This window comes from Neopsephotus bourkii, unplaced genomic scaffold (genome assembly GCF_033783945.1).
Source record: "Neopsephotus bourkii isolate Nb327-2 ecotype Australia unplaced genomic scaffold, CSIRO-AGI_Nbou_v1 NB_1507, whole genome shotgun sequence".
Taxonomy (NCBI): domain Eukaryota; kingdom Metazoa; phylum Chordata; class Aves; order Psittaciformes; family Psittacidae; genus Neopsephotus; species Neopsephotus bourkii.
Window position 1 is genome coordinate 333,736 of NW_026901983.1, and position 243,038 is coordinate 576,773.

The following is a 243,038-nucleotide window of genomic DNA, read 5'->3' on the forward strand; positions in this document are numbered from 1 at the left end:
GTATTGAGGCATTTATGTTTGTATATACTATCCTCCTGACTACACGTCCAGCCTAGTAAAGTCATTAGCCAGAGAAGTTCTATGTTGTCGCTGCATCTCTTTCATAAAAGCTCATTATGTCCTTTTATTCCTTACTTGATGTTGGCGTGTTAGAATGCATTCAATGCTTCTGTTGTTTTAGCCATCAACAGAATGGTGTGCTGGACCTTTGCACAAGAGCTTACAACCAGGAACACCACTAGCACCCTGCTCACACACCCTTTCTGAGCAGGAAAATAAGGTTAATGGATAGCCCAAATGCTCCATGCAGCCAGCACAGGGCAGGATGGATGGAAAAAAGCCAGCATGGGGGTTCTTCAGCTAAACAAAGCCAGCGGAAACCATCCAATATGTGCAAATATATGTGCATTTCAAATTTGCTAAATAGCTTACAAGAGGAATCTTTTTCAGAAGTGAGGAATGGGAAGAGGAGGGGAGGAAAGGCATGTCTGAACTTTAGTAAGGAAAAGAAAAAAAAAAATCCCTGTAAAAGCAGAATGGCAGATAACTGTCTATAATCTAATTTCCAGCCTAAATACAACTTCGCATTTGCTTTGCTAAAAATTGTGTTCAGCCACTTTTCTCACAGAGGGAATGGGGTTTGTGGATCATGCCTCAGGTCCATTTTCAGCAAAGAAAGACCTACCTGTGTAAAGATCAAAGGTGAAGAAGTCAAAGCTATAAAATGAAATTGTTACCCACCCCTGTAGTCTGATCGCTTCACTATGATGCAGATATCAGTATGGCATCTGCACTGCTGGACACAAAGACAAAAAAAGATAAAATCACTCAAAAGTTAAGGAACTTATGTTTTGGCTGCTTCTTTTCCCGGACTCTTTGGAAAACGTTGCTGCAGAACACTGCATAATCCTCCTTAGAGATCTGCAAGACTCCCTGGGACAAAGCCCAAGAAACCCAGCCGAAGTTTAGCATCAATCGTGTTGTAAGTGGGAGGTTCAGTTAGATGATCTTCCAGCCTCAGTGATCTATGATTTTTGTTAACTGCCTTTCTACAGGCTTGAACAGTCTTTAACATTACCTTCAAAACCCAGAAATCCTATTATTCATTAGAAAATAAGCATTTCATAAAGTTGCAACTGTGCCTCTGCAATTAGTACTTCCCCAGCTACTAAACGTGCCATTGTAATGGGTGATGCTGTCCCATACGGTGCGAACTTCACATTCACTTCATTACTACGTTGGAAGCATGAGCTGCCTTATTTCAAACTTGTTAATTACAAGTATCATTTAACCCAATTCAGTTAAAGTAGCACAAAGTTGCATATTGATTAAAATTATTTATTTCAGTTAAGTTTAATGTGCTGATGGGTAATTTTTATGGCAGAGCAAACCTCTCAAACACAAATAGGAATGTGCCTACATATGTCATACCCAAGCAGCAATCAATCCATTTTAGGTGAATCCCCCCAGTTTCTATACCGGGCATGACATGCTGTGGTATGGAATACCCCTTTGGCTGGTTTGGGTCAGGTCTTCGCTTTCTCCTGGCTTCTTGTGCCCCTCCCCACTGGCAGAGTGTGAGAGACTGAAAAGTCCTTTATCAGGGTAAGCATTACTTACCAACAACTAAAACATCAGTGTGTTATCAGCATTGCTCTCGGACTAAAGCCAAAACACAGCACTGCAGCAGCTAACAGGAAGAAAATTAACTCAATCCCAGCTGAAACCAGTACAATAGACATACAAAAAGCCAGTTTAACTGAATAAAAAAATATAAATGTATATAAAAAAATAAAAAAATATAAATGTATGATCAATTTGTGTGTACAGAAGGCTGTGGCTTAGCCCTCTGGAATCCTACCATCACCTTCTATTAACCTTTTACCACATGGGGATTCTCTATGGTATATACAAGTACTGATGTATGAATCTGTAAATACTGTCAACATTTCATTTCTACAAGGTGTCTATAAATCACATCAAGTCAGGACAGCTCTGGGAAGACATGGCAAGTCACTGAAGTAAGCAACATGTACTTTAAAAATAATCCCCATTTATTCCAGAAACAATACATCAAAGAAATACTTGACCTGTGTTTCCACAAACTACATAAATAGTTTGATAAGCAATTAATACAGTGCAACCAACCCACACCACCCATACGTTCAGAAGTGCTTAGCAATGTAACAGAACATTGCTGTTCCTATTTTACAGCTGGAAGAGCTGAAACAGGAAACTTGGATGACTTGTCTGAGGTGAATGAGGAAAAATGCGCACAACTCCCAACTCTCAAACCCAGTCTTAAGCCACAGATGACTTGATCATGACTAAATTTATGAATGAAAATTGAGCCTGAGACCAAAAAGTTACTTGGTTCTTCCAACTCAAACAAGAAACAAAGATTTCTCACAGGTGTGAGAAATGGTTGTTACTGCAGCAATTTATGAATCAATAAGAACAGATTCCCAGAGAATGGAAAGAGGCCCCTTAATAAAACCCAGAGGGGTACAAAGGGGACAGTGGCATAGAGCAAGCTGTAACTCAGGGACCACTGGGAACACTGAAACCAAATATATGGCAGAGCAACCTCCCAAAGAAACTTCCAAAATGCCAAGGGGCATTTCTGAGCAGCAAGGGCTTCTACAGAGACCCCTGCATTAACAAACATTTCCCTCACACTGTAGCATAGGGAGTCCAGCCACAAGGAGTCTCCTGGGTTGCTCCATTACCAGGAGGCCTGGCAGAGCCATGGAAAGCAGAGGCTGTTGGAGAACGGTTGCTCTACAGCTGAACCAGGGCTTGCTCAGCAACTTGTCAGCCTGGTTTTGTGGTGGTGGCCACAAGACTTGAACAGCAAGATACTGCTAGAAAGGGTCTTCATTTCTGCAATATGGCTATTCTTATGCTTACTGCTTAACTTTGCATGCTTTGCATTTTAACACAGCAACAATTAGAAATATCACTTGTTATCCACTGTGTTTAGACAGTGGTTCTGGTTCAAGACCATCTGAAGAACCTAAACGTACACAAGTCCATGGGACCTGATGAAATCCATCCGCAGGTCCTGAAGGAGCTGGCGAATGAAGTTGCTAAGCCGCTGGCCATCATATTTGAAAAATCATGGCAGTCAGGTGAAGTTCCTGATGACTGGAAAAAAGGGAAATATAACCCCCATTTTCAAGAAAGGGAAAATGGATGACCCGGGGAAGTACAGACCGGTCAGTCTCACCTCTGTGCCTGGCAAAATCTTGGAGCAGATTCTCCTGGAAGGCATGCTAAGGCACACAAAAAACGAGTTGCTTGGTGATAGCCAGCATGGCTTCACTAAGGGGAAATCCTGCCTGACCGATTTGGTGGCCTTCTATGATGGGAATACAGAACTTGATCTACCTTGAGTTGTGCAAAGCATTCAACACTGTCCCAAGAGATATCCTTGTCTCTAAATTGGAGACGCATCAATTTGATGGATGGACCACTCGGTGCATAAAGAACTGGCTGGATGGCCGCACACAAAGAGTTGTGGTCAATGGCTCAATGTCCAGCTGGTGTTCCTCAGGGATCTGTGTTGGGACCGGTCTTGTTCAACATCTTTGTCAGTGACATGGACAGTGGGATTGAGTGCGCCCTCAGCAAGTTTGCCAACGACACCAAGCTGTGTGGTTCGGTTGATACGCTGGAGGGAAGGAATGCCATCCAGAGGGACTTTGACATGCTTGTGAGGTGGGCTGATGCCAACCTTAGGAAGTTTAACCATGCCAAGTGCAAGGTCCTACACCTGGGTTGGAACAATCTCAGGCTCAGCTACAGGTTGGGTAGAGAAGAGATTCAGAGCAGCCCTGCAGAGCAGCACTTGAGGGTGCTGGTCAATCAGAAAATGAACATGAGCCAGGTGCAGTGTGCACTTGCAGCCCAGAAAGCCAACCGTATCCTGGGCTGCATCAAAAGGAGTGTGACCAGCAGGTCGAAGGAGGTGATCCTGCCCCTTTATTCTGCTCTCGTGAGACCTCACTTGAAGTATTGTGTGCAGTTCTGGTGTCCTCAACATAAAAAGGACATGGAACTGTTGGAACAAGTCCAGAGGAGGGCCACGAGGATTATCAGGGGACTGGAGCACCTCCCATATGGAGACAAGCTGAGAAAGTTGGGGCTGTTCAGCCTGGAGAAGAGAAGGCTGCGTGGAGACCTCATAGCAGCCTTCCAGTATCTGAAGGGAGCCTATAGGGATGCTGTAGAGGGACTCTTCATTAGGGACTGTAGTGATAGGACAAGGGGTAATGGGTTAAAACTTAAACAGGGGAAGTTTAGATTGGATATAAGGAGGAAATTCTTTCCTGTTAGGGTGGTGAGGCACTGTAATGGGTTGCCCAAGGAAGTTGTGAATGCTCCATCCCTGGTGGTGTTCAAGGCCAGGTTGGGCAGAACCTTGGGTGATACAGTTTAGTGTGAGGTGTCCCTGCCCATGGCAGGGGGGTTGGGACTTGTTGATCTTAAGGTCCTTTCCAACCCTAACTATTCTATGATTCTATGAATGGGATTTCACAGGAGGATATTTCTATGGGCAAAGACAGAAATGAAGACTGACCTCCTTTGGGAACAGTTATCTACTCTATGGGGATGCAATGACCGCCCTTAGGGCACGCTTGTAAAAGCCTTTGAAGAATAACAGCACATAATTCTGTTTCAACCACCACCAGTTTCATAGGCAAGGTATAGCACCCAAGCATGTGTTTCACAGAAGGAAAAGCAATGCACAGATGTGCTGGGAGAACAACACTATGGCCACTGTGGTATCTGAGGATCTTTCCCTTATATTGTCCAGTCATATTCACATTGCAAAGATCTTTGTTAGCTCCCACAGATGGGATGTTTGGGACTTCAGATGAGGGCACATGGCTCATTTGGTGTCATGTTGACCTCATGGTTTTGTCCATGAGGTGGGTACTTCCAGTTTTCCTGAGGTAGCAGATAGAGAGGTCTTTGTTTCATACCTTTAGGAAAAACAAAAGTGAAGAAAAACGAACCAGGCAGACAGATGTGTTGGATTTTCCTAGAAAAACACAAACACACTTGATGCAAAACACATCTCTGAAATATTCCACTGGGACAGACAGCACCAGAGCTTCCAAAAGCAAACCTCACCCTCTCAGAATCACCCTGAAGAACACTTACAGAATTATTGTGGCAATCTACAACACAGTTAATCAGAGAGGCATGACTTTTTATAAATAAATGGCCAGCCTCCTCTTTCTCCAGGGCCCTGAACTTCAGGCAGAACAGATGTTGCTTGCCCATACCTGCAGCAGGGCAAGGCAGAGGAACTTCATGTGCTGTGCCATAACAGCACACAGTACTGACAGTAGGGAAGACAGTGCTGCTTATAGCGAGGCGTTCATAGAATTTATGTGCAGAAAGTATTTATCAGACGACAAATATACCCACTCTTTCTGTTGTTCTGCCAGCTTTTCTGACAAGCATTTTACCAGGACAGGGTCCACTTTGGAGTCAAACTTGTTGGCAAACCAGTGTCCATATTTCAGAAGCCATCTTAATTCTGCAGCCCCGTAGATGCACACACTGCGAAGGTGGGTACCAGTGCAGGGAGGATATAAATGTTCTTCGAGATAATTCCATTTCACCAGACGAGTTTTGCTTTGTAGGTCTGTTATGTCCTCGGCTGACCTTGGAACTTCCCCAGGGACCCCAGGAACACGTACAAGAGTGGCCCAGAAATGCTCATCTGGAGAGTATGTATCCCTTGACCACTCAAAAAAATCCTTTGCAAGAGAGCTTCTAAGAGTATATTGAATAAATTCTCTGCTTAAAACAAAATAGGCACTGCCTACAAATACCTCGATATTATGAGGTGGCAGATCCTTGGAAATGTTGGTTTTTATAGGCATCTGCACATATTCATAAGGCACTTTCATAAGTTCATAATGATAAGTAAATCGTTCTTTTTTGCTACTGCTCGGCTTTATAGTTTCCAGCATGTTTCCTCCATGGAGTTTCTTCAGTTCAACCACCAACTCAAAATTTGACCTCAAAGGGAAATCTTGGCCACACAAATTAATAACATACTTCCAGGGAACGGGAGACTCTATCAAATCAGACAAACAATTGAAATCAGCTTGCAGCCGTGAAATATGTGCATAGTCCACTCTCTCCAATTTTGATGCAATGAAAATATTGGGGAAACATTTAGCTAGATTGTTCAGAGCAGATTTGAAGCTTTTTGCTGCTTTTTGGTCATAATGGATGCAGTAAATATTTTGATGACTGTACAGTGAATGTATGAGTCTTTCTACCATTACTGCATCTTTGTGAACAACCAAAGAGTAGGCAATTGGAAAACTCTCCTCCTCTGGAGAAACAGGCTTTAGGTCATATTTCCTAAGAGAACGATACACATGGCAAGCACTTGTCATTGCGACAACATCTTCATCAGTTAAATCTATTATCTCCTTTCTTCTTATCTCTAAACTCTTGCCAATTTCATGGGGATCTTGTTCAAATATAGACGAGCAATTAATTTCATACTGGAACTCGTTTCTTAGGTAGGAATACCTGTTTCTAACATAAGAAGAAGTGCTTAAGAAGGGCTCAACCAAATAAATGCCCTTAGAGGGAAGAAAGTGTCTTTCAACATGGAGGAGCTTCAGCAGTGCTATCAGCCACCCCGTAAGACACAGGATCAGGATCTTCCTTCGTGAGGGACATTTGCAGGGACACGTGTGTCTCTTCATCCTGCAAGTAAACACAGACATGGTGGTATTTTAAATCAGAAGCAAAGCATCAGAGGTAGTTCCAGGTTCTAACAAAGCCATGTGCACACTAGTCTGCCTACCGGATAAACAACATCTTAGCAGGACAGGCCACCGGAAATACACAGTTTCTTCTTGATCATGTCAATTGAGAGTCGGACTTTACCATAGTAGTCAAAGATTTCGTTTGCCTGAATTAGCTGACTAATGGCAATAAACCAACTTGGATTTCAGATAATTTCCAGCTAAACAAGTGTTGGAACAAGACTCCCACTGTTTATTTTCCAAACCTTTTTTTATTAATTTCTTATGAGTCACAAACTGAAGTACAGCAACCCCTGCATTTGCAGAAACATGACTGTCCTCCAAGTGAGTAGGAAGGATTGTTTACTTTCCTGAGTAACTCCAGGGGATTCAATGGGAGCAGCAAGGGGAGCTCTTGTGAGTCTGCAAAGAATGCATGCTTAAGGGTAGATATTAGTATCTTAAACAGAAAGCTTTAGAATTCAGTCAGAACATCCTCATTGTCTCCAACACTGGAGCTGGCCTGTGAAGATGTCCAAGGGGAAATCAGTTTCCTTCCCGTCCTCTCCCAAAACAGTCTGACAAGCCCAACATCCTCCCTCTGTCCAAATTTGTTCTGGAAAACATTGCTAACCTGCCCTGAACAGAGAGATGGATGAAGAGTTCCATACACTGGAATGACTATATAATGTAACCTTTGAGGGCAGGAAGGGTAGTAATGAGAAATAGCACAGCCATCCTGTTCTCTCCCGTGTGACACATTCTCAGATTCAACTGCAGAAACACACACAGCCCTTTTTTATGCAGCAGGGTATTTAGTAACATTTCTGTATATCAACTTAACAGTTGAGGTGTTACCACAATAAAAACTAAACACAGTGATCATTTTTCCATATAACTTTACCAGCTGAGTGCAAGCAGCATCGTAGCAATCCTCGAATTAAAATTAGACCCGAGCCCACACTCATGTGCAGCACTAAACTTAGCTCTGCTTAGCTTAAACTAACTCTACTTTGCCTCTAAATTGAACTGCTCACAATATTTTCTCTTGAGAAGAAGTTGTTCCAGAATGCTTCAGAGTGAGTAAAATGGTGGGGTCACCAGAAGTTGCTCAGATGTCTGCAGATCCCATTGTAAAATTAAGTATAGAGATGTGCATGCAACACTTGCTGCAAGACTAACTCAGGCATCTTTACCACTCCCACCAATGTCAGGTCTTGCAAGCTGTAGCTTCAGTTAAAATGCAGCCTGTTAAGGTACAGCTGCTTCATTATTATGTTCTCCTTGACTTCCCCTGTGCATCTTTCTCTTTGATATTTCTCTTCTAAGGGCAACAGAAAGGATAAGGAAATGCCATATCCCTATCTCACCTGGGGGCAAAAGGTGTAGACCAGGAAAGGAAGCAGGGTAAGCCAACACCTACCTATGTTGCAGAAGACAGCTCAGCAAGTCCCTACAGGTTTTACAAGCAACCTCCAGGTACAAAGGAAGAGAAAAACAGACCTATCTCCCCACACAGCCAAGAAATCCCACCTTCTCCCTTGGCCAGCAGGTGTTTTCCTTCACTTCTTTTCCAAACTAATCCCAGCTCAGTGTTTAATCCAGGTGTCCCCTTTACCTATATCCTTCCTGTACCTACGTTCCTGGAGAAATGTCACTCTCAGAAGCTGCCTCTAAGCAAATCCAGGTTTCCAGCCATGTGCTGAGAAACACAGCTAACCTGCCCCTGTTTTTTCTTTGGAGCAAGAAGACCTGTGTGGTGAGACCTCCCTGTGAAGCCCACTCTGTGCCTTTGCCTGGTGGTCTCCCTAGTTATCAAGGACAACCCTTACCACTCCTGGCTGAACAGGGCTCACCTCATCCAGGGACGGAATCTTCCTTTTCCCTCTGCCTTCTTCCAAAAGGCAAAAAGAGAGCGAGGACAAACAGAAGGGAATGCAGAGGGAAAGCGCATCCTCCACTTCTCCAAACCCCTCTATCTATGGTAGCCCTGGCCAGCTTCCACCCAGTGCCAAACATTCTGTTGCTAGGCAAAACAACAAAGACACTATCACGCCACACCTCCCTGCCTGAAACTAGTAATCTGGACTGCTGGAGCCCAGTGTGGTCTGGACTTGGACCAGGATGTGCAAGAAATCACCTGCAAAGCACTGAGGCCTCCCTCTTTGCAGGTGATGAGCAAAGGAACCACACTGAGTTACCTGAACATTCCTAAAGTTGTTGGTATTGCCAACCAAAAGACACTATTATGCCACAAAAGCAGGTCAAGAAATCCAGAAAATTTGAACATGGCTCAAATTCCCTATGGAGGAAGGAATTAAGGAGCATCGGTGAGAAATGTCAGCTCTTCCACCAAATCCCGTATTTAGGGAGGATCTCTCACTGATCCAGGCCAGCATCTGGTCAGATGAGAGCATCAGGAGCCAGCAATTACATCCCCCACTCCATCTGTTTGCTTTGTTGTGGTTTGGTTTTGGTTTGGTTTTTTACAACACACATTATATCACCATCACCACAGTGGTCCACACAGAATCAGGCCACATGTGATCCCAACCACTTCTAGGCACATCTTAAGGAACATCTGTCCAGAAGCGCAGTTAACCACTACCTATACCCTGCTGTCCCTCCTGCTCCATCGTATTAAATTCATACTTTCTTGTCATTACTGCCAATGCAATCCACAGCCAGGCTTGATACATAAACACGTTGGCAACAGCCTTTATGCACAGGTTATTTGCCTTTAAACAGTATAAAGTTAGCTCCTGCAAAAGACTTAGGTTTTGTGAGGTACAATGTGAGACCAGGGAATGAAATCCCTTGGGACAGAAGAGCCACCACAAATCTCATCAGGTTTTGATTCAAGCGCCAAACTCCTATTTCTTACCACACGCAGCACTCAAATCCCTTCCTAGACATAGCAGTGTACTGTACTTGCAGTCTTCTGTGGAGGAGGGAATGAATGACATGTGGCAGACAGGAACAGGCACCTGGAACCACCTGAAACTCCCACCTGGGTAGCACTGACCAGATGCCACCTCTGGTTACCTTGCTCATGAGTATTCTTTTTCTCCAGTACTACCATAGCATACACAGATCTGGGGTTCAGTTTTTTTGCACAAAGACTTTATACTAGGAAGGAAGCTTGGCATTGCCATTGTGCCTTGTTTTGTAAATTGTTTGCATTTTCTCTTACATGTAAGAAGATTCCCGAGAAAATTAATGGAAATAGATCTCATCTTGCAGCCAACACATAGTGCACAGCTGGACTATACAGACACATACACAGCATTTAACCAGGTCAGGGTGCTTACTGGCTGGCATACAAAGTACTGAATGATTCAGAGAAAGTAAATGGGTGTTTTTATTTATCCTTTGCTTCTGTAAAGCAAGGAATGTTCTAATTAAAAAGACATGCAGCAAATAGAAGGGAAACACATTTGTGTTGTGTAACAAAGCACATTATTACACAACACAGTTATAGTTTGTAATAAAGTACCTTAAAAACCTTGAGCTCAGCATGATTCAAAGAGAAATTAAGCAATCAGCTGGTTATTGAGAGTTTCCAGAGTTACCTTCACCGATACATAAATATGGACAGACAGACGAATTCCCTGGAACCACAATGTCAGAAAATTACCAGCTGCCAAGATACCTGACAGGAAATTTTTACCAGTAAAAATGTTTCTTGTGACCATTGCTCTGTTCTCTGCATCTGCTTTTATCTACTGCTGGACCAGAAGAGGGATTGCTAGTTAGATCCATGACAGCAACACTTGTATCCCACCCAGAAAACAGCTGGGGTTTCCACTGATGTATTTCACTGCCTGTTTTTTGTAATTTTCTCCCTGCAAGAAGCTGTTTTGGGCAGTTTTACACCTTCAAACACTTAGAATAGTTTGCTTTTGGCAACTCAGCAAGCTGAGCAATGACACAAAGAAGGAACAAGGTGGTGGGAGAATTTCACACCCTTCTAGAAAGTTGAGCCCCAGATCAAGTCGTCCTTCCACTGAACTCTGTGCTGCATTAGCCAGCAGGATAAACCCTCCCAGGAGGATGGGGCAGAGGCTGACCTAAGTCACTCTCAAATTGAGGTTCTCAGACCTCACCTCCAAGGCAGTCTCCACACAGGCTCTGCTGTCTGTGTCTGAGCAAGGCAGTGATGCTGCATTTGCAGGAGGGCCAGAAAATAACATGACACCCTTACAAGTGGGCAGCGGAGCTCCACTCCTTGCTCTGTGCTTCAAAGCAGTGTGCATGTCTTGTCTGTAAGGAGGCTGCGGAAGAATTCTGCAGCTCTCCTGTGGCTCACATAGCACTCATAAAACCCTATAAAACCCATAGAACCAGAAGATAAGATTTCTTCCCTGCATACTCAAAGTGTTGAAAGTTATGAACCAAGCTATGGCCAGCTAAAGGAAGCACTAGGGAAGGAGGCAAAGCTGAAGGAAAAAATGTGCTAGAAAATGCACATAAGGAGATACACTATAATTAGCCATTGGTTTCTATTGACTTGAGGCAACTGGGGAAGAGAGAGAGAATACGGAAATAAGAACAGAGGAAATAACACATATTTGACTATGGACATTTGTATATATATTATGAGTAACACAGCAAAAGTTCGGGGAAGTGAAGTACGGTCTGATCATGGGGAATACCTGTGAAGAAAGCTGCCTCAGTGGTCACTTCCTGCTGCTATCAGCCAGGTGTGCAGAACTTTACCTTCCTGAGAAAAGCTGCTGCTCTTGTTGGCAATCTATAAAGATAAATCAACAGCCAGCGAAGCTGCAGAGTACCCAAAAGTATACAAACCCCTGCAGTGCGCACATCACAGACATGAAAAGCAGTGTTTGCACCTGTACACTATCCATAGGCAACCTGTTTGGATAAATCACCTGAGCTCATACTGCCACGGAATTAAAGTGTACCTATAATGGTCAGAGAAGGAAATTGAACCAGTAGATATTTCTCTTGGCTTTTACACTACAGATTACAACAACACAGAAATGTTGAATTCCTACTGAAAGGGTGTAACTGCATGAAATGTTAAAACTTGCAAGGTGGAACCAAAGGAAAGGCTCATTAGGGCTCATTAATTAAAGCCTGGTTCTAGGGCTTCTTTTGGGAGGGTGGGAAAAAAATTAAAGAAAACAATTCTAATTCTAGCTCCACTGACTTAAATAATTTCTACACACCACCAGGCACTTACCCTGTGGACTTCCCTAAGCATATATTTGAAGCATTGCTAGTCTGGATTTGTTGCGAGCAGACTGCAGCATGCCACACGTGTATCCAACTAGGCACCTCTCTATTGGAAAGAAGCAACACCCACAGCACCCCACTTCTTCTCCTCTCCTTTCCACATGGACCCCAGTGCAGCCTGGGCTGTGGAGCTCTGCTCTTGGGTGTTGAGAGGGGAACAGGGCAGATTCACCATGAAGGCCTGGGACTTTCTCCCATGCCTGCCCTTCCCCATCCCATCCCTCTGGGAGTCACCCCACCTCCTGCAAACAGGAACCAGGGTGAGTTTGCACAGCCAAGGAAGGCAGGAGCCCTAGATCTTCACTGTGCATAGGTCTTCTGTCCGGATCCTCCCTGAGTTACACAGCCCCCGCATAAGCCCTGCCTCTCAGGGATATCCTCCTCTCCTTTCTCTCCACCATACTTTTGCTAAAAAAAACATGGATTTTACCCTCTCCATGTTGGCCAAGAATAAACACCTACATCAGTCTGATTAACAGACCCATTATCAATTTGTCACATCAAAGTCTAAGTCACAGCTGGACTGTGAAGATTTCGATTGGAGAAATCTGCATTTCACTTAGTTTGGCGGACTAAATATCTGAGGCCTCTCCACAGCTGGTGGAAAGACATAAGGAACTGCAAAGGGCCATCAGTTCGTCCCAGAGCACAGGGTGCAAGATGGGCTGGATGAAGCATCCCCCGGGAAGTCACTGCCCCAACAAACAGGAGCCAGGACAAAATCCCAGCACCGTGAGCTCTGCCAGCTCCACTTGCAGTGATGCAGCCTTGGTGATGTGAAGCTTTCGGTGGGTAGCGGCACTGCACCTGGCCCTGATCCTCTGCCAGCAGCACCAAGCAACTCCTCCACCCCAGAGAGGTGCACAGGAGCAGGGGAGAAAAGCCAGCCTGGAAGCTGCTCTGGTCAGCCCAAGCCTGAACCCACTGAGAGAAACAAACTCTTGCTCTGGCTGACCTCCAGCAGCTCATATCTACCAGGGTTACAGCGGCTTCAGCTCTCTTTGAGGACACCCCTTTATAAAGGGTTAAGGAAGGATTTGAGCAACCCAGAGAAACAGACAGGTTTCCTTCAGCAGTGCAGAGAAATTGGCAGGCTTTGGGCTCATGCTGCCGCTCTGAAGGCATGTTTCCACTTTACTAAGACCCTAATGAATTACATATGGAGAGCCCTGGTTCCTGAAGAGCCCAGGGCTTTACTGCTGCTCCTCACACATTTATTTCTGCTGTTTGCATAAACCCCATGTACCTGGACTAACAGCAGCTCTCAGTCTGTGCAATGTAGTGATGCCAATGTCAGGAATATGCAGCTACCTTCACCCTCAGCAAACCAAACTACCAACTCTCACACTCCTCTTGCTCTGCACAGCAAGACTTACCTGCAGTCCACATAGTCAACAACCTCTTGCATCGCTGTTACCAGCAGTACAACTTGTCTATCATGAGAGCTGACTGCCTTGGGGCAAAGTAGATAGTGGATCCCCCTGGTACTGAAGAATCAGCCTCAACCCCTCCAGAAGTCTCTGTTCTTATTTCTCAAATGACTAATCTATGGCTACTGGAAACAGCCTTCTTGGGAATAAAGCAATTTCCAAAAAGCTGTCTTCTAAAATAATAGCTGCATTACTCAAGGTAATTTTTCTGTAACTCTAAAGTCAAAGACCTATGGGTATTTACATTTTAACATCTACTCTTTTTTTCCTTCTCGCCACTTAGCAAAAGTTCCCATAGGGTAAACTCAACCATGAAAAATAGTGAAGGCTCAGACAAGACACTTTTAAATAGAGACCATCTGTAACTAAAAAGTACCCAAGTAAGAGTTTGCTGTAACTGGTCCAAAAAGAGGTAAACGTGCCATTGGCTTAATCAAAATCTGTGGTCTTCTTTCAACCTTTTCTATGCACTGCGAAGGTGTTCCCAGTTGGTTTTCAGATCACAATGATTTATAAACAGCTTGTCAACCACTTTGAGACTACAAAGAATTTTGCAACTCCCAGTACTTCATCCCCTTTCCTTTGTGTCTCTTCTGATGTAGTTTGTGCTCCACTAAACACAAGCAATCGAATGATTAAAGGCAGAAGCTGCCAGGTGGATCTACAGAGCCTGCGAGCTCCCCACATGCTGCCTGAATGGTGGGGAGCTGTCATGAACCAGCCTGGTCCATCACAGGAAAACCAGATCCCGGTGGAGCCGAGATGCATCAGAAGTCTTCCTGCAGGCATAAGTATGACAATCCCGCTTTGAAGGTTGAGTTTTATCCAGAGAGGCAGCAGGGATCTCTGCTCAGAGCAGGCTGATCTGACCCATGAAGACGGGAAGGCACACCGGGCAGCACTGAAAGCAACAGGCTCAGCAGCAGGGCATGCGGGCAGGGATACCTGCCTAAGCTTGTACCCTGGCTGCAAGAGCAACAGCAAACGTTGCAGCTTCCCTGAGGAGCACAAGGTATGTACCAGGCAATGTCCACTGGCCCCTCTCATCTGCCCTCTGCCAGCCCTCCCTGAAGGACCTGTTGAGTAGATAGCAAAAGCTCAAGCTCAACCACTAACTACGCTGACCTACAGAAATACAAAAGCTGTGACCTCCCTTACGTGTAGCCCTACTGAATTTATACTACCTTCTTACTTTAGCATTACCCATCAAAGAGGTCTGTGACTCTCTACAGTTGTCATAAATGATTCTGGTATCCTGCACAGATGGCCAGCTGGTGGGAATCATCTCATTCTCTGTGGTCACACCTGCTTGTCACACCACACAACCAGCCTGAGAGTGAGTAACCGGAGTGGGAAGTGACAAGACACACTGGCTGCTATCTGAAGAAGGATTCCTGGAAAATTCAGGCTGTGAATAGGCAGTGCTCTCTCCCAGTGGACTGGAAATACATAGTACTCTATATGAATGCTGTCGTGGAGCAACCTGCTTTTGTGCTTGCCACAGAGCAAGAGTTTGATAAGAAGGACAAGTCTGAATGCAAGTCTGTGGAAGGTGAGAAAACAGCAGATACAGAGGAGCAAGAGTGCTTCTACCCTACTTTGTTGTTCTCTCCCCTGTGGAGAAACCCTTCTGCTGATACACAGCACAAACCAGGCTCCTTGCTTATCACTTAGGTTAAAAAAATAAAAAGGGAATGGGTCCTGAGAATAGGACCAGCAGAACTGAGGCTGGGAAATAATGAAAGAGAAGAATGGAGAGAGGGATCAATGCATGTAAGTGCTTTCATGTCGGCAGCATTAACAACTACCAAAAAAAAATCAAAGAGAGCAGCAAAACAGGTGCTTTCTCTCACTTGTTACTCTCCCATCCCTCAGAGGCATTGGAGGCAAAACCAGCGTCTACGCCTTCCTTGGAAACCAGGTCATGGTGTATTTGCAACCAACACTATTACCATATGATAGCAGGAGCTATGGGAACAATTCTCTCTCCTCCAGGCAAAAACACCCTGGGAAAAGTTCTCCCTGATAAAGTATCTCTGTTTGCCTAATACACACCTGCTCACACAGCAATGCAAACTTGGTCAAGTTGTTTGCATGACCAGCTCTGCAGACAAACACAGTTAATTTCTTCTGGCTTTCTCTCTACACAAATCAAGTCAGTTTGTGGACCTCTAGGGAAGGCAGAGGGAAGCTGGGGAAGGCGGAAAGTAATGAAGTGATTGAGGTTTTTGTCTGTCTGAATTAAACTTTTAACTCGTTTATTCAATGCTGCCAGCTGGGAAAGTTAATTTATTCATGTGCTAGTGTTTACTGCTGATAGCTGGTTAGTTCCATTGCAAAATTATCTACTGATAGGGATCACACAGCTTCTGTAGGAGTAATTTTTATTGGCATTAAAGCTAGATCAGTTAATCCTATCGAGTTTGTCTGGTTTTCCACCCACTTTCCCTACACTGGAGCCTCAGCCCATGCCCCTGCAACAGAGCAGCACCCACTACCAGCCTCATTCCATACAGCTCACTCTCTTGCTTTGGCCTGCCTAATGTAATACTTAGATTTCCTCTAAATGATGGGCAACTAAAGAGCTAAGTAACTACAATTACTTACATGCTGCCTTATGGACCTCTAATTAAAACATGTGGAAAAATACGTCATTACTTCTAGACCCAAGCCTAATTAAATTATAGGCCTGCCAATTTTAAGACTCTGAAGAATTAACACAGTGCCCTAAGGAAAAACAACAAAAATCTACAGTTTACCGCAGCCTGTTTTGTGTTTCTGCAAGAGGAAAGGCAGCTTCTCACCACATTCATGGGAAATACAGGTTCTGCAAAGATTTGGCAATTATGGTTATCACATACGACTTTGTCCCAGGGCTTAATATGACTCCTCATTGCGTGGGTTACATAGATCTGTGTTTCCTAACAGAACCTGCTCTGCTGACAGTAAGTTGTTTTGTTTGCCTGCCACTCAGTCCCAACTCTATCTTCTTTAGAGAATGCTGGATGCTTTTTTCTAGTTGCCTTCAGTACACCAGTGATCCCCACAACTGCAGTACAATATCTAACATTAATTCCTGCATATCCATGTCCCACAGACAGACATGTCGAGGTAAAGGAAGTCTGTCTCTGGACAGGAAAAGAGGCAGGTGAATTCTGCAGCGTCACGCAAGAAGACAGCAGCACATGAGAGAATTGAACCTGGTTCCTCTGCATCCCCGACTAAACCTAACTGCTTTACAATAACTTTTGATGGAAGCTGTTCTGGTGGAGGCCTGGAAACAAAAATCTCTCAGCAAATCCCTTGGTACATCCCAAACTATTTTGTCCTGCCAGTCAGAGGATCTGAAGCCCTGTTAAAGCAGGAAGTTTGTGGAAAAGTCCAGGGATAGGCGGGCATGGAAATTCTCAAGCCCAATTGCTTATATGCTGAATGTTTAAATTCTCTGACTTCAAGAGATGGGAGTATCAATGTTTGGCAAGGACATAATGCACCATAAAGGCAGAAATCAAGATAAAAACAATGTAAATAATAATATATAGTAAATTATTTAAAAAAAATAATTAAAAAACCCCATCAAACACAACCATCCAGTAAACAGAGTTTCCTCTCTTCTAATATGGGGCAATCTAGAGTTTAACAGCCTCATTCCAACTTATATGAGAGTTTAAAATAATACAGCTCATATGAGAGTTTAAAATAATACAACTACCATGGTGGAGAGAGGGTTAACCTTTACCCCCAGACTACCGCAAAACGTAAATATCAGCCCTAAAGGGCCAGAAGTTGTGTACATTGGCAAGGAGCAGCACTGTAAAAGAGGGTGGAAGTTTCCTGTTAGACAGGGAGGCAGGAAAGACTGCACTGCGCTGCAGAAAAGCGCCCATTAACAGCTTGGAATATTCCTCCATTTCCTTCACCTTTCCACCATGCTGCCTGCAGACTCCCACCTGCAAGCCCCCACTGTAAATTACCCCCTTCCAGTCAAAGTCTTCACTGCCAAAGTCAGCTTATGAATTGATGATCAACAAGACCATTTTAAGTGTAGCTACAAACATACCTCCTGGGCTTTGCTGTGGCCTCTTCTCCTCGCAGAGCTCTTCAGGATGCTCTGTCCAAGAAGATCAACACAGGCACAACCAGCTTGATGGACAAACAAAGTCCTGGTGACTGCTGCATCCTGCTGGGGTGCCTGCAGCCTTCACCTTTACGGATGCTTCAAGCTCATACGGAGCCAACTGTACAGAAGTGGCAGGGGCAACATTACTGCTTGCACAGATTACAAAAGAAAAGTGGAAAATGTTAGCTGAAAAACAGCAAGCATGGAAGATTTGCGTGATAATCTGTGGAAGCCATTATCTGTATAATAAGCCTATACTTTTGTCTACTTGCATAGCATTTCAAAGTGCCAAGATGGGGAGAAGAAAACACCGTAAAAAGAACAGATTACACCAAAGCAACCTAATTTCCTTCTATGGCAGTGTAAAGAGGACTTGGGGAGAGACAGGAAAGTACTCAAATACTAGGAGTCCCTCTCAAAAGCCTCACCAAATTCAAAATTCCCACAGTACTTCAGGTACTGAGGCTTCAGGTCTGGGAGGCTTTGCCTGCTTCACAGGTAAAATAGCTCTGTCAGAGAGCCAAGGCCCAAAATTTGGAGTGCTGGTGTGACTCCCGTGGTCCTGGTGATGCTTTCTGAAACTCTGTTGAGACATGACACTCTGCGTTGCAAGTTCACTTATACGCAACTATCTCATGTGGTATACTATGTCTCTTATACGGCAAGAAATATATTTTGGTGCTATTTTACCTAAGCCTTCTGTGTGTGATGGTTACAAGGAAATTTGGGGAACTAAACAATGTACTGTTTGGCATATGTTGCATTCTCCTCCTCTCCACCTGCATTTTGACCAAAGTGCTGTGCACACCAACCTTCTCTTCATCATCAACCTTCCAGCTCATATGAATTTATAAACCACACATCTCTGAACTGTGGAGCTTGTTATCTATGGTCCCTTCTTCAGTGTGGCAGGAGCAAGCTGAACTTCACAGGCTCCAAAGAGAGGTCTGAGTGCTGCAGAGCCATGGGATCCTCCAGTCCTGCCTTAGCTCAATGCACCCAGCACAGCATTTTCATACAGTGGAAACAGTTTCTAAATTCCCTCAATATTTGGCACTCCCTGTATGCACACGATGCAGTGTAGCATGAGTGTAGCTGGGTTCATTTCACCCCTTTGCAGGGTGGTGGGAGGGGTACAGTGGTAGAAAATGTTAATTGATAAAATTATGTTGCAGAAATGAGCTTTTTGTGACTCATCTGCTGCATATCTTAGTTCCTTTACATATTTCCTGGGAGAACTCAAAAACTGGAGTCACCGTATGACTCCAGATGCCTTCCTGTAGCTGTAACAGCTACACAAATGCCATAAGCTCCTGCTAGAGTTCTCTTAAGCATCATCTGTTGGTGAGACGAAACTCACTTCATCAGCATGCATCGGGACAGCTCATGCTGCCTACCCACTTCCTACATGAAGTCACTTTGTCACGTAGGTACACAGAAACCACCAAGACTAATGGCCAAGCAGATGCATCAGCACCCCTCTGGTGCTCCACTCCCTGCTTTGATCAAAGGCTAATGTGCTTACAAAATCCCCACATCACCCTCTCCTGAAATCTTTATGCTGATCTCTGAAAATGCTCTGCTCTGCCCTGCCCCATTGGTGGACACAAAGCCTCTTGAAATCATACTGTACATTGTGGATGCCTGCTGAGGCCCCCATCCATATCTGGCCAGGCTAAGAGCTGCAAGGCTGAAAAGATCCACCTGAGAAAGAATCTCTAAATTTACCTGTTTGCTCTCAACCAACGTTTCAACATGTTCTGGGATTCCCTGAATCCTGTGCATTAGCACTCACTGTTTTCTGTTACCTAACCACGGCACAAAGCTTTGACTCTGTGCTTTTTAATTTTAACTCTGGTTAATTCTTCCCGGCTTACCTGAACTGCTTCTGAAGAATTCCAGAGATCTGCTCTCAGCCACCAGGGCATTTTATGGTAATCACAGACAGCCTATTGACTGACTAGAATAATTTGCATATTAGGCCAGAAAATAGCATGCTCAGTATAGGCTGTCATCGACAAAACGTATACAGCCCAGTACACAAACGGGTTTTAGTGCCTAGTCCTCTTTCCTGCATTCCCAGTGTAATCCCAGCACAAGGGTTGTGTCAATACAAGCAATTCAAACCTGAATGTATACCCTATCACACCATTGCTGCTTTCCAAAAAGTTGTAGACCTTAAGAATCGCTCATTTATAAGACTCATGTCAAAAAGCATTAGCCAGGGCTCTTAGTGATCTTCAAATGCTTTTACATCTGGGTAGCATAGAGGATACACAGGAACTGGAACAAAACCCATCAGTATCAGATATATAGGACAAATGCAGCACGATTTCAGTTCCCTTTCTACAACCATCTCAGAAAAGCTATCTGCATGGAAGAACAGGCACATCAAATCCATGGGCCCCATGCAGTCCAGGATGTTGTCTCCAAGTACCTGAAAGCAGGTGGTTGGAAAAAGGAGGAAAAACATAACAAGTATCCTCCATCATCTTCTCCACACGTTCTTTCTGTTTCTGTCCTCTCACAGCTTAGCAGCGTCCAAAGCAGGGGGTTACAATTTTCTACTTCTCTTGAAATTTCGATTTCTTCCACCTGGTTGCTTTTGAACCCACATGAGTTTTATGGCATGCAATAGAGTAGGGGCAGGCCAAAACGCCCTACAGCTCACCCGAGTATGGTGCACAAAACCTCACTTTCACTTGTTTCATTGTTTTTGCCTTCCAGTGTCACTTGACTGTTGTAGTTCTTGTCTGAAAGAGTGCAAGAAGCTGTTTCTGTTCACCATGTCCGTTCCAATCACAAGTCTATCTACCATATCTACCCTTCAGCTTTCTCTCTCAGGCTATCAAATGCAAAAATATTACCAGTAAGGAAATTTATTTATTTTGAAAGGTTGCTATTAGGGAAATTTGCCTAACTCAAAATGAAACAAGCTGGTTTGTGGACTGTATCTTTGGAATAACTCAGAGGGTGTTAGTGGAGCAGATCCTCAAGTGGGACACAGTGAGTAAGCTAACCTCAAGGGAAGCTCACCTTAAGATCTCCTTCCGTAAGCCTCACTCTTACACTATGAGCCTGTTCACTCTGTAATGAGAGAGAAGTTGCCACTGCCTCTCCTCGAGGAAAAAAATAACAAATTTCTGACAGATCTTTGCTGTTCTGTGACTTTTCGTTTCCTCACAAGGAAAAAAACACTCTTTCTTTCCATACTGAAGAAATCAGTAAGTACACTTGGCACATTAAAACACTACTCCAGACTAACGGGTACCGTTTTAGCAATTTACTCAGAGACAAAAAACACCAACCAAAATACGGCAGAGTTAGCTAGCACCACAACCACCCGGGTTCCTGTTACCAAACCACACGGTAAGCTGGTATAACTGTTGCTCCCCAGGAAAAGCTCTTGCGGTTGCAAGCAGCGGGCACACCTTCTGCGAGGCGGGCTGCGGGCAGGCTGCGCGCCCTCACTTCCAACGCCGGCAGCCTCCTACCCGACCTACGGCCGCCAGTTTCTGCTCCCGACACGTAAAATCCCCCCGTCATTAACTTTCAAAAGCGCACGGCGCCTTCTCACCAGTTCTTACCCACCTTCCTTCTCCTCCGGCCGCTGCTAGCTCCGCGCCCGGCCCGGCCCCGCGCAGCACCGCCCCGCACACCCACCGCCCCTTCCTCCTCCTCCTTCTCATCTCCGCCCCTCCAAACTCTGCTGCGGCGGCCGAGCCTCCAAGTTTGCGCCTATGGCAGAGCCGCCGGGAGGAGGCGGGAGCCGCTGCGGCCCCAGCGCGCCGCTACGAGTGGAAAGTTGCAGCCGTGCTCTGCGGCGCGGCCGCGCTCCCACTGCCGCTGTCCCGGGATATCCCCGCCGGCACTGCACCCACCGGAGCGGGGCGGAACGGAACGGAAGGGAACGGAACGGAGCGGTGAGGGGGCTGCGCGGAGCTGCCGTCTCGGGCGCGCTCGTCTGATCGGAGACGCGTGTGCGTACTATGTGCGTGTACAGTGTGGGTGCACGATGTGTGTGCACAGTGTGGGCGTACGGTGTGTGTGCACAGTGTGGGTGTACGATGTGTGCGGTGTGTGTGCAGGGACATGTGTGCGATACCGCACCCCGTGACGTGGAGGAAAAAGGAGGAGCCGCCGCCAGCCCCGCAACCCGGCGGCAGGAGAAGGAGGATGGGGAGTCAGGGGGACGCGCGGCGAGGTGCCCGGGAGCGGAGCCGGCACCTCGGCTCGGAGAAGTCCCGCCGCTGGCCCTCCTGCGCAGGCGGCGCAGACCTGCCCCGCCGCCGCCCCGGGGAGGCAAGGAGAGGCGAAGGAGGCGGGAGCGCAGGTCCACACTGCGGCTTTGCCGTCACTGTGGCCGGGAGGGAGCACGCTAGGCCGGGAGAAGGGACGGGGCTCGGACGCTCCCCGGTGCCGCCGGCCTGGCTGCGGGAGCGGTCCTAATGGATGGGCTTCTGCCTCCCGGGAAGGGCCCGCCCGCGGCCCGGGCTCCTGCCGAGCTCCTCGTCCTCCCCTCGGGGCCGCCGCGGCCTCTGCTCGGCTGCCCTCGGAGCGCACAGATGTGCCAAGGACAGGGGCGAGCGGCGGGTGGGCTCGGAGAGCTGCGGTGGCAACCGCCTTGAGCCTCTGCCAACAGCGAATGACCTGCCCTCGTACTGGGATACTGCGATCCCCCAGCGACTTGCAGGCAAAGGCCGGTATTTTAAGGTCAGGTTGAGCGGCTGGGCTCTGCTCTCGGAGGCACCGCTCGCCTGTCTGTTCGGTCGGCAATTTAGAAGACGCCGCCAGAGCGGAGTGCATCTGTCTGCTTCCGCAGCGCAGACCTCGCAGCTGGGCACTGCTGTGACAGCTCCGGCTGAAGGCTGCTAATTGCTTAAGCCACTGTAACCGAGTTGTGCGTAACCGTATGCCTCGGCTCCTTCCACAGAAACACAAGTGAAATCAGGACACTGCTGCTGGACAACTCACCTGCAGGTTAATCTGATGTATAATGCTGGTGTAAGTGGTAGAACTTCCCTAGAGACAAAGTCAAAGCCTCAGCAACATCATCACTTTCCAACACCAAAAAACATACTAGAAAACTTGACAGTTTTTTAATCTTTTTGTACCTTTGAAAGGTTATCCTCTCTTCCCGAGTCACATTCTTTTCTTGATAGCCTGGACATGTAGTAATACAAATTCCAGATCAACTGGTTACTTGACTACTGGTGGCCAGAAGAAAAGCCTGAATTTCATGTATGTGATTATTCATTCTCTTGATAATTTAAACCTGGTATTTTCTCCAGTTAACATCCAGGTTTGAAAAACAAGTTTTCGCCTCTGTGCCATAATGACAAAACACATGCCAGCTGCAACTGTTCCAATAATTTATACAAATTCTTAAGGCAATATGATTCTAGTATCACCTCAGTGTGCCCTTTCCCACCCCACAGCTGCATTTCCCCATCAAAGCCACAGGGAGTATTTGTGCCTCGCAGTATGTCAAACCCCTTTCCAAAGCTGGCCTTCATTCACATGTTTCTCTTACCTTAACTGCTCTTGCTGGTTATAGTTCAGTTTGCCTGCAAGGAGGTGCAATGTTTTGTGCTGATCCTCCGCCTAGAGTGAATTTATCTGTATCTTTGCCTTTATTTCTTTTCCCTATGTCTCCCTTGCTTATACCTTCTCATAACCTCTGGCCTGTCTTACTCAGGACGTCAGCTTATCACATTGGACCTTGCTGGCCTTAAAACCTATGAATTGTGTATTGCACTGTCTGCCTCCCGGCTGCTTATCATCCTTCCCACTCTCATTATTTTGTTTTCTGCCTCTCATTCTTCCTCACTGGTATTAATCTTCCCACTGATTTTTTAAACTCCATCTCAACAATAAATAAATACATCAGTCCATGCAAATATGAATCTGAATTAGTGGCTTTTGTTCACTGCATCACCTCTTTCTCCTCTTACTCCCCATCTGAATATAAATAGCAGCCAGAATGCCAGGAGTTTTGTATTCTTTGCATTTTATGTCCTTTCTACTTTAACCTTCGGCACAGAAGTATGTGCTAACTCACGGCCTAGGAGTGAAGAAGGGTTTTACTAAATGAAAGACCTGAAGGAGCAGGAGGGGCTGCTGTTTGTCAGTGGTGAGCAGAAGCTTTATAACTCTGCTGTACTTAGGAACACGAACAACTGCCTGTCCTTGACATGTGATAACAGCTTGTATTTTTATGCACAAGTACACTTAGCAGAAATTTAAGCACAGAAAACAGAACACCCTATTCAAGACTTTCTGCCACCTCTTAATGGATCTTTACATTAAGATTCCAGCAGGGAGAATAGAGAAAGTTCAGCTGTGAGAAGACTTGGGAAGCAGATTTCTACATTTGTTAGTCATATTAAAACATATGTTGTCAAGCTAACACCTTTCTCAACATGCTTATACACAATTTTGGGAAAAAAAGCACCCCAAACTGGTAGCTTATTTTTACATATAGCATCAGCAAGGGACAGTGGTTTTTTTATAACACTTTGCACTTTTACCTCTTTGCCCAGCTTGAATCAGATTTACTGTCCCTGTATTTTAGGATTGCCTTAGGTCATGTGATCATGTTAATATAATGGTCTACAAGCATTAATGTCAAATCCTCCCAGTTTTTATACATTAATTTTATTAGACATCTTGTAACAAAGAAAACACATCAAACAAAAGAGTAATTCAGCAATTAACAGTCAAAAGTCTTTGACTTTTCAGTGAAAGTGGAATTTGAATTACCATTTCCTTCATACCAGTATGCCTTTAGGTTTGTTTTGCTGCAGCTGTGAGACTGCTCAATTTTCTCTGTTTGCAAAGTGACCTTTATAAAATACCTGCCACTCGGTAGCCTTTAACTTCTTTCTTGCCTTCCAGGCAACCTGCATTTCTTTATCCTTGCAGGCCATCAAGCTATGTTTGCTTATGCATTCCAGGGCACAGTATTAGCTCTCTGCACATCAGAACCCTCCCCTTACCTAGAACACCTTCTGTTTAAGGCACTAATCAAATCTCCCCTGAACAGCTCTTCAAACTCCAGCTAGTGAGCTCAGATGGTTATGTAGTGACAGGAGATACTTCTCATCCCATACACTTTAGTTAGTGTATGCAGGTGCTATTAGCACATTTCAGAGAATGAAAGAGCAAGAATGCCATTTGAATGCAGATATCTCTGTGACTGTCAGATGTGTTATAAATACACTACTGAGGCAGAGTCACACACTGTAAAATTAAAGCAACCAGAAATCCCTCAGAGATCCGGGTGAGTAGCTAAGATATTGTTAGATGGAAAGAACCGTGTTTCGCAAACAGGGTAACTGTATTTCCTGCCATATGCCAGCACATTTTCTATCAGAAAGACTTGGCTGAAACGTGAATGGAATTTCCCTGAGCACTTCTAATGGCTAGGACTCCTCTTTTAACCTCTCGGCACCCACCCCCTTCTCAAACATTTGTATGCATCCACATAAAGCAAAGTTGCTGGTGATTTTCAAAGCTGTCCATCTTGATTTTTCATCTAACCTAACAGCTTATGCTATTACACAAACATGTCGAAACGTTTCTGACAGCACATGCTCAAGCAGAGGGGATTCCAAGTTTAGGTGTAGGAAGTGACTGTCAGTACTGATACCCATCTGGTTCTGTGCAGCCCCATCAAGCATGGGCAGCCCCTGAAATCAGTGGAGTTTCATACAGAGATATCAAGTTGTAATATAATTCACAATGAGCACCACTACATAACAGTCCTCATCTACCTCCCCATTTCTTAATCTTACAGGACAAAATTCAACATTGACAGTTATCATCACCTGCTACAAAGTATTGCCTTGCATTTACCCAAACAATCTTTCAGTTAATTCCAACTGCTGGTCAAATTATTTATCAACATGACAGTAACAAAGCACTTAGTTTTAAAACCTCAAATGTTTACTTTCAACTGACAGTGAAGAAAAAAACTGCTAGCACTGAAGAAGTCTTCAGAATCCAAAATCTTTACATCCTTTGTAGAAATTCCAGTACTTTTCCATTGCAGTGCATGGTAGAAATTCCTCTTTGGCTACCATTATTATGTCATGGAATGGAAGAAAATGTGCCAGACTTTCCACTGAGTTGAACTGGACAGAAGAGCCTATTGGAAATGAATGCAAATGATTACAGACTGTATATTAAAGTAATGGAAAGCAATCAATCACTGGCACTAGTATCTAGAAAGGTGTTCATATCTTGTTAGAACCACTTAAAGCATTAGCCATCTGTAATGGAATCTGTAATGTGTCCTAGGAATCTTGTAATGTTAAGACCCCAGCCATCTTATCAGTATATCTCACTTGCACCCAGACTTAAGTGATATAGCGGCCATACTACATGGTGCTCAGGATGAGAATTCAACCATCTTCGTCATTTTCACCTGTGTAACAGGAAAACGCAGTTGTTCTTCAGCATTGCTTGAGTTTCATGTATTATATCCACAACGGGTAAGTTTAGTCTACTTTCCCAAAATTAAGGAATCATTCTAACAGGGAATGCACTTCTACAGACCCGAAAAGACTATATATAAAGGAAGGCGTACACCTGTAAGCAAGAAATTGCAGGACTGAACAATGGTTATCTGCAATATTTAAATATCTGCTGGACTGAAACAACTATACAATGCACAAACTTAAAGCCCTTGTGTCAGTGCAGGAAAAGCTGAACTTCTACTTTTCACTGTTAAAATCAGTAACAAAATTACCACTGTAAAGATCCAGCAGGAAGAAATTTTAATAGACATTTTCTCCTTTTCTCATTTAAAATTTTCTTTCATTTTCTCAAATGAAAAATTTCTCATTTACTAGATGTAACGGCACCGACTCCAGAAGGCACTGGACTGTAGTTTTCAGTTACTTGCTTTTTTTTTCATCATTCATCCACACTTTCTCCCCTCGGTACCCTTGCACAAAATATCAGAGCTCCTGAGCTGCCATAACCAGCCTAACACAGAAATCACCAGTGAGGGTAGAATGTAGATGTAGCAGATGTTATCAAGAGAGGAAAGGCTGTCATGAAAGTAAGGACAGCTTCTGATTGTTGCGTTGGTTTTGGTTTGTTGTTTGGGTGTTTTTTTCAAACACAACAGTGTTCAGATGCCAGACTGTAAGCAGTGGAGAAAGGCCTCATTGTTAGTGCCTTGGGTACAGAAGTAAATTTAGTAATGTAAGGAGCACACAGGCAGGGTCTTTCTCTGCTTTCCTACCCTTGGTGTCTTCTTAGGTGCTCTCAGTTTTCTGCCATCTTGAACTACAATATCAGGTATCAATCAGTATCAATAACCGAATGAGCTTTTTTTCCCATAAATCTGGGAAAAACACATCACCTCTTAGTACTTTTTCCACGATGCTTGTCAAGGCTTTTCTATCTGTTGGCATCTATTTTAAGCATTATAGTTTTGAAACTATCCTAAATTGTGTTTCAATTTTGTTACAGCTTTATAAGACCTCATCTCTGTGGCTGCTAAGAACCTGAAAATTGTATTTACAAAGAATTCCTGTTAGTGGTGCAACTTTATTAATGTCAGACCAAAATCTCCACTTGCATAAAGGTCAGTCACCGTAGACTCACACTTCTGTGCAGAGTCACAATTTTATGATCATTAAAATAGCCCTTTAAAGATCACTTTTTAAAAATAGCTTTCCTCCTTATTTTTCCAAGCAAGGAAGTGCTGAAACTACACAGAGATTAAGCATTTTATAACTATTTTACTTGTATAAAATGAATTTAAATGCTTTTGCAGTTTAAGCAACATACTTGAGTCAATTTACAGGTATGAATTAATCCAGTTTCAATATTTCTGTGAAACAAGTAAAGAGTATTATCATATCTGAGGGAAAGACAAAATGATTTGCAGTATCAGTTTGCATCAGCAAAGTCAGAGTAGTATGAGCAAAGTCAGAGGAGATTTGATTCTTCTGACTCAAATGGATCTGGTTCAGTGCAGCTTGTCTAGACGTGGGCTACAGATGCGTAAGCAAAGAGAATGACACACTTAAAGGTAACAGCGTTTGATCTAGAGTAAAATACAAGGGAGTATTTAGAACAGAAAGCTACCTTAAGAGTTTTGAAGTTTCTTGGAAATTATCCACCCTCCTCTCAAGAACTTAGAAACAAAGATTAGTCACAATCCAGACTCTCAATGGTTCTTGTCCATTCAAACCAAGTAAGGTCTTATAAATGACTGCCAGTGTCTCGCATGAATATTTTTGGATCCTCTCATTTGTTAAAAACCTGCTGCTGAATTGAAGCACGAGTTCTGCCCATGCTGGTTGTAATTTTGAAAATAACTTTTCTGTCAGCTGATCAGGACCTGGTACCTTGGAAAAAGAGATGTCTGTGGACAGACTGCTACTGTAAGACTAGGTTCTGACAAAGTACCATGCTTTCCTGTCTTGTTTTAGTTTTTTTGTTTTTCCCTGCTCCCCTCCTCCCTCCAAAATGCCTTTGTTTTTCTCTGTGTCTCTCCACAGTTCTTGATTTACTTCATGTGATACAGATCTTTATTCTTTTTCCTCCTGTTGGAAGAATATGTTGGAGGACAAGGTCTTTGCCTTTACAAAACCAATCAGTACGGAGTGCTCTTTTTCTAATACTCACACATATCATGTCAGTCAAACACCTGAAGTTAAGGTGTCCGTCCCCTAAAAAACAGAAGCCAGCAGGGATTTTGGCTAATTGCTTTGTGATTATCTGTGTCCACCTCTGTCCAATTTTGAAAGCACTTTTTTCCCCCTGAAAATTAATTTATCAAGTGATCCTAAATTATGCATGATGCATTTTTTTGCACTGGTAGTTATGACCGCCTGAAAAAAATCAAAGCCTATTTATAACATCTTATTAAGTAAATACATCATTTGAGTTTGGAAGCTATCTAATGGACTATAATGACCAGATACTTCATAGTACAGCTGTAACAGTGCCAGAAGGACTTAGAGCACCTTCTGATAGTACCTTAGCATACAGTTCATTCCTTCATATATCAGACACGAGTCACCATGAAAGATCTGTAGGCTTATTTGATCATTTGCCTGCAACTAGAGCTTGCATAGCAATAATGCGGAACTTAATTCAAACTTCTGCAATTCACTATTCTATTGCTTCTAGATAACATGCTAGATTTGAAAAAGTAACATGTATATAGTAGAGGAAGAATGGTATTCCTCAGAAGTTCATTCTGCTGTCCTTCAGTGAGAATGGCAAAACCAATGTCATAAAGCAGAAAAAAAGATTAGGTTTATAGACTCATTCTTTGAAAGTATTTCATAACAATGGCCTTTCTTGTTAAACTCTGTATCTGCACGGAAAAAGGACTTGTGGGTATGATTAAAGATCAAAAATTTATGCATTTTATTATAAAGCGTCTGTTTCAAGGTTTATGCTGAAATCTCTGATTATTTTATGTTTCATGTAGCAGAAAGTATTGTTCCCACAACACGCATCTGAAGATCTTATACTTTTGTGAGAGACAGAGTTAGGAAATCTTTGATTCTAAATGTCTGAAAACCTAACAATATTAATAATGCTTTATAGCTTTCTTGCAAGCGTTGCCTACATAAGTGATATAAATACAATATATTATTCCCCATTAAAATGTATGGCTACATCATAATTTTATACAGTAACTGTTTTGTCTCCTAGATACATTTGGTATATGCCTGTTAGGCAGTAACAAATATGTTATATAATAGAATACGTTCTGAATTATTATTATTCAGGGTCCTTGAATTGGTTTATTAAGATGTAGTTTTTTTATTTAGCAATGTGGGGAGCTCAAAATTTCCAGTCTCTTACAGAAATCCATCAATGTTGCAATATTCTGTCAGGAAACAAGAGAACAATTTAAATCTCAGTGACTCCTACCTTCTTCAGTATAGCTGTAACATGATTTTTCCTTAGAAGGTTAGAAAGGGATGACTGACGTATATGCAAAATACCAATCAGGAGATGTATACATCCTCCCACAAAAGAATATACATTCAACACTGAATTTATACAGAAATAAAATATAATAAGTACTTTTAAGAAAACATACTTATTCCATTTTTCTAACACAAATATTTTTATACAGCTTTTGAAAGACCTTTGAGTTTCTCAATGAAGTCAGTCATGCTATTTAAATATCAAATACAGAGTTGGAATTCAACAACAACAAATGCATACACTAGTAGCCTTTATTAAAAGGCACTAAGATTGCTTTAAAATGATTCATAGGAGATTATTTCTTTGTATGACTAGCAGGGTGCACATTTACACCATACATACAACTTATTATTTTGAGTTATTATTGTATACTTGATTACATAATGATTCACTTGTATAATCTTTGGAAGTAAAATACCTGGGTCTCTGAAATTATTTCTAACCATTTTATAAAATATGAATTTAATGTGCCAAAATAGTGGATAAAAAAGCAATTCCAGGGCCAACCTGGAGTAATTAAAACCAGAACAGTTTACATTTTTTGCAGTTTATAGCACATTGAGATGCAGACTGGAAGAAGCAGAAGATAAAGTCTAAATTAAGTTTCAGCTCAGGTCAGAACAGCTATTTGATAGAAAAAAACAATAGCTTGTGTTTTTCATGCACTGATAAAATCTGCAGGAGCTGTGACTTATTCAGTAGGGTTTATGTACAGCCTCAGAAGAACTTCTAGAGCTTTCTCCTAGACTGTTATCATGTGTTGAATTAAAGACAGAATTGTTTTGTTTAGAAGCTTTGTCCCAACTTTGCTGTAAGTCACTCCTGAAAAAAATCCCCCGAAGATGTGTAACATAATCTGAATGCTCACCAAGGAAGATCATCAGGTAACCTCTTAAATGCTTTCATTTGGCATGACATTACCAGTGTGTGGTGTCAAAAAAGTCTCTCTCTTCTCTATTTCAACTGAAGCAGTAGCTGAAGCCACTGCCTCTGAAGCTTGCTGTTCATCACACTGCCTTTCTTTTATTGCTTTTGTAAGCCAGATAAGAAAAGATAAATGTATCCAAGGAAGATTACCTATAACAGTTCTGTTTGTCTTAGTCTTCGCTTGGTCTCCATGGGAACACCAAAGCAGATAAAAAATGTTATAGTGCATATGATGAGTTAGGAAGATGGGTCAGTTATCAAAATGTTTCTTTTACAACTTGCTCCACAAGGTAAAAAGGCCAGAAAGCAACTGTTTAAGGCTCTTGACTAGGAGTTAGTTTACTTTTAGCTAGGCTTCTTAAGGAAACATGGTTTCTGTGTGCAACAAAAAGAAGCAATGGTTACAAGTTTTAACAAGTAAGATTCCAACTAGATATGTGGGGAAAAAAAATCACCATGATCATGCTTAAGCACACGTATACCTTGTATGAACATGTTAAGGAATGTCCACCCTTGAAGATACTCAGAACTTGACTAAACAAGGCACTTCAGCAACTTTATCGAACTTGGAAGTTAGTCTACTTCCAAACAGAGGTTGGACTAAAGACCTTCAGAGGCCTCACCTAAGCTGCATTAGTTTACGGTTCAGTGCAGTCACACTCCCACTTTTCAAGTAGTTCCCCAGTTTCACAAAAACCTGACTGATAGATAAGAAACTGAAATTAAATTCATCAAACTGGCTTCCATGGCATGTAGTCCTCCAGAGTCGCTCTTTCTGTCTTTTTTTGTTAAACTTTTTTGCCTCCTAAAAGGTGAATTTTGTTTGGCTGTTATTAGCCACATAGCTGAACTCTGAGTCAGTCGTGCATCATTCTACCTCATACCTTGCTGACAGTCAAATACGAGTAGGTGAAAGATTTTGGAAAGGAAAAGTGTGCAGACGGAGGAAGACTATACTTCAGTTATGGCATTCAGAGTTACTGGAAAATACATCTTCGTAAATTCTGCTGACAAACTATGCATTGCTTTAAGTACCTAAAGGTAATGCTTGTAACTCTGAAGTACTGGAAGATACTTACAAATATTTTGTCTGCAAGACATGAAAATGGGAAAACAGTATAACAGCTGCTGCAATTTGAGATACCTCAGAGAAGGAGAAAGATTATGGATTGAAGTTTTTGCCTACATCTCATTTTGCTTCCAAAGTGAAAATACAAGGAAAACGCAGGTCATCTCTGTCTTCTATAGTCACATAAATAGGGGCATTGTGTAGCTAATGAGTATTCTGCTAAAGGTAACAGGGAAAACATTATTAGATGCCAGTGTTTTGGTTTTGTGCTCTTTGTTGTTGTTGGTTTGTTGTTTGTTTGGTTTGGTTTGTTGGGGGTTTGTGTGGTTTGTATGATGTTTTAGGGTTTCTTTTTTTAACATGTCCAAGTAATTTTCCTCTTCCATATTATTACCACCATTATTGATGGGGATGATTAGCCACTACTTCAATAATTCTCAAACAAAAAAAAAAAATCATATACAGAATTGAGCTCTTTTAAGGCATGCTATTTTGTTAGAGAAAAAGAAGATAAAATTAACCTTGGTGTTCTTAGTTTGAATCTTGCTTTTCAATCTCTAAACTACATTAATCATCTTTTCCGACCTGGAAGTAAGAATAGTAAAGTTTTCCAGTGAAAGTAGTTTCTTACATAATGTCTGAGGCTGAGCAGAATCTGGGGCTCTGAACTGAAGTACTATGCATCACAAAAATCACATTGCAAGTTTTCAAGAACAGGTAATATTTCTTTGCATTACAATTACATGGAGTTTTATACATATTGCAGGAAAAATATACTACAATGGGTTAGGTTTGTTGCTTGGACTAGTACCAAACTAATGTCTTCATCCAGTTCAAAGATGCACATGAGATCCCTCTTCTGGGGAGTTTACAATTCGAAGTCTAATGGCAGATTCTTGCAAATACATACATGTGATGCTTACTAGTGGCCCAATTTTACGCCTATCTAGGAGGTGTTGAAATACTTAATAGCTTGGTTTCACTCTACTGAAGCAATTCATTTGGATTTAAATATTCTCCTGCCAAGTCAGCAGTTTCAGCATCACAACTTTGTACTGGTGTGCAAGATGAGAAGTTAAGACTGACTGGCAAGAAAGCTGAAATTTAATTACTCTTCTAACATTTTCAGGACTAGTGAAGCCCAGAAAGTAAAGTAGTTATAAGCCAATTTATATACCTGAGTTTTATAGTCAGAATTTATTTAGTGTGAAGTAAAGCGACAATGCCATTGTGTATCTGACTGGTTCTTTGGAAACAATTGCAGAAGGCAAACAAATACAGCAAATCCATTTATGGGCTATGGGGCTTCTCATGGCATTTCCAAAGCTTCATTTAGAAGATTTCACTTTCTTCACTTCCTTAAGGACACTCAATGAAATAATCACCCTGAGGCACTTTAAAAGGAATTCCCTTCTTAAGTAGGAGTTTGCTTTTCATAGTTTGCTTTCAAAAATATTTTTGGTCAGACCGTGAAACCTGAAAAGCTTCTCCTCAGAACTGAATGAGAAAGGTTTAGGATCTGTAAGACAGAGATATAGAAACTGGGCTGGTGGTTTTTAAAGGTTATACAGCATATTTAGCACTTTCTTCCTTCAATTAACAGGGTAATTGTAGTAGTATAAACCAAAATGTATTTATGGAAGAACATTTCTGTATATTTCCAATTTACTAATTTTTGTCTTATTATGAATCTCTAATTTTGCATAATACCCACTGTCAGTGGTTACCTTTGCTACAAAATGGATTTGCTATACAGGCTTAGGATAGCAAGGGCCATATGTCTACAAAACTGTTATCTTAGAAAGCAGAACTATATCCAGTAATTATTTAAGAAAACATGAATGTGGCTTTTCATCTCTTCAGCAGAGAAACATAATTCCTATGAGTTTTAATCTTTCCAATTCATTTCAGTCTGGGTTGATACATAGATTTGAACATAATCTACTACACGATCTGTTTTTTGCAACTTCAGATACCACCTTCCTCCAAATATTCTGCCCTGGCATTTAAGATACTGAGTCTACTTGCTACTATTAAAAAAAAAAAACAAAAAACAAAAAACAAAAAAACAACAAAACAAAACAATCACAAAAAAACAACCAAAAGTGGCATAACAAAGCATTTTTTGCAGAGGATTCACAGATTCAGAGTTTACTTAATCCTTTGTACTGTAGCTGCAGGGATAGACATACAGAAGCATAAAGAGTTGCTTTATAGTGTGGCTACACTTTCAGTTTCCAATGACTGACACCATTCTTATTGTCTTCCACAGCAGATCCAACTCAGCACTTGTTACCCACTTCAGTGTAAGAGCGTTACCCAACACTGGGCATAGTGGGTTTTGAGTTGGCTCCTCTGATTTTGCACAGTGGTCAATCAGGTCATCCCTCTACGATGTAATTAAAGGTGGTATAGGCAAAAATCCCAGGTCATAGTGCAGTAAGTACTGTTCACATTGTACAGATATTACAGATAGGGTTTAATGTGCAATCAACATAAAAATGTAACACTGAAACCACAAAGTTACAAGTTCAGTCAACTCCATAAAGATCTGAGCATCTTCAGGAATGGTTTCACTCTTCCCTTTAAATTAGATTACATGAGATTATTCAGCAATGCTTTTGTATCATATTTCTCCATCTAAATCCAGAAGGCATTTGTCTATGCTATTATTTTGTGGAGATATTTAACCAAGTATTTAAAATAATGTGGAGTCATTTTGTTAACTACATCAAAACAACAAAATGTTTCTCGTTTGGACACACGAGAGTTGAACATATTAAGCTCTGAAAAACATCATTCAGATGACCCATGAGCAGACTTGTAATTTCCCCCCAGCTCTCTTTCTCTCCCCCACACAAATCAATTCCATGCCACCTACTTTCTTTTTCCTTCTGTATCTCTCATATAGACCTTGAACCCACCATTAGGATTTTTAGGCAGATAAAAACAGTCTTACTCTTAATTTCCCTGGTAACAGCTGCTTTTCTTTCAGTGCATATTTGCGCAACTTCTGTTTGTGGTAAAGATGGGGGTTTTGGCTGCATATTGCTTAGGTCAAAAGTTCCAAGAGGCCGAGCAATGGAGACAGTACCAGGACCCTGATGGTGCTGGTTGTGGTTGCTGGGATCCCTCATGATAAAATTCTTTCCTGAGAGCATAAGAAGAGCAAGACAAATTTGTTCTAAGAACAAACAGTACTGTTTAACGCTGATGGTTTCATGGCTTAATATGGAGAGCAGTTTGGGGTTTTATTTTTCTTAAAGGTAAATACTGAAGTTTTCACTTAGCTTTATGCACCTAACACATGTAAAGGTAGACTTTCCTCTGCTCGTTTACCAGCCCAGCCATAGCTGCTATAAGATGACTGCTTCTCTTTTTTTTAAATATGTTATCATTGATAAAATTACATTAGATGCCACAAAAAAATGAACTTGACGAGTAGCCTACTAAATATATGTGTTTCGCTGCTTGTCTCAAGGAAAACAGAAACATATAATAACATGTATGATCACAGCAAAACTATTCTTACTTGCTTTCATACAACCTTATTGAGTTCAGCTACTCACTTTATCTGATACCTGAAAAAACACTAACATAAACCTTCTGGAACAGGCCCCATGGTTCACTCATTAAGAAATCATCTCTTTATTCCACATAAGAGTGAAAATACTCCTTATTCCACATAACTTTGGGGTCTTCCATGAACTAAAGGTGAGCAAGAGTTGTTCTAATCTTTACAGGTGGCTAATAATTATTAAAGGCAGCAAGAGATTGCCAGAGGACAAGAACTGCACTAGTTAGTTCTGTTTCCCAAAGACCATCTTCCTGAAATAGCAATGTACAAAATGAAGGTACATATTACATTTTTTGTAACAACTGGATGTGGTTTTATTTTAAGTGGCTTTGCTGGAATTTCAATATGAAATATCTAACGCCAATATCTGCTCTGCAACTTACATCTGTTTTTCAGCTGACATCCGCATATTAACATGGCTTGTTATTCTTGGTCCTTTTTTAGCAAACATTATGTCATCATTACATGTACCAGAAAGCACAGAGGAGTAAATTCCAAGCCACATAATAACTGTTTCTTCTTCTTTCCTGTATACAGATAGCCTAAAACTATTGTTTACTTTCTTAATGTTTAGTTCTCACTCGGGCTTGAATTCAGTAATTCCTGCTTTCTGCTAGTGTGATCCTAGAAGAGACTAAAGGCTCAGACTCAAACATGGGGCATAAAGTGAAATTTAGTTAGGATTTAGGTGACTAATTCCAAAACTACAATCTTTAAAGCTTCTGTTACATACCTGCATTGGTCTGGCACTACTTTACTTAATGTGCTCTTCAAGTTTTTTGTGTTAACATTCCACAGGTATCTAAAAATCTGCTGCTACACTAACCTTGAAGCACCTTAATCTCAACCAAGCTGAAAAGCTAGGACACTTCTTATGCTGGCAGGCATAGAAGAGCAATTACTTAACCTGTTTTTGCCTAGGGACCTTGATTTGGTCAAGGTTCTTAAAACATGCTTCCTAAACTGGGCTGTATGCAAAGTTCCGTGGTAGCTGCTTCTTTTTTGAAAAGATCACTGGACACAGCCACTGCCTGTATCATTTTCTTCCCTCTTCATACAGTAGCTCAATGAACACTAAGCTAAGATATAGGAAGATGGAAAGACTGTGTGAAAGGGGTATTTAAAATAATAGGGGTATTTAAAATAATAGCATTCTCCTCCAAAAATGCTCAAATTATCAGGCCCCAGTTTTCTTTTTAAATGATGTTCTGGGATGCATAGAAAAAATTTCAATTCAACAGCACAGTAAAAAAAAAAAAATTGATTTTCCACAAAAGCAGGATGAATAAAATACACACACGTTTTAAGTATATTATAAAGATAAAAGAATGCTTCTGAATGTCCCCAGGCAAGTGGAACAGAATAGCTCACATCCACACCAGCAAACTTCCCTGTGCTTTCAAGCAGGCTGGCTATAGGCAAAGTGGCTGTTGGGAACTGCCCCTGGAACAATTTAACTTCTGAACAGGGCCTGGAAGCCATTTGGGAGCTGATTCCTGTAACTGTTCTCACAATACAGCAGTGCAGGTTAATCTTCTGGAATGACTTAAGGCACTGTTTGATTTCCTATATTTATCTGTCCACATACTACCTGGAACAGAACTGAAACTGAGAAAAGAGAAACTTTGGCTTTTTCTCCCTCATTTTCTCACCTAGGGCTAATGGTTAGGCATTACTGTGATCTTAAATTTCATCTGACCAAAAAATCCAAACTTCTTTAAATACCTTTCCCAGATTACACTGGACTGTTTGTGAAAAACAGGAAAAAAACCCCACCAAGTTACTGATATTCAGGCTGATTTTTGTCTGTCAAGAGTATTTTTGAATAAATGGATTTCTCTGTTTTAGAAGTTACAGTATTTGTCATAAATTTTCCACTACAGGAATAATTTTCAAGAACTAGTGAAATACTCAAAAAACTATTAAGCAGTTAAAAGACTAAATCCATTTTAAGTCACTTACAACTGTTATAAACCTAGGTTATGAAGCAGGGCAAGGTAAATTCATTATCTGGATGCGCTTAGCCTGAAGCAAATTCCAGTAGAACATGGTAGTCCGAATACCAAATTAGTTATTTTAAATTATTATTTTTTAATATTTCAATTTATTTCCATTTATTTTATTTCTAGTATGTTAACAACAGATCAAGGCTGGTATTCCAGTTCATGTGAGTGAGGTGCAGTGTCCCAACAATTAAAGGAACCAACCACAAAAGCCCAAAAGCTTTTCATATTTGAAATGCAACAAGCAGAAACACATGATATATCAAAATTAAGCTGAAGTTCTAAAGTCTGCTGGGCTGTTCTAAAGAAAATGTTCAACACAATTTTGTCATATCAATGCACTCTGCTTCTTATGGCTGTTTGTTTTTGGAGAATAATCCCCCTAGTTATTCCTGTTGCTTGAGCATACAAGGATCTCCACCAACAAAGAATATTTAATATGATTTTAAGATGTACATATAATTAAAACTTATACTAGTGTATATGAGTTTTCAACATAATAAAAAAGTATTAAATTAGCTTATTAAAACTTCAGTATACATAAAATATTTATAAAGTAAATTGCTACCTAAATATTTTTTACATAGCAACTGAGTCATTAGTATTTATTTTCTTCACACAAACAATTTATGGAAGAAAAGAAACATACTTCTTTAGAGACCATGTGTAAGTTCTGGCACTATCTGTATTTCAAACCCTAGATCTGTGATAAGCACATAGTTCAGGAAAAAAATAAATCAGGAGGCAACAGAGGAATTTTTGAATTTAAGCTCTTTAGAAATCACTTTCAGATGCTTCAGTCATGGTGAACAGTAGATTTTAAGTGGTACATACCGAAAGGCATTCTTTCTTGTGATGGTAATTCTGCATCTTCAGAAACTGATACTCCTTCATCAAGAAATTTTGACAACTGTGTTCCAAGATATGTAACCTGTAAAAATATACCAATGGATGCCTGGTAATTTTAATTAGTGCATTTTTTTCTGATGGGTGTAAAATTTTCACTTTTCTTATAAAACCAAGTTTATGCACTTAACAGTTTAATCTGTGTCTGTCAAGGTCAAGCAGAAATTCTGCTGATTTGAATTCTAAATGAAAAAAAGCATAATACAACATATCTGCAAAGCCCTCTTAGACTCCACCAGTATTTTTGCAACATTTGTCCTTGACACACTGACATTTCAGTAAATTCGGTCCTTTCCATTTTTGTCAGCCTTTTAATCATCTTTAAAACTACTCTTTCAAAGCACTGACAGCTTACACAGTGGGCATTCCACATTCAGCGCTTGTGCTAGTTCATCACTGTACAGCTACAGCTATGTAGCTTTTTCTTTGCTGCTTATTCATTAAGAGTAAGAAGATGTTTTAAAATTCAGGCTTGTACCCTCTTTTGAGAGATCCAAATTAGTGAAGTATTGCTATTTTTGGAGTAAATTTAGGCCTACCTTATTCCATGCATACTTCCATGACACATAAATATCATTTCCTAGTAGGCCTTTAACCCAATGAACTGGATTCTGCATTATTTGTCCCTTACTGGTTCTGATCTTGCCATTGTTTAATAGCTCAGCTTTATGACTAAATTCCTAAAAAATGAAAGTCAGGAAGTAGTTTTCAATTTATAAATTAACAAATCTGAATTAATATCCTTAAAACATGAAAAAAATACTGAAGAACAATATAGCTGAAAATAGCTAACTCTGTTTCTCTCTGGAAAATAAAGAAAAAAGCCACTATCAAAAAACTGTAAATGTAAAATAACATGATTTATTTCACCAGAATAAGATGTTTTAGCCACACTAATACCACTGTTGGAGGACAAATCTCCCTACTTGTGTTTACCAGAACTGTATTTGCATCTTAGTTCCTCTTAGACATAATATGGCTGTGATAAATTAATTTGCAACAGTGAACCCAGGAACTCACAAGAGGCAATTCTGTGCAATCAGAAACTGTTACACAAATGCAATCTTCCTTACACATGTGGAACAATGCATGTGACATACACATGTCACAGTGAAACTCCAGCAATGATTAAAAAATGAACTATAACTTCACTTACGCCAAGGGACAACAATTACATGTTTTAAGAGGAACCTGACAGCCTTATCTTATGCAAAATAAAGTATAATATGTATTTATTGTTGTTGCCTCTTTGATAGTGCTATCACAGCCCAACTCTACAAACATACATGCACCCCCAGAAGCATGGCTTATACTATTTATAGTTCACTATATTATGATAATATAATATATATAATATAATACAATGTTAACCTAACTGGTCTCAGTTAAGCTAACACAGCTAAATAATGCAAAAAATGAGTTGTTGATAAACTAAGCTACAACTTAGTAAGGTTGCTTAACCTGCATAAGGTTAACCAATCAGAGTAAGAGGTAATGATCCACCAATAAACACTGAACTGGCCTCCTACCATATCCACTGGCTTGGGGTGCCTATAAGAATCTAAATTAAGATGTCTGATGAACACTCAAAACACTATTTTGATGAACACTCAATCTAGTTCACTGTTCCGCAGTTTAGGTGAAACATTCAAAAAACTGCATTATGCCTGCCCAAAGCTAACCTTAGTAAGGACTGCGTACCAGCTCTATGCTGTTATTTACTACATCTCTACAATGATAAAGAAGGAAACTTTATTGACCATCTCTTTGCAACACAACAGACACTGGCTTCCAAACTTCTATCTTATAGCAGTTTTCCAAGACATAAATGAGTGTCATTTTCATTCTTGCAAAAATCGCTGACTTCTCCATACTCCAAAACATCAACATTTCAATATAGGGTTGTAATTCTTTAAGATCCACATGCATCATGCCAGTATCACAGATAACAGATTGATAAATGACAGTAAACATACTGAATTCTTCATCCTTTCACTTAATCATCTTGAGGTTCAGAGGAATATTACATGTCCTTTAAAGAAAAGAAGCATGTGTATATACCTATGACACAGCCCAATGTAGAGGCTTGTGACTTACTCAGCTGCCTTGTATTACAAAACACAAGACCACAAGAAATGGCCACTCTTAGCAGAAAAGCATTCCTGAGCAGATTATAGGTGCAGAAAAAAGAGTCTTTTCTATGTTAACTACACCTGGTGCTTTGGCTGAAAAGAACCCCTCATGTTTTAATCAATATGTTGCCCTGGAAATTAACAAGCTCACAGCTGGGAATTCAGTAAATAATTCCATAATTTGCTCAATACTAAGCCAGTCCCTTGGCAGCTGCCTCACAAATCTTCTCTGTATTTGCAGGTACAGAGATGCACTTTTGTAGAAAAAAAAAAAAGAGGTGTTTTTTTGATTGTGGGTTTTTTTTACATATGCTTTATACCAGACTGTAAACTATGGAACCAGCTAGCATGTAAGGATGTAATTTTGCATGTATTTGTGTCTAACACAGCGCTATGAAATCCTTGATGTAACATTTCTTTACTTGAGGGACTTGACAGTTGCTTCCAAGAATCACATTAAGTCATAAAAACCTTAATGTTCCTGCTACTTCCAATATGAAAATCAGGTATTACACAATGTAGACCAACCAATGATTCCATTCTGTTTTTAGCAACAGGAAATGTTAAGAAGCTGGTAATGCAAAGTTAAGAAATAAACTCTACATATGCAATATTCTGGGTGCTAAAATTATAGGCTAACAGAAGATGCCATTCATGGCATATCCCTTCCAAACTCATAAAAAGTTATCTGTAACCAATGAGTAAAAATTTTCTATACTAAGTGCTGAAGATGCAGGCTAAAACATGAGAACTGCTCTTTCCCCATTTCAGTGTTTTGCTTTGTTTGTTATTGTGGGGTTTTTTTCATTATATGCTAATATTAACATTACTATATCTCAGTAATTACCTGCAGTTTGAATTCTAAAACATTTTCTCCTGGCTTAATCTTTCCCAATTCAAGTAGATCTATCAACTGAAGCTTTTTCTTATTTCTTCGTCCACACCTCATTTGGATTTGTGCACATTCTTGATTACTATAGCTCTGGGAAGCTTTCTCACTGAGATTTACTGGATAATCTGTATTTGAGGTATGATTTGAAAGTACCAAGTTGGCATTAAACGAGTTCTCAGCACTCTGGAAGATCATTTGCTGCAAAGTATTAGGGAAGTTCTTTGTAGATTTTGACAAAGTTATTCGCTGTTGCTGCTGCTGAAAAGCTTCTTTCTCACTTACGTATCTCTGTAGACCCTCAACTGTAAGAACCTGCTGGCAGTTACTGCCTGGCTGACAGACATTGTTACTGACAACAGTGCTTTGGGGTTCTACAATATTTAATACATTTGTCACTGAAGTGGAATTTAAAGACTTGTTTCCTTGTTCTGCGATTGCCACACAATCAATGTCTGTTTGCTGTAAGTACTTTGATTTAGCCGTGGAAACAGTAGGTTCTGAAGGCAACGTCACCACTTCTAGAGCATTTGTCAGTTTTGACTTGTTGTCGAAGGGATATTCTCTTACTCTGCTTTCAGATGCCAAAGCATGATCAAAAGCCTCTTTGCTTCTAATTGCTTCTTTATTTGCTCCTGTCTCATTCAAGCAGATGTGTGGATGTTGGCTGCAGTCCTGAGCTGGAAATCTATTTTCTAAAGGGAGATGTGCTTCTACTCTGTTGCCATTAGGCATGCTGGCACCAAGCCCCACGCTAAATGTAACTACATCAGGACACACGATTTCATCAGCAGTTAAACTTTGTCCTTCATCATTTCCATGGGAAATAATTGAGTTTGAGATCTGCTTCTCTGAACATGGTGCACTGAACACTTGCTTTGTTTTTCTGTAGTTCTGTATTTTCTGGACTAATTTTTCCTGGTTTTGGGCAATAGTCAACAGACTTTTTTGCCTAGAAGCAAGGTTAACTAATTGTTTCCTCAGTGATCCTTTTTTAAAAGATTCTACTGAAGCCCTGTAGAAAATTGAAAACAGGAACAGCTTAACACATGTAACCCATTAAGAACAGGAATATGTTTCAGAGGATTCTGCCAACACCTGAAATTTGAACAATCTCTTTATCATGCATGAAGTTTACAGTTCCAATCCCAGGCTTATGCCCAACAAACTGCAGAACCCTGCCTAGAAGTAGGATGCAAAGCATCAAAACTTCAGTGATAGCCTTGTCCTTCTATACCACCCTTCCTTTCATTCACAGAATCAAAATTGTCTGCTCACACCGGCTGCTCTTTTATCACCACAAGTCACAACAGTTCATTGAATTCAATGCCTTTGCAGTTCTTGTTTTGAGCCTTTTAAAATGAGCTCAGGATGAGCTACTGAAGGATGATACTATCACAAAGTTTTTATGCGGTAAACAAAACGTTTTATGAAGCCACAACTGTAATACCCCATGATCCTGCTCTCTACCTGAGCTCATCTGCCTCTGAGACTCCTTCACCGTATGACTTCACCCCTTTCCTACTGGAAGGGAATTCTTTATTTTCCTCACTTCCTTTGTCATAACAGCCACCAGAACAGTATGATACTCTTTCCTCCTAACTTCCCCTGAGATAAGTGATTGCACCACCACTCTGGCACCATGCTGGGAAGACAGGGTAGTACCACATGGTGTTGGAAAAGGGATAGCAGCATGGTTTGCTTTTCACTCCACTCACAGCAGAAGTGCCATGCAAGTAACACCATCCTAGTGAGAGAGAGGTACAGCAAGACTAACCAGTGCAGCACAAGGACACCCAAACCATAGTGTGACAGTATTGGTGTCTATGTTGTGATATTGCTTACTATCACGTGTGTTTAGAATCTGTGATATTATCAACATATCAGCATATAGTTTATCACTGATACGCATAAGCCTTGACAACTATGGACTCCTACACAGGCCAGCTAGGCTCCACACAGTTTTCTAGCAGTGTTTCTTCAGGAAATTATTGCTGCTTTATTGCTATACAGATACAGAAGAACCTGCTACTGAAAAGGCAGAGATGGTGTGACTAAAATGACAAAGGCAAAGTAACTTAACAGCCATTCACAAATAGGACGCTTTTTTCCCCCATTTTTCTTAGGTGAGAGATACAACTTGGTATCTTAAAATGAACAGACAGAAATGGAAAAGTGCTAGCAGGCTAACTAATTGAACAACACAAAGACAGAAAATGTTATGATGCCTCCTGATTTTCTGTACATTTATGTAAATTGTGACAAAAGCTTATATGCTAATTAGTTAAGAAAATGTTCAAGATATCATGAAAAGGAAATTTAATGTAATTTGGCATGTACCTCATTACTGTTAAATAGATGTTGCATTAGCTGCAAGGTACCTGCAATACCAAGAAATATTTATCATTTTGCTCTGTGCCATGGTTTAAACCCAGTCAAGCAGCTCATTCACTCACTCCCCCCCTTCTTTCCCTCCCCCTACTCCCGGAGGGATGGAGAGGAGAATAGAAAAGAATGCAACTCCCATGGGTTGAGATAAGAACAGTTTAGTAACTAAGGTATAATACAAACCACTGCTGCTACCACCAATAATAACAATGATAAAGGAAATAACAAGGGAACAGAATACATCTCACCACCCACTGACTGATAACTCACCCCCCCAGGCTGACCAAGCACCGACCGATACTTCATCCAGCCCTCAGTCCTCTAGCCCTTCCTGGTAACTCTCAGTTACATCCTGGGCATGATGTGCTGTGGTATGGAATACTTGTTTGGCTAGTTTGGGTCAGGTGTTGTGTCTCTGCTTCCTCACGGCTTCCCCTTCTCCCTGGCAGAGCATGAGGCTCAGAAAGTCTTTGGTCAGACTAAAACATTTGAGCGGTAACTAAAAACATCGATGTTATCAGCACTATTCCCAGGCCGAAAGTCAAAAAGACAGTACTGCACCAGCTACTAAGAAGGAGAAAAAATGACTGCTACTGCTAAACCCAGGACACTCTGGAATGGTTTCACTTTCAATATTAGAAGGCAGGTAAGTTTGTGTAGATACTAGTTTTACTGTTCTTGTTTCTTAATTTAGTCAGTGCTTTGTTCACAAGGATGATGTGGAACCCTAACTTCTCTTCACATAAAATCTTTTTTTATTTATTTTTATTTTTATAGTTGGCAAAATGGATTGTGATTGAAACATTTCAGACTCTGCTCAACCAACTTACATGTTTTGCCATGTAACTACCTGAAAGCTGTGAACAGTTGCTTTTACGTGACCAAATGAATACTGCTTGCACAAACAACACGCAGATATGCTCATCAGATGGCTTTGAAGCATCCACTGAATACAATGCTACATTGTTAGCTGAGCACGCACCACATGACCAGCATTTAGGCAGTCCTTCTTAGAAGGAAGTATAAAGAGGCTTTGTGAGAGCTGGCAGCAGGAACCTGACAATTCACAGTCCATGGTCACACTGAGGTAAGCACTCCCAGCTCACATTTGAGGTGTCCTTACAGAAAAGGAACATCTGCAAGCACACTTTAAGCCATTGCTTTACATGGCTCTTGGGGGCTCTTGGTTAATCACTCCCAATGTAAGGGTGCTAAAGAAAGAAAACTGGAGGAAGGGATGCTACAAGTAGTGCTACAGCTTTCCTCCATGATGTTACAAATGTAATCTAATTGCTCAGTACCTCCATTTCTTCATTTCTGCTTAGGAATTTTTCCACACCTTTTTTATGTTCATTACCTAATTTCAGTTTTCATTGTTTGCACAGCCACTGATTAGTATACATGAGCTCTTCCTTGATGTAAACTCTTAATGAGGATAAGTGAAGCCAATACAGATCATGTTTCCACAAAATGTGAATGAGAACCACGTAGTTTTACTTGCACACTACTGTATGCTGACCTTCTAGCAATTTCTATCACTACTGCTATTGAGAACAGCTTCCTTTAAATACTGTCCTTTTATTTTACTTACCTGTATTTTTTAGCGAGGGTATCCCTTTCTGCTTTCTGCTTTGCAAGCATTTCATTCAAAGTATCTTGCAACTGAGACAGCCTTTGGATATATGTATCTGTCCAACAATTTGATACAATCAAAATTATGACAATAAGAGGTGGAAAATAATTACATTAATAACATTTTTAATGTAGCTATATTTTTCTAAAATGACACAAGCAATTATAGATTCTTCATATGCCCTGTCTCTTCGCCATGTAACATAATGGGAGAGAGAGAGTTCAGAAGTCATGACCAGTGAATGCCACTGGGATAACATGCTAGACATTTAATCTAATTCCTGAAATTCTAAACCAAGAAAAACAAGCTTTCCATAATAATGAAAAATGGAAAATTACAGGATTAAAAATGTCATTTATAAAATGTTTCCCCAGACTTGTTTCATAGTATGTACAAGTATTTATTTACTTAGTAAAATACAATAAAATAAAATACAATAAAATAAAAAAGTATAAAAATACCACTCTTATTAAGGCAGCTTAATAGGGAATTTTAATTTACTATTTACAATTGGTTTTACTGCATGCAAATACCTTCAGTATTTTATTCTACATTCTAAGTTTGTCAATGTACTTCTATGTTCTTGTTCAGTTTTGTGCCTCTTCTCAAGTAATAACTATAATTTAGTTTAAGAGGTGCCTTTGTCAGTAGTGTTAACAGTGATCATGCTCATTTCTCTTACTCCCCTAAACAGGAGAAGTTTCATAGTTCTGTTTTGCTTATTTATGAAATTGCACTGATCTCTGCCTATAGGCTTATCTATTGTATCATTTACCTGTTTCTCAAAGAAAACACATTTTTCAAGAAAACACATCAATTTTAATTAACAGTTCATAACCACAAATTTGAGTTGGAAGCCATAAATCGGCATTAAGTCTGTATTTATTTTTAAAATTAACTATTTTAAGTACAATTTGAACTCTCCACCCTATATTCAGGAAAATAAATTTAAAACCGTCTTTGTGAGTAAGCAAAACTCTTCCATGGGCATGAGCTGCTGGGCATGCGTAAACAGCCCTGCCTGAATAGCAAGGGCAGCTTTGGTCAAAGGCATTCCTGCAGCAAGTTTTGCCACTTGAACAGTCATAGCACAGACACAATAGACCTGAACTGCTACTCAGCACCAGCTTTGAGATCTCCTAGGAAGTCACTGTCACTTAGTAAACTCTTGAGATTAATCTGAACTGAGATTTGATAGCCTAAGGCAATCATAGGATCATAGAATGGTTTGGGTTGGAAAGGACCTTAAGATCATCTAGTTCCAACCCCCACACCTCCCACTAAACCAGGTCACCCAAAGCTCTGTCCAACCTGGCCTTGAACACTGCCAGGGATGGAGCATTCACAGCCTCCTTGGCCAACCTGTTCCAGTGCCTCACCACCCTCACAGTAAAGAACTTCTTCCTTATATCTAACCTAAACTTCCCCTGTTTAAGTTCTGACCCATTACCCCTTGTCCTATCACTACAGTCCCTAGTGAAGAGTCCCTCGCCAGCATCCTTGTAGACCCCTTCAGATACTGGAAGGCTACTATGAGGTCTCCACACAGCCTTCTCTTCTCCAGGCTGAACAGCCCCAACTTTCTCAGCCTGTCTTCATACGGGAGGTGCTCCAATCCCCTGATCATCCTCGTGGCCCTCCTCTGGACTTGTTCCAACAGTTCCATGTCTTTTTTACGTTGAGGACATAGACCTGTACACAATACTCCAAGTGAAGTCTCACGAGAGCAGAATAAAGGGGCAGGATCACCTCCTTTGACCTGCTGGTCACGCTCCTTTTGATGCAGCCCAGGATGCGGTTGGCTTTCTGGGCTGCAAGCACACACTGCAGCTGGCTCATGTTAAGTTTCTCATAGACCAATACCCCCAGGTCCTTCTCCACAGGGATGCTCTGAACCTCTTCTTTGCCCAGCCTGCAGCTGGGCCTGGGATTGATTCGACCCAGGTGCAGGACCTTGCACTTGGCATGGTTAAACTTCATAAGATTGGCATCAGCCCACCTCACAAGCATGTCAAGGTCCCTCTGGATGGCATTCCTTCCCTCCAGTGTATCAATTGAACCACACAGCTTGGTGTCATCAGCAAACTTGCTGAGGGTGCACTCAATCTCACTGTCCATGTCAGCGATGAAGATTTTGAACAAGACCAGTCCCAACCCTGATCCCTGAGGGACACCACCCATTACTGGTCTCTGGCTGGACATTGAGCCATTGACCACAACTCTTTGTGTGCAGCCATCCAGCCAGTTCTTTATTCACCGAGTGGTCCATCCATCAAATTGATGTCTCTCCAATTTAGAGACAAGGATGTTGTGTGGGACAGTGTTGAACACTTTGCAAAAGTCCAGGCAGGTGATGTAAACTGCTCTGTCCCTGTCCATTAGTTCTATATCCTCATCACAGAAGGTCACCAAATTGGTCAGGCAGGATTTCCCCTTAGTGAAGCCATGTTCGCTGTCACCAAGCACCTTGTTGTCTTTCATGCACCTTAGCGTGCATTCCAGGAGAATCTGCTCCACGATTTTGCCAGGCACAGAGGTGAGACTGACTGGTCTGTAGTTCCCGGCATTGTATATTTTCCCCTTCTTGAAAATGGGGGTTATATTTCCCTTCTTCCAGTCATCAGCAACTTCACCTGACTGCCAATCATCATATTTGAAAAATCATGGCAGTCAGGTGAATTTCCCAACAAGGTGGTTGGTGACAGCCAACATGGCTTCACTGAGGGGCCCTGCAGAGAAGTATTTAGGGGTGTTGGTCGGTGAGAAACTTAACATGAGCTGGCTGCAGTGTGTGCTTGCAGCCCACTCTATCCTGGGCTGCATCAAAAGGAGTGCGACCAACAGGTTGAAGGAGGTGATCCTGCCCCTTAACTCTGCTCTTGTGAGGCCCCACTTGGAGTATTGTGTGCAGTTATGGTGTCCTCAATATAAAAAGGATATGGAGCTGTTGGAACAAGTACAGAGGAGGGCCACGAGGATGGTCAGGGGACTGGAGCACCTCCCATATGAAGACAGGCTGAGAAAGTCGGGGCTATTCAGCCTGGAGAAGAGAAGGCTACGTGGAGACCTCATAGCAGCCTTCCAGTATCTGAAGGGGGTGCTGGGGAGGGACACTTCATTAAGGACTCTAGTGATAAGACAAGGGGTGACGGGTTAAAACTTAAACAGTGGAAGTTTAGATTAGATATAAGGAAGAAGCTCTTTACTGTAAAGGTGGTGAGGCACTGGAATGGGTTGCCCAAGGAATTTTGAATGCTCCATCCCTGGCAGTGTTCAAGGCCAAGTTGGACAGAGCCTTGGGTGACCTGGTTTAGTGTGAGGTGTCCCTGCCCTGGCAGGGTGGCTGGAACTAGATGATCTTAAGGTCCTTTCCAACCCTAACTATTCTATGATTCTATGGACAGTGGCTTATCAACTTCATTTGCCAGCTCCTTCAGGACCTGCGGATGGATTTCATCAGGTCCCATGGACTTATGCATGTTCAGGTTCTTAAGGTGCTCTGGAACCAGATCCTCTCCTACAGTGGGCCCAAGGTCTTCATTCTCACAGTCCCTGCATCTGCCTTCCAAGACTTGGGTGGTGTGATCTGAGCATTTGGCAGTGAAGACTGAGGCAAAGAAGTCATTAAGAACTTCAGCCTTCTCCAAACCCAGGGTAGCCAGTTCTCCTGTTCCCTTACAGAGAGAGCCCACATTGTCCCTGGTCCGTCTTTTATTTGCAACATACCTGCAGAATCCCTTCCTGTTATCTTCCACATCCCTAGCCAAGTTTAATTCTAACTGGGCCTTAGCTTTTCTAACTTGGTCCCTACCTTCCTGGACAACATCCCTGTTTTCTTCCCGTGCCACCTGTCCTTGATTCCACCAAATTACATCTCTGGACAACAGTACTTCTGAAACTGCCTATCATCCACAGTGCCTGCCTTAAAGTTTTCTTTTTTTCCCTCAGAGATTATTTTAGTATCTTGAAAGTCCAGCCACGTTAGAATGAAAATGATGCATGTGTTACTTTACATATAGGCATACCATTCTTGACCATGGAGGGGCTCATGTATTTGTCATTGAATAATGTTGCTAACAGTATGCATTCTTATCTAATATATTATACATCTAATATATCTAATATATATCAACTATACTACAACCAATATTATTTTTAAAATAATTATATTACCAACAATAATTATATGTGTGTCTCCCCCCCCCCAAAAAAAAAAAAAAGTGAAACAACTGAAATTTATGTTTACCCGCATCTTCGGAAGTTCTCAATTCAAGCAGCAACAGTTCTTTTTGCGTCTTTTCTGCATCTTGTATGGCAGCAACAGGCTCCTGTTGATAAATACAGAAATGATGTTAAGAAACAGAGCCAAATGCACCATATAAAACAAGCCATGACAAATGGCCTGCAGGTTAAAAGTACTGATGGACTCAAGTAATGCCAGGCAGGGGATGGCAGTAATGGGAGCACTCATAACATAGACATATATATTACCAAATGTATGCTCTACAAGGGGCTATCACATTCTGGTTTTGCCTAGGCATTCAAACTAGTCCATGTTCAGCATCCCGCCCCTGAGTACACTACAGGGATTAGACAGTGAATCTCACCATGACAGCATCACCTAGACAATGTAGACAGACTACAGATACCAGCAAGAGCTGGCTTAATATACAACTTAGGGAAAAGTCTTCCTGTCTGTTTTGAATTAAGATTAAACAATTTCTAAATAACTTAATTATCATTAAGAAAAACCGTTACTCTTTCAGAGAGCCATTTTGGAAGTGTTATGAAAAGCCTCAGGATTCCTGACCTTTTTTCTATTCATATAAGCAATAAGAAATGCATATAAGTATTACCACTGTTTGCACAACAAATAGAAGTGCAAAGGAATCACGAACAGAGAGAAGTGATAACATACACACTTGCACACTGTAAACCACAGTTTATATACTGTAAGCCTCTGCATGATGATGTTTACTACATACATTCTAAAGGGTTAATTATTTAAATTATATTTTTATGTTATTCAGTCAGTAAATAACACTGCAATAATACACTATAAAGCAGCTTAACAGAATTATATTATCAATACTTACCACAATGTATTTCTCACACTGTGGCTCCAAATCTGTATTATCATTTTCACAGTTGCTGTAACAAGGATATTTCCATCTTCTTGATATAGAAGGATCTCTCATCCCTATGCAATTAAGAAAAAATAAATAGATTTTAAAATGAATTTGCATGAGCATAATAGGTTAGATTAGCTAATATAGGTTACAAAGACGCAATGGCAGATCACATCATTAAAAATATCTTGTAGATGCAAATGAGATCGAATTTAGGTAGCACAAGGAAATAAGTCCTTAAAGCTACTCCATTCTAAAACACAATACTCCTGTGAAGAGAAATATGCGTAATAACAAAAATCTGAAGAGATAAGTATGCCCTTGTATGTAATTCTCTCAGGAAATAAACAAAACAAAACAAACCCATGTATCTTGTTTTCTGAAAATAAATAAATAAATAAAATTCAGTAGTTAATTGAATTAAAAGTATCAGTGATGGGCAATATGCAGCTCCGCGAGTCAGTAGCATTCTAATGTACTGATTTTCCTTAAGACTCAGGGTAATCCTAAGATTTACCTTATAAACCCAACATACCTGTAACTTCAACAGTGTCAACAGGAGGCAGAGAGTCCATAGCACAGTAAGACCTCAGCAGTTCACTCATTTTGTCATCATGAGCTTCATCCAAAGCACTTTTCCCTGAATTACTTCTCTCACAGGGATTTGCTCCATGCTGTAGGAGAACCCTGACGGCCTGTTACAGATTATGATGATGTGTATTGTGGTAATTCTTGTTGTAAACTTATAATACAACTATATGTGTTGTATCTATCATAAATCATAACTAATAAAGGTAGAAATAAGATACTCGAAAACCTGTTACAGTTGCAATCCCAATTAAACAAGTTCAGTTGGCTATTATCAACTGACTTGCACCTTAACACTGCTAATTTTCCATTAAAATACACAAATAATTCACAACTTGTCATTAAACCTATCATGTTTACGGTATTGTTATAGAGAGCAATTAAAAACCTTCATATAGCTAAAATAAAAGGAACCAGTCAATTGCATTAAGATTGAAGTCCAGAAAAGAAGTTGATTTTTTTCCTTTAAGTATTTAATAGTGGATTTGGTTTTTTGGTTACATGCACTGACTATTTTTTTCCTAATTCCAAGTCTATTGCATGTCTTTATTGTAAAATGTGGAAATGAGATTAGTGGCATCAGTGGAATCAACCTACCCCTTAAAATTCAGATCACACAGAAGTGTTGACAAACTTAGCTTTGACGGTAAAGAATTTCCATATATATGAAATTTTTAAGAATATATTAAAGAATTTATAAAGATATTAAAGAATTTTCATATATATGAAATTTAGCATTTCTTTTTTTCTCACATTCAGAGTGCTGTTAAGTATCAAAAAGTATCTGTCAGTTTCTCTCCACAGTACTGAATAATAGCTTACATATGTGCAAGTACCATACTCATACTTGCTGAAAGGGCAACCTCACTGTTATCTACAGCTTCCTGTGGAAGACAAGTGGTCTTCTCCAAGGTATCCAGTAATAGGATGTGTGTAAATGATTCAAAGCTGCACCAGGGGAGGTTTAGGGTAGACAGACATGAGGAAGCATTTCTTTACTGAGAGGGTGGTCAAACCCTGGAACAGCCTTCCTAGAGATAATCAATACCCCAAGTCTGTAAGTCTTGAAGAGGCATTCGGACAATGCCCTTAATAACATGCTTTAACTTTTGGTCAGCCCTGAATTGGTCAGTCAGTTGGACTAGATGATTGTTTTAGGTTCCCTTCAACTGAAATAGGCTAGTCTATTCTATAGAAGTATAGAATGGTTTGGGTTGGAAGGGACCAGACAGTGAAAAATGACAGCTGAATTTTAACCAGCAGGCCTAGAGTTTTTTCTTTACAAAAAAATTAATCTTTTACAATGAGGGTGGTGAGAGATTGAAACAGGCTGCCCAGAAAGTTGAGGATGCCCTACCACTGGAAGTGTTCAGTGTCAAACTGGATGGGACTATGGGCAACTTGGTCTAACAAATGATGTCCCTGGCTGTGGCAGGAGAGCTGAACTAGATGATCAAACTGATAATGCTCTATTTGATTGTTATTTTTTAAAAGCCCAATATGCAGGAAACAACCATGGGGAGCTTCTGAAGTTTTCTGATTTGTCTGCTGGACTGAAGAAGTCAACTAACCGTACAGTTTGAACTGTCCCTACTGCAGAAAATTTCTTTCTCTAATTTTGATAATTTTAGATAATATTAGTTTATTTCCTAAATGCAAATCTACACTAAAATTGTATTAGTAACTTTTACTTTCCTTATTTAAACAAAGATTGTGCTTTGCTGACCTTCTGCTGGAAATCAGTCACAGGAAATGTAATGTAAATGTACCTCCAAATAATTGCCAGAAACAGCATAATGTATTGGCAAAATACCATCCAGACTTCTGCTGTTAACATTAGCACCGGCTTTCAATAATTCTAAGATCACTTCAGTAAATCCCCTATTGGAAGCTTCATGAATTGCTGTCCAACCTAATAAAAGCAAGATGACACATACAGCATGCATCTGATTTGGAAAACTCCACACAGATCACTAATTAATGATTACACATTTTGCTGCATTTGCTGTACTGTAAGCAATGGACTACTCTTTTCAGGACAAATATTATACAACCGTCTTCAAATGCCAAGGTAAATTTGTAATTCTGTTTACTTTAGAGAAAAATGCATCCAATATGAAGCAGAAAAATGCTGTTTACTTTTCTACTACACTGCTAAAAATAATGAGAAAAGCCCAACAGAGTAGAAGACTCCAAAAATTCAGAAGCACAGTATCAAGTCTGTTTCCTAATTCCACTGCAATTTTATAACATCAAGTCATCCAGGCATCCAGAATAGAATACCATCCATTCTGAGACTATAAAACCAGAAAGGCATTACACATGCAGGTAGAAAAAAGAAGAAATGATCTTGTAATCTGATTTTTGTCCTTGTTTCCTAAGGAAGTAAGACTTGTGTGAATGTACTTCACACATGTATATATTCATGCATGTCAGCATTAATTCTCCCACCAAACTTTCAAGTTCACTTTCCATATACATCTCTGAAAATATGGTCTTCAGCAGAGGAGGAAGACACGATTAATGACCCTGCTGAGAAAAAGGCTGCATTACCTGCATGCTACGACACAAAATCCAGGGATTCACTTACTGTGCTTGCACTTGCTGAATGACTTCCTTTCCTCCTCACAATTATATTGTAAATTGAGAGTCCATAATTATATTAAAATTACATAAATTATGTAAAACCATATATACTATAAATTATATAGAATTGTATCATAAAACAAGCCCATCAGAATTTTCAAACCTGCAGAGTTCTGTTCATTGACAGAAATTCCAGACGATATTAGCGTTTTCACCAAAGACAAATTTCCTCTCCTGGCAGCAACATGCAGCTGAGTTTCCCCTTTTGCAGTTCTCTTAATTGTTAACTTTCTCCCAGCTCCTATAATTTCATAATGTAAAATTATAGCTTCTTTTCTGGTAGATAAGGAGGATTCTAAACACATACTGGGTGTTCATTAGGAACAACAAAAAATGTTTCATTATAAACAAACAATTAAGCCTCATAACTCATCTGAATGAATGTAAATGTGTGCAGTACAATTGCCTTAGTTATTCAATAACATTAATTCGCTATAACAAAAGGTTAGAAGACACTGCTTAACAGTACTTTTGTCAACTGCTTCAGATAACAAACAGACCCTATGCAAAAGAATTTACAGTTCAGTTCTAGGTGACTTAACAGGATCCAGTGAATTAGGGATCAACCAAAAAGGTAACAAGGATGAACTTTTATATAGTATAGAGGTAGGGAGTATGATACATTTCTCCATGGGCTGCTTTAAAGTTACCAGACGTGGCTGCTAAATATATAAAATGCTTTCATGAAGGTGTTTAAGAAACTATATAAAAGTGAAGATTTGACCATTGTCTCTTTTCCATTCCTAATTCTGTATCAGGGAAGAGACAGGTTTCTAGATAAGGTATTTTTACACTTGTCAGTGCAAATGTCCTGTAAACTGATTGCAAATCTTTGTTAATGCCTAGTGACACAGCTGAAGTGCCTTTTAATAACACATGTACAGCACTGGACACATAACTCTAAACAACCTTGATTTGATTCTTTTCCTGTTGGTTCACAAATCAAACAACATGCACATGATATTTTAACATGTGATCATCAGACACATCCTAAAGCTGAGGCTCCTGGTAACAGACATATCGAATGGGAAGAGATACAAAGAAAAAAACAGGTTTTAAAAGTTCTAATTCTGCATATAGAGTAGACAAGCCCCTCCATGAACTGCTACCAAAAAGACAGTGTGTGTGAATCTTCCAAAGCTATAGCATGCATGTTAGCTTTTTCAAGACTCCTATTCCTGCTGTTGCAATACTGTGCTATCAGATTTTTTAGAAGTTCGTGGTGTTCTTTTTCCAATTTCTTGAAAATCTGTAATTTGTCCAAAAAAAAGGAAAAGAGTAAGGTTTCAAATAAGCATTTTGCAACTCTTGTACATGTTTTATTAATTATTCCTATGAACTGTATTAGTGCTTTATTCCAAGCATTTCTTCTTCTTATCAGACAAGCTGTCTTCTCAAATATTTTCAGTTAGCATTATCTATTGCTATCAAACATCTTCCATGATTTGACAGCTGCTTTTCTTCAGGCTCCTCCTGCCTTCTGGAAAATCTGATTTTCCAAGGTTTCCTTTAAGGTAAACTACTGAACTTGTAATCCAAAACTGTTTGGAAACACATGAAAGACATACTGCAGCTACAGTGAAGACAGATACATAGCTTGGATATACGCATACCAATTTTAAACTAGATTGTTCAGCCAATGTGGCAGACATACTATGGCAGAAAAGGAGCTCACCATAGGATATTCTAACCTGTCCGAAAGGATTCAGGAAGCCCTTTGTGCACTGGGGATGCTTGGCTCACAGGGCCTGGCAACCAGAAGAGCTGAAGTGTTTCTTTTCTTAAAATGAAAACTGAGATTCTAGAGCACATAGAAGTGCCACATTACTGAAATACTCCTCCAATCTGAGACCTACTTTTCTGTACGATAAGGTATTGCGTTTTGTCTAAAAGCTTCTGGGTATGAATTCCGAAAGCAATCATCTACTTTCTGGTTCTTCCTTTCTTCCCCACTGATTCATAGCAGTATGTCCTAGGGACTTTTTAGAGATGAAGTAAATAAAAAAAGGTGCACAACAGACCATTAAGCTAATGACCCTTAGCAATATTGGCTGCAAGTGAACAGAAATAATTGCAAAGTTTTCCAGTTGAGTTGTCATGCACAACTTTTTTTTGTGGTTGTTACGAAACATCTGCAAAAGGGTAACGGGACATTGTATGTGAATCACAAAATACTGGTTCTCCATGGAATGCATTGCCAGGTGGGTCATAAGCAGGAAAGATCAGGTACTTGGCAAATACAAAATTCAGTCAGAGCGAGGTACAAATATTAAATTGAGAGATTACAGTAACCAGCAATCAGATTAGATTAGGCTGCCACACCTCAACAACTTCAAGGACATCCTCCTTCAAAAAGACATTTGAACTTTGGTCAATGAGCAACTCTTTCCACAAACTGAACCGTCAGATAAGAAGTGAGCTCTTTGTACCTTCCTTCTATATAAGCAGAATAGGAATGTTAGGAGCCTAGTGTAGTTGGGAGCCAAAGTGACTGACTGTAGATGAAAGTGACAATGTATCATTTAGGAAGAAAAGGTTTTTATTGAAGAATAGAATAGTATCAGGAAGACCACCAGGACACAGAAACAATCAGATAAGATAGAAAAGCCACTTAATGAAGAAAAAGCATGAGACAGCAAAAAAAATCTGAAAACCCCACAATGTCAGAAAATATTATCCCATATTCCATTTTTTCTGCTGCAATTTGAATGCCATTGTCTCAGTCTCCAAAGCTATTAATGCTTTCAACTGCACAGAGGGCTAGTCTTTCTCACACCAGCTCTCAAACTGCTGAATACTCCTGGGATGAAGGAAATAATTCCATTTTAGATAAATCTCTTATGAATCTCTTTAGGGGGAAAATTAATCTGTGAAATGCAGTTTCAGAGGTAACCAGAATGTTAGACACATGTATGGAATAAAGTTTTTTAAAATCAAAATTGGAGGCAAAAAATATAAAGGAAAAAACCCCATGTATTAATGCACATGGACTTTAGAAAGATTAAGCAGGAATATAAGACCTACAAAAAGAATTGCTGTAGGGAAAGGAATCATTTCTATGTTGAATGTTTATTCTTCCAATAATTAGCAGTGGATAATGGAAGGCACCAGATATACTATGGATTTCCACACCCCGAAATGAAATAGAAAGACATTCCTACAATAGGAGGAACCAATCTAGAAATAGGGAAGCCTCACGATAACACTGCCAGGTATTGGAGAGCACTAGGTAACATGAAGAGCCTACTTCTTTCTTTCTTTCCTTTCAAAAAGAAAATACAAGCTTCCAGTCCAAAAACCCAAGATAGCAGTAACTAAAGATGGGTTGAAAGTTCACAAATATCTGAGACTGAAAAGGAAACAGCATTCTGTACAAATGCATGTGGAAAAGATAAGAAGACTGTGACTATCAAAGAGAAAGAAAAGGATCAGCATGATCCTGAATGTTTCTTTTCATGTATTACATGACATTGCATAGACTGACTGATGACTCCTTAATTCAACTTACAAGACTTGTGAGGATCCAAAGTCCCCAAAGAGAAGGAGAGTAACTAAGCAAACAACAAAAACAGATCAACAACTGAGTATGCTGATAGTATGTGTGTGGATGTATTTGTCCATGCTGTGTGTGTGTGTATGGGTGAGCAAGTATATTTGTTACATGTATTAAGTATGCATGCTGTTACGTACTCTGGTTTTAAAAGCATTTTGTGAACATAGGAGCATGAATGCCATTGATTTTCAAAATACATACAATATACTCTATGGTAGCAGTTTCCCAGTCGAAGACAACTTCAGTTTGACCAACAGACCCCAGCAACACATAACTGCTGTCCAAGGAAGAAAATAATTTTTTTTGCTGCACACAATTGGGGAAAGTAAATCCAATGCTATACCCACACACAAATACACAGGCATTCACACATGCTTCTATAAACCTATAGATATAAAAAACCATTTTCCTATGTATACAAACCATACATTTACACTGATACAGTAGTTATTTGAAAGGCAAAGTTTCACAGAGCTAGAAATAAGTTCGAAGAAAAAAAAAGTCAGAAAAATATGAATAATAGCTAGGAAGTATTTCATAACATCACACGTTCAAGATGAACAGCTGCACTGATTCAAAAACTAACCTGGTGCATGAAGGGAATTAGGAAGCAACAGTAAATGCAAAATCAAAAATGGGAAGTGAATGGTAATAAGAATAAATAAGCAGCTGTAGAAAACTGCTGTGGAAAACAAAAGAATACAGGGAGATAGTCACGGACAGCTAAGATCCTAAGAAGGCAGCATTTTAAAATCTATCAAACCCAAAAAAAATTATTCCCAAACTCCTAATTACAAGACAGAAACCATAGAATTATCTAAGACAATCAGAAAAGACAAATATTCTATTCCATATCAAGACAAAGCTACACAAGAAATTCCTGTTATATAATGACATGGTTCTTTTAATTTCAACATAAGTTCAGGATAATGCCAAATTGGACAAGGATAAATATTTATGAATCAGTGGTCCAGATATACTACATTTAAATGTTTTAAGAGAGGAGGGATCCCATCGAAAATAGAGGTTTTAGTTTTAGCAAGTCTTGAGTGCTATGGTTCCCTGGTTCCAGAAAGAACCAAAGTACACAAGATCACTGCCAGCTTTACCAAAAAAGCAGTATGGGGCTATGATGAGCAATCAGTTGTAAATGAGCAATCAGGGTCCTATTGTGACAGTAAGGCTACAAAATAAATGCTCATCTTAGAAATGAGATGAAACTGCTAAACAGAAAACAACACATGCAGGCAGAAATGAATATAAACACTGGAGGTTGCCAGATCCTTATCCTCACATAAGTAGATTTGTTTCTATATACAGCTAAAACCAATTGTAACAGTACAGTTAGCACCTATGTTGGTTTGTGCCTGATGAGGATATAGTCTATAAAATATAATTTGATACATATTCCAAATATACAGACAGCCAGGTTTTCTGCCTTGATCTGTGATACGTAAAATAGTTCACTGAGGACCAATTTAGTGTTATTTTAAACTACTGTTTATATAACATAGTTAAGTAAGGATCAATTTAATGTTATTTTAAAGCTCTTGATTATGAGCCTGCGTCCCCTCAACCACAATGCTGAAAGACTGATGAATGTAACAATAAAACAGAATAAATACTTGCATTCTATAAAATGAAGGACTGAACTCCCTGAGTATTTCCTCAACATGCTACATAATTTTTCCAAACTTTCCCTTATGTATTACAGAAAGCTTTCTTCATGTATGTCTGAAAGAAACATCCACTATTTTTACAAAATACTTTTCACCTGATTTCTTGGATGTCTGCTGTTCTGCTGCTTGACTGAATTGTGATTGCTTAGATGAAAGGTTTTTTTTGCTGCTATTGGAATATGAGGTTGCTTTTTTGTTTGTCTCCTGAGGGTCTAATCTTATTCTTTTACTTTGGATTCCTGTTTCAGTAAACTCCAAAAGCATGCTGATCTTTGCATTTACTTTGTCCCCATTCTTTTCAGAGCCTTTTGTCCCACTTATTCGAGCAAACACTTCATCTGTTGGTTTAACAAAAGAACTTACAAGTAACTATGGCATAACACTCAGTAATTTCAGAAATTGTAACTGATATTAAAATGAATGTCAAAATTATCACCTAGTACTAGATTAAAAAATGCCTGCAATAACTCACTCAGTTTTGAAAATACTTCAACATAATAAATCCTTTATCCACTAGTCATCATATGTTAACGTACTGAGACTGAATCCAAAACAATTCAAAGATTTTTTTGTAAAAATATGACTTTTACTGATTCTTAGATAGTAAAAGAAGAAGGTATTTTAGCATTTCCTTATTTATTCTAATGACCATTGTGCTCACATTTTAGTAAATACAATAAGGACTTGGATATAAAACAATCAAGAAAATTCAAAGCAAAAATTGCTAACTAGTTAATCTGGCATAACTGTACCACAAGACATTCTATGTGTCTGCTATTTATTAATGGCAAAACAAATTCTCTGGGGACCAACAGCTAGGTTTTTATAATAAAATACACAGAATGCTCACAGCAAACTCATACAAAATTATTTTCAAATAAAACATTGTACCTGTTTTCTGGGAGGTTTCTTTCTGCATGTTTTCCACAATCTGAAATGGGTAAGGAGACCTGCTATCTGCATTAACACCAAAATGCAAATCTGCTTTTGAACTGGTCTCATGGGGTCTCTTTTGAATAATTTGAAGTGTATCCTTTTCACGGAGTTGTAAAGCTATAGGCTCAATCTCTAAACTACTAACATTTTCAGTTTCAATGCGACATCCTTCAACACTTTCTTCTGCATTAAACAGGATCTTTCCTCCTCCCTCTGATTGTGACGCCTTTGGTTCAGCATTGCTTAGTACACTACTGGTAGAATTATAAGGTTTTCCAGAAACACTTCCTTCGTTAGTAGCTGCTGAACACTCTTGCGCTGACAGTGTTTCAGCATTTGCTTGAACTGTCTGTTCAGTACAGCTGGTTCCATCTCCAGATATATCAGTATAAATGTTTTGAACCTCATTTACAATAGTCTGTTCCAATATGTCCGTGCTGTCCGAATACAGACGATTTGCACATGCTGGTTCTGACTCATCTGCCTGTAAGGAAATCTGCTCAAAGAGAGTTTTAAATTTAGATCCATCCATTAATTTTGTTTCCATCAACATCAGAATTAACTTGATTTGTCAAGTTTTGCAAAGAAAACCATTCTGAAATTACACAAATACATTCACAAGAAGTTGCAAGTTATTCAGTTTAAAAAAAAAACAAACAACTGCTATAGAACAGTGGTTGAGCAGCACAAGTTTATGCACAAGTCTTTGGCAATATAAATTATCTAAGTCATCTAAACTCATTTGGTAAAATTAAGAAATTTAAAAAATAATGCAAATTTTATCAAAAGCAATATAGCATTAGCTCTGGTTCTAAATTGAGGGGATTTTGTTTATGTATTTAAGCAAATTAAGAACAGGTTGGATGGGGCTTTGACCAACCTCATCAGTGGACTGGAAGGTGTCCCAGCCCATGGCAGGGGGGTGCAAGCTAGATGATCTTTAAGGTCCCTTCCAACCCAAACCATTCTATGATTCTATTATCAGATTGGTATTTAGATTCCTGTCACTCAAACTACTACTGTTATTCTGCTTGAGACTATGTTTATCACTGTCATAACTCTTGACTACCTGCAGTAACTTAAAACAGGTACATTGTGAGAGGAAGTTAAAGCAAGTTTTGACTGAGAATCAAGTTCTGCTAAATCAGTAGTCTGAGACTGCTGTGCACTTTTTCTCCAGAAACCACTGATGTGGGGCAGTGTAACCTGATAATCTCCTTCCCTGTTACAACAGAAGTCACTGAACCTTCACCAGTTCTACCCTTTTCTTCTGTAAAGAGATGTTCATTGTTACCAGTATTTTGTCTCACTTAGCTCAGTTTTCCTACAAATTAACTGGGATACAACAGTTATGATTAGAAATGTCAACACTGTGGCCTGTTTCATTAGGTCCAGCATCAGGGAAATATATTTTCTGCAATTTAACTGTTCCTTGGTTTGTACTTGGATACATGAGGTCCCTCTAACATGAGACATTTTTTTCCCCCCATTTGGTTTCTACCTTCAGAATCCTAAAGAACTTTATCGGTTTTATATTTCACCAAATTTGTTTTTCTGCTTTGCTCATTTTTAGCAGAACTTCCTTAGACGCTTTAGTATTATAATAGAATCACAGAATAGTTAAGGTTGGAAAGGACCTTAAGATCACCTAGTTCCAAACCCTCTGCCATGGGCAGGGACACTTCACACTAAACCATGTCACCCAAGGCCCTGTCCACCCTGGACTTGAGCACTGCCAGGGATGGAGCATTCACAACTTCCCTGGGCAACCCATTCCAGTGCCTCACCACCCTTACAGTAAAGAACTTCTTCCTTATATCCAATCTAAACTTCCCCTGTTTAAGTTTTAACCCGTTACCCCTTCTCCTATCACTACAGTCCCTAATGAAGAGTCCCTCCATCATGTTGAACCTATATTTAATTCTATCTACAAAATAGGCCATATATTTAGTTTCATTTTCTAATAAATTGCTTTATTATATTCTAAAATAGTGCTATTATAAAATTAACTGATTTCCTCTATGTAACTTCTTAAGACCGCAAGACAAGGAAATTAAGCAATTAAGAAATATGAATATAAAAGGGTAAAAATTAACGTGTGAAATCCAATAATAAATGTTATGAATTGTTTTACACTTCTATTTATTTCTGAAAATTGAACCAGTTTCAAATTAATGCTCTGCCTTTAAAGAATTAAAACGACATTGACTCTGTGGTTGTACACCAGGTTCATATTGCTGGCAAACCTACCTAAAATGATTCTAGGAAATCATAAAGAAAGTGAAATAACACAGCAAAACCCCACAGAATTAACTCATGGCAATCTCAGAAATAAACTGCTCCAAAGGCCAACGACTATATAGAATTATCCTGTTGATTACTTAGTATCTGGAGACAGAACCAGAACTAAACACTGCAACAGTTCACAGAACTACTGAAATCATCAGTTACACAGCCACAGTAATAGGTTTCCCAATTAAATGTTTACAGCACCTTCTTCATCAATCAACTAATGTTTTAAATTGTAATCTAAGTCTATACACCAGGAATGCTCTTACATTTCTAAGGACACTGTAGGCTGCATTACTAAGTATAACAAGGACAGTTTTCATTACTACATAAAACTTCAGAAAGCAAGAATTAAGCGGCTGTGCACACTGAATTATATTTCAGATATTACCAGGTATCATTGTTCAAAGAAGAGAAGAAAGTGAGAGTACAGCTTTTAATGCAAAAAACAGTTGTGCTCTATGCAAACAAACTATGATTCACATGACTGATCGCAGTGTCTTCTCTTCATGTGAGGCACTAGCTCCCACACAGGTCTCACAGCGTAACTGTGAAACCCCTCTGCAAGAACAGTGGCTCCCTAACCTTTTCCTATTGAAATCCAAAACAACCTACTACACAAAGACAAGCAGCAGCTATACTACCGTTTCAAGGCAGGCAACATCTTCCAGTTTCAGTCAGGTTCCTGCAAGTACCAGGAGGCACTGACATATCATGCTTACTACAAATTACCTCTGCAGCACCTGCAAAAACTCAGCAAGAACCACTGTCCATCAGAGGCAACTTATGGTCTCTGCTTTGCATTTTCAAAAGGCTGCAGCTTATCCTAAATAGACGTGAGGATCATCAACTGCTTGCCAAATAATTCGTGTAGCACTGAATATCACTCTGTTTCAGCCCCTGCTGGGTATGAAGCATCTAGTACATTATGTGCTAATTTCAAAACACATCTGAGAAACAGTCATCTCCTTTAGTTTACTGAAGACTGTTAGCAAGCCACTAACAGTTCAGCATCAAATTGACATCAGGATTCTTTGTAAAGATGTACCTGATGCAGGTTTGTATCCTCTACACTTTCAGCATTTAGCAAATTCTTTGGATCATCTCCACCTGAAATGAAATATGGAAAGAAACCAGAATTGAAAAGACTGTAATTCTTTACTTTTAGTATGTACCATCTTGTGTCCACAATCCTGTGTGTAACTTAGCACATTTAGCTATCAAAAAAAAAAAAATATATATATATATAAATAAATAAAAGATCAAGCTGTAAGGGTTCTATTAGAATCTAAAAGGTCAGGGAAAGGTACAAAGATGTGCCACAAGATGAGTCTTGATTAGAGAGGACTTTTCGACACCAATGGGTCAGTGTGGGCTGTGGCAGGTTTCAGTCTAGAAGGAATCCCCAGTCCTCAGACTGTTATACACTATTGCTCTTCCATGTGGGTGGTGATGAAGCTGCAACATGTCATACCAGGGCCCTGGGACAGTTGGTAAGGGAACCTGGTGCATAGGTAGTTTTCCCCTTTATCCTTCCAGTTGTGGGCAGCGACAGTGGAAGAAACAGATGAACCCAGTTTATTAATACATGGCTCTGTCGCTGGTGTCACTGCCACAGTTTCAGGTTTTTCAATAATGGGATGGTCTGCATGGCAGCAGGCCTGCCAGTATCAGATGGACCTTTGTAAAAGCGGTATGGGGGTCTTTGCTCATGAGCTAGTGGGGCTCACTGACAACTTTAATAATATCAGGTTTGCTCATGAGAAGGTGTAGGATGTCACATTAAGGTTAGAGGGATGGTCCTCCCCCTGCTGCTCTGACATGTGCTGAATACAGTGGAGCACACCTGAAGTCTTACAGAGATGAGCCAGAGGTTCCTGAGGTAATAGGAGTCAATAGGGGAACACTGGGGAAATTCCTCTAAAAAGGTTACACAGCCAATAGCACAGCTGAAGTGCCTCTATACAAAGCACAAGCAACAAAAAGGTGGAGTTGGAACCTACTGTGCTGCCAGAAAGCTGTGACCTAGCTGCTATTACTGAAATTTGGTGGGACAAATCCTATGACTGGAGTGTGGCTATTGACGGCTACAAGCTCTTCAGAATGGACAGGTGAGGAATGAGGGGTGGAAGGGATGCCCTGTACATCAAGAAATGGGTAGACTGTGAAAAGCTGTCTCTGAAGAATAGCCAAAAGCAGGTTGAAAGTTCATGGGTAAGAATTCAAGTCCAATGAAACAAAGGGAACCTTGTGTATGTTGTTTACTATAGGCCATACAATCAAGGGGAGCCTATTGACAAAGCCTTTGTATTCCAGCTACAGAAGGGCTAACACTCACAAGCCCTCATCCTTCTGGAGGACTTCAGATACCCTGGCATCTGCTGGAAAAGCAGCATAGCGAGCTGTAGGCAATCCAGTAGATTCCTGAAGTGCACTGAGGAAAACCTCCTCAGCTAAGTAATAGGTCTACCAGCGAGCATGCAGTACTCCATGATGGGTCACCAACACAAGTGAGCTAATCAGTAATATCAAGATTGGAGGCAGCCCAGGTTGCAGAGGCAGAGTGACCATGTACTGGCAGAGTTCGCAGTCCTGGGGGATAAGGGTCAAGAGAAGTGTAAAGTCAGGACTCTTAAATTTTAGGAAAGAAAAATTCTAGGTGTTCAGGAGTTAGTCAGTAGGACTAACCTTGGGAAACTGCCTTCAGGGACAAAGGAGCAGAACAGAGCTGGCAGTTCTTTAAGGATGTTTTCCATAGTGCACAAGAGCTCACAATTCCCAGGTGTAAGAAATCAAGGAGGGGTGGCAAGAGATCAGCATGGATGAGTCAAGACCTGTTGGTCAAACTAGAAGGCAAGAAGGAGATGCACAGGCAGCAGATGAAATGACAGGTATTCTCGGAAGAGCACAGGGACACTGCCTGGGTGTGTAGGCAGTCTCTTCTGAACCTTTTTCTCAACTTAGTTCCTAAGGCTGTACAAAATCAAACTCTCGCCTTAACCAAAATGTTCGCCTACAAACCCCTCACAAAATCATTAGCTATTAACTACAGCAATATTACTCTTGTCCCAGTCCTAAGACTAGCAGTTAAGGATAAGCAGTTAAGGCTTGGCAACCCCCAAGATCTTGATCTAATCCTATATCCATTTTTTACTTTATGGATCCTTCAAAATTCAGCCTCTATACCAGTTTAGAACCAAATTTTACCTCTAAAGCCATACCTCAACAATCAAGAAGCCACCATTTTACATTTAGATAGGTAACAGCTATTGTGCTTGATATCTTCATTTCAAATTTAAAGGTAGCTCCAGCCCAAGGAAAAGCTGTACATCATTATCTGTTTTACTCTGCCAATGTATAGCAACTGTTCTGGGTAAGGAGCACTCACTGGTACTCAGGCATGAGACAGTAAAGCCTATGGAACTACTAGAAGTAATTAAGGAAATATAGTGCAACAGTTGTTCTGAATTTCTCCATTTAGAATGTGGTATGTGAGAATAACTCTATCCTACCTGCTACTGAATTTCTTCTGTATTTTGCTATACAGCTTTCAAGCAGTTTCCTCATAGCTGGGTCAGAAGCTTCTTCCAATGCACATCTTCCCATCTCATTTTTTAATAAGGGATCAGCTCCATAAAAAAGTAATAACTCTGCCATCTGGAAAAGGAATTTTTTCAGATTGTTTATTTTCTGACAGTATTTTCCATACTTCTTCCTTATAAGGGCTTATCTCACTTGTTGCTCAACAACATGAGCAACTAAAACCAAATCTAAGGCCTAGGACAAATAATACCTCTCTATTCTAGCTAACAGACCCCAAGCATGCCCCTAGATGCATCATTATCTTATCATCTTACTATTTTCATGTTTACAAATTCATTGCAGTTTTCAATCTGAAGTTTTCTCAATACATACATGCTAAGAACAGATCAAATAAAAAAGGGTTCAATCCACAGCAAAATCCCTATTAGGCTTAACAGGTTGTCTCAAATCTCGATGTTTTTCAACAAGTAATGTTGAGAACTCTTCTTCCTTAACGAGATCTTTAACTACACATCACACTTATATGCTCTCCCCCCCCTAATTATACTATTAGAAAGTCTCATACACTTACAATTTTTCTGAAATAAGAAATTAATTTTGCCATACTGTAGGTGCAGAAACAAATAAAGCAGTCAAAAGGTGTATTTCCAGTATACAGTAATAACTTCACTCATAGAAGGCAGCATTGAAAAAACCAGCTCCAAATACCACGTTACCAAAAGCTGTATTATTTAATCACTATCACTATCTTGTTGCTAGTCAGAAGCAACAAAAATTAAGTCTGACAGACCACTGCAGTAATACAGGTATACTGGTCCTGAGGAAATATAGTACCATTCCCTGTGGATATACCAGCTCATACAACTGTAACACAGCTCTGTGTTGAATGATGCACCCCAAGTGATGTAGCTGAGACCAGTGTAAGGACAAAACTTAACACACCCCCCCAAACCCCCCCACCCCCCCAAAAAAAAGCCACCTAAAAAATCTTGGAAATTGATAAGTATTAGGCAGCATATGAGCATTTCTAGTGAAAGAAACAGTAAGCAGGTGAAAGGGACATGCAGAACTTCTACATAAATCAGGGCCACCCAAGGAACCTCCACAGACAGGCAGAGGCAAACAGTGACAGACTGAAAGAGGATCCACAACGCAGACACAGCCTTATGAAACTGCAGCATTTGGCAACAAAACTCATACTTAATTCAAATTGACTATTCAGTTGACTTCATGTTTAAGACCATACAAAATACAAAGTCATGCCTTCATAACTCTACATACTATGTGATAGCAGACAAAACATGTCTGTGCATGGCTGCAGCTGCACACCATACATACATGTTTATCAAATAATGAAGAAGTAATTAAAACTTCAGACGACTGCTCAGGTCATAAATTACTCTGTAAGGTGATGACAAAACAAATGAAACATTATTAAACAGGAGCAATCTATTCCTCAGTACTTCACCTATTGTCCCAAACAGTTAGAAAACCAACTGATCTCTGCTTTTGGACAAATCTTTTAAAGCATGGAATGGTTTGAACAGAAATTGGGCAGAAAGGACTTGCAAGCTCCTGAATTTATCCATAATCTGAAAAGATCAGCTATGTGTAAAAGGATTACATGACCTTTTAAACCCAACAACAATAATTTATATCCCTAAACAATAATTTGTGTTTAGTTTGGAATATACCTCGTAATGGCCCTCCTTAGCTGCATCTTGCAATGGTGTTACTTGTTCATATCCTCTAGCATCAACATCAGCTCCTGCTTTCAAAAGCTCATTTGCAATCCTGTAAGAGCCTTGAACACTTGCTGTATGTAGTGCAGTCCAGCCTACAAAAAGAAAAACCTGTATTTCATATTTGTGTGAAATGATTTATAAAAAATTATGTCAGTTTTAGGTTGTCTATTTGATAAATATTTGAGAGAGTATAGTGAAAAGGTAAAAACTGTTGTAGGAAGAAATGTTCATGAAAAAGTCAGAAGGTCTGGTAGATCTCATTCTTTTGTTAAGATTTGCACTTACTGAAGAACCACATGCTGCTGTAACAATATTAGTTTTAGATTTGACAGTTTTGTTATGAAAGAAGAGAATAAAAATTATTTCACCCACATCTTAGTGATTTCTCCCCCAGTAAAGCATAAGTTCTATTTTAAGAAAAAGGATTTGGTTTTGATAGCACCCTTTTATTTATATAGCCATGCTGAAGAGGGTGAGACAAAATAACAAGCTGGACACTTTACTGTCAAACAAAAATGTTTTCTAAGACTACCCAAGAACAGTATGAGTGCCCAAAGAAAGCAATGAAAAATCCTTACTGAAATTCCATATCCATTCCCAGCTATATATAATAAACCAACATATGAGCTTCATGAGACACACAACAATTCTACTCCATGAAGGATGGAGTGGATGGATGGATAAAAGATGTAATGTAAGTCTCTGAACAGGGTTACCATAGCCTTGCATCAGCACCTTAAACATTCACTATGTGACAGTTTTTTGTATGGTGAGAAAAGGGGAAAAGACAGAACATTTTCTACGTCCTACCTTCCAGCTCTCAAACCACCATGCCCTCCAGAAGACCATTTTGTTTGGCAGACTTACTCTTCAATCATCTTCCATCATCAGAAGGTTGTTTGGGCCTAATTCACATACTAAATATGTTAATTAGTATGTGAATCTGTCTAATTAAGACTGTTTTGCTCCCACTGTGCAAAATTATCTTAATTTCATTGGAAAGTGAAAGTCCTGAGGATGTTTTATACACCACCCAACCCAGAATATTGTATATCTGTATAGAATTGCGTTTGTTATGGCCACAGGATATTGCACCAACTTGTTAAAAAATCTTGTGCTTTTAGGCTTTGTTACCAAATGCTTGAAACTCAACTAAGTTTTAACTACACTGCCTAATGCTGACAGTACTTCTTCAGGATGAAAGGTTTTATAACCGTATAATCTGTAAAACACTTAACTTCCATTTTACAGAGTCTGTTTTGTTAAAAAACCCTACCAACTCTATGCTCCAGAGCAAAAGCTCTGTGTTAAGCAAAGAATGAAAAATGTTCACTTAGAACAAAGTACCTATTTCTTCTTCAGTAAAAAAATATCCTGTATCTGAGATAATAAACTGAAAAATTGAACCTGCAACATGTACAATTGATAGAGTTTAGCAACATCATTCTATGAGGATACTTTGCATGCTCCAGGCGAAGGCAAAACACAAGTTTCATTGCAACTGTTTTTCAGCTCACTTAAGGCACTGTGAATTACAACTCAAACTGAGAGCACAGACAGTATCTCCTCCATGTTGTCCATACCCTATGTGCTGATGTCTAGGAAATAAAACAGAGGGAAAAAAAACAACCCAACCCAAAACCGAAACACAAAAGAACCCAAGAACTCAGTAAGTTACTGTAGCACAAGAATAAGGAAAAATACGAGGCTAAGATATGCACAATCACTGGTGGAGTACTTTCAAGGAAGAGAAAAGGCACAGAAGCAGAATATAATAATCAGAACAATGATTCTCAAAGAGCCCAAGATGAAAGTACATTTCAAAGTGGCACAGGTCTGGCAACTGAAGGTACACAAGTCCATAAGACCTGATAAGATGCCTCCATAGGTCTTGTGGGAACCAGTGGATGTAGTCACCATATCATATTTGAGAAACTGTGGCAGTCTGGTGAAGTTCCTGCTGACTGGAAAAGGGGAAATATAACCTCCATTTTAAAAATGTTAAAAATGAATATCCAGGGAACTACAGGCTGGTCAGTCTCACTTCAGGGCCCAGCAAGATCATGAAGCAGATCCTCCTGGAAACTATGCTAAGGTTTATGGACAATAAGAGGGCAATTGGTGACAGCCAACATGGTTTTACTGAGAGCAAATCATACCTGAAAATTTGGTGGCATTCTATGGAATTACTGGATAAGGAAAGAGAGACTGACATCATCTACCTGGATGTGCAAGGCATTTCACACTGTCCTGCACAGCATCCTTGTCGCTAAATTGAAAAAACATGGATTTGGTGGATGGAGCACCCAGTAGATAAAGAACTGGGTGGGTGGTTGCACTCACAGAGTTATGGTCAACAGCTCAATGTCCAAGTGGAGATCAGTGATGAGTGGTATTCCTCAGGGGTCGGTACTGAACTGGTGCTTTTCAGCATTTTTGTTGGCAACATGGACAGTGGGATTGAGTGCACCCTCAGCCAGCTTGCTGATGACACCAAGCCGTGTGGTTCAGTTGATACACTGGAGGGAAGTGATGGGATCTAGAAGGACCCTGACAGGCTTAAAAGATGGGCCAATGCCAGCCTCATGAAGTTCCACAAGGCCAAGTGAACAGTCCTTCACCTGGTTTGGGAAAATCCCAAGCACAACTACAGACTGGGCATGGACTGGATTGACAGCAGCCCTGAGGAGATGGACTTGGGGGTGCTGGTTGACAAGAAGCTCAAAACGACCCAGCAACATACACTTGCAGCGCAGAAAGCCAACCATATGCTGGGCTGCAGCAAAAGGAGCATGACATTAGGGAGAAATGAGGTTGTCTAGAAAAGCTGTAGCAGCCCTGTCCCTGGCAGTGTCCAAAGCCAGGCTGGAATGGACATTGACCAACCTGGTCTAGTGGAAGGTGTCCCCTGCCTGTGGCAGAAGGGTTGGAAGTAGATGAGCTTTAAGGTCCTTTCCAGCTCAAACCATTCTATGATTCTATGGTTCTGTACTTCTTTCTGACTACACCTTCTTTACTAACAAAAGAAGTAGGGCTAGGTCAGCCTCTCATCTTTTCAGGGAGTTCAATTAAAACAAATTTTGTGCAGTTGTGCTCCTTTTGCACCAAAAAATAACTGCCAGAGTGTGGGCAATGAAGAAACAGTGGCCTGGCAAAATGTGCAAAGGCAAAAAAGGAAGTATCTGTGAGGCCAAAAACTGAAACCACTGCACTTTAGTACACTTGACCACAGAGGCTGCAACTTAACCCACACTAGCAACACTTCTCTGTCTGACATCAGCAGGTGACTTTGAAACCATTACAAAAATACTTTCTTATCTACGCCCTAGCACAAGTTAATACACATTACCAGTCACTCTTAGCTTTAATGCCTGAGCCCTATCCTGTAAAAGTCTGAAATTTTCTGCTACCCAATCCATCTCAATATTTTCCAAAAGACAAATATTTTCTACCTTAATTTTGGTCCATTATATGCCCACATTATGCAACAGCATTCAACTGGAGAACACTTTGTTGTTGTTGCTGTTCCCACAGAACAGTTGTGAAATCCTAGCCACTGCACTAGATGGAAACATTCTCAGAATGACTCAAAAGTTTTCTACCAAATGAGCCAACTGTCTGTGAATCCATTTTCTCTGTTATTATGGAAGTTTAGAGAGCATAAAGGAAGAGACATGGAACTGCAAAAGAAGGAACAACAGTTTTACATTTGGAACAATCAGTTGATACTTTAAGGTCTGGCAATGTCTTTGACACAGAATATCGCAAGTGAAGCCGGATAAAGTGAACTGCTTCAACCAAAATTTCACAGCTGGCCACTACCTGTCATGCTTTTTTTTCTTTTTTGTGCCAAAGATGAAGTAAAAATGCAAAATTCCAAGTACTCAGAACTTTACAAAATCAAAGCAGTGTGAAATTCTGAAGCTCCAACTTCCCTTAAGATCCAAGGAACAAAATCACAGACCCTGAAAAAGTAAACTGGAAAATTTAAATCTTGGTATTTCAAGTTGCCACTGAAAAGGACAAAAAAAAAAATAAAATTAAAAACATTACACTGATTATTTAACTAAGAGACTGTTTTGTGATAAAAATGAACAGGACTGTTGAATCAATCCCACATAAACTCAATTGCATCACTGTAATTTTTAAGTGCTTATTTCTCCATGAACTTTTTTCTTAAATATACTTTTATACATAGGTCAATTACCAAGTTAAATTAATAAAAATTTAATAATCTACTGACTAGCCACAAACCTAGTGTCTTGTCTGCTGCAAAGACTCATAATATGCATTTTTTATTGGTAGGTACTTGTTTTGAAATAGTATTTTGACACAACTGCAACTTACCAGCATAATCCTGAATGTTTACATTTCCACCGGCTTTTATTATGTTACACACAAGGTCTACATCTTGATGAAAAACAGCCCTATGCAGTAAGGTTTCACCATATAGATTCCTCCTATGGATGACTGAAAGTGATGTGGGGCAAACTGAATTTACAGAATTCCTACCAAAGGCTTCTCGTCCTGAAAAACAATGCAAAAGATCTGTGGAACAGAAAACTATCTTTCCTCTCTTGTTTTCAGCTAGCATTAAAGTTAGTAAATAAGCTTTCTGGAGAAAAAAATGGTCCTTCAATCTAGTAGAAACAAGTATCTTAAAAAAAATATTATCAATTAAACAGTAATACTATTCAATAAAAGATGTCGTAGTGAATTCCATAACAAAACAACTGAAATTCAATGCATAGAAATATGACTTCATGGAAGTGTGTCCCTTTTAATGACATTTTCTCAAAGTGCATTGTTTCCCACTGGATAATAAAATTGCTATTCTAGGTTACAATTAATTACAAGACATGCATTTCAATAGCTAGTAAGTTATTCAGTATTTTTTCTTTTTCAAGTACCAATTTTATCAGCCTTTTTTTTTTTAATTCATTTCTATTTCAAAACCTCCACTTTGTGAGCAAGGAATATTTACACTATGACAGTGATTGAGATTAGCTCCCTCGGATTACTTTTACCCATTACTGAACAACCAGTTCAGCCATTTCTGCAATGAGCAAAAGGAATAGTTGTTTGGGAATATAAGTGTAGAAAGATATTATTCTTAATTTTCAGCTTATTGTTTTACAAACAAATATGATTTCCCATTATGCACTCACTACAGTTTTTTAGCTTGGGTTAAATTAGTTCCAATACATATATGAGCTGTACTGCACCAGCAGTGCTATCCCAGCATACCCTCATGCTGTGGAGAAGGGCAACCTGGCTACTTCCTCTTCTGAAAAATAGGGAAGAAAGAAGGGGAGGAAAGAAAGAACAATGCATAGCCTCGGCCATTAATTCATCTACTAATGAAAAAACTTGGGACAGTAGGCTATATACACTGCTTCTCTCCACTTCTGTAGATCTGGCTCACTAGCCCTAATACTCCATCTGGGTGTCAAAAACAGCTGTTTTAAGTATGACCTTACAAACTCAGTTTTCCTTGAGCTGTAACTCAGAAAGCCTGATGTCTCTGCTGGTTTGCACATCGCCATATACTGTGAGCTCAGACTAACTCCCAGCCTTCTTAAGTTCTTGTCTCTGTGTAGATTTTTAGAATCTAATAGGTATGAGTTTACCGAGGACTTTTCTTTAGTTAACCACATGGACAGTCCCCCTCTCCTCTACCTGTCCAGCCTTGCAAGACCTTAATCATTTAAGATACTGCATTCCCTAGTCAAAGCTGATCTAAACCTGCCAAGCAGCTCAGGAGGGATTAAACCACAGACATATTCAGAACAGGGCAGAGTTGTGTGTTACACTCAATTCAATTTAACCTTTTACTTTGCCAGGACCTATTTCCCATCACTTCTGCTCTGCCTTCCTCATGTCTGACTGTGCAAAACAAATGGTGCTTGCTGATCCAAACTGATGTTTTTCATGGGGCTGGTTTTTCTTCAGTGAATGACCAAACTAAGATGATTCACAAACTTGCCTGCTAGATCTGATATGAAAGGAAGGTAAACTTGCTAGATTGGATTAGTATGAAGCTACCTCTATAGGCAATGCAACTCCTGTAGAAATAATGCTAAAAAACCCAACAGCTTGTTTTCTGAGTGGGAATTAGTAAGTCAATTTGAAATAGATGAGCAGTTAGTCATACAACTTTAAGTCTCATAGAAACAGTGCTTCCACTGGGAGTAATTAACACCCTGTAAAAGAAAAGGTTTGTTAATTTGAGGTAAAATTACTCATACGTTGTAAGATCCAAGATGTAGCTGTTACAGTTCAAATACTTCCAAACTTTGCAAGCTGTTTAAATGATTGCAGGTGCACAGACAAATCTAGACTGAGTAGGATTTAAAAAACCACCACCTTCTAAGACCCCAATCTTAAAGGTTCTGGAGTGAGCACTTAAGTGAGAAAATTCTGTATTCTGCTACACGCTTCTTCTCTGAGGCAATGAATTTCTCTGCATGCATCTTCAAACAATGAAAAATTGCAATCTTTCTCTCTGACAAAGCACAGTGCAAGGAAAAATACTTCAAAAGAGTGCTCTGTGACTGTTGTAGTGAAGTCCTTATAATGCTATGTTTGAAACAGACACAATAACAACATCAGACATTCAAAATAGGAAGAATTGGATTAAACAGGTCAATTCTTGAGTACGGCAATGCCCTCAGAATAATGTTGCACACAGAACACTAGATTTTAAAAGGATTTATAAATGTATATTAGGATCTACATTTTCACTCTGCATGAAAACCTTTCTACTCTGCTTTTCAGAATATATCTTTTTTTTTTCATATAAAATGCTGTGATAAAAACTGCATCCTGAAAAAAAGTCTCATGATTCTTAAGGAGTTTAATAATACACTCCTTAAGAAAAAACTGTTAGGTTGCCAATATGTAGGTTTAAATGACTGAGAGAAATTATCAATAATTTTAATTATTAAAATGAATTTTTATACCATCCTTTTAAAATAAATCCATGTCCCAATATATTGGAAAGTTTATGAATTATATTTGATTCAGTATAGTTGTTCAAATAAAAAACCAGCAGATATCTTACTCAGTTTGGTTTTGATTCTCTTGCTCCTTCTTCTCTGCTTAACTTCACTATCCTCATTCGGAGTTATTTCCTGGTATATGTTTGTTTCTAGATCCTGCTTATCTTCAGAAGTAGATTCATGAATTTCACTGACAAGAGATTTGTTTAGAATCAACAAAAACATATAATTCTCCATATAAATCTATATTCTCTATATAAATCTATATATGAGAGATAAAAACATCAATCTATTTGATTTTTAAAGGAAGTCTGTAATAGCATGCAAGTATACAGGCTAACCTAGGTAGTACTGAAAAAGGGAAAGTCAGAAGAGAACTTACTTCCAGATCTCCATATAAAAAGGTACCTTTTACCTTTTCATCATTTATAGTCACTTGCATGAGGAATGAGAGTACTCTGTATGTTACATTAATTAAAAAAACGAATTTAAGAATATTATGCATGATTTTGTCATACTCAAAATCCTTAGCTTTGTTTCTTCTTGCACTGCCACTGTGAGACATTCTCTGCTGAGTTTCTTCAAGCATTTGGCAGTGACTGGAAATAGGAGCTCTGCACTCTCTTGAGGAGGTCTCGCCCAACTGCACTGCTTTCCTTGATGTTTGGGCTGCTTCTGCACATGCGGTAGCATTCGCTGAATGTGCACTTCCCTGAACAGATTGCTTTTCACTAGAGGTGACACCCCAGTAATTTGAAGTTACTTCTTTCTCTCTTTGCTGATCGCCCAAAGGCTATAACAAAAAGTAAACATTACACGGAACTGGTAGCACACAGTTAAAGCAAGGGTGGTATATACAGGAGCTCCAAGAACATTGTCTTATATGTATACTCACAAAAAACAGAGGTGTTGCTTAACCAAATAACTGGAATTCTACAGGAACAACAGAGAGAGGCTGCCAAAGGAGAAGCACTCCTAAAGTAGTTTGTGCCCCTGGCAGAATTAGCCAAGGAAATCTGGATACTCAGAATGACAGCTTAAACAACAAATCTAGACTGGCTAACAGTGAACAAAAGCTGTTACTATCTGAAAGATGTTTGGTTGGACATATGAAATGACTTAGCAGATTCATTTCACCTTCCTATGGACATGAGTTCCTGTCCTAAAAAATAAAGTGATATTTAAGATGTCTAGCGCATTTTATCTCACTCTTGCACAAACTTAGATATGTGCACAAGATCAGGAACCATGTCTCACCTAAGGTTCAGTAACTTCCACCTAAGATGTTACCTCTAAAGTCACACCATACCTGAGCTACAGCCACCACAGACAAGATTCACTTCACTTCCCTTCAGCCTTCTAAAAGCCAGGTATCGAGACAACACTAACATCCTTATTACCCCTACCACTAGTGAAGAGAAAGAGTTACTTTCAGACATGATGGTAGTTCACATTGTCCTAAGTTGTGCAAAGGGGAACCTAAATGACTGGTGTATACCAGAGGCTTATCTTTAATAGTCACAAGAGAAAGCCCATCCTGAAGATATGTCATCATATGGCAGCTAATTTGAGTATATTCAGTTTTAGTCAGCAGAGCGTGACGTGCTGCAAAGTATCACTCAAGCTGCTGAAACCTAGGTACTCATTAGCTCATTACACACTTGAGTAATGCTGAAAGCTCTTAGCACACACCCTCAGCAAACATTCATACTAGCTCTTCCACGTGATGTGGGAGAACTTGTTAGTCCTTTCTTGGGACATAGATGAAAATGGAGGATTTGCTGATTAATTCTTTTAATTGACACATTCAGCAGACGTGGTCCCTTCCATGTCCAGAGGTGATATGGGTCCTTTCCTTCAAGAGTACATAAGACACGGAACACGTACAGAGGCACCAGGAGATTTTGAAACTCCTATGCTGATTATAGATTTCCACATCAGTCACCGAATTAACTTTTCTGGGATTTCCCATCCTAGCAAGCTCAGACATTTTTGTAACATCAATAACAAAACAAGAAAAATGCTACTGGATTTTTAAACAAAAAAATACAAATGTATTAAACATGTAAATTACTGATGCTAGTTTATTCTTTACTAAGATTCACGACCCCAAGTAATTTGGCTATTCTATAAAATATGTCACGATAGACATGTTTTTTTCAAGCATTAATTAAACTGTGCATATACTTGCTCATTTGTTGTCCTCTGCAAGTCAGATCCTCTTAAGGCTTTTATTTCTTCCATCGGAATTTTAGCAAGTTGAGGCTCAGTCTTGTTTGTTATTTGTGTACAGTCATCACCTAATTGGAGAATACTAGGTTCTGAATTTAACTGCTCTTCCTCTGTGTTAAGCTGTATCTCATTTGGCACTACAGGAGATCCTGACATGGCATTCAGAGCTCTTACAAGCTCTATTGGCAGTGCATCAGTGCTCTCATCTCCTGACGAATCAATGGAACAGAAATTACCTAAATCATCAGGCAATAAGTTTATCATTTTAAGACTCTCAGAATCACTGAGGGATCCCAACAAATCAGTAATTTCAAGATCACTAGTGCTTATATTCAGTTCAGTGAATGCTTCCATGAAAATCTTCCCTACAGATGTCAATGAAAGATGTGTATCATCATCATGGCAATGTTCTTTTACTGTGTTATCCATGTCAGAAGTGGTCATGCAGGTTCCCTGGCAATCTTCTAAAACATATGGAAATGTATGTTGTGATGTCTGTTCGTTTCGAGCCATTATCATATCCTCCAGGATATCTAGACAAACGCTTACTTCTGGAGAGAGATCTTCATTTAACTTCTGTGAAATCTAAACATTTAAAAAATGTTTACAAAAAGCAATGGAACAACTCTTTCTGAAAAGCATGTCATTACCATTCACTTGAGAAGTAATCCATATATATACATGTATTTTGTTTGCAATTTTTGTGCAAACTACAAGACTTACAGCCTTCCTAAGAATTCATACAATTTCTCAACAACGGTCAGAATGAGGTCTTAGCTTCAAAAGTAGAGCACCTTAGCTGTTTACTTCCATAGCAGTGAAAATCCAGAGTAAGAGAGACTAAATCTTTCATAAAATCAAAGATATTATGCGATTGCCAAGGACCTGAGGGTATTCAAGGGCTTAAAAAAAAAAAAAGGCGTTACGTGCCACCCAGAAATAATGAAGGTTAACATATTCACGATAATATAAAAAGCATGGTTAGTAAAACACAATGTATGAGCTTTGAGTATGTGATTATGTGGATCCTACACAGGTATGGAGCATTTCTGCTTCACAAGCTTGAGTTCAAAGCTTTAGGCATATGTTGGGAGGCTGCACGTTTGAGTTTCCACAATACAGAATTGTGGAATACAATTACAGAATACAGAACCACAAAACCATAACTGTTCTTGGAAAAGTAATACCACTACTGTTTTTCTAATACTCTGAGCTGCTTTCAATAGGTTCATCCATTTTTAACCCAATTAGTAGCTTTTTTGATGTTTTTTTCTTATCCCTGGTCCAAATACTTCTGCAGAAAATCAGATGACTCAGCAGAACTAAACTATTTTATTCTAGATAACATTTGTATATAATAGTGCTGTTGTTTAGTAGTATTTGATCTTAGGGAAATCTATTTCAATACATTTTTAGACTCTTGCTGCCAGCAAGTGGCAATACTGCTCACTGCAAGAATCCTTTAACTACTGGTAATGTAATTTTGATAAAGCTCACACACAGTAGAACAGAAAGGGCAGAAATCTGATAGCACTAACGTTCAGCTTGTAAGCCATTGCAAATTCATGACTCTTGTTGAAAATTATTTCTTACTTTTCTATTTCCTAACTTGTACCTGTGCAGCTAATTCTTCTTTTTTAGCTACTGGTTACTTCTTACTTTATTGTATTGAATTACAGTTTCTTTTTGGACTACATCTCTAATTTGTGCAGGCTTTAGAGAATTGGAAAAAAAAACAAAAAAACACTGGCATGACTTTCTGTACTTGAGGAACTGTGATATAAACAGCATGTATGTACATTACAAATCTCCTAAAAGAAGGGTTCAATGCATTTGCTGAAGGGCAGGTGAAACATACGTTTATATTAATGCAGAAGTACCACACAGGCACAAATGAATAATTTTGCAAGATCCAAAAAACCCAAATCCCAACTAAAATCCAACACTTCAAATGTGACTGGTGTTGAGAAAACCCCCGCTTTCCTCATGTGTTAATTATTCCCTTAATCCAGGTACAGATCCTATTGACCTTCTGGCATCGGCTCAGAATCTCCTATTTCCTCATCTTACCCAGTTAGCATACACTGGTAACAGCTGAGCATGGCCACAGTCAATGCCAGCCTCAGCTGATGCAGAACAACACACCAGACGAAGCCCGTGGACAGATAAGTCAACCACAGCTTCCATCAAAAAAAAAAAAATAAAAAAAAAAATTTACTTATCTGTGGATATAAAAAAAAAATAGATTTACTTGTCTGTGGATATAAAAACTGTGTGTTAATAAACGCACTGCAACGAAGGCCAAGGCGCAAGCCAGGCTTACCCAAGCCTTAGGTATCCACCTCTCCTTGCGCACTACAGGAGCAAGCTTTAACCTGGCCTGTCAGTTCCAGCAGATGGCACTGTATTCACATCAATGCAAGGAACTTTTTTTCCATGTTTTGAGAACAATTAAAAAGTTAATCGAGACATCAGTGGCTATTTGGCGTCACAGACTGTGGCTTTCAAATGTTACTGAACTGACTAATACTGAAGCATAAATAATAAGGATGTAGTGGAAATGTTAAGTAGACTCCTCTATCTGCTAGCTTGGAGTCGGAACAGCAGCGGAATTCAGCCTTTCAATCACTGTAAGAGTTAAGGTGTCAGAAAGATCAACATTATCATCTGAGCTGAAGATTACTTCTATATAGTGGGACATGAGGGATGCACAGAGAGCCACAGAACTGTTGAGGCTGGAAAGGACCTCTTGAGATCATCTAGTCCAGCCCTGCTGCCCAAGCAGTGCCAGCTGCAGCAGGTTGTATAGGACCACATACAGTCAGGTTCTAAGTATCTACAGAAGATGGAAATGCACAAGGTTTCTGTGCAACCTGTTTCAGTGTCTGGCTACCCTCACAATTAAAAAGTGGGGGGGGGGGGTTGTTTTTTTTTTAGGATGGTATTTCTTTCTTTTTTTTCCCATTGATTGTTCTCTCTGGCCAGTACTGAGAAGTCCGCTTCCCTCATCTTCATTCCTTCCTGTCAGGTGTTCATACATATTGGCAAGATCTCCTTGAGCCCTCTTTTCTCCAGCGTGAACAGTTCCAGCTTTCTTGGCCTGTCCTCATACAAAAGATCATAGAAAGGTCTGGGTTAGAAGAGACCTTCAAAGGTCATTTAGTCCAAACCCTCTGCAATGATCAGGAACGTCTTCAACTAGAGCAGATTGCTCAGAGCCCCATCCAATCTGACCTTCAATGTTTTCAGGGATGAGGCATCAGCCAGCTCTCTGGGCAATCTGTTTCAGTGTTTCACCACCTTCATTGTAAAAAACATCTTCATTATATCTAGTCTGGATCTACTCTCCTTTAGTTGAAAACTGGGGCCTTTTGTTTAAAACTGGGCCCTGCAATAGGCTCTACTAAAAAGTCTGTCCCATCTTTCTTATCAGCCCCCTTTGAATACTCTGTAACATGCTCCTGAAGCCTTCTCTTCTGCAGGCTGAACAACCCCAATTTCCTCAGCCTGCCTTCACAGGAGAGCTGTTCCATCACTCTTCATCTCTGTGGCCCTCCTCTGGACTCACTCCAACAGGCCCATGTCTTTCTTGGGCTGAGAACTCCAGAGTTGAACACAGCACTCCAGGTGAGGTCTTACGAGTACCAGTACTCCCAAGCCCTTCTCTCCAGGGCTGTTCTAAATCCCTTTATCCCCCAGCCTGTATTGGTGCCACGGGTCACCCCAAGCATCACGCAGGACCTTGCACCTGGCCCTGTTAAACCTCATGGAGTTCACATGGATTCACTTCTCAAGATTGTCCAAGTCCCTCTGGATGGCATCCTATCCCTCAGATCCTAACCTTACCACTTAGATTGGTGTCATCTGCAAACTTGCTGAGGGTGCACTCAATTCCACTGTCCATGTCATTGATAAAGGTATTAAACAGTACTGGTCTCAGTACAGAGCCCTGAGTCTCTACTGATCTCCATCTGGCCATGAAGCCATTGACCACCACCTTCTGGATGTGACCACCCAACCAATTTCTCATCCACCAAACAGTCCACCCATCAAACCCGTACCTCTCCAATTTAAAGAGAAGGTTATTGTTGGGAACCCTGTCAAAGGCCTTAGAGAACCAGATGCACCAGTCTTTTAATTCTCTTCATAGTTCTGCACTGGATGCAGTCCAGTGTGTCTGTATCTTTCTTGTACTGAGGACCCAGAACTGGACATAGTTTGCTGTGGGTGGCCTTACCAGTTCTGAGGAGACGATCACCTCCTGCGACTTGCTGGCAACACTCTTCCTTATGCAGTCCAGGATATTATTCACCTTTGCTACACGAGTGTGTCACTGGTTCATGGTCTGCTTATTTTCCCCCAGGATCCCAACGTCTTTCTCTGCAGAGGTGCTTGCCAGCCAATTGGTCCACAGCATGTACTCATGTCCAAGGTTATTCCTCCCCAGATGTAGAACTTCGCGTTTTTCCTTGAGGAATTTCATGAGATTTCTCTGTGCTCAGTTCTCCACCCTATTCCAAGTCTCTCTGAGTAGCAACACAACTATCTGGTGTATAAGTCACTCAGTACCATCTCTGAACTTGAGGAGGGTGCATTCTGTTCCTTTTTCCAGACCATTAATGAAGATACTGAACAGTACTAGACCCACTAGTAACAGACTAACCACAACACATATCAGAGTTGCTACAGTGCCAAAATCAAGACAAGCTAGTAAGACTGATTTCTGCTGTCAGGACTTCTATGTAGAGATTATTAGTTTATTAATTTCTCTTGTAAGTACACAAAACTAACACATGCAGGGACTCACTGCTTGGTTGTCAAGGCGGCTGTCTTGTCCTTTCTTCAAATTAGGATACACAAACCTATGATAGCCATTAGTTCCTCTCACAAGATGTCTTCCTGCAGCACTTAGATCTTGCCAGTGATCATCAACCAATGATCATCAACCAATATGCAAAAAGAACAATTCACTGCAATGATCATTTCCAACCTTTTTAGTCCAGGCTCCTAACATATCCTCTCTGGAGGTATCCTCAATGCACCCAATCTGCCTGTTCTACAGAGGCTATTAACTGTAGATAATCTTTGCTCTAAAGTGTTTTGATATTGTTCTATGTAACTAATACTGTACAATGAATGTTTGATTTAATAAACTTGGTATTATAGTTGTATACTGGTAGTGTATTTTCAAAAAAGGAATAGCCTAGAGGATTTCATTTTTGTCCTTTGTTCCAAGACAAGGGATACCTGACCATGTAATCAATCACATTTGCTACAACACAGGGACAATTAGCCATAGTGGTCTTAAATTTCTCTTTAGTGAATTTTAGCAAGTACTGTTTTTCCTACAACCTTAATCAGCCTGCCTGAAAAAAAAGGAAAGTAAAATAGATTTATATGTAATTCTAAGTTTTTATTTTTAGATACAAAACTATGGGACTAGCCAGAACAGCCATAATGCTATGATTTCAGCAGAAAATTACACTGCATATTGTAAATTGCTGCACGCTGGAATGTCAAAGAAGACATAATGGAACTGGTATCCTCTCTAAGTTAATGGGAGGTTTCCTAAGGAGCTGTAGATAGCAACAAGCATTATATGTACCCAGTAAAATCCCCTCATTTCTCTAGCACCCATGCAGCTGATGCCGCTAGTGGTCAGAAATTCTCAAAACTGCCCATGACACTGCAGTAGGACTTGGTAATAGCAGTTACTTTTTGCTGCAAAAATAGCAACAAATTTCAACTAGTTTGTCTGTCCAGCACAAATAGACCTGAAAGCAATGAACCAGTCAGAGTGAACTGAGACTAGAAATCAAAAAGCACAGAGAGCATTGTGTCTCAGAGGAGCAACAGGAGGTAACAATGCAGAGGTTGCAAAGCAGATACAAATAACATCACAGAGTTGAAAAATGAGGGAAAAGATAGATCCAAAGGTATTCCCTCACTTTTACCTCATCAGCAGTGAAACCTGTCACTCACGAGCAGCTTTGGTGTTACCAAAGAGGTGTATCAAATAGACTGGTACTACCTATTTTTGGCCACAAGTCATTACTCCCTAAAAGGACAGTTACAGGTATTCTGTTCCTCCTCAAAGACTTTCCTAATATCTCTCCCATAACTTTCATTGATGGAAAATATTTAAGTGACTAAAAGTCTTCATTACTTTAGCTTCCTTATAGATTCTGGGTCATGGTGATGTCTTTCCTACTTCCCTGTCACTGCTATGCTTCTACCCTTGTGCCCTGCAAGCTTAATAACTGCAGTTCCTACCCAAAAAGCAGGAAATAAAAATTAGCTCTGAAGTTGTTTTCACCTAGTGCACTCGGTGTCAGTTTCTACAGCTGTACGCTTGCTTTTTTAAATGAAAGAACCAGGATTTTTTCAGTAAAATATGGTCTATATTAATTCCGTAAATTATGGCCTATATAAACAGATTCAATTAAATGGTATTTTATAGACGTTTAGTTGTAAAAATACACTAACCTTTTCTTCTGAATCTTTCTGAAATCCATTCAATTCAATATCTAAATTTAGGAGAGTAAAATATTTCAGTTGTATTTTCCACATCTGAAAGTTATCACCTCTAATAAAACAGCCTCATTTCCTGACTGAGGCTGAAGTTCCAAACTTTAAAAATTAATACTGTCATGTTCCCTAACTGAAATTGACAAGGTTTCTAGTTAGGCTCTGTTAGCCACCAGAACACATTCTAGGGCTATTCTGTCACATATCTTCACCGCAGTTTAGAGCCCATGTTTCCAAAGACAATCAGCAGATGGAATTGCCGTCCATTCCCCAGGATGAGACCTATTCCCTGCTCTCTGTAATTACAATGCAATTAGACAATACAACTAAAACAACCCAGTAATTTACTGCCTCTGAAAAGGGTTGATCCCAATCCCTGTGCTTCAATCACTATGTTTTGTCATACATGTAACTCCCTGGGAATTTCCTCATCAGAAATGAAGTGAATGATTTTCTACTGGGTTTGCAAAAATTACCTCAAACAGAGAGACTGCAAAACAGATAGGTCAATTTTGCACTGCTAGAAGCATAGAGGAACAAACAGAAGTACAACTGAAGTAGCAGCAGGTGAGAGGCAGATCTGGGGAATCATCATCAGCTTTTTTGCTTCTCCTTTCCTACTGAGGCCTTTGATTTCAGATATGTTGGTAAGAAGCATGTAAGAACCTTAATGACTCTTACATCCATGTTTACCTTACACATCCATAGAGCACCTGAGTACCATGTGGCTTGTAACTTTAGTCAGAAAAGCAACGAAATAGTTTTAAGCTGAAAATATACCACTGGCTTGGGAAAAACATTTATTTCTTCAAACAATCCCAACAGAATACTTACAAGTGTGTAACTTGTAGTTCAAGACAAGTGTGAAAACTAAACAACTGCTCTAAAGGCCACATATAGTCAGATCCTAAATAAACCTACAGGGATACTCATCTTCAGCTTCTCAAATTATTTTGTCACAGCTAGAGCAACTTTCAGTTTTGTGCAAAACACAACATACCTACAGAATTATTTTGGTGTCCCTCTACTGAAGCATTCAGTGAAAAAACAGACTTAGAAATATTTTCAGTAAGTGATGGATACTTTATCCAACCCCTGGAATTAAATAATATAATAAGTTTTTCTTTAGAAATAATTGTATTCTGTTCAGTTCAGGACAATTTCTACAATACTTTAGAGTTTATTTATGCAGTTTTGTACTTACAATTACTTGTGGAAACTACTGCAATTATTTTAAAGGCATACTTCTCTTTACAAGCACATATAGCAACTAAGACTTTCACATTTCCTAAAATGAGCTAACTATGTTTGTACATCAGTGAAAAAATGGTCATTCCTATTTTTATTACTTCTTCCTGTATTTCTATTATAAATTTATCTGTTGCTGAAATCATTCCATAGCTTCTAAGAGCGAAAGTCGTAATTTATTTGTTACAAATTTTTTGTTTATTTGTCTAATGTCTAATCCCTGAGTAGTTCGCAGTCATTCCTGTTGCTTACACACTTATATAATTGAAGGAAATATCACCAATGAAAACACGTGCAGTTTGACCCATACTGGAAACAGAATTACCATTGACATAAATATAGATGTTTCACTAAGCAAACAAGGAATCTACTTCACAATAGAGTATTTATAATAAAGTAACATACAAAGGGAATTAGAATTTAATTGTTTAATTATAGTCCACCTGACTGGACTTCCTGTGTGACCTATAATACTCACTGCAGGAGAGACTGAGACTGGTCAGATGTGTATGCCTCTTGAAATATCTGAATTAAAAAAAAAAAAAAGCAAGTTAATAAACAAAGTACTTCATTATTTATTTTCTCAGCTTTATTACATGCTTATACTTCTGTAATTGAGTTGGAAAATGGAAATTTTTGATTCAAACTTTGCATACATACTAATAAGATAAAAACCCGTTCCACTTAAATCTTTTTCTTTTCCTTTGTGCTGTTTGAGAAAAATGCTGAAAAATAGATCAAGACTGAAAGACAGCACTCACCCAGAAGAAAAACATACCTATGCAAGTACAATACGAATGCTTTAAATGTTAGGTGGTTTATACATCAAAAGACCAAAAAACAAGGTATTTTTATTTCAACTCCCAGTTTTAATCCTCTTTTTGTAACAATTGCCTTTTTATCGTTAAGACTGGGTGCTGCTCCAGAGGCTGTGGAGCTCAGTATACAACTCTCAATATCCGTGGAAAAAGCAGAATTAAAGAACTTAGCTGACAACTTGTTGTCCCATCAGCAAGCTGTAAGTGACAGAGCTGCCACATGCAGAGGCATGAAAGGTCATGTGGGTAAGGTGAGAGCTAGTATCAAAGCAAGGACTGAATTGGAAGTCTTCAAAAAAAGGAACTTGGATCTGCTTTTTTGTCCCTGTACATAACAGCAAGATCTCCCCTAACCTGGAACAAGAAACCTTTATGTAAAGTCTAAGACAACCAAGGAACAATTAAGACAGGCAAGTGAACTGCAGAACACTTCTGATCCAGATGAGCCAAAAACTGGATATTACTAGTGGACTATCAGTTTAACAGCTGCAATTTTAAACACATCAGTGGTATACAGTGGAGAACATCACGGCACCAGCAAAACTCTGGGAAAGAACCTGTTAGTGTGGACACAAAATGATGACTTATTTGGCTTGCACAAGATACTAGCAACACAGCAAGAACAACTATCTTAGCAATGACACGAACAGCAACAGGAGGAGTTAGCCCAGTAAGGACTGCTAAAAGGCTCACTGGTACAGAACAGATTCCATAGAAACAGCCTGTGCAACAATTATAGACTGATCTAGTTCAAAAATACTGCAATGGTATAGTCGGCAGAAAGTTACAGACTTCGCTAAATACACACTTTGTACAGATCAGCCCTGGTATTTACACAGAACATTATTCAGAGACCAAGCAAGGTCAGCAGGTTAGCAGAACAACTACTAAATCTCTTTGACTAGCTAACATTGCTCAGTCAGACACTTAAAGCTCAATGGTGTACCTCAGAAGAAGGAGGAGCTATTTTGTCTGCTAAAAAATTAGGTTCTAAGCAAAATCAGTGCATTGCTGATAGGTTGCAAGGCCTTCTCACATCATGAAAGTTACACAAATAGTATTTGTGGCCATGGACTGCAACTATTTGGAACAGCCTTTTGTCCTTTTCTCTTGCTTTTGGCAAGAAAATTCATGCAAAAGAAACTATTTTTCTCATTTGAACACTTACTAATACAGCCAACTATCTGAGGGGACTCCAGATGTGCTCCAAAAAAGACTGATGCTTAAAAGCTCTAAGTGCCATCAAACAACTTCAGGTGCACTTGGCCAAACTGGGCAAGAAAAAAAAAAGACCCTGAAAAACATGAAAAGCACAAACCTGCATCATGGGGCCTGCCTGAACAAGCCATGGAATAGGGGGTTAGTAGATAACAGCAATGATCTGTCAGTTGGAAAGAACCTGAATCCTACAAAATCTGTATATCTACTGCATCTCTGGTGGAAGAGAAGTCTTACTTACAATCTCTCACACAGAATCACAGAATAATTTAGGTTGGAAAAGACCTTTATGATCACTGAGTTCAACTATAAACGTAACACAGCCAAGTCCACCATGGAACCATGTCCCTAAGTGCCACGTCTACATGTCTTTTAGGTACCTTCAGGGATAGTCACTCAACCACTTCCCTGGGCATCCTGTTCCAGAGCTTGACAACCGTTTTAGTGAAGAAATTTTTCCTAATATCCAATCTAAACCTCCCCTGGCACAACTTGAGGCAATTTCCTCTTGTCCTTTGCTTGTTACCTGGGGAAGAGACTGACTCCCATGTCACTACAACCCCCTTTCAGGTAGTTATAGAGTGGGTGAGGTTCTCCCTGAGCTTCCTTTTTTCCAGGCTAAACCACTCCGGTTCCCCCAAGCCACTCCTCCTCAGACTTGTGCTCAGCATTCACCAGCTTCATTGCCCTTTTCTGGACCCACTCCAGCAACTCAATACCTCTCGTGTAGTGAGGGGCCCAGAACTGAACACAGCATTTCAGGTGCGGCCACAATCACTTCCCTGGCCCTGCTGGCCACGCTATTTCTGATACAGGATAGGATGACATTGGCCTTCTTGGCTGACTGGGTACAAGCTGGCTCATGTTCAGCCAGTTGTCAACCAGCACTCCCAGGTCCTTTTCTGTGAAAAGGACTCTCTTCACTAGTGTGAAGAGCCACACTAGTGCAATCTATGCATGCAAGTATCAAGGATGAAAGGCAAATATGGCTCCTTACAACATTCAGTGAAGATTTAAATTTTATATCGTCCCCATGGTGTGCATAATCAAGCTGCCAGTGGCATGCTATATAGTCCTTCCAGGAAAAAAAAAAAAATTAAAAAAAAAAAAAATTGTGAGTTTCCCAAACTATTCAGTGAAAAGTACTAGGTTTCTCTGCTTTTATGACTTTTTCTTTGGCAGACAGGGGATTTATCCTTAGACTTGGAAAAATCCCTTTCTGGGATTGCAAACTGACTACTCCGGTGAGATACATAAAGCCAAAGACTTAGGTCACGCAGCAAATAATCATCCCTGCTCCCAGAGGAGAAAGGGAGAGCATAAACGGGCACTTCACTCACTCCCTCTGTCCTTGCAAAACCATGATAAACTTCAGTCAAGACAATTCTGGGACACGCAAGCAGCAAAACAGACTTCCAGAAAAAAGTCTGTGAAATAACAGCTTCCTTTTTCTTTCTACTTCACATGCTGTCACTTGAGATAAATTTATTTGCAATTCTATAATGCTCTGTAAAAACATTCACTTCAGTAGGAGTGTCTTTTTTCGGTGTAGTTTCCATCCTCTAGAAAGCAGTTCAGTTCTTTTAAAAACCCTTCTCAGACTGGAAAAAGCATACATAGTGGTCTTTGGACTGCTGAATCCACAACACTAAAGACAGTCTAACAGTTGCAGGTTTTAAAATAATCTCAGTTACAAAGTAGAAACCTGTTTGTTTCTAATTGTTTCATGAGTGTATCCTATGCAGATGGAAAACCAATCGCTCAACTGAACAAGTGTTTACTGATTAGATACCAAATGTGGCAAACATACTGAAATACAGGCTAATTAGCAGAATAGGGAATACAAAATTATCCATAGAATAGAATAATTAGTCCATCATTATGCAAGCATTCTATTCTGCATTTCAGATTATTATCTTTTTTAAAGAAACACTTGTCCAATCAATGTATCACAGCTAACCTCATAATGAGTAACTGAAGGGTGTATTCTCGCATGGTTAACCCAGATAGCTGTCCTTGAGCTTCTGAAGGGAACATATTAAAAACTCTGTCCTCCACAGCTTCTTTGTCATGGTCTTGTTCCTCACATACACCCTCACGAAGTATCAGGGAAGATACCCTGATACATTCGTGGAGAGAATGTGCTACACATGTGACAACTGTCATGACATAGAATTCATTTCAGCTGCAAACCACCAGGTTCCTCTGCACATAAAGAATGTGAGCCCCAGTGAGTTCATTAACAGTTATTAGCTAGGTATGTGTAGCAGGGTACACATAATATCTATGCTTACTGGATTTATCTGTTGTTGCTTCTGACTATATGTGTGATCACAAAATTTCGGTATAAAACATATTTCTGGAGACACAATTCCTAGGAAAACAAACAAACAAGAAAATTACAGTAATTGTAGGAATGAGACTGTGCCATATGTGGTGAAGGGATTATAATTAAAGGAACTTTTGATTGCCTTAATTTCTATATAACATTCCATAACTCCACAAATTTCTACATAACTCAGTAATTGAGGTATAGGCATCAAAGCTTCTGATATGCAATGGACTTAAGTGGATTAAGTAGATTTTAAAACTACAATAAAGGAGAGGTCAGAAATTAATAAAACCAGCTCAGGAGGAATTTATTTCAGTTAGTGTTCTGGCACCCTCCCTGAGTCTTTGTTGGAGATTAACTCTTTCCTAAATTTTTTTTTTTTAAACTAAAAACCGTAATTTTGGTGAGCTGCCTGATCCACTTGACTAAGAAATATTGTAGTCCCATATGGAATACTTTAATGACTATGCAAAGGAAGAACATCTCTATGGAAATGAAAAAAAAAAAAAAAGAAAAAAGAAAACAAAAAGAAAACAAAAAGAAAACCCCTAGGTTTTCAAACTAAACTGTTGCTGCTGACATTAACAAAATATACAGCAAATTAATCTCTATTACGTGTCTCATCACCCAATTGCTACTATAGGAGTATACACAAATATATGAGCAATGAATATTAATTCCAATTTACTGAATGTAAATTGCCACAGGCAGAATGCTAAAAATATCATAATCTATTACATTTACAGAGACCAAAAAACCCCACCCAGCCCTCAGACAAATCCCCAGTCCAAAAACTGAACAATGAGTCAAATAAACATGCCTTAAACCATGCATGTTGAATGTTGCAAGGTTTTAATTCCAGTGAATAACCACAGACAAATTCAAAATGGAACGATGCGTCTTTCCTCAGACAAAACTACTGAGCAACTATGAAAGGTTCAGCATCAGGAAATCACAGTGATGTGAAAAGTTTCAGTGGATTTCAATGGTCTGTATGTAAGACTTATATTAACCCAGAGCAGGCTGATTAAAAAACCACAATAGCCTGCCCAGGTCTTCAAACTGACAAAAAGACAATCCAAGAAAAGAAATCTGGAGGAACACTAAGTACACCTTGCGCCACTTACAGTCTCTGTATTGCTGCAATAAAATGTACAGGACACAAGTCAAATGGATTACATAAAAATGCTGAGGAGGTACCCCTAAAACTATTATGTAATTACAACATGATTGCTTATGCAACCTGCTCTAAGGAAGTTACTAGGGAGAATTTTAAGACTTTAAATGAGTGTGCACACATTCATGTTAAAATTAATAGTAGACTTAAAATAATGTACTTACATATTCCTACCCAAATTTGTTTGTGTTAAAGAGAATGGATATATTAACAATATTAAAGCTTTTTTAAAAAAAATACTATGTGCAACTACAGTAACTACAACTATTATATGTATAGATTCTATTTATAAACCTTTTATGTTTAGATTCCATTTATTTTATTCTGCTCAAACACAATACACATACCCAAATAAAAAGGATATCTCTACACACAATTCAAGCACTTACCAAGCCAGATATTCTCAGTTACTAGTACCTATGAAAAATTGAGAAATTAAGAGCAAGCCTATTTTTCATATATTGAAAATGTGCTGAACGTTCTTCTAGAATGAGAGCTAAATCCATGGATATAATTAGGGAGCACGTACAGTTCATAAAAATGAACTCCATGTAATGCTTATGTTGAAGTAACATGGACTTGGGCAACACCCACAGCAGCAATTCATTGGAAAAACAACACAGGCTGAAAGAAGAACCTGTCTTACCTTTATGAATTCTTGTTTCTGCTTTTAAATGCACATCCTCACTAAGAAAAGGCAATCTTTGCAAAATAAAATAAAAGGCCATTAAACAGTTGCATGCTCTGCTTTTCACTCCTATAAACTCCAAGGAGAGTTGAGGCAACCAAGGGCATCATCTTGGCCTCCCCTGGGGACACTGCTAACAGCATACTGGCTGAGTGCATCTCTCAAGCTAACACCAACAGTAAAGAACCCCCAGCCTGTGAAGATACACCTGACACTCTGCACAGAAAACCTGCGGTAGGGAGGCGCATCACTGCTTTACGGATTTCCAAGCAATACTGGGTCAAGAGGACGCACGAAGTGTAGGCAGTTGGTAACTTCAACTCTTAAGACGATATAAGAGATAATGTCATGAAAATGGTATCAAGTTAAAGTTGTGGAGAAGTTAACATCACTAGCAAACGTATTCAGTAATGTGGTTTTTATTTTCTCTAAGTTGGGTTCTGACACATTTCATGTCTGCTAACTAAAATGTTAGCTGGGAGGTTTGGAGGTTACAAACTCGGAGACCCACAAGATGTGTTGTGGAAAATGCACAGGGCCATTTGCAGAGCTGAGAACTGCGGTGACTAGGGGCATAAAAAACAGAGGAAAAAAAAAAAACAAACCAAAACCAAACCTAAACAAAATATATAACATATTCGAGAAGAGCCTCCTGTGAGGCTCAGGAGGGAGGGTTCAAGCGTCTGGCTGCTCCTTGCCAGGCTGAAGCGCGGCGCGGGGGAGCCGGAGGTCAGCAGTTCGCTTCTCCTCACGGCGGCGCGGGAGCGGCCCCTCAGTCCGCCGCCATACCTGCCGTCACACTCTCACAGGTGCTCGCGGCGCAGAGCAAGACCGCGTTACCTCCTCCTGCCGAGGAAGTCCTCTTCATCCACATCGCTTTCCGGCACGGAAGCCTCCACGATGGTCTCGCTGCTGCTGCCCTCGCTGCTGCCGCCGCTCATGCCCGCTCTGCTTCCCGCTGCTCTCCCTGGATGCCGTCTCTGGCCCCTGCGTGCCGCGCGGCTCCCCTCAGCGGAGGACGCGGCTTCCATCTTGTGCAGCGTGAGCCCCGCGTTGCAGCCCGCCAACCGCGCGCGGGTCGGGAGAGGCAGAGCTGGAGGGGAGATCCTGGCCGCAACCAGCGGTGCCTACTGCGCTGGCAGGAGCAGAGGGGCTGGCGGCGGGAGATAAAAGCACGTCTCCCTGATGAGAGTTGGTTCTGAGTCTCCTTCAGCAGGACCAGCCTTGGACTGCTTGGGGCAGCCCTTTGGCGGGGTTTGCACCTCCGTGCTAGCGTTGGGCCTCTGATCCAGGGCCTGTTGTACACATCTTTCAGCAAAGCCACAAAGTGCTCAACATTCTCATACACGTCATCGAAAATTGCTCTCTTTTCCTAATTTTTGTACTTCCATGGCCACACTTTAAGCAGCTAACTTCATCTGCTGTCCTGAGCAGCGTGAGTGGGCAGTGGTTGGGCTTGAAGGTCTTAAAGGTCTTTTCCAACCTAGCTGATGCTGTGATTTGGGTTAAAGAGTAGGAACATATCTGAGAGAACCAAATTACATCTTGCCAGTACTGTCACAGTATTCGCAGTAGCGTTCTTATACATAACCCGGCAATCACCTGTTAACCACAGCAATGTTTATCCTCAAGCAGATTCTGCCCCAGCTCTGCCTTCTGCAGCTGCGCCCAGGATCCATGTGGAGCCCAGCTGTGGACAGGCCACTGCAAGAGCTGCAGGCATAAAAGTTTGGTGGTAGAAAATGTGGTTTAATTGTGCAAATTTCAAATCATCATAGTGACTCCTGCTCCTGGTGAACTTGATGATAAAATTGGCCTTTTGGTACTTGCCAAATCATATTCATCACCTACTGCTATGGGAAAAGTGGGGGAAACAGCACAAGATGCTGAAGGATATTTAAACTTTGTATCAATTGCTTGTAATTATTGCAGCTGTGTACAAGTTGCTGTTTTGCTTGGAGTTACTCATATCCACATGCCATTATAGCAATTACTGTGCGTATTATCAAATGACTCCAGAGATATCACTGATCATACTTCACTCTTTTCAGGTAATACAGGTGAGGAACTCAAGAAAACATGAGTGTTAAGAGAGAAGCTGGCAGGGACAATGGACACTGGGAAGTTAGTAGGATTTGTAGGTGTCACATTGAAGATGAGAACGAAAAGTATATTTATGCATTGAAAGACAGCTGACAGCAGCTACTTTGGGTGGAGTTCCCAGGAAACCTTTCCATTGGCATGTGAGATTTTTTGAGGATCCCATTAATGCTGAAGCTACCAAAAATACTTCTAATGAAACAGCTCATGTAAAAAGTGGGTTTGTAGACTCTGGGCTGTATATCACCCACAGCAGAATCATTGTGGATTGTATTTTGGGTTGTATTTGAACACATTAAGCTGCAAGCTCAGACACAGCAGCACAAAGAGGACGGGCAGAATGGGAGCAACGTAGTGCTGTTACCGAGGGCGCGTTACACCTAACTAGGTGCACTAAGAGAGTAAGGGGGGGGGGGCCTTCTGTACTTCGTGAGCCAAACCCGGTATTGCCCCTTGGGCAGCCAGCGACCAGCGGGCATAGGTGGAGTCTTCCTCTGAATGCCGGGCACCGCCGCTCCCCACAAGCGGGACGTCACCGCGGCCCAGCGCGCCGGGCTCCCACGGGCGGCACCGGAGGAAGGGTGGGTTGGGCCAAGGCCGTCGGTCGATCGCCATATGTAAACGAGTCGCCTCCTGCCGCCCAATCAGGGCTCACGGAGCGGGCAGCGCGGCGGCCCATTGGCGGGCAGCCCGTGGCGAGATGGCGTGTTCCCCACTCCTGATCGAGTCTCGAGCTGTGCGGCGTTCGCCTGGCCGTTGCCCCGGCGACGCAGGGAGTGACGCGGCACGGGGTGGGCGTACCGGGCGCACGCCATTGGCTGCGCGATCGGGCGATGGCGGCGGCTGGCGTACCGCGCCCCGGGTGTCCTTGCTCGGGGAGGAGCAGCAGGCTCAGTCCGCGGCGTGAGGGAAGCTCGGGCAGTGTTTCTGGGTGCGGTGGTGTGGCGCCGGCGCCGGGGCGGTGAGCAGCGAGCAGCGATTAGCGATCAGCGAGCAGCGGCAGGGGTGGCAGGAGGGCCGCGTTTCGGTCAGGCGCGGTGCGGGGCAGCGGAAGGGGTCCTCGTGGTCTGGGGACGGGCCGCGGTTCCGGGTGGCCACTTGGGGATCAGCCGTCTGGATAACCACGGGGCAGGGCGCTGCCGTCACCGGTGTCACACCGGAGCGGTGGCCATCCAGTGTCACAGCTCCGGGTGGCGGGCGAGGGAGGCCAGAGCCGCTGTTGCGATGCCTCCTTGACGTCGGAGGGTGCGGCCCCGCGGCGTGGGCCCCGGAAGGCTTCCCGCGCCACCGGCTGCCGCAGCGCTGCTGTTGCGCGGAGCCTCCGCGGCCGCAGGGAAAACCAAGTCGTTTTACGTGCAGACCGAGCCTCGGTCGCAGTGCAGAGCTGTGCTTCGGCACGGGGCTAGAGGGGGGCAGGTGGTGGGCGTGCGGAAGGGTGATTGCCCTCACTGAAAAAAAGCCGCTGCGTCTGTGAGGTGTCATGTGCTGTGCAGGTGAGCTCTGCGCAGGCTTTCGTTCAGCTGTTTTTGCCACTCGCTACCTTTATAACGCCGTAGCTGTTGCTGAATCAGCCAGCGAGAGATGGGAGATTTGTGCTGATCTAATAGATGTTGCAGATGGTTGCTCTGAGGTTAGGGAGAACTGTGTGTCAGACCGAAGGTATTTCATTCAGTTACGTGGCAGATAAATTATGTAAATTATTCATGTAAATATACAGCCAGTCTAATTTGCATTTTAAGTTCTGGCTACGTTTTTGTACCTTTTAAAGAAGTTGCAGTTGTTTTTTGCTTCCATTTTGTTTTGATTCTCAGAATGGATTGCTTTGCTTTATAGTCTCTTGGAAATTTTTGGTTGAAAACAAAGCCAAATAGGAAATTGTGGAATCATAGCATTATTTGCATTCGAAAGGACCTTAAAGATACCTAGTTACATTCGTTGGGGGCCCCCCCCGCCCCGTCCTCCCCGTGTGTGTGGATAGGGATTTATGAAGCATACCTTTTGAATCACCTTTTGAAATTTAACAAAATTATATTAATGTTAAAGTTGATATTTAACATTGTCTTGCTAATGTCAAGCTATGAGTCTGTGTAACTATAGAAATATTTTAAACAGAATTAGAGATATAAGCTGATCATTTTGCAGCTCTCAGTAATGCAGGATCAATGTATGAAATCTCGATCGGTATTTTCTAGAACGTATAGTAAAAAACCCCATGCACTTCAGGCAGGTTAAATAAACATGAAAGCTTTAAAGAATCTTTCTAGGTTGAGGTTTACTGACACTCGCTAAACCCCAAGATCAGCAGTGAGGCATCCCATATTTTGTAGCAGCAGTTAATAATAAAAGGTTACCTAGTGATAGGTATTATGAGCAATTATTTTCATAATCAGATTAATGCAGCTTTTCCTAATTGATTTATGCAAAGCCATTTCACACTTACTGGTTTTGCTTAGAAATGTAGAAGATAATAGCTGAAGAAAGACTTTAAAATCTTTGTAGCTCTACTAAGAACTTGGTCATTGACAAGGTAGTAATTCCAACTGTTAGAGTTTAAGAGTTGTAGCTTTAGGAATGGTAGGGCACTGTGTTATATAGTCATGTAGTAAGTACCAGTTCTGTTTGTCCTGAAACACTGTGCTCTTCAGAAGTATTTGTATTTTCATTGGCCATTGCTAATGCCTTTCTTACTCTTGGCATTGCTTCAAAATCTGTGGTACTAAGATATGTTCCTCTGGCTATGTCTTATTTTAGTTTTCCTTATTAAAAGATAACTTGCGTTCTGCTGAAGAAAATCTACAATGCCACTTCGGAATAGCTTTGCAAGAACATAAATTTACAAAACCATACATAGATTATATTGCACAGGGAAAAACAAATTATGATGTTGTCTTTGAAAGGAGTGGTTATGCTGTGTTTGTTTTTTAATAAAAGCTTTCTGTCAGGAAAAAAATCTATTTACAATGAAAGCAGTCCTCAGTGAATGGTTCCATGAACTAAAAAGTCCTGCTATGCCGTCACTGTGGAGGTTAGAGAAAAATAGGCCTGTGCTGTTAGTGCTCCCATGATTGAGATTGGGATCAGTAGGAAACCAGTATGATTCTGGTATCTTCAGAAACACTAAGCAGATAGATTTGCCCTCTGTTATTTTATCCATTGAACGACAACTTCATTTTTTATGTCCAAGCAAAAAAAAAAAAAGAAGACTCCATTCCCAGAAGCCTGATGGAGGGATTGTTACTTTTAAGGCAGCATGATGAGGATTTTTAATCCGCTTTGAAATGTCAGTGTGTCGAGCCCTCATTCCTGTATGGAAATCTCATTGGAAATCAGTGCTAGGTTTGTACATGTAAATAGTGAATTACAGATTGTTTCTGCTAGCCAGGCTACTATTCAAGCATCTTTTGAACTTCATTATATAGTTACATAATTATTTTTCATCACAGAGTTTTATAAGCTGTTGATTGTGTGTGATGAGAAAAGTCCTAGTACTAACGTATTTGAGAGAATTCTTTGGCATTTTGTTCCTGTGTTAAAAACCATAAGGAAACATTTTTGATGAACTTGTCTAAAGGCGCATCACAGAGCAAATTGACCAGGATGCAGTTTTTGTAACTGAAGGTTGTACCATCCTCATTCTCAGTTATGTGAAAGAGGTATGAGAATTACTGTTGAATGTTTGTTACCTGTTGAAAGGGGATGTTGAAATGGAGCAGTAACCTGGGAATTAGTTATGGGTAAAAGAGCTGTGTCACAGAATACTGTATATGAGAAGGACTGGGGCTTGAGGTGAAGAAGGAACCATTTTGAATGTGGTTAACTTGAATCACTGCAGAGTATTGAGCAGAAAATAGAGAAGACACAGAGAGATAAAATTACAATTCCTGCTATTGAAGTTGATCATTACCAACAGTGGTTAGTTGGTAATTTTATGTAGTTAAAATGAAGTTAGTATTTTTGATAGGAAGAGTGAGTGGAAAAAAGAGGATTTAGTAAATGCTTATGTAGGTGGTAAAACCAAGAAGTTTGAGCCAAAGTGAATCAAAATTGTATGACAGAGATGTTGTGAGTGGTAGAGACATCAGCAGGACCTTGAAGAAACAAGGTAGATGTGTATTAAAAAAAAAAAGATACTGAGAAGGCAGGAGCAGATCATCTTGTATTTCAGAGGTTTATATATAAATGTGTTTTACATGAAAGGTTGAAAGGTAGAGATTCTTTCTCATCTGTTAATAAACTGGTTTTGCGGGTATTTGTGGGGGGGAGGAGAGTGTTCATTTAGGTTTGGTTTTGGTTTGGTTTGGCTCGGCTCTTAGGGATGACTTTCAGAAGTTTTCAGATCTCTGTATTTTTTCCATGAATCCCATACTTGCTTATATGAAATACTCTTTTGTTGCAGGTTTGCTAAGGGTAGAAGGAGCCTCTTCAAAATGTTGTCCAGACTCTTTCGCATGCACGGGCTTTTTGTGGCCTCCCATCCATGGGAAGTCATTGTGGGGACTGTGACTCTCACCATCTGTATGATGTCCATGAAGATGTTCACGGGGAATGATAAGATCTGCGGCTGGAATTATGAGTGCCCCAAACTTGAAGAAGTAAAGATTTAAATTCACGTTATAGTACTTACTGTCAATCAGTAGATCCAGGGGTTTCAGTAGAACAACATCAGATAGTGATATATTAGGAGGAATGTAGCTATGCAGAAATTTCTTCATTGCCTTCTTTTCCTATTATGGATATTAAAGCTGTATGTGAGCAGTGATGTGTTACAGGTGGTTTTCATTAAATCTAACTTCCAGTTGCACAGTATCTCTTGCGCAAGGATTTATATTGTTTGCAATATTTTAATTTTTAAGACTGACAAGCAGTGATACCAGCAGTGAAACTTCCTTTTTAGTGCAGGTTCACAATGGATTTTTTTTATAACTCAAGGAGTTACTACTTTATGAGCTAACAGAATTGCTTTGTATTTCAAACAGGATGTTCTGAGCAGTGACATCATCATCCTGACAATCACGCGCTGTATAGCAATCCTTTACATATATTTCCAGTTCCAGAACCTAAGGCAGCTTGGATCAAAATATATTTTGGGTACTGTATGTGAATTTTGTATTTGCTGTATGCATTTTAATTGGGTTTGGGTGTAAACTGGTAACAGATGTTCAAGTTCAAATACTTACATACACAAGGGGGTTATTTCAGTTACTTGCTTGATAGCAGAATACATTTTTGGCGTGTATCAAAGTGCAGTTTTTTAAAGGATTTTTGTGTAGTTATATGAACAATGGAAATTTAATTCTTGAAATAGTTATTGTGTGAAACACTTAAAATATAGAGCTGTTTATAAGCCAGTTTTCAGTTTTGCTGATAATGAAAAGGATTGTGGCTTTTATTTCTTAGAGTCTTACTTTGAATACAATACAAATTTTAGATTTAAATGTCTGCATAAAAATAGCACCCACTTCAGTTTGTATCTTACCTGCTATTACTGCAGTCTGAGAGATGAGAATTGTCATTTCCTTGTTTCAGGACTGATCTAAAGGTATAGATTTTCTATTTCCCTCCTTATATATAAAACAAAATCTTTCAATTCTCTCTTTTTTTGCTTTTTTTTTTTTAAGGTATTGCTGGCCTCTTTACAATATTCTCAAGTTTTGTTTTTAGTACAGTGGTAATTCACTTCTTGGATAAAGAGCTGACAGGTCTGAAGTAAGTAATGAATTGTTTTTCCTGATTTCTTGCTTGAATTTTTGTTCCTCTACAATAGACCTTGAATTTTAACATATGCCTCCCTTTTTTCAGTGAAGCTTTACCCTTCTTCCTGCTTCTGATTGATCTGTCAAGAGCAAGTGCATTAGCTAAATTTGCACTCAGTTCCAACTCACAGGTTAGGGGGGTTGTTTGTTTTTTTTTTCTGGTTGGTTGGTTGGGTTTTTTCTGGATTTGGGGTTGGTTTTTTATTTTGCAATGGAGCTCTTGAATTTAATGTTCAAACAGGTACATAATCCCATTGCGGGGGATAGGGTGGAGCTAGATGCAAACCGTTCTATGATTCTGCTAATGAAATAGCTGCAACAGACCCCCTAGAGTTTGCCATGCTTGGCTTCTGGAGAAAATACCTTTGCCCCCAGTGGAAAGACTTAGAGTCTTTTATGTCTTCTTCCTGTCAGCTAAGTCTATAGAGTTAAATAATGGAATAATAAAAGTTAGGGTATACAACCATAGGCAGCAGCGGTTGCAAGAACTTTTGAAATACCATGACACAAGTGGCTTTTATGTCTTAAAGTGTAGAAGTCCTGTAATTAAAGTCTGTGCCCATTAGTGTTTTAGGAGCTTAGAATAGTGGTGAACCAAAGGTAGAGAAATTAATAAAAATTAAATCATTTCATATAAATAAAGACTGTCAAACTTACAGGAAATAAAGCAGTTAAAGAATATATGCTCTCATAGTTCGTTCCCAGTATATGTTTTGTAAGGACTTAAATCACCATGATACTACTCAATTTACTAATCAGGTACTAATTATGTGTACTCCCTTAATTTGATTTCTGTATTTACATTAATGTACAGAAAATTATCTTTTTAGGACGAAGTTAGAGAAAATATTTCACGTGGAATGGCAATTTTAGGCCCTACATTTACACTGGATGCACTTGTGGAGTGTCTTGTGATCGGTGTTGGTACTATGTCAGGTGAGTGATACAATCTAAGGGTGATACAATATCTCAGTCTAGGCCTGGGATATTAAGAGTTTCAAATGATGGTTGTTACCCACCGGGGTGGAGTAATTTAATCTATTTTTTTGTCTTCCTGGTTAGCCTATATTACTAGTTTCGTGCACTTATGGATAATATGCTGAAGAGAAGTTTGAAATACAGATAACCATAGGAATGGACTTCTCTGCAGTTGCTTTTATGAAATTGAGGCTTCCTGTAACATCTTAAAAGACTTGCTGATGTTTTCTCTTGGGCATTCTTAAAAACGAGTTACACTTCCAGCACATGTACACCTATTTCATGTTTTTGCAAAAATGGAGCATTTCTAAAAATTACACCAGGCAAAACTAAATAACCAATCTTTTAAGCGGTTGGGTTTGGTTTTGTTTTTTTTCCCTTCCAATCTTCTGATCTTCATGAGTTCTGTGAGCAGTAGCAGTTGAATTTCCTTAAAAAGAGAACAGTTAAATGTAATAAATGAAGGATTTGCAAGTGTAAATAACTGATTTCTTTGTAAAATCAATCAAAGTGCCATAGTTATGACTAAAGAAGGTTTTTGTTTACAATTTTGGTTTTTTTTGTCTGTTGCTTGGGGATTTTTCTTGAGGGTAAGGTGGGTGTTTAAGCTCTCTCGCACATCTTAAAGGCATCTTTCAGTGCACTTGCTTTTCAAACTGGTTTGGACCTTTTAAGGGTATTGTGTCTTAATAAGCTGCTGTCCTGCTTACATCTAGGAAAAAAACCCCTTTTTTTGGTGTAGCATATAGTTGGTTTTTTGTTTTTGTTTTTTTTTAAATTATTATTATTATTATTTATACTGTTAGCTCTTTCATCTTTACTAAGGAAGTTCTATAATGCAGCCTGACTTTTCTGAATACCACACTTTTGAAGAGTAGGTGAGGTATAAAGTGTTTTTTACTACCTTCAGAAGGGATTTTGATACATAATGACAGCTAACTGTTCTTTGCTTAGATAACTGAGGAGTTTCAAGCTTTCAATGTGAAGCTTTAAAATCTTGAACTGTAATTATTTGTATGTACTTAGACTTTAAAAGTTTTCTGTAAATACTAAACCATAAATACATACAGTGCATACATAAATACATAAGCTAATGCACAATGCTAAGGCTTAATATGCTCGTTTTTCATGAATCTAGGTAGCTCACCCTGTAATTTGCAGTGTCAGTTTAATGGTTTCTTCCGTACTTCTGCAACACTTGGAGTATACAGAAAGCTTGTTGCATATACAAATGTAAGAAATGTCTTTTTTTTTTTTTAATGTAGGTGTACGACAACTTGAAATTATGTGCTGCTTTGGCTGTATGTCTGTCCTTGCCAACTACTTTGTCTTCATGACCTTCTTTCCAGCTTGCGTGTCCTTGGTATTGGAGGTAGGACCAGTGTCAAGACAAGATTGAGCTTAATATTCAAGACCTTCTGCTTCCTGTAGGCTTTACATTTCTCCATGAAATCACACACCAGCATGGTTATCTTTTCAGAGCAAACAGGGAATGCACAAAAAGAGTTATGGTGGCCCAGCTGATAATGGTAACTTGTTAATGCCACTGTAAATGAGTTACACTCAGTGGTGAATTTTGACATAAAGCAGAGTAAATTAATTATATCGTAAACTATTGGTTGTGCAGGGTTTTTCTTAATTTACAGCCTAACATAGGCTGAACAGTAGACTGTAGGTTAACTCCTTGTTTATAATTTGTTAATGATCAAATAAAAACAATGTCAAAGCTTGCTTGCTGGTTCTTCTAGTATGTGCTAAATATGACCTATTTTAAATTTTGTTATTTTTGCAGCTTTCGAGAGAGAGTCGTGAAGGGCGTCCTATATGGCAGCTTAGCCATTTTGCTCGTGTTCTGGAAGAAGAAGAAAATAAACCAAATCCTGTAACACAGAGGGTCAAAATGATTATGGTTTGTGGCTCTTTTTCACCTGTGGTTACACAGTCAGTAAGGTGTCTTAGTGCAAGGAATCAAGCTTTTGCTTTCTGTAGACTTGTCTTCTGCATCCCATTAGTCTAGTTTACCATGGTAATTTAATAACACCCCCTGTATGTACACCTAAAGTCTTCCTGCATATGCCATCTCTGTGTACACATTTCATGTGTACTAATTCCCTCCTTATTACACTGAGGGTGGCAGAGCACTGAAACAGACTGCCTGGAGGGGTTGTGGAGTCTAGACATTCAAAACCTACCTGGATACATTCCTGTGTAACCTGCTGTAGGTGGCCCTGCCTTGGCAGAGGGGTTGGACTAGATGGATCTCCAGAGGTTCCTTACAACCCAAATGGTTCTGTGATTCTAACCTCTACAGTACCCTCAGCTTCCCTTGCTTGTTGAGCAACTGAAAGGATGTGGAGGGACAGGTTCAAAGCTGAGTGTTACTGTGATAGGTCAGAATGGGTGTTGGATGAGAGGTGTGGAAAATCAGCCTTTAGCTTTAGACTTTTGAGGAATGGAAAACACACAGAAAACCCTCCCACAAAACCAACTGAACAAAAACTGGAGAATGTTTAATCTTAGTGTGTCAGATACCTAGTTACTCTTGAAAAATTAATACTTGTTTTATGTTTTTACTACAGTCGCTGGGTTTGGTTCTTGTTCATGCGCACAGTCGCTGGATAGCAGAACCAGCTGCTCAAAACAGTACTGTAGAAGATTCAGTGGAATTGGATGAGAATGCACCAAAGAGAATTGAACCTAATGTTTCATTATGGCAGTTCTACCTTTCTCGGTAGGTGACTTCTCAGAAGAGCTCTGTTTCCTTCATTAAGCTGTATTCTCCAGCTGCTAAGCTTTATAAACTTACTTTACAAGTACTTTACACTTGTAAACTAAGATCCAGGATTTCTTGGAACCGTAAGTGACATTTCGTAAGAAATATTTCAATATTATGTTGTTTGTCCAATCTCCTGGGATTAATCAAGGAATGATCAGGAGCCAGTTGTCCTGTATGCATCAAAATGCTGCCTTTTCCCACTAGCACTGACACCTTTCAGAGCACACTGGAAAATAAATTTTGTGACTGCACTAGGGTAATAGTTTATGTGGAGCTTTTCTACACAAGTGGAAAAAGCACAGAAGCTGTGTTACACTGCTTTTCCTTCAGCTCAGCTGCAGTTAGCAGCACTGGTGGTTCTGTCTTACTTCTGAAAGTTCAGAATTGTCTGACCTCGTAGCAGTTCAGCTTGGATCATAAGTGGTCATTCTTGGTAGAGGATGATGATTGAAACTCTACTTTATCATTGGGAGAAAGGCTGTTAGTGAGTATCTTACAGTCCTTTCTGTTATTGGAATTGCTTTTTAGCTAAGACTTAGTAACTGTTTAATGACATCTTAAAATTCTGAGGTTGTTAATGATGCACAGAATGATTTGTCTGCCCTAACCTTGCGTATTTGAATGTCCTGGTAGAAGATGCCTTTTCACTAGGATTCCTGTAACAGTATAAATTATGATGAAACTCTTGCCCTTTCTAAAGCAAAGGGATGTCAGAATGCTGTTTATAAACTACAAATTGTATGTACCATGTATTTACTTTTTGTTTGTCTTTGTATTTTTTGTCTGTTTCAGAATGGCCAGTATGAATATTGAACAAGTAATCACGCTTGGATTAGCCCTGCTCCTTGCTGTCAAATACATCTTCTTTGAGCAAGCAGAGACTGAATCCACACTCTCGCTGAAGAATCCCATAACATCTCCAGTTATGGTCCAGAAAAAGGTCCCAGAGAATTGTTGCAGGAAGCAACAATCTGGACTTCTGAAAAACAATCAGAAATCTAACACATTAGAAGAAGCTTTAGTTCCCAAAAAAGGAAACGGTAATTTTTAGCATTTTAAAGTCTGAACCTATTCCTGAGTAATTGAAACAAATACTGAAATCTGTGTTTATGTGTTGTATTTGGAAGCAAAACTTAAGAATTTTGTGAACCAAAGTTCATTTTGTCTTTTTGCAGCTGAAGTCATAAAACCTGTATTAGCAGAGTCATCAAACAAGGCTACATTTGTAGTTGGCAGTTGCAATCCTGTGGAAACATCTTCATGTCTTCATGGAAAAGAGGAAGAAATAGAGTTACCAAAAGAACCCCGTTCTATTGAGGAATGTGTTAGTATACTTGGAAATGCAGAGGTATGGAAAAATAAAGGTTGTGGGTTTTTAATAACTCAGGTGAGGTATTGCAACAATACAAAACGCTTTCATAAGACACTTCTCCTCCAGCCAGTTAGGGCAGGGTAGTTCAGAGAGCAGGTTCATCATTCATGATGTACCAAGTCATTGAAGCTTCATCATTTACATGTGCAAGTGGGTGACTGGGTAAAAAGTTCTTGATCATACCCTGCCCTACTGTAAAACCTGATATTGGCAATTGGTTCTTTTAGATGTACTCTGATAACATCAATGTAAACTTGTTACTTGTTTTCATTTGGAAATACCTAAAAGGATTTTTACCAAAGGAAACTGTTCTTTCTTTCTCCCTTCATGTTTCCAGAAAGGAGCAAAATTCCTTACTGATGCTGAGGTCATCAGTTTAGTTAATGCTAAGCATATTCCTGCATACAAACTGGAAACCCTGATGGAAACTCAGGAGCGAGGTGTGTCCATTCGTAGACAGATGTTATCTAAGAAACTCCCCGAACCTTCATCTTTGCAGTATCTTCCGTATAGGAATTATAATTATTCTTTGGTAAGTAAAAGGCAGACAAGCAAAATTCACTCTAAAACCACTTTCCAAATAGATGAGATAGATGCTTGGCTGCATCAGAAGGAGTGTGACCAGCAGGTCAAAGGAGGTGATTCTGCCCCTTTATTCTGCTCTCGTGAGACCTCACTTGGAGTATTGTGTGCAATTCTGGTGTCCTCAACATAAAAAGGACATGGAACTGTTGAAACAAGTCCAGAGGAGGTCCACAAGGATGATCAGGGGACTGGAGCACCTCCCATGTGAAGACAGGCTGAGAAAGTTGGGGCTGTTCAGCCTGGAGAAGAGAAGGCTGCATGGAGACCTCATAGCAGCCTTCCAGTATCTGAAGGGGGCCTATAGAGATGCTGGGGATGGACTCTTCATGAGGGACTATAGTGACAGGACAAGGGATAATGGGTTAGAACTTAAACAGGGGAAGTTTAGACTGGGTTTAAGGAGGAAGTTCTTTACTGTAAGGGTGGTGAGGGACTGAAATGAGTTGCCCAGGGAAGTTGTGTATGCTCCATCACTGGCAGTGTTCAAGGCCAGGTTGGACAGAGCCTTGGGTGAGATGGTTTATTGTGAGGTGTCCCTGCCCATGGCAGGGGCGGTTGGAACTTGATGATCTTAAGGTCCTTTCCAACCCTAACTATTCTATGGTTCTATGTACATAAATTAAAAAATGAGCTTGGTGAAAACTGATATAGAAGATAAAGAAGGCATACGTAAGGCACTACCTTTTACTGTTCTTCATTTTTTTAAACCAAGGGAGGTGGTGGGTGAGTTTTCCTCACTCAGAAACTTACTCAAAAGTATATCTGACTGAAGCGTGCAGCTGCCTTATCTCAGAAATGCAGAATTCCACTAATACTGAGCCTGAGTTCAGCTAACGGTAATACTGCCTGGGGCTCAAGTTAAAATGGGAGTGTGTTTAAAAGTCATTTAACAGTATGAGAGTCTTTCAGTAGTGTTTAAAACTTAGTAAAATTCAACACATCCATGAAGTACTAGACTTGAACAGTATTAGCTGTTGATAGCTGTGCTATTCAGTTTTTGAGGTGGGAATTGGTTGCTTTATGGATAGGGTTGTGGGTTTTTGCTAAGATACCACAGGCATTGCATGTAATATGCTGCACCATACCACTGTAGTGAAATCTTAGTGATACCTTTTGTATTCTTTTTGTAAGGTAATGGGAGCTTGCTGTGAAAATGTGATTGGATATATGCCTATTCCTGTAGGCGTAGCAGGACCACTGTTTCTGGATAACAAAGAGTTTCAGGTGCCAATGGCAACAACAGAAGGTTGTCTTGTAGCAAGCACTAACAGAGGGTGCAGAGCAATATGTGTAAGTATCGCTTGACCAGCTTGAAAACTTCATGTATTATAAAATATATTTGGGGTGATATAAGGCATGTTTCTGGCTTCCTAAAAACTAAAATTCACTGTCAGTAATCTCTGTTTCCCTTCTGCTTTGATTTTTAGCTTGGTGGAGGAGCACGTAGCCGCATTCTGGCAGATGGGATGACTCGAGGACCTGTTGTAAGGCTGCCCAGTGCTTGCCAGGCTGCAGAACTGAAAGTCTGGCTTGAAAGCCCTGAAGGCTTTAAAATAATGAAGGAAGCTTTTGACAGCACAAGTAGGCAAGTACAATAGCTGTTCCAGACTTTTTTCCTGACATAAGACTTCTGTGGCTCCTAACTGTTTTTGGGGGGTTTGTTTTGTTTTGTTTTTTTTTGGCATACTGCAATACAGGAAATTAGATCTTTATTTTGGCTATCCCATGTAATGTGAGTCTGTGAGAATAAAAGTCACTCTGGGTATGGACCACGGCTAGTAGTGAACATTTTCCAATGATAAGTGGTATACAACTGTATCTTGGCAACAGTCGTTTGCATCACAAAATAAATTATTTTATTTAAGCATTTAAAAATAAACATAAAAGCTTATTTGAATTTCTAGTAGTATTATGCAAAAAGTAATTCAAAGTTTGGAATCTAGCCTTTCAGATGATGTTAGTAATGTTAAGAATTGATTTGTGAGGTTCCAGAGAATACAGGATAAACTAATGCTAGAACTGAAATGCAGAAAAATGTAAATCAGTATTAAGAACAAGTCTGTTTCAAGCCCTACAGTTTTTTTCTGAGATTTATGATTACATGCTCATAGAGAGATTTCCTTGTCAGATTTCCTTCTTATGGATGTTACAAGTGTCATCCAAGTTCATATGCGTATTTTGGCCAGAATCAAGTCATGCTGTTAATAAATGCAGTATTTCCCAGTTTTTGTTTCACCTGTGGAGCTTGTACTGTAGTTGAAGATAGCATGCATTTTGCCTTGCTGTAAAACTGATGTAAGAATTTCCTAAGGCCTCGTTTTTAGTTTATACCTGGTAGTCAGATGCTTTAAGGAATGGAAGTGAAATAACTTTACATCAGCACTTGAGGATATTTTATTTCATGAGGTTCAGGGATAGAAAACATAAAAAGGAAGCAAACACTTTTGCAGTGAATATTTTTAAAATATTTATTTGAGAGGACTGTGAGCATGGTAGCTGAAGGCTTTTTCCTGTTCCTCCTATGAGGGAGGAGGAACACAGTGTTGTTAGCAGTGCTATCCGCAATGATTTACTATTACTTTTTCCACTTAAAACTAATTTAATCTTTTCCCTTGAGGACTGTTAAGTAATACTTCATTTTCTTGCAGGTTTGCCCGCCTACAAAAACTTCTCATCAGTTTGGCTGGTCGTAACCTTTATATCCGTTTTCAGTCTGGAACAGGGGATGCAATGGGAATGAATATGATTTCAAAAGTAAGGACCAGTCCCCTGAAGTCTCTTTAGTAAATGTGCCTTTCAAGAATAAATAAGTTGTAGCTTACCAATCTGTGACTACTTGGCGTGTGAAGACAGAAAGATAAGACATAGCGGTGTTCCCAGTGCTGTAAAATAGTAGAAGTGTTCAACCTTGTCAAGTATAAACAAGAATAGGATGAGAATGATGAAAAAGTAACTTCATATTTTATGGGGTTTTTATTATTATTTAGAGAAAGTATTCTTCATAAATGAAGCTGGTTGCTCTGTTGCTTTAGGGCAAAGATTGTATCCCACAGTAATTAATCTGTTGCTGCTAAGTGGTGTTTATCACTTCCTTGTAAATAAAGGTTTAGGTATCTGGTGAATGGCAGTGGAGAGATGTCCTCTAGGGTTTGGGGTTTTTTTTGTTTTTATGCAAATGTGGAAGAACTTGAGACATGACCCATGGATTGTTGGGATGCTTTGTGCTGCTTGAGATTGATACTCTTTGCCTATTCTATGTTAAATTTAAGTCTGTCAGAACTTCAATTATGTAATAAATGAATCTGATCACACACAGGGACCAAATATAGCAGACCTTCCCTCTGATTTTCTAGTGTAGAGAAGCTCTTTCCACTACATGCAAAATGCATTTGTTTCATGCCCATAGTCTTTGTCTTAGTTCATATTGTATCTTCAGCATGGTAAACACATGACCGTGCACCTAGAATGCATCCAGAGAGTCCATATGCACAGGGAAAAACAGTTATTCCCTATATAATTCTCAAAGTAGTTAAAAAAAAATATAGTGATAATTGGATTTTTCTTCTCTGGGTCCAGGTTCCTTCCTGAAACTATGTTCATTTCTCCAACTGTAACTGATGTTTTGATTAGACTTAATCTGATTTTGCTGCCCCACTGTCCTTGAGTAGCTTGTTTTGCAACTGTAATGATATTGTTGCCTTTTATCTGTTTCTCTTTTAACAGGGTACTGAAAAAGCACTTGTAAGGTTGAATGAAGAGTTTCCTGATCTCCAAGTTATAGCTATTAGTGGTAACTATTGTACGGACAAAAAACCTGCTGCTATAAACTGGATAGAAGGAAGAGGGAAGTCTGTTGTCTGTGAAGCAGTCATTCCAGCCAAGGTTGTTAGAGAAGTAAGTGTTCGCTTTCTTTTACTTGTTTAATAAAAATGTATTCGTTTTACAAAACTGATACCTGCCTTGGATCATAAATATTAACTATAAGTTGTTTTCCAGGTGCGAATGATTCCTCATGTATTTTCAGGTACTGCTGATTTTTCCTGAGACAATAAGTGTTTTTTCTTTCATTGTCCATTCTGACATAAGGTGCATATATATAACATACATATACATAATGATAAAGTTGAATGCATTAGGATTTTAACTTCTTACTTTTGAAAAAAAAATTGCCAGTTTTTCAGATCTTTATACAGAGGGCTTTGCCTGCCATTAAACCCCATGTTTTTGATCATTTCACTGCTGTCTCCCACACAAACCTGGCATTCTTGTTAAGGTTTATATGTCTCTACTACAATGAAAACAGATAATCAGGTGCTTCACATTATTCCAAAGCTGCCTTAGTGTCTTGCATGCCGAAGGGTAATCTTTATAAAACAGTGCCATTTCTAGCCTCTGGCAAACTTGTCCTGCATCATAAGCACTATCTTAGGTTCACTTCCACTTGAGCTCAGATTACTGGCTGTGTGCATCAGACCAAATAGGTTGCCCGTTACCTGGTGGCCAGCACTGGCCAAGAGGGACAATAGCCAGGGAAGAATTTGCTGCACTGTACTCAGAATAGTATTCCATCAACTTGTTCAAGATTTTCTGAATTTGTGGTTTCAAATTTAATGGGTTTTTTGTTTGTTTTCCCCAGTAATTTGTCCAGTTCCTTTTTGCAAAACTACGTAAACTATTCCACAGTGCAGCTATATCTGGTGTAAGAACTACCTCCTTGTTGCTGTTGAAGAATGAGTAAAAAAACTGTTCCAATGTGTCTCTGAACATACTTATCTCTAGACCTTTTTCAGTTCTGTGATTTGTAAGTGCGGAGTATAGAGGTGCACACAGCATTCCTAGAGTGTGTGAGCTTTTAAAGGCCTGTGCAAGTCCAAACCCTTTGAACTGCCCTTTCCATTGTTACTTGGACAATGCAGTCTGCATTTGAAAGAACTCCTTGAGAGCAAAAATAGAAGCAGGTATCTAGGACAAGGACTGAGTTGAATTCCATTTTGAAGTAAACAAGGGGCAAGGGCTTACTAATTGTAAATAATGCATTTCTACTCCTGCCTAAGGAATGGTGGACTAAAAATGTACCACTTTGTCTAGGTATTGAAGACAACTACAGATGATATAGTTGAAGTTAATATCAACAAGAATTTGGTGGGTTCTGCAATGGCTGGTAGCATAGGTGGCTACAATGCACATGCAGCAAACATTGTAACAGCTATCTACATTGCCTGTGGTCAGGTAGGTTTATTTTACTCTGATTAACTTAGGTTTTCTTTCATAGTAAATCTTATCCAAATGCTTAGTTAACTGCGTGTTTTCATTTTGGTTTACATCTCCTTCCTGATCTGAAGGACGCTGCACAGAATGTGGGCAGCTCTAATTGCATCACTCTGATGGAGAGAACTGGTTCCACCAACGAAGACCTGTACATCAGCTGCACAATGCCTTCTATTGAAATAGGAACTGTTGGCGGAGGCACCAACTTGCTCCCACAGCAAGCCTGTTTGCAGGTATAAATCGGAAAGTTTAAAGCAACTTAGCTATTTCAGTCAAATCTTGCTCACATGTTTCACATTGTGTCTGAGTGATGTTGTGGGAAAACATTATTATTTTGAAACTTGGAGGATTTGACATTAAAATTTTAGAATTATCTAATAAACTGTTTTCATGTATTGAGCTTCTAAAGCTTAAGATATTTAGTATTAAAGTTATTTCAAGCTAGCTGATGAGATAATTTGCAAAGACTTTAGTACTAAATTTAGCTTAAGTTGACTTAGATTTCATGGCATAATATTGCATATTTTTCTCCCCAGATGTTAGGTGTTCAGGGTGCAAGCCAAGATAACCCTGGTGAAAACGCTCGTCAGCTCGCTAAAATTGTTTGTGCCACAGTGATGGCAGGGGAGTTATCACTGATGGCAGCTCTTGCAGCTGGGCACCTTGTCAGGAGCCACATGATCCACAACAGGTAAGAAACAGAAAAATTCTTGTCTTTGCTGGTTTGCCCTTCTTCCAAGTACACAAGATTCAATAATAATTAAGTGAATAATAGAAATGTGTAATAGCAGTGGAGCATTTTAACTATCTAATGTAATTGCCTTATTTTTTTATTAGGTCAAAAATAAATCTACAAGATCTTCAAGGAGCCTGCAGTAAGAAGGCAGCCTGAATACTAAAAAAGCTTTGAAATGAAGAGTTGCCCTAGCAGCTGACCAGATGTATGGGGATAAAAAACCAACCAAAATCTGTGAAGTTTAAAATGCAAATCACCTTTAACATAATAATGTCTGTGTAAGATGAAGTGAGAGATCAACGGACTTGGGTGACACTACTTACGCCTTTGACTTTCTTCAGTGGTTAGAGAAGACTTCATAAAGGAAGTCCTGTCAGATGTCTTGATCATGGCTTTGGAATTCTTGATCTTACACATCATTTTATAAAGGGGCAGTCTTATGTTTTTACTGGCTGAGGTTATTTTAATTTGTGAGTGCCTGGTGACTACTGAAAAGTGGTATAATGTACATTGTACATTAACGGGTATAGTTTGGTCTACACTTGGCTTGGGTGTGCAGGTTGTTGCCATCCTTACGTTCTGGTTAGAAAAGCATTGTTTCTAAAGTGATCACTTCCCATGAAATCCCAGTTTTGTTCACATGTAAAACTTAGGTTTATGCTACAATAAATTTTTATTGAATTGTTGTATTTTTATAGAAACCCCCATATACGTACTACTGAATTTGCTGCTGCTTCAGCTAAGCAGAATTCAGTGTTTCAAATCCGCAGTTTAGGTGATTACCCTATGGAAAACTTGTGACTTATAAAGTTCTGAACTTTAAAATATAATTGGTACTGAAGTAGAGAAAAACAGTGTATCCAACTGTTTTGTTATTTTGGGTGGACGGAAGAAATAGATTTTGAAACTGGTAACTCCAGAAACTTAAGTGTTGGGTGTGTGTTGAAGCAAATGCAGTTTCTCAAACTCCTTTTGATAGGGGTGCATTCAGATAACAGGAGTCACGAACAGATGTTTACATTTCTTTTAAAGGAAGTCTCTTAAGGTACAGTGTGTGTGTGTATGCTCCTAATTATTATCTTTAAGTGTTTGACACTTATTCCCCAGGAATAGTTGCGTATCCACTGTTTCAGCTGAGATGAAATGAAGCCAGAAAATCACACTGTCCTCTTAACGTTAGGGGATTTTGTATTTTAATTTCTTTTAAACTTTCTTTTTGAGCGGGGAGTATTTATTTTAAGAAGAAATCTTACCCTTTTTTTCAATGAAGAGTACTAATTAAGGGAATTCAATGAAATTTTATGTTAATGCAACAAGCAGTTTTTGTATTAAAGTACTGTACTTGGACCAGTGAAGCAGTCTCAGGTGTTCTTGATGTAATACAGAAACCACAAGTTTATTCTGGTTTGATTCAGTTTTGGGAATATTGCTAAATATATCACCCTGCCTAGTTAATCACAAGAAGGAAATTTTTAATATGCGTGATAATGGGGTGTTTTTTATTTGGTTTGGGTTTTTTTGTTTGCTTCTGGGGGGACAGATTGGTGGATTGGACTGGGTTTCTTGCTGGAATGCAGTGGCATTCCTGCAGGGGTGACAAGCAGAGGTGCTCTTCTAATGTGCAAATTTGGTATAAATCATTATTAGTTGTTTTCTAGTACATCAGCAGATTCATACCATTGTAATGAGCTCATAAAGTGAATGTGCAAGCATGAAAACGTACTACATGCTAGATGTGTTACGATAGGATATAAATATCAAATACCACAAATGCTTATCTTCCTGCAGTATTGTTGCTAATAGCTACCATTTTAAGAAAAGTTGGAACTACTTTGTTTCTATGTTCATTCAGTGACCTTATTTAAAATAACACAGTCCTGGCAATAAATGGTGGTTCAGTGTTCAGTTTGGTGGATTTAACTGACATTCTGTCTTGCAGAATTAACATTTTGTATTATTCCTAAATTGTGTACATTTTGGTACAAAACTACTTTTTCAGTTCCAGTAAAGCAATGGAAAACATGTTGTCTTAACTGTGATACTTTAAGGTTACTTCACGACTTAGTGACATATCCGAATAGACAACCTGAAATGCAAGCATTCAGCTCCTAAGCTTGATGTTGCTAGTGGCTGTGAGTCTATCTTATCATCAGATATACACTGCAATCTACATGCTGTCTCTTTGGTGCTACATAGTTTATGCCAGAAGCAGAGGTTACCATTTCAGATGTGTTGGAAAGTTTAGAGAACTGAAGCGTTCTTGTTTCCCTGTGTAAATGAAGTGGTGACATACTTGGGCATTGCTGCAAAGCTTGTGTGACAAGAATGCTTCAGGAACAGTCTTGTGCAGTTTGTTTTGCATCATTGGCAGAACCAAACTAGCTCTCTGGATTCAAGTTCCTAGAGCTGCTGCAACTTAAATGCCGTATTATTACAATTGATCCTGTTTCCCAAGTATTTTAAAACCCTAGGAAACGGTAGTAAAAATAGCGTATTTGACTATGGTTACTAGCTTGCTTCTTTTTGCCTGGATCACTTCCTTTCCACATGGGTCCTGAATATACTTCTACCAGTGCTACACAGCAGTTCTGCTCCTGCTGTGTGTCTGACATGAACGTTTCAGTACTGTGGGGCTCAGAAGTGCTGCAGCTCTTTCTAGCTACACAGCTGTTCCTGGCTTTGATTTCTCCCCGCAGCACCAGGCCCAGTCAGTGACGTGTCTTCCTGGCAGGACAGCAGCCACATTGTGCAGGAGGTACCTGCGATACCGGGACCCAGTGCCAGAGGCTGCCTTGGTGCTGCTGAGCAGACACATCAGTCCCCAGATGGGAGTGTAGCTGAGGGTCTGCTTGCTTTCTCAGAGGAGTTTCAAGTGTATGCACAGCACTGCTGGGATAGTTTCATCCTTGGCATGGATGAACCCAGGGTACAGTGAATACAGCTCTGAGAAAAGCTGTGATAGAGGGTACATCCTCCCACTTCTTCCCGCTACCTTTTGGGGTGGAGTGAGAGCTCCTACTGCTTACAGTGCTCAGAGCCATAGGCTTCATCATCATCAGTCCACAGTCTCAGACAAGTGGTTTTCCAACGAAGCAGTTATTGTGTAAAGACCTTGCTTCACCCTCAAAACAAGTGGGTGATGTGACCTTTTTTCACCCACCACTGGTCAATCACAGTGCTTCGCCCATAACCCGTACCCAGTCAAGCCTGCTTTACATGTGTGGCACTGGAATAACCTGTGCTATGCTGACAAACATAAAACTTCCTTTAAAGTTACTTTAAACAGGCCGAGTACTAGTGTAACAGTGGAGACAGCTGTCCAGCTCATGCCCCTTCTTTTATACATGAGAGCTGGCACAGTTTAACAACACTAAACCAGTTTAAATCAGTTCACATTTAGGAATATTGGTTCTAAAAGGAACATTCAGTAGTGAAAAGAATGGGCAGGGCTATCAGGCATACAGACAGACAGCCCAGAATTGTACTTTTTCAGGGATAATGTTGGCTTTCCCATGTGAAAATTGTTTCTGGGTAAGTAAGTCTGAAAACTTGGACACTCACTAAAGAAATGTTCTTACAGCAGCTTCTTTTGATATTTAACAGAGGACCCTAGACTGATCATTTCAAATCGGGGGGACACAGTACCCAGCATAGAAAACTACATTCAGTTTTTGCTTTGGTAATAAAAGTTCAGGAAGGGCCAAGTCTGGCAGCCACCAGCTCATTGAACTACCTCACTTCAAAAATGTCCTGCATTGCAACATGAAGAGGAACAAATCATAAAGTGTATTATACTGAGGCCAGCAACAAGGCATAAGTTACTGCTGTTTGCTGTCTTTTCTGTCTGTGCTGTAAGCTTATGTGATCATTTAAGATGGAGACCCAGCTATGGACACAGACACTGCACTGTTTGTGGTGAAATGGGTAGAAACAACCCAACCTCTTTGAATTACCTCTTCAGGCAGAAAATCACTTACAGAGTAATCCTGGCCCTGAAATCCTGTCAACAGCTTTAAAAACATAAAGGATGCAACAAGCTCGTTATGGAAATTGCCTGTTACTTAACTGGTGTAATTAATGTCAGCAAGCTGTGGGGTGGAAGGCTTTTTGATACTAATGCAACTCCAGTGACTGGGGAGTGCTGTAGCCTTAGACCCAGAGCAATTTTGATCAATAAATGTGACACAACTGGAGATTCGGACCCAAAGGCTGTGAGGCAAGTGAGGAAATAATCCCAACTAAGTAGCAAGGAATTAAAACCTTTTACATCCATCTTACATCTGAGTGGCCCTCCCTACTGCTCGGGTTACTCTGTGTGCGCATGGCTGATCACATACTCCACCAGGCATTTCCCTGCAGGAGGGCTCTGCTCTATGCACTTGAAATGCTGTGATGCAGAGCTGAAATGAAAGCCTGGCCCCAGATGGGCACCCTGTGCCCTCCCTCTCCTGTGTCCCTATATGCTGCTAGGATAGGCAGGATAAGCCACAGCACGTCATGCCCAGTTGGATCCTTGCTGGATAGGGACACAGGGGAGACAGAACAGGAGAAGGAGCAATTTGTCCTCCGGATGGCTTTCCCTGGGCTGGGAAGCTAAGGGAATGTCTCCTTCACAGGTTGACCACCCAAGGAGGGGAAGAAAGATATTTCTAATTGCTAAACACCTCTATAAAGAACTGTCGTGATTTAAACCCAGTCGGTAACTCAGAATTATGCAGCCGCTTGCTCACTCCTCGCCACCTTTCCTCGCCCCGCTCCCAGAAGGATGGGGAAGAGAATAGAAAGAATGTAACTCCCACAGGTTGAGATAAGAACAGTTTAGTAACTAAGGTATAACACAAATCACTGCTGCTGCCACCAGTAATAATAATGATAAGGGAAATAACAAGTGAAGAGAATACAACCGCTCACCACCTCCCCACGGCTACAGGTATGGAAACTGGGGGCAGTTACACAGAAGTGCTAGATCACTATTCGGGGGGGGCTGGGTATCGGTCGAATACTGGCTGTAAGTAAGGTATGAAATGCTGAAATTGTAAGATCAACAGCAACAACTTTGAGAGCCAATAAATGAGCATTATAACGAGTGACTGTTAATCCGAAGAAATAAATGCTTATCACAAATACGATTAGAGACACTCCAGTCAGATATATCGTAATCTCAACACTTTATGCCCCGCATTGGGCAACAAAAAGAACTGTCATGCTTTAAGCCAAGCCGGTAACTCAGAACCAGGCAGCTGCTCGCTCACTTCCCTGCTTCTTCCTCCCCCTGCTCCCAGAGGGATGGGGAGGAGAATGGAAAGACTGTAACTCCCACGGGTCAAGATAAGAACAGCCCGGTAACTCAGGTATAACACAAAACCACTGCTGCTACCGCCGATGATAATAATGAGTGCTGGCGATAGGCTACTTCCCTAAGGAGAAAAATGTCAGCTACTGCTGAACCCAGGACAGTTTGTTACACTGGCTAATGTTTCTTGTACAGGCTGTTTAGATATTTGTTTGCATTTATTAGGATTCATGTATCTAGTGTGGGGCTTTACCTCTTGTATTACTACTTGAATGCAACACTTCCCTGTCTGCTGCCTAATTCCACGTTCTATCCATCTGATGAGCATTGAGCGTGGCCCCTCCAGGAGCCGGAACTACAGCAGCGAACCTCCTTCAGCTTTGTGTGTCTTACCTGCGTTGTTCCCAGGCTGAGAGTCAAAAACACAGCACTGCACCTGCTACTAAGAAGGAGAAAAATGACAGCTACTGCTGAACTGAGGACACTGACACAGCCAGCTGTGTAGGAAAGGTTTGAAAGGTAGTTGAGCAGAGCTTAGGTAGGTGGCTGTGAACAACACGTTTCGTCCCCATTCCTACCCCTGTTCTTCTCCACCTCCTCCATCTGTCTGACCAAGTGCCTTTAGCATTTCCTGCACCTTAGCTTCAGCAACTTCAAGACAAGGTTCTTTTTAAAACACCTTCAAGGCATGGCGGTGCAGTACAGAGCTGCCAAGCCGAGGTGACATGCAGCTCAGCAGCTGCAGGACTGAGTCCTTGCTGTCCTTTACACCACAGGTCAGCGGTTTTGGAGATGCTGGTGGTGGATGGGGCACCACTTTCATTCACCTACTTTTTACAGCCCTAAAGGTTTGGAAGTGTTCAAGGCCAGGCTGGATGGAACCTTGAGCAACCGAATCTACTGAGAGATGTTCCTGCCCATGGCAGGGGTCTGAACTAGATGAGCTCAAAAAGTCCCTTTGAGCCCAAACCATTCTGTGACTGTGATTCTATAAGGGGCTTTTCTGCATTACATTATGGTGTATCTCTTCAGACTGTGGGGCAGAACTACCTAAGGTAACTGCAACTGTGGAATTTAAACCAACCTGCATTTCAAATTGTCAAAGTAAGTATCCTCTTAGGGCATTTTAGGCATTTGTAGTTAATGTTACCACGCATCTCAGCTGGGCAGAAGAGATATACCGTGTATCACCACAGACATAAGGGAATCTCAGAAACTAGAGGGCATTTTTTACTAATTTTTGCTTTTCCTAGCTATTTTTCTCAATGTGTATTCTTTCATTCTAACTGTGTCATGACTGCATTAGCTGAAACTGATCTGCATACAAGAGATAACCAACTGTTCTGCTCTTAGGAGCACAATGGAGCTTCTAAACCATTACCCAAACCATTTGTTTACCATTTTTTTCCTTTATTTCAACACAGGCTTCTTACCTGCCATTGGGGAAGTACGTGCAATACACAACCACTGTGGCAGCAGCTCACCAGCACTGGGGTCCCTCCTGGACTGAAGTCACCCCTGTTCCACTTCACTGGTATATATGGGATGAAACTGATAGCGGAATAGACTCCACAACTTGGTTAAAGTTGTAAAGTAGGTATGCTTTATTCAGCTGAAGACGCACGGGGGATTGGTCCTCCAAAAGGCATGCGTGCCTCAGTGCCGTTTTCCTTTTACATTTATCCTGTAAAGTCATACATAGGTATTAGGTCGCACAATACGCCTATACATATTCATATTCTAGCCCCGCTTCGTATTATAATGAGCTAAAAGGCTCTCCACGCATGCGCAGTGCCTCCTGCTGGTCTTGGCCAGGGGTCTTCAGATGAAGTAAGTAGTCTTCCTCTTGTGGGTAGGGGTCTTCAAGATGAAGTAAACGAGTCTTCCTCAGGCTTGAACTTTTTACCTCTGTTCCTCACGCATGCTCTTTAGGAGCTGGATGGGTCTGGTCCATGTCTAGCTGGTTTAATGGGCTATTCCCTTCGCTAGGAAGCCTTATCTTAGTACTGCCTGATAAGGCAACTGCTGGGCTTGTCAAGCCAGCCATGATTTAAGCAGTACTCCTTGTACAATCCCTCCATTCTCCTCATTAGGAGGTTTTGTTCTGGTATTTGTCTGATAAGACATCTGCTGAGCTCGTTAAACCAGCTATGACTTAAGCAGTACCCCCCTGTACATTTTGACAACCCCCCTGTACACAATAGGCCACATCAGTTTCAGTAACAAGTTGTTGCTGCCCTGGGAGAGCACACTTAAGCAGTTCTTCATTTGCTGACATTTACATGATTTATGTGCTGGAGGCAGAACACCACCACTGTCTGGAGATACTGATAAAGGCAATGCAAACACACTATCTGCTGTTTGTGTGGCTTGAAGGCTTGTTACAAAGACCGCTAAGGAAAATACTGACTTTGTAACTCAGGTTTGGAGACCTGCAGGATCAATTTTAACCCACACATACTGGATGTTTCTGATACTTGTTTTTAAGAGAGGCTTTCCCATCTAGACACAGCGCAAAACCCACCGTGTACAGATGAGAAACTTGACGGTGGATTTCTGCCTTTCCAAATCATAGAATCACTAGGCTGGAAAACACCTTTAAGATCATCAAATTCAATCATTACTGCAGCACTGCCAAGACCACCACTAAACCACATCTCTGATGGCCTCATCTACACAGTTCCTGAACACTTCCAGGGACGGTGCTTCCACCACTTCCCTGCGCAGCTTGTTCCAATGCCTGAGCACCCTCTCCGTGAATAAACTGTTCGAATATCCATTGTAAACCTCCCCTGGCTCAGCTTGAGGCCGTTACCTGTTGTCTTGTTACCTGGAGGGAGAGACCGAGCCCCACCTCATTACAACCTCCTTTCAGGTAGTTGCAGAGACCAATGAGCTCGCCCGAGCCTTCTCCAGACTAAACACCCGAGTTCCCTCAGCCGCTCCTCAACACGCTTGTGCTCCAGGCCCTTCCCCAGCTCCGCTCTCGTTCTCGCCCCACCCCCTCGACACCAGTTTGCTGCCCGAGCTGCCGCAGGTACCGGAGAACCTCACCGCCCGGCCCCGCTGCTGCCGGCCCTTCTGGCGTGCCGGCGGGCGGCGAGGGACACTCGGACCTGCTCCCGGCAGAGGTTTCACACACCAGGCTGTGCTCGCCCGCCTTTCCCGGACTGTGCTGCGGGGGGGGGGGGGGGGGCGCTGCTGTAGGAGCCGGGGCCGCAGGCGCGAGTGGCGGTGTCCGCACAGGGCGGGAGGCGCGGCCCAGCCCTCCCCTCCCCTCCCCTCCAGATCCGAGCGGGACCGCCAGGCCGCCAGATGGCGCTGGCGCCGCGTTAGCACAACGCCTGCCGCTAGCCGCCTGCTCTCTTTGCTCCTGTCGGTTCCTTGTGGTGCGCCCGGCACCATGGAGGCGCCTCCAGTGACCATGATGCCCGTCTCGGGCGGCACCATCAACATGATGGAGTACCTGCTCCAAGGTAAGCAGCGGGCAGCCGGGCAGCCCAGGAAAGCGTCCGGCGGCCAGGCCTGCCTGCCGCGCTGCCAGGCCGCTGGGCATGGGCCGAGGGGCGGTCCCGGGGAGGCAGGCGGGCACAGCTCCCGCGGCGACACACGCGGTAGGGGGAGCCCGGCTCTGCCGGACGGGGGGAGGAGAGGAGAGTTGGGGTAACGGAGGTGCTGTGGGCCCGCCGCAGGGAGCGTGTTGGACCAGTGCTTGGAGAGCCTGCTGCACCGGTTGCGTGGCCTGTGCGACAACATGGAGCCGGAGACCTTCCTGGACCACGAGATGGTGTTCCTGCTGAAGGGGCAGCAGGCCAGCCCCTTCGTGCTGCGGGCGCGGCGATCCATGGACAAGAGCGGCATGCCCTGGCATCTGCGGTACCTGGGCCAGCCAGAGATCGGCGACAAGAGCCGCCACGCACTGGTGCGCAACTGCGTAGACATCGCCACTTCGGACAACCTGACGGACTTCCTGGTGGAGATGGGCTTCCGCATGGACCACGAGTTTGTGGCCAAGGGGCACGTGTTCCGCAAGGGCATTATGAAGATCATGGTGTACAAGATCTTCCGCATCCTTATGCCAGGAAACACAGACAGCATCGAGCCACTTTCCCTCTCGTACCTGGTGGAGCTGAACGTGGTTGCCCCAGCGGGACAGGACATTGTTTCTGATGACATGAGAAACTTTGCTGAGCAACTGAAGCCTCTAGTGCACCTGGAAAAAATTGACCCCAAAAGGCTGATGTGATTGAAAAGTGGGGCAGTTAAGGCATTGATTTTGTTAGTGTTCGTGAGGAGGGTTGTTTTTCTAAAAATCCTTTTGAGGGCAAATCAAAATGGGAAGAAGGGAATAAAGGACTGCCTGTCAGTTTCAGTTACGGGGTGTTTTTCCTTCACTTGTGGATGTGAATGGGAGTGGACAGTTTAAATAAGTGCTATTCAAAACATCAGAAAATGCTAATTTTTGGTAGTTTTCCTTCCTTCTGTTGGGGAGATACCTGTTAGAAAGCAAGTGGTCTAACAGTCCAAGAACATCAGATTTTTCACCATTCTGTGTACCCACATCCTGGTGCTGCTTTTTGTTTTAATTTTTATTTTGAAGGACCATTTATGTATCTTGCCTGGTCATGCAAAGTTTTTTATTCAAGTAATACATGAAGTTAGTATCCCTTAGTGCAGCAGGTGTTTTAACGCAAACAGAAGCCCAGGAACTACGCAGTATCAAAGAGCAAGTGTAGGCCTGTTCACAACAGGATAGTAAAGTAATAGCATGTGTAACATGAACAGCTAGGACACAAGATAAATGATAGTTAAACTGCTTCTGATACAGCCAGTGTTAGAATTAGAAAATGATTTAGTAATATTACAATTGATAGAGGTTTTAAAATCTTTTAAGACTCCAGTCTTTTTCACTGAAGTTGGTATGGTAGTCTTAGTTAATGAGAAAGCAGTCAATTACCTGCACTTTTTAATATTAGACTCCTCACACCTGACAGGTGTATTGAAAATTGACACATTAAACAACAGCATTACAGAGTTGCTAACTGAATTGAACTAGTAATGATTTTGTTTAGCACACCTCTGTTGATACTAGGTTGGTTAGTTACCCTCCCTGTATTTTAATGATATGTGAATTAGGTTCCAGAGTTTCCAAATGCAGCTCAAACAAAAGAAAAAGGTTGTGAAAAGCAACAAAGAAGTCCACTTGAATTTCTCAAGTTCTTCATAGAAGGCAACCATTCCACGCATTACTAAAATGCACCAGCCTATTGGAGACACTGCCACCCTTTAGCACCACACAACTTCCCCATTTAACAACTGAAGACCATTCCCTCTAAAAGTTCAAAAAAAAAAAAGCCTTTTCACAGCTACATTTTCAACACTGCAATTTGGACAAAATAAGCTGTGACAAGATAACCTGTGTTGGGGCTTACCAGATGCAGTGTCTCAGGTGTTCCACTGATGCAGGCTCTGCATATAGGGCATGGGAACAGCTGAGTGCTGGAGCACTGGCTGAAGAATGCCATTGTGTTGAATATGTAGTGATGACTTTCAGCAGGGTACAAGCAGTGAGGTGACCAACCTGTGTGAGTACTGGTGACCTAGACTGGAAAGTACACACCTGGAATTCCTTTGTTCATACTCAGGCATTACTCACCCTCATCAGACAGTGAGTGCACTGTCCCAGGTCTCCAAGTTGGAATTCAGCATACCGTGAAGGGCACAACTTCCCAGGGGGCAAGAGGAAGGTCTCAGGGCTCTGCCTGTACAGGGTGCTTTGGAACTTAGTTGCAGTCCCACCCTGGGAGGTGGGAATGCTCAGGGGTGTTGTCACACCCTGCTGCTGTAACACTGGTTAGGAGTTATTGCCACAGACTTCCATGATCTGGTGCTTGTCTCTCATGACAAGAAATTTCAGAAACACGTCCAATGGATCAGGAAGGTTTAACATTGCCTGCCAGCTTTACATAGCATAGGTAACTGCATATAAAAAGATACGAGGAAACATGGTCACCTTGTAGCTAATGCTCTAAGTATATCCCTTTCTTTTATCTAGGAAATACACTTTACTCCTGCTATGAAGCTTCATCATCATGGCTTGACCTCGTGAACAAAGATTTGGGAAGGGCTTTACCCACGCTTACTACAAGCATGCTGATGACTAAAAAGGCCAATGTGGGATAGGCAAATCTGGTTGCAAAAAGCTTAAATTTTATAGCTGAGGACTAAAGATAATAGCGGTGCTATTAATAATATACACTGGTAAGTTACATGGTATAACCCTAAGTAATTATCATTCATTGTATCTAGGGTGTGCACAGAGACGGCTTAGAAATGCTCAACCCCTTCTTAATGGAAAGTTTGTAATTTTTAAGTTAACATGCACAGCTTATGGGACCAAGAATGGGACTTATTTTAATCTTTTTTTTATTAATTTCCTTTTCACAGCTAAAAGAGCTGCATTCTTCAAGGGCAGGTCTTACCTCAGGATTCTGTGTTTGCAGCAGTGTTACCCAAGGCCTGATGCAACTGAGCTTAAGTTGCACTTTCTGTGCATCTCCTGCCTTGTTATTTCAAACTGTTCCTCCTGTCTTATATACTTGTATTACAAATTTATTGATCACTATGTAACAAGTAGATATCCCTGCATAACAAATAAAGCTAGGATAGTTATTGATCCCTCAGGCACCAGGTATTTCTGCTATTAAGCAAGCTTGATCTACAGAAGCTCATCCCTGTTCTTAAAATCTTTGAAGAAAGCCACAGATTTATCCTCTGGCACTCCTCAGTTCTGGATCTCCATTCTTCCCATGTAAACTTCCATAGTGTTGTTAATTCTGTACAAAGACAACAGCTGAAATACTTTGGAAGTGCTCTATATTAAGACTATACTGTACAGGAGTATTTTTTAACATGCTTCTCATGCTAGCAGAAAATAATTTTTTTAATATATAAACTAAGGTGGCATTCAAGTTTTCATCTTGGTAACCTCCGTAATACAAGCAAACTGCTTTCCAGTTAAATGTTTTCCATACATTATAATACTGTATACAACTCCACCATTATCTAGAAGTTAATTAAAAGGTAAAAAGTGTTTTACAGCAGTCTCTCCAAAGCACTGAAAGTTAAAAATAACTACAAACCAGGATTTTTCTTCATAATTTTTAATAATTTTAAATACTGGTTTTAAATTTGATTGTAACATGGAAGAGCCAACTTCTTTTAATTTTTAAAACTTACCATTAGGATCATAAAGCTATTATAGAACAGTTACACTCTACACACTCAAGGTACTCAAAAATATGATTCATGTTTTAAATCTGTAGATGAACAGTGGCAATTCAAATACAGTGTTATCTGTACAACTTGACAAAAATACAGGTGACAATCTGATTAAAGAGAATCTGCACAACTTCAGGTAAGCCAGCTCAGCCCAATTAAGTAAACTGTAATTATTTTTTTTCCAAAGTGCATCATGTTTTCACAGACAAATTTGTCTAAATAAGATATGCAGGTTCTTAGACAAGATGACAATGGCCATCTCATCCTCATCCCCAAAACAAGTTATATCAAATTATTTCCTTCATATCTAATCAGATAACATCCAAATTCTCTGAATGGACAGAGGTATTCAGAGAATGAGATCTGATGGAGAAAAGATTGCTGCGTTCTCAACCCTTCAAACTGGTTTAGTTTATAAAACTCATCCATCCCAGAGTTGGGTGCTGCTTCTGCAAAGATCACCACAGCTGTATGAAAGCTACCCATCCACTAGCAGGAAGAAGTAAACTCAATAGTGCATAGATATGTGGCAGTGACTGAAGAGAGAGATGGATGGGCTCAAGAGACTGTGCAAATTTACAAAATGATGAAAGCAAGATCCCCTCTAGAATAAAGCATCTAATGGCTACTCACACACAGACAATCTGAGAGGCCTACAGACAACTGCATTTTTTAAGTTTGGTTTGTAAAGCTGTCAATTGATACCAATTTCTTAGTATTGCAAATCCTTCCCTAACCTTTGAGAAGCCTCTTACAACTGACTGGACAGGGCTAGCTGTAGTGAAGTACCAGTGCCCTTATCTAAAATTAAAATGTATTCTTTACAAATAGTATCTGCAGTGTAATTTTATTTACAGGATATATCGCAAAAGTACATCACATTTAGTGCAAATGCAACTAATGATATAGGTTTATATACTGCTTTGTAAACTTTCCATACCTTTGTAAAATAAAGCTATCCAATTAAATTAGTAACTTGCCCATCCCATGTTCCAACAATTACCAGAAACGGCAAATCAGGACTTAAACTCTATATTTTTGATTTTTTATTTTTTTTTTTAAAGTTCCCATCAGTGGCTATGGTGGAATGTACCATTGCTTGGTTGATTGTAAAAAGATGAAGTACATTTGAGGTATAAGATTTATTTTTTTTTTGTATCTCCATATAAAATGCTCACTGATGATATAGTAAACTTGTACAAATTTTCATCTTAATTTGCCTTACCAGCATTACCATATAGGCACTTTTCTACATATTCAAATCAACAGAGTAACTCTGTAATAAGGCATATTCCATGCACACCATTAGAGAAAGGCAAATAAAAAGGGAAGAGTTACGGAGCATGAAATCTGCATGCATGTGTAATCGTGTTAGATACGATTTCCTCTCTACAGAGAAGATGAACAAAGTTTTTCAACACTGTGCAGATCACACTTAATCTTTTCCAAATCTGAAGTTACTATATTATATATATTTTCAGGCACCTACCATACTCTTTCAAATAAGACTTTTCAGCTTGCTTTCAGGAAAAAAAAATCTGAAACTTTTTTCTCAAGATACACAGGTTAGTGAAATGCCAAGCAGTCTCTAAAGAGTTTCCAACTATCGGACATGGATGAGAGACCTCAAAGTCAGTATGAGTCTGCCACAGTCCTCTCCTAATAAGCATATCTCCAGAATCAAAGGCAGGCAAATACCTGTCATTTAAATTCTCACAGCAACTAAAGGGAACTTTCTGATAAGGACTATGCATCCTTATGGCTCTGATGGGTTTCGATCAAGAGGGAAATAATTTCCTACATGAACCTCAAAGCATGGCTTTATTAAGATGAGGAAAACATATACAAGATCTCAAAATAATGTACTCATCCTCATTCTAGTCTGGTAATATTGTCCTATGTAGTCCAAATTACTTCAATAAATATCATAGTGTACCTTCTCACAGCTTCAGAAAGCCCTGGATATCATGCAAGAAAGCAGTCCACATACATCATGGACAGATGACTTCTAGCTCTCAGGCAAGTCTCTTGCCATTTCACAGGGAATCTTCCTAGATATTTCTGGATTGTGTTTAATAACAAAAATTCTGTAGCACATATTATATAACTAAAAAATACAATAGAAATATAAAGGTATCTTGAAAAAAAATAAAGCTTTTCACACTCTTACTCCTTCAGAACCAAAGATCGTCATAAGAGTAAGACAATAGAAAAGGCAAAGTCATAAGGATATTGACAGCCCTCAGTTATTAACTGACATTTTATGTGACAAGGTGATTCAGTATAGAAACCAGCAGCAATGAAATGTGATTATACAAAGCAAAACAAAACCTATCAATAAGTCGCCTAGGCCTTACTGAAGTCCCTCCCTCCCCCCAGAAACACCACATACAGTATGCTATATGTGCATTTGCCTTTTGTGCTTTTTAGACATGCACAAGAACTGTGTGAGTATCTTAGGAAGGTTGACAGTGAAATTCTGCAACTTGTTTAAAATTAAAGCAGTAACATTGGAGATTCAAAGCTGTATGCATTCTTCCTCTTTTAAAGCAAGCAAATCAAAGTAGAGCCATATACATGTTATCAATACATGTATTTATAATTGCACACTGATTCAGCAAGAAAAGTTAGCAGGAGAGAGCTAGTGTTAAATATTCAGCTTCATGGTGTTGCAACACCTTCTTCACTTCAGTAGATAAAGCCTAGAACTTGGGCCATAAAAAGACTGTAGATCCTTCCTTCCAGCATGGAGTGCTCTATGTATGGTCACTTCTCCAACACGGAATGCTCACTCAGTCTTGTTCCAATTGCTGCAGGTAAGCAAGGTAAAAATACAGCACTAAAACACTTGAACGCTAATTGGAAAGCAAGAACTTGTTAAACATCTTAAATAGCATTAACACTGCTACGATCACGTTTGAACTGCTGGCTCATGACAACATGCATTTTTAAAGGTTCACCTACAGTAGTTCTCTAACAATATACAATTGAAAACATCAATCATTCCAGGGCAACATTCCTGTGTAACCTTATCTAGGTGTTCCTGCTCCGGCAGGGGGATTGGACTATATGATCTTTTGAGGTCCCTTCCAATCTCTAACATACTGTGATACTGTGAACCTGTTACAGAAGTAATCCGATGACTAAGGCTTCTGGAATCTCATTTAATGAACAGAACCAAAAACAGAGATGGCCTGTGTCATGAATAGAAAAAGAGATAAAAACTCACTTTTCAGATCATGCTGTAATATCAGAACAACCAAATGGAATTTGATTGGTTTAACACTACAGTAATAACATGATACATACTTCATTAAGAGTCTACACTAACAAAAATTAAGCAAAGCCGTACTTAGCACTAAGGCTTATGTCTGACAGGTTGAGAAAGACCCCAAAGTGATCAAGAAATCCTCTTCTAATGTCATATTACGTTTAAATGTGAAAATCGTTTTAGATTAGCTCAATGACCTATACCATTAAAATACATCCATTGACTAAAAGTATCTGTAAATCCTTTTTCTTTCTTAGGCTCATCAGAAAGGCTAAAAATTTGAGTCATAGCCTTTTAAATACTCCAGTAATCAACACTGGTCTGTCAGTCAAATTCCATTAATAAAAATCCTAGATCAAAATTATTCTGTCAGTGTAAAAGAATACCTTGACCTTCATAATATTCTATTAAATATGCATTTTTAAGTAAATTTAAGATATTGAAACCTTATAACTCTAGAGAAACATCAAAATATTCTTTTCAGAACTGTAAATTGTCTGTGATAGCTGAGATAAAATAATCATTCATTATACCTCTACGTAAATTGGACGTGTACACAAAAACTTGTAAGATAAATAGTAAAAGTCTACAAAAACTAATACTTGGTAGCTTGTGCAGCCCTTATTTTCTATGCTAATAATACATGAGTTACATGGATGTTTAAAAAAAAAAACTGAATTACAGAATCATGTAATAGTTTGGGTTGGAAGGGACCTTCAAAGGTCAACTAGTTCAACACCCCTGCAACGAGCAGGGACATCTTCAGCTAGATCAGGTAGGTATGTATTTCACACATATATTAAAACTAAGCACTGAATTCATGCTAGTCATGACATTTCTAGATAGCATACTTCTGTTTGGCCTTAAATTTACAACAGTGACTCAAGAATGAGGGAAAGGAATGTATACCTGCTAGAACTAGAATAAAATAGGCTTTCCTGCCGTTTTCTCCTGCACATAGGATGTAAAACGCTTCAAGAATTTTGGATATTCTCGTTTTGCCACTGCCCGTAAAACTGATGCTGGCGCCCATCCTCCTGGATTCACTAGAAGCAGATAGGAAGACAGACACTGAAACACAGAAAATCCACTAAAGGCTAGAAAAGAAAATTTAAGTTCATTATTCCTGCAACTCTTTCTGAAGTAGTAACAGGAAAGAAGAATGATCAGCACACTTTCTTTTGTGCCCTTAAAGCTTGTATTGTAGCACTTTCTACTGTTAATATTAAAGACTACAATGCCACTATTCAGAAAACGTTAAACATGATGCGTTGTGAGTCTCTGGGGAATGCCCAAATGGAAGATGATTTTCTATTTCTTGGAAACAGAGAACAAGAGATTCAAGTTACTTCTTATTTCAAAGAAAATGGAAGTCAGTCTTGATTTTTCAATAACTGCTGCATTTGTTTGCAGAACTGCTACTAGCCAATGTCTTACAAATTATTTTTAAAGCACTTTAAACAAAGAATCTGATTCTAAAATATCCTTCAAATCACAGGGCAAGTATTTTGCTGAAAAAGCTGCCACTTTCCACGTAATCACAGTTTAGAATTTATCAGTGAAAATGATTTTTTTTTTAAGTAATTAGGAAACTTCTAAATAGGAAAAAAAAACCCACCACCACAGTTTACCCAAGGGTTTAAAACCACATACTATTTGTACAGGATTTACTATGAACTACATCACTCCTATATGGCAAAGATTTATTGAACCAATTTTTCAGGCACTGATTCCTTAGCATGCCATGTAATAGGTGATTAAAAGTAGTATGTGATCTACTCTTCAAATGTTTTGTAGCTGCAAGAGAGCAGCTAACAAGTATGTAGCTCCAGTACTACAATACACTGCTAAATACTGGCTACAGTAAAATACAGTTTGGCTTGGACAAATTTTCAGTCAATACTGAGGATTCTATCAGTTAAAAAAGTAGACTATGCAGCTGTCCTGGATTCAGCTGTAGCAGTTATTTTTTCTCCTTCCTATTAGCTGGTGCAGTGCTGTGTTTTGGCTTTAGTCTGAGAGCAATGCTGATAGCACACTGATGTTTTAGTTGTTTCTAATTAATGCTTACTCTGATGAATAACTTCTCAGTCTCTCATGCTCTGCCAGTGAGAAGGGGCACAAGAAGCTGGGATTGAGAAGAGAAAGAACACCTGATATTCCATACCACAGCACATCATGCCCAGAGTATGACTCGGGGGAGTCACCCAGAAGACCCAGATCACAGCTCAGGTCTGGATATCTGTCAGTCAGCAGGTGGTGAGCAATTGTATTGTGCATCACTTGTATTTACTGTTGGTTGCTTTTCCCCTTCCCGTCTTAGTTTTATATTCTCTCCCCTTGTTATTTCTCTTATCATTATTATTATTAGTGATAGTAGTAGTAGTTTTGTATTATACTTTAGTTACTGGACTTTATGTCAACCTGTGGGGTTTTACATTCTTCCAATTCTCCTCCCCATCCCACCAGGAGTGGGGGAGAATAAGGGGAGCAGCGAGTGAGGCAGCTTACTCAGTGTGACGCTGAGTTACTGGCTGGGCTTAAACCACAGCAGCAGCTTGCAAACATCCTTATGCAAAATGTATTTGCTCCTTCTTAACACAGAGGGTAAGAAATGTATGTTTGCTATCAGCAGCTTTTCAGCCTGGCAAGATGAATCAAGAGGAATACAGCAATATATGAAAAAAAAATCATACTATTACTGAAACGAAAAGCTATGCCAAAGTCATCCCAGTTGCAGACACTTCTGCCCACCCTCCTCCACCCAAGGTTCTGTACTTAGGACAAGGTTACACAACTTCCATTTATTCCTCCTAGAATGCCACACAATGAATGATCCCATTCACTGATTCTTGTAGCACATTAATTCAAGTCTTTCTGAACATGAAGACCAAAAGGGTGATGCTATATATAAATTTAACAGAAAACAGCATCAAACTTTTTTTGCCAGTATTCAGCTTCCCAGAATTAGCATCTATTATGCATGTCATACTGAAAAACGTTAGACTTACCATTAGCTACATATGTAATCTTGCATAGGATGTTGTCCCTGCTTATTTCCTTGTTCCCCTCTGGTGGGCTTACTAATGTCTGACAAATCATAGCAATATTTATTTTGGCACGGACACAGCGATTATTCAGCTGCCAGAAAAACAACAAAACAAAAAAACCCCACATTTGTAAGCTTCAAATTCAATTTGTTTCAGCATACTTGACTGCTAGGATTTTAATTTACTGTAAAGGCTAAGACACTCCAGAAACTGTGTTTCCAAGAATTTATATTCCAGCACTACATGGATGTAACATGAATGTGAGCAAAATGAAAGGTACATAGTAAATAGGGAAAGGGCTAAACCAAAATGCCCGAATCTCAGGTTTCTGTTTGCTTAATACATATTACAAGTGAATTACTTCAATTATTCTGACAAATGAGTACAGAAGCATTTAAAGAATAATGTTCTAGTATTCACAAATACTGGTTAGTACCTTTTCCCTTGTAAGCAGGCTGTGACGTAGCAATCAGCACAGAAATAGTCCAAAAAAAAAAAAAAAAAAAAAATCACTGCTACTATCTAACAGAACTAAAAGGCAGATCTGTCTAAGATGGAGGTTTAACAGATTCCGTACCACAATTACACAAGCCTACTCCTGTATCTGACAATACTGAGGAGTTATTGATTTGAATACATACAATATAACCTAAATTCTTTAAAATGTTTTCACATCTCCAGAAATTTTGCTTCCATTCTGCAGCAGCACCTTACACCTGACAACTCTTGAGTTAAGGCAATAAAGCTTTTGTCTCAGAATCCTTTCATAAGGTCGCTGTTTAAATAAACGGAATTTCTGCATATCCAGCCCTTCCCTCCCAAGCATTGCACATGCATCACCAAATAATAGAAAATGTTACCATAAAAGTAGACCTTGACAGAATGAAAATAAATACTTACAGGAGCACTATCATGTTCTACAGAGAAATTGCACACAATCCAGGTTTCAGGATCATTTTCACTGAATGCTGGTATCTTTCTGATGGCAGACAAATACAGCACATCTCTTTGAGAAGCTGGCCACACTCTCTGCAGAGAAACACCTGAATATAAGCTTTTTCAGTTTTGCAAATTAAGTAAGTACTTGCTACACTTGCATAAAGTTAAAAGCAAGCAACGCAAAACAGGTCAGTCATGTTATTTAAGTAAAAGTTTCTTCAAGTTAGTACTGAAACAGAACATAGCTGTTATGCATACCAGGTTTTCTGACCATTTTTTCTTTTAAGTGAAATGAAGAAGCAAAAATTCAAGGCCTTTGAAATGCAGAAAACCAAGCTGGAACGACTTTTTCAGTAGACAAATAGGAAGAGGCGGCTCTTCTGATCCCTCAATATCAGGCTTACAGTTTAAGTGAATACTTGTAAGCTACAGCTGAACAGATGCATCTACAGTTACTCTCCAGAGAGAGAAAGAAGGAGAGACCTATCTAAAACACGTATTATTTCTAAAAGGTAATACTTCAGTAAGACACATGTGGTAAACTGGTATTACCTAAGAGAAGGTTTCAGAAACAAAAAACTGGTAAGAAAATATACAGAAGCCATTTTCCTGACAATATGGGAAAAAAGTCTAGTTTTAACAGCACTGTATAGTTTACACAACTGTCTCAAAAATCACAAAAAAGTTTTAAGGTAAACTTTTTTTTTTTACCACACTATTGTTAAAATTTGCAAAGAAAAATACTTGGTTTTATACTGGAAGCATGCATGGTTAAAATTACTCTGAACATTTTTTGAAAATTTTTAAAAATATTTAAGTTATAGTTGTTGCGTTGTAATTCAAATGAACATTTTAGGACTGGTGGGAGGTGAGCACACGTGACAAAATGCTGTACCATCAATTATACCACCTCATAATGCAACTGTGTATGCCAACTAATTTTGGGCAACAATAGCTTATGTTATTGTTAAAAAAGCATACCATATAATGCTGTAGGTTTCTTCTTTGTAGGTCAGTGTTCATTAATTGCTTCCATTTCCTTTAGAAGGCTTCTGCCTTACTGGCAGAGATACATTCAGATACTAAAAACAGTCCTCATTTGTTATCACAAGCTCTACCGGACACAAGCACAACCAGTTATGCTATCTGACAAAGCTGCAGTTTAATAGAGAACTTGCTCTGAAATGTTGTTCTGAACAGTATTTAAATTGTTAAGCCATTAAAATATTCAGAATAAGATTAAACACTTAAGTGTTATTACCTTATGTGTCTGGTAAATGATGATAGCATTATCAGCTAAATTTTCCACAACATGGAAATTTTCAATTGTTGCTGAAAAAGGAGGGGGAGGAGAGAGAAATCAAGCATACACATTAGGTCAGTGTTATAGACAACATCCTTGCCAATAAACACACAAAACATAAGCACCAATTCCTTACTTTCCCAGTCATTACGAACATCAACATTCCAGAAGTAGTGGCAGACTTCATGCCCTGTTACCCCTTTAACAGCATGGGTTGCTTTCAAAGGATCTAAAACTATTCCATTCTCTTCCACCTCTCTTCTGTATACCTATACCAAATACAAAGAAAGAAAAGCAGAACAGAAATTATCTAAACTGATGCTTGAATTTTTTTTTAAATATCATTAACAAAACCCCAAAACAATGCAACCACAAACATCAAACTACCCACTTACCTGTAAGACCAACACATGAATAATTTGCCATGTCAGTGTTCTCTGGTAAGTACCAATGCAGATGTCCTTTCATGGCAATTCACAGAAGTATTTTAAGAATCTCTACTCCAAGAATGATTAAGCTACCTTAATTATCACTATACACAAGAATCCATGCAAGCAGAGTACAGCAGCCAACACAGTAACTTGCTACTGTAACATTTTCAGACATCAAATTTACATGATACCAAGTTTTAAGTAAGAAATAATGAGAAAGGAATCTGCAAAGGTGAAGCTATTGCAAGAGTTACATACAATTTTGTATGAATAAATATAGTAGAAGCCGCAACACTTAAAGTACTCCAGTCCTAACTTAATCCTATTCTCAGAAGCTTTAAAAGCGTAACTTGCTAATAGTATTCCCAGAAAATCATAGAATCCTTATGACCATTAAGTCCAAACATAAACCTAACATTGTCAAGTCCATCAGACTGAAAGTATCTGTCTTCACAGCGTATCATCTTATACCAATTAAGCAAATCCCAAATGTTTACCTTCATTTCTCCTTCTTCTACCACTAGTTGCCAATTGGCATCTCCTCCTACATCTTGCAAGGAATATGTCATATGGTTTTGTACCATCTCTTCCACCTTTAAAGGAGACAAAAAAAAAAAAACCAACAAAAAACACATTAACTCATTCTGTCCATCTTCTTGGGCAGAGACTGTACAGTACTTGAAGCCAGAAGTCAATACTTCAAACCCTGTGCAGGAGCTGAATTTGGACAACAGAGCTTCTATTACGTGTTACGAACAAGCAGATACCTCCAGCCTTCAGAAAAAGAATCAAAAATTGTGATTCAACTTCCACCTTCATCCTTTTAAGGTACTTCCTATCCTTACTTTGCACCTCTATAAACTGTCAAAGCTCCCTATTTCTACCTAAGACAGTTTTATTTCAGCATATAGGAACTTACTTCAGGTATCTCTACAAAGAATTACAATATACTGTAACATACTAAATGAAAAGCATTTGAAAAACTTAACAAAGGTTGGGAGGATGAGGGAGGAAGACAAGCTCTAAAAAAGTGAACGTCAAAACTCATATTGGAATAGCATTGAATGAAAGAGTCATGAGCAAAGCATGCCTATTCTGTTTCATTGACATTTTTCGCACAGTTGTCTGCTAGAAAAAAGAACCCAAATGCTTACATTCAAAAGATTTGTTCAGAGACTCTATTCTTATAAAATACTAATTTAAGAATTATTTATCTAGACTCGTGTGTACTTTTCGTAAAGGCCAAAAATTTGGTACACCTTTATAAATCATAGAAAGGTTTGGGTTAGAAAGGACCTAGTTCCAAATTCCTGCTATGGGCAGGAACATCTTCTACCAGACCAAATTGCTCAAAGCCCTGTCCAACCTAGTCTTTAACACAGCCAGGGACGGGGCAGCCACAGCTTCTCTGGGCAACTTCTGCCAGTGTCTCACCACCCTCACAGGCAAGAATTTCTTCCTAAAATCTAATTTAAATCTATCCTCTTTCAGTTTAAAGGCATTCCCCTTGTCCTGTCACTACATGCCCTTGTAAAATGTTCCCTTCCAGATTTCTTGTAGGCCCCTTTAGGTACTGGAAGGCTGCTACGTCTGCAAATATCTCTTTCTTTTTTTTTTTTTTATTTCATGGAATGTCCATGAAAATGAGTGCTGGCACAGGAAACAGATTTTTATTTAAAATATACAGTCTTATTCTGTTTCTTTGGTTCTCCATTCCTTTCCAAAACCCACTCACCTGCAACTAAAAATAACAGCAAAAACAAAAAGAATCCGTTGTCATATTTACAAGTACTGGAAACACTTCAATAACTTTTTTCCACCCAAAAGGCAGGTGACTACTAAAACTTGTCACAGCAAGTAAGTCCATGTGATTGACACTATTCTCCTGAATTACTAGAAATAGGGTGTTTTTTCCTCCTAAAACAAAAGCACTACAAGCAAAGGGTAGTTAACTGACCAACACAAAGGTTAGCTTAAGAAGTGCACAATCACAAGATTAACAGTCTGAACTCATAAATGACTTTGCACAGCTAAAAAAAACAAACAAAAAACCCACTAGTGTACCGATAATATATAAAACATATTTAAGCAAGTAGTACAAGTAGAAAGCAAAACTAAAGAATAATTAATCATCTTTATCTGACATGATACAGAGTTTACATGTGTTATTTAATTTAAAGCAAGTAATTTTGCTTGTACTACATACTTCATGGGCAGCACACTGAAAACCAGGAAGAAAAAGAAGGAAATGGTACCGTACCAATCCAGTTCAGGGAGGTGTCTTTGCATTTTTAGTTTGGAGTTAATACGAACTAAACCCACCCACACAATTTGTGTTTCTGCTTCTACACAGGCCATTTTTTTTCCTACTGATTTCTAGCAGGTTTCCTACAGAAGATTCTTCCCTTAACCCCATGAAACAATGACAGTACAATACAAACCAGGTAAGAATGTGGGTTATTTAAACATTCTGTTTATTAGCTCTAGATCACAATTTCAGAAAGGAATCCTCACCGTGGTCCCAACGTTTACCTGCAACACCTTCAGGTCCCTATGTCTCTTCTCTCCTAGTTCCTAATCTGTTAAGGACAAAGCTAGATTTTGTAGGTTTGTTTTGTCCTTTGCTGATTTTTGCTTTATGCTGAAATCGGAGGGATGAAAAGAGCAAGGTAAGAAGAGAAGAAGGCATCCATAGTAGTGCAATCTAAACAGTTTCGTACTTCTGCTTCACTAAGGAATTGGAGTACCTATAACTGCCATGTGCATGTTACCTGCCCAAATTCCACTATCTACACACTTATCGCTATCTGTCAACCTGCACCTATTTCAGAGGCACAAAGTCAAGATTCACAGCTCCTTTCCTGTTGAAGAGGCCAAATTCTTACCTCTGGGTTCCTGGCAGGCTACAGCAATGGTCTCAGACAATACTTGTAACCTGTATGCCGTGCAGTCTAGGCCTGAACACTAGGTGGGACATTCCTCACTTTAAAGGCTCTTGGAAGAGCTCAATCTATTTTAAAATTGGATAGTTCTTTTACAGAAAGTGATATGCACTTTAAAAATAAAACTGCACTTTAAAACAAAGTGATCTGATCTCCTACTCAACTAGCAAAGACAAATTAATGCCTTTATAGAGGCACATGGAAGAAGTAGCTCCAATCAGAAAACGATTTATACTTCTCAATCTTAAAAAAGAGGCTGCAAGTTTCTACTTGACCTTTTACTAATTTCAAAATTCTCTTCATATGAATGAAGTCTAGAAACAAGTCACATTTATTTAGAATCAAGATATTAGCTTGCCTTTCCAAAAGCCAAATACTTGGCCTGGCAACAGAGGTCAATTTCATATTCATAGAATCACAGAATCATAGAATAGTTAGGGTTGGAAAGGACCTTAAGATCATAAAGTTCCAACCCTCCTGCCATGGGCAGGGACACCTCACACTAAACCATATCACCCAAGGCCTCGTCCAACCTGGCCTTGAACACTGCCAGGGATGGAGCATTCAAGGTCCAGGGCACACTGCCACCAAAAGAATGTGTGCTGCTTTTCTCTTCATGCTATGTTACCTGCTTATTTGGTAGCAGTGAAAGAGTAGCTGGACTGACTTGTTGATGTGGGAAAAACTTGTTCTAGGGAAAATATCTGGGGTGGTGGGCTGGGGGAGAGCAGCTTCCTATAAGTTAAGATGATCATCTTTTCTGTAGTAAGCCCATTAACTTGAAACTGCATTTGAAGGCACTCAGTAGTAACTTCTATGTAGTATAATCCATGAAGCAGCTGAAAAGAGCAACAACTTGACTTCAGTCTATTTGATCCTGATTCTTAACCTCTCTTTTCATTACTGTGGTAAGGACCTGATCCACCTACGATTTGTTTTTAAATTGCTAGGCTTTCAGGCACACTAGTGCTCTGGAACTGAGGCCTGAATGTACAAATGTTGTCACAGGCATAAAAGATGAAAATGAGGAGGCCTGCATGCTTTAGCAGTTAGGAGTTTCCCTGATATTGTGTTCACAGCCTGACAGACGACCAGTTTCTGTGTCTGGAATCAAACTTGCCTTCTCTTACTTGATTTCCTCCCTTCCCCAGAACAAAACAAAACCTGAAAAACTAACTTGACTACTGGAGTACTGGTAGAGGAGCCTATCAGTGTTGTGCTACATGACCTCCAATTTTTTCCCTTGCAATAAGTTAAATTTCAGATACTAACTTACTGCAAATGGTTAATGCAAGTATTGGGATTTCAGTCCAATAAGCAAGTTCTTAAGTGATAGGGTCCTGCTCATAAAGCAGGTAGTACGGTCTGCAAATTGTATAATTCCATACTCTGTTAAATAAAAGATAATCCACTCCTATTTGAAAAATCAGGTTGGTTGCTGCATTGGTTAATGATTTCTAAAAAAGTTCAAAATAACAGATCCCAAAAGGAAGCTCCATATTCACAATCACATACAGACCACAGCAGGAAAAAAAACTAATGCATAAATGCCATGTCTGAAAAACTTTTTTGAGACTAAACGCAACCATATGACCTCACCTACCTAATTCTACTCTGAACTACAATCTTCAGAGAAAGCACCTGAAGTAATCTTGTATATTATTGGAATATGTCTCTATGACTACACTGACACATTCAGGATGTCAGACTCATTTTCAGAATGGTGAGTAAATATACTGAAACTCTTCAGTAAAAATTCTCATATCCATAATCTTATCAACAAGTAATAAAACTAGTTGTCGAAGTAAAAAAAAAAATGGTCAGTGAGCCTTAACATTTAGTGCATTTATGTAATTACAAACAAAAGTTAAATACAAAATTCAACCTTTGATTTAAAAGCAAGAAAATCTATTCAGCTTGTAGCAAAGACCATCTCCATCCCACACAAAACAGGTTATATTCTACTTTTATTATAATCAGAAATGCAAAATTTTCAAGTTGAAGGTATTTTTAAAGCTATCTAATTAAATCCAACAGTTTCACAAGATTGGGGCCACTGCACAAGTTGATATGCATGCAAGCTGGATGTAAAAGGACAACCATTTAGTACAGGAATAGAGAATTCCTTTGTTTGTCTCAGCATACTAGTTTAAAGCGAGCAGTGATTTATGTAACAAAAAACCCAGGTTCTAGAGAAGAGGATGAAATACCGCAGAGATATGCAACCCCCACTCGATATATTAATACAGTACCTGGGCGCTGAATCTGTGAACATCATCAGAGGCACTGACTAGATCAATGGAAGACATGGAGGAAGAGCGACTATAGGGCTACCAGAGACAGACAAAGAAAAAACCAAGTAATCAGAACAAAGGCACAACAGAGCATTCAGTACCAACTTGCAAGCACAAGATAATGAAGAAAAGGAAAACAAAAGCAGCAAGCACAGCAGCAAATGCTGATTTCATGCACCTATTATGTATTATGCTCCCAGTGTAGCCCTGAGAGGAGCACAGTGTTTCCAGTAACACTAGAAAAAAAGCAACTGGATTTTTTTTTTAATTTTTTTTTTCTTTTACAAAATCACTTCAATGAGTTTTGGTAAAGGTATCTTGAAAGTACTGAGGTTAACAAGTTGAGATTGTTTCCTTTATTATCTAACTGACAAGCTTGATACAAGTCAAAAGTATTCTAAATACTCAAATCAGTGTTTCTTTGAGCCAAGACAGAAAACAGTCCTTCTCCAATTCTGGCTACTGCATTTGAGAAATGAGTAAACCACTGACAGTTACTAGAAACACTGTAAAAAAAAAAAAAAAAAAAAAAAAGAAGAAGATATTATATAGAAATATTATAGGTTAGCCCATCATTCAGGAGATCATAATAAATACCTTACCATTTGAACAAATCGATGAGTCCCCACAGCAGAATATGCATCTCCAGAAGGTAAGGATGTTGGCCAGTGTAATCTACCCTTTTCACTTTGGGACTGCAACAGAATAGGTTTAATTATCAGTAGTCACCTGCTCCTGGAAGGACTATGAAACAGAGTGAGTCATCCTCAACCTACATGATGGCTACAACAACTAATGCTATCAGTGACAGGCATGAAGCTGTCATCTTATTGGAATTCTCAGTAAGTGAATGGGAGTAAAGACTGAATTTGTCTGTACTCAAGGGGTATTTCAGAGTTAACGAAAATAGATTGGCAGCATTAAGGACCCATTAAGTACTAGCACAACAGTCACTCAAAACTTTCACCGTCTGTTCAGAGACCATATACATATATACCACATATATCCATTAGGAAGGCTTTCAATTCTTAACCAATTGTAGTCACTATATTTATAAACCTCACACAGAAATCACAGAAATCTCCCACAAACACCCATCATTAAGACATTTTTCAAGTATCAATACCTGTTCTTCCATTTTATCCTGTCTATCAAGAGCAGCTTCAACAGCATCAAAGAACTCCTCTTCATTAATCAGACTATTAGGACCTTCCTAGAGCATAAAAACCAAACCTAGTTCAAAATTCTGGAGACATGAGAGTTCCACTTCACTTTAATATTACAGTAACATATTTATATATTATGCATATGGCTGTTGGAAGCAAATTTCTTCTACAGACCTCAATTTCTTAAGATTACAATTCCTCTGAAAACCCTACTTGTTAACAGAAGTTACTTCTAACTACAATTTAGAGATAGCGTATCAAGGAGAAAAAAAAACAGGCAAATGAGTAACAGTGCCAATAAACTCTGAGGGCAGATTTAGGCTTTAATTAACATGTATCTTCTCTTAAAACCATTTATTGTGTGTCAGTAAAGTACACATTAACGTAATTGTGTAGTTAAGACTCCTTCCAAGAATTCCAGTGCCTTAGGGCAGATTTCAGGTAATTGCTCAAAACATAACAACAGAAGGGAAAATTCTGGGATCTCTATTGAAAATTCTTGGAAAGAACGGTTTAACACTAAACAGCATGTGGAGATGAGTCAATTATTAAAAATTCAGATCTACAGAGTAAAATCTTAGTTTCAGACAATTAGGTTTACTGCTTTCAGTATATTGTAAAACAAGGTGATCCAGTGTATTTCAAAAAACTACAATGGGGATATGTGGGAAAAGTAGCTACGTCCATAAACAGGGAGCCAAATCCAGATTTCATAGAATCACAGAATGGTTTGGATTGGAAAGGACCTTAAGATCATCAAGTTCCAACCTCCCTTCCATGGGCAGAGACACCTCACACTAAACCATGTCACCCAAGGCTCTGTCCAACCTGGCCTTGAATCAATCTCTCTCTCTCTCTCTCTTCTTTTTTATTTTTATTTTGACAGTCTATGCCTCAAGTCACAACAGAAAAACTAAGCTCAAGAATCTTCTAAATATCTCAACATATTAATAGTATTTCTCAGGCTATGATTTGTAAATAGAAACATGTTTGACTAATGTACACGAAAGGCTCAAGTTCTTAAAAACAACGCAAACTGCATTATAGGTGCATTAGCTTATATTATTCTTTACAATGTGGTTTACGTGGCTTAGAATTTGACTGACTACCTCACTGCAGAGGAAGCTGCTGGAATATGCTATTTAACAGATGAAAGGAATTTAGAAATCACTGAATTTGTCAATACAAAATTTCAGTTGGCAACCTAAAAATCAACTGAAGTTAGACTTCAGTTAGACAGGGTTTCATATTTGCTTTACACATGTATATGCTGAACCATCAAAAAGAGAAAATACAAATCTAGTGCATATAAGCCATCTCAAATGTACAAGAAAACACAGCAAAAAAATCAGCAGGAATATCTGCCAGCAACATGCTTTAGACAAAAGCAGAACATAGAAGCCTGAGGTAAAGACAGACTTCACTCTCAAAATATTAAGTACTGAGATTCTTCACACGGTTTCCGTTTCCAAGGTGGAATATCAGAAATGGCATGAATGCACTTGCACAAGACAAACACCTTGATTTACACACTATTCACCCCTCTTCGAGAAACAAAACAATTTTTACCAGTCCCAGCATCTTTAAAAATTTCAAAAGCAGACTTTGTACCTCATAGTCTGGCCCTCCAAAGTGGGACTTTTTCTTCAGTTCTGTTACAGCATTTTTGTATGCTTCTTCAATTCTCCTCCTCTTCTCTGACTCCTGTAAAATTACATGGTAATGTGATTCAGGAAGAATGAATTGACTGCTAACAGTCAACATGCCAATAAATAGAATTACCTGACTGGTATAGTTTTGTTTTGTTGTCTTCCCCCCCCCCCCCCAAGTAAAAATTGCAAAGCTGCTGATTTTCTGAATTTATTTGCATGCCTGTATTGTATGCACCCATATACATACATATATATGATACGATGCCTGGGTAGCTAATTATCTTGATGATACCCTCTTTAAGGCATGTGAAAGAAACGAGATCAGCAAGCAAAAACTGGTATCTAGCTTAAGCATAGCTATGAATGGTTCCCTGACTTTGTATCTGGCAGCTCATATAAAACTCCTTGACACAGATGCTTGGGCAATGATAACAAAGGGTGAAAAGTAAGATTGGTAAAAAGCTAACTTGTTGAATGTAATGAGATACTAATGAGTCACAGCATGTTAAATTTGTATCTATAATTAGCTGGCATGGTTTCAATGTGAATCATTTTGTGAACTCCACACAGTGATTAACTCAACGTCATTCTCCCATAATAGGTGTGTGACTGTACTAGAGCCACTGATGTCTATATCATTGTGTATTTTGAATAAAAAAGTAGTAATGCCAGGATCAGATTAAGTCTAGTATTTCCTCTGCAAATTCTACAGACTGCCAGATCTTCTCAGCGAGTGAAAAAGCCATGAACTTCTGAATTTTTTGTAGAATTCAGCTTTAATACATAAGATGTTTCTCTGTCGCCTTTCATAATCACTTCAGGTGGAAGAAAGTTAAGTCTTACAGGTGAAAACTGGACACCGCACACTAGCTGTTGCAGATGAGTATAATCACTCAGAGACCCAATTTGAACTTCAAAAAATACTGTGGAAAACCCTTAAGCAATACTGAAAGGCTGGATTTACCAACTGGGAATTGGGTGGTAACATTCATTATGAAACACATTTTCTGGTTTCTAAAGACAGGTTTGAACAGTAAAGCAACAGCTTTGAACTAAAACAAAGTAGTACAGTTTTCCACAGGAAAATTCTTAGGGGAGAAAAACAGCACTTAGGTGAACACAGTACTGCCTTCATCTGAGAACACAGGCTTCCCCTTTTGAAACTATCACAAAAAGACACTACTTGCTAACACGCACATTTGACAAAATTTTGCATGTTTATATTTTTTGAAAGCAACCAGAGAGTCCTAAAGATGCATAAAAGCAGAACTTGAGCATAAGGCATTGAGAGAAAGCATAGAAGTTTTACAAGAAGGCTGAAATGAAAAACAAAATCACAACTCCTCCTCCTGCTCACCCCAAATCCCCACATTTTCAGTACTTCAATCTGCAAATTATTGACAATTCACGTGTGTCAAAAGACAACTCTCCAAATCTGCCAGCTTCTCTTAGCAACAAGGCAGAAATTGGGAAGCTGTTTGGATGCACAGCAGGAAAATTGCTGGTGTGTTAGAATTCTGTGTAGTTTAATGAAACATTTAAGTTACGGTTGTCAAAGTTGAACAAAATAAACTACCTAAACATGTTAATCTTAGGGTAAAATTTAATACTGTCCAGATTATAATTTGCTCATTAACAGCAATTAGTAAGACCAAGGGAAACAAGAACAGAAAAATGTTGCTGTAGTCAAGACAACGTGAAAAGCGTTATCACAAGGTTCTTGTTGCAAATAAAACAATGGACCAAGTGCTAGAGATTAAATCACTTTCTTATTAATTTTAAGTCTATTTTAAAATACATTCAAGAGGCTTATACTGGAAAACATACTGCAATGGAAAATAAAAAAAGTCAGTTTCAAGATCTTAACAGCTAAGAGTAAAAAAGCAAAGCTGTAACTACAATTAATTTTATAGCACATTATATGTTTTTGTTTTAATTTCATGCTGGCCATCTGACTGTTTTGGTAACAGAAAACTAAATATAAAAATCTAAAATTACAGTTGTTGAGTGCATTATGTGAGCAGTATCCTTCAAAATTAAAATGTTTTTATAATAATAATTTCTTGTTTTCAAAGGTTTAGAAATAGTTTCCAACATTCATTCAGAATGGAACCTGAAACCCTTTTTTCATTTAACAGAATAAAAGGGGTTTAATAAAGATACTTGCTTGATAACACTGCAGTCATCTCTAGTCAAAATGTAGTCATCTCCAGGTTCAACAAATTCTGAACCTGAGCTTTTTTAATATGAGATTATTTTTTTTTAGGACAGTGACAATTTTAGAATATTTTCTTCAAGCTCAGCAGAACAATCTATTTTGCATCTTTAGGCTAAGCTGGCTTGATACAAGACAGAGGCTGTGTAATTTTGTACTAATTACTTTTGTATGTTGCTGCTAAGTAAAAGACAATTATGAAGCCAGTGGAGTGAGGAGGCTGGAGAGAAATGGGGAGTGAGCTATAGTTGTTACTTGTAATACCTGTAAAGCCATTATACAGTGGTATGGTACCACTGTAAAGACATTAATTGGTTTTAGCCATTGACAGAGATACTGCTCTTCATGTAACCTGCACAGCACACAGTCAGCAGCATAAGCCTACCAACATGCAGGACAAACTTGATGCTACCCCTTCCAGCTCTGCTAGATGGGCTTTTACAAGCACTGGACAGACTTGTAAGAGCCCTAAAACTCTCCCAGCTAGAACATAAACACTACCAGCTGCCCAACTTCATGTAATTTCTCCCTCTGATCTCTGAGAGAATGTATTCCAAACTTCATAATCTCAAAATACTTACTTCCTTTTCAAAGCAGCTTACACACCTATCCAAGAAAACAAAAAAAACCAAACCAAAGATCAACACCATTCTCTTCCCACATCTATTTATCAGATGACAAGAGCAGTGGTTTTTGCTCAGGCCCATAATTATAGAAGATACGCATAAAACCATCCTTAACAAGAAGATGAAAATAAAACAAAAGCAGTTCTACAACTGCAGTGGAGTAGTGTTAGCAGAGGTCCAGAGTTCTGAATACAGTCAACTGCTGTCTTTAAGGGTGTAGGTGTCAAGATGCTGGTCATGGGGGGCTGCAGGGGTGGCCTATGTTGGAGGAGGCTGGGGGTCTGCTCCATGTCAGACCCAGGTGGTTCCAGCCAGCTCCAAAGAAGACCCACTGCAGCACACAGCTGAGGCCATTCACCATGTGTGTGGCACCTCTCTGAAGGATGTATTTAACTGCAGAAGACACCCCAAGGAGAGAGGAAGGGGGAACCAGAAGGGAGAAGCAGAGGAAGAGCAGCAGACTGAGGGCCTTCAGAGAACATATCCACACTGCAGCCCATGGAGGACCTCAGGTCAAAGCAGAGGGACAATTTCCTGAAGGAACAACATCCCACATAGGACACACACTGCAGCAGATTTTCCCCAGAGGACTGATGCCCATGGAGAGGACCTGTGCAGGAGGAGGCTAAACTTGTGAAGAGGAAGGAGTGGCAGATATGCACTGCAATCCCAATTTTCCTCAAACCACATTTCTTGGGGCTAGAAAGCAGTGGGTACAGGGACCTGCAGTGAAGGAGTGAAGCTGTGCTTGGGAAATGGGGGAAGAAAGTTGTTTTGGTGTTTATGTTACACATTAACCAGATCTATTTCAAATCAGCAACAAACTGATTTTCCCCAAGTCAAGAATGCTCTGATATGACAAGAACCAGTAAGCAATCTCCCTGTTTTCCTTTTGACCCATCAGCTTTCTCATCTTATTCTTTCCCCTAATCCTTCTGGATAGGTGGTGGGTGGGCACTTGGCTGTTAGACAACGCTAGCCCACCACAATTCTGTATTATTTAAATCAATGAAATTCTCCCCTTCCAAAAGCACAGCAATTAGAAGAATGTAATTAATTTATATTGGAATTCAAGTACTTTACCATGAGTGTGTTACAAATGCCAGAAAATTTCAATGACAAATGTGACTTCAAAGAAGTTGCAGGTGTACAAACACTGAGCAACTTAAAACCTCCAAGATTTTAGAATCTTTTGCTATTTTAACTTCTGGGAAAACAAGTCCAAATAAGCTGTGACCCCCTTTAAAATGTATTAGCTCATGCCATATGAGTAGCAGTCACATGAAACCAAAAGTGAAATTTAGGATTAAATTTGTTTACCATTTACAGGCAAAAATAAGTCCTTTAAGTCCTAAAATAAGAAGTGACAAACTAATTAAAATTCTCTATTAACATATTCTGTATTATATAATAACAGGGACAAGAAAAATTCACTTCATCCATATTCTAAGCAAAGTCTGATCAACATGAGTGAACTGTGTTTGCTCAGCCCTGAGAATAGAAGCCTGTGAGGAGGAACCTAATAGTAGCTCTCCCATACCTCCAACAAACTCAAAGAAACTGAGCCAGACTTACTTCAGACTTCCTACAGACTGCTGAGCCAGCAGCCTGTAGGAGAGGGATGAAAAGCAACAGGCAGACACTGGAAAAAGAGATACTCCAACTAGATATAAGGAAAAGCTTTTTTACTACTACAACACTTAAGCAGCAGAACAGGTTGCCCAGAAAAGCTGTGCAGTCCCCAACCTTAAAGACTTGAAACCAGACTTGATAAAGCCATAAGCAACCCGGTTTAATCTCTAACTGTCCTTTTAAGCAGAAGGCTCAAGAAAAAGAGACCTCAAGAGGTCTAGTCCAACCTATGATCCTATGAACAAGCTTCAAGTCTTGGATCTACTGTAATTCCTCCAACTACTTAGATGAAGCAGTAACTAAGTATTGACAGAAGTCTCAATACAGTTAGGGTCAGATCTTTGACATGTGGACAAAGACAACCACAGAGGCAGAGGCAACGATTCAGACGTAAGGATTCAGACGTGGAGGTGTTCTGTCTGAATATGCTCATTTTTTGAATAGTGTACCACTAAAACACAGGGAGTGAGAAGTATAATAAACACCACATGGGAATATGTTAAATGAAAAACAAGACAACAGCTAGAGTACTGCACAGGACACCGGCCAGTGATGGCAGGATTCTAGAAATTATAGCCTTAAGTACAACCTAGCCGTGCCTCCAGCACATCCCACGGGAAAAGACACTGCTCCTTTTTAAGTTGCTAGAGTGGTTGAGTAGGCATAGCATGAACTATCACTGCTATCAGAGTAACAGATATTGTAATACCACACATTTTAAAAATTTAACCAGTCAGCATAAAACATTACTTAATCTCTTTAGTCTCCAAAAGGAAAATGAAATTGTATCTTAAAAAGACATTTAAAGTTAGAACTGTTTTTCTCCTTAGTATTGTCACCATCTTTTATCACAATTAAAAAAAATTGGAGATTTGCACATTTTTTTGCAAACATGGACAAACAAGTCCCTTAGAAGGTTGCAACCAATACACTTATTATTACGGAATACTATCAGGTTCTCTATAGATATAAAATATACTATCTGAACAAGGGTGGCAAAACCTGAAATGATAAATAATGTTACTACATCACCAGTTAGGACAAGACTTTCATGTTTTATAGGCATAATAATGAAAGCACATAGAACTAATAAATGCTGTACATAAAATAAAAGCAATTCCTGGAATAAAAAAAGTTAACAGCACGTTTTCAATTTTGATTTTAATCTAAAGAAACATTTTTTTTCCCAACAAAAGTAAAAGAAAAATTATCTTACCTTATCTAGCTTTTTTTGCCAGCTTTCTTCACATTTTACCATGAGTTCAATGCAATGAGAGAGTGTAGCAAGGATTCCAGCAGTAGTTGCCTTGAAAGTTATAGCTTCTCCTTTAAAGTCTATGCCATTAATTCCTTTCGGTGTTACATGTGGAAACACTAAAACCAAACAGGAATCATTCCCTGATAGCTGCCTTCAATTCAAGCAAGCATTTTACATGTGTACTTCATATTACAACTATTTGAAGAAAACAGACCGGCTAGAGATGTAATATAAAAATAAAAAAAAAATATAGTAATTTCAGCTATTCACAGGATAATGAAAGGGATTCAAAGGGAGGAACACATCCCCTCAGCTTCATTTTGCAATACCCTGTTTCAAGTCTGCTTGTAATGCTCGATTACTCTGCACTCCGCAAATCACGCGGGTGGAGGGAGTGGTAATACTTCGTAACAATAGCAGTTTGACAGCTTGAAGGGGTGCCTAATTAACAAAGAGCAACCTTAAAATGTATCTGATGCAGCACTAAGAAAGGAACAATTTCAAAATGCAATCAAACCCGAAATGTAACATTCAAGGTTGCTTTAAATGGGTAATTACATATTTAAAAACATCAAAGTAAAAAGGTATGATATAAAAGTATCCAATGTGTTAACTATCCAAATACTGTGGGTTTTGCAGTTCCAACAACTACTTCATGCTGTCAACCAAGCCATCTGTTGCTAAGGCTATTTAAACAAGTCATTTAAAATGTGTGACAAAAAAAGTACCTATTATATGACAAACTCGTATGTAGGTTGACATAATAACAAATCAAATGCTACACATTAATGTCAGAAAATATTAGAAAGCAGAAGTAACACTCATGTTGAAGATGACTGAGCCTAGCAAGTTAAAGTAACTCCTGCTATGCCACAGTGCAAGCTAACAGCCATCACTTCCCTCCCCCCTGCCAGTGTGTCCATTTGTCAGCATTTCCCTGTTATGATTTAAAAAGTACAAATAAATACTTCTGTAAGTTTATCCAGTATGTCTGCAAAGGCAAAGCAAAGCTTTCAAGCAGCTCAGTTGTAGGGAAGGGAAGTGCAATTGCTGTTCTCTAATGGCAGAGCCCTGTATCTTCACTTCGGGAACAGTAAGCAACTGTCACACGGTCTAAAGCAATGGTTTAAGTCTCTACAGGTTTTGTACACCCTCCTTTCAGAAGTAATTGAACAATTTTTTAAACAGCTGATTACAAAATACACACTGCTGTGAACACCTCAATAAGCATACATACTACGGTAGAGTGCAGTTTATTTTTTGCTGCACGTTAATCAAGAATACTCCCTAAAAGGCAAAGATGATGGGAATGGAGAAAAAAAAAAAAGTAAAGTGAGAGAAAGAAAAATCTGTCCAGAAACAATAATAAGCACAGCAGCTCTCCCTCCCCCTAACAGCTGCAGAGGGAACACGGAGGAGGCTGAGACTGAAAGTGGTATAAGCTGGCAAGAAGGTGATGCAGTGGATTCGCTGAGAATAATGAAAATAACACAAGGGCTTCACCCATAGCAATTCCTGACTGAAAACCAGAGTTTATACTAATAATTATTCCTGTTGGTGTAAACTGTGCTCACATGCAACTTTACCAGCACAGCTATAATGCTTCAGACAAGATTTTTCTCTCTTAATTATGGATCATGCTAAAGATGCTGAAGAAACTACCACTAGCTGCAACACTGCAAGATCATTTCAGAAATTTCTGTGGTAGATTACAAGGGAGATGCAGCAATGCAGCCTCATTTCCTAGGTATCTTCGGGTCTCAGCTACAGGTCATTAATACTTCCATACAGTTTCAGTCACACAAATGACACGTGACACTCAATGACATGTTGCAAGTCATTCGTTAATGAATACTCTCAAAGGAGGACTGATACATGAGAAGTCTGCAATTTTAAAATTAGTGTACACAGTTCCTTTCAGCCATTATAATTCTGGGTAAAAATGAATTTGTTGAAGGAAGATGAAAAACCTCTTTCTTTGAAGAGATGGTCACTTGAGAAATTCCTTAGAATGGATAGGAGTATTTTGATTCTTTCCTAATCCCATGAGATATTTATCTTCTCAGAACACCTGGGAGAGGTGGTTAGGGGCTCTGAAGCTCAGACAGTCTTTTTGTCTATTCTCCAGGATACAGGGGAGGACCTAAAAAAAGCTATGAGGATTAGCCAGGTTAATAAATGGTTAAAAGGGTGGTGTCATAGTCAGGGGTTTGGGTGTCTCAAAACACAGAACCCAAGTTTGTAGGCCAGTTCTAGTGGGGGCTGGTGGAGCTGGTCTTTTGGTAGGAGCCTTGCCAGACTGGTCAAGGAGGCTTTAAACTAGATGTGTTGGGGGAGGGGGGCATCATTCCATCCCAACACACCCAGTCAGTTCCCAGCACCTATAATAAATGCTCGGAGCAATGTAGAGAAATTCCAGCTGCTCCAGCCAATGAGCCAGCTTCATCTGGAGCTCGACTGAGATGCCTCTATAAAAATGCCTGTAGAATGGGGAACAAACAAGAGGAATTAGAGATATGTGCACGTCTACAGGGGTATGATATAATAGGCATCGCAGAAAAATGGTGGGATGGCTCCTATAACTGAAGTGTTGGAATGGAAGGTTACAGACTCTTTAGAAAAGACAGGCCTGGCAGGCAGGGAGGGGGAGTTGCCCTTTATGTTAGGGATAGGCTGCAGAGTATGGAACTCTGTCTGGGGACAGGTGAGCAGTTAACAGAGAGTTTGTGGGTCAGGGTTAAAGGGAGAAGAGCAATGGGCGACATTACTGAGGGGATCTGTTACAGACCACCTGATCAAGAGGACTCTGTGGATGAAGCCCTCTATAGACAGATAGGAAAAGCCTCACGCTTACAGGCTGTTGTTCTCATGTGGGACTTCAATCACCCTGATATCTGTTGGAACAATGGTACAGCCCGGCACAAGGAATTCAGGAGGGTCTGCGACTGTGTGGAAGACAACTTCCTTTTGCAAGTAATAGAGGAGCCGACCAGGAGAGGTGCCATGCTTGGCCTCATGCTAACCAACACAGAAGGGCTCGTTGGAAATGTGACGCTCCAGGGCAGCCTTGGATGCAGCAATCACGAGATGGCTGAATTTCAGATCCTCAGGACAGTGAGAAGAGTGTGCAGCAAGCTCACTGCCCTGGACTTTAAGAGAGCAGACTTTGGCCTCTTCAGGAACCTGCTTAGTAGGGTTCCATGGGATAAAGCCCCAGAGGGCAGGGGGGCCCAAGACTCTTGGTTGATATTCAAGGATCACCTGCTACAAGCTCAGGAGTGTTGCATCCCAACTAGAAGGAAGTGCAGCAGGAGGGCCAGGAGACCTCCTTGGATGGATAAGGAGCTGCTGAGGAAAATTCAAATGAAAAAAGAGTCTTATAGAAAGTGGAAGCAAGGACAGGCGGCCTGGGAAGAGTACAGGGATGTTTGGGAAGCTAGGGACCAGGTTAGGAAAGCTAAGGCCCAGTTAGAATTAAACTTGGCTAGGGATATTAAGGATAACAGGAAGGGATTCTACAGGTACATAGCAAATAAAAAACAGACTAGGGAGAACGTAGGCCCCCTCAGGAAGCTCTCGGGTGAACTAGCTACACAGGATTTGGAGAAGGCTGAGGTTCTGAATGACTTCTTTGCCTCGGTCTTCACTGGCAAAGGCTCTGACCGCACCACCCAAGTCTTGGAAGGCAGACGCAGGGACTGTGAGAATGAAGACCTTGGGCCCACTGTAGGAGAGGATCTGGTTCGAGACCATCTTAAAAATCTGAACGTGCACAAGTCCATGGGACCTGATGAAATCCATCTGTGGGTCCTGAAGGAGCTGGCGAATGAAGTTGCTAAGCCACTGGCCATCATATTTGAAAAATCATGGCAGTCAGGTGAAGTTCCCAATGACTGGAAAAAGGGAAATGTAACCCCCATTTTCAAGAAGGGGAAAATGGATGACCCAGGGAATTACAGACCAGTCAGTCTCACCTCTGTGCCTGGCAAAATCTTGGAGCAGATTCTCCTGGAAGGCATGCTAAGGCACATGAAAAACAACAAGGTGCTTGGTGACAGCCAGCATGGCTTCACTAAGGGGAAATCCTGCCTGACCAATTTGGTGGCCTTCTATGATGGGGCTACAGAACTGATGGACAGGGGTAGAGCAGTTGATGTCATCTACCTGGACTTGTGCAAAGCATTCGACACTGTCCCACACGACATCCTTGTCTCTAAATTGGAGAGACATCAATTTGATGGATGGACCACTCGGTGGATAAAGAACTGGCTGGATGGCCGCACACAAAGAGTTGTGGTCAATGGCTCAATGTCCGGCTGGAGACCAGTAACGAGTGGTGTCCCTCAGGGATCGGTGTTGGGACCGGTCTTGTTCAACATCTTTGTCGCTGACATGGACAGTGGGATTGAGTGCGCCCTCAGCAAGTTTGCCGATGACACCAAGCTGTGTGGTTCGGTTGATACGCTGGAGGGAAGGAATGCCATCCAGAGGGACCTTGACACGCTTGTGAAGTGGGCTGATGCCAACCTCATGAAGTTTAACCATGCCAAGTGCAAGGTCCTACACCTGGGTTGGAGCAATCCCAGGCACAGCTACAGGCTGGGCAGAGAAGAGATTCAGAGCAGCCCTGCAGAGAAGGACTTGGGGGTGCTGGTCAATGAGAAAATGAATATGAGCCGGCTGCAGTGTGCGCTTGCAGCCCAGAAAGCCAACCGTATCTTGGGCTGCAGCAAAAGGAGTGTGACCAGCAGGTCGAAGGAGGTGATTCTGCCCCTTTACTCTGCTCTCGTGAGACCTCACCTGGAGTATTGTGTGCAGTTCTGGTGTCTTCAACATAAAAAGGACATGGAACTGTTGGAACAAGTCCAGGGGAAGTCCATGAGGATGATCAGGGGACTGGAGCAGCTCCCATATGAAGATAGGCTGAGAAAGTTGGGGATGTTCAGCCTGGAGAAGAGAAGGCTGCGTGGAGACCTCATAGCAGCCTTCCAGTATCTGAAGGGGGCCTATAGTGATGCTGGGGAGGGACTCTTCATTAGGGACTGTAGTGACTGGACAAGGGGTGATGGGTTAAAACTTAAACAGGGGAAGTTTAGATTGGATATAAGGAGGTAATTCTTTCCTGTTAGGGTGGTGAGGCACTGGAATAGGTTGCCCAGGGAGGTTCTGAATGCTCCATCATTGACAGTGGTTAAGGCTAGGTTGGACGAGGCCTTGGTTGATATGGTTTAGTGTGAGATGTCCCTGCCCACGGCAGGGGTGTTGGAACTAGATAATCTTAGGTCCTTTTCAACCCTAACTATTCTATGATTCTATGATATCAGAAGATGAGCCCAAGCCTTATCTGGGTAACATCTTAAGTTGTATTTGTCTAGAGATTTTCTACTCTGAGAGCGTGAATATCTTTCCTATTCCTTTTTTAAACTTATTTTTCCATGTCAGCTACAAATTGCTTCAAAAGATACAAGGTAAAGGCTAATAGGAGAGTGTTCCTAACACTGCAACTGCGTTTCCAACTTCATGATCAAACTGCATGCAGCCAACTCAGAAAAAGCAGCAGGATGATTTTCCTCCTAGTGTAACTTCAACATCTTCCAAGTGGTTCCTTTATAATTATCCTGTTTTTTAAGCATCTTGTTCATTTCCAATTGTTTTCACTTGCCTTTCACATTGCAGATTCTTCATACAATGCTTCAGACTTCAATAGGTCTTTAGCCCTTCTCTCCTACACCTCTGTATCTGTATGGATAGGTCAGTTTTCCCTTTTTGTTCCTAGGATTGTTTATAACACTTCCCCAGATGTCCCAAACATCATTGTGTTTGTTCCAATCTGTTTTCATATGAATCAGAAATTATTTTAAAACACAGTAAGTAGAAAGCAGTTCCTCTATATATTCCATTTAATGCCACTCTAACATCTCACATTACTGAACTGATTTTAAGTGAAAAAGAAATGTTCAGGTGCATGACCCATTTATTGATATCTACTGTTGTTGATCTTCTTGGATAGAGTAGGATCGCTATGATCAGTTGGCATCTAAGAACAATCCCATTATTGGTGAATGTTCTTCCTCTATTCAAAGCACAAAAATCAAGTGTAAATCCTACCACGTTTTACATCGAATTGCCATCCTTAAACCTCTGTACCATTTTCATCATTATAGAATGATATAGAATATCATATAGAATGATTCATCATCATTCCATATTGAAAAAGGTTCCTTAAGTAGGTTTCACCCGCTCTTCCTACTCTTACATAATTTAAATCCAAATACACACATTTTACTGAGCAGATGGATGGGAATACTTCCTCATCAAGATCCCAATAGGTAAATATGCATTCAGCCAGACTCTCCCTTGGTGTAACATTGTTTAGTTACCAAATTTTTTCACTCTTCCTAGCTTTTTACTCACACACCCTAGAGAACACAGAAAAGAAAAAGCCTCCCTATCCAAAATGACTTCCGAGTAGTACACAATTCTCTATAGTCATGTTAACTTCCTCCTCCCACCCAGGGAAGGTGCATAAGGGAACAAATTTCAGAAGGCAACGTGAATATGGTCCCTTAAGTCAGTCTTAAATTTAATGATTTTAGCACTAGACTGGTTGCACTGGTGGTTTGAACAGCAGGCTCAAACACTCCTTAATCATACTGGGCTACATAAGAGGGTGAATCCATGCTTCTTAGTCCCTGGAGTACTGACTACAGAGCAACCCCCAGAATAAACAGGTAACTACTTCCCATCTACAATTAAAAGCCTGTTTCAGTCCTTTCAGGACTTGATAGAGACTTCAAGAATGGAACCTGAAATTTGAGAAACCAAGGAATCCTAACAACCGCTCTGAGGCTAAGCTTTAGAAAGGGGTGAAGTTTAAAGTAAATTTTTCATTATCAACTAGTCTGAGTAATTTTCTAACCAATATATGGGCATGGCTTTGGCAGCCTGAAACATCTACTTCCCCCACTGCATCACTCATGATTCCTTTTTATGGCAGAGATTCTTAATTTTTCATTTCTAGTCAAGCTTTGCAGCACTCAGCTACTAAATATTTAATGTGTCTAGCCCTTAGAAATCAAACTAAGGCACAGAAAAACTAAATGGAGATAAAGTTTTTCATAGAAATAATTGAAGGAAGGTAAATTTCATGGAATCAGGAATCAGAACAACTGGAATTAGAAGTTACGCAAAAAAGCAAGGGGTTGCAGAAATTATTTTCTGTGAGTTTATATACAGATACCCATAATACATGGCAATTTCTTAGCATATAACTTCCCAAAGACTTGATACAGAACTTTTAAAGAGGACTATAGATATCACTTAAAATTCCTGTTAAATTCCTGGTGATGAAAATAAAGAAGTCACTTACTTTCCATTTAAATACCTTAAGATGACTAGAGGTACTAAAAATGTACTTTCCTAATGACATTCCCCATATCCTATGTGTACATACAGCAGTACACCAGAAGAATGTATGTATGAAGAGATATTCTAAAGGTAAATTAAGCTGAAACTCCTACATTATCCTACAAAAATTAAAATTGACAAAGACTTTCTTTCAAAATGAATCACGCAGTAAAATTAAATTCACACTTAACATTTTTTTAAAGACGGCTCGTTGTTTTATGAGGTTTGCTCTGACTTAACAGTCCTCAAAAAATGTACACTCGTATGCACACAAAAGGGATCGTAGAACTGTGCACTCGCTTGCAGGTGAGCGTTGCAAGATTACTTATCTTTGGTAATAAAAGGCAAGAAGAATTTATTCAAAACCAGAGCTGTATGTACTTAACCTTTGAAATCAGCATTACAATCAATTCTCAGCAGAGGAAGCACTTAATGTAATTGAAAAAAATTTACTCATATAATGAATTCTAGAAGTATCCTGAAAAATCCTTTCATTTCCTTTTTCCTCCTAACAATTTTGCCTATACTCTAGAAAGAGCACTTAAATGCAACAAGGAAAGACGTAACGGGGGCAACACACAATTAAAAAGAAATCAAGACAAAGAATAGGCTCATTTGCCCACGTATCTTTCAGGTTCTTGATTAAAGTGTTTATATTTTTCAAAATGCTTTTAGCAAGGACTTCAGGAGATACCACCAGATTTGAAACTGGAGGTAGTGCGACTTCAAAGTTTTGTGAATCAAAGTCTAAGAAATATCTTAGGACTGAATCATCAGCATTTACACACTGTAAACACCAAAATATTTTGGTTGGGGAACAAAAGAAAAGCTAAGAAGAATGCAAGTAGATTTTAAGTGCCAGGCCAGAAGTATCAGATTTCTAGACCAACAAGAACTCCACGAGTCCTTCATATTTACCGCATGGATGCAGTGAGTACAATAATGAGATCATTTAAAATAATAAAAATCAGAATTCTGTTCATCATAATGGAAAATACAGAAAAAAAAAGTGCTAATATTATGATGAGTGAGCATTGGCAACAGTGTTGACTTCACACTACATACTCATAGAAGTCAGAAAAACTATACTGAGACATATGTAACTGGGAAAGCATTGTTTTCCACTACACTCCTAAAGCAGGTCACACTTGCAAGAAAAACTGCAGTAACCTGTCACAAATATCAGATCCCAATACCTGAATGATGCTGTTGTTTCAACAGAATTTTGCAGTGAATACAGCTTTGGACACAGAACAGGAAATTCCAAACTTATATTAATATTTGTGTGAATTAAGTGTAACTCAGAGAATCATGAAAAGCACCTAATAAATGGTAACGTGAAGAAGAACTTGCTCTCACATACATTTGAATGACTACTTTTGCCATTTTCTGCCTAGAAAAGAGCGTATGTACTGACCATGTATCAGGCTTGTCATATCATTCATATGAATTTTCAGTGAAAAAGTTGGGACAGACTTACATTTTTCCTTACTGCTGTTACTGTTATGTACAAAATCCCCATCAGAACGCACTGTAGGGAAATCATCTTCATCATCTTCTACCACTAAATTGGAGAGAAAATGTTACGGGAATGAGAAGGCTTTCCCAATTCTTTGTGTGCAAGAAAGAATTATGAGCATCTTCATGGCTAAACAGCATTTAAGATTTCTTCCTGCAACAAAAATCATGACCACCCCACCCCGCCTTTGTTTTTTTTTGTGTGGTTTTGGTTGTTTTGCGTTTTGTTTGTTTTGGTGGGGAGTTCTTGTTGTTGGTTTATCTTGGTATTTTTTGACTCAAGTCCACTATCAACGTTACTGGCAGAAACCATCTAATGCTTGCTCAGTGTTGAAGTTTAGCACTCAATTCTATAGTAAGAACAACAATATTTTGGTGCTACAACTAGATAAGCAGGGTGCTACAATTAAGCAACTATACTCTTCTACACTAAAAAGTTTGCAAAGAAGTGGAATTGTACATCTACTGTTTACTTACTACCTAAAGTTTCAAGCTGGCAGACCAAACCCAGGAATGAATATGAATGCCCCAGAGTGCCCATGGATACAACAAGCTGTGCTGTGAGAAAAGCAATTCAGAAATACGTAGACATCCACACCTGAGTCTACAAGGGCCTCAAGCGTACACCCGGTGCTCTAGTTTCAGCTAACACAACTGACATGAGGATTCATTATGACAGCTCCTTAAGCTTTTTAAAGAATGTATTGTTTCTATCGAAACTAGTAGCCTATTGTGTTTTCAAAATAAAAGTGACACAGTGATTAACTTGAATTCATCTTAGGAGAGTAATCAATTATTGGTCTGTAGCATCACTATGCGTATTTTTTTTGTACTATTGACAGTTACAGGTTAATATTAAATTAAACAGGTTTTTAAGGGAATTCGGCTTCTGAACTGAAAATAGTTAAACTCTGTTTATGCAGAAATACGTACAACTGATTCCTATATTAAAGAGTAAATTGAAGATATTTTGTTTATACGGTATATAGTAACTATTTCAAGGGCTATTACTGTGTAAAAAACTAAATCCTATAGAGATACGAGTTTTTTGTTACAGTTTTACCTTTATCCCTCTGGAGTTCATCTTTGGAAACTGCATCTGCACAGTCATCAAAGTATTTCTGTAAAGTATCAACTTGTCTACACAAGATGTCTCTAAAGGTTTCCATTTCTGCAAGCTTCTCACGTAAGCTATGGCCCTTCTGAAAATACAAGAGAAAAATGCCTGAAATGCTTCTGAACATCCTGCAGTAGTCCAATATGTTAAAAAAAAAAAAATTAATCCTGCAGCTATGAAGAACAAATTCAAGTTCAGCTATGAAATACTATTAATGTCAGAAGGGTATAAAGAATTGCACACAAGCATTTTGTCCACTGGTCTCAGTTTTAACTCTTGACTACCTACACTAGAGCATTCAGCAAAAGCTTATTAAAAATGTGATCTTGCATGCTACCAATTTTATGCCTATTTGCCTGACAACAGTAACCTCTAGTTACTGTTTGATCCATCTTTGATCCATCATTATTTCCCTTTCTTGTGTTAGGCTCCTCTTCTGCTCTCCCAGAAGCATAGCCCACCTATGTTCATGTTAAATATTTATGCACATGAGATAAGGAAAGACATAATTTTTCAATCTCTATCAAACAAATATATTATGTCACAGAATCAGCATTCCTTTTCATTTTCATAGAGGCCTTGCTATTCTGAGGAATAAATGAGGAAAGGTTATAAATGCTCTGAGAGGTTTGATTTTCTTGCCACTGGAAGATGACATGATAGTTTAAAAAGGACAACTGTGCAGAGGCGTGAGAGACCTTTCTGTACCATCAGTTCATCATAAAATTCAATACTCACACTTGTAGTAAACAAAATATTTTGGGTTTTTTTCTACAACTGTGTGGCAGTCTGCACACAAGTTATTTCTTTTTCAGTTGTGTGTTACTTACGCACCAATACCAAGCAAACTTTATTCACTAACCTTGAACGAAGAGGTGGATGTTGCAGAGTATCCACTTGCTCCAGAAACAAGAGATACCATGGAGCCATGGCGTCGTAAGCTTGACTCTGATCCATAGCCAGATTCAGTCTAAAAAACAAACCACACACAGAACTAGAGTGCTGAGGCTTTTAATAAAAAGGAAATCATGAAAGCAAGATTAATGTCATTGTCTCTGAAACCCATCCATTTGTGCCTGCATTTTTAAGGTTTTAATGCAGCTTCCATAAAATTATTACGAATCTGTTTTTTATCATAATGATTTATGAAAAATTAGTTATCTATATCCTATTATAAACTCCCAAGAGAACAAGGCAACGTATGTTTTAGGGTTCGAAAAAAGGACAATGGCTTATGTAATCCCTACCAACAATTTTCACACAGCATTCAAAACCTAAAGTACTCTACAATTTATCAGGAGTTTAGCATGGTTCAGTTTGAAGACAATAATTTTCAGCCAACCCTTCCAATCATTCAAATACTGCAATTTTATTTTTAAAAGCATCAAAATAGTGATCATAAAAAACAGACATTTACTGCTATCAAGATACTTTTTTGCTTGTTCCAAGCTTATTTAGCAGAACTCTTTATACCAGACTGGAAAAATTTTTTAGAATATCAGTTCAAGTGTGAAACAGTATACCTGGCTTTGGTAATATATCTGCAATATTGAACCACATTTTGAATTGCAACGCAATTCAGTGCAAAGATTATACCTGAATTCACTGGTTTGCAATTTTAAGTGTAACAAATCAAATAATGAAGATTTGAATGAGGTTTCTTGGCAAATACTCAAGTAAAGGCTTTTAGTTTTTTTAATGGACTTTATATCCCACAAAGGCTTGACAAGTAAAAACAAAGCTGCTAAAGGAATAAACTGCTTTATTAAAGGACAAAAATGAGTTTTGAGCATACAATTATTTTGTTTCAGAAGTGTTTCATGAGAATAAATCTCAAAAGAGCATTCTGTAAGAGCCACACAGCACACTGAAGCTTGAAGCATTTCTTCATTTCTGTTAATATTTCATCCATATGCAAATCTAAAAAAGTCTATTTTACTGATAATTCAATGTTTATTTAATCATATGCCCAAATATTCAGATGGCTCTGTGCTTTTGCTACTCAGTTTAACAGGACTCATTCTATTTTCTGAAAATTATACACTCTAGAGAGAAGGTAAATTTTCATTTTGATAGGATATGATTAACAAACAGATCATTTTAAAAATGTAGCAAAAATACCCACTGCATAGAGATCAGAGCATTTTAATAAAGAGAAGCAAATGTCTTCTGATTGCTTTCTTTAACAGAGAAAGACATGCCTATGCAAAACCTAGACTAAAGTTTAGGATGTGAAAACTCTTGAATTTCTCTATTCGAAGATTTAATCAAAGTCACATTTAAAACTTACAGGAATAGATGTAATCTTACAGAACCTAGTAACTGATATTCTACATTTGAATTAAATAATTTTTTCCCAATATTACCCCGTCAATGCTAGTTAATTAACAATAAAAATGGAGAGTGAAAGAAGAGAATTTCTTTCCATATCAATTTTTTAAGGTACCTTTTCAGCAGTATCTTCATTGGACTTTCATTTATACTTCTGATTAATAATTCCACTAAACACTTTATCCATGCTTCAGGATTGTATACAAGACAGCAGATACAGCTATGAACTCTACACAGGTATCAACTTGCAAACGCTACCAATAAAATGGTTCTACATAAAAAGCATTTAGGCAATTTTAACTATTTTGCAACCAAGAAGCAATTCAGCAGACAGAACGAACAGCACACAACATGAATCCAAACCATATGTATGGATTTACACATCATGTTCACAAAACTGCCTAAGATAATTATGTTTTAATAGCTGGGGGGGAGGGTATTGGGGAGAAAGAGCTGTATGGGGATGACACGAAAATTACATCAAGAATACTTATTTGTCAGAAGAAACAGAAGTATTCCTTTATAACTGATGCAGAGACAAGACATCCAGCAGACACATGCAAGCAGCTTAACACAAACAATGGATGCATGCATCATGCAAAGCCCCACCATTCTACTACCGCAACATCTAAAGGAGAGCAGGTCACTGCTGCATTTATGTCTTGCAAAGCAGATCATTAACTATTCACTGCAGAAATACCCAATTACATAAAGAGGAATGCTGACACAAGCTTCTTCTGTTTATGCAATTTTTAATTTCCCAAGATAAAAATTAGAAAAGCAGGTAGAGTCCAGATGAGAGAAGCTAAGTCTCTGCCTGAAAACAAAACTGCTTGCAGAAGTTGTATGAATTCACACCATCAAACGCTAATGCTAATTTACTATGCCCAGCAGAGATGCAGTTCTTTGAAATTCCATGCATACATCATAGCTTCAAAGCTACACTAAAACTGGCATTTGTTAGTACACTGCAACACCTTCAGCTTTCTAAGGCAGTGCAAAAAAATCCGTTAATCCTTTCGTTATGATAGACAAAAGGAAAGAGACACATGATCCAAAGCTTCACGTGATTCTTCACTGGAGCAGATGCTGGTATCAGCAACAAGGCAGTACGTCAGGAAAGCTGCTTTCAGTAAGTGTTTGCAGAATCATATTGCAGACCTCCATCATGGTTCACACTGATCTGCCAGCTAAGGATTTCCTGAAGTGGGTCAACAATATTCTCAAGTAAACCACAGCCTGACTCACAGCAAAGCTTCCCCACTTGGGGAAAAGAAAAAAAAAATTAAAAAAAAAATCAAATAAAGCAAATTATTCTCCCATATCTTCAAGGAATTATTTCAATTATGTCTCAATCTAGTGCCTGTCAAGCACTTTAACGCATGTTTGTCAACCAAGGCAGATATTTTCAGTTAGCACTATAAATTATTTAGTATTTTACATAACACAAGCAGCAGGCAGCTCCTCCCTCTCAGGCATATGGCTTACCTTAGGGGGTGGTGAAACTGACATTGGGATACAGTGACTCAAATATTCTTATCTGCAGTATTCGTGAAAAATCATGCTCAAACATCCAAGATATCAAACCACAGTATTTTATGAAAAACAAGAATGCACAAAAAAAGTAAAAATGTAAAATCTAAGTGCTGGAAGGTACTATGAAAGACTTTGTGAAGAATAGGCAGACAAGCTCTGTAAAACATTTATGTTCCATCAGTAATTTTTATATTTGCTGCAAATGCTTCACCATATACTTGAAGAAAGAAAGTTACTGCTAGGATGAGTCAAGGAAGGCAGTGCCGTAGACAGCAAGACCCCTACAGACACTACAGGTAGTGCAGTCCAGGATCCACTTCTGAGGACTGAAGTTAAATAAAATTAACATGTGTTTGTAGGTCTGATTTTTCAATTCCTCCATAGCCACTGACATTGGAAATTCAAGGTTTTAAAAATGACAACGTAGTTGTTAGTGAAAAGGCAGAGATGAGAATTTAGTAATACAGACCACAGAAGCTAGATGATTCCACAGCCTACAGTAGTGCAGGAAAAGAAAAAACCTTGTAATAACTTCCTTTGCAACTGCAAAAGCCGGTAAAGAAATACAGGCATACTCTTCCTCCAACAGTGAAAAATGTTGCAATTCCACAATAAACAAGCACACTGTGTGTACAGGAGGAAAAAAAAAACAAAACAACCAACACATGAATTAAGAGTTGAAAAATAAGTATAACAGACAACTTAAGTAATAGAAACCACAGCACTATAGCCCTAAGATTGCTGTAGCTATAATGCTCACTTGTCCAAGCTAAGTAATAATTACCTTTTGCGTCTTTACTTCCCCAACTCCATGTACTATGGGCAAATCACTATGTGTTGCCTGCAAACAATAAACCTCTAACAGCTGCATAAGCTAAAGTGGGACACAGGCAGGTAAGTCCTGGAGCTATGTACTGGTTTCTAAAGAAAGGGAAAGAGCTGAGAAGCAGTGACAACCCAAAGCATTGTGGAGAGAATGCAGACTGACAGAGGCAACTAAAGGCCTTAAAATCAATAATCTTTATCGACATAGCTCACACCCATGTTTAATTACATGGATGTGCACCATTTTTCCATGAATACTCCTAACTGTTAATGCGCACAGGGAAACTTTTCACTAAATATTATTCAACATCTTTAAATGCTAGGTTTCCACAAAAGCTGAATAGGGAGAGGCAGGCATTCTAAAACCAGAATAAAGAGCAGCCAGGACGCTGTACAGGAGGACACCTCAGAGCCCATAGAGAAGCTGAACAAGAGAATGTCTTTCCTGCTCCCCACGTTGAGAACCACTGTGTCAGTGTGATTTTACAGAATAAAACTCTTCCCTGAACAAAAGTACCAAACCCCAAGATCACAATAACTGAATCTCTCTGTATACTTAGCAATAAAATTAAAGCAGCTTGTACTGCTGAGCCATGAAGCTATAGCAAGACTAGAAGGGGACTGTATTTGCTCCTCCTATGAACCTAGGCTGCCAAGAGAGGGCAAGTTAAGATCTGTGGAGCTACACAAGAACTAGAGATCTCCATTCTGCTATCAGGCACTGTCAAGAAAAGCACTTACATTCTGGCTTCAGTTCCTAATGCACTGAATTAAGTGTTCTTACTTGCTTTCAATGTTTCACAAGCTAGAGGGATTTTAAAATATTTTATAGAATGAGTTCATTCAAATACATACTGCTTGATGTTCACTGAAGTATAGTCCTTGCACAACTGGGCCTTTAAAAATAAGAGCAGTTCTGATCCTAACAGAAAGCATGTGCCATGTCATTCTTTCTAGTAGTTATACAAAATCACATAGTTTGATTTCATAGTTATATTAAATATTATTACCTCATTGTTCTGTATGAAATTCATACAGGGACAACACACAGGAGCTCACGCAGGAGGCAGCAGGGAAGTGCCCACCCTAACACACAGTTAGGTGATACTTACCCTTCGAAGTGGCACAGAAGTAGGGATTGCCTCTGATTCCACTTTTTTTTAACCTATTTAAGGTCATCATCATGGCTTGACTTTGCGAATGAAGATATGGGAAGGGCTTTACCCACGCTTACTATAAGCGCACTGATGACTAAACAGGCCAATGTGGGATAGGCAAATCCGGCTACAAAAAGCACAGCAGAAGATCTCCTTGGGTGGTACAGGTGGGGCGCAATTCTTTCTGTGCTGTCTTTTCTCCTCGAGACTGGTTCTTCGTGAGCTCTCAAAGGAGTCAAAGGCATTATGTATGGTGTGCCTCCAAGTCTCCCGTTTGGAGGCCAAGGTGGACCACTGATGGTAGTCACTATGGCCAAGGCTAAGGTATTGTTTCAGGGAGTCCTTATATTTCTTCTTTGGGACACCTCTCTTGTGGCTACCGGTGGCAAGTTCACCATAAAACACGATCTTGGGGAGGCGGTGATCCTTCATCCTAGAGACGTGCCCTGCCCAGCTCAGCTGTGATTTCAGCAATATGGCCTCGATGCTGGTCACCCCTGCCTGTTCAAGGACAGTGACATTAGACACACAGTCAGTCCAATGGATGTTTAGAATTGTACGGAGGCAGCGCTGATGAAAGCGTTCAAGGAGTCGCAGGTGATGACGGTAGATGACCCATGATTCAGACCCATATAAAAGAGTAGACAATACAATGACACTATAGACACTGATCTTTGTACTTTTCTTCAGGTGTTTATTACACCAGACTCTTTTATGGAGTTTTCCGAAGGCTCTATATGCTTTTGCTGTTCTGTTGTCTATCTCTTTGTCGATCGTGGCATCTGAGGAAATGATGCTTCCCAGATCGCTGAACTGCTGAACTGTCTTGAGCTCTGACTCGCCAATGGTAATGTGGGGATGGCGATAATCTTCTTGGGGTGCAGGTTGGTAGAGGACTACTGTCTTCTTCAAGCTGACTTCCAGCCCAAAAAATATCTGCCTCCACAAAGCAAGATGTTAAACGCTGCAGAGCTGCTTCTGTGTGGGCAACAAGGGCGGCATCATCAGCAAAAAGCAGTTCACGGTCTTAGTGTGGGCCTACAGTCGCCTTAGATTGAATAGGCTACCATCGGTACGATATTGAATATAAATGCCATCTTGTTCGTCGAGGTCTGCTGTAGCCCTTTGGAGCATCATGCTGAAGAAGACTGTGAATAAGGTTGGTGCGAGAACACAACCTTGTTTCACACCACTGGTTATTGGGAAAGGCTCAGAAAGTGCATCGCCATATCTGACTTGGCCTTGCTGATCTTCATGTAACAGAATAATCATTTTGAGGAACTTGGGGACAACCTAATCGTTCCAAGATCAGTCACAGGCCTTTCCTGCTCACAGTGTCAAAAGCTTTGGTGAGGTCAACAAAAGTTACATATAGCCCCTTATTCTGTTCTCTACACTTTTCTTGCAGTTGTCTGAGAACAAATACCATGTGTGCGGTACTTCTATTAGCTCTAAAACCACACTGACTTTCAGGTAGAAGTTCTTCTGCGATAGCAGGTACTAGTCTGTTCAATAGTATTCTTGCAAGAATTTTTCCAGCAATGGAGAGCAGAGTTATACCACGGTAGTTTGAGCAGTCTGAGTTGACACCTTTTTCTTATACAGAGTGACGATGATTGCGTCACAAAAGTCTGATGGTAATTTGCCTTGTTCCCAACAGCACACAACTAGCTCATGAAATTTAGCATGAAGTGCTTGGCCTCCGTCCTTCCACTGTGCCCTTGTGGCCAAGAAGGCCAATGGCATCCTGGGGTGTATTAGAAGGGGGGTGGTTAGTAGGTCGAGAGAGGTCCTCCTTCCCCTCTACTCTGTCCTGGTGAGACCTCATCTGGAATATTGTGTCCAGTTCTGGGCCCCTCAGTTTAAGAAGGACAGGGACCTGCTGGAGAGAGTCCATCGCAGGGCAACTAAGATGATTAAGGGAGTGGAGCATCTCCCTTATGAGGAAAGACTGAGGGAGCTGGGTCTCTATAGTTTGGAGAAGAGGAGATTGAGGGGTGACCTTATTAGTGTATATAAATATATAAAGGGGGAGTGTCACGAGGATGGAGCCAGGCTCTTCTCAGTGGCAAACAATGAAAGGACAAGGGGCAATGGGTACAAATTGGAACACAAGAGGTTCCACTTAAACCTGAGAAGAAACTTCTTCTCAGTGAGGGTGACGGAACACTGGAACAGGCTGCCCAGGGAGGTTGTGGAATCTCCTTCTTTGGAGACATTCAAGACCCGCCTGGACACGTTCCTGTGTAACCTTATCTAGGTGTTCCTGCTCTGGCAGGGGGATTGGACTAGATGATCTTTTGAGGTCTCTTCCAATCTCTAACATACTGTGATACTGTGATATTTCAGGTGGGACCCGTCAACCCCAGCTGCCTTGCCAGTTTTTACCTGCTGTATGGCCTTAAGTGTCTCTCCCATGGTAGGGGCTAAATCCAATTCATTTTTCACTGGATGTTGCAGAATGTGCTGGATTCCTTCGCCTTGGACTACACAATTAGCACTAAAGAGGGTTTGAAAATGTTCAGACCAACGATTCAGGATGGAGATTTTATCTGTAAGAAGCGTTTCGCCATCTGCACTAAGTAAGGGGCTTTGAGCCTGAAATGTGGGTCCATACACTGCCTTCAGAGCCTCATAGAATCCTCCATGGTCACCCAAATCTGCACATAGTTGAGGCTTTTCTGCTAGGTTGAGCCACCACTTGTTCTGGATGTCTCTAAGTTTCTGTTGGAGTTTGCTACATGCAAGACTGTTTTTCTCACATGGCAGAGTGGCTGAGCGAGGTGTGCTTGATGAGCAGATCTCTTTTCTGTCAGCAATTCCTGGACCTCCTGGTTGCTATTGTCAAACCAGTCTTTGTTTTCCTTAGAGGAGAACCCAGTGGATTCTACGGAGGACTGCAGGATGCTATTTTTAATACGTTGCCAAAGCGCTTCAGGAGAAGAATCTATAAGTTGGTCTTCAAGCCTAGTTTGAAGGTTAGCCTGAAAGCAGTCCCTCACTGCAGCTATTTGGAGATTATTAACATTGAGCCTCCTCCTCAGAATGCCGCCCCTCTTAGGTTTGGCCTTGAAGTGGAAATTCAGTTTGCAATGCACAAGCTGTCTTTCTGCTAGAAGATAAGTGTTGGTGATGGTAAGCTGCTGCTCTGCACAGAACTCTAGTAAGAGGTGACCGTTATCGTTGAAGCTGCCAACACCGTGCTTGCCTACTACTCCTTTCCAGGCTTCAAAGTTCTTTCCTACTCGGGCACTGAAGTCACCAAGGATTATGATCTTATCTTCTACAGGAACCTTTTGAGTGAGGTGAGGCAGGTCGGAGTAGAATTTTTCTTCTTCTGCAGGGTCAGCTTGCAGAGTTGGAGCATATATGCTGAAAAGAACAACGTGTTGCCTATTGTGTAGTGGAAGACGTAAGGAGATAATAAGATCGGAAAGACCTATCGGCAAATTTTCAAGTTTAGAGACGATGGAGTTTTTGATCATGAAGCCAACTCCAGAAAGATGAGTTTCAGTTTTGGGTTTGCCTGACCAGTACATTGTATAGCCAGCACCATGTTCTTTGAGGCTACCTTCCTCATGAAGGCGAACTTCACTGAGAGCAGCGATATCGATGTTAAGTTGTGACAATTCATGGGCAATTAGCGCAGAACGGCGCTCAGGACGCCCACTGTTCACTGTATCAATCATGGTTCTGATGTTCCAACATGCGAGTGTCAATCTGGACACACCTTTGGAGGCAGGTGTATGTCTTTGTCTCTTTGTCTTTAAACGACCACAACAGAAGATGCCCGTTGGCCGCGGCTAGCCAACCAGGTGGAGGGGAAGATGAGCTTTGGTTAGGCCACCTTTTCTAGGCCTCTCTCCGTATGGAGCAAGCAGTGTTGTCCTTGAAAAAGGCTGCTTGGTCATTCAGGATGCTGCCGAACAAGACTGTCACCTCCTGGGTTAGTCTCCAGCGACCAATGTCCTGAACCGCCTGCATGCAGGGTTGGGTCTGCGACTTCCAGTGCACCTTATCACCTGCCATTTCGTCCCTCACCTGTCGCTACAGGGCTTTGCAAGTGTGGGTAAACCCTTCGGGCCTGCACAGCCGATTTTTTTTTAGGTGAGGCACAGTGTGCACAGAACTGGCCTCACCCTTTACACCTGAGGTTTATCTGCCAGGGCCTAGCGAGCTTGGACAGTGACAGCAAAGTCCTCAGGTCGTAGGTTTGATTAGAGTATCCTTCTCTTAGATGGATGGCCTTACAGGGCTACACGAGCTCCATCTGCCCGGGTTTCACGGACACCCCCTTGTTGTGGGGAAAGAGCTTGCATGCCCTTGTGAAGCTGGGAGCTATGCTGGTGGTGGCTTATGCTTCCGGTAGGGTCTCCCATGCCAGTCAGCTCTCAAATGAAGGGTCAGACAAAGTGTGTCCATGGGCAGGATGGGCTCTCTACCTTCTGGCAACCATCCTAGGAGAAGGACAACTCCAACTTCAAACCTATTTAAGGTAGCGAATTATTACATTAGTATCACCCCTGTGTAGAAGTAAAAAAACACATCATAAACAGTGTTATGCTGAAGAACTTTGGGCTACAGACCATAATGATACTTCAAAGTAGAGACCACTCTTGAACAGCAAAGCTGGGGTTTTTTCTACCTCTGTGGAAAGTTACTTGTTCCAAGTCTGAGCCAGTTTTGGTCCTGGTTTTGAGAAGTCAACACTTTGTGTATTGAAAAGAAACATTTTTATATCAAGAACCTGATGAAATCCACCCACGGGTCCTGAAGGAGCTGGCAAATGAAGTTGCTAAGCCACTGTCCATCATATTTGAAAAATCATACACTGTATAGACAGGTAAGAAAAGCCTCACGCTCACAGGCCCTTGTTCTCATGGGGGACTTCAACCACCCTGACATCTGTTGGAACAATGGTATAGCATGGCACAAGCAATCCAGGAGGATCCGCGATTGTGTGGAAGACAACTTCCTTCTGCAAGTAATAGAGGAGCTGACAAGGAGAGGTGCCATGCTTGATCTCATGCTCACCAACAAGGAAGGGGTCGTTGGAAATGTGACGCTCCAGGGCAGCCTTGGATGCAGCAATCACGAGATGGTTGAATTTGAGATCCTCAGAACAGTGAGAAGAGTGTGCAGGAAGCTCACTGCCCTGGACTTCAAGAGAGCAGACTTTGGCCTCTTCAGGAACCTGCTTAGTAAGGTTCCATGGGATATAGACCCAGAGGGCAGGGGGGCCCAACTCTTGGTTGATATTCAAGGATCACCTGCTACAAGCTCAGGAGTGTTGCATCCCAACTAGAAGGAAGTGCAGCAGGAGGGCCAGGAGACCTCCTTGGATTGATAAGGAGCTACTGAAGAAAATTCAAATTAAAAAAGAGGATTATGAAAAATGGAAGCAAGGACAGGCGGCCTGGGAGGAGTACAGGGATGTTGTCCAGGAAGCTAAGGACCAGGTTAGGAAAGCTAAGGCCCAGTTAGAATTAAACTTGGCTAGGGATGTTATAAATGACAGGAAGGAATTCTACAGGTACATAACAAATAAAAAACAGACTAGGGAGAATGTAGGCTCCCTCAGGGAGCTCTCAGGAGAACTAGCTACACAGGATTTGGAGAAGGCTGAGGTTCTGAATGACTTTTTGCCTCAGTCTTCACTGGCAAAGGCTCTGACCACACCACCGAAGTCTTCAAAGGCAGATGCAGGGACTGAGAATGAAGACCTTGGGCCCACTGTAGGAGAGGAACTGGTCTGAGACGGTCTTAAAAACCTGAACATACACAAGTCCATGGGACCTGATGAAATACATCTGCAGGTCCTGAAGGAGCTGGCAAATGAAGTTGCTAAGCCACTGGCCATCATATTTGAAAAATCATGGCTGTCAGATGAAGTTCCTGATGACTGGAAAAAGGGGAATATAACCCCCATTTTCAGGAAACGGAAAATGGGTGACCCGGGGAATTACAGACCAGTCAGTCTCACCAATGTGCTTGGCAAAATCTTGGAGCACATTCTCATGGAAAGCATGCTAAGGCACATGAAAAACAACAAGGAGCTTGGTGACAGCCAGCATGGCTTCACTAAGGGGAAATCCTTCCTGACGAATTTGGTGGCCTTTCATGATGAGGCTACAGAACTGATGGACAGGGAGAGAGCAGTTGATGTCATCTACCTGGACTTGTGTAAAGAGTTCAACACTGCCCCACATGACATCCTTGTCTCTAAATTGGAGAGACATCAATTTGATGGATGGACCACTCAGTGCATAAAGAACTGGCTGGATGGCTGCATGCGAAGAGTAGTGGTTAACAGTTCGATGTCCAGCTGGAGACCAGTAACGAGTGGGGTCCCTCAGGGATTGGTGTTGGGACCAGTCTTGCTCAAAGTATTTATTATTGACATGAACAGCGGGGTTGAGTGCGCCCTCAGCAAGTTTGCCAATGACACCAAGCTGTGTGGTTCAGTTGATACGCTGGAGGGAAGGAATGCCATCCAGAGGGACCTTGACATGCTTGTGAGGTGGGCTGACACCAGCCTCATAAAGTTTAACCATGCCAAGTGGAAGGTCGTACACCTGGGTTGGAGCAATTCTAAGCACAGCTACAGCCTGGGCAGAGAAGAGATTCAGAGCAGGCCTGCGGAGAAGGACTTGGGGGTGCTGGGCGATGAGAAAATGAATATGAGCTGGCCGCAGTGTGCGCCTGCAGCCCAGAAAGCCAGAAAGTATCTTAGGCTGCATCAAAAGGAGCATGACCAGCTGGTCAAGGGAGGTGATCCTGCCCCTTTACTCTGCTCTCGTGAGACCTCACCTGGAGTATTGTGTGCAGTTCTGGTTTTCTCAACATAAAAAGGACATGGAACTGTTGGAACAAGTCCAGAGGAGGGCCATGAGGATGATGAGGGGACTGGAGCACCTCCCATATGAAGACAGGCTGAGAAAGCTGGGGCTGTTCAGCCTGGAGAAGAGAAGGCTGCGATGGAGACCTCACAGCAGCCTTCCAGTATCTGAAGGGGATCTATAGGGATGCTGGGGAGGGACTCTTCATTAGGGAATGTAGTGACAGGACAAGGGGTAACGAGTTAAAACATAAACAGGGGAAGTTTGGATTGGATATAAGGAGGAAATTCTTTCCTGTTAGGGTGGTGAGGCACTGGAATAGGTTGCCCAGGGAGGCTGTGAATGCTTCATCCCTGGAAGTGTTCAAGGTCAGGTTGGACAAGGCCTTGGGTGAGATGGTTTAGTCTGAGGTGTCCCTGCCCATGGCACGGGCGTTGGAACTCGATGATCTTAAGGTCCTTTCCAACCCTAACAGTTCTATGATTCTATGATCCTGCCCATCTACTCTGCTCTCGTGAGATCTCAGCTGAAGTCTTGTGTACAGCTGTGGTGTCCTCATCATAAAAACGACATGGAATTTTTGGAACAAGCGCAGAGGAGGCCACGAGAATGTTTAGGGGACTGGAGCACCTCCCATATGAAGATAGGCTGAGAAAGCTGGGGCTGTTCAGCATGGAGAAGGCTGCGTGGAGACCTCATAGCAGCCTTCCAGTATCTGAAGGGGGTAAGGATGCTGGGGAGGGATTTTTCATTAGGGACTGTAGTGATAGGACAAGGGGTAATGGGTTAAAACTTAAAACAAGGGAAGTTTAGATTGGATATAAGGAAGAAGTTCTTTACTGTAAGGGTGGTGAGGCACTGGAATGGGTTGCCCAAGGAAGCTGTGAATTCTCCATCCCTGGCGGTGTTCAAGACCAGGTTGGACAGAACCTTATGTGGCATGGTTTAGTATTCCTGCCCATGGCAGGGGGGTTAGACTAGATGATCTTAAGGTCCTTTCCAACCCTAACTATACTATGATTCTGTGATTCTAAGAAACCCTAGAATTCAAAGTACAGGTGTACGCAAGATTACTTGCCCAGGAAGAAATGCACTTCAAAAAGCTTCACAGCAACACAGAACAAAATTCATATGCAGGCTTATGAACAAGCAGCAAATCTGTCAAAGGAAATGCTTCTGCAAAAGACACGAAGGTCATTAAATTTTTTTGCAGTTACCAGTTATGTTGTCACTGGTACACACAGGAACAGATTTTCTACCTCCACTCAATTCTCAGACACTCATCTAGCCATCAGAATAGAAATTTCTATAATGCTTGACATACCCCTCAGTGTTCAACAGGTAGTAGGCACTGGAGGATGAAGAAAGCTGGAAGCTGCCAGAGATGGAAAAGTCCATGTTATGTTTGACAGATTAAAAAAAAAAAATAAAATGGATCTTACACCCAAAGGAAAATGATGAGAATATTCTGTTTCAACTGCAATCGTAACACAATAGTTTGGGAGAAGGCTGAGAAAAAGTTCTTTCAACACAGTGGGTTTGTTGGGTTTATTTGCAACTTGCACCCTATCAAATCTAACACCTTTTTCTTGACTTTCAAAACCTATTCCCTAATTATCCTACTTCCTTCTTGCTGTAGCCCTTGTTTTTATCAGGCCTTAACACCAACTTCCCTCAAAAGCAAAGGAGACTTACTGCACCCATTAAAGTCAAAACAAAAGAGGCAATAGAAAATAAGGGACTCCCCATGACATGTATCTCTTTGTCAAGTTCCTGATTCATAATTCTGAAGTTCTCCAGGATTGATGTTTCATAAAAAGAGTCCTTCTATATATGTCAAAATAATGTTTATTTAGAAACAAGCTCAGTCTGGTTTAAAAGCTCTTTATGCTTAGAGAGCAGAGCCATCAGTAGAAGCTTTAGGCCTGTTTCCAACCATACGTCAATTTTGCAACATGGAGTTTCCAGCTCTAAAGCTCAAACTAACCAGGCAATAATTCTGTCCAAAGGCCATTTAGGGTTTTTTTTTTGTTTGTTTTGTTTTGGTTTTTTTGTTACAGAAGATTAACACACTAGATAGAAAGTACCCATTATAAAGCCAAGAGTTCTGCATGGCAAGCAGAAAACAGCTTACATAAGAAACATTTGCAAGATCTTAAAACACCTGATACACAGTGGATGTATCAACGTTTTTGAAATGTCAGGTGAAGATATGAACTGGTTCAAAAATTAGCACTGCCAATTCTACATTTCTCGTGTTTGTGAGTCAAGAGCAAGTCTAACATGATAAAAAACAAAATGCTAAAGTGGTAAATTATTTTAATACTTCAAATGTTTGGACCTAAGTCCTAGTCCCTGACACAGAAAAGCGAAGATATGCGCACAGTGCAGTTCCCACCTCAAAAAACTTTAGAAGAAATTTTAAATTTTGCTAAGAGCTCTGTATGATTGAGTTTAATGTAAGAGGCACATTTTGATATCCAAAAGGATAAAAATACAAATATTTTCCAAAAACTTATTGAATTATCAACCTGAAGCATTAGAGTATATCCTCCCATCATAAGATATCTCAATATAGTGTGTTATAAAAGGACATGACTGGAATTTAAGTTTCCATACACCCCGTATTACTTCTATGGTAGCTTATTTATGTATAAGCATAACATTAACACATAAAAGGTAAACAGTCCATGTGTCTAAACTCCCCAAGTCAATATCATGTGTGAGCACTAGAGGGCACTAGCAAAAAGGAAACAGGCACGTCTAAAGGTTACTATTGGTCAAAGACCAACAGTAACTCTTACCCTGTTTCTGCTTCAGTCCCTGTACATACAAACCTCATTTCCTTGGGAGACAATTTAAACAGGAGCAGTTTTACCTTTAGCTTTTATAATTACATTTGAGACACACTGCTAAGTGTGGATAAAGTTTTCTGCAGAGTATACAAAAAGCAACAATAACATCTATTGCTGAATGAAAGTGAACTAGAAGTTTTAACAGAAATTGATGAAATTATTCTGGAGAAACACCTCTCAGCCAGGTCAAAAGAGTGAACTAACAATATGCTAATTTCCACTTATGATTGTCCAAAATCATTAGGACCAAACTAAACACTCTAGCAAGCGTTAGGCACAGATTTCTTAAAACTTCATCTGACATGAAGTATTTAGGCTCAATATAATTTACTTTAAAAAAAATAATGCTTACTGTGCGACATACAGCAATACAGGCACCTCTGTCTCAAGTACCGTATGTCCCAGCAGAAGACTTTTCTTTACATTGAACTGCTTTGCCATTAGTCTACAGATCTCAAACATACAGCTCACTGTGAAAAGGAGCTTTATGTACCAGCCAGATGAACAGGCTCAGGGTTCCTTTATGTACATAGTGCTCATTAAGTAGGTTCTCACCGAACTAGTTTCCCCTGTATGCATATGCACTTTGAGAAGCAGAAGAAAAAAGTTCTAGTTAAACCTTTCCAAACCCATAAAAAGTTACGCAGTAGTGATACAGAAACATTTCATTTGTAGCAAGTTACCTATTTGTAACGCTTAAGTATATGCAGGCTTGCTTAGAAGTTTGTAGAATTGTTTTATGCAAGGCAACCTTCAGAAAGCTGATCTCTGGTAATCAGAAAGTTTTTTTGGCACCACACAATATCATTAAACATATCAGTAAAAATCTTATATTCACCTTAATCTGACAATACAAAATCACCCCCATATTAACATTCTTCATTCATGTGGAAAGAAACAGACTGCTTTTTTTTTGCTGAAAGCCAACACCCTGTTGTGCAAGACAACAGGGAAACAACTTCAAGCACAGCATAGGCCTCCACAGTAAGCTGACCTACCCTGCCCTTGAAAGAAAACCTGGGAACTCAAAAAACAGCTCACAAAAGGCTGTTTCTAGTGCACCAGAAGAAAGGAAAACCTAAGGATCTAGGCTCCAAAATTCTTAGGATTTTGAAGATATGCATTATCACCAGTTTTATACAGGACTGTAATACTGTTGACCATCATTAGGTTGCGCATTGAGCTGTGGGTCACTTTTTCTGTTCTTACTGCTTTCCAGAGAGGTACAAAATTATGAACAAGACAAAGGATGCCAGTGCAGGGCTTGTAACAACACAAAAAGATCCCTGCAACAAGGATTAGATAGAGAATCATGTACTACTGATAAACAGTTTAGTAGCCTATTCTAACTCAGTCTTCTAGTAACTAAGCTGTCTCATTTCATGACAGTTCCACTGTGTCATGTGCAAGCTACAGAAACACATTCTGCAGGAACCTGTGCCTTAACTGCACATGGTACTACAAAAAGTCCAGGCAACTGGACTGCAGAATGTTTGCAATCTGTCTGCAGAAACACAGTCAATCAGTATGTCCTCAGAATAAATAATTTTGTAGACACATGTACTCTCTACATATTGTGAAGCCTAATCCCATTGCTTGTTCTCAGCAGTATATCCCTGAAGTCACTGTAAGAAAGCCACCCATGTGTTTAAGAGCTCACAAACTGCTCGAAACACTGATGTTATTCCCTGCAGACACCAATACGTGAACATGGGGGAGTGATGCAAGACTTTAAGAGAATGGCCATAGTCTTGCTGTTATCTGCTTTGAATTGCAGCACATTAAAAGCTGATTTCACTCCACTGGTAAGCGAAGGAAGGGAGACTCCCACCTGACAGTAGGCAAGGTGGGTCCTGCTCATTCTGCATGACAGTAGCAAAACACATATTCTGCCACCAGATCTTTATATTCTGACAGATTGGCATATAGTCCAGTTGAGGCATGACGAAACAGCAGCCATAAAAATGGCAGAAAAGTGAAGCTATGTATATGGTATCTACATCCAAAGCACAACAGACTAAGCTGTCTGTCCCGGTTTAGCAGTAGCAGTCATTTTTCTCTTTCTTGGTAGCTGGTGCAGTGCTGTGTTTTGACTTTCAGGCTGGGAACAGAGCTGATAAAAATGACGTTTTGGTTTGGCCAAGGACTTTGTGAGCTTCATGCTCTGCCAGGGAGGAGGGGAAGCCGGGAGGAAGCAGAGACAGGACACCTGACCCAAACTGACCAAAGAAGTATTCCATACCACAGCACGTCATGCCCAGGATGTAATTGGGAGTTACCCGGAAGGGCTAGGGGACTGCAGGGTTGGAGGAGGTATCGGTCGGTGCTTGGTCAGGTTGGGGAAGGGGGGGGAGTTATCGGTCGCCTGATGATGAGGTGTTGTATTCTCTTTCCTTGTTATTTCCTTTATCATTACTATTATTGGCAGTAGCAGTAGTGATTTGTGTTATACCTTAGTTACTAAACTGCTCTTATCTCAACCCATGGGAGTTGCATTCTTTCTGATTCTCCTCTCCGTCCCTCCAGGAGTAGGGGGACTGCAAGAAGAGGGAGGGGGTGGGTGAACAAGCTGTCTGGCTGGGGTTAAACTACAACACTGCCCCACCATCTAGAACAGTGAAGGAAAATTTTGCAGACTGCTTGCGTACCACAGGGCTCTAAAAAACAGACGACATTTCTTGAAGTATTTTATATTGAGACACTGTAAATCTGCCGGGCTAGCAGAAAACCTTTCCAGCCAGATGACACACAGGTTTTACTTCTAAGTGCGGCCTGAGGTCACATATTGCAGACTTTTTCATATGATCAAGCCCAAACACATAGTGAAGCATATTGTTATTCCAAGTTCATCACCTGTCTACCCACATGGATACTCTGACAGGCCATGTATGACTGTCAGCTAAACGCTCTTCATCTGCTGAAGACATGCCTAGCAGGCATGACGGCCTCTTTCCAAGAACTAAAACACAAACCAGCCCAGTAAGTGTCTGAAGATCAGATACACTTGCACAAACCTTAAGTCCTACCTGTTGCTTGATTAGATAATGGAAAGTATTATCTAAATAGCTGATGTTGTTTATCTTTTGCACTTTTTTTTTCACATTAGAAAATTACCCAACAGATTTTTTCAAACCTACTGATACTACTAAACACATGAAATAGGTATTTTATTGTCTGCTTTATCTTATTAAGCATATTTGGTGGCAGGTAGAAACAAGAATGTAAATATGTAGAATCTGCACCTTCAAACAGCGCAAGAATAAAGGAAAACTTCAAGGAGACAGCATTTAACCAATCTTTTATTTTAAAAGTCTGAAACCTAGCAAACTGAGGAAACAAAACCTCACTTTCTTAAAAAAAGGATCATTTAAAGTCATAAGATTAGGAATCCTTTTGCTGTGAAGTAAAAAATATTGACATGAGAAAGGAAGAAGTGAACTGCTGTGTAAGAAATGTGTTTTCATCATAGAATCAGAATGACTAGGTTGCAAGATCTGCCTAGTACCACCTCCTGCTCAGATCACGTCCAATTAGACACCCAGGCCTCCGCCCCATAGCAATATATTCTTCAGAGAATTACAGTATCTATTTTCAAAGCCAAAGTGATTGTTATAAACATAACTGGAATGCACAGCCAAAGAAAGACTGGGCTGGTCAAAATGAAACAATCTGCATTGTTTATAATTAATCAAGTATGTTGAGCTGGAATGGACTGAAAGCTTCAGTCCAGATCTAAACAGTCTTAACTGTAGCTACTTATTAATAAAGCTCCAACTTCCAGCTGCTGTTCAAACATGGGACCAAGAGTGGGAAAAGGATGCCAAGACAGACAGAGAGCTATTGTTTTCCTGTCCTGAAAGGGAAGTTTCAACAGCTTGGAAGTGACAGCATTTAGGTTTGCTGCAGCATACATTTGTGCAGTTAATTGAAACTGCTGATTCAATGGCTTTCCCCTTAAGTCTTCTTTCAGGAAATACAGAGTTTCCAGCAGTAAGTGCACTTAGCAAATTTAGTAATATTAAATGACGAGCAGTATCATATGTATTAAAGAGTCCCTGCCAACAACATTGCTAAAATAATGCAATGTGTAAGACTTACCCAAGATTAGTTTTCCTCCATGAAAAAGCATGTTTAATTCCATTTCAAAGACAGATACTTGTTATTTACAGTAACAGGCTAATAACTTGAGCAAAACATCTAAGATTCCCCTGAAAGCACAGCTTCTCTACAGTAGTAGTTTCACTATCAGCATCATAGCATACATCACAGCAAGAAGCTCTTATCAGCTGAGCAGCCTCAGCTGTATTTGCTTACTCAAACCACCAATTTTTAAAGTAGTAAGTCCCCACAACTTACTTCATATTACCAGGGATTAAAAAAGGTGGATACCTCTCTCCTTATTCTCTCCCATCATTTTCTGATGCCTGTGCTCATACCAATCAGTATAGGACACATTTAAATACTAGCAGTTAAATATGAAACCTTTCTTCTTGCCCCTCCATTCATCTCGCTCCCCTCCCCCCCCCCCCCTTTAAAATAGGTATGGTCAAGATAAGAGAATTGATTCCTCTGCAGTAAATGCATTCACCTAGGTGCCACTAAAGTGATAGCAAAAGCATAGTTTGAAGCATTATCTGTTTTCAGAGACAGAAAAGGATCTTTTTGTTGTCCTGCAGTGGAAATTATATATCAAAAGAATTACCTTAACAGCTTCCAGTAATGGCAAGTTGACATGGAATTAAAAAAAATCACCAGAGTTTTTAAAACAACTGTCCCAGCTCTTTAGGCATATTAGCTCCTCTTTCTCAGGAGGAAGGGAGGCAGGAGTTGGTGGTGGGGTGTGTGTGTGTGTGTGTGTGCATGCATGCCTGTGTCAAGAGCCCAAATGTTCCTTTTACTGAATGTTACCGAGTATGTATTATTGCTACTTGTGCACCCCACCTATGTGACTGAGCAACATCTACTCACTATGGCCAAGGTGTAACTGCTCTGTTAGTATCAACTCAATGAGTTTTACTGTAATGAAAGCTCACTGAAGAAAAAACACCCCTTACAAAGTCTTTTTGGAGAGAATGAACACAGCATTTGGTAGATGGAGGCACACAGAGTATCCAAGATTTTTCTATTACACTGTTAATGCACAAGGATGGCGCCAGGCTCTTCTCAGTGGCACACAATGATAGGACAAGGGGAAATGGGTACAAACTGGAACACAAGAGGTTCCACTTAAACTTGAGAAGAAACTTCTTCTCAGTGAGGGTGACAGAACACTGGAACAGGCTGCCCAGGGAGGTTGTGGAGTCTCCTTCTCTGGAGACATTCAAAACCCGCCTGGACACGTTCCTGTGTAACCTTATCTAGGTGTTCCTGCTCCGGCAGGGGGATTGGACTAGATGATCTTTTGAGGTCCCTTCCAATCTCTAACATACTGTGATACTGTGAAGTAGTGTTTGAGCTGATGAGTAATAATGATGAGTAAACAGCATGCAGATCTACTTGGCAAGGGTCAGCTTGTAACAGTTTAACCACTCACTACTTCCACACTGCAGCTCTGTACTTTCTGTTCTTGATACCAAGAGCTTACCCTGATTTAAAGGGGCTTTTATCACCGAAGTCAAGCTTGGCACAAGTCTCTCTCAATGAACAATACTGTTTTTCAGGGAGACCATGCAAAAACATGCTGCCACTCTGCCATGGGAGAGCTTAACTACTGTATCTACTGTGCGTCATCTACTGTGCGTCATTCTGCCAGTTACAAACATTGACACTCTTATTTCTGTTACATGAAAGTATATGCTGTCAAAATGATCTACTACAGCTGTTTTCACAAAGTGAATTAATAACATCTTTGAGTTTACTACTAGAATTCCATTTGTTTATAGAAGAGACTAGTTATTCACTGCACAGCCAGCTGCATAGTGAATCTGGTAGCTTAGTTCCAGCCACTTCCAAGACTCAGCATCAGACTTGGCTTTACCATCTTTACTTTATCCAGGTACACCACCCTTCATTAAAACAGCATTACAAAAATACTGACTGACATACTCTTAACAGCAGTAGTGTCACATGCCTTTCATGTTATTTGACACTTTTCAAAGTGTTTTCTTTCACGTGGTATTACAGACACCAGGCAATGCTCTGCTAGTTTGCATTTTGGCCTGTAATTTTCAGGCATTCTTTAGATCACCCTCGTTCACCAGTATGGCTATACAGAGATTAAAAAGTCACTTCAACCTTTATGCACATATGCATCTTCAGTCAATTCATATATTAAGCTAATTTAAGGGAAAACCAGGAATAAACTATCCCAATCAAGGTCACTACTGTTGGGGGCAGCAGTTTCAGAGACAGAGTTCAAGACCTCTACTAAGATTATGAAGACTACCTGTTAATGTTCTGACTAGATGGAGGAAAAAACTTCTTTATTAGGAATATACAGCAGACAGTGATCACAGCTTTCATTGATACAGAGATTTAAGATTACCTTAAGTAAACATACATATACAGTTTCAGACACAGATTAGCAGATCCCAACAGAGTAACAAGAAAGCTCAGCTATCATCTAAGATACCACTAAGTCATCTAGCCTTTCTTCACCTAGCTAGCCTCTGTACTTTAGAAAGTATTAGGAGCAGTGCAATCACTTAAACTGAACCCAACCCAAGGAGCACAAAATTATTTCTGGAAAGAAACCAAATCTCAAGACAGCAGAGCTGGAAAGACTGAAAGTTCAAAGAGGAGCAGCAAAAAATGTAAAACTCCATACGCTGCAGAAAAAGGAAGTTTAAGGTTTACTTGGTTATGTAAAATACTGTACTGCACAAGAATAGGACAGGTAACAATTGGCAGACAGTTTGATAGATGAATCAGATTTAGTAGTTCTTAAACTCAGTAAGTTAAAAAAACCCCAAACAACAACATCATGACAAAACAGGGTAGTCTACAAGACCCACAAAATAACCTAAATTCTATACATCTGTAGGATCCTCAGTAAGAATACTAAGTCCAGTTTTGGTGCTGTACATCAAAGATGTGACTGAGTTTGGAAGAGAGCCCTACAAGGCATCGGAGATTTATAAAAGACAGCCATATGAACAACAATGGAAAAATGGGGAGCTGTTCTAACAGAACAGCTGTTCTAACACAACAGTAAAAGACAAGAAATCTTAAGTGCTGTAAAGATGAAGCGAATAATCTCTCCAGATTGACTATAATACTACTCTATGAAGTAAACCTCAGATATGACAAGGACGGCAGGAAGTCCCTTTAACAGAAGAAACAGGCTAAAATAATTCCATGACCCCTTACTGTTACAACACTTAGCAGTCTAACTTACAAACATGTAATCTAATAAGGGTGACTTCATATTAAGGGAAAAATTACAATAAACTTTGTGACTCTTCCTTAAGGATGGCCCTTCAGTTTACTTCTTTGATACTTACAGAAGTCAGATGTCACTGAAGAGCAAAAAGGAAAATACAGTATTCACTGATGAACTTGAAAAGCTAGACAAAGTGCTTGGACTTGAGACAGCTGCATCCTTCTGTCTATTTCCCACTTTAGTCTGAGATTCAGGCCAAAATCCAAAATAAGCAAGGTCATTAAAGCAGAGTTAAGAGTACACTTGGACTTATTTTCTTGTTTAATAATTAGGGAGTATTTCTACAAACACTTCAAAATCAGCTTTGAGGGGAGATGTCAAATGTGAATACACAAGAACTTAATTTATATATTACATGCCAATATAAAATAGTGACCAAACAGCAACAAGAATACTTCACAGTTCCTGCATAAGTTTGAGCAACAGGTCATGGATTCTAGTCACAAAGTAATATGCAGTGGTTTCGCAACACCTTTAAACGTGTTTCTTCCAATAATCAGCAGCTGGACTACAAATTTAAGTCTGTTAAACAAGTAACTTTTTACAGCTTAACAGACATCTGAATGCTGCTCTCCAGCATCCTCTCAGGCAAGTGGCACTGCTGCTGCAAGTCAGCGCCTTGCAAGTACAGAGTGAGAGTGGGGCATTAGCTTCTGGAGTGACACATGATATCACAGAAACTAATTTGGTATTCTATACAATCCAAAGTGTCAGCATCAAACGAAAATTTAGACTTTGTTGATGTGCTGGAGGGCATCAGGCAACAGTACAAGGCAACCCAACTGAATATGATTGGGAACAACAGCTGACACCAAGACTACTTAAGAAACTTGTTCCAAAACTTTGGCCACCAATATCAACAGAGAAAAAAATGAGGCCTTATCATCACCCTCCTACAATTTCACTCTGAATCTGAAAAATAAAACCAAAGTTAAACAATATTTACCGACTCTCCTACCTCCTGTGCTTTCCTTCATTATTGCGTCCACCTAAGTTAGTCTTACTTGTGAATGGGTATGGAGGGCAAGCAGGGACAGAGGAACTGGTATTAGGATGAAATGCCAACTTATTAACAGATTAGGGAGCCACATTCGTTTTCCTTTTCAGACCCCAGCAACCCTATTGTAGTCCTCCTTTGCTGTAATCAGCTGAGCTATATTTTTCATAAAATAGAACTCTGATACTGGTTTCTGATCAAGTTATTCTGCTCTGATCCATTGTTAATAAAATAGTATGGGAAAAATTACCTCCAGTAGCATTTTTCAATGTTCTTTTAGCACAGCTAACTAAAAATAATCTCACAGATCAATATTTACATTCAGTATTCAAACAAAAGCTTGAGTTTAAGTATTGTTAATGCAAAAGCTCTTAAGGCAGTTATTAGGTTGAAAAAATAGGTAGGTGCACCTGGGCCTCAGTGAAGCATTTCAATTACAGAACAAAACAGAGGGAATTGAGGCTCTCTGTGTGCTTATTGAGTTGGAAGGGGAATTCAAGGTTTTCTCTGAGTCAGAAAAAGTTAGTCCTGCCTAACCTCTTACACTTGAGTTTGTAAGAGAAATAACACATAGACAGAAGGCCATAACAGCACACTGACAAGAGAAAGGGTAAAATTAATGACTCTAAATACCATGCTTTAATTCTTTTAAGAAGCGTTTTGTGCAAATTTCAAGCTGGCAATTTGTGGGTTTGGTGTTTTTTTTTTTTTGTTAGGTTTTCTTGTGTTGGTTGGTTTTGGATTGTTGGGTTTTGTTTTGGGATGTTGTGGGTTTTTCTTGCTGGTTTGTTTTTTGTTGTGGGATTTTTTTTTTCCCTAAAACAATATTCTGAGGTGTCTTTATTAACTCCAATCAAAATTATGCTGTCTAAAGTTTGCCCTGCAGTTTTCTAAATTAATGCATAAACTAGGATCCACAATCAGAAAATAACTGTCTCAAAATTCAATGTCCAATTCTAGTTCACTTGTCTGAAAATGTATCAGTGTTTAATAAAGGATGTGAACCAACTGTTTTAATACTTATGCCTAAATTTGACTTCACTAGACTGCCAAATCCAGCTTTTTGTTTTTTCACCATCTTAACTGTACCTAAGCAATGCAAAAAAACTGGGATCTGAAGTGTTTTACTGAGTGCGACAACTGAGAATTTTAAAAAAAAAAGTTGCAGTATATTAAGGATTTCACAAATTACTTAAAAGCTAAAATACCTTTCACTCTCTGAGGCTGCCATGTCCCTTCCCACAGGCTACCAGGGTGGGGAATGGTAGAAAAAACACTTAATAGTTTCTACTCTTTTGTTTCTGTTTATCGCTATTCTGACTACCTGAGTCCTCCTGCAGTGTTTAATCAACAGTAGAAACAATGAAGTAGTCAATCCTTCAAGGTAGCCTATTTATGCCTTTCACAGACTTCAAAATTCATGCTTCCTGCTCTAGATAGTAACACTTTGTACCTCAGGACTGCAAAATGAAGGGAACCTACTTACTTCCTACATGCCAAAATTGGTGGCACCTAGATATCCCTCTGCAGAATGACTTTTGCCAGTTTGACATGGAGAGGTTTTATCAGAAGTTCAGCAATAAAGAGTATTTTGGTTTGATAAACAGAAGATTTTCAAAATTCAAGACTTAAACCAACGTTAACTTATTTTGCTGAAGAGTCACAAAGTCAATAATAAGCACATGCAGAATCTGTGTGAAAAAATAGAACTAGGTGGAACAAAATGGGACAAACTTAAACAAGCCAATGCAGAGTTTCTCATGAAACTTTCATTTCTAAACAAATTCTCATCAAGTGTTCAACTCAGGTGTTAGATTAAAATTACAAAAAAAAAAATCATCCCCTGAATCTCACGAGTTCAAGTCAATTTGCTCAAAATAAGCTTAATTATCAGATGGTTCCCACAGCAAACAGCAATTCATTCCCCTCATCTATACCTCTGGGAAGTAATGCAAGTTTGTAAATTAACTACTACCAGTGTAGAGGATAAAGAATGAAAACGTATCCTCCATACGTAAACCAGACATTTTCCTCATAGTACAGAACTATCAATATTTAAGCTGGTTTCTGTAATGTTAGGTTAGAATTTCCATATTCCACTTTCAAATCACAATACAGACCTGAGTCACTGTTTCGATATATTATTAAGAGAGCAGCTTTTCAAAAGCATCAACAAAAGCATTGGTGCTCATGTACCATCAATGTTTTTAAACCAGCAAAATGTGGAAACCGTTATCTAGTCCTGAGCTCTTCAGCAATATAAACGGCCATTAGATCCATCTAAGAAAAAGGTCATCAGCCATCATGTATCTTGTCTCTTAGGGCAGGAGAATAGAGAAACTTCCTAACAATACACACCCTTACAGCCAGGCATTTTACAGATAAATACCTGCTCGGTACTTTTCGTGCAACAGTTAAGTAGAAGAAAGGACTCCTGGTTACACATGAGCTATTTCCTCATTTGCTTCACTGAGGGCCTTACCACTGGTTTAGACTTTTCCCTTCTCCATTTCAGGGATATTAATAAGCCTTTTAGAAGGTGTATTTGAAACATTTAATCTAGTAAGTATTCAGGACTTAAGTCTTATTTAATACTTAAATTTAAGTCTTATATTTAATACTTAAATACAAGTATATAATCTAGTAATTATTCAATAATAATAAAAAAAGACAATTTGATGATAAAAAAAGAGCATCAAACTTAATAGTTTTTATGCTCAAACATTAGACATTTTACATTTCTCAGCTACCAGCTACCCATTAGTGTTGCTAAGCAGGAAGTTTTTCTAAGTCTGCATATACTCAAATTTAATATAATTTTAAATCAGTGTTTTCTCTGTTTGGAATACAGTGAGACAATCATAAAGCTTCAGTCCATCTTTCATACTCTAAACAACCTTGTGACATGCTACAGTAAGTCTCATAAAAATACTTTTGTTAGCAAACAGCTTAAGCAGCCTACCAGAGCTACCCACCCACTCAGTAAGCTACAAAGAGCTTAAAAAAACAAAAAGAAAGTACTTCATATAGCTGTACACTCAATCAAAATGACTGCTTAGTAAAGGAAACAATTTCCTCTCTCAATTTTATTCAAATTATTATGTCTGTTCAAGAACCTAGTTCTCCAAAAAACCCGATTTCTATTTGGTGACAACAGCTTGACAAGGAACTTTTGCTTGAGTTTTGGTAAACTGACCTGGAAAGCTCCTTAAGAAAATTTTAAAGCCAGCAGACAAAAACCTTAGCTTTTCAGTGAAATGGGTGTTTTTGCCTTATAAAAGCCCCTCTCCTCTCTCAATCAAATGCTTAGATATAATAATTCTGTAAGAGCTGAAGAAAATTAAAGGATGGGTGAAAATTTACTAAAACTAAGGATCATCAAAGCATTCTTCATGCAAATTCAAATGAAAAATAGGATTAACTTCCACTCCATTTTTCACATCCTATTGATGTTACTAAGAAGCAGTACGTTTTCCCAGCACACTTTTCTTTCGAAGTTGTATATAAATTATAGGATATAGCACTATCTACTCAATTTGGAAAAATATAGAAACAAGACATTTGGAGACAGTCTTAAAGAAACATTAACAATAACCAGACTAAAAACTGGATTTGGACATTTCTGGTTTATGTTTAATATCATTTATTTACATGCATACACCACTTTTCCAAGGCTTCTGCTGGTAATATTGCTATGTGTTTGAGTAGGAAAAATTAGTAGGAACAGATGCACCTCCACACCTACAAGATTTATCATATGAAGTTGCTGCTGTATTATGAAGATAACAGAATATTGCCCTGGGAAAAAAATGCAAGTAACTCACGATTTTCTGAGCTTTAATTACATACTTCTAACTTGAGCCAAAGCTATTGTTACAAGATTCTATTACCTTTTGGCATTTTCCTTGACTTGTCTTGATCATGGTGTTGCATACTACAAAGAGAATGCTTTTAAATAATGTATTGCTTTAATATATTGAACAGTTTGATGGTTTATTCAGAAGTGCCATATCTCCCTCTCCATTTAAGAATTAAACCAAATGCTATTTGTCTCAAATACTCTAGGCACTATAGAGCAAAAATGTGTGTACAACTGAAAAGTGTTAAATAGCCATGAAACTGCAAGGTACACATACTGAAAAAGCCATCAGAACAGGAACAGTCATGTTCAGTGCTATTACATTAGGACAGCAAGATACAAACTGAACTATTTCCTGTCAGTTCAGCATATACAGAAAGAATTATATTTCCACTTCCTACTTGTAGACAACTTCAATAAAATAGTGAAAAAGGTACTCATTACCACTCTCTTGATACTAAGTAAATACTGAAAAGATTGGGTAGTGGAATTATCTAAGAAAGCTCTCATTCTACTCCTTCAAATGTGAAGACGTATCTTGTGCAATTTATTTCTTTTTTAAAGAACTACTGAATTCTTGCAAAGCATGGAAGTTTAAGCTGTCCAAACTGAAACCAATATTAAAAGAATCTGCTTGCCTCTTTTTAAGTGGAAAATCTATGTAATTAATAAGTATTCTTCACAAAGGGAAGTTACTTTTGGAATGCGAGAAACAGTGCTCCTCAACAGTCATTAACTATCTGAGAAGGAGATTCCATATTTTAAATAGGTGATTATGTAAAATTGTCAGCTCAGAACTCAGCTACAGTTAAGGGCAGCCTTAGAAGAAGGAAAAGAACAACATGAAAAACGCTTCCCTTTCAGGTTGTGCAGAGCAGATTTTAAGGCACAACTTGCGGGTTTCCCTCATTCATTACTGCATGAAAGCATGCAATGATGCAGTCTGCATTTCAGTTTAGCCAGACTTCTGGTTAACTTCTGCATCTCACCAGCTGAATCATTCATGAAACTTAGTGTGAATTTTAGCCCAGGGTTATCAAGTTTCATGGTCCCACAACCTCTTAACTGAAGGCTCCCATGCCTGCAAAACAATTCTTGAAATGACCGCTCTATGGATATGTAGTCCAGCAGCTTGTTCAGTATGTCCGAGACATTTCTCTGAGGTATTGCAATAGTAACAAAGTGCAGTATTTTTGGCTAAAGAATACTGTGGTTAGCTTTGTATTTTTTCACTCGTCTACAGAGAAGAATTCTGGTTTCGCAACTTAAATTTGATATGTCTTAATGTTGCCTCTATAGCAGAATGACAAGCTATAAATGGACTAATATTGTAACTGAGATTTTTTTATTTTTTTTAAGAGAACCATTATGAAATGGCAGGAGTTCAAATTTAAGAGCAGTACTACTTATTGTAAGGATTGTCCAGTAAAAGGTAAAACTTCCTAATTACACACAGTACTTATGTAAGCAACACTTCAAGAAGCTGGAGGTAAAAATACCTACCTAGATATCTATTTTAATTTGTATTCCAGTAGCACCTGTGTAATTCAGATGCAGAAATTGCATTGTACTAGGTACTGTAGTTAAACTCAATACCTTGGCACAGTGCCTATCTTGTGCCTGAAAAACACAGGATGCTTCATACGCTACATACTTTAGAAACAGCTGACCATTAACCTCTCTAGGTAAAATGAAAATAACTGAGTTCACTGGAAGACATAAGGAATAGATCAGGAAAGCTGAACCAAAATGCTGATGAATAGCAGGGCCTTAAAAGACAAGGAGACAAAAGCCAGATACAGTAAAAGCAGCCCAATGATGAAAGAGAGGAGCCTAAAACCAGAACAATAACCTAGGACAACTGACTCCAAGACTAACAAGTTTAACATTGAGGACAGATAAGAAACAATTCAATAATCAGTGAGAAATAACAGACAAAACCATTAAGTAGTCACTCAACATAATGCAGGCTTTTTCTTTTTCAAGCTAGAGAGTTCAAGAAAAGGCTCAGAGTTGTTAGCTCCCTGTTCTCTGAAGTCTTATCTACAAAGAACAAGTAAATCAATTCCTTTGAAACATATTTAACACACAGCTTCAATCTCACAGCTTTTACATGTCATAAACACCTTGAGTATTTTAATGATTGTACAGGGAAGCTTAAAACTGTCTACAAGGACCATTAGATATAAGGAGGGAGAAAGGAAATTAGAAAAAACAAACATACCTTGTGTTGCTCTATTGCATCTATCCACTGTTGTCTGTGGTCTGGGTCCTGAGCTCGGAGGTACCAAACACTATCATTTACACTAATATCAAATCTGCATTCGTCAAAGTCATGGGGCTGTGACAGAAAAGAGTGCAAGAGTAGCTAAAATTAGCAACATGATCAGCAAAACCACAGAATATTTTGACACTTCCACACCAAAATTTTAAAAACTGGTTTATAGTCTTGAATTCAACCTTCATTCTGAGCTCCATTTTATGTAGCTGTCTCAAAATAATGAACATACACTCTTATAATAAAAAATGCTAGTCTTCTGAAATAGACGAGGCTATTTAATACATTCTTATTAAATAAAATTGTCACAAAAAGGTTCCACACAAACATTGAGAAAAACTGCACACCCTGAAACAAATCCTTAGCAAAATAACTACTGGACACAGCCAGCAAAATACAACTTTCATATACATTTTTTATTTCAAAGCAGGAAAAAATACTAAGGTTATTGTTATCAGTATTGATTTTTAGATGGAATACATACATCATAGCAAATAGCATCAGGATTGAACCATAAAAGTAAACTCCAGCAAAATGACAACTAAGAGCAGGAACTAAAGGAAGCTATGGCATCCTCTGCCTCAAGTATTTTCACCACCTAAGACAACTGGGAGCAACACTCAATCCTTTCTAATGTCACCACTCAAATGCATCTTATTTCAGTTCACATGTCTTAAATACTAAAAAGCTTTTATTAGCATTACAAGGAATCTGGAAGGAAAGTGCAGGAAAACAGAACAAGGATCTAATCCGCCCTGTGCCCTGATACTGTCCATTCAAAGCTACTTCTCAGAAAATATCCAATTCAGCACAACATTCCCCACCCCACCCCCGCCCTTGAAAACTATTCTTAAGGAAACATAACACACATAAAAGCAGAAAACCTTTTTGAATTGTAATGCAAAGAAAAAAGTTACACATGCAAAAAACTATAAGAAGTTAACAGGTTCTGAAGTTAAAGCAATTAACACAGTGTGCAGGACCACAAACATTAATTCCAGATGCTAAAGATGATAACACGTTGGTAATATCCTTTACAATGTAAGAACTGCACTGCAAATACATTCGGTTTTGCAGACAACTAAGGCACTGTGGATCACTCATTAAATACTCCACAAAAGACAACCTAGAAGCAAGTCTCATTTGTTGTCATGCACAGTCCAGTGCCAGTGAGAATTATTTTCAAAGGACCTGGAAGTTATGCTACTTATACATAATACACAATCTTTCTTGTTTAAATATACAAAAGAGGAAGGAAAGTACAACAGAAGCCAAACTACCAAATGACAAACCAGCTAGGAAGAGTTTAACAAAAGTACATGAAGTTTCACTTTTTTAAAGCTTCACATATTTGGTCAGGCATCTGAACCTAAATTTAATTTAAAGAAATCTAAACTTCCCACAGAGGAAAAGAAAAAATCCACACAAACCAGCAACTGACAAAAGTGACAATCAAACAGCAGCAGCAACTGATTACTTGATACCTGACCATCTCAAGTTAATTCAAATCACACAACTTTCAAAATGGTTCTATACACTGTTTTGCCTTCACTCAGCCACAGAATACAGGGATGTAGGAAGGGACATGTGGTGGGTCAACCTTGGCTGGACACCATGCTCCTACCATAGCTGCTCTACCACTCCCCTCCTCAACTGGAAAGAGGAAAGAGAGTATGTTGAAAGGCTCACGTGTTAAGATGAACCAGGGACAGTCAGGGACGATAATTACCAACAAATCTGAGTTGACTTAGGAAAATTATTACCAATCAAATCAGAGTAGGATAATAAGACCAAATTTAAAGGTACCTTTCCCCATACCTCCCTTCTTCTCACTCAGCTTTACTCCTGATTTTCTCTAATTCCTCCTCCCCAGCAGCAGAGGGGGCCAGGAATGGGGGTTAGTCCACCTCTGCCACTCCTTCCTCCTCATGGTCTTCCCCTGCTCCAGTGTGTCTCCCATGGGAGACAGTCCTCCATGAACTTCTCCAACATGAGTCCTTCCCACAGGCTGCAGTTCTTCAGACTGCTCCAGCGTGGGTCCCCTGCATGGTCACCAGTCCTGCAGCAAACCTGCTCCAGTGTGGGCTCCTCTCTCCACAGGGCCACAGGTCCTGCCAGGAGCCTGCTCCAGCATGGGCTTCCCACAGGTCACAGCCTCCTTTGGGCATACCCCTGCTCCAGTGTGGTGTCCTCTACGGGCTGCAGGTGGAGATCTGCTCCACCATGAACCTCCACGGGCTGCAGGGGGATAGCCTGCCTCACCATGGGTGAGGAATCTCTGGGTGGGGAACCTCTGCTCTGGCACCTGGAGCACCTCCTCCCCTCCTTCTGCACTGGATTCAGTGTCTGCAAAATCACTGCTCTCACATATTCTCACTCCTCTCTCCAGCTGCTGGTGCACAGCAGGTTTTACCCTTTCTTAAATTGCAGAGGCACTACTATCTTTGCTGATCAAGTCAGCTTTGCCCACCATCAGGTCCATCTTGGAGCAGGACAGAACTGGTTCTACCAGACAGGGGGGCAGCTTCTCACAGAAACTGCCCCAGTAGCTCCCTGTACCCCCCGCCAAAACCTTGACATGTTAACCCAGTATAGGACATACAGTATTCTAGTCCAGGCCCCTCTTCTTCAAACTGCACTTGCTATGTTATTATTACCATATATGAGAAAGATGCTTATCTGCTTCAGGGTAGCAAACCTGCTGTGTATCAATGAGTCAGGCATATATGCCTGTTCCCAACCACCCATGTTCCAGGCCCTCCTTTAGCCATGTGGTGGGGTACCTGCATCTGCAACAATGGAAGATACTCTCAAAAAATCACCCAAAAAGCAAGTGTACAAGAAAAAGCTATCAAAGCTTTTCCTGCCATGTTCTTCTGCTCAATCTTGCTCTCTGAAACCCTCTAGGAACAGTTACACAGTACAAGAAAGACTTGCCAAAATTAATCTTGAAAGCCTGCAGTACTACTCATTCCACACTTCCACACATAACTTACTTCAGTGCTCAACCATCCTCACTTCCCTTCTTATCTCTAATCTGAACATCTTCTAATGTGATTTAAGACCACCACCTCACTGACTTTTTCAAAGGCAGATTTATGTACTCCCGTTCTTTCCATAGCAACTCGTAATTGCTTGAAAATCTACACCTTATTGCTAACATTGGGAGGAAAATGTTTTCCTTGAGGTGTAGCTAAAACCTTAAACACTGGGGCATTCACTACATGTGTACTTCTGCATTACCTATAGTTAAGAGACAAGGCCACCTAAAATTCATGTCTAGGGTTATAGTCAGTTCATTGTACAGTTCCATGTTACAAAAAAAAAAGCTAGCTAATCAGGTGCTCCTGCTAGACTTCTTGCTTAAAGATAAGAAATATCCACTAACAAGCCTAAATACTGTTCCAAAAGGAAGTTAGGCAGGTGATACCTGAATTGCTCAACATATGCACGCTACCTATTTAGCATCCTATAGTGCTTATTAAATGCCTATTTTCCTTATTTTTGACAACTGAAATTAGATCAATTCCCCTCCTTTTTCCTCTGTGTGGGTTTTTTTTATTATTGGCTTTGTTTGTTGGGGTTTTTTTAAAGACAGGCTTTACCATAAGAACCCTCGGTAACTGAATATGAAAGGCAAGTTCTCTAATATGCACTTTTACCAAGAGTAAATAAAACACCTAAATGACATGTGACCCATTCTTGCCTTAATACAGGACAAATAGAGTTGTTGCTGATAAACCCCTTCTCAACCAGGAATGAGTTTATAGTTCATCTTCACTCATAACTTGGCAAGCTTCAATATGTAACTTTTCGGTGTCATCTATCACGTTCTCCTCCCCACTGAGCTATGGACAAATTTCCTTGTTTCTCCTCTTGCTATAAAATGCTTTTATTGTTTGCTGTAGCTTCATCTAGCAAAGACCACAAAGTGTCATTCACCACTTCTCAGGTCTGTCCTTTATGCTTCTAACATCCTCCTCAGACCAGTTTGAGTTTCTCCTGACACTAGCTGGAAGTTTTTCAATTCTTCTTCCTTTTACTTCCCCCCTGCACCTCTAGACATATTTCATTTAGGTCTCCTTTTTCTTAGGTTCACCTTTTCCAGCCTAGTGTTTGCTTTCCTCCTTGTGCTCAGAAGTGATTATGAAATAGTACAGTTCTTAGCCAGCTGCCTAAGACACTGGAGGATAAATAGGGATTTTCACCTATAGTAAGCTAAGGACTTCTACTGAGGGCAGGGTATGTTCCATTGCCCTCTCACAAGAAAGGTAAGACAAGAAAGAGGAATGTTTTAGTCATGCAGGTAAGCACAAAGCAAGTAGGAGTTCACTATCTACCTTCATGATCTAAAGCACATTGGAGAACTTCAGCTGCTTTTTTCCTAATACCCCTAACTTGCAGCAGCCTCAAGCAACTTGCATACATAGATCAAGAAGGCATTGGGGAACAAATCCCAGACTGACCTGTGGCACTGTGAACAGAAGCACCTAAAAACCTTTATGGCATTTTTAAAGGTGAGCTGAGCACACTCCAAGAACCTGCAGCAGCAGAGGCAGCCTGTCTGTGCACAAAGAGCTCCTTCTAGAGCCAGCATTTAAAAAAACCCTGAACCCAAACAGCTAAATCATAATTCCATGCAAGAAAAAGCTGCAAAAAATAGGTCTCCAGCAACCCCAAACACCCTTTTCTTTCTTTCAAGTCCCCTGCAGAGAATGCAGCTGAAATACAGGCAATTGCAAGTATTCAAGAGTCCTGAACTTTTTCTGTGCAACCAAACTGACACTAGCTCTTAACACTCTAAAGAAGCAAGAACAGTTTACATGAAGAAACATTTACTTGGCTACAGTTACTGAGGAAGTCTGTAGCCAGTCCAGGTCTCATGAGTCATACCTGACTGCACTGCAACAAAACCCTTCTCAAGCCTGAGGTACTCATGAAACAAGCCTCAGAGCAGTATCTGCTTGGAAAATACTGGTTCAAGTGTTTGAGGCAAATCACGCAGGGAATATAAAGTGTTTTTATATACTTCATAAACTTCAAGAGTACTCTACAAAGGAAAAAAAAAACCCAAGCAAAAACAAAAAAAACACCCCCCCTGAATGAAGAAACTTTTGCATGCTTTCTCACTACTTTAAAAGGCTTTTCTTTTTTACCCTACAGAAGCAAGCCATGGCAGTTCACAGTACAACAAACTCAAGTCTGCTTATTACAACCATTGAAGTGTGTTTGTGATGCTATTCCCATTGCATAACTAAAAATTACCTGTGTTGCATTTATTTTAAAATTTTGAAGGCTTTTTGTATTAATACTGAGCAGGGGCACTACCACACAAGACAAACAATGGAGGCCAACAGAAAATGAGAACTATCATTCTCTCTCAGACACGAATGTCACTAACATAAAGGCAACAGCAGCTGTTATTGAACCTAGCTCCATGGTTCACGGTTGTTAACCAAACAATACCTTTTACTGCTATGAAGATAACTGCACTGTTACATACTGTAATAACATATTAACCAAGACAAGCATTCCTACTTACCTAATTCACCAGTACAAAGCTACTGACCTCAGAAGCTATGACAGAGCACTTTTTTGTTGTTTTCTCTGATGCCAAGAAGTTTTTTTTTCATGCAAGATTAAGAAAAATTTAGTATAACTGCACACTGCTTTTGCCCATGGATAAATGTGAAAACCTGTTCAGCTGCTGAATACAATTCTTGAATTTCTAAATTTCAGTCATATTTAAGCCAGATTCTGTAAATTCTCTAATGCTAATTTTCATTCACCCTGCTAGAACACTACATTATTTGCTTTCTGTGGACTGAGTTATCACAACCATAGAATCGTTTAAGAAATATATTCATAAAAGAGTAAATTTACAATGAAGTATTCAGTACTATTCACACTATTCCCTCTAACAGAACTAGTGTAAAACTATGAGAAATTGTTGCTTTCAAAAGGCATTTTGTAAAGCAATGCATTTTGGTTTACTTACTTAGGTTTTACAAAATCCTCTTGAGGAGAAAAGCTCAAAGATCCAATTTCCTCTGGTGATCAGTTAGTTAGCCTTCCATCACTAGAAAAAGCTTTAGTAGTACCTTTAAGCTAAAGCATGAAAGCCAGTGGTCCCCATCACCCCTCTCTCAGTGCAGCTCAAAGAAGGTTAATGGAACTTTTCATTCTTTTTCCAGGTAGGCTTAAGGATGGTGTCAGTCAAAAGGTACCAATTAAAAACTAAGAAAACACATTCAAGTTTTTGTAATAAAACTGAAAGTTTTTCTTAAAAAATAGCCAAAAATTATATGCCTTACACCAGAATATCTACCACTATTAAAAATGCTAATTCTCACCTTAAAAAAAAACACCAAAAAACCAAAACAAAACCACACAGAAAAATGCCTTATAGAAGTAAAACTGACCTGATATTATTTTTTCTACACAAATGCGAAGTGTTTGTTTTGCATATATTCCACTGCTGCAAATGCTGTAACCCACACTTACAAGTGGTTTTGAGGTTGGGGTTTTTTTTTGTTTTGTTTTGGGTTTGTTGTTGGGTTTTTTTCAAGTAGGATGTGTATAGAAAGAAATCACCCTAAAGTCAAATCTGATGGGACCGTACCTGAATGTCACTCCGATGAGTATCTGCAAACATCCTTCACAAACACAAGCCTGAAAAACCTTTTATTATCAGTCTCCACCAACTGCAACTTAAATCCCTCTTATGAAAGTGGACATGGGAAGTTATACACTGGAAAATGAGATGAAAGCCAGACTGTTACTGCCAGTGTTCATCAGCTCAACAGAGCTGAATACACATCTTTTCCAACATGAATGGTGTCAGTTTCCTACGATGCAAAGTACAATCTATCCTCTAATTTGTGGATTTTCCACTATCTCCATGGAATTCATGGAAAAGTGTCCCTTCTGCACCATTCTGCAACTTCATGAAATCCTCCAGCTACACTGTACCTAACAAACTACCACTTCCTCCACAAAAAAAAAAAAAAAATGCTCAGAGCAGCTACCACAAAGCAAAACATACAGATCTGCTCATTTTTCAAAATACAGCCTAAACACTACAATTCCAAATAGTCTTTTTCTCCTTGTATCCTTCCTTAACATTCTTTCCTTTGAATTAGCATTATCACTGTACTTTCCTTTACAGATTTCTTCCTTTTCCAGAATATGAGTACACACAGCAAAAGCCTCCTTCTTAGGAACAATACTTGTCCCTTCTTGTTCTTTCAAACATACACATACATCACAAACTAGATTACAGTCGTGGTTTGACCCCACCTGGCTGCCAGATCTGCACCCAGCTGCTCTCGCACTCCTTTATCTCAGCTGTACAGGAGAAGATAAGATGAAAAGTTCATAGGTAAAGATAAAAACAGGGAGATCACTTACATACAGCCACCATGGGCAAAACAGACTCGACTTGGTGAAAATTAATTCATTGCTAGTTACAGTAGAACACTGAGAAACAAAGACAAAACTGAAAACATGCACAGTGCCATGAGAAATGAGGTCTGCGGTCAGTTTGTAGTGCTTTAACTCTGCTGCTTTTTCCTCACATTCCTCCCCTGCTCCTGCACAGCACTTCTCCACGACTGCAGTCCTTCAGGATAAACCTGCTCCAGCATGAACTCTCCTCAGTCTGCAGCCTTCTTCAGGGCATATTCAGTTGCTATGATAGGGTCCTCCACAGGCCACAGCATGGACATCTGATCTGATCCTCTACACAGGCTGCATGGAAATGGCTGCTGCACTGTGCTATACCCACAGGCTGTGGGGGATATCTTCTCACTGCCTGAGGCACCTCCTTCCAACTCCTGCTCTCACCTAGGTGCTTGCAGGACTGTTTCTCTCACTTTCCCCCCTACTCCTCTCTCTCTCAGACACCACTGATAAGCATTTTTGCACTTTAACTATGTTTACCCGGCAGTGCCACCACCTGTGGTGCCCTGTACTTGGTCTGCTGGAGCCAGCTGGAACCAACCTGCCCAGGGCAGAACAAGGTGGCCTCCCATCACACCCCACCCTTGCCATGTACACCCAGTAAAACTACAAAAGTCCATCAAGAGCCTTCTGTCTCAGAGTTATTTTTGAATACACTTGGCTTTAGAAGTACATACATTAAAGTTACTAAACAAAGACATTGCTTTAATTTTGCAATGTTTTTTTGTTTTGTTTTAACATTAACTATCCGAGATCTAACTCTCAGGGTGGAATAACTTAGAGAAAGCACTGTATTTCATGTTTACAATACATTTGATTTAAAAATGTTCTGAAAACCCAGGAGACCTTGCCAGTTCTAATTCACTTCATTTTTTTGATACACCACTTATCCCTAGTTGCCACCCACATCCAAGTAGATCCACAAAGCTGGAAAATTCGGGTCTGCCAAAATTCACAACACAAAATTCTGGTTTCCCTTTTGGAATTCAAAAACTCTAGGCAAAACCTAACAGAAACACTGGATTAGGATGTCTTACATTTCCTCACTGCTATTCTTAAGCAGTAAGAACCCAGGATATAGGAAAGCCTTATGTCAAATAAGCATGTAAACAAGACAGCCTTAGGACCACTGAAAAAGTAATGATCCTTTTACATGGCAAAACATGGGACATCTAATCTTCATGTAAACAGGCTTAAAAATATGGAAGACTATTAAATTATCTGCTACTACCAAAATATTTTACTTCAGGTCTTTGGATATTTTCTTTTCAAAATGCCTTTCAATGTTGCTTTCTCTTTTAAATAAGAATCTTAACTTTCTCAAACCTATCTACAATAGAGGCCCACTGCATCCACAAAAGCAGAAGCATGCCAAGTAAAATTTAATACTAGCCCGTTTGAACGCTTTGCAAACTTTAAAATTAGCTTGGTTTAATCAACTGCAAAGAAACTCTCTCATCGGAAAATAGCCTTTTAATGCATATACTGTATGTATTACTTGAGCAGTGAAACCATATTTAAAATTTGAAGCCTACAGTTTTGAAGAGAAAACCTAGTCCATTGGGTTTCCTGCACTCCCTGCAGACATTCAGATGCAGCAGTCACTATAAATTTTCAGATTTCTCCAGGGAATCAACTACCCAGGAGAGTCTTACAGTACCCAATTTGTTAATATATTATCCATTTATTTCCCTGATAATAATGTGGAATTACTATATAGTACTGAGTCATGATGTATTGGATTACATGTATACCCATCTCAACACATGCTATTCTCAACTGCCTACTGAAAACAAATGACTTTAATACCCAGATTTTTGCTGCATGCAAAGAGTTGTGGTTAATGGCTCAATGTCCAGCTGGAGACCAGTAACAAGTGATGTCCCTCAGGGGTTGGTGTTGGGACTGGTCTTGCTTAAAGTATTTATCATCGACATGGACAGTTGGACTGAGTGCGCCATTAGCAAGTTTGCTGATCACACCAAGCTGTGTGGTTCAGTTGATACGCTGGAAGGAAGGAATGCCATCCAGAGGGACCTTGACACGCTTGTGAGGTCGGCTGATGCCAGGCTCATGAAGTTTAACCATGCCAAGTGCAAAGTCCTACACCTGGGTTGAAGCAATCCCAGGCACAGCTACAGGCTGGGCAGAGAAGAGATTCAGAGCAGCCCTGCAGAGAAGGACTTGGGGGTGCTGGTCAATAAGAAACTTAACATGAGCTGGCTGCAGTGTGCGCTTGCAGCCCAGAAAGTCAACCGTATCCTGGGCTACATCAAAAGGAGTGTGACCAGCAGGTCAAAGGAGGTGATCCTGCACCTCTACTCTGCTCTCGTGAGACCTCACTTGGGAGTATTGTGTGCAGTTCTGGTGTCCTCAACATAAAAAGAACATAGAACTGTTGGAACAAGTCCAGAGGAGAGCCACAAGGATGGTCAGGGGACTGGAACACCTCCTATATGAAGACAGGCTGAGAAAGTTGGGGGCTGTTCAGGCTGGAGAAGAGAAGGCTGCATGGAGACCTCATAGCAGCCTTCCAGTATCTGAAGGAGGCCTATAAAGGATGCTGGTGAGGGACTCTTCATCAGTGACTGTAATGATAGGACAAAGGGTAACTTAAACAGGGGAAGTTTAGATTGGATATAAAGAGGAAGTTCTTTACTGTTAGGGTAATGAGGCACTGGAATGGGTTGCCCAGCAAAGCTGTGAATGCTCCCCATCCCTGGTGGTGTTCGAGGCCAGGCTGGACAGAGCCTTGGGTGACATGGTTTAGTGTGAGGTGTCCCTGCCCATGGCAGAGGGGCTGGAACTAGATGATCTTAAGGTTCCTTTCCAGCCCTAACTATTCTATGATTCTATGATTCTTTCTTCAGGCTATATGTAAGGAAATGAGATTCTTAGAATTGGAAACTGACTGTTTAGCTCTTTCATGTATAATGTTCTTGCTCATTCCATAAACTGGAATTAACATGTTCATATCAAACCTAGTTTATAACATGAATATTTAGTATTTTTTTCACAATAACAACTTATTGTTATTTAGGAAATAAAAGCTAAGATAATTCACTACACCCTCTCTCAGGCAGGCTTCAGTTTTCCATCTTCTTGCCTGTCCTGAGCTCCAGGAATTCACAATAGAAACTCAAGAAATCCATCCTTTCAGAAGCCCATTCTGAAGGAGAACAGTTTGCAACTCTTGTATTAATATTTATTTTATTAATAAAATCATTACTGCCTCTATCAAGCAACAGTGCTTTCTAATTACTTTTGCTTAACACAAAAAAACAAAACCCACACCAATCCCCAACCAGTTTACTGAAAATATCTCCATTATGCAAACTGAATTTATTGCTCAGCCCTGTTTCAGACACTTCCACAGAACTGTCTAAATATCTCTTTGCAATACAAAAAAATCAGAGTATTCATAAAAAAAATATCAAAAATCAAACCACACAAGACTAACAACCAATACCAAGTCTCCATTAAGACTGACATGTGTATGCATGATCACAGTGTAACCAAAATAAAGGAAAACCATTGCACCATCCTTACTGCATCTTGCTTAAGCTACCAAATCAGAAATCAGGAAGTTTTACTACATCAGTAATACACAAATGAAGATAAAGATCAAGCACTGGAATAATACAACATGGCAAATGCAAGCTTTTGGAACTCTTCCTTGTATAGGTAACCACCTCTACTGACAATAATTACAAAGCTTACATATGGCTAATTTTAAGCATTCTTAAAATTTATCAAGCATGAGACTTCTCTAAGCATTTTCCAAGATCCTCCATATGGATCCATGCAGAAAAGCTATCCTGACCAGCTAAAATCTTTTTGGAAAAACCCTAGAGCTCATGATAAGAACACTTTGTTGTTAAGAATTTGTAAACAGGATTGGAAATCTATTAATATAAACTACCACCAGGATTAAATTAGTGCTGGCCTTTCCATGAAAATGTTTGGGCATGGGGGGAGGGGAGGCACAACAGATGCCCTCAAGATTTCCCTTCCAGCTGAAGTCACACTGTGACTGCATAAGTCGGTGCAAGTCACTCTGTACAAAAGCAACACTATCAGAACCAACACAGCAACCATGGCAAAGACAGTACAAGCTCAAAGCAGTTTGCCTGGAAGTTGGACTTCCAGCTCTACAGAGCATTTTGTTTGTTGTTTTAATGACAGACCCTAGACCTTTCAAATCCCAAACTGAAAACCATGAATCCACCACTACAGGACTGCTACATCAACTCCTAATCACAGACACAGAGGTCATCACTGAAATTTTTATTTCAGGAATGAAAGAACTAAAAACCTTTACAGTAATAATCTTTAATAAACACCACCTGGCATTGACAACCAACTACAGCAGTAATTTACGAAGTCCAGGGTAGATTAGCAAGTTTAAATTTGCACTTATACAAACTGTTTATAATACCCAAAATTCCTCTTCATTCCTTGACCACCTAGCAGACTGCAGAACTTTTAACCTGAGTTCAAGCCTCCACTCTGCTCTAAATCAAACAAACACCTTTGAGGTGTTTTGCCTTATCTGGCTAAAAGCAACTCAACATCATGTATTGATTTTCATCGTCTGCCCCCATAACTACATTTGCTTGGCCAGTTCTTGATAGTTTGGTACTTGATCTAGTCCAGCACTATACAAGATTCATACTTTAGTCCTCTGTTCTAGAAAATTCAGTTCTTTACAGTCCCAGTGATTAATATGGCAATTAGTCCAATCAAACCCCACCTTTTTCATTCAATTAAAGACTACCATCACAGGAACATACCTGTTTTGGACAGATGGCATTATAATTCTATACTTGAAATACCTGAGAAAGCTATTCTAACAACCTAGTTTAACTACTTTTCCTCTCATGAAAAAAAGGGGAGATGAACATCTCATAAAATATCCCTGTAGAGTTGTCTGTTTACCAATCTCTGCCAAATGTGATAGGACTTACAAAACAAGAGCAGAAGCAACTGTGGCTTTCTGAATACAACACTCACATCTCAATACTATGACTTATCACCAGGCTGATCTTCATTGCTGGAAGTACAGTAAGACTCAGTGACAGCAGCTTTCCAAATTTATACATCAACAAAACATGAACATCCCATACTACTAGTAGCATTAATTACATACAGAAAATCATTACATTGCCTGTTGAAACCAAACGTGCATACGTGAGTGACTAAAAGAAAGCTTCATGAAAATCCAACCACCCTTTCCTATAAGGAAACATAACAGTACTCACCTCCATCTCATACAACCCATATTCTGCTTTGTACTGAAGGAAAACTTACTGAAATACACCAGGTTATCAGAGAGGTAGTTCCTATGCCTGAGTCTGGATCAGCAAGATCAAGGAGACTTTGATACCAAACTTACAGTAGTATAGTGAACATAAATAGTAAGATTTCGTAGTACTGTTCCGGGAACTTGTGTGCTACAAAGAAGTCCAGCTATTTTTCCCTAATTCACAAAGCTGGACTGGCTGTTTAGTAACACAGAAAAGCTACAGCATGTTTTTTGGCAAACATTAGTCATAATTAATACATAATTCTGAAAGTCACAAAGAAAAGGTTTTTTTCTTTATCTTTCAAGGCTAATTCATCTTTAGGAGATTTTGTCTGTATTTAGGTTCTTTACTCTTAGTAGCACAATAGAGGATCTTTTAGCATTATACAAAACCAGCAACATATTAACTTGTTCAGAGGAGGAAGCAAGTAGTAGATCATTTTCTTTTGGAAATGTTCTACAGAGTCATGTTCAGAAAGTACAGCCAAAGAACTACTACTCCCCTCTGTCGCTACTGCAAAGACTGTGACAAATGGTACATCTTCTGAAAAGTTGTGGCAGAGCCTTAGGCTGACCCCTGGAAAAACTTTGCAGCCTTCAGAGGCAAACTGTATCCCTACCCACAGAAACCTCTAACATGAGAGATTAAAAGGTACTTACCGAAGCCACAGATGAGAACAGCTTATTTTCTTATTGGGAACTCCTAGTCCTGCTCCACAGTGTTCCACTGATACCACTAACCTTCATTACAGCTGACCTGACAGAATTTGCCATACCCACATTTGCCTTGACCAGACATTACCTACAAATATGTAACACCTCAAAACGTGAAAAGATAGCAATAATAAAACACCACTTACTGTAATCACAGCTTTGCTCAGACAGATGGAACCTCTACAGCCATACTCCTTTTCATCTTCAGACTTATAATAACTGAGTGTGCTGCTTTTCAGAACTACCCATCGATCCTGCCATCCATGAATGTAGTTGGTCCACTGCAAAAAAAAAGAAGAAAAAAATTCCGAAGATCAGCTAATAGAAAAATAACAATACAAACCAATGTGGCTGATGTTTCTCAGGCTTTCCAGCATCAGCAGAACAAAAAAGCAATTTATTTTTATAAGTTCTTCCCAATTGAGAACCTTATTCTTCTCAGAGCTTATGAACTCCTAATGGTACTAAAACCAAGTTGTTTCGAACAAATAATGTAACAGACGATTTGACTACAACTGCATTGCCAAGGCCATTTAAAATAATAGAAATAAACATACTGATAACACAAATTGTGGAAAAGATGAGTTTCGCCACTCAACTTAAAATCTGAAGTTAGACCTAAAGCCAAACTTAAGTGAAATAATTTTGTTGATTTATTTTATATAAAAGTTAATTTCTATAAAAAATATTTTACTTAGGTATTTAGCTCTTTTCATATAAATACAAACATTCTATTACCCACCAGTATAATAGATAACTATTGGAGTGACTGGAGTAATCAGTTCTTTACCAATTTAATATTCCCCATAGACAGTGCTTTAGGTTTTAATTCCTAACCATTTTCTCAGTAAGATGATAACAGCCTATCAGCAGACATTCCAATCATCCTTCTGCTATTCAGATTTTTTTTTAAGGACTTCACATTCACACATGGAATAAAATAAATATCCCAGGAACAACTCCTGGATTCACCCTACAAATATAATAGTAAGGAGTAACCTGAAGCTGTGTTTATTGATCTTGTATTTGCAACATCTTCCCAACTGCACTCTGCACAATCAAACAACACTGACAGAGTATCAGGCCTGTTCTGTAACTCCAATTATAAACTGGTGCTTGATCTTCAATCACAGTGCAAAAAAACATAAATTAGGTTAAAAAAAAACAAAAGCACAAAAATTAATTTTATCACACAAGCATTTATTTGATCATGACAAATGTTCTTTTACCAAAAGCTCTGAGAAAGAAGCTCTTTTTTAGCATTTAAATCTAATCATTATTCATCATTTTGCAATAGATATAAAAATATATAAATGGAGAAGATTAACAGTCTTATGTCCACATTATATTGCACATACTAGTTAATACATGTCCCATAACTACGTGTTAACTCTAGTAATAACAACAGGTCTAAGTAAAACAAATTCTATAAATGAGAAACTCCTGATAATGTTCAAGCATAGGTGAGACACTGATTTGCTCTTCCAGGACAAAGCCCTTTTTGATCTCTTAATACATGAAATTGCTAAATTCAGTATTTCTTAAACAAAGCCTCAGCTATGCTCAGTACATGAACGGTAGCACAAGCAGGCCTGGAGGTTTATTATTTCCTGCCTTCCTCCTTCCTCATCTCTCACATTCCCAACTCCTCCCAGATGCGAAAGGCAAGAGTTCAAAGTTATATCGGGCAAAAGAGCAAGGGACAGGGAGGAAAGCACATTCCCTTCTTTGACAGAGTTAAGTGAGATAAATATAGCAGTCAATCTTGCATTTGCTGTTGCAATCAGTGCTTGTTGTTGCAATCAAAATGTGCCATGAATTAATAGGTTCCTTAAAGTGTATTGAATAGGCACAAGCTTTTGACAAAAAACAAAACACTTCCCACTTTTTTCCAACAGCTAGATTCCTGTACTTCAAGAAAGTGTATTCCACATTAAAATTCTTTCTTCATATCCACCTTAAAACCTTTAGCAGGAAATACAACAGGAAAAATTCTGTTCTGAAATACCTAGAAAGACCAGTAAGACATACTTCTAATATGCTTCTCTTACCATGTTACTCTATTTCCTTCAAAGCTTCTCTTTACTAAAGGGCAGAACAAATGAAACACTACTAAGCACAGAGAACTACAAGCATTGGATTTTTATTATAGACAGTAAGTTATTAAAAATAGGTATTTCCTTACTAGAAAGTTTGATATGCTACCACTTCAATTAGTTTGTTCCAGGTATTGCCAAGGCAGCAATTAATAAAAGGTAAACTTATCCCTCAGCATATTCACAGGCTCCACCATACTTGACTATTTGGATTACATTCCATGTTCTCACAAGTAAAGGCATCAACTACACTCAACATTATCATTCAGAAAAATAAAAAGTTTTCACATACCTAACTTCAGAATCTCAGGAGCCACATCTTCACCTGCTATGCCAGGAAGAAATAGCACCTGGACTTTATTTAGTTTGCCATCATAGAAATCAGTTACACCCCACAAATTACATCCCTTCTAATGACAAAAGCATCTAATCAGAGAAAAAATTTTCAACTGGAGAAAAATACAGCAAACCAAAACGTCATGTTTTAACTGCTCTAACATCTCACATCCATCCCATTCTCTCTCTCCCATTCACTATTAGAAGATAAGATCTTCCAAATGAAAACCAAGACACTTCTAACCGTCCCTCTCATTTCTGGTGTTAGCGTTTTCAGGCTGAAAGAAGTTCACTGACCCTCACAAAAAGCAGGCTGCTAGCCCTGTTACAGCTGTTTCCTCAGCATCCAGGGCCGGTTCACAATCTCTGTATCCTGTGACCTGTGCCTTCTATGCTGGCTTATGTTCAGTCTTATCACGAGAGCATGAGAAAAAAATCGAAGCATAAAGCTTTAATCCTAAAGCTATTTCAACCTTATTGTGAACGTACTCTCTGCAATAATTAAAAAAAATCGGAGTTCTAATTTAGTAATTTAACATTGAACTGCAAAGTACTCCTAAAACCAAAATTTCCCAGTAGCACCTAATACATACTTGCAAGTCCTCTTACTTTCTGTGATTAAAAAGTAAAACATTGCTTTCCGTTTTAAGAGGAGAAACAAGTTTCAGGGCCATTTTCCTTCTGCTCATCCCCACCTCCCGTATCCCTTGCTACAGCAGTATTTTATCTCTCTGCTTCGATACTTGAACTAAAGCCTGTGCCGTTCCTGTGCCGGTGTCCGCTCCTGGGAAGCGACCACAGGCTGCGCCTTCAGGGAGCTCCTGGAAAGCGAGCATGGTGCCGCGGCCCCTGCTCGCACGCGGGCCCGCAGCCGGCTCCGGCCAGAAGCCCGAGGCGCAGCGAAGACGCCCTCCCCCGGCGCACCCGGGCCGCGTCCTCCTAGCCCGACTCTCCGGAACCTCACGCTAGGCAGCCAACGGGTGCCGATCAGGGGCGGGAGGCGGCTGGGACCTCCAGGCCGGGCGGCAAACAACACCTTCCCCCGCCGTCCGGCCGAGATGAAGCCGCGCCCGTGGCGCTCCCCCGAAACAGATCTTCCTCCCGGGGTGGGGAGGGACGAGCGGCAGCTGCGCACAGGCGGGGAGCCCGGCCGCGGGGATGTGCCGGCGCCCGCGGCTGAGGGAGGGGGCGCGGGCGGGTGGCGCCGGGCGCCGCAGGGGCTGCCTGGCAGGCTCCCCAGTGTCAGGTGGCGGCTGCCCCAGCCGTGCCAGCGCCTCCCGTGGAGCAACCCGGCCGCTCCTCAAGGCCCCTCGGCCCGATCCTCCGGGGCGGGCAGGAGACAAGCAGAAGAGGCTGCCAGCCTCCGGCCAGCCACGAAGTGAGGCGGGGCCAGGGTGCGGAGAGGGGAAGCGAGAGGCCGCGGCGGGGGAGAGAGGCGGTTTACCTTGCTGAGCACCCCGCAGAACTCAACCTGCAGCTCGGTCTCAGGGTCCTCCTCAGAGCCGGAGGACTGGTTGTCGGCACAACTTGTCCAGCTCTGGTTGTCCGACATGGAGACCCGATCTGCAGCCACCGCCGAGCACGAAAGAGCCGAAGCGGCCCCCGCCCACAGCAGCTTTATCTTCCTCCTGCCGAAGGCACGGGAGCTGCAGGCTCCCCTGAGCGGCACCGCTCCGCGTCCGCGATGCCACCAGCGTCGCACGCCCGCCCCTGCCAGCGACCGGGCGGGCGGCGCAAAGACACGCAGGCTCAGGCTTCCCTCTCCCCGTAGCTCCGCAGCCCTTGCCCGCGGAAAGAGTCACAACATAGAGGTGGCGAGGGGAGGAGGAGCGAGCGCGCGTCCGCCTGCTGCACGCCCTACTCAAACATCCACCCCTCCTGCCGCCGCCATTTTATGCGAGGCGGGTGCTCGGTGCCACTATTTACCAGCTCGCCCCGCCCTCCGCCCAACCCCTTCGGCCGGTCTGGCGACAGCAGTAGTCTTGCCTCACGCAGCAGTCAGCGCCGCCGCTGTCTCTCGGGAAAGCTAGTTTTTGGCACTCGCAGGTTCAGCAAGGCGTGCTGGGAGATGTAGTCTGCTGAGGTGGCCACCTCCTTGACTCGCTCTAGTCGGCAGGCGGCTGCCATCTTGGTTTCGTCGTTTCTGTGGCGCTACCGGCGGGTGTCGCCTCCGTGCCTCCGGTGAGGTGGGGACTCAGTGGTGCTGCTTGGGGTGATGCTCGCGTGATTTTTTTGCGGGGTGAGGGAGGGCTCTTTCTTTAGGGAGGTGAGGTGTCTAGCTCTGCTTGCTTTCTAGCATGAGTGGTGGCTTTCTCTTCCTTGCCTCAAATCGCTAGGGCTGGGGGCTTTCCCTTAACAAAAATGGTGGCTGGGGAGGCTGCAGGAAGGGGCGGGAGGCGCTGCCAACTCTCGGGAGAAGCGTGAGCGGGGCGGGCCGCCCTTGCGCGGGGAGCGAATCTCTGCCTACTGCGCGGGGGTGGCAGCGGTACTCGGGGCTGCTGATGGAGGCCGTCGTCGTGCAGGTGGCAGCGATCGTGGTTAGGTATAGTGATCGGCAGCCCACTCCTTCCCGCCGGCGGGGTAGCTCTGTGCCCAAAAGCGTATGGTGAGCGGAGCGGCAAGGGGCGGTCAGCGGCCTGCCTCGGCTGTGAGGTAGCGCTGTCCGGAGTCTCCTTTGCCCAACGTTTCGTAGTTTAGGGACCGAAACGGTTTCTCTTTCTTCAGGCGTAGGTCTGAAATAAGTGTAGTTCCCGATATTTATGATTAGAGAAATATTTGCAGAAGGAGGAAAAAAGAAAAGCTAGTTGGACGTGTTACTTTACAACTTACGTGTTAAGTATCGTTTGTTGCAGAAGCTTCAGTTGGTTGTGTCGCAAGAGTAATGCTGTAGCATTGCATTTTTTCGGACTTCGTCCTTATGACAAATAATTGCGTAATTTTCCAATGTTATCCTGCTTGCCGATTTCCACTTGAGGGTTCATTATGGGTTTTGAAAGAGCTTTTGACATTGACACAGCTATTATGTGCATTATATATAGCAGCTGAAAGTTAGATAATAGCATCAGCTCAGTGTTTCTGGTATAAAGATATTTGCAATAAACGGAGAGTGCCTGATGAAGTAACATCATTTTTCCTAAGCAGTTAGAAATAAAGAATAATCACAGACGTCTTAATATTTGTGTCATCACTGGAATGCACAGAAAAATGTTGGCTGTGAGTCTGTTGTGGGTGCTATGTTTAGAAAAAAATTATGAAAAATTATTGAAAAATGTTTTTTGATTAACCAGCTGCTTGGAAGGAAACCAAGCAAGATACTTGTTTAGTGGCTGTTGCAACGTGGTGCTTTTGTTAGGCAAGCAGAGTGACAGTTTTGTATATATTGATACGTACAAGAATAATTCATAGTTCTTTGCAGTATGTTGATAAAATTCAGGAGTATCACCTGTAAAGCTGGTCATGTCTTCCGCATTACACTCTGATGAACTTCTCTATACTGACCAAGAGCAGGACTTGAAGAGACATGTCTGAACAAATCGTTTTGGCTGTGACAGTCATAGCCACAAGCTGTCATGTTTTCAGCCTAGGACTCTTAGATTAGTTCCAGTTCTTTTCATTGCTGTGTTTGTTCTTTTATCACAAGCCCCTCTACTTGATACATGCTTCTTCTGGTGTCTTAGAGATTGCAAGAAGTTTACAAATTACTGCATAAAAATAGTCATCAATTTTGTTAGAATAGTAGAACGGATAGTGTTGTTCTGTATTGCTGATACACTACTTGTAATACAAAAATGGGGATTTTTTTGGTGTTTTTTGTTGTGGCTTTTTTTTTGTGTGTGTATGTAGTTCTAAAGATGTCAGTCTTAAGCATCATGAAGCAGGTAGCTTGTTAAATACCTGATTTTTTTCAGCATCTGTATTGTACTTCTTATTTCAAATATTGCACCTTCTGGCTTAGTGTGTTCACTGTCTGTTAGTAAAACACATTTTCTAGTATGTTCATGCTTCTGGATATGTTTGTGGTTACAGACTCTTTTTCCTAAGAAAATGAAGGAGCTTTCTTTTATGTCATAGCATATTGCCTAATAATATAAGTTCTGAGATACAAATCATTCAGACTTTTTCCCCACAGATTTTGTCTTTCAAAAGGCAAAAATTGTCTTTGAGAATTGCTGTATTAGGGTTTTTCTTCCAAGTAAAAAAAAAAAAAAAAAAGGAAAAGAAAAAAAGTCCCCCCCAAAACCCAAAAGACAAAGAAAATCCCAAACCAGAATATTACTACTGCTTATTAATACATTGGCAATAAGCACATATCTTTAAAAATAAGGTTGCAGATAACTACACTACTTCTGCTGCAGCTTTTACTGATGAATGTTGTTAATAATTGTTCAGCTCCTTATTCATGGATTAAGCTGCTAAAACATGTTTTCAGTAAGCTGGAATTACTAGGAAAACTTGGTTAGAAACTTGAGATAGGTCTTCCAGGTTAAAAGTTCTTGTAAGATGCTGAATATAGACAGAAGATACCAGAGTACTTTCCCCTCTGGATTAACTTTGAAGTTTTAAAAGACAAAGACATTTTAGACAGAAGCTGAAAGCAGGATTTGGAGCAGAATTGTGCTGCCTCTTGCCTACAGAAAATTGATAATGGCTACTTCTTTCACTTGGGTTGCTTTTCACATAAGCAAAGAATTATTCAGTTTGAACGGTGTAAAATACATATTTTGATGAACTATGTCAAGCAGTCTCTATTATCGGTTCACTTTGCAGTATGAATTACTTTTTAAAAGGATTGAATTGTCTGTAATTTGTTGTATCTGAAAGCCAATGAGGTCAGAAAAGACTTCATTCTAGGGTTGTGTTTTTTTGAAGGCTAATTCTAGGTACTTGTGTGGGATCTGTGTTTTTGTAAAAACCTGAGTCAGCTGCTGCTTGAAAAACAGTCGTATTGGGCTGTGTCAGCTTGGACTTGAAACTTTTGCTTCTGTTAATCCTCACCCTGTTTTCCATTCAGTATTAATTTATTGTGTACCTTGGTTTACTACATTTGTTAAAACAGAAGTTTCTTAGAAGATTCTGTTTTCTAGGGAGCTACATTTTATATTGAGAGATAGAATAGTGAAACAGTAGCAGTTTTGAATGCACTAGTAGGCAGCCTAGGTGGTTAACACTGTGAGTAGTAGATGCTAGTAACATGCAGTTCCTCTTGCCAGTTTATTTTCTTGTAAATCAGTACAGAATTAAAACTGACAGGAGTCCTCTTCTCTGCACTATTTGGAAACCCTGTAGCTGAAAAGAATCGAGCAGGTAGTTCAGAAGGACTATCTGAGGTGCTTGCTTACACGTTTGTCTTTGTTGGTAGTTTATGCTGGTGAGAAGGAGAGACTTGAGAGCAGCTGATATACATAAATCATTATCGGAAGAGCATGTTTTTACAAGGAAATAAGACTTAAGGAGTTTGTTAAATCTGATCCTGTCAACCAGAATGTTCCCTTGCCAAATTAACATTCAGAAAAGACAGGTGCACTTCCTCTCAGAAAGTATGTGATGTTACTCTTTTGTGATAAAGCATTATCCAAGTAATGGATAAATTAAGTAGCATGAAATTAAGTGCACTACTGCAGTTTGTACTGTAACCTTTTAAATATCAGAAGTGTTAAAAATATTCTAGCTGAGTTGAATTTTCCTAGTTTGTTGAATATATGATTTTCTTTTTTAAAAAAATCAAGAAATAAAGCAGTGCATTTGTGGAAAATGCATGGATCAAATGGCCTGACTATTGGTACATGAATTGTTATACTAAAGTGTGTTAGCTAGGTTTTAGATCTTTCACAGTGGTGACTCTTCTGAGTTGCATGCATGGCCTACATGAAGATACGTCTGTGCAGTGAGTGGAGTAAGAAGTGTAGCTACGTGGCCGCCAGTTCAATCAGCAATTGGGAGTAAAACCAAAGTGGTGTTCATTAAAATGTAGATTTAGATGAATTGTGGCCTTTTTAGGAAGATCTCATATGGTCTCTTGTATTTATTACTTACTGTTTCAGTTGTACCCAGAGGCTTTGGTTCTAGGTAGCCTGTGATGTGCTTTCCAGTTCTAATAATTTCCAGCACAAGGGAAATATTTGAAAAGTTGGGATTGAGAGTTACTTTTGGAACAGTCTGCTTGGCTTGTTTGTTCAGTCTTCAGTCCTTTATTCTTGAAGTATTTCTCAATGCTTGGTAAAAAATAATGAAATAGATAAATTATTTCATGATTAATTGTGAGGTATGGTTTTTGTACATGTGATTTTCATTTCTGCACAGGAGTATTTTCATTCACTTACAGTAAGAGTTTATGAGCTTTCCATGTAACAAAGCTTCCTACCCAGTAATGTTATTCTGTGTTTCTGTTCCACGTTTTTGCTTTGCTTTAACTGTTGGTATCCACTGCCAAAGTCTTTGTCTTTAATTTTAGAAGTCCTTCCAGTAGCAACTTGAAAGTTACCTCCTCCACTTATAGACAAGAATGCTACCTGCTACCCTCCCCCCGTTCCCAAGTCAGAAAAATAATAGGTTAGTATTTAATTGTAGCCTGACTTCACAGACTTCTCTCATTTCACACCATACTTACTCAGTGTCATGCTGAGAGAGATGTAACATGTTCTGTTAGAGGAAACAGCTCATCTTACAGCATCTTCTTGAGATGACTGCATGCCAAAAATGTGTCACTTTTTGTCTGGACTGTTCTGAGTTAGTGCTTCATTAGACTATAAAGCTTTACCCACTTTTTCCAAGTTGTTACAGCAAAAATTTTGTAACATTGTGTCGCCACAAGATAAGTGTTTTCTCTAGGTCTGTTTTCCATTAAAATGGTACTACTTTAAGTCCTTACTAGTTTCTACACTGACATTTTGGTTCACCTTTTGCATTGTGTTTCAAACCTGTGCTTCTACTTAATTTCTTTTGAATATTTCCATTGCCATTTTGTGTATGGCAGATGATCCACTGGTTTTATCTGACAGTGATACACACTTTATCAGCTGGTACTAGCAACATATTTTGTTCCACAAAGGAAGCTGGAAAGATAAATTCCATTAGGAGACCACCATTTGTGAGAGTTTTTAGAAACAATTTTTTTTTTCCCATCACTGGTATCATCATGGTAAATTTTTTTCTTGCTCAGTGTGTAACAGTGTGATAGGGAAGGTTTTTGACTGACATGAAATAGTGTTTAAAGCCTCTTCTATGAAACTGAGCCTTTAAGAATGAACTGAATAAGGGGGAAAGATTTGTGTACGCTAGAGATAAGGACACACTCAGGATGTGCCTAAAAAATGTTGTGAACATTGGAATAGGAAATAGAAGCAGTCTTGTGTTCATTCAAGCTTCTTGAAGGGAAAGAGTGATGAAAGAACTAGGGAGATGGTGCAGGGGCATTTACCCTGAGTAAAGTATTTATTGGGAATTGTGCCCGTTATTTACCAGAGGCTGCCAGTAACAATGGAATTATTGTGGACTTATTGATATGGGGGTGCTTACAAGCTTGAGATGAAACTTGGGATGCAGTGCTGCTTCATTTGATTCAAGTTATGGTAAATGTGTATGTTAACTGTACGAGATTCTCTTACTGTAAGTGAAAAAATCATGAAAATATTTGTCATCATGGCTTTACTTTATAGGTACATGTAAAAGCTATGAAGCCATTCCCTTTTCTAATTGCCATTATAGGAGCTTAAGTGCTGCTAAAGGGTCAAGAGGAGTTCTGGTCTTTACATCACGTTCTGTTCTTTGAAATACAAGCTGGAGATAAACACAAGGGATCTTGCATCTTCAGAAGTCATCATAAATAATCTGAATTAATAGAATATATTTAAAGTTGGGATATTTTTGTTAGAATGTTTTTTAAAGATGGGTTTCTTTAATATCTTGACTTCAGTTGGGTAGTATGTTTCAGGAGATCTTCAGGAAAATATAATTGCCATTATTTTTAAAAAGTCACCCATGTAGTTTTTCAATAGCAAAAATCATCTCTAAATGCAAAAATAGATACTGACCTCCAGTTTGGTTGCTAATGAGGCCCAGTTAAGTCCTGGAGTTGGAAAGTGGCATTTAAAGAAAAAAATGTTACACTCTCAGGTTTGTGTAATTTGTGGTTAATTAATAAAGCTGCTGTGTGTACTTGGAAGGCTGTGGCTCTTCCAACAGGGAGTGCTCCTGTCAAAGGCAGTAGCTTGAAGGGAAAGTTTAGGGGTGAATGTGCTTCCTGCATGCCAGTAAAGCTGAAATGGTTTATGAGTCAGCAACTTGGGATAGGAAGAAATTCTTTCTATATGCTTTCCCAGTAACAAATACATGTTAAGTAATCTGTGCCAGTATCACATTTTCTGCTTGTTTTAATCTGGCAAAAATAAGACTACAGGTTCATGCCATAAAGGGTAAAGTTAGCTTAATTTAGGGATTTGGGTTTTGTTTTTTATTTTAATCAATTTAGTAACTAGACAGTTTACCATATAATTAAAGTCTATCAAAGGATTTAGCTATTGATTTTCATAAGCAACAAGGAAATATGTTAGAAGTTCCCATATCATAAGTACCTGCACTTGTAAGAACTTACTGATGACAGTAATTGAGTAATAGGGGCTTGGTAAGTTATGTTAGTTGGATACCATTAATGGAAAAAAGAATGCATTAATCTTACACTGGATTAAACAATAGTATTTCATTCAAAACTTGTAATTGAAGCCGTCTGTTTCTAAAAGATGAGATTTTTAGTGTCGAAGTTTTGAATTTGAGATAGAAATTAGTGGGAAAGAGACTACGGCCTGTATCAAGCAGGAATGGGGACTGAATGAACAATGGCCTTCTGCAGTTTAAGAATAATTCAGTTTCTTTTAATGTAATAATCTAGTGAGCAGTATTTCATGTTTAAGACAGTATTGTTTCATCATGCACGGTAATATACAGCCATAACTCTCATGTGCATGTGTAGGTACTGGCTTTTTCCAGAAGAAGATGGTGCTCATTTATTTCTGTAAGGGAGCTTTTAAAAAAGTGTATTTCTAGCTTAATATAAAAAAATAAAGTTTTACTCTGTGCAAACACTGACAAGAGTTACAGGTGGCTTTATATAGTGACAGTAACAGGTCAACCACTTTACAGGAATACAGGTCTTTGTGATGTTACTGTCTGAAAATGGATAAAATACTTATTCAATAAATATTACAAATTCATTCCATAAGGGTTTTTTTTTTCCTATTGTTCAACTGGAACTTGGAAACAAATGTATGATTTCATTATTTTTATTTATTTTTTTGTTCTTCCTCCCTCCCCCTCCAGGTGTTAAGTCTTAAAAGAGGTACTTGTTTTCAAGAAGTACGATGAGTGACACAAAAAAAGCTTGCAATAGCTCTTGCAATGATGGAGTTCTACTCAGAATGGGCCTCAATGATAACAAAGCTGGAATGCAAGGTTTGGATAAAGAGAAAATCAATAAAATTATCATGGAAGCTACTAAGGTTGGTTTGCTTACTCTTTTCCTGCTGCTTTATCCATTGTCCAGTATCATACGGTCCTCTTCCTCCCTTCTTCAAATGTTATCCCCCACATGGAGTAAATGGAGGGCATCTCCTAAGAGGAAATGCACGTGTGGGGAAGTAGGAGAAAGACTATAGAACTACCATAAGGATTCATTCACTGGGACATGAAGGAACACAACTGAATACGTCTTCAAATACTCCCCTTTTGCCCGAAGTAGTGCATAAATATCACAGTATTGTCCCTTTTGCCTGTCCCATCATTAATCAGTCAAGCAGATATACCTTTATTGGTCACCTTCCTATAACTTCTAAATTTGATATGGTCAGGTTTTTCACGTCCCTTCAGTAGAATTTCTTTGTGTTCACTACCTCTCTTCTTGACTGTCCTCTCAGTATTCAAGAGAGGTGGCCAGTGGTGTGCAACTTTGTACCAAAAGATCCACAGAGGCCCCCACAAAGCACTGGAATATTAGTCCTCTTGTTCTTGGAGAGTCTTTACTTTATTTGAGCATCTCTGGGTTTTTTTTACTTTTCCTTCCACAAGTGTATATTCCACTTGCTGCTGCTTAGGCTCTGGGCTATCTGGTTGATGTTTTGCTCATGAATTCTGTGTTAACTGCTGTTGCTGTGTGGTAAGTTGGGGGGGTGCAGGGAGCAGAAAACATACTATAAAGAGCTTTTATTTGGCAGCCTTTATTTTCTACTTGCATTTTCACTTTGATACTTCATATGCTGTTGAGCCCCTTGTTGATCAGATGTTTCTTTTACATATTCTGTTTGCTTTTTCTTGAAAATACAGTGCTTTGTCAGACATATCCCTAATAACGATATTTGGATAAATCGTTTTGTCAGAACAGCTACTGTTTCATTTCCTGTTGTGTAATAGAATGAATTATAAAATAGGCTTTCAAAACTGATACACAGGCATCTATCTATGTGTCAGAAATACATTTCTGTGAAAAAAGGCAAAAGAATATAACAGATGTAGCTCAAGAAATCTGAAAAGAAGTGTTGATTCTTTTTCTTAACCTTTTCTTTAGTCTTCAAAATTACACCTACAAACACTACCCATAATTGTATTACTGCAAGATTTTATAGCTTTTTAACTGTAATATACTGCAAGAAATTTAAAGAACCCCAAAGCTTAATGAGAGTCTTAAGTATTGGGCTGATTCACACACCAATAGTTTGGTACTGACTTCTTTCAGTCAGCCTTGATAAGTCACATTTGAGGGAAGGTGAAATGCATGCCTGATATTGAAAGAAAACATACAATAGTTTGTTACAATTAGAGACTTCTAAGCAGAGAGACATGACTCGTTACAGTCTTGCTATTCATCCTTGTTATCATTATTTTAAAAGTGGATATTGTTGCTTTTTATATTTATGCCTGATTCTTATTTGACTATGCCTGAATTCTTGTCATTGCAACGGTTTGATAGCCAAAGGCTTAGAGCTAAAAATTTGGGCACTTTTGCAGATTTTTATAAACAACATTTCAGACAGTTCAATAAAAGACATTACTTATTCCTGAAAATGTTATTTCTCTTGTAAGCTAACTAGATATTGTTAGAAAAATATTTTATTTCCTGGTTTTTATTTTCCTCTTTTATTTCCTCTTTTCTATTTCATCGTATGCCCTCTTTTCTTTGTTAGGAAGGAAATCGTATACAGTCTTTGCATGATTGTTGTCTTTTTATGTTTTTATTACATCTCCTTTTCTTCATTCCTTTTCTTGAAGGAGTAATTACATACTTGAGAGTGAGAGGGCTTTTTTGTACTCATTTGCTTTTCATCGCTGTCTTCCAAATAGCTTCTAATTCTGCAGTATCCTTCAAGTTTAAATGGCCAATGAAACACTCAATGTTATAATTGGATTTGTCTTTTACAATGTCATTATTTATTTCTGTGTGTGTTAAAGTATACAGAAGTCTGGCAAAATGCTTTTTTTTTTTTTATTTTTACTTTTTTTACTCATTTTGGAGGTATTACAAAGAATACTTTGACTTTTAGCGACTATTTCAGATTTTTGTGGTCAAGTGTTAGAATCAATAAACATAGTAAGTTCTCTAAATAGTCTCTTGTACTCATCTGAGCATAGGGTGTCTGAGAAGGAGAAATACATCCGTGTCTTTTGAGGAGGGAGATGTAAAGCACCACTGGTGTCTCTTGTGCATCATTTACATGAAAATACAAAGTATGCATTAGAAACCCTTACTGTGTTTGATGTTTTCTGTATTTGAGGATCAGATGTGGTTATTCATAGGAAAAGACAAAAACCATAGTTTTTTTGCAATTTTCTTCCAGGGTTCTAGATTTTATGAAAATGAACTTAAAAAAGATAAACAAGTTAACCAACGGATTGAAAAAATGATGCAGCTAAAAGAGAAAATTACAACACAACAGCTCTTGAAAGCACAGCTGCAGGTACTAATTAATCTTATAAAAACTTTTTGGAGTAAAAGGTGAATGAGAAACACTTTGGTGTGTTCTACTATATTGCATTAAATTCTGTTAATAAGTACAGTGTTAACTGCCATTTTGATGTTAGTCGCAGAAGTAAAACTGCACAATATTTTCATGATGTAATCTTAATAAAAACTTGCTACAAGAATAAATTGTAAAATCATTCTGAAATGTGCTCTGAATAAGTAAAACAAAGTAATTCCTGTTTTTCTAAGTCTGTTCTATTTATAGGGCTGTCACAGTTTATGTAAACATTTTGTTAAATACCTTATTAATGCCAGTCTTGAGTTTACTTTCAGTTTGTATAATATACGTATATTTGTGTTCAGTGGCATGCAGTGGGAGAAAGGGAATCACAGTTGTCAACTCTTCTGGATATAATTTATTTCTTACTTATGCTAATTAATGAAAAAATCATCATGGCAAGCAGTCACAAGAAATACAAGTGTCCTGAACTAGAAGGATAAGAGGGTGTTTATCTTCTCAAATGCTAAAGCCAAATAACAGCATCCAAAGCGTTGCTGTGTATGAAAGGTGGTTGAGAGAAAACAATGGCACCAAGACTGCATGCTAAACATTCTTAGACACAACAGAATTAAAGTTGCTTGTAGAAGCTTAATTTCTTTCCATTTGTACTCTGATTCAGTCTTTAATTACATGATTGCTTGCTGGTTTTCCCTAACAGGCTTCCTGCTTCATTCACTACACAGTGCATACAGTGTGCGCTGAGTGGGCAATTATTCAATATTTACTGTTGTCTTCGTTGTTCAGTAGGTGGCCCTAAGCTTTATTTGTTGTATGCTAGTCTAACACAGCCTTGAATGCAGAATTACTAACTTCCTCATACCCTTCTCTATGTTGTACACCACACAGTGTGAATTCTTTAAAGTACTGCAGTACTCCAGCAGTGTAGTTTGTTTTGTAGATGAGGAGCTGAAGCACATGAAGATTTAAACGCATCCATTAATTTTGAATGCTCTTGTGAGGATTATAAGTCCTGAGTTTTGGTGTACAATCTTTCTTCATTCATTGCAGATTTGCAAATTACTTCTGTAAATTATGTCAGTATATCAAATTTGTGCTTAGGAAAGCTTCAAGTTGGGAAGTTGGTTATAAGCATATATGCCTCAACTTGTTTTAGTTAATAAATTAACATGGATCAGTTATGTCTCTGCTTGTTCAGTATTGTTTTGTTTGTTGTTCGATTTTCGTTGGTTTGGGCTTTTTTTGTGGTTGTTGTTTGGTTGGGGTTTGTTTTTGTTTGGGGTTTGGGGGGGGGGGGTTTGTGGGTTGTTTTTTTTTTTGTTTTATTTTAGGGTGGATTTTAAGTCATTTAATCATGAAAAAGATAACTTCCTGTTGCATCCTTCTTGTTCATGATTGCTGTTGCCCTCATTTATTCATTGCAAGTTCTGACCCTTTTGCTCTCTCTCTGTGCCTTTCTTTTAATTTGTCCTACCCTTGATTTTCGTCGTCTTGTCCCACATCCCCAGATTCCATCAGTCCTCTTTCCAGAGCAATCATTGTGCCCCCAGAGTCCCCACTGAAGTCCCCAGTCTCCTGGCCCAGCAGTCTATCTGTCTATGGCTGATATCCAGAATGCCTCTCCCTTTTCCTGTCACCTGCCAGCTACTCTTTCCCAAGTCATTATCTCCACCTTTAATTCTGCAAGTCTTGTGTGCCTTGTTTTTTTTTTTAGTATGTGCTGTGTGTTGTTTAATCAGCTTCTCTAGGTCTTTGGATATATAGTCAGGTCTCATTATCTTTTGTTCTTGTTTAATTTTGTCTACTGAGTTAACTTGTTTTCATTTCTGCCTTCTGATATACCATGAGAGAATTTGTTTTCTTAAAATTTTTAGTATGAGGTATTCACACTGCCATGGGATTCCTCTAAGTTGGTCTTTGAAGAAGCTGAAGATTTGCTGACGATATGAAGCTGGGGGGAGTGGCTACTACACATGAAGGCTATGCTGCCATTCAGCAGGACCTTGATAGGCTGGAGAATTGGGTGGAGAGAAACCTAACGAGGTTCAACAAGGGCAAGTGTAGGGCACTGCACCTGGAGAGAAAGAAGAGTCAGTACCAGTACAGATTGGGTGCTGACCTACTGGAGAGCAGTTGGGCTGAAAGGGACCTGGCAGTATTGGTAGATGATAAATTGACTATCAGCTGGCAGTGTGCCCTTGCAGCCAGCAAGGCCAACAGTAACCTGGGGTGCACTGGGAGGAGTGTAGCCAGCAGGTTGAGGGAAGTGATCCTGTCCCTCTATTCGACCCTAGTGAGGCCACATCTGGAGTCCTGTGTGTAGTTCTGGGCTCCTCAGCACAAGAAAGACAAGGAGCTACTGGAGAGGGTCCAGCAGAGGCCACAAAGATGATCAGGGCTGTTACGAGGAGAGACTGTAGGAGCTGGCCCTGTTTAGTCTGAAGAAGAGAAGACTGAGAGGGCATCTATTTAATGCATGTAAGTATCTCAAAGGTGGGTGCCAGGAGGATGGTGCCAGACTCTTCAGTGACAGGACAAGGAGCAATGGCCATAAATTAAAACCAAATGGGGAGAGGCTTCTTAGCAGGGCCTGTTGCAAGAGGATGAGGGGTGATGGTTTTAAACTGAAAGAGAGGAGATTCAGGCTGTGTGCAAGGAAAAAAATCTTTATGATGAGGGTAGTAAAATACTGGCACAGGCTATCCAGAGAGGTGGTGATATCCCTGGAGATACTTAAGACCATGCCAGATGTGGTTCTGGGCAACCTGATCTAGTTCAGGTTGTCCCTGCTCATTGCAGGGGGATTGGACTATATGAGCTTTGGAAGTCCCTTCCAACCCAAACTATTCTTTGATTCTGTGAGGAAGAACTTTACACTGAGTGTGGCAGAGTACTGGAACAGGCTGCCCAGGGAGGTTGTGGAGCCTCCCACTCTGGTGGCATTCAAAACCCGCCTGGATGCATTCCTGTGTAACCTGCTCTAGGTGGCCCTGCCATGGCAGCAGGGTTGGACGAGATGATCTCCAGAGGCCCCTCCAGTCCTAATGATCCCTTGATGTAAAAATAAACAAAAAGATCCCTGCTTACTGGATTTATTGGGCAAAATGCTGGTTTCATGGTGGAAACAGTAACATAAATAGAATGCAGAATCTGCAAGGTAAACCACTGCTGGAATGTACATACGCCAGGAAATTTGTGAGGATCTTTTTCATTTTTAGCAGGTTATTTTAGAAGGCCTTCTTTGAAGAAGAGCACTTAACCACCATTGATTTTTGCAAATATTGGCACAGTAGAAAGTGCTTATGTAGCTTCTTAAAACTGCCATTTATGCATACAGATATTTCTTTGGGATTTTTTTGATTGTTTGCTGGAGTTTTTAAAATAATCTTAAATTTGAAAGGTAGCTTGAAGTTTTTCTAATGAATGTCATTGTTATATTTTAAGAGAAATGATATACTGTACATGATCATGTGATTCTTAATTTTGGAAAAGTTTTCTGTAACAGAGTTAGATTATTCCAGTAGTCCAGAGTGGAATTGCTTGAAATTCAGCAGTAGTTAATAATGCTTTAAAAAGTATCCAGCTGCTACCAGATTTGTGAACCAATGTTTGCTATTTTTATCCATGTGGATTTTTCCCAGATGTTTATTCTGTAAGTAGTTACTATTAACTTAAAATTATATCACTGTTATCTCTTCACCTTGTCAGATGCTCTTACAAATACAAAAAAAAAATTGTATGATCTTTTCTGTCTTACTTTGGCAAAGCAATTTAAGATAGAAAACTTGTATTTTGCATCATGAGATAAAAAAAAAAGTAAGAGGTTATTCTTTAGATCATTTGAAAGTCACTAGAAGCAGAATTAAGTTACAATTTGTATTTTTTAGGTGTTTTTTTTTTCATCTGGCTAGGAAATGATAAGTCTCAGTATCTCTTTCTGTCTTTAAGGAAAAATTGGGAGCAGCTTTTAAAAACTTGTCAGCCTAGCTTTCTTCTAAGAAATTACTCTGTGACTAATCTTACTAAGGAAACATCTGTAGGTGCCTGAAATTTGCTGAGTATGTCTGGGTATGTTTTGTTTGCCTATATAACTTGTTGTATCAGTTGCTTTTGCCGAAGAGTTATCTTTTTGTATTTCTGAATAGTTTACGTAATTTTACTTCATTCTTCAGGTGCATTAACTGATCAGTAAGTATGATGATACATTTGGGGAGAAAAGGCAAAAAAGTTTGTTCTTAATTTGATCAGTTGAAATGCAGAAGTTATGTAACTAGAGAAGCAATTGACAGAATTAGTTAAGCAATTTGAGTTTCAAAATAACCTGAAAATTATCTGTATATTTTAAAATAAGGATGTTTTTCATTATTACTGTATGACTTGGACTCCTACTGAATTAATAGCATAATTAAAAGGATGTAAATTACCCAGTTTTTGTTGTTGTTGTTTGCATGGCTTTCCCCGTGTGTTTTTAATTTGTCTAAACCAATTTTCTTGGCCTCAGGGAGCATACTGTGTTCTTCTTCATGGAATAGCTTAGTTTGAGGCCCCATTCTAGCCTTTCATCCCTCAAATCAACTTGGAACAAAACAGAGAGAATATTCATAAATTGTAACTCGGTGATTTAGTTTGAACATTCATACCGATTTGCCTTGGTTCAAGAGTCTAAACATGGGTTTTTGGATAAGGGTTTTGTGGGTTTTATTAATCAGCTCTGTTGAGGGGAGAAAGACAGAAAATGTCTTCAAGTAACCATGCAAGTTACACATAAACGTCCCTCTTCAGGACCATAAACCCACTGTGATCAATCCAGAGACATTTCTGTAATTGTATCTTGATGTCATTAATGTGTGTGTGTCCTTGTACTTGTGAACAAAGAGTACTGAAATTTCTTGAGCTCTATTATGCCTCTTTGGTGGGGGAGGGGGGGCTTCTCTTTTTTTTCTTCCTTTTTTTTTTCCCCTTTTTTTCCCTCTTTTTTTCTTTTTTTTTTTCCTTTTTTTTTCTATTTGTTGAATTATCTCTTTCACTTACAGAATGTTGTGCAGTACTGCCAACACAGACATCTTAAATTCTTAAATAAGTGGACTTCAAAAATTGCCTGCCAAATAATGCGTTCACACTTTCTGGTCACACAGTTCATAACTCATTCACATTTGAAGGATATTTCAGAAACATGATCTGCAAGTCTTTTTGCAAAAGAATGTAAGCAAATTAAGCCCAATTAAAGTAGTTCATGGAGATGTCCGTGTGCTTGACTTCTGCCTCACAGCATCATGGAACTAATGCAGCAGCAGTATTGCTCACTGCCTACTAGCAGACAATACATGTTTAACTCCAAGTGAAATGTGCTCCTTATGCATGGGGTTTCCTTGAAAACTCATCTTGCATTTTTTCCTAGCAATCCAGCCTTGTATGATATGGATTCCTGTAACAAATGTTGAGGAATTTTTATAAAGGGATTAAGATTAGTTTACTTAGCAGTAAATGAACCTGTTTGTTTGAGACCTTATTTTTCTGACAAGATTCCCTGTGAGCTGTTGACCTCCTCTTAGCCTGTCTAGGCCGGTTTTTTGAACTGTAGTAGCTTGGTTTAGGAGCACTGGAAATTCTCGAAAAGCATGAAAGCGTGTTTGGGGTTTTTTTTTTCTTTTTTTTTCTTTTCTTTTTTTTTTTTTAATAACCTGTATCCTGTAGCAAAAGCTGCATATTCAGTGGTCTTACAAAGTTTCTTTCTTAGTCAGGTGATATACCCTTTCTCCCCCTCCATAGGTGTGGTTTTGCTGTTTGTTGAGTTAGTTGGGTTTTTTTTCATTTGGTTTGGACTTTGGGGTTTTTTTGTACCATTTGCTGCAGCAACAGCAGTGTTCTGAGAGCAAGCTTTATCAGAAACTTGGTTGAGGATGGGTCTTTTCGGTGGTGCTGATTTGGTGAGGTTTGCTCATTTGTTTTGTTTTTTTAACTACATGCCAGATGCATTTGATTTTCTAGGATCATCTGTACTACTGCATTTCTGCCAGGCTGATTGTTTTTCAATTACTGTTTTATTCTGTTCAGGTGGACAAACTTGTGGTAGAACTGGAACAGAGCCGTAACCTTAGCAATACGATTGTACACATTGACATGGATGCCTTCTATGCAGCTGTGGAGATGAGAGACAAACCAGAGCTGAAGGAAAAGCCTATAGCTGTGGGATCAATGAGTATGTTGGTATGGCCAAATGTGAAGCTGATATAGAAATCAATTACGTGAATCTAAAGCCTAATAAATTATACAATCATAATGCAATATGACACTGTTACATAGAAAAAATTTGTGTGGAAAACTAACAAAAATAATAGAGGGAACATTGGTTCTGAGACTAGACCATGTAAGATGGATTTTATTTTTCGGTAAAAAGTGTACTGACGAAAGTGTAATGGATGTAAACAGATTGAAGAATGGTAGGAGGAGGTGCATATAAATTCTCAGTGTTTCAAGTTTTTTCTTTGTGGAGATATATAATACAATTTGATTATTTAACACTGAACTTTAAGAAAAACCTGATTACTGAGCACTAAACTTGTTTAATCTCTCCAAAGTCTACTTCAAATTACCATGCTAGGAGATTTGGTGTACGTGCAGCCATGCCTGGATTTATTGCTAAAAGGCTATGTCCGCATCTAACTATAGTACCATTAAACTTTGGAAAATACAGCAAAGTGAGTAAAGAGGTAAGTCTAAAAGTTCTCTCTAACCAAAAGTCAATGAACTTGATCTTTTGAGGTCCCTTCCAGTCTCTAGCATACTGTGATACTGTGAACTTGGTTTTAGAGTCTATCAGTACGTAACTTTTAGGTAATACGAAAAGTAGTAGTTTAAATATTAAACTCTTCAGTGATGTGGCTTTGAAAACAAAACAAAGAAAGGAGGTGAAAAGCATTGCATTCACCCATCTTGCTATTTGATTTAAGTTATGCTTCATTAAAAGCATGCAAATATCTATGAGCATCATTACTGATGCTCATAGAGATTTGAAGAACTGTGTAGTAAGCTAGTGATACCACTTGAGCCTTACTATTCTTAAAACTTCAAAACCATGGAGCATAGTCTAATTACTGGGAAAGCACATAGGAAAAATTGAGATAATAATTTCATACAATGCATGATCATTATTTTGAATGCTGATTACTGGAGAGAGAACCAAAGAGCTTTAGTGAGTTCTGAATGCAGATTCATTTGTTTCAAAAGAAGGGACTTGAAACAAACAGCAAAAAATTAAGGAGAAAATAAATAATTTGCTTTAATGGAACTAATTTTACTTAGTGCCAGGAGAAATACATAGGATTACCTGAAATCCTGCTAACAAGAAGAAAATCTGTAAACCTGAAATCAAGCTAATGCGTGGCACAAGCCTCCTGATTTCAGTAACATGCCAATATTTATTTATTCTTATGAAGCCTCAATCTGTTTACATAAATGAAGGTAATTACTAATTTTGATCCTATTTGATTTTTCTCACTTCTATTTTAATAAGGCATATATAGATACAAGTATTTCAGAATGCACTTTAACTTGTTAAGGAGCTCAGATTTCACGATATGTATTTCAATTTTGTTTGATGGGGTAATATATTAAATGTTGAGATTGATTTGGTTGTTATGTTTTTCTCTTAGGATTTGCATTGAAAATATTTAAATTTATTTCATTTTGTCTTTAAAAGTTGATCAGTGAATCCTATCTTCAGTCAGTTTCAGAAAGATAAAGCGCATGTTTGACTAAAGTTAACAGAGAAAACATTACACAGTCAAATTGTCCCCCCGTTTTTGGAAAAAAAAACCCAAAAAAAAAACAGGGTGGGGAGAGGAGAAAAGGTAGATACTTTATTTTGACCATTTAATTTATATTGTCTTCTGGGAAAACACATTATCTACTGAAGATTTTTCTAACCTGCAGCATTAACCAGTGCTTTAAAACATTGGCTATAATTTCAGTTTGAATATAATTTAAGACTTAAGTGTGGGGGTTTGCAATGGTTTTTTGGTTGGTTGGCTGAGGGGCTTGTTTAATTGGACTTCCACTCTGTGTTTATAAAGGTTAGAGAAATACTGGCTGAATATGATCCCAATTTTATGCCTATGGGCCTAGATGAAGCCTACCTGAACATAACAGAGCACTTGGAAGAAAGACTGAACTGGCCTGAAAATAGGAGAAGATTCTTTTTTAACAGAGAAGGCACTACAGAGAACGGTAAGGAAGTTATTCTCTTTTTATGCAGTTACCAGAGACTGAGGGAACAGTCGATTTCTTTTAGGGTTCCGTGGCAGAATGAGGATGGCACTAAACAATAGTTACAATTAAAGCTTTATTTTCCTAATAGGAAGTCATGATTAGAGTAGCACAGAATTTCTCCAAGCAGAGTCAATGAAGTACAATCTTTAAGCAATGTAATACAGAATTTCTAATACAACTTAACTTTAAAATTTCTGATCATCTGGATCCTCTGAGGGTCATGTCAGATCTTAATACATGGATTGCTATATCAATATAACAGTCATAACCTAGACTTGAATTATATTAAAGAATACTCAGTCCTTGGAGGAAGCAGAAGACACAATGGAAGTGTCCTGGGCAGGTCCTAGTCTCACTCCCTGTCCAGCAGCAGTTCTGGTCCATTTTCCCTGTTAGGACTTGTGTTTGATTTTACAGACAGTGCTCTGGTGCTGTTACCATCCTTGTTCTGTGTCAGGGTAATCAACACCACCAGGCTGTCTGGGTGCCTGGGACCTTCAGGCACAGTAAGGATGGAAATAATTGGCCTCGTGCCCAGGAACCAAGGCTGGTAGGAAGGGGAAGGAGAAATCTGTTTCCTTTGTCTGCTTCGTGCACAGGACCTTCAGGGCCTGATAATGAGGGGAGAAGGAATGAATACATTACATGGTCAGTCTCAGAGAATGGCTGCTTGCCCTGTAAAATAATATTAGTTATGCTAACTGCATTACCAGATGTCGGGAGAAGGGGGTAACTCATAATGTAAGTTTCAGATGAGCTGCACTCATTGAAGGTGTAGATACTTAAGACATAATTTGTCCTCCCATATCTCTCTACTTACAATTTGTTAATTTACAAGTTGATTTCTTCTGCTACTCAACTGCGCATAAAAGGTGTGCAGCTAATGGTTTGGACTCGTAGGATTATTTTTTTCCTTTTTAACCTGAGTAAAATGTGTGAAAAATGCTAGTAAGTTTGCTTAAGAAGGTGTGAAATAAACTACTGTTCTAACAATTATTTGTATTTTGTAAAGATGTTTCCAAAAAAATAGAGTGCTGCACAACAGAAACAGGAGAAAATGTCTGCAAAAACAGTATGTGTAAACACTAGTTCATAGAATCATAGAATAGTTAGGGTTGGAAAGGACCTTAAGATCATCAAGTTCCAGGCCCCCTGCCACGGGCAGGAACACCTCACACTAAACCATGTCACCCAAGGCCTCATCCAACCTGGCCTTGAACACTGCCAGGGATGGAGCATTCACAACTTCCCTGGGCAACCTATTACAGTGCCTCACCACCCTAACAGGAAAGAATTTCCTCCTTATAGCCAATCTAAACTCCCCCTGTTTAAGTTTTAACCCGTTACCCCTTGTCCTATCACTACAGTCCCTAATGAAGCGTCCCTCACCAGCATCCCTGTAGGCCCCTTCAGATACTGGAAGGCTGCTATGAGGTCTCCCCTCAGCCTTCACTTCTCCAGGCTGAACAGCCCCAGCTTTCTCAGCCTGTCTTCATATGGGAGGTGCTCCAGTCCCCTGATCATCCTCGTGGCCTCCTCTGGACTTGTTCCAACAGTTCCATGTTCTTTTTATGTTGAGGACACCAGAACTGCACACAATACTCCAAGTGAGGTCTCACGAGAGCAGAGTAGAGGGGCAGGATCACCTCCTTTGACCTGCTGGTCACGCTCCTTTTGATGCAGCCCAGGATACGGTTGGCTTTCTGGGCTGCAAGCGCACACTGCAGCTGGCTCATGTTCATTTTCTCATCGACCAGCACCCCCAAGTCCTTCTCTGCAGGGCTGCTCTGAATCTCTTCTCTGCCCAACCTGTAGCTGTGCCTGGGATTTCTCCGACCCAGGTGTAGGAGCTTGCACTTGGCATGGTTAAACTTCATGAGGCTGGCATCAGCCCACCTCAGAAGCGTGTCAGGGTCCTTCTGTATGGAATCCCATCCCTCCAGCGTATCAGCCAAACCACACAGCTTGGTGTGATCAGCAGACTTGCTGAGGGCGCACTCAATCCCACTGTGCATGTCACTGGCAAAGATGTTGAACAAGGTCGGTCCCAACACCAATCCCTGATGGACACCAGTCATTACTGGTCTCCAGCTGGACACTGAGCCATTGATCACAACTCATGATTGTTTTACAAGAATAAAAATGTATAAAGTAATGAGCACTGCAGAAGTTGTGGTAATTCTTGAGATATGACTGAATTTCGTTTGGCTTTAGAAGACTGAGTTGGAACCACATCCACAACTGTATACACAATCAGGAATATTAAAAAAAAACAAGGAATCATACAAATGGTTGACAGATGCACAAATCAGAACATTTATATTTTAACTATTAAAAATTATCTAAATAGTAAGAGGATAATCAGGGATTCATTATGACTGGAAAGTATTAATAGAATAGAATAGAAAAGAACAAGCATAGTCTTTACAAAATATCACTTAAGTGTAGTCATGTGCCTTTCATACTTCTCAATCATCTTCATCCTTCCAAAACACAACTGAGCACTCAGAATGTGAAAATATAATAGTAATGTTTGTGGAGTCAGACGAAGGGCTGCTGATATTATTTGTTTTATCATGACTGTAGTTGAAAATAAGAAGCTCACCAGCTTGGTAGTTCTAAAACCAGATATTCCAGAACCCTGATTTTCTTTGGAGAATATTGAAAAAACTGCTGCAAAGGATCTTTATTTCCACCAAAAAAAAAAAAAGGAGCATCTGGCTTTCATTCTGATAGGAAACAAAAATAATGCCAAAATCTTGATGTTTTTCTGCTGCTAGAGCAACAGGCCAGTAAACGTTGTTGCTTTTCTGGAAGTTATATCTACTCTCCTAGTGAATTCTTCCAATGTCAGCCAAGCTCAAATCACATTAAGAACAAAGCAGTTATGACGCCTTTCTCAAACAAGCAAACAAAAACCCAGAAAAGCAAACAATGCAATTGCTTTGGCTATTTTTTTTTTTCCAAACAGAAAAAACCACCTGCTAATGAACTCTTTTCAGCCAGTGCAGAAGGAAATCGATAAAGTATGTGTTTTCTACAGATGAATTAATTATTTCTGTTTCTGCCTAACATAGATAAAAATGATATAAATATGTCTGCCAAATTTAATGAAAGTGGATGCTCTTCTTCACCGGTATTGTTTGAAGACAGCACACCTCTGATTAATGACCATCCTGAGCAAAGTGATCAATTGGTGGAAAATTCAGTTGTCTTTGGAACTTCTGCAGAGGAAGTTGTGAAGGAAATTCGCTTTAGGATTGAGCAGAAAACTCAGCTGACTGCCAGTGCAGGTATTCAAACACACATGAATAATAATAATGTTTTGTATTTCCACAATATCTGCTGCTCTAATCTCAGAGAGCATTACTTACGAAATCAGCATTGCCACAGCATTGTGCTGCAAAGAAATATGCACTCTGCCAAGACTGCAAAGACTGTGAGTTTCATGTGTTTCAGGAGATGTCAGGGGTGTTCATGTCACTTCTGGTTTTTGTTTGTTCTCTTTGGTTGGTTTTTGTGTTAGTTTGGGTGTTTTTTTAGTCATGGAAGTAGCTTGTCACCTTTTTGCTTCTTTCTTCTTGAAATACACGTAGTGTGGAACAATGACCAGTGTGCTCAGGAGCTAAGTTTAGCACTGGTAGTTGTTATTTTAGTGCCCTGTGTAAATTGTTTTTGAAAGCCAGTGGTCAAGTCAAATCTGTCACTGGTTGCTGTTTGCTGTTAGTTTGCATAGCAGATCCATATTGTTAAGTACTTCGAACTCTACATTTGTTCCTCGTTTAAGGCAATATCAAAGTTCATTTAAAAGTTCTCATAGAAGCAAAACATGTTTAAGTTAATACCTTATTCAGTAGCTTTTAAATATTTAGCATTCAGGTTTTATGTCTTTTGACTTCATGGAATCTGCCTGTAAATTTCTGTCATTTTAAAATTAATCTGGATTAGGTCACTAATGTGTGTGTCCCCAGCCACTTAGTTTGGATGCCGTCTAATCTGTTCTGTGTACCAGGTCAGTGAGGTGTCAGGGAGTGCTGAGCTTTATGAAAAAGATGTGGAAAACAAGGAAGTGCTGAATGTTAAGCAGACATAAAGGAACAGCTAATAAGCAGGATGCGAAGACCCTCCCATGTATGGGATGAGACAGCCCTCCCCATGATTAGTAGCAAAATAATAATTTTGGTCTACTGAAATTTTGTCTTCCGAAGAATAAGTTAATGTTTACAAAACAGGCATATTTTTTATAAGTGCATCAGGTGTTTTTTTTCCCCAAAATGAAAAACAATGAGAAAGCTACTTGAAGAAATACTAGTAATCAGTAATAAATAGAATTACTTAAACTATTTTGAATACGGTAGCCCACAAAAGACTTGAATTTGGTAAATTTTGTCAAAATTAATTTAGTCTTTTTGCTGAAATACAAGGGAGAAATATCTCCTCATTAAGAGGTCATTATAGCTACCGTTTTATTTCCTTTTGTCTTATCATGATCACCGTCATAAAATTGTTCAATAATGTAACTGATGTTATTTTTAAACACATGATATTTAACCTCTCATGACTGAGTAGTGCATGTTGTGTTACTCTGTCTTAAAATAGTAGGTACACTTTATCCATTACATTTGATCTACTACATGCATTTATGTTCTCACGTCTATTACAAATTTTTTTTGCAGATTTGTAGCACATCTGGTTAGCAGCTGTTGTCATTCTTCTGCTTATGTTTTGTCTTTGCCAAATATGTAGGGTACTTTTGTGCTTTTAAGCATTGGACAGTTGAAATTAAACATTGTCTTCCATTTTTTATAAATACAGGTTTTGTTTGGTTTTTTTTTTTTTAAGGAATAGCACCGAATACCCTGTTAGCAAAAATGTGCAGTGATTGTAATAAACCCAATGGGCAGTGCAGAATTGTCCCTGAGAGACAAGCAATTCTAGACTTCCTAAAAGATTTACCCATTAGAAAGGTAAGAGATACCATGACATTTGCAATGCAATCATGTTTATGTTCTAAAAGCAAGATTATTACTGAAGAAAGGGACTTTTCTACATAGTCTGTCCAGTTGCGTTTAATTTAAATTGCTATTGATATTAAATCTGCAAATGGAAAGTTTCCAGCATAATGAACTTCCTCTTTTCCAGGTGCCAGGTATTGGAAAAGTAACAGAGAAGATGTTAAAAGCCCTTGGAATTGTGACTTGCTCAGAACTTTACCAGCAGAGGGCACTGCTTTCACTTCTTTTTTCAGAAGCATCTTGGCGTAATTTCTTGGATATTTCCCTTGGTTTGGGTTCTACACATTTGGAAAAGTATGTTTTGTTTTGGTAATTTTTTTCCCCCTTCTGTTTCTAATTTTACAAATTTTTCCTTGGGTATGTTACATACTGTATATTTTTAAGAGATTTTATTGGCAAATACTAAAATTTGGCTTTCTTAATATTTTAAAAGCTTTACCTGTTACTGTTATACTTGTGCTAAAATGTACACAATGGCCAGATATTAAAAATCAGAAGCTTGTATAGCCATGTCAAATACACAAAATGCAAAAAGTCTGTCAGAGAAGTTGTGCACAAATATATATTAAGAAGTAAAGTCAGTGTCATCTAGGATAACCTCATAATTATTAAAATAGCTAGAGAGAAATGTGATATCCTAAGCAGAGGCATTCAGTCCTGTTTCTTCTATAAAAACCAATATACATTCATTGATTATGATCTGTTGTAATGAAAAAGGCATTGGTACCTGATCTTTGGTGGTAAATTTTCATATTTCTAGTTAAAATAAGTGAGTTTCTGTGTCTCCTACCATGTTTCATAGAATCATAGAGTGGTTTGGGTTGAAAGGGACCTTGGAGATCATGTAGTTCCAACTCCTCTGCCACAGGCAGGGACACCTTCCACTAGACTAGGTTGCTCCAAGCCCTTCCAGTCTGGCCTTGAACACTGCCAGGGATGGGGCAGCAGCAGCTTCTGTGGGCAGCCTGTGCCAGTGTCTCACCACCTTCACAGGGAAGAATTTCTTAGTTCTAGATCTGCCTTCTGTCAGCGTGAAGCCATTCACCTTTGTGGGTGGACACCTTAGACCTATGTCATCACTTGTCATGCAGAGTTGTAGGTGTAACATAGTGTAACCTATTCCATTTCTATTCTAGTCTAGTGCAGTCCATTCTGTTCCAGTCCATTCCATTTCATTCCACCCCATTCCACTCTATGCCATTCCATGCCTCTCCATTCCATTCTATTCCCTATTCTCACCCTGAGGTGAATAACGGAGAGACTGTTACTTCGCTGCGGTGCCAGGGGGTTTCAATTCCCAAACCACTTTCAAGGACAAAAATCACAAGGCTTACAAATGAAAACAGGATTTCATATTATGATTCCATTTGATTTAGGTTTTGTTACTTTTAATTTTATGTCATTTTATGTTACTTTTATGTTATTTTATATTACTTTATGTTATTTTATTTTACAGGGGTTGGTTTGTTGTTGGTTTTGGGTTTGTTTTTTTGTTTTTGTTTTGTTTTGTTTTGGGCTGGTTGCTTTCTTTACTCTGTTTCAGAGCTCAGAAGCATCAACAAGATGCACATGTGTAGCCAGAAGCAGGTTGATGCGTTCTTCAGCTTAGCTTGAAAAAACATCCCTTGCAGTCTGGGAAAGAAAAGCCACAGAGCCATGGAAAGCAGCAGCAGGAAAACAGGCCAAGCAGTCTGTGTATCCTGAAAAGAGGGCACATGAAGAATGATCAGTAGGACCAACCACACACAAATGTTCAAGAAGGAGCAAATAAACCCCACCAGTATTTTAAAACCCAGCATTATCATTGTGAAGGGGAACACATTTTTAATGGTGTTGTCTGAGAAATTCATTTCTTTGTTTTACGAGCACAAACTTGATTTCAGTGATTTTTAATGTGGAGAAAGCAAGCCTTTAATGTACCCACACGGGTCCTCAGTAAATGGTTCATATAAAGGTTCATTGTCTTTGAGTACCTTCTTTTAGGAAAACCTGAGAATACCAAACTTGTTATTTCCAATATTTACAAACAGAAGAAAGAAATGTACTGGCAAACTCTTTACATGCAGAAAAGTTGTTAAAGGGGGTCTCAATTAAAAATGGAAAGAAAGAAACAAAGAAAAAAAGCCTTAACACATCATCATTTAACATAGGCAATAATTTACACATAAAGCAAATCAGTTCCTCAGATAAATATTCAAGTATACAGTGCTTAATAGTCATAGGTGACACAGCATAGGATTCATTTTTTTTAAGTAAGACTCCTTCTGATATCAGAAGAGTTTTCAGGGTTTTGTTGATGGTTTGGTTTGGGGTTTTTTTTTCCTTTTACAGACTGTTGACATCTCTGCCTGATCTGTGTCTTTACTTTTCATCTACAGTATAAGGTTTTTGTAAAGAAACTTTTTCAATTTCATACTCATTTAGATTTTATATAGAAGATTTATAGAAGTTAGTATCCAGATCTTAGAGATACTGCTGTTAGTTATTGAATCATGGTTGGTTGAATTAGAGTTTATTGGAATTGTAACAGTTAAAGGTAAAGTGAGTATAATAAATTGTTTTTGTTTTTAAAGGGATGGAGAAAGAAAAAGTATGAGCACTGAAAGGTATGCCTCTTTAATATTGAAAAAACAGTAATCACTAATCCTATATAATACCAGATAGAGTATACAGTAAATATAATTTCATTGTGTAACATGTTAAAAAAACCACTAGTGTACTAAAACAGATTCACGCTTGCCCTTTTCTTTTTCTTTTTTTCCCGTTGGCTTCAAAATACTGTGCAGTTGTTCTGGCAGTTTGTGTGTTCTCTCCCTCATCATGTGATCCTCCTAATACCTTTAATTCATCAATGTGGTCTTTAAGCCACAATACAGGGTGAAAATATTTAAAAGATTGAATTTTTTTTTTTTATATGTTCCAGTTTAATGTCAGTCTCAGCCTATTAGCCTTCAGTCCCATGCATAGCAAGTATAACATAAGATAGACTTGTAAAGCAGACAATAATTTTTCATGGTTAAATATATATTGGCTTTATTTTCTAACTGTAATGTTTTTACCAGTGTTAAGTTCCTTAAGGTGGTGTATGTCATTCTCAAAAGTTCATTTTTAAAAAATAAATACTGCAAGGAGAATCTGTAGAGCATCGTAATAATTATCTCTACCCTCATGTGTTGCATCATCTTAGAAAAGATTTTTATTCCTACAGACTTGGTAGTTGTGGGCATCTTATGGAAGCCCCATAAGATTTTGTATGACCAAAGCTGAGGTTTTTATGGCTGTAGTCTTGGGCTGGTTTGCAGGCAGACAGATAATCTGGGTAGTCTCTTGTACCTTAGCTTTTCTTACTTCCTTTTTCCCTGAAGGAAACAGTTTTAGATCAGAGATGTCAGTGGGAGGGTGAGATCATGAAACTTGTTTATATGGGGGGGAAGAGATGGGCCTGAAATGGCATTGTCTCTATCCTGCCCCTTTCAAACCCAGGATTTACAACTTCCCAGTTGCTGCAGTATTGTAATGTTGTAACTGCAGCATTGCCAGGACAGCATAAATTACTCCTTGAATAATGGCATGGAACCCACAGCACAATATTCGTCCCAATAATTCAGTAGCATGCAAACATTCTTAGGGAAATGGGAATCATAACAGTGGATGACTTTTTAATATGATCTGGTAAATCTGAATATAACTTAGAGATGTATAATGCAGTATGACTGTAGTGACTACACTTGTTAATACAAAGCTTGGCATGAAATAATGGATCTGTGAGACCTTTCCAAAAGCATCTAGTTGCAGTAAGTTTTACTTCCTGCTTCTCTTAAAACCACTGCTAACTGAAGGCTGCCTTTCCTGTCACGTTATTACTAAAAAGCAGATGCACAACAACAGAAAAATAATACTGTAATTCTGCTGGTAGCAGTTAGCAGCATTTTTGGCAGAAAGATAGTTTTTCTTCCTCTGAAGCTAGACATAATTATACTAGCTGACTTTTTTTTTTCTTAGCATCTGCATTATTTATTTATGATACATGGCTCTAATGTTGACTTTCCAATCCTTTCTTTCTTTTGATACTACACAGCACTGTACAAAGGAGATTAAATACCAGTTATTTAGCTGGCTTCATGAGTTTGGTTGGTGTTAGTGTTCTCTTGCAAATATTAAAGCATTAATGACCTTAAATCTGATACATTTTCAAATAGTGCATGAAAATTTGAAAGCCAAATTATTTTGTTACTTGAAAGCCTTAGCAAACATTTTGAAATGTATAAATGCGCACAAATCTTTCCGTATATTTTGGCTATTAATATTCTTTTTTCCTTGAAGTGAGCACTCAAACCTATATAACTTACTAATCCAGGTTTGTGTAACTGTACAAGAAAATTTTAGATGGCAGCCACTGAGCAATTTTTAGGATTCATACTGAAAAAACATCGTATCTTTGTCTTAGAACATTCAGTGAAATGAACACAGCAGAAGACCAGTACAGCATGTGTCGAGAACTCTGCAGAGACCTTGCTCAAGACCTACAGAAAGAGGGACTTAAGGTATTTATATTATTCTCTGTTGCTTGCAAAGTGACAGCACTTTGCACTAAAACTTACTAAATATTTTAATTATGTTAGCGTGTTATGTTATTTTAGTATATTAACGTGAGTGCTTTCAGCAGCATCTTACCATACAATGTCTGATTTTTTAGTTTGCAGATGCTTTGAATGATTTAGGCAGCATTTTAATATTGTTCAGGTAATAATGTGTGGGAAAAAAATAAACTAATTGACCAAGTTATTTAGCATGCAAGCATTTTATGCTTAAAGTAATGTTTATAAACAAGTAGTGGAACTCACTGTGAGCTATGCTTTGTTCAATCATGTGATACTAATGTGTTCAAACACTTGTGTTTCTCTCATATTCATACAGGATCCAGTCAATAGCCAGTAGTGTATTTTAAGAAGTACACATGTCCCAGGCTTGCTTACAAGTTATTCATCCCATTCAGTGGTATGAATGATGGGAGCAGTCCCCGTATTCTTTCTCACCAAATTTCTGTCTTTCATATGGAAAGAACAGTTCATATTTTCTATGGATGTCTTTATGGTAAAGCAGGTATTGACATTCAAGACCTAAGGGAATTGTGATTAGTCTTCCTCAATCATAAAAGATTGTCTCAAAAGATGATAGGTTGAAAAGAAATCATCAGCTAAGAAAGATGAAGAGATAAGCTTACAACAGCACCAGAACAAAAGGAGTGCCATTTGTTTACAATTTGGAGGGACACACTAAATCGCACAAATGGTTTAGAAGGTGTGACCAGGGGGATATCTGTGCCAGACAGATGCTGTGCGGCTCTGATAGCACAATGCAAGAGGAAGGAACTCTTCAGTGAATCCTCAACTGGATATCTCTTGTAATTTGGTAATTTTCCCTGCAAAGTTAAGATATCTGGCACTGAAAGTTAAGAAAATAATTGTTTTGTAGACAGGTGAGAAGTTGTGACTGTAGCCAGAGCATGAAACCTATTGAACAGGCACTGGTGGCAGATGGTCTGTTGGGAGCCATAGCCAAATGACCCAGTTCAGAGAATTCAACTTTGGCAGCAGTTTAGGAGCAAGCACATAAGCTTGCAGACAAATTCTTGGCAGTGCCCCTTGCTGTACACAGGTACACTGTCTTGACTATAGCTTTAGGGCTATATAGATGCTATGTAATATTTTTTTTCTGTGCTGTATTTGACACGCTTAACCTTTTTCTTTTCTCTCTTTCCCCTTTTTCTCTCCTCTCCCACCCCCATCATCCCAGGGTAAAACTGTTACCTTGAAACTAAAGAATGTGAGCTTTGAAGTTAAAACAAGAGCTTCAAGTGTGCTATCTTCTGTTTCTACTGAGGAGGAAATATTTGCTGTTGCTAAAGACTTGTTAGGAACAGAAATTGATAGTGTTGCTCCTCACCCTTTACGGATACGACTTATGGGTAAAATATTTCAAAGTTATTCTTCCTTTTCAGAGTTAGCTCTTATAATGCATAAAAATAATAGACTGTAGTCTAAAGTAATGGTATAAATGGTTTCATGGAATTACAGAATGGTTAGGGTTGGAAAGGACCTTAAGATCATCTAGTTCCAACCCAACTGCCCATGGGCAGGGATACCCTCCACTAGACCAGGTTGCTCAAGGCTCTGTTCTTGAACACTTCCAGGGATGGAGCATTCGTAAGTTCCTTGGGGAGCCTGTTCCAGTGTCTCACCACTCTCACAGTAAAGTACTTCTTCCTTATATCTAACCTGAACTTCCCTTGTTTGAGCCCATTACCCCTTGACCTATCACTGCAGCCCCTGATGAAGAGTGGCATCCTTGTAGGCCCCCTTCAGATTTTGGAAGGCTGCTGTGAGGTCTCCATGCAGCCTTCTCTTCTCCAGACTGAACAGCCCCAGCTTTCTCAGCCTGTCTTCTTATGGGAGCTGTGCTAGCCCCTTTATCATCCTTGTGGCCTTGTGTGAATTTGCCCAACAGGTCTATGTTCTTTTTATGTTGGGAACACTAAAACTGCACACAGTACTCCAAGTGGGGTCTCATGAGAGCAGGGCAGAGGAGCAGAATCAAGTCCTCCAGCCTGCTGACCATGCTGCTTCTGATGCAGCCCAGGATATAGTTGCCTTTCTTCACTGCGAGTGCACACTGCTTCATTCTTTCTTGCAAAGTAGAATCAGTTGTGGAGTCCTGAATGGTCCTGGCTGAGAAATGTTTTACTAATCGACGTTTTACTTTCCTTACCACCTGTTAGCCCTGGAACAACACACACTGGTACAAAAGTAGGATCTTAATGCATAGCAGTGCTTAATTCTGCTGTCTTGAAAGAACTTTTAAATCTGCTTTGCACCACAGCACCACATAGTTCCCTTTCATAACCTGTTTTAGAAACAAATGTTTTAAATAGAAGTGCTTATAGATTTGCAAATGCTATGTTCTGCAATAAAATTGAACGTCTCTGCAAAATAGACTTGTGTCTTGATTCTGAGACCCGTTGTTTCACGTGCTGATAAATTCTGCTTGAACTTGTCAGTGATACATGAAAATTATTTGTCGGTTATATTAGAATATGCTTAAGAAAAAAATATTGGTAGGGAAACTTAACGCAAAACTCTTTTATCCTGAATTATGTATGTTAAGGTTCTGTCTTAATGTTATGATTCAATCAGTTAAAACTTCATGGATATTGAAATCAGTATATGGTTGGGCAAGTGTTCAGGGTCTGATAAAATTGTATTGTGATCTGTTGTTAGTATTTGCAGGTAGTATAGCCTCTGTTTGGAGGTAAAATTCATTTTTATTGAGTGTATGCATACCAGGACAACCTGAAAAGGTTTTAATTAGAACTAGTATTATGTTTTCATAAAATTGATGTCATAAATTTTGTTTTCTTCATTAGGTGTACGAGTATCAGGATTTCTGAGTGAAGAAGAGAGGAAATACCAACAGAAAAGCATTACAAGTTTCTTAAAATCAGGAAAAGAAATCGGTGTTCTTAGACTTCAGCCAGGGAAGTCCAACAAAGACTATTTCAGAAACAAATCAGAAGCATCTACCACAGGGAGTTTTTTTGATAAAAAGCGAGCTGCAAGACAGCTGAATGGTGAGAATCCTTCTCTAAATAAATCTGTAGGTAAGCAGCTGTTTCATGATAGGAAATCATCAGCAAATTTTGTAGAAGAAACAAAGAAAGTCACAGACTTGCAGGATTCTAGTGATGTACGTAAGATCTTCACCTGCCCTGTTTGCTTTGAGGATCAAAGCAGCAATAGTTTGGAAGAGCTTAACAGGCATATTGATTTGTGCCTCGGTTGGACTCTTGTTAAAGATACCATGGAAATAAACAAGAATTATGATTCAGGAGAAAATACATGTAACTTTCTTCCACAGTATAAAAATGAAAATGTTGATGAATGTCAGAAAAATAAACCAGATCAACTAGCTGGAGCAGACCAGTCTGCAAGTACATCTGGGAACTCTGTTAGCAATAGCACAGAAAAATTCACTCAAATGACATCTGATAAACCTCACAGAGAAAGACAGCCTAGCAATCTCAGTGATATTGCTAGAAACATGTGTATGAAACAGTGTCTCCTCCCCAAAAGAATTTCACAAGACAGTCAAGACCATTTTGAAAAGACTGAACATACAGAAGAAAATAGTTCATCCTGTTTCTTTGAAAGCAAAGAAGACAGTGTACTTGTTTGTCCGGTTTGCAATTCAGAACAGAAAACAACAAGTCTTGTGTCATTTAACAGACATGTGGACGTCTGCTTAAATAAAGGCCTTATCCAGGAACTGACAGAAAAAAAAGATTTTCCTACAAAGACTTCTAATATGGAAAACTCAAACAGAGTTGGTGAGTGTGCTCACTAAGATATATTGGATTATTCAGTTTATCTGCTTGTACAATTAAAATAATATGGTAATGCTATACCTTGAACTTTTCAAAAAGGGCTTTGAGATTTTTCCAACAAATTAATTTGAGTAAAGGCTATGTAAGAGTTTGCATTTTTTATATCAAACTAGTTTTCATTACAGACTAAATTTATTAATGCAATGTTAGTCACACAGTGCATTCTCATTTGCTACAATGTGAATTGCATGTTTGCTACTCCCCAACCATGTTCAGAAGGGTGTTTGTAAGGCCACTGGAATTTAGATGAAAACTAGTGAAAGCATCTTCAACCTGGATTGTTGCAAAGATGCAGTTGACAGAAAGTTCTATTATATAACATGCTGGCAAATACAGAGAGGTGGTGAGATACAGCATAAAGGCAGGAACTGCAAGTCTGTTTTACATCTGATAAAGTGTATCACATAACTCCACCTGTAACATGCCAGACCAGCAGTATGACTCAAGTAGTTTCTCTGTTTGATGAAGAGTTAATCTTTGGCCATGTTAGAGGATATGTGCATGTAGTTAAGTATCTACATAAAGTACCTTGTCACTAATCTAAATTTGGAGCTTTATAAGAGGAAATTAAAATGTTAGTGTTAGAATATTCAGAACACAACTAAGACTTACAATATGAATCTTTTACACAAAAAAAACTTTACAAGAAGTATTATTTGTTGTGCAAACAGGCTTTGTTTTAAATGAAAAAACTTGCTATTGGCAAAGATTATTTCCTTCCTGCAGGATAAAAAAAAATAACAAAACAGTTTTCAGCAACCACCTTGAAAATCAACTACATTATGCTAAAATACTTCTAGAAAACCACAAGAAGATTCAAATCAATCCCTTAGGATTCAATAAATTAAAGGCTTTTGTTTTTCTCTCTTAATAATGTTAATATAAACTACACTTCTCTAACTGCAGATATGTTATTTGCTCCCTCAGATAGATCAAATTAGGTTATGTAAAAAAAGAAAGTTTACCAAAACCTTTTTTTTAAAGTTCTGCCATGTGTGTCATTTCTGAAGTGTCATTTCATTACTGAATTAAATAATTTTGGTGGTTTCCAATTACTTTTCAGGAGCTTTAAGCAGAGGTCAGCAATGCACGAATACATCACAAGGAACAAAAAGGTAAGGTTTTTCTGGAAACTTGAGTACACAAGTGATTTTAAAATAATAAAGTTTTGAAATCCAGTGTTGTAAAAATTGTGTAGACTTGCATTGTATATTTGAATATCTTACCAGGTTTTTGTTTGTTTGTTTTTTTCTTTTTTGTAGGTCTGGACTAACAACTTCACAGTCAGCATCAAAAAAGGCCAAATCAAGCAATTCCAAGCGTACAATTGAAATGTTTTTTAAATGACTGTGTAGCAGCATATTCTATATGAAGTATTTCATAATGTTTTATCCTGCAAATTAATTTAGCATTGATGGTAGGCTGGACTGAGGTGCCAATCACTTTGGAGTCATTGCATGCCTATGTAAACATGATGACTGAGGTAGAAAGAGCTTCAGCTGAGGTAATTTTATTTGTTTGTGTGGGGTTTTTTTGAGAATAATATTGAGGGTTTTTTCCAGCTGTTCCTGAGAATCAAAATTTGCTAGCACAGCCTCATGAATTCTCTCCGCTGTTAAACAGAACAGTGAGAGTAGAGCTGCCATTAAGCAAGACTGTAGGGCAAGCTCTGTGGAAAGTAGGAATCATTAGCTAGGGTACCATGCTGTGCTTACTGAAGGCCCTCTTCCCACACCTACCTGCCATCTTCTCTGTTGGTTGTATTGGCCATGGTAGCCATAGTAGCTCAGATAGATGCTTCCTTGGACAATTCAACACCAAATTTAATTGAGGTATGATCTGTGTGGTAACAAAGATGACCTGAGTTGCTTGATTTCAGCCTATGAATGTCGTGTCTTCTCAGTAGATACAAAAATAGCTTGATCTTGCAGTTTCAAAGGAAAAGAGCAAAAACTTAGAGCACTATCTGGCTTTCATTGTTGTCATTGAAAATGTCTTCAGTAAGAGTTGATGGGCCAGCCCTGAAGCATTCATTGTGATGAGATGCAGGATGTCTTGACTTATTTAAAAATTGTCAATAAACCTGTTGATAGAAGAAGGATGTGTTCAGGCTAGTGAGACAGATGCTGTTTAATCCTTACCCTTTCCAGAGAGACTGAGAACTTCAATTTTTGTCACAACTGTGAAATTCTTACTGGTCAGTAGTGATAAATTTACTCTGAATAAAAGGTCTGATGGTGCAATAACAATATGAATTATGTGCAAATATGCAAGATCCTGGTTTTTGTATTATATACCTATCTCTTTAAAATTATTTTATATTCTGAATAAGCAGTATTTTGTGAGTGCGTATGTGGAAGGAGGGAGCTGTAAAGTGCAAGTGTTTAGAATACTTTGATTAGTTTTTTTTCTGTTCAAGATGAATTTCTTAACTGTAGAAATCTTATTATAATAAAATATCAGGAAAATAATTTATGATGACAGCCAGATTTCTCAGAAATTAATCAGTGTCAAACCATATATGAAAAATAAACTGGTTTTTAATTGCAAAATCTTTTAAGAGAAGTTACTATAGAAGCACCTGTTTTATCGTTTAACTGTATTAGAAGAACTTTTGAGTTTGCTTGGGTTTTGAACAAATGGTATGTTTTAGATGCCCAGGGTAAGTCCAGAACATGCTTTTTTGTTTCTAGACTTCCTAGAATCGTTTCACTATCTCTACCTGCTCATCTGTTTGTTTGCCAAATGTCACTGTACCCACAACTCTGTCACTTGAAATCATGTCAGTGCTTCCTTATCTGCTTCAGAACAAATCAGCTGGACTAGTTCGACTGTGTAAGCGGACTGTATGGATTTTTTCTAAACTGGGTCGGTGAGCATTCAGCATGAGCCAGCAGAGGTGGGAGCTGGAAAGTTTCAGTAACATAAAAGCAACTGAGGGAACAATGACTTAAGCTGCCGCTGCTGTTTAGAAAGTAGACACCTGTCCCCTTATTAGTTTTTTATCTATCTGGTTCAATAAAGTGTAGACTATAATTATTAACTTGTCATTGTGTGTATTTGTTTAAAATGTGTATTTTTAAATACGTATTCCTTAGCAAAAAGTTAAATATGTGCTTGAACAAATTGCTCTGCATTTTGCTCTGGATTCTGCATTTCTGTTAGTGTCAGTCTTTCCTGCATGTTGCTGGGGCTGCTCAGAAGTGTGTCACACTTGCTATTTGCAAAGTTTGAGCACATAAGGTGGAATTCTACTGGCAGAGTTAGGTAAGAGACCAGGGATATGGCTGTGAAAGAGTATTGTATGATTGTAATTAGAACTAGAAACTAACAGCTGGTGTTTCCAGACTGTAAAATTATGATCTTGGTTTAAGATTCACACTGTAACTCATGCTCTGCATGAGGCTGTAAATTTGTTTCTCCTTTAGTGCCAGCTTTGTAGGCAAACCTACTTAATCCAAAGTTGTCTGTTGTTTCTTACTTCAAAAAGGAACATTTCTGTTACAAACAATGGCTCTGTATTAGTAGCCCAGTCATCATACAAGGAAAAAAAGAAACTAAAGAAATTTTGCTGTAACATTTGATTCACAGGAAGCAATAAGTGAAATCCTGTGATTCAGCTATGGCTAAATGAGTTACTTGTTCTTCTCAGTCTGGGTTTATTTTCAGAGAGTTTTTTTCAGCTGAGTAATATTCATCTACGGAAAGTACAGTTGATGGAACTGTCTTAATCAGACCAAGGTGTATCAGGTGTGAAGTTTCTTATACATCACAGCCTGACTGCATCAAAAATGTTTAAAGGAAAAAAGGACTGTAAAATTTCTTCTTGTATGATAAGCAGAATCTGAGCAAATAGCTTTGTTCCAAATTTGCTCAGTTTACAAGCTTTTGTGTCGGTCAGATTAATTCTTCTATGGACATATATGGTCTTAATAATCTTGGAAGTTAAGATGACTGTAATTTTATTATAAAGAGGAAATTATAGTGAAGAAACTGAAATGTGCCTTCAATTGTCTAAGGCTGAATACCTGTAGTACTGCATTCTTCTCCAATACTGGAGCTACTTCTCCAATATAATACAGAATCATAGAATAGTTAGGGTTGGAAAGGACCTTAAGATCTTCTAGTTCCAACCCCTCTGCCATGGGCAGGGACACCTCACACTAAACCATGTCACCCAAGGCTCTGTCCAACCCAGCCTTGAACACCACCAGGGATTGAGCATTCACAGCAGTTTTAACCCGTTACCCTTTGTCCTGTCACTACAGTCCCTAATGAATAGTCCATCCCCAGCATCCTTATAGGACCCCTTCAGATACTGCAAGGCTGCTATGAGGTATCCACGCAGCCTTCTCCAGGCTGAACAGCCCCAACTTTCTCAGCCTGTCTTCATATGGCAGGTGCTCCAGTCCCCTGATCACCCTCAGGGCCCTCCTCTGGACTTGTTCCAACAGTTCCATGTCCTTTTTATGTTGAGGACACCAGAACTGCACACAATACTCCAAGCGAGGTCTCACGAGAGCAGAGTAAAGGGGCAGGATCACCTCCTTCCACCTGCTGGTCACATTCTTTTTGATGTAGCCCAGGATGTGGTTGGCTTTCTGGGCTGCGAGTGCACACTGCAGCCGGCTCGTGTTAGGTTTCTCATCAACCAGCACCCCCAAGTCCTTCTCTGCAGGGCTGCTCTGAATCTCTTCTCTGCCCAGCCTGTAGCTGTGCCTGGGATTGCTCCGACCTTGCACTTGGCATGGTTAAACTTCACTAGGTTGGCATCATCCCACCTCACAAGCATGTCGAGGTCCCTCTGGATGGCATTCCTTCCCTCCAGTGTATCAACTGAACCACACAGCTTGGTGTGATCAGCAAACTTGCTGAGGGAGCACTCTGTCCCACTGTCCGTGTCACCAACAAAGATGTTGAACAAGACTGGTCCCAACACCAATCCCTGAGGGACACCACTCGTTACTGGTCTCCAGCTGGACATTGAGCTATTGACTACAACTCTTTGCGTACAAGCATCCATCCAGTTCTTTATCCACTGAGTGGTCCATTCATCAAATTGATGTCTCTCCAATTTAGAGACAAGGATGTCGTGTGGGACAGTGTCGAATGCTTTGCACAAGTCCAGGTAGATGATGTCAACTACTCCGTCAATGTCCATCAGTTCTGTAGCCCCATCATAGGAGGCCACCAAATTGGTCAGGCAGGATTTCCCCTTAGTGAAGCCATGCTGGCTGTCACCAAGCACCTTGTTGTTTTTCATGTGCCTTAGCATGCCTTCCAGAAGAATCTGCTCCAAGATTTTGCCAGGCACAGAGGTGAGACTGACTGGTCTGTAATTCCCCGGGTCATCCATTTTCTCCTTCTTGAAAATGGGGGTTATAGTTCCTTTTCCAGTCGTTGGCAACTTCACCTGACTGCCATGATTTTTTGAATATGATGAACAGTGGCTTAGCAACTTCATTTTCCAGCTCCTTCAGGACCCACAGATGGATTTCATCAGGTCCCATGGACTTCTGTATGTTCAGGTTTTAAGATGGTCTCAAATCAGATCCTCTCCTACAGTGGGCCCAAGGTCTTCATTCTCACCGTCCCTGCGTCTGCCTTCCAAGACTTTGGGGGTGTGGTCAGAGCGTTTGCCAGTGAAGACTGAGGCAAAGAAGTCATTCAGAACCTCAGCCTTCTCCAAATCCAGTGTAGCCAGTCCTCCCGATAGCTTCTGGTTGGGATCTACCTTGTCCGTAGTCTGTCTTTTATTCGCTACATACCTAATGTGGTCCCTAGTTTCCCGGACAACATCCCTATATTCTTCCCAGGCCGCCTGTCCTTGCTTCCACTTTTTATAAGACTCTTTTTTCATTTGAATTTTCCTCAGCAGCTCCTTATCCATCCAAGGAGGTCTCCTGGCCCTCCTGCTTCACTTCCTTCTAGTTGGGATGCAACAGTCCTGAGGTTGCAGTAGGTGATCCTTGAATATCATCCAACAGTCTTGGGCCCCCCTGCCCTCTAGGGCTATATCCCATGGAACCTATTAAGCAGGTTCCTGAAGAAGCCAAAGTCTGCTCTCTTGAAGTCCAGGGCAGTGAGCTTGCTGCACACTCTTCTCACTGTCCTGAGTTTCTTGAACTCTACCATCTCATGATCACTGCAACCAGTCTTCCCAAGGCGTCACATTTCCAATGAGCCCTTCCCCATTAGTGAGCATGAGGTCAAGCATGGCACCTCTCCTTGTCAGCTCCTCTAGTTTTTATTTAGGAATGTGAGCAATATTAAAGGCTGTTTTTAAAGTCAAATTTAATTTAGTCACTTTAAACAATTTTTATGTTTATCTCAGAAAGTCACTGAAATCCTGAAATACCAATGCTGACTCAAGGAAGCCAAAGTAACAGTGGACATGAAGATAAACTTAGAAATAGGTAGATTAGGTGGATTTTGCTATATCAGTTCACAAAACCTGAACCTTTTGGAATGTATGCATTGCTTTTGACTCGACTTTGACAAAAGTAAATGAAAGTATTGTCTACCTGAAAATGAAGTCTGGCGACTGATCAATTCCACTATTGCACATGTGTATTTCTGCCCACATCTATGGCAGAAGCACCTCAGTCTCTCGCCTCCCAAGGCTGTATCAAGCGTGCAAGGGCACAGGGAATGTGGCTCCCTCCAGTCCATTGAACGCTGGTTGACAGCAGCAAGAATAACTACCAAGAGGGATTTTTCCCTGAAATAAGTTTTAGCTCTGCAGACAGCTCCATAACTACCCTGTAATGGGTGACAAGCCACCTGGTTCTGGGGCTCCTGTGTGAGCTGCAATGTCTCTGTGTGTCTGTACCTGTGCACTTGTGGAATTGCTATTCAAAACTGCCTCTTGTTTGTGAGATGATATGGGAATCACTTAAGCAACAACAAGGATTACCTTTTTATCTTATGAGTGCATCTGTTGGTGCAGACTGCTATCTGCATGTAAAGCTAGAGAAGATCTTGGGGGGACTGTGCAAGCATGACCCTGTTTGATGCCTAGCTAGTTCATAGAATCATTTTGGGTTGGGAGAGCCCTTCAAAGGTCATCTAATCCAATCCCCCTGCAGAGAGCAGGGACACCTTGAACTAGATCAGGCTCCCCAGAACCACATTCAGCTTGGCCTTGAAAGCCTCCAGGGATGATCAGCTCTCTGGGCAACCCATGCCAGTGTTTTACCACCCTCATTGTAAAGAATTTCTTCCTCACATCCAGCCTGCACCTCACCTCTTAAACACATTTAAAATATGACCCCCTCATCCTATCACAACAGGCCCTACTAAAAAGTGTCTTCCCATCCTTTTTAGTGTCCCCTTTTAAGGATTGAAAGTCTGCTAGGAGTCAAGTCTTCTCCAGGATGAATAGAATCACAGAATTCTTGGGTTGAAAGGGATCGTCAAAGGTCATCTAGTCCAAACCATGTGCCCTCGGTTCAGCAGTAGCAGTCATTTTTCTCCTTCTTGGTAGCTGGTGCAGTGCTGTGTTTTGTCTTTCAGCCCGGGAACAGCACTGATAACACTGATGTTTTGGTCTGGCCAAGGAATTTGTGAGCCTCACGCTCTGCAAGGGAGGAGGGGAAGCCGGGAGGAAGCAGAGACAGAACACCTGACCCAAACTGACCAAAGAAGGTGGGCTGATGCCAACCTCATGAAGTTTAACCATGCCAAGTGCAAGGTCCTACATCTGGGTCGGAGCAATCCCAGGCACAGCTACAGGCTGGGCAGAGAAGAGATTCAGAGCAGCCCTACAGAGAAGGACTTGGGGGTACTGGTCGATGAGAAAATGAGCATGAGCCGGCTTCAGTGTGCGCTTGCAGCCCAGAAAGCCAACCGTATCCTGGGCTGCATCAAAAGGAACGTGACCAGCAGGTGGAAGGAGGTGATCCTGCCCCTTTACTCTGCTCTCGTGAGACCTCACTTGGAGTATTGTGTGCAGTTCTGGTGTCCTCAACATAAAAAGAAC

General features: G+C 39.8%; 6 protein-coding genes across 16 annotated transcripts; 3 read left to right on the forward strand and 3 right to left on the reverse strand.

The window, feature by feature from the left end:
* Window positions 1–4,673: 4,673 nt before the first annotated feature.
* GCNT4 (glucosaminyl (N-acetyl) transferase 4) lies at window positions 4,674–21,224 on the reverse strand. 2 transcript variants are annotated; one of them, XM_061369543.1, is made up of 3 exons: window positions 21,186–21,224; window positions 17,535–17,740; window positions 4,674–6,744 (listed from the first exon to the last, which is right to left on the reverse strand). In XM_061369543.1, the coding sequence occupies exon 3, from the start codon at window positions 6,741–6,743 to the stop codon at window positions 5,376–5,378; it is 1,368 nt and encodes a 455-aa protein (XP_061225527.1). In that variant the 5' UTR covers window position 6,744; window positions 17,535–17,740; window positions 21,186–21,224; the 3' UTR covers window positions 4,674–5,375. The 2 variants fall into 2 exon arrangements, with proteins under 2 accessions (XP_061225527.1, XP_061225526.1); XM_061369542.1 differs by lacking the exon at window positions 21,186–21,224 and having other exon boundaries at window positions 17,535–17,946.
* Window positions 21,225–25,519: 4,295 nt separating this feature from the next.
* ANKRD31 (ankyrin repeat domain 31) lies at window positions 25,520–92,578 on the reverse strand. The gene is made up of 26 exons (XM_061369548.1): window positions 91,279–92,578; window positions 90,397–90,452; window positions 88,536–88,615; window positions 84,684–84,730; window positions 83,958–84,052; window positions 82,916–82,956; window positions 76,385–77,005; window positions 74,716–74,990; window positions 74,260–74,387; window positions 71,544–71,723; window positions 67,146–67,288; window positions 65,421–65,565; window positions 62,957–63,018; window positions 59,575–60,115; window positions 58,779–59,021; window positions 53,555–53,692; window positions 52,575–52,717; window positions 50,753–50,912; window positions 50,185–50,288; window positions 49,335–49,416; window positions 45,047–45,143; window positions 41,026–42,082; window positions 38,586–38,726; window positions 37,975–38,071; window positions 34,520–34,711; window positions 25,520–25,743 (listed from the first exon to the last, which is right to left on the reverse strand). Exons 1-26 carry the CDS (start codon window positions 91,467–91,469, stop codon window positions 25,592–25,594), a joined length of 5,211 nt encoding a protein of 1,736 aa, XP_061225532.1. The 5' UTR covers window positions 91,470–92,578; the 3' UTR covers window positions 25,520–25,591.
* A 760-nt stretch (window positions 92,579–93,338) lies between these two features.
* On the forward strand, window positions 93,339–110,527 carry HMGCR (3-hydroxy-3-methylglutaryl-CoA reductase). Of its 2 annotated transcripts, none has more exons than XM_061369563.1 (20): window positions 93,339–93,499; window positions 96,935–97,130; window positions 97,515–97,626; window positions 98,157–98,244; window positions 98,338–98,422; window positions 99,122–99,227; window positions 100,535–100,641; window positions 101,062–101,178; window positions 101,849–102,000; window positions 102,838–103,085; window positions 103,221–103,393; window positions 103,755–103,949; window positions 105,134–105,292; window positions 105,430–105,587; window positions 106,651–106,756; window positions 107,726–107,896; window positions 109,091–109,231; window positions 109,345–109,503; window positions 109,807–109,961; window positions 110,108–110,527. In XM_061369563.1, the coding sequence occupies exons 1-20, from the start codon at window positions 93,372–93,374 to the stop codon at window positions 110,160–110,162; spliced, it is 2,811 nt and encodes a 936-aa protein (XP_061225547.1). In that variant the 5' UTR covers window positions 93,339–93,371; the 3' UTR covers window positions 110,163–110,527. The 2 variants fall into 2 exon arrangements, with proteins under 2 accessions (XP_061225547.1, XP_061225548.1); XM_061369564.1 differs by lacking the exon at window positions 93,339–93,499 and adding an exon at window positions 94,008–94,031.
* An 8,082-nt stretch (window positions 110,528–118,609) lies between these two features.
* MED18 (mediator complex subunit 18) lies at window positions 118,610–119,671 on the forward strand. Its single transcript, XM_061369535.1, has 2 exons — window positions 118,610–118,775; window positions 118,992–119,671. The coding sequence occupies exons 1-2, from the start codon at window positions 118,703–118,705 to the stop codon at window positions 119,543–119,545; spliced, it is 627 nt and encodes a 208-aa protein (XP_061225519.1). The 5' UTR covers window positions 118,610–118,702; the 3' UTR covers window positions 119,546–119,671.
* A 2,775-nt stretch (window positions 119,672–122,446) lies between these two features.
* Window positions 122,447–203,267, reverse strand: CERT1 (ceramide transporter 1). Of its 3 annotated transcripts, XM_061369573.1 has the most exons (18): window positions 202,816–203,267; window positions 199,086–199,220; window positions 185,406–185,522; window positions 156,264–156,371; window positions 155,348–155,486; window positions 154,247–154,330; window positions 145,318–145,475; window positions 139,588–139,680; window positions 137,937–138,023; window positions 137,413–137,505; window positions 136,769–136,846; window positions 132,072–132,167; window positions 131,280–131,412; window positions 131,102–131,172; window positions 129,802–129,930; window positions 128,863–128,992; window positions 126,761–126,897; window positions 122,447–125,390 (listed from the first exon to the last, which is right to left on the reverse strand). In XM_061369573.1, the coding sequence occupies exons 1-17, from the start codon at window positions 202,921–202,923 to the stop codon at window positions 126,770–126,772; spliced, it is 1,887 nt and encodes a 628-aa protein (XP_061225557.1). In that variant the 5' UTR covers window positions 202,924–203,267; the 3' UTR covers window positions 122,447–125,390; window positions 126,761–126,769. The 3 variants fall into 3 exon arrangements, with proteins under 3 accessions (XP_061225557.1, XP_061225558.1, XP_061225559.1); XM_061369574.1 differs by lacking the exon at window positions 136,769–136,846 and having other exon boundaries at window positions 202,816–203,266; XM_061369575.1 differs by lacking the exons at window positions 185,406–185,522; window positions 199,086–199,220; window positions 202,816–203,267 and adding an exon at window positions 158,342–159,003.
* Window positions 203,268–203,473: 206 nt separating this feature from the next.
* POLK (DNA polymerase kappa) lies at window positions 203,474–238,096 on the forward strand. Of its 7 annotated transcripts, none has more exons than XM_061369568.1 (15): window positions 203,474–203,557; window positions 210,684–210,862; window positions 213,191–213,310; window positions 219,389–219,541; window positions 219,913–220,044; window positions 221,407–221,560; window positions 224,680–224,895; window positions 226,445–226,569; window positions 226,745–226,911; window positions 229,191–229,223; window positions 231,065–231,161; window positions 232,414–232,585; window positions 234,041–235,000; window positions 236,121–236,172; window positions 236,320–238,096. In XM_061369568.1, exons 2-15 carry the CDS (start codon window positions 210,725–210,727, stop codon window positions 236,402–236,404), a joined length of 2,604 nt encoding a protein of 867 aa, XP_061225552.1. In that variant the 5' UTR covers window positions 203,474–203,557; window positions 210,684–210,724; the 3' UTR covers window positions 236,405–238,096. The 7 variants fall into 7 exon arrangements, with proteins under 7 accessions (XP_061225552.1, XP_061225549.1, XP_061225554.1 ...); XM_061369565.1 differs by having other exon boundaries at window positions 203,484–203,552; XM_061369569.1 differs by lacking the exon at window positions 203,474–203,557 and adding an exon at window positions 203,835–204,023.
* Window positions 238,097–243,038: the final 4,942 nt, after the last annotated feature.

Excerpts from the sequence above, each read along its gene's own strand:
- GCNT4 (XM_061369543.1), bottom strand. The coding sequence starts at position 6,743 with ATGAAGAGACACACGTGTCCCTGCAAATGTCCCTCACGAAGGAAGATC.
- ANKRD31 (XM_061369548.1), bottom strand. The coding sequence starts at position 91,469 with ATGGAAGCCGCGTCCTCCGCTGAGGGGAGCCGCGCGGCACGCAGGGGC. Across the intron at positions 67,289-71,543 it reads AAACATTCAGGATTATGCTG|GCTGGACTGCACTACATACA; the intron begins GTAAGTTGCAGT and ends TTCTTTTTGTAG. Across the intron at positions 59,022-59,574 it reads AGAAACCTCCCAGAAAACAG|ATGAAGTGTTTGCTCGAATA; the intron begins GTACAATGTTTT and ends TTAAACCAACAG.
- HMGCR (XM_061369563.1), top strand. The coding sequence starts at position 93,372 with ATGGCGGCGGCTGGCGTACCGCGCCCCGGGTGTCCTTGCTCGGGGAGG. Across the intron at positions 103,086-103,220 it reads AGTTCCCAAAAAAGGAAACG|CTGAAGTCATAAAACCTGTA; the intron begins GTAATTTTTAGC and ends GTCTTTTTGCAG. Across the intron at positions 103,394-103,754 it reads GTATACTTGGAAATGCAGAG|AAAGGAGCAAAATTCCTTAC; the intron begins GTATGGAAAAAT and ends TCATGTTTCCAG.
- MED18 (XM_061369535.1), top strand. The coding sequence starts at position 118,703 with ATGGAGGCGCCTCCAGTGACCATGATGCCCGTCTCGGGCGGCACCATC. Across the intron at positions 118,776-118,991 it reads GATGGAGTACCTGCTCCAAG|GGAGCGTGTTGGACCAGTGC; the intron begins GTAAGCAGCGGG and ends GGCCCGCCGCAG.
- CERT1 (XM_061369573.1), bottom strand. The coding sequence starts at position 202,923 with ATGTCGGACAACCAGAGCTGGACAAGTTGTGCCGACAACCAGTCCTCC. Across the intron at positions 154,331-155,347 it reads TGAACTCCAGAGGGATAAAG|TGGTAGAAGATGATGAAGAT; the intron begins GTAAAACTGTAA and ends TCTCCAATTTAG. Across the intron at positions 131,173-131,279 it reads TGTTCGTAATGACTGGGAAA|CAACAATTGAAAATTTCCAT; the intron begins GTAAGGAATTGG and ends CTCCTTTTTCAG.
- POLK (XM_061369568.1), top strand. The coding sequence starts at position 210,725 with ATGAGTGACACAAAAAAAGCTTGCAATAGCTCTTGCAATGATGGAGTT. Across the intron at positions 220,045-221,406 it reads ACAGCAAAGTGAGTAAAGAG|GTTAGAGAAATACTGGCTGA; the intron begins GTAAGTCTAAAA and ends GTGTTTATAAAG. Across the intron at positions 226,912-229,190 it reads GGTTCTACACATTTGGAAAA|GGATGGAGAAAGAAAAAGTA; the intron begins GTATGTTTTGTT and ends TTGTTTTTAAAG.